The sequence below is a fragment of the Callospermophilus lateralis genome, chromosome 3, assembly GCF_048772815.1.
Source record: "Callospermophilus lateralis isolate mCalLat2 chromosome 3, mCalLat2.hap1, whole genome shotgun sequence".
Classification (NCBI taxonomy): domain Eukaryota; kingdom Metazoa; phylum Chordata; class Mammalia; order Rodentia; family Sciuridae; genus Callospermophilus; species Callospermophilus lateralis.
This window is the reverse complement of record NC_135307.1, coordinates 181,516,466-181,731,388: the sequence shown is the minus strand read 5'-3', so window position 1 is coordinate 181,731,388 and position 214,923 is coordinate 181,516,466. Positions and strand designations below refer to the sequence as shown.

Here is a 214,923-nt window from a genome sequence, read left to right as displayed (position 1 = left end):
CATGCTCTTTGCTTGGTAAGCATTATTTTAGCTTCCCTGTGGCTCTTTGATTGATTGAATGACTGATTTTTGCAATACTGGGAATCAAATGCCAGGGCTTCAGGCATGCTAGGCAAGCACTCTACCACTAAGCTACATCCCCAACAAACTGGATGAGTTTTTTTAATGGCAGACAACTGACAGAAGTCAGAGAATGCTAAATCCTGATTACAAAGACTCTTATAAATCCCATCATTGGCACAGAACTTTCTGTGTTTTTAATGATCAACCAGTGTTTATATTCACTCAGTAAGGGACACCTGGCTCGAAATGGCATCATTCACTCTCTGCCTTTATTTTGGTGCCAGGCATTGATGATTCTGGAAAACCATACCATCACTTGACTCCCCATGAGTTCTTGGGGGGAAATGACAACAGACTGTTCTTAACTAAGCACTATTTCTAATAAAGAAACCACAGCCAACCTTGGCCAAGACATCAAAAAGTGAAAAAGAATAGGAATTTAACTTGTAAGCACAGAGATAAACCAGCCAGGCACATGGGCAAACGAACACCAGCCGTGGAGAGAGGGCACACAGAAATGCCAGCATCAGCAAAGTTGTTCCCAAACACTCAAATTTTCCTTTATTATTTTCTTCTCTTTCAGTGAAAATTTGTGACGTTTTGACATTGCCACTCTCTTGGTGTGGTTTTGTAATGCCAGATTCGTGGGACCCCAATAGACTTCCAGGAGCTGAATCCAATGCACAAGATTCTTTATTGCAAGCTCGAGCCTGGACTCACAACTGTTTCTGCCACAGCAGTCCCAAGGAGTGAGTCCCGGTCCTTTGTTCAGTGAGATTTTATAGGTTTTGGGGGGATACTCTATGCATCACAACATCACACAGCAAATCATTTCATACCACGGGAAAATCAAACAACAACTCTTAACATTGATTAGCACACTCACTGGCAGGAACAAGTTGGGTCGGGGTGATTGGTTAGTAACTTGGTTAGAACAAGTTAGTTAGAGGTTCTGAACTGATTGGTTTTATCCGTGAGGGGTGTACCTGCTAAACTACATGGTTTCCTAACATGTTATCAATCACCAAGACTACTGGGGGGTCATCTGGCATCCCAGGTATTTTTCCTGTCTCATGCTGATTGGTGATTGCTAGGGGGTTGCTATGGGTCCTCACCTAGACTAACTGAGTCAGGGGTACCTGGTGTCGTAGATCTCTCCTGTTATTTACAGACAAACAACTCAGCAGGGTGGGTATGTGCCTAGGAGTGCTCTGTGGGTTTTTCCATGGACAAGGGTCACACTCCTTCCCTTTGGACCGGCCTTGAGGTAGAAACTGGGTTTTCAAAAATGGAGTCACCTCAGTTTCTCAGTTTCTGTTGCTGTAACAGAACACCTGAGACTAGATCACTTGTAAAAGAAAGAGGTTTATTTTGACTCACAGTTATGGACGTCCAAGAACATGGTGCTGGCATCTGCTAGGCTTCTAATGAGAGCCACATGCTTCATGCGTGGTGGAAAAAGGGAAAGGCAAGCAGGCATGTGTGGAAGAGAGGAGGGGACAAAGGAGCACTTTTTAACAACCCACTGTCTCCTGAGGTCTAATTCATTTCCAAGAGAATTGATCCAGTCTTGAAAGAAGGTGTTGATCTTCTTAAAGGGCCCTACCTCCAGGGGCTAGGGATGTAGTTCAATGCTTGCCTAGTGCCAGAGAGAGAGAGAGAGAGAGCTCCAACACCATTCTATTGGCAACCACATGTGAACATGAGAGTTTGGGTGAGGACAACATCCAAACCTTAGCAGCCACAAGGCAAATTGTGTTTCATAATTTACATACCTGGTTTCAGGCAATTTTTGAAGCCCTGCCATGATCTGCCGAGTCTAGATTTATTTTCCTGTGGGAACCTGGTCAGGAGAGCAGCCTTAGTCCCGCCAGCTTCTCCCGTCCCTCCCCAGATCTGCCCCCACAGCCCTGGAGCAGGGAGCAAGCCCTTCTCAGTCCCCATCCTCAAGCTGCAGAGGGCAGTGGGCAGTCACTGGTCCTGGCAGCCTTACAGCCACCGCAGATGCGGCAGGATAGCCCTTCCTCCTGGGCCACTTCTCCTGGGCCTCATCTAAACGTCCCTCCATCCTGCGGCCCCAAACCTCAGGAGAAAATCTCACTTCCCACTGAGCACTAGACAGCAGAAGCCATTTCCCCTCCCGGCCTCCCTCTCAGCCCCCAGTGCATCTGCCACCAGTACCCTCCTCCCCCTCCACTGCTCCTCCCAGGAGCCTGGTCCATCCCTTTTAAGATCTGGTCAGCCCACTCCTCTGCCTCAGCATCCCCACACTTCTCTGACCCTGCTCATTCCCAAGCACCTGCATTTGACTTGGCTTGTCCCTCCTCCCCTCCACGCCCCTGGCTCCGCTCCCCAACCCCTTCACCCTGACTCTGCCCACGCAGAGAGCATCCCCGCCTGTCTCCAGGCTGTAAAAGCCAAGTCCTCACCTACAGTTTCTCTGAGTCGCCAGGAAACTTCTCCCTCCGGGGCTCCCAGGTCTTGCCTTCTCCCTCCCCTCCTCCCCCCCACTCCCCTTCTTCTTCTCCTTCTCCCCACCCCCTTTCTTTCCTTCCTCCTTCTTTTTAAGGTTCTAGGGATTGAACCAGGGGCGCTCTACCACTGCACAACACTCTTAGCCCTTTTTTTTTTCTTTTTCTTTTGAGACAGGGTCTCACTGCGTTGCTGAGGCTGGCCTCAAACTTGTAATCCTCCTGCCTCAGCCTCCCCAGATACTGGGATTACAGATGGCATTAACCACTATGCCCAGTCCCAGCTTTCTTTTTATATACCACACAAACTCTGGTGATCTCTTGGTACCCCTGGTCTTAACTTTTGCCAATGAGTTAACTTTTTTCCGGTTTCAGACATGAGATGGGCAGGTTTTGAATACTTGTTTCTGCTATGAAATCTTTTGGTTTGTCTCTATCTTCCACTGCGTTAGAAGTCATGGAGCCCAATCTTCTAACAAGGGTGACCCTCCCCCATTCCCCAGGAATGCCAGCCTGACCAGCACTTGAGTGCCTAAAGTCAGACCCCTCAGGAGGGGAAAACAGTTTGTTGCTGCCAATTTGGGGAACAAAAATAACGGGTGAAGTTTTCCTGATTTTGGAAGAAGGAAAATGAGGTTTGGGGAGGAGAGAGAACGTCCCTGGGAAGGAAGACCTGAGAGAACCAGGAGAGAGGCTGGGAGGAACCCCCCAGGGACCCAAAGCTGAGAGGGTGTGGTGGCAGCTGCCAGCCCAGAACTTTTGCCCAGTTCCCACCCACCTGCTCTTACCACCCATCACGTGACCCTTGGGGCCTTCCCCAGGTCGAGTGAAGGCCTCCACATTCCTAACTCTGCTGGGTTGACCTGAGGGCTGGGAGCCCAGGGTAGCGGGAGAGAGTCTCAGGGGCATCAGACACTGCTGTCCACCCAGGAGACCCTTCCTGCCCTGGGACCAGATGCTTTGCCAGCTGCCTGGAGGAGAGAGGTTACAAGGACCACCGGCCTGCCACTCCTCTGTGGCTTCGATAGGAGCCCTGGTCGTGGGTGGGGTGGCCTCCTGACTGTGCCCTAGTGGGCTGTACCGAACACTCCCCAACATCCCCGAGCTGGGAAGAGGCAACAGACAAATAGGACCCCCAACTACAGTCACATCCTGTTGACCCTGGACATCCTTCTCCTCCAAGAGATCCTCAGGCACCTCTAACCCAACCTGGCTTCCCTCCAAACTTGGATCACCCCTCTTTCCTTGTTTTAGCAAAAGGGTTCCTCAAGCCAGAAACTTGGAAGGCCTTACCCTTCGCCAGCCTCCAGTGCCGCTCCTGGTCTCTCTGGACACGTCGGCCCTCTCCCAGCCTCTCCGACTCGCGGAAGTTCCAGCCTGCAGCTTGGGCACCTGCAGCTTGGGCACCTGCAGCTTAGGCACCTGCAGCTTGGGCACCTGCAGCTTGGGCATCAGCACGGCCTCCTGGCCAACACGGGTGCGGCTTTCCTTATTCCTTTCTCTGCAGACACCCCTGGACCCTGTGGTGGGCAGCTCGAGTGGCACTGGGGACCCATGTGAAACCACAGACAAGAGAAGGAGGAAGAAGAGAGTGACTGGAGGGTGGATGGAGCCATGGGGACAGGGGTGAGACCCAGCGGGGGGGGGGGGGGGGGCCTGAGTCCCAGCATAGCCCCCAGGGCGAGGGAGGGAAGGGAAGGATCCTCCCACCCTAGGAGCCTTCTGTTCACTCTTTCCCAAAGAAACTGGGGCTCCTGGTCAATGCCAGCAGAGTTAGGAATGTGGGGGCCTCCACTCGACCTGGGGAAGGCCCCAAGGGTCACGTGATGGGTGGCAAGAGCAGGTGGGTGGGAACTGGGCAAAAGGAGAAAGCTGGGCTGGCATAGGGGCAGAGAGGGAGCCAGAGGGTGGGGTGGTCAGGCCCTGGCAGGGAACCCTTTTGAATAGATGCCAAATGTATCATCTAAGCATGACACAGAGGCCAGGCCCCACCAGGGTGGGGGTCGGGGACTCTGACCCATCACGGAAACCTGCCAGTCTCCCTCCAGCGTACCTGCCCGCTCTGTTTCCAGCATTTCTTTCCTGAATCCCAGCACCAGCCAGCCTTGGGGACCCACCTCACAGCTACAGAAGGACCTGTCTGAAACTGGACGCAGCAGCGGTAGGTGTAATCCCAGCTACCTAGGAGGCTGATGGCAAGCTCAAGGTCAGCTTCAGAAACTTAGTGAGATCCGGTATCAAAATAAAAGGTCAGTGAGTGGTAGAGCACCCCTTGGGTTTCCATCCCTAGTAAGTAAGTAAGAAAATAAATAAATAAAATAAAACCTACACCTCATTCATTCAGCAATTGTGAGTAGGAGATGGCCCCACATCCAGGACTGACAGCCTGGGAGCTCGAGGTGCAGCCAGAAGAGGCAGAGGTGTGTAGGAAGAAGTCTCAAGTAGACTCACAGGGGCTGGAGACCAAGAGACTCTGCAGCCCTCCCCAACCTCGCCAGTCCTCAGCCTTACGCAGCCTCCCCCTCTAGCAGCAGGTCCTTGGAGCCCCTGCCTCTGAGGGACAGGAGCACATGCTCCACACCCAGCCCCCACCCGTCCTGATCCCCCACTAGGACTTCTCCCAACTCTCTTCTACCTCTGTCCCTCCCAGTCTTGGGTGCCTAGGGCATAGAGTCTGGGGCCAGCCTGTCTGCTTCCTGTACCAAGCGGATGCCCAGCAAATGTCCCAATGAATTAAGAAGTCACATCAGAGCAGGTCTGCGATAAGGACAGTGTCTGGATGAAGGTCAGTTTCTGCCTATCCAAGCATGAGTTTTCCATGGCAATGACTCCCCCTCCCCTCCCCCTAGAGGGTAGCCCCCTCCCCCACCGCTGTGGCCTCTCTGCACCCGCCATCACATGCCCACTGCCTCTGTCACCAGGGGTAATCCTGTGTGGTTTTTACTCCACTGCCCGTGAATAGAAGAGTCAGAGGAGAGCAGGCGGGGAGCCCTTCCCAGGGACTTGCACCCCCACCTCAGTGCCTGGCAGCTCCCCTCCCCTCCAGCCCTCCCCATGCCTGTCCTAGACAGTCCCAGACGCTGGCCCCTCTGGTGGGGAGCAGCTCCAGCCCCCTCTGGAACCCAGCCAGCTGTGCCACACATACACCAGCAGCTGCCTTCCCAAGGCCTGCCAGCTAAGGTCTAGCCTGGTTCTGGTGTAGTGGGCACAGGAAATGCAGACTTCAGCCCCTGCCCCTACACTTGAACGCAGGGGCCATGCGACCTTAGTCTGGATACCGCGTTCAGACTCCTTGCCACACTCAGAGCCCCACTTCAGCCACCAAGGTCAGTTAGCTCTTTGCCCTGAAAGCCTCTGGAATCTAGCACTGTTCCCCATCCTAGGGCCCTGGGCCACCCAGAGCTCTGCAGGGTCCCCAAACACAACAAGCTCCCTCCTGCCTTCAGGCCATACGCCATGCCCATTGCCAGGGCCACTTTCCTCTAGAGTAAACTCCAATGTGCCTGGCTGATGAAACACCTTCTCTTTCCCCAGGCACCCAGTCACTTCACCCTCTGTGGGTCCCTGCCATCGTGGTCCCTGACCACACTAGGTCTCATGTCTGCAGATCCCTCTGCTTGAAGATCTGTCTCCCAAGGTTGGGGTTCCCACAGGCAGAGCCTGAGGGGCAGACCTAGGGTCAGGTGGTTTATGGGGGCAGGTGGGGGTGGGTTCCCAGGATAAACACTGGAGGAAGGGAAGCAGGAGAGGAAAGGAGCTTGGATGCAGGGCTGTCAGGTAGCATTTAGGCCACACCTGATCCAGGGGCTTTGCAGCATAAACCACAAGCTGTCCCCGCGTGGCCAGGAGGCTGCTTTGTATCCCTGGAGCAGCCAGTCATTGGCTTTGGGGTGAAAGGTTAACCTCTCAGGGGAGGTGGCTCTCATCAGCCAGGAAGCAGAAGCAGCCATCACATCTAGAGCATGGGACCTGTGAGCCCTGTCCTTCTCACTGAGTGCCTGTTCTGTGCCCTACCATGCACATAGGAGTTTCACCCCAACTTCTCATCTCTTCCTCATAATACCATTTTATAGATGGAAAAACTGAGGCTCAGAGGAGTGACAGGACTCCAGGAAGGTCATGCAACCAGTGAATGGAAGAGCTTGGATTCAAATCCAGATCAACTTCTTGCTTGGTTCTTTCCTGCAATGTGTAGACGATTTGGGAGCTCAGTTTCTCCTGCCCACCATACGAGGCTAGTAAGCTAGGATCATCTCTCTGTTCCACAAGAGGGCTTAACTAAACTCAGAGTCCCCAAGGGTCACATCTGGCATTTGTAATAGTCAGGAGGCTCACACATGTATTTTGCATATAATTTGCATAATGGTTGCATCTGGTTTGCATATGTCTGCATTGAGAAGCCATCAGCACCACACAATTTTTAAGTTGCTTCTAAGTCACTCTCACTCAGTGGAAGCCCATCTGCGCTTTACAGAGACCAGTTTCCACAATTTCTGCACCCTCTCAGCCCTCACCTCTGGCTACACATTTATCTACCTACTCCAGGCCATGGACAAACCATGCTTTTGCCCAATTGGAAGAGGTCACTGCAAACATCCCCAGAAACTCATGTGGGTTTAACATTCACCTTTTTTGATAAGGCAGGGGTCACTGAAATGATGACTGGGCTTTGAGCTTGCTCATGCTGATGGACAAGAGAGAGTGGGGCTAGACAAAGAGGCTGGCTACCTGGAACCTCCAAAGGTGGCCCCATACACAGGGGGACACAGCTGTGCATTCTCAGAAAAAGGATACTGGGGAGGGCCAGTGGGAAGGGTCAGAGGGCTGGGAGGAGTCCAGAGACTGTACCTTAGTGCAGGTGCTACCCTCAACTGGCTGGGGGAGAACAGACACTGTGCTGCTCTGAGCCAGGGCTCATCTGCAGCAGGAAGAGCTTCTTCCAGAAAGTTGGCAGATGCTGAGCTTTCTATTTCTGTCCTTTTAGCAAAACTACATTCCACAAAACTTTGTGTGGCTTTCAATGAGCTTATGTGATGAGCCCTGATTAGAAAAGGAGAGAGCTGGAAAAGGGCTGAGGATGTAGCTTAGTGGTAGAATGCTTGCCTACATTCTCAAGGCCCTGGGTTCATCCCTAGTTCTACAAAGAGAAAAAAAGAAGGAAGGAAATGAGAAGGAAAGAGAAAGGAGAGGAAAGAAGGAAGGAAGGAAGGAAAGAAAGAAAAGAAAAAAAAAGGAGAGACGCTTGGGGTGAAGTGGAAGGGGCTTGGAAAGATTTGGGCCTGGAGGCAGAGAAGGTGTATCCCAAGCACAGAGGACCCTGCACACCAGGGCCCCGTGCTCACTCACCATCTACGAGTTTATTTATTTGCCCCTTCCTAGGATTCATTCTTGAACCTTCTCTGCATCTAGGAGCCAATTCTTTCCTGCAGCCCTGGGAGGTCCACAGAGGAAAGAGGGAAGCTCTAGTACCCAGCAGAGGTTCTTACGGTCCTCTCTCTGGGTCAGTGATGGACTCTAAATGCAAGACTTTATTCTTGTCATCCAAGGGCATCCTCCAGTCTTCCTGAGGAGGGAGTGGTGCATCTGCTGCCAGGGGCTGTGAAGGTAGGGCGTATGTGTATGTGCATGAGTGACAGTGGAGTTGGGATTGGGCCAAGTGTGTCTGGATGTATTTGTGCATTTGTGTGAACTGAAAACATGCTCCTGTGTATGGCCCCTTAGCCTGTCTCCATCCCGGTGGAGAAGCTCGCGTCTGAATCAGGAAGACATGACTGTGTGCCTCCCTCCCCTACCTCTGACCTCCCTAGGTTTCCTGTCTGGCAGATGCAAATGATCTCCTCATCTGTGGGGAGACCCCAGCCTCTGGCTGCATCCAGCCAAGACCCTGAGCATCTCCCTGTGCTGACATCCTCCGCCTCAATCACGATGAGACTCAGGACCTGGCTCCCCAAATGGGTTCAATTAAAGAGAGAGCATGATTTTTGATGTCAGCCACCTGGGAAATGGGGATGTGGGGTCCAGCTGTCTTTCCAGCCCCCTATTACATGGACATTTCCAAGTTCAAACAAGGTCCAGCCTCTTTCCTGTGAGTTGTGGGTCCCACATCTGGGGCTGGGGAAGGGAGTGAAAGGAAGGGGTGGGACCCCTTGGAAAAAGATCATAGCTCTTGGGGTGGGGGAGTCTTCTTCCAGAGCCAGCTGGGCGGCGCTGCCAAGCAGTCAAAGCCCAACCTCTGGTGAGGAGCTGAGCTCTGATCTTACCCTCTCAGATGTCTCACTTTCTGAAAAGTGGGAAGTCAGTGGTTCCAAGATCAAGAACATGTTATGGATGTTATGTATTTGCCCCCAGGAAATTGGTTTAGAACATTTCTGTTAAAAGTTAGAGAATAGAATGTTCGGGGCATCTGTGGGGAGGATGCAAGGCTATCTTAGACATCATTTAGTTGCCTAACTCACTTAAGTTAGTTCAAATGGTGGTTATTGGAAGTAGACAGGGGAAACGATGGCTAATCACCAAATAGCTATTCCCCATATTTCTCCATGAGTACCACAACCCCTGGCTTTGCCCCACTCTCCCCTGCCAGCCCTCTTCCTGTTCCCCATAACTCTGTAGAGCTATGGCTACAGCATGCATGATGCATCCTCTTACCATCCCACAAAGGCTCCTGTAGTAGGTTGAATAGAGCCCCTCCACCTAAAATGCATGTCCACTGGAACCCCAGAATGTGACCATGTTTGGAAATAGGGCTTCTGCAGATATAATTACTTAAGATGATGTTTCCTAAGCACATGGGACTCTGTGCACCAGGTTATGTTGGGCCCTAAATTCAGTGACTGTTGTCTAAAAGAAGAGGAGGGGACTTAAAGAGAAAAAGGCACTTGAAGAACAAGAGAGAAAGCCACATGAAAATGAAAGCAGAGATTGGAATGATACAGTATAAACCAAACAATGCCAAGGATTGCCAGGAGCCACCTGAAGCTGGAAGAGGCAAGAAAGGACTCTTCTCAGCACTGGGGACAGTGATGTATACCTGTAATCCCAACAACTCAGGAGGCTGAGGCAGGAGGATCTCAAGTTTGAGACCAGTCTTAGCAACTTAATGAGGCCCTAAGCAACTTAGCAAGACTGTCTCAAAATAAATAATTTTTAAGAAGGGCTGGGAATGTTGCCCAGTGGTTAAGCACCCTGGTACAAAACAAACAAACAAGAAAATTCTTCTCTAGACCCTTCAGAGAAAGTATACCTTGATTCTGGACTTTGAGCCTTCGGAATTGAAGAAAACTTATATATTTTTTTGTACTGGGGATCGAACCCAGGGGCATTTTACCAGTGAGCTATATCCCAGCCCTTTCTTTTTTTTTTTTTTTTTGAAACAGGTCAGGTTCCTACTAAATTTCTTAGGGCCTCCCATACATGATAAAGCTGACCTTGAACTTGTGATCCTCCTGTCTCAGCCTCCCTTGTTTCTGGGATGGCTGGCATGTATCATGGTGCCTGGCAAAATTTCTGTTGTCTTAAGGCACTGAATTGGTGGTTATTTGTTAGCAGCTCTAGGGAACTAGTTGGCCACTCCCTGAAGCTGGATGCCCTTCAGCCTCTGTTTTTCGATTCCAAGGTCCAGAAAAAAGGATAATCAGGTCAGCTTAGGTCAGGCCCATGGGACCCACAAGCCCTGGTGGCTGGAAGAGGGCAGGGGCCGAGATGTGGGTTTCAGAGTGGCCACTTTCAGCATTCTTGACACCATCCCTTACTCAATCGCATCTCAAACTCAGTTTAGGAACAGGTCTCTCCAGGCGGGCCCTGGAGTCCATGCCTTCATCCCACCTACCAGCCACTGGGTGGAAGACACAGGTGGCTGTAGTCCCCTGAATGGATAAGATGAAGCCAGAAAAAAAGTGCCACTCTGTTGTGTGACAGAATCATGATTCAAAAGAATCTTTTCAGTAGTCAACAAGATGATGATGTGAATGAGGACGACTGTAAAGGCCAAAATGCGTGAGTTCCAAGAATCCATTTCAAGCAAAATACGGAGGAAGCCCGGCTTAACCCAGCCTACCTTGTGATAAAGACCCAAAGGTTTTCTTTGACCAGATGCTAATTAACAACCCAGAGCCTGAGTTCACAAAGAAGCACAGCATTCTAGCCTGATCTAGAGACGGGACAGGCGTTTGGGGCTCAGAGCAGACCATACCTAAGAGAGACAAGAGATAACACTGACCCTATCAGAGAACCCGAGAGGCAAACTGGCTACCAAACTGGGTTGCATAGGTTGGTGGGGACAGGAGTCCATAGAGTTACGGGGATCTCCCAGACATTGATGAGTTTGGAGGCAAAGCTAGCCAACAGGGACAGTCTTGGGCCTATTCCACAAAAGTGGCTGGGGAGGTGGTGTCGGTGCGCCCCAAACACCATCATCTTGGCTCCAGATCCCGGACCGCGGTCCCGCTGCATGTGGACTTTTAAGATCAACGAATCCTGCAGATAGGCGGCTCCTTTAGAGCCCCACGCCCGGACCAGCCTCAGAGGGTCGTCTTCTCTGCTTCTCACCGCAAGCCCCGAGCGACAGTAGTAGCTGGGCGTGTTTAGAGGGGTCTCCCAGGGCGCGGCGGCCTGCGCCCCGCCACCCGGGAGCTGTTCCCTTTTGAACCTCTTGCTTGCAGCGGCCCCTCGGGCGTCAGCTCCGAGCTGAGGCTGGGGGCCGGCGGCGGAGGAGGGGGCTGGCGGAGCCCAGCGGCGCGGCCCCAAGTTTATGCTAATCCGCGCAGAGCCCGCCTCCCGCCTCCCCTCGGCGGCCCCAGCCACGAGCAGCGCCGGCCACTCGGAGGGACGCAGCCGCCGCGAGGCGCCAGGCGCCAGGCGGCCAGTGAGCTAGCTCGGGGGCCGCGGGTGGCGGAGGGACCGGGCGGGCCAGAGGAGGAGGTGGCGCGGAGCGGCGCGGCGGGTGGACATACACCCGCGGCGGGCAGCGCGCGAGGCCAGGTGGAGACACGGGGCCGCGATGGCCCGTCGTCTCCTGCCAGTCTGGCTGTGCGCCGTCGCGGCGCTGCTCTCGGGGACGCAGGCCAAGGGCACCCCGCTCCTCGCACGGCCCGCGCCGCCCGGTGCCCCCCGCTACAGCCTCTACACGACGGGATGGCGCCCGCGGCTGCGCCCGGGGCCGCACAAGTAAGCGCGGGCGTGCGGCGGCGGGAACCGGGAGGGATGGGCCCGCGCAGCGCGCCTCCGCTCCCACCTGCCTCGACCCGCTTGGGGGCGTCGAGGCCCCGGCACCCCGGGCAGCGGCACGAAGGGGGCGGCGCCCCGGGTCGAAGCCTTGCAGGGCGGGCTCCCCCACGCTCCAGGAGGCTGCCGGGCTGGCGAAGAAAAAAAAGCCTAAGGGGGCCCGGCGAGGCGCTGGGATCCTGGCAGTGCCCGCGGAAACCTTTCCAGCGAAATAACATTTTCCAGCTGCGCTGTGTGCAAACTCCTGGGCGAAGCCGACCAGGTGGAGGGAGCTGCGGAAGGGCGGTCGGTGCCAGGAGCGCGGGGTTTTTCCCTCGCGACGAGGCCTCCCATCTCTCCCCTCCCTGCCAGGTAGGAGATGGAGCTGTGCGTCTCTAGGAGCTGCTCCCTCTCCTGTGGTCAGCCCCCAGCAGGCCCTTGGGAGCCCCGATGTAACTGGGCCACAGAGGAGATGGGGGTTCCTGAGTGCGTGTTCTGAGAGAGAGGGGCGTCCACAACGGTCAGCTCATGCCTGAATTTGAATGCTAGTTAAATCTGAGAGGTCTTGGAGGAGGAGACTGCCTAGGCCCGGAGCCAACACTGAGTGGGCCTGAGCACATCAGAGCAGGCTTCCTGGAGGAGATGGCACAAGACCTGGTCCCAGCGAGGAAATGAGCAAAGGCAGGGGCTGGAGAGCTATGCCAGGGGAGGAAGGAGAAGCCTGGTCTCAAAGGAGCCACAAAGTCGGGATCTCCAAGCCTCTGAGGTCAAGATACACAGTTTGAAGGAGTTGGAGGGTGGGAGATGTGGCAAGGCACTTGAAGAATCTGGGCTAGGTCTGTCCCGGGGTCAGGGGGGCACCACACCAGGTTCTCTTAGCCAGTGGCCAGCCACCCAGGACACAGAGACCAGAGAGAACAGTGGGACTGGGCCCAACCCAGAATATCCTGGATCCCAGGCAAGGGGGTTCTGGTCTCCTCCTGAGACCGAAAGGTAGAGGTAAGACGGTAGGTCCTCAGTGGGCCTGGCTCTGGCCAGATATTCCAGGGATGGCGTTTTCCCCTGTAGGGCACTCTGTGCGTACGTGGTGCGTAGGAACGTGACCTGCGTCTTACAGGAAGGAGTGGAGAGCTACATAAAGGCGGAGTACCGGCAGTGTGGATGGGGCCCCAAGTGTCCTGGGACAGTCACGTGAGTTCACCCCAGGCTCACTCTCTCTAGAGCTCTGGGCACAAGCCCAGGTTCTGCCTTCAGCTGAGAGCAGAGCTGTCTCCATAAGGGGCTGCAGGTCTTTAGACTCCAAAGAGCCCACCTGTTCCCACACAGGCCACAGTGGTCAGGTCCCAGAGGAGGGGCCAGGGAGGACCCAAAGGTTTTGAACCTGTGGCAGGACATCACTTAGGGATACCGGAGCAGGTTAGAGCCCTGAAACCATAGGAGAACAAGAGAAAGGTGCCTAGGAGAGAAGCAGTACTAGTCCAGAAGGAAATGATGGAGGCAGAAGGTAGGGGGAGGAAGAGAACAGCAGGTCACTCAGCCAGTGGTTGATGCCACAGGGGGCCTGGGCCAAGCCATGGAAGACTGTGGCAACCATGAGAAGGTAGGCCAGAGATGAGGGTGGAAGCCATCATGCCCACGCTTAGGTCAGAAACGCTTCATGGGAGGGCCCATGATGCTGCAGATGTGATGCCCAGGTCTTCTTTTGGAGTTCAAGTGTGCATCTGGAAACACACCTGTGTTCCAGTGTGTCAGTGGGTGAACAGGTACATGGCTGAACAGGCGAGGTCCCTGATGAGACCTGCCCCCATCCTTCAGCCTTCCCCTGCTTGCTCAGAACCAGAGTGCTACCAGCTTCTGACCAGAGATGAGTTCCTGGAGTAGGCTGGAGAGGAACAGAAAGACTACCAAGAGCTGGTGGGAACCAGGCATGGCCTCAGGGCAGTGAGAGGGACTGCTGGCCTCAATTCTAGGGCACACACCTCCAGGGAGGGCTGAGGCTTCATCAGAGTTCTCCGAGATACTACCGAAGCCTGAGTGGGATTTCTTGTGGCAGCATGAGCTAAAGAAGGTCCAAGTGGTCTTGGGAAGGTTGGGGCTAAGTCCTTGCTAGCCTTTTTCCCAAGCAAGCAGAGAAGTAAAGGCTTCTACCTGCATTCTCCACTCACTGAACTCAGAGCTGCCCCACCACTCCAGTCTGTTACCTTAAACACCAAAAAAGGAAAACCCAAGGGGTGGCGTGGAGGTGGGGAGAAATCCAAACTTTATGCAAGTGTCCACGGATGGCCCTAAATATCAACTAGGGGCAGGAATCTCAGCTCACAGGTGCAGGACCCTCTCCCCTTCCTGGCCCAGGTATCGCACAGTGATCAGACCCAAATACAAGGTTGGCTACAAGACAGTGACAGACCTTGCCTGGCGCTGCTGTCCTGGCCTCACTGGAGAAGGCTGCCCTGAGCATCTCACGGACCATGGGGCTCACTCACCACATCTGGATTCTGAACCCCAGATTCCCTCAGGGAAACTGGGCCCAGGCCCCAGGCCTCCTTCTTACAGCAGAGCAGCCCCAAGCCCTGATGGTGAGTCTGCCTCTGGACATCTTCCAAGGTGATCAGGTTTATTGGGCTCAGTGGAAGGGCAGGGAAGGGTCTGGTCCAGGCTTGCTGAGCTCTGGCAGGCCCAGAGAGGGGGTACATCTCTTATGGGGCACGAAAGTGAGCCCTCAGGCCCCACCCCTGAGCCCAGCCTCAAAGCTGAGGGAGCCATGGCTGGCCAGAAGGTAGACTTAGATCAGAAACCTTGGACTGGGCGCAGTGGAGCACACCTGTAATTCCAGAGGCTCAGGAGGCTGAGGCAGGAGGATCATGAGTTCAAAGCCAGCCTCAGCAAAAGCGAGGTGCTAAGCAACTCAGTGAGACCCTGTCTCTAAATAAAATACAAAATAGGGCTGAGGATGTGGCTCAGTGGTCAAGTGCCCCTGAGATCAATCCTAGGTACCTAAAAAAAAAAAAAAGAAAGAAAGTATCTTGGGTGACTGGGTCAGTTGGTGATTCTTTTCCTGGGGTCTCTCCTCTTCTTTCCCAGGAAGAAAAGGCCCAGGGCTGTTTGGTGAGAGGCTGGAACGCCTGGAGGGTGATGTCCAGCGCCTGGCACAAGCATATGGGACTCTCAGTGGCCTGGTGGCCAGCCACGAGGACCCTAACAGGATGAGTGGTGGCCCCAGAGCTCCTGCTGCCCCTGTGGGCTTTGGTGTCATCCCCGAGGGTCTTATGGACTCAGGAGACAGACCTGGAGGATCACTCACACCTCCCCTGGGCGAAATTCTGAGCAAGGTGACAGAAGTGAGCAACACACTACAGACCAAGGTGCAACTGCTGGATGAAGTGCACGTGCTGGCCCTTGGCCATGAGGCCCACCTGCAGCGGCTGCAGGAAGCCCCTCCAACCCCACTGACCTCCCTGGCTCTGCTGGAAGAATATGTGGACCAACGGCTACAGCGACTCTGGGGTAGCCTGTTGGATGGCTTCGAGCAGAAGCTGCAAGGCGTCCAGAGTGAGTGTGACCTGCGTGTGCAGGAGGTGCGGCGGCAGTGTGAGGAGGGCCAGGCGGCCAGCCAGCGGCTGCACCAGAGCCTTGATGGCCGGGAGCTGGCCCTTCGCCGGGAGCTCTCACAACTGGGCACTAGGCTGCAGGGCCTGAGTGTAGCTGGCAGGGGCAGCTGCTGCAGCCAGCTGGCCTTGATCAGTGCCCGTGTGGACAGCCTCGAGAGTAACCTGCAGGCAGTCACCAAAGCCCAAAGGGGCCCTGGCACCCCTGCTGGGGATGAGCTTGCACACCTGTCTGCTGCCACGATTGAGGGAGGTGTGGATGGGCTGCTTGAGGGCCTGGAGGCCCTCAATGGGACAGAGAATGGAGTGAAGGGCTGCTGTCTGAGGATGGAGACCAGAGGCTGGGGTGTGAGTGGCTTTGGGTCTATGCTGGAAGAGCGGGTACAGAGCCTAGAGGAGCGCCTGGCCACACTGACTGGAGAGCTAAGCCACGACAACGCCCCGCCAGGCAGGTCGCCGCGGCCCCTCGTGCAGACAGAGCTGGCGGTGCTGGAACAACGGCTGGTCTCACTGGAGACCTCATGCACCCCCAGTACCACCTCAGCCACTCTGGACAACCTCATGGCAGAGGTGAAGGCCTGGCAGAGCCGGAGTGAGGCCCTCCTGCGCCAGGTGGCCAGCCACACAGCTTTGCTCCAACAGCTCAATGGTACTGTGGCCGAAGTCCAGGGACAGCTGGCAGAAGGGACCGGCAGCTCACTCCAAGGTGAGATCACTCTGCTGAAGGTCAATCTGAACTCGGTGAGCAAATCGCTCACAGGCCTCAGTGACTCGGTCAGCCAGTACTCTGACGCTTTCCTGGCTGCCAACACGTCTCTGGATGAGCGGGAACGCAAGGTGGAAGCTGAAGTCCATGCCATCCAGGAGCAGGTCAGCAGCCATGGCTCAAGGCTTCAGGCTGGCCACAGGCAGGTCCTGAACCTGCGAGGAGAGTTGGATCAACTCAAGGCCGGTGTGGCCACGGTGGCAGGGAGCCTCAGCCGCTGCCAGGACACAGCCCAGGAACTTCAGCATGCAGTGGGTCACTTTGACCAGCGGGTGGCACAAGTGGAGGGTGCATGTGGGAGGCTGGGCCTGCTGGCCGCCAGCCTGGACAGCTTGCCTGCAGAGCTGCTGAGGTCCAGGGAAGGCCTGTGGGGCCACGTAGACCAGCTGAATCGCACTCTGGCCCAGCACACGCAGGACATTGCCCGCCTTCAGGATGACCTGTTGGACTGCCGGGCCCAGCTGGCTGAGCAGGTGAGGCCAGGGCCAGCCAACTAGGCAGGCTGGACAGGATCTAAGCCCAGATCCCACCAACTGTGGGAACAATGTCCCAGAGCCCCCCTTACCCAGCAGCACCTCCCAGCCTTCTCTGTCCAGCCTACATGCCACTTCAGAGGCCACTGGATGAATGGTCTTGGTTCACCTCTGCACAACTGTCCCAGCCATCAAAAGCCAGTGCTTCACAAACTGGACAATTCAGGATAGTGGTCAAGGCAAGGTCATGGAGCCTGAAGGCCAGAGTCACAGCACACATTCCAGAGTCTGCAACTTGCTCTTCTGCAGACACACCAGAGTTAGCAGCTGTACAACTCTGGGCCCATTCTCAGACAGGGACCACCCCCAGTTCCCTCTGCCTACGAGGGGCAGTTAAAGCGCTTGGGGGCTTCTGTCACTAGTTGTTGTCTTCAGGAAGGTGATTCCCACAGGAACTGTTGTCACATCTGGCAGCTTCACAGATGCCGTTTCTGAGGGACTGGAGACTACCAGGTGTTTCCAGCTCCCCCCTCCCTGTGTCCTTTAGGACAGAACAGCAGCACAGAGATGCAACCTAAAGTTTTCTTTATTCCTTTTGATCCTCCCTCAAGGTGAGGGCACAGGCAGCTGTAGACGCTCACAAAAGGAAGCATTGTTTGGAGATGATACCCCAATGTCTCCCTTTCCTTTCCTTCCCTAAACAAGTTTTCAGAGCACTCTGGGGCCTGTAGGATCCTTTCCTTCCAGTTGGGGGAAAATCTTTCCCCAGGTCAGTACTTCTCACCCAAGAGTGGCCTTCATGGGTATCAGGGCCTGAAGGAAGCCAGACCCTGAGAGGCAGGCCACAGCTGGAGTTCAAGGGGTCTAGGCCTTGCTTTTAACACCCTTGTCAGCTCCCAGCCCTGCCAAAGGTTCACAGAGTGGTGAGAAATTCACAGGACAATTGGAAAAAGCAAGTTGTCCTCAGAGACTCTGGTGTCTGCTGGGGCTCCTGGACTCAGTTTCCCCCGAGTAGCATGGGCCTCCTGTGCTGTTTGCAGGTCCCATGGCCCTGCCTTCTGGTTTCTGGACATTCAGTGTTATGCCCTCCTCTCGGGCACTGTTGGAGGAGGGCAGATTCTGAATTAAAGCTTTTAGCCAGTCTAAGGTGCTTTCTTCAAAGACAGCGTCAGCCTCGCATCCCCACAGCACATCAGGCACGTGCTTGCTTAACAGCTATGCACAGAAATGACCAATGGAGGCCAGAGCAGGGTGGTCAGCAAACACCATTTCCCCTGGCAGGGTTGGTGGCTGAGTCCTCAGGGAATGGGCTGAGAGGATCAGGGACATGCTGGAGAGCGGGGTTGGGACAAGCAGGAGCCACACTCTCTCAGCCCTCAAGTACCCCTGAATCCCCTTTCCCTGACTTCAGAGGCACCGTGGAGTATCCAGGCCTGGGACTGAGATACCAGGGTACCAGTGAGGGGAAGCAGTGATGCCTGGCTCAAGAACTGTGGACCAGAGCAGGGCCACGTAAAAGTCTGGCTTCGGATGGTCCAGGCTAGGGCCCCAGAAGGAGCCGGGGGAGTACTGTGTTCTTTCCAGGTGTCACTCAGTCACCCCTGCTGCTGCTGACCCCCTCTCTTCCCCTCAAGTCTCAGTGGGGCTTCTCTCTTCTCTCTGTGCTATCAGGAGTTGAGGCAAGGTCTCAGGGTAGCATCAAGGGCATAGAGAAGAAGGTAAGGTGAGAAACATCTAGTTGCCACAGTTCAGGGCCCTGCTGAAGCCTGGAGCAGCTGCTCCACCTGCTTCAGCTCACAGAGGAGGTAGGGTCCCTGTGGTCGCCCGTCCACCTGCAGCCCTCTTCTTCCCCATAGCACCGAGCTTCCAACCCCCATGCCCTAGATACCCTGTCAATCCTGGGCCAGGCCAGGGAGGAGGGGCCTCCAGAGAAGGTTCAGGCAAGGGAGTCAAAGTCCACGGCAGGCAGGGGCTTCCGCCAGTAGCAGAAACTGCTGTATTCAGGGTTGGCCAGGTCTGCGCAGGCTCCACGAGCCACAGGCGGGAAGAGGAGCTCCACGGCCTCACTGAGCCGCTCGTACCTGTGGGCACAACAGAGCCTGAGCAGGGCCAGGCCTTGGCCCGCACCTCGGGAAGAGGGGACTCAGGATCCTGCCGGGGAGGAGGTAAAATTGGGGCCCAGGGAGAGGCCAAGGTATGAGGATGTGACAGGGCAAGGGACGTGTTGGCAGGGCTGGGCCTCACGTGGACTTGTGGTTCTTCATGAGTTCCTGGATGAGCTCTCCACGGGGGTTGACTGTGAAGATCCGAGATTCAGGTAGGCCCACCTGCCGGTAGGCAAAGACATCCTGTGGAGGACAAGGGCAGTGGGACTGAGGCCACTGGGGCTGGAGAAGGGGGGCTCAGCCCTGGGGAGGGAGCACACTCACGTTGGGCCTGTTCCCAAAGGCTGCATAGAAGGGTTGTCCATGGGGCAGAAATAGCTGCTGGATGTCACTCAGGCAGGCGACCTTGAACACCTCTGGCTTCTTCTCGATTACCTCCCTGGGACAGCCATGGCCACAGCCAGGGAAGGAGGCCAAGGAGGAGCAGAAACCAGAGGGGCAGGGGCAAGTGACATGGGGTCTGATCCGGCCCGGCCGACACCCATGACTGAATGCTGGCCTGGTTGCACCTGTCCCTCCCTCAGGGGCCTTGGGCTTGTTTTATGTAGGGGTGGTTACCTGTGGAGGGCCGAGAAGAGGCTGCTGGGAGATAGCAGGATGGGGCCCTTGGGGAGGCCACAGCCGTCCTCGCTCACCCACTGCAGGTAGCCCTTGGTAAGGTCAGCCATGCCGATGGCCCGTGCTGAGCAATACAGGAATTTGTACCCATTTCTGGAGGGTGGAGGACATGTTGGCACAGAGCCATCAGAGACTAGCCACTCTCATCCTGTCCCCTTGGCCTCATCCAGTTCAGCCCAGCCTAACCCTGGGGCTCAGGTCTACAAACTCAGAGGACTTTGCAGAGGGAGGTGGGAGGACTCAGGAAGAAGGGCTAGGCCAGGGCTGAAAGAAGTGACCTTAGTAGCTGTCCTAGCTAGAAGGAACATGGACCTAGTTCCGAGGCCCAGTGGACCAGGACGGAGGAGGGCTTACCCCTGGCCTGAGACCAGCAGGCAGACAGCTCACCAGGAAGAGGGTCTCAGTGCTCCATGGACCTGCTAATCTGCCTCCCTTGTGGGCCCTGTTGTTTCCCAAACCTGGCTTCCAGGGGCAGAGGTCAGGATGGCCTAAGCACCCTTTCACTCCGTGCCTTAGCCCCAACCCAGCACTCACAGGTGGATTTTGTGGTAGAGACTGGTGATGCCCTGATGTGTCCAGTCTTTCCCCAGCTGGGGCAGAATGTGGCCCAGAGCATCTGACCTACAGACAGAGAAGAAGAGTCACTCTGAGGCTGTCCTACATGGCCCTCCTCTTCCATGTGTATAACCCAGTGGGGCCCAGCCCTCAGCCTCAGGATGGCCTACGGGAAAGGAGGGCCTTCCACACTGTCTCCCCACCCCTACACAGACCCAACGGAGTCCCCAGGCCCTCCTTCCCCTCCCCCTGGCCAGCTGGGCCTCACTTGGTGATGGTGCCATCAATGTCGGAGATGACCACCTTGTCGTCCCATTTCCACAGGTAGATGGTGGCCTTGCAGCGGCAGGTGCCCTGGTACTGGGTGGTCACACTGAAGACCACATCATTGGCACCTTCATGAAGGTTCAGGCGCCGCTGGGGCCAGGTAAAGAGGGGCACGTTGTGATCCAGTGTCGCCAGGCATTATCCACCCCTCTCCAACCTTTGACCCCCATGGGCTTCTCATTCTCCTCTTCCTCCCAGCTCAGGACCCTTCCTGAAGATAGCCAGACACACGCATGTGGGCAGAGGATGCTCATGCTGGCTAGGGTCCCGCAGAGTGCGGGGCACAGGAGCCCTGACCTCCCCGTACTCTCCGAGATGAGTCTCAGACAAGCCATGCCTGTGATTTGCCTAGGTCAAGGGTCAGCCCCAGGTTGGGGCTACTTTTGGCAGGGAGAAACCCCACTCCACAGATGGAGTCCTGTGGGGGTCTTCACAGAAAGCCTAATGTACCTGACTCAACATTCCCTTAAAGAGAGACCCAGGCCAGCCAGGTACAGTGGCACATTCCTATCCGCCCAGGAGGCTGAGGCAGGAGGTTTATAAGTTCAAAGCCAGCCTCAGCAACTTAGTGAGGCCCTGTCTCAAAATAAAAAGGCCTGAGCATGTGGTTCAGTGGTTAAGTGCCCCTGGACTCAATTCCCAATACAATCCCCCTCAAAAAAAAAAAAAGCAGGCCTATATGTGATCCACTGAGAAAAACAGAGGCAGCTGTTTACCAAAGCCAGTTGGCTGACCCTGAGATGTGTGTGAGCCTGCACCAGGCTGGTCAGAAACCTCCTAGATCCCTTCTGACCATGGAGCCACACACAAAGAAAAGTGTCCCTGTTACAAGTGCCACCCATTTGAGCTCGGGGACCATGTGACTTGAAGGACTGGTGTTGCTAAAATACAAAGGGCCGTTATCAGCATCTGATTCCATTGATGTGGCTTCCAAAGGCAAACCCAGAGCCAACCAGGTCACTGCAGGTAGATATCTCAGGAGGATACAAGAGAGGACTTTTCCAATCAGAGCATCCCACAAAGAAATGGGCTGGCATGGGAAGAAGTGAGCCCCTGCCTCTGGCCTTTAGGACAGCTGCCCAATGGATGGATTCTGGCCTTTGGTAACCAGTCTCAGCTCAGCTCTGCAATTCTGGGACAGATTTAGCTCAGCCCTGCTCCTGCTAGAAACACACCGTGGGCACATACTTACAATCTGATTAGAAGTGAGGCGCAGGGATTTCTTGTAGGTGAGCATGCAGGCTGGAGTGCAGGGTGGTGGAAGGGGGACCTCGAGGATCACAGGGCTGTCTGGGGCATCGTCCTCACTGCTTAGGACTTCAGTCTTCTCCCTGCAGGCAGAGCGGGCACTCAAGCCACCTCCCCCATGCAAAGGTGCTTCCCTTAAGTAAGTGCTTACTCTTGGCCCAGGCCCTGAGCAGCCTGGAACCTGTCCCTGACACTCCCGAGGCTGCACCTCCCTCTAGGGGTCACCTGTGTGGGGTGGTGACAAACACCTGGGTGATGGCTGGCAGTATCCACCCCAGCAGGTAAAAGCAGATCAGTGCCCAACCTCAGTGTGTCTCCACGGCCAGCACGCAGGGCCTGCTCTGGAGATGCTTATGTGGGATAATAAGCCCCTAATGTGTGTCTTGGGGCTTTTTCCCAGGCTCCCCTTCTTTGGCTTCAGCCAACCCATCCTCAGGAGGCTGAGTCGCATCAGAGGTGAAAAAAGGAGGCCAGATCAGCCAGTTCCTGTGGGATAGGGGAGAGAGTGGCTTCACCCCTCTTCAGCATGGAAGCCGCTTATCTGAGTGCCTGTTCCTTCCCTGCCATTTCCTGGCTGAGGGACATTCGATGTGTCTCTAGGTCCCAGTTTTCCCATCTGTGAAGTGGGAACATTCTCAAGGAAAAAGAACCACGGCCTGGCCCCAGGCCCCAGCTGCAAAGTCACCAGCGGGTCCAACTCACCCCTGCTGCTCCCTGGCTGTGGTTTTCTCCCTCTGGGCACTGCGCTGTAGGAAGAAAATCCATCACTGGACGGCCTCCAGCCCCGTGCTGGCCCCACCTCCTGAACCATGACCACCTACCTCCTCCGCTGGGAAGTCCCTGCGGCGCCAGGAAAACCACCACCGCCCACCCTTCCGGGGCATCTTCTCCCTCTCCAGCTTGTCCACGGTACTCTGTGGGCAGATGAAAACCATGGCCGTTCTTTCCGTACCCCACACACCTTCCTTACATTGCCCTTGGGACTCCCACAAGCCCAGAGTCTAGGCCAACCCTTCGGCCAGGTGCTGTCAACATCTGGGGGCTGAGGAACGGTGTTCACTTTCCTCCTGAGAAGTGGTGACTCATGGAGCTGTGCATAGGAAACTAAGGGCCGTTCCCATCCCCCAGCCTGACCCAGCCTGACCCAGCCCAACCACAGCCTGCCCTCCACATCTTGTGAGTCAGTCCCCTTGCTAGAGGGCCAGAAGGTAGAGCTGCTTTGGGAGTTTCTCAAGAACTGGTCCTCCACATGTGATGCTACCAAGTGGCGGCAGGAAGGACAGTCTATAGCCGGGACACCCTTCAACCTCCAAGATAGACACAGGTGGCCTCCTGAGGCCAGGGATCCTATTTCACGAAGAGCCTCCTTTTCTGTATGTTCCCATCACTGTTTAATTGGGGGGAAACCACCTGGTGAAAAATGCAGATTAGATCTGTGCTAGATAATTTCAGGGAGAGCCCAGATCTAGGCCCACCAGACACATTAGCGTTTTCCAGAAGCAGAACCCGGAACCTAAGTCGGTAGGACATGTTGGGCCACCTAGCATACCCCTTTTACTGGGGACAGGCTCATGGTGGGGGGGGGGGGTTTCAGGAGCATCACATGGTGGATTTGTTTGAGTAAGGCAAAGGGAACCAATTTAGGGGGTTTCCTTCTCATGGGCTCTGGGCACTAGCTCAGACCCAGAGCCAGCCAGAGGTTGGAGCTGAGTGTCACCAAAGGGAAGCACCAGCTATCAACATCTGGTTGGTAATGCTCTTTGGACAAGCCTAACTGAACCAAGAGCCGTGGGCCAGGCAAGAGGAGGCCCTGGATGACTCCCAGAGAGGCAGCAGTACAGGCCAGCTGGCACTGCTCAGGAGGGAATGTCCTCTGAGAGAAGGGCAGATGGCCCAGGAAGGGTGGAGATTCTGGGAGGGAATGAAGAAGCTGCGTCCCTTCCCAACTCCAGGCATCCATACATGCCATTCTCTGCCCCAACCTGCTCGAGCCCCACTCATCCTCCAATCTGCCCAGTGTGCACACGCCTAGCAGCTCCTGCCATTGTAGGCCCTGGGAGTACCCTCTCCTTTCCAGCACTCAGCTGAATTTTATGTTCATTTGATGATTCTTTTATTTGCTCCATCTTCCTAGGGGGTGGAGACAGTTTCTATTTGATTCGAGACTATGCCCAGTCTGGGCCTGGTCATTCGAGGTGCTCAACACGTGCTGATCCCATTCAGCTTGAAAGGGAAGAGGAAAAGTGGGCTGCCCATCTCCCAGACCTCATCTTTCAGATCCCAAATCCTCCTGTCTAAGGCAAATTCCAGTTTAGGCATCTGTCAGAAGTGTATCCCCCTCTGGTTTGCCCTGAGCTCCTTTGAAGTAAAGTCCAAACCCAACAGGATCCAGCCTTGCTTAGGAAACCTGGGAAGGGTGGGGCAAGGCTGGGGGGACCTCAGTCTCCTCTCTCAGAATGGGTCTTGTAGTTAGTAGCCACAGGCTCCCAGGCCCATCCCTGCTCACCCTCCACTTCCTTGCCAGGGCCTCCTGACCCCAAGCTACAGTCCCATTGTGTGCTAACCATTACCTCAGGCAAGTTCTTCTGAAAGGCTTGTAGGGAAAGGATCATGGGGGCAGCCACAGCCCAGTTATAGTGCCTGGAGAGAGAGAGAATAGGGTATTGAGGCTGCAGCAGTCTCAGGGTCATGGAATTGGGAACTTCAGGCCACCTGCACCCACACACCCCACCCCACCCCACCCCGACTCCCGCTACTTACTTTTTATTGATTTTCACCACTAGGTTTGGATCATCCAGGAGTCCGGGATTTTTAGTGAGGTCCTGGTAGGAGACCACATGCTGATTGAATTTCTCTGGGCATAGAGGTGGAGAGTGAGGGGTGAGGCTGGCACATCCCACGTACGACCCACTGCCCACGTATGACGCCAGGCTCCCCACACTCTACCACATACCTCCTACCAGTTGGTTCTCTGACCTGACAGGGTTCCTCCCCTCCTACAGGTGTTTTTTTTGTACCTGATCCCACCCCAGGAATCAAGAGATAAGTCACAGCTCAGTGTCAAGCCCCTGTCTGGCGGGACTTAGGAACGCCCCGTCCCTGCTGGTCGAGAATGAGTTCCACCGGGCGCAGCCTGACCTAGTCTCACAGCTCTGGTGCCCCGCCCCAAGGGGTCTTCTGCCCTCTCCTGTCCTTTGGGATCTGTGCTTATCCTCAGAAGGGCTCAGTTTGTGGATGAACATACCCAGGGAGATATCCCGGCTGTCAGCCAGTCCACCGCAGAGGGACAGCGTTATGGTGTCCACGGAGTCCAAAGTGGATTCTGGCACAGGTTTGGGGTTAGTGTTTCCCAGGAGCTTCTGGCTGCTGGGTTCACTCCACCTCCTTGCCCCAAGCCCACAGTCACTGGGGATGAAGGGTCAGTAGTGACATAAATACAGAGAAGGGAGACATGGGTTCGCATACCTCCCTGGCCATTGACAGCAGATCTGTGGCCCCACAGGCCCCAGTCCCAAGACACCCCGGCACCCAGATCCCAGGCACCTCTGGGGGAAGTAAAGGGCTGCGTTCTCAGAGTCCAGGGAAGACAAGTCATCCAGGTAGATGTCACTGGGGCCCAGATGCTGGCTTCTCTTCAGGGAACCTGAGGACAGAGAAGGGGACACTGAACATGGCTCAGTAGTGAGCAGCACACGCCCCTTGCCTGTGAACAGCCTAAGGCCGTGCTGGCCAACAGAACTTTCTGTGATGGCAGAAATGTCCCATGTCTGCTCTGACCAGCGTGGTAGCCCCTAGCCAGGCACATGTGGCTGCTAAGTACACTTTAAGATTAAGATTTAAAGAGAAGATTAAATTTTGCTTAATTTTAATTAATTCAATGTTACTTAGCCATATATAAGCCAATGGCTACTGATTTGGACAGTGCAGGCTGAATGTCCTCCTGCCACTCTCTGTAAATCCCAGCTCATGAATGGACAAACATCGGGCCCTGCTCATCCCCTGTCCCAACCCCCTCCCCCAGCCCGCTCAAAGCTCCAGCTGCCCTTGCTCCCCTGACATGACACCTCTCTCCCGCCTTGGCACCCCCATTCATGCTAGAATTCTCCTCCCCTGCTCCTCACCGGGGTGGATCGTGATCTCCCATCAGCTCCAGGTCACCAGCTCAGAGAGGTCCTCCCTGCCCTGGCTCCCACCACTTGCTCTGCTGTGTAGCCCACGTCTCACCTCCTTTCTTGTGTGTACATTGGCTACACCCTGCATGGTAAGCCCGTGAGGGCCGGGGCCAAGCACAGTACTGGGCCCACTTGGTGCTCAAAAGTCCCTGCAGTCCCAGAGCCCACCCAGGAGCAACATGAGGTCAGCGCCAGGGGTCCCAGCAGCACTCACCTTTCCCCGCAGAGGCCTCTGGCTGCCCAGCGGGAACAGGGCCCTCCAGGGTGGCCCAGCTCCATGATCTGGAGTCAGGAGAGAGGCCTGCATCCCCAGAGCTCTGAGTCTTGGTTTCCTCACTCTCTGGGGTGGGCAGAGGAGGGGCCAGCAGAGTCTCTGTCCATTGGGACTCCATAAACAGGCCAGCCCCTGCCCCTGTTTGCAGGATTGGGGATCCCGAAGGGTCCACGGCAGCCACAGAAGAGCAGGAGGTGCTGGGTACTTTCTGAAGAGCAGAGGTTGTCCCAGCGCCACCTTGAGGGACCACTGTGGACTCAGGCCGCTCAGCTTTGGCTACCTTCAAACAAATATGGGAAGATATGGGCTGGCACAGGATCCACCTTCCACACCCCAGAAAGCCTGTGGGGAAGTGGCCCAAATTCATCATCCCAATCCTAACCCAAAGGGCTGAGGAGCCCCTAAAAAGCAGGGAGTGGGGGTGACATGGAGGAACTTACCTTAGGCAGCCTTCCCCACGCCCACTGCATGTGGGACTCAGCTCTCAGGGGACTGGACTCTGGGGCCCGCAGCTCCAGCTCAGAGTCACTCTTAGGGGATGGTAAGCCTTCTGGTAAGAGGCTACGGGAAACAAGTACTCAGAGACCTGTGCCCCTATCAGCCAACACCCCATCACCCAGTCCAGCCCTGAGAAAAGTATTTCCAATACTTTTATGCCTGTGTTGAATTCAGAATATATAAAGAATATGTCAAGTCTAAGTCATCCCAATCCTATAAATATATAAAGAACTCCTATAAGTCAATAATAAGAAGGAAATCCAGTTTTTGTTTTTGTGGTACTGGGGATTGAATCCAGGGCCTCCCGCATGCTAGGCAAGTGCTCCATCACGGAGCTACATCCTCAGCCCTGTTTTCTTATTTTTTTATTTTGCTAAGTTGCCCTGGCTGGTCTCAAGCTTGCAGTCTTCCTGCCTCAGAGTAACTGGGATTATAAACACGTGCCACTGCCCCTCACTGGAAATCCAATTAAAAAATATATGCAAAAAATACAAAAAGGAGGGCAAGACGTGACTGTTTAATGGGTACTGGGTTTCCTTTTTGGTGATAAAAACTTCTAGAATAGCTAGTAGTGACAGTTGCGCAACATGGCAAATGTGCGTAATGCCTCTGAAGTTTGCACTTGAATTGGTTACAATGGTAAATTTTACTCTATTGTATTTTACCACAATTTCTTAAACTAGCAAAAGACTTAAACACAGAGAAATACAAATGGCTAATAAATAGATGAAATGGATTCTGTGTCGTTCGTCACCCTAAAGGTATAAAGAGAAACCTCTGCAGCCCGGAGTCCCAGCCTGCAGGCCACCCGTACACTTACCTGGCCTGGGGCGCAAACTCGCCATCAGAGTAGGGGTAGATGTCTTTGGGCTGTGGTGAGGATTCCCCTTCCAACTGAATACTGCTGAGGGAGGACAGGGAAATGTTCTCTGAGAGAGCAGGACACCCCAGGTAGGGCATGGAAGCCTGGACCTCAGGGATTGGAAAGGTGAAGCAATTAAAGCCCAGAGAGGTCAAGGAACTTACCCAGAGCCACAGCATCAGCAGAGGAAGAGAGCATTTGAACCCCAGGTTGGTGTACCCACAACCCAGCCTCCTTGGGTCTCTACACACCCTGGGGGCTCTGGCCTTGGCTTTTCCAGTGGGGACAGCTCACTCTCAGTGCCTGCCTCTAGTTCCTCAGAACTAGAATCTGCTGCCACTGCATCCTCCTTCCGCCTGGGTTTTCTCCTGCGACGCCTCTTCTTCCGCCCTGCAGAGGCCGAGCCCGCGCCCCCGATGACCAGGCCCTCGGGCTCCTTAGCTGTGCCGCGCAGGGAGTTGGAGGGAAAACCCGACAGGCCCCCCCATGGGATGGGTGAGGTACATAGGCAGGGAGGCACGTCCTCCTGTGGAGCAGAGGAGGGGCAGGGCTGAGAGGGCTTGAGCCAGGTGGGGGTGTCCTCACCCCCTCATTCAGAGCCCGACCTGAGGCCCTGGTCCTGCAGGTAGAGGTGGCAGCAGCATGGCCCTGCGGGCACTGCTGCCTACAGAGTTCCATAACAAGGGTAGAGCAGCCCCAATCCCAGGGAGCCACCCGCCACCCCAGCTGACCAGAAAGAAACCTGGGTCTTAGCCTCTTGCCTCTGCCAAGTCTGTAACAGTGGACACCTTCTTCTCCTTTAGGCCTCAGCCAGAAGCCATTTCCTCCAGGAAGCTTGCCTTGACTACCCCAAACCCCAGTTCCAACCCTCTTCACTGCAATGACCACACAGGCCCAGTATTGATGTATATGTCTCCCACATTAGTCTGGAACTTTCTTTAAGGGCAAGAATCAGCCTTCGTCTGAGTCTGCTGCATAGGGTCTGGTATACAGTAGGAGCTCAACCAAAGTTTGTTCTCACAGTTTAAACTCCTCCCTGGGCTTGTGCTGGGCCCCGCCCTCTCATGCAAATGAGGCTCCTGTTTCCTCCACCCACACACCCCTGTGCCCAGCTGCAAGGACCAGACTGAGAACAAGCCAGACCTTGTGCCTTCTGGACCGTTCTTCAATGCCCTCCTCTCCATGCTGGCCAGAGGAGGCCTCCTTTCTATCCCTCAGGGGCCCAGCTCAGGGGCCCCTCTTCTGAGACTTTCCCAACTCCCTGGCAAGCGGAGTCAGCTAGCTGCCCCTTTCTCTGGGATCCCACAGCTTATCCCCTGCCCAAGGCCAGCCTCAGGGGACTCCCCTTCATCAGACCTCAGCCAATGGAGAGCTCCCAAGGGCGGGGACAGTGATGGATTCCCAGGCTCCACCCAGAGGGGGCACCAGTGAAGGGGCAAGGCTGGCACTGAGGAGAAAGGAGACTCTCACCTCATCGCTCTCCAGCTCCTGGACAAAGAAGGCCTCCCCACTGTCCCCCAGCTTCATGTGCAGGTCCACCGGCTCCCCATTGATCTCGATGTCCACCTGTAATGGGGAGTAGTGGGCCAGGGATGCCCAGTCCACTGGCAGCTCCCTGCTGCCCCAAGCTCTGCACTGGCTGGAGCTCTCCCTCCCACCCCCACCCCAACCTTGGTATGCCTAGATGCTTGTTTATCACTTGGTTTTCATGTTCCTGTCTCTCCCACACTCCACAAGAACAGGGCTGCAGCATCCCAGCCCCCAGGTTGTTAACTGCAGGAACAAGGATGAGAATTACGACCCGCTGGGCCATCCTATGGTATTTTGTGTAGATTATCTCATTAATGGCAACACAACAAACCTTTGCAGTAGCTCCTATCATTATCTCCACTTTATGGATGAGGAAATTGAGGCTTGGGGGTTTAAGTAATTTGCGAGGAAGTAGCCTCACAGCCAGTGAGTCTAGAAACCCCAAAACTCCATAACTCACCTCTCAACCTCTGAGGTACACTGTCTCCCACAGGTTACACTTTCCTGTCACATTCTGGAAAGTTCATGGTTGCCCCATCAAGAAGGGGATTGGGTCCACCATACAGCTACTCACACATGGAACCCGGGTGCTAACACAACTTTCTATCTTGTTCTCCTGAGCCCTGTGTAGAATGTGGGTTTACAGGAACTAACCTCTGAGTATATACGTGGCCCTGAGAAAGCATTTTCAATTCCTATTTACTCTCCCAAGCCACCACTGGGCAGATAAGATCATGCACATCCGTAGCAGTGAGGGACTGGGCTGGGAGACAGAGATGACTTAGCAAGAACACAGATGAGTTCTTTGCAAGTTACAGCCAGGTCTCACAGCTGCAAAACCACGGTCGGCCTCACTGAGCTTCTTCCATGGGAAAATGGGAATAATCCCAGACCAAAACCCCCAGCCAACCCAAAAACCTTCCATGAAAACAGAAACAGGGAAATCCATGCAGAGGATGGATCCTCACCTAAGGGAGGTCCGGGTCCTCTCCTGGGACGGTCATGGCTGCCCTGTTCTAAAACCACCCTCTAACCCCCACCCACAGTGGCCACCTTGGTGACCTGGAGCACTCACCACCTTCTCCCGGGATCGCAGGACGCCCAGCTTGCCAAACCTCACGTGGAAGGGTGAGCACCGGAAGGAGCCGTCCACCTGCTTCACCACCAGCACATCGATGCCGCCACTCAGCGTGGCGGGGTTCAGACCCCGATACAGCTCCTTCATCGTCCCAAAAACTGTCCCGGCCAGCTGCCCCACGTAGTTCATGGCTGGTGCTGGCAGAGAGGCAGTGCCTCGGACCAAGGTCCCTTCGTGGGGAGGCTTCTACAGCGGACCGCCCAGATGCCCAGGCTCACTTGGTGTCCTGCCTTAGAGCAGGAGAACCTCTGCACAGAGGGGACAGCTGGGAGATGGGAGCCGCTCCCTGGCTGGCCCACCAACCTGCTGTGGGATCTCTGGACGGCTGGCTCCTTTCTCAACTGCCGATCTCCACATCTGTTAAAAACAAGGGCACAGAGTAAGACAATACCTGGGTGCCGGTGCTTCTAAATGCCATGACTCACGATAATGACCATGGGCTCAATGGGCATGGCTCACTTCATCTTCACAACAACCCTGTGCGGCTGGCAGAGCAGGTGTTATTACTCCTGTTTACAGATGAGCCACAGGAAGATCAGAGAGGTGGAGTGACTTGTCCAGGGTCTCACACCTAGGAAGGAGAGGACCTGGGTTTGAGCCCCATTATAAACTGCTGGAATGATCCAGCTGTGAAAACTGGACAGGATAGGCAATGGGGGCAGCCTCATAATAAATCAGGCCCAGGGCCCTGCTGAGTGATGGCACCCGTTTTAAAGGAAGTGGGGAGGAGGGGGTCTCTGTTTATCTAAGAAATGGGTTTCATCTGTCTTGCTGCCTCCTGGTCCTGGGAGTTGAAAGGGGCATTTTTTTGGCCATTGTGGGGGACCAGGGGTAGGAACACCTCAGGGACCTAAGACTTCTTAGCCTTGTTCCTGGGACCAGTAATCCAAGGCAGGGTCTCCCCTGTAGCTGGGGACTTAAGGCCACAAATTCCAAATTCCTTCCCACTTCCCGGGTGGGATGCCTGTTCATGGCCCACCCTGCAGTGCAGGCCCATGCCTGACCCCAGGGTCTCCAGACTATAGTTCTCAGCCCCCAGCTGCAGACCAGGACTTGATCAGATAGGCCCTCAGACCCACATTCAGGCTCTGGGCCAAAGCTTGTCCCTCCCCCAGCCAGACCGGTCCCTCCAGCTCTCCCACATCAGGCAGGGCTGGGTGAAGCAGCAGCAGAAGCGGAAGGCTGGAGGAATAGTGGAGAAAAGCCAGGGCTATAAGGAGAGCCACCTCGAAGTTGGAATGATGTCCACTCTAGCAGTGTCAGCTCAGTAGCCCTGCCTTGCTGGCCAGGCCAGTGACCTGCTGCCTGCATCTGGATGTCAAGACCCAGACTGTCCCACCTCCACAGCGCACCTGCCTCTCTTAGACCCTGTACCACAACCACACAAGACCACCCCTTGAAGAAGCTGAGTGATTTATCCTAGCTCTATTAAGCCCATGGGGCATAGTGGTTTTTTTTTTTTAAATGTGTGTGTCTGTGTGTGTGTAATGACTCATATCCAGATCTCCTAACTCCATACCATGGGCTCCTTCCAGTCCTTGGTCCCAAAACTACACCACAGTTGTCTGGCGAGGGCAACCTAGCCTACAGCAACCCTTGCACAGTCTTGTGATGCCCTGTACTAAAAATATGGTCCACAGACCGGCGGCATCATCGTCACCTGGGCACTTGTTTGGAATATAAAAACCCAGGCTCAGCTATCCCTCCTAATTTTCCATTTACATTTTAATAAGATCCCCAGGCAGTGCCTGTACCCTTTAGTGTTGGAGAACTGGAACTATCTTAGTATGCACAGTCCACAGCCTACTCTTGGAAGAGTTTGAATGACAGGATCCCCCACAGACAGCATTTCTCAGGTAATGCTGCTGTCCTGCCTGTCCTGGGATGGCAGACCAAGCAGTGGATTCCTTCAATTTATGTCAGAACTTCACAAATACGAGGCCTGATTGGAACTGCTAAAACAAAAATGGAATAAAATGAAACTCTTTGGATCCCTAACATGTCATTTTAAGTTCAAAGACTATCTTATCTTCAAGGTACCTGCCAGGTGGGTAGGTGAGAAACTGCACTTTGGTCTCTTCCTAACACTAAATTCTGTGACTGTAGGTCTGGGGAGACAGATGGACAAGGACAGATATCTATCTGATGATGGCAGGGCTCTAGAGTAATGAGCCCAGGCAAAACAGAGGACTCAGAAGCTTCCAGAAATAAAGGAGTAAGCACGGGAGGGGCAGGGCAGGGGTGGGGGCAAAGGTCTGGCCAGTGGAGGCCTATGCCTGAGCTATCTGCCCTTTATCGGACTAAAGGGCTAGAGTAGGAAAGGAAGGTGGCAGTTTAGCTTTTTCTAGTAGTTTCTCAACTTCAGCAAGACTGCCATTTGGAGTCAGAGACTCTTTGTTGTAGGGAACTGTGCATCGTAGGAGATTGTGCAGCACCTCTGTCTGATCTCTACCCATTAGATACTAGTATTATTTCCTCTCCTGCACTCCCCATTGTGACAACCAAATTCTCTCCCGACATTGTTAAATGTCTCCTGGGGGGAGGGGTGCAAAAATCGCACCAGATGAGAAGCACTGGTCTAGTAGAAAAGAGCTGAATGGCAGAAATGGGTATCCAGGGGGCACTTGGACACTACTCAGATCCACCCACGGAGTATTCTCAGACAAGTAACTTGCTGGCCTTAGTTTCCCTCCTCTGAAAAAAAACACCTCAATTCAGACCCATCTCGGTTTGAATGCATTGGGCATCTAGAATTTTCTCAACTCTATTTTCCCCTGTCCCACCAGTGGATGCTCCCCACACCCGCCTGTTTGGTACTTTGGGGGCCTCCTGTGAGACAAGCCCTAGGTTCCTCCTTTCTGCCTACACCCATCACTGAAGGTACCTTCTTTCCCCAGGACCTAGCTCTGCCTACTTGGTCTTCTCCAGACAAGGAGCTCTGCTTGGCTCCTCTATTTTATCCCCACCCTCAAACTAACATGTCTAAAATCAACCACTTCATCCTCATCCCCTGGAAGCCTGGTCACCTGAATGCCTTTCAGGACTCATTGATTGTCCTTTGATCCAAGCCCTCTGAATCCTATCCCCAGGATGTACTGTTCCAGCCCCTCCTTCCTTCTCCTGCCGTCCCAGGCCAAGGGTTTATTACCAGATGTCCTGATCATGGACATTATGGGTAAGGGGCCGTACTGCCTGGGTTCTAATCTCCACTCTGGCACTCACTAGCTGTGGCTTTGGGCAAGACACTTCATTTTTTCTGAGTCTTAGTTTAGCCTTTGAAATGGGGATATCAGGTGTGAGTAATTGATAGATAATTTGTGTAAAGCTCTGATGTGCAATAAATGCCCACATGTGTCACCTAGCAGAAGTAGCAGCATCTTTTTTTTTTTTGGCAACATGACAGTCCCACTTACCCAGGCTGATCCTGCAGGCATTGCAGTAGGTCAGCTTCTAATACACTGCTTGCAGTTGAGAGCCATTCAAATCCCCATTTTTGTAAAAGGAGCAGGTACCCCTCCCCCGCAGGCCTCACAGGGTGCCTTAATCAAGCCTCAGATCCCACTCTGGGAATGTCAACATGCCTTGCAGGGTAGCCAACAACACAGGGTAGCCAACAACTCTACCATGGGGAAGCTAGGAAGAAGCTGCCCTTGGTCTGGCTCTCAGCCCTCCAAGTCTCCCAGATTTGGGTGTGGGAGGGTGTGGTTCTCTATCTAGAACCACAGGCAGTAGCACTTCTTTTTTTTTTTTTTTTTTTTTTGTGGTGCTAGGGATTGAACCCAGGGCCTTGTGCATGCAAGGCAAGCACTCTACCAACTGAGATATATCCCCAGCCCGGCAGTAGCACTTCTATTGCTCTAAAAGAGAGAAAGTGTCACCCTAGCTCTCTAGATTGCCTCCAGTCTCAAGGCAAGCTGGGTAAGAGTCAGACCCCGCTTTGCAACTGAAGATATTAGGTACCAGAGAGTATGGTGCCCTCTGCAAGGTCACGCACGGTCAGTCTGGGCAGAGCTGGGCCAGCCTTCCTAGGAGGTTTTGGTATCTCCCCTCCAGATTCCATGTTCTCGTTATCTAAGGAGCTCGCAGCTCCTGAGCCAGGGAGAGGGAAGAAGTGAGGACCGACCCACTACCCCTACGCTCCCATCTCAGTGCTAGAAGTGGACTCAAGACCGCAAACATAAAGGAAGAAGATCAAGTGGCGGGGGAGAAGGACAGCGTGGGAGGGGAGAGGGACATATCTTTCCTGGCCCAGATTGGGCCCTACCTGGGAAGCTGCTCACTGGACCTGCTGGACCCGGAGCCGCCGCCTCTACCTGTGCGCACAGGCTCAACAGGTAAGTGTCCTCGGTCGGCACTCACTCGGAGCTTCCGCCTCCTCCTGGACAGGAGAGCCCGGCTCCACCCCTTCCACCAACCAGGTGCGGCCGCGCCCAGGCTCCACCCTATCCTGAAAAGACCCGGCCCCGCCCCGTCTCCACGCCCCAGGGAGCCCTTTCTCCTGTAGAGGCTGGGGCGGGGCCAGACTCCAGGATCCGCCCCACTCCCGCTCCACCGCCTGGCCCCGCCCCACGCCTTAGAGTTGCTAGATGGAGTGTCCCTGTGGCCCGCCACTTGCTCTACCGCCAGGAGTGGCAGCAAAGCGGGAACTTTGGCACTTTGCTGACCTAGGTAATCCTGGCTTTTCTTCCAGCTCGTTCTGTGACCTGAGGCGAATTCTTTTCCCTGTGTGAGCCCGTTTTCTGCTTTGTCAAAGCGAAAAGTCACCTTGCAGGATTTTCGAGATTACAAGAAATGACTGTGAGATACCTGGTTGGCCTGGTGCTCAAATTTCCTGTCCTGGGGCAGCTTTCCCTGAACCCCCTACACCTTCAGTTTAGACCGGACCCTACAGTCATATGCTTATATAGCCCACAGTTGCAATTTCGTATTGGCTTGAATGACTATTTCATTAATGTGAGGTGTTTTCTGTGTGTGTGTGTGTGTGTGTGTGTGTGTGTGTGTGTGTTGCTGGGGCCAGCGCTCTGTCCCGGTCTTCACCCTCGAATGTCTGCCTTTCTATTTAAATTTGAAATTCATGAGAGCACGTCACGTTCATACTTACACCCCAACGCTCGGTACAGTTCCTGACTTACTACAGGCAACTCCTGATCCTTCTTTCTATTCATTCCATACACCCGTAGAAGGACAGTAGGCTCAATACCGCTACTGACCAGCAGAGGGCAGACGGTGACCGGCCTTCTCAGCAGCTGAGCTCCCTTTCCACTTGCAGGAGTCGCGGGGTGGACAGGTGAGTCCAGGTGAGTGCCCAGGTGGGCTCAGGACCAGAAGATCTGCCAGGTCTTGTCCACCGTCGAGGCCTGGGCCAGGAAACGGCTTTTCCCTTGGCATCTGTGGTTCGTGAGCTTGTCTGGATCAAAGACCTCTAGGACAATCTGTGCATATATATGACCCTTGCAAAGAAGATGCTCTGAAAAGTATCAGGGAAGGACTTTAAAGAGCAAGGACACTGAGGAAAAGACTTAGAGGGGTGGGCCTGCAATGGCAAAAATCCAGGTGTAGACAAGTACTGGGCAGTGAGAAGTGGAGGGCTGCTGCCACTATTCTGTGACATAAGGTGACAGAACTTCTTATTTGAAAGTTGCTTTCATTTTATTGAGTGTTAGTCCTGAACCCAGGTAGTGTCTGGCTGCTATCACAGAAGAGCCTTGTTGGGATAGAGCAACCTTAAGGTAGCCAGGGGGTCAGTGTCATGCCATAAACATGTCCCTGGCAGCATTATATATAGAATCATTATATATGACAGAAAAACCTTGATGCATTAGGAATTTCTCAAAGAAATCTGAGAAGGAAAGTGGGAGAGTTTATTGGTTGGGGCTACCGATGCTAATCTATCTTTGTTTGTTTGTTAGTCTACCTTTTTTGAGGCTCTGTTTCATCTGCAAAATGGTATAAAAGTTACCTTGCAAAATTTTACTGTGAGGATTTACAAGGTGAACTAAATCGATGGTTTTCAATCTTGACTGCAGTTGGAATCACTGTGCCCTTGACAAAGAAGGATGCCCTGGCTACAGGGATTTTAAAAACTCCCAAGGTGGTTGTATGTGTAGCCAAATCTGACAACTGAACTAAATAAAATGCTGAACATAGTAAAGGACATAGTAGTCATTCAATAATGTTTATCATGTTTAAAAGAAAATCTTTTAGAGACAGGGTTTCGCTATGTTTCCAGTCTGGCCTGGAACTCCTGGGTTCAAGTGATCTTCCTACATCAGCCTCCCAAGTAGCAGGGACTACAGGCCACACCACCACTTTAGGGTTATTTTCCCTTTTCTTTTTAGTACTGGGTATTGAACTCAGGGATGCTCTGCCACTGAACTATACCCCCAGCCCTTTTAAAATTTTATTTTGAGACAGGGTCTTGCTAAATTGCCCAGGTTGACCTTGAGCTTGCAATCCTTCTGTCTCAGCCTTCCCAGTAACTGGGAGTACAGGCTGCCCCACCACACCTGTTTTCTCTCATTTTTAAAGATGGAGCATAAATTGTTTCCATTGTTCTTTGTTAAGGGAAAAAAATTGATATAAAGGTTGTTGCAGAAATTGGATTTCCGACAGGCTTGTTTTGGGAACTGTGAATCATCTGGGATTTGGTAATTATGGAGGGAGGGTGAAGGGTGCAGAGAGGCAGCCTCTGGTAGTACGACTTGTCCTAACGCGCAGCTGAGCTGAAGGAGAGAGTGACTGTCTTGCTCTAGTTTGCAGTTTATATCACCATCTCTGCACGTGTATCATGGGTGCTGCGTTTGTTCATTTCTGGGGTTAAGGGTGGAGAACATTTTCCCCTTTCCCTGGGTTCATACACTAGGTTGGCCTGTACCACCAATGGTTGCTGGTTTCTTATTGATCCTAGAGTAGAGGTGGCAGGTCCTTTTTTATGGAATTTGGTGGCCTGTCCACTTGGTTCATTCACAGATCCAGCGATTATTTACTGTGCCCTGCTACTTTTTTTTCTGGATGACCCTGGCATGAGGTGAGTGGACCCTCTCACCCAGGCCTGCAGCTGTGATCAAGTGTCATGAGCATTAAGACTGGCTGCCAGGAGTGTTCCTCAGCCCCTTCTGGTGGCCTCATTAAAGGTGGGAATAGGTAATGGGAATGTGGGTTGGCTCTGTCTCCCTAGTATGCAGGCTAGGGGGTTGGGGGATATTCAACTAGTATTGGGCTAGGATTACCAGATTTAGAAAATAAAAATAAAGAACACCAGTTAAATTTGAATTTCAGATACATGATAAATGTCTTTCAGTATAAGTATGTCCCATGCAATATCTGGGACATCTTGATATTAACAAGTTGTGATTCATTATTCATCTGAAATTCAGATTTAACTGGGTATCCTTTATTTTTTACTTGTTCAAATGGGCAACCCTATGTCTAGTCAAATAGCCAACTCTCCAGCACATGAAACTTGCTGCTGGCAATAGCTTCTTGTCCAGTGTCACCACATTCTGTTTCTATCTGTCATTGGCCAGCTCCAGAACTATACGTGGCTCCCAGCTGCTTCCACAGTGCAGCTGGGACTCTGTGACTGCTGTGCTGGGCCTTACCTCTTTCTGCCAGCTCAGCTGACCTGCTTGGACCCTTTCCCCCTTCTTCTCCTTGTCCATGTTTTCCCTACTTGGCATGTCTCCTGTCCACTCCCAGGAGAAATGACTAATGCTCACTGAGCACCTACTGGGTGCAGGCACATGCTGAATTCTTTAGCTGCCTTGTATCATTGGATTCTCACCACAGAGGGGGATGGTAATTATCCCATTTTACAATTGTAAAAACAGATCCTCTAAAAGAAGTGATTTATTTTATTTTATTTTTTGCAGTGCTGGGGATCAAACATAGGCCTCACGAATGATAGGCAGGTGCTCTACCACTGAGCTGCAGTCCTAACCTTGATAATTCTTTAAGTGTGGTCCCTGAACCAACAGCAGTAGGAGCACCTGGGACTTGGTTAGGAATATAAATTCTCAGGCCCCACTTTCTCGGAATCAGAAACTTTGGGGGTGTGGCCAGCAGTCTGTCTTATTAAAAGTGGTCTCCATTCCTTCCCCATGCACCCTCAGGTGTTTCTGATGCTCACTGTAGTCTGAGAACTGCTGCTCTCAGAGATAAAGGAACTTCAGAGTCTCTCACTGGAACAGAGGAATAGAGTGTGGTACAGACAACCAGGTAGGTGGTTTATGATTTTACTGATACCATGTCTGTGCCTGGGTCCCCTGTTCAAAAGAGTCTGGCCCTGGGCTTCTGGCCTGTTTGCTTTTGCTATATTAGTGAGGTCACCGAGGTCTTCTTCTCCCACAGTGACCTGCCCTCCAGCCAGGACCTCCTGGCTCTCTTCTTAGTCTCCCACCCTCTAGCCAGGAGATATGCTTTTAGGGACGGCCCTGATGTGATCAAGAATCTCCTAGCTGGAGGGCAGGAGTCCTCTGTTGCCATCCCTCATACCTGCCAAAGAAGCCTTTTGTGCTGGGAGAGAACTTATCCTGGTTAGATGTGATCAGGTATCTCCTGGCTGGAGGGCAGGAGACTTCGGTTGCCATACGTGCTCAAGAAGCCTTTGGTGCTGGGAGAAGACTAACTCATTCTGGTCAGATTGCCTGGCAGTGTGGGCTTGGGCTGGGCAGTTCCAGGCTCTAAAAGACTGTTCCCACCCTTCCCAGAAAGACATCAGATTGCTGAGTCTTTTTGGAACTTGTTTGTGATTTCTAGTCTAGAAAGGAATAATGAAAGATCATTAACCAGTATATAAAGTGGAGCTTTCTGTGTCCTAAAAATTCCTTTGGGACTTAACCATGTGCCCCGTGGATTGACCCTCAGCAAGGGAACTTCCTATTATTGTTTACCTTCTTTCCATCACCCCCACATGTCTCATTATGCTTCACAACTCAAAGAGGGTCTAGCATGATGCTTTCCACTTAAATAGGTGTTCAAAAATGTTGTTTAGGGAAGATCCATTTATGCTGGGCTGTGAGACCAGACCTGTATAAACAGGGTATGCATAGGAGAGGAATAAGCAGGATCCATAGGTAGAAGTGGTGAGTGAAAGCATGGTGCTGGAAAGAGAAAGTAAATGCAGAGATAGATCACCTTGAATGTGGGCACAACCTTGGCCAAAACCATGTACAAGAATAAATGCTTTGGGAGCAGACCGTAAATTGCATGATTGAATGGTATCATATCCTTCATGCAGCATTGCATTTTCCAAAAGGCACAACTATCTTTCCAAAAATACTTCTAGGCGCCTTTAATTTTTTTTCCAAAGTCTTCTCTTAACTCTTACTTAAATCATTCTGAAATTCCTGCCCTATTAATGTCCTTTTCCAACCCAATGTTGCCAGATCTCATCTGTCAATGCTTTGTGCAATTTTAGCTGTTCTCCGGTGTCACTTTCATTAGCTTCATAAAATTCTACCTCTTTGGCAAGATTTGCAGTTTTATTTTACACTCTACTTGCATTGTATAATTAGAGGTCAAAGCCATCTGACAGCAGGATGCTATTAAAACCAAAGTCAATTCCTATAACTTTTCTGCTCAAGACCCTCCAGTGGCTCCCAAGCACCGCCCCCCATAGCCCCCACTTCTCTCCCATGTGCTCCCCTCTTTTGCTCTGTAGCCACGCTCACCTGCCTCCTCTATACTGGTGCTTCCTCTCTCCAGGATGCTCTTTCCCCAGATTCCCTTGTGGCTGGCTCCTCACCAACCTTCCCGTGAAGTCTACCCGGTGCTCCCAGCCACCTTGCCCTGCCCTCGTCTTTTCCAGCAGTACACAGCACCTCCTCACTTGCTGTCTTGACGATGTCTTGGTGTGTCTGTCTCTCTCCACAAGAATGCAGGCCCATGAGGACCAGACGCTTGATCTGTCCTCACTGATCTATCCCAAGACCTGTGTCTGGCACATAATAAGTCTCCAGTAAAGATTAGGCAGTGGATTGCCACATCTTGGATGACCTGTCCTCCACATTGAAATCTCTGTCCTTTGTTGCTGCCACCGGCCTCTTTCTCCAGGACTCTAGACCCTGCTCTAGGGGAGTAGGATTTGTTGTCCCATGTTTGTCTGACTCAGAAGGGCCTTCCTAGGATGCCAGTGTTGTGGCCTTGTCCTTACCAAGTCACCAGCATTGTGTGCATGAAATACTAAATTCTAACCTTTTTTTTTTTTTAAGGCAAGAGAGTTACAGAGGAAGGAGTAAGGATGAGAGAGACAATGAGAGAAGCAACAGTCAGAGAGGACAAGTGGGGAGAAAATACAGCCACAGTTTTTCCTGGGGTCCCCACCCTGTCAGCTTTCTAAGCCACTCAGAGCAGCAGCCAGCAGCAAGCCAGGGCTGTGCGCCACATATCCTGAGCCGCAAGCCACGTGGCAGAAGCAGGCCCGTTGAGTCATGGGACGCTCAGCAACACAGCTTTGTAGAGTTTGGTGTGTAGAGTATTTTTGTTTTTTACAGTCCAGCTGTCTGTGTAATGACTTCCTTCCCGTGGCCTTGTTCACCGAGGTGTCCCTGAGTGACCAGCTGAGTCACCACATTCCATGCTGCTTAAGACACTGGCCCAAGCATCAAGGACCAGTTTCTTCATTAGGTGGGACCCTAGAAGGCTGCTGAAGTGTGCTCAGGAAGACTGAAGGCAGTACCTGTACCCCTCCCCAAAAACATGATGTTAAAGAACAAGTAAAAATAGACAAGAAATTCCATCAGTTATGTCACCAGGCAATGGCCACAGTCCTGTGCCACAACCTGAAGAATTATCTGTCAGCAACCATGAAGTCAATACCAAGTTGAAATGAGGGAAGAACACCAGGAACCAAGGCCCATCCTGTCTTGTCTTTTTGCAGAATGAATTTGAGTTTCCAGAAAACCAAATGAAGAGACTGAGAACTCTCAGGTCCAGTTGGCGAGAATATCAATTTGCTTTGCTCCTGTGTAAAATAAGCAGATAGCTCTTAGTAAAATCCAGTATGCAGTAGAGTGCAGTGGTGCACACCCTGTAATCCCAGCAGCTCTGGAGGCTGAGGCAGGAGGATCCTGAGTTCAAAGCCAGCCTCAGCAAAAGCGAGGTGCTTAGCAACTCAGTGAGACCCTGTCTCTAAATAAAATTCAAAATAGGGCTGGGGATGTGACTCAGTAGTCGAGTGCCCCTGAGTTCAATCCCTAGTACTCCCCCCCGCAAAAAAAAAAAAAAATAACTAAGTATGCACAGGGTTCAGAGTGGGTGGTTGCACTCCTGGGTATATACCTGAGAAAGTTTGTCTGGTGCCTAAGAAGACAAGCAGGAGGTCATTTATTATAGTGTTGTTTTGTGGCTAGGGGAACTGCAGGCTAAGGAAACCTAGGGAATGAGTTAGTAAAACATCATGGACGTGTATTTTGGAATTCTTCATAGTAGTGTGAAGCCATGAATTAGATGTACTTACAACCCAAGTATTAATTGAAAATAGTAAGAGAGATTAACTAATTTTCCAGCTTTATTGACGTACAATTGATGTAAATAAACCACACATATTTTTCCATTTTTTAAAATATTTTTAGTTGTAGTTGGACACAATGCCTTTATTTTATTAGTTTAGCTTTATGTGGTGCTGAGGATTGAACTCAGTACCTCGCATGTGCTAGGTGAGTGCTCTACCACTGAGCCACAACTTAGCCCCAATATTTTTCCATATTTTTATTTTTTTAGTTGTAGGTGGACACAATACCTTTATTTTATTTTTGTGTTGCTGAGGATTGAACCCAGTGGCCCACGCATGCTAAGCAAACGCTCTACCTCTGAGCCACAAACCCAGCCCTATTTTTCCATATTTTTACTGGTGCATTACAATTGTTCACAATAGTGGGATTTGTTGTTACATATTCATACATGCACATAATGCAAAGATATAATTTGGCTAATATAATTCCTCAGTATTTTCCCTTTCCCTTCTTTCCTCCCACCCCTGGTTCCCTTTCCGCTCCACTGTTCTCTCTCCAATTTTTATTAGAGCCCCACCATCTTTTTTTCCTTTTTCCTAACTTTCACATGCAAGAGAAAACATATCACCATTCACCTTCAGAGTTTGGCTTGTTTCACTTATCATAATGTTTTCAATTTCTATCCATTTTCCTGACATAATTTTATTCATCTTTATGACTGATTAAAATGCCATTGTATATGTATATATTCCACATTTTTTAAGGCTGGTTCCATAGTTTCATTCTTGTGAATTGTGCTGCTATAAATGTGGTAATTCACACATATTTAAAGTATACAACCTGAGTTTTGATATACATATGTACATGTGAAACTTGCACCATGATTAAGATAATGAATATACCTATCATCCCCCAAAGTATGAAGTACATCTATAGGTATTAAAATGGACAGATGTTTAACACCTGTTAAATTTTAGTGGCATGCATACCATAATCCCACATGTACACAAATAAATAATGTTGAGAAACCCTGAAAAAAAATCTGGAAAAAATACATATAAAACCTAATTATATTTATTATTGAGAATCTTTCTGAAACTGCCTGGTCCTGTTGGGATGTGTCTCCTGTCTATCTGGGCATGAGTTTTGCTAATGTCCCTTGTACCTCAGAACTTGCATGTGTCTATTGTCCTGTGTGCCTGACTATATTGTCCTCTGTCTTCGAAATAGAGAGCTATATCCATAACTTCCTTAAGCTCATCCACCTCCAAAATCAATTTCTCCCTTTATCTGTCTAACTAGGAGATATTTCAGCATGGGGTGGTTTTCTGCAAATGGTTACAAAATGGTAATTCCCTAACTTGTTATTATGAGATATTTTATTACCACTCTTCCTGTGTTCATAAGTAAAGGAGTGGTGGAAGATTCTGGGGATAGGAACATGTTTAATTTTGTATGGTCATAAAGTATGTGTTCTTTCATGTCCAGCTTCTTTGGCTTCACAATTTTCTTTTTCTTTTTTGTGGTGCTGGGAATTGAACCCAGGGCCTTGTGCATGTGAGGCAAGCACTCTATCAAGTGAGATCTATCCCCAGCCCTGGCTTCACAATCGTTATAAGATTCTTCCATGTTGTTGTGTGCAGCTGAAATTCATTCACTTATGTTGGTGTACATAGCTTTCCCTTGACTGAATATACCACAAGTTATTCATCCTTTTGCTGAGCCTTTGGGTTATTTCTAAGTTGGGGCTATTATAAATAGTGCTGTTATGAACATTCTTGTATATGTCTATATAAGTGTATGTGGCCATGCATTTCTCATGAGTATATATTTCAGAGTAGAATTTCTGGATTATGAGGTATGCCTATGCTTAACAATTCAAAATATGACAAGCTGTTTTCCAAAATTATTACACAAGTACACTTCTCTCAGCCATGCTTAAGAGCTTTCTTTATACATTCACCAACAGTTCTCACCAATAGATGATACTGTCAGGATTGGAACTTCTAGCCATCTGATGGGTCTGTAGTAGCTGCTCGCTGTAATTCACTTCCTGACTAATGAGGCTAAGCTATTTATAGTTGTGGCTGTTTGGACTTGTGTGTGTCAAGAGTTTCTTCTTGCCCATTTTTTCTATTGGTCCATCTTTTAATTATTATATGCAGATTATTTATAGTATTTTAAAAATATATTCTGGATGTAAACCTTTTGATAGTTATTTGTATTGCAAATATTTCTCCTCTGTGGTTTGCCTCTTCACTGTCTTAATGATGGCTCCTAATGAACAGAACTGTTAATTGTGAAAATGTCCATTTTACAAACCTTTCCTATGGTTAGGGCTTTTTCTATCTTCAGGAAACATTCCCTACTCGGAGATCATGAAGATATTATTCTATGTTATTTTCTAAAGTTTTACTGCTTACTTTTCAGGTTTAAGTCCACCAGAAATTGGTTTTGTTGTTCACTGAATCAATGAAATTAAATTGATACAGGATATCCTTTCTTCACATTTATTCAATAAATATTGAGTATCTTTTTGTGTCAGGCTGTGTGTATATATATATATATATATATATATAGTTTCACTTTAAGTATTTAGGTCCATAGTTCAAGAAAAGTTGTTTTTTGAATATGGTCTGAGATAGAGTTCCAATGTCATTTTCCCCATGTGGATATTCAATTGGTTCAAAAAAGAATTTATTGAAAAGAGAATTTCTGTTTATTCAAAAGAGAATTTCTGTACACTGTTCTGCAATACTATCTTTGTCATTAATGGTTGGGGGTTCTGTCTTTTGTTCACTGTTTTTTGTTGTTTTTTTTTTTTTTTTTTTTGCCTGCCCTTGTACCAATATACCGTCTTAATAATTAGAGCTTTGTTATAAATCCTATTAGTTAATAGAGCAAACCTTCCCACTTTGTACAGTACTTTGACTGCTCTGTCTTCTATGGTTTCATACAAATATTATAGTAGAATCATCTTGGCAAGTTCTATATGAATATCACCTAGGGTTGTTTTGATTGGAGAGAATGATAGCTTTAAAATATTGAGTCAATCTATTAACATAGTGTATGTCTCCATTATTTATTCTTTAATATCTATTAAAATGTTCCTGGTTTCCTTCAGAGAGGTTTTGTCTTTGTCAGATCTATTATAGGTACCTAGATTTTTGTTGCTGTTAGTTTTTGCTATTTTGAAAAGCACTCTTTAAAAAATCATTTTGTGACTTTGCTGGAATTTAAAAGTAAGGTTGATTTTGATGTATTGATTTTCTGTCAAACAATCTTGCTAAAATGACATTCCAATTTTTATATAGGTTCATTTGTGGGTTTTTTCTATATACATAGTAATATCTACAAATGGCAGTTTTTGTTATTTCCAATCCATTATGCTATTTTATTTATTGTTTTTTTCATACCAGTCCAGACTTCTGTACAATGTGGAATAAGAAAGTGATGATGATGGATTATTTTTGTCTCATTCTCAGTTTCAAGGGATAACTTTCATATTTCATCACTGTTTGTGGCATTTCTCATTATTTGGGATATTTACTCCTTTTTAGTTTAAGAAGTTTCTTTTTCATTAATGGAAGTTGTATTTGGTCAAATGTTATATTTGTGTCTACTAAGGTGATCATATAATTTTTTTTCTATTTGTTAATGTAGTGAATTACTTTTTGGGTAATTTTAATGTTTGCTTTCCTGGGATAAATGCAATGCTGAACATGGTTTATTTTCATTTTTTTCATATATATTTATGAATGGCACAGTCTTGAAGTGTTCTATTTCATCCTGTTCTTGTCAGCTGCTTCACAAACTTGCTAACACTTGTTATTAGCCCCAACCCCTTGTTACTATTTTTTTTTTTAGTTGTAGTTGGACACAATACCTTCATTTTAATTATTTACTTTTATGTGGTGCTGAGGATTGAACCCAGGGCCTCGCACATGCTAGGCAAGCACTCTACCGCTGAGCCACAACCCTAGCCCCTTGTTACTAGTTTTTAACAGTTTTTGAGCAGTTGCATTTGTTAAATATTAAGCCAGTTTGTATGTTTGGGATAAGCCACACTTTCTCGTGTTTTGTTATTTATTTTATTTATTGCTGAATTTGTTTGTTAACATTTTGTTTAGGATTGTTACATTTATGGGCATAAGACATATTGGTCTGTGATAATTTTTCTTACCATGTTCTTGACAAGTTATAGAATCCAGATTACACTGACTTTATAAATGAATTGAGAATTATTTCCTCTTTATTTTTTTGAGAGAATTTGTATAAGATAGGTGTCATTTTTAATTTAAGTATTAGTTATAATGTTTCCATTTTATCTTTTTAACCTCTTAAAGTGTGTCCCTTATGAACATCAAATAGTTGAGTCTTGGTTTTTCCTTTGTTTAAATTCAGCATGTCAATTTATTTTTCCTTTTTATTGGACTATTTAGTCCATTCACATTTACTGTCATTACAGAAATGAGTCCAATTTAAGTCTATAATCTTTCTATGTATTATCTATTTGTCTTTATCTGTTTTCCCCCTCGGTTTTTCTTTTTCTTCCTTCTTTTGGATCAGCTATTTTTCACTATTCCATTTTATCTTCTCCACTGGATTAATTGTCTTTCAGTAAAATATGCATAATATAAAATTTACTATATTTATTTATTTATTTATTTAAGTACTGGGGATTGAACTCAGGAGTGCTGTACCACTGAGCTACATCCCAAACCCTTTTTCATTTTTTATTTTGAAACAGGGTCCTGCTAAGTTTGCGAGGCAGGTCTCAAATTTGCAATCATCCTGCTTCAGCCTCCCAAGCCACTGAGATTACAGATATGCATCACCATGCCCTGCTCATACTAACCATTTTTCAGTGTATGGTTCACTAGTGTTAAGTACACTCACATTGTTGTGCAACCAATCTCCAGAATGGTTTTCATCTTGCAAAACTGAAACTCTACACCCATTAAACAACAAATTCCCATTCTCCCTTCCCCTAACCCCTAGGGAAACTATCACTCATTTTCTAACTCTGTGAACTGGTCTATTCTAGGTACTTTATAGAAATGGAATTATACAATATTTGCTTCTTCTTTTTTTCTTTTTTTGGTACCTGGGATTGAACTCAAGTGTACTTAACCACCGAGCCACATCCCTGCCCCTTCTTGTATTTTGTTTAGAGACAGGGTCTCCCTGAATTGCTTAGGGCCTTGCTAAGTTGCTGAGGCTGTCTTTTAACTTGCAATCCTCCTGTCTCAGCCTCCCGAGCCACCAAGATTATAGGCGTTATTTGCTTTTTTTCTAACTGGCTTATTTAACTTAGCATAATGCCCTCAAAGCTCATCTATGTTGTAGCATGTCAAAATTTTATTCCTTTTCAAGGCCACTGTTTTAGACAGCTTTTTTCTTGCTGTGACTGAAGAATCTGACCAGAACAATTTAGGAAGAAAAGTTTGAGGGCTCGCAGTTTCAGAGGTCTTAGTGCAGAGAAGGCTGGCTCCATTCCTTGGGGCTCAAAGTGAGGCAGAAATCAGGGTGGAAGAGTGTGGTGGAAGGAGTCAGCTCACATGCTGATCAGAAAGCAGAGAGAGATCACCACTTGCCAAATACAAATATATACCCTAAAGCCACGCCCCAATTCCCCACCCCCTCCAGCCACACCCTACCACTTCAGTTATCACTCGTTAATCCCAATCAGGAGATTAGTTCAATGATTAGGTTAAGGCTATAACCCAATCATTTCTTCTCCAAAACTTCTTGCATTTTCTCACACATGAACTTTTGGGGGACTCCTCACACCCAAACCATAACAGCCACCCAATACTGTGGTATGTATACACCATATTGTGTTTTCCACTTACCTCTCAATGGAAATTTTGGCCGTTTCCACCTTTTGGCTATAGTGAGCAGCACTGCTATGAATACAGGTATACAAGTGTCTCATTGAGATCCTGCTTTGGGCCTCGGAGAGGTGTACTTCTACTCACACTTTATTGGCCAAAGCACATCACATGGCCCCTCCTACTTCCAAGCTGTAAGAGAGTACAAATCCTATCATGTGCTACAAGAAACATATGGCAACCACCCCCATTTTTCCCTCACTTTTGACTGGGAAAAAGACAACTTCCTGTTTTATTATAACCTAAAAAATGGGCTTCTCTTCTGTGCATAGATTAGGAACTCAATAATTATGCCCTACGTCACTATCAAATATCTTCCAGAAATGTTGCCACTAAGTGGAAACAGTGGTTTTATGAAGGACTTCTATTAAGATACCTCCTCAACCAGAAACAATTTCCCTTTTTCTGATGGTTATCCATTCCTTGAGCCAGAGTGTCCAGGTGAACTTTGTGACCTGTTAACTGGCCATGATTGTTCTAGGGGGAGGGCACCTGACTCAAGTTGGGTCAATTAGACCCTCTTTTTTTGGAATTTTGGGATGAAATGGTTGGGAAGCTTTAGACTCTCTCCATGTAATTGGAGTTGTACCATGTAGTTGAGAAGAGTTGATAGATACGTTTCTATTGTGTTACCTGGATGCAGAGAAAACAGGCCTGCAGGGAGTGTCCCAGTGTCTCCTCTTGTTCTGCTTCCAACCCATACAGAAGCCTAGCTGGGTTTTTACCCTGGGCCTCTGAGAGACCCCTCCACCCAAAAAAGAAAAATCTAAAGTCTCCTTTTATTTTCCTTAAATTGGCCTAGATTACTAGAATTTTCAGCCAGCATACTCCTAACAAATATGTGGTGGTGGTGTGTTCTTTGCCTTTGGACACTGACACAAAATGTTTATAGGTATAGCCCATTCCAGTAAAATAAAAGTCAGGTTGTACTTATATTGCATTGACTATACTTCTGGCAGTTTCTTCCCAGCTTGAGAAAGCTCAAAAAAATTTGTCTACTATGGTGAATATTATTTGTGAAATCCATTCATTCCAACACTGGCATTTCCTCTGTCTGGAGTCCCTTTCTCATTAACTCTTCAGATTCAGCCCCAAATCATGTCCTCTGGGGAGCCTTCCCACACTCCTATAAACTGTTAGGTTTGCCCTTCATTCTGCTTCTCAAAGCAGTGGGCACAGCTATCTAGTGTGAAATACTTTTTTCAGAAGTCTTTCTTTACATGTATGTGTCCCCCATAATACTGAGTTCTTCAGGGGTTAGAAGAGTGGGTTTATCTCTATTTCCCCCAGTGTGCCTTCATGGAAAACAGGTGCTTGGAAAATTTTGTTAAATAATATTAAATTGAATCAACATATTGTATATATGCTCTCATCTGTTAAAATAAATATTTATTGAGTACCTGTTCTAGATGTCAGAGATGAGCAAAACAACACTTTGCCCTCAGGGACATCAGAGACAATACTCACATCATAAAGGAGTCGGAGAAAAAATAAAGCAGGGTGAAAGGACAGAGTGATGGGGGTTGGGACTTGATATTTTAGTAGTCTAGGAAAGTCTTTCTGGGGAAGTGACTTTTGAGTAGAAATCTGGAGTGAGGGCACATGTCTTCTGAAATCTGGGGGAAGAAATAACAAGGGCAAAGGTGCTGAGGTAATAGTGAGCCTCCATATTCTGAAAGGAGTAGGGAAGGAGGCTAGTGTGGCTGGTTGATGAATGGGAGAGCAGAACAGAAAGAGACACAATGAAAGGAGTGGGGAAGCTTTTTCTCTGAATGATATGGGAAACCACTGGATACTTTGGTGATGGTGGTGGGGGAGAAACATGTTTTGACTCAGGTTTTAATAAGATCCCTCAGGCTGTCATGTTGAGAGCAAGGTAGAATCAGGGAGAACAGGTAGGAGACTATTGCAACATTTCATGGAAGAGAAGAAAGAATTTGAAAGGTAGAGCTGACATCTTTGCTAATGGATTACATGTAGATGATAGCAAGAGAGAAGTCAAGGAAGACCACAATGGTTTTAGCCTGTTACTACAAGGCTAGAGTTGATTAACTGAGGTAGAGAAGATGTGTAAGGAGCCAGTTTGAGTGTTTGGCTCTGGACATGTTAAAGTTTGACACATTGCTCATATGAATAGATTTGCTGGTTTTCTGTACCTGAAGTTCTAATGCAATTTCAACTTAAAATCAGAGTTATTTATTGAACATTAAGGTACTGTGTGGAAAGCTTTATATATGCCGTCATTTAATCTTTTCACTCATCCCATTGCTTAGTTACTAATATTGTCCTTCTACAGATGAGAGAGTAACATGTCTAAAGTCACTCAGTCAATTATTAACCAGCCAGATTAATGCAGAGCTGGGATTCCAACGGGGTATGTCAGACTGAACGGTTCTGTTATTAAGCAAAGACTTCTAAAGGTGGGGACTAAATTTTTGAATATATTTTCCACAAACTTGGGTTTCATAATAAAAAAAAATATGCCTGGCACATGTGACAGGAGTTCAGAAAAGTGCCCAATGTCATGCTAGACACACAGGGTACTCAGGAGCTATGAAGAAAGGATAGCATTTTTGGAGCCAACGAAGCCGACTCTTGGAAACCCAAGTGTCTGAAGATTTTAAAATGTTAAGGAAGCGGTGATCCTAAGTTTGTTTTGGCTATTACGACTTTTAAGAAAAAGAAGATATTAAAAACTGCAGTGAAGCCTTGGTGGGGTAAAAGGAAGACCAATTACCAGGGGACGTTTATTGGGAAACATTGCACTGGAAAGAGCGAGGGCGGACATGGTCTAGGGCCCCTGCCCAGTCCACACCCTTTTGAAAGCGTAGCCTCGCTTAGCCTTCCTTAGGTGGTCCTCTGGAAAGACCAGGATGTGGAGCACAAAAGCCGGGAACCTCTGAGGCCCGGGCATCCGCCCCCACACCCTCCTCTAGCGTCTCCCGCGTCTCCAGCTTCTCCAACCTCCACGCAGCCAAGAGCGAGGCAGGCGTCCGCGCATGCGCCCGGAGTAAGGCCCGCTTCCCGCGACGTCAGGGGGCTCGCGCCCGCTCGAAAGCCCCACCCCCTTGACGCCTGAGGCGACCTGGGCGGGGGGCACCGGACCACGCCCCCAACCGAATCGAGCGGGGCCGAGTGAAGCCGAACGTCTCCGAGCGCCGCCGAGCCGAGCCGAGCCGAGTGGCCCGGAGTCGGTTGGTGCAGCTGCGTCCCCGCCGCTCAGCAGTCCGCGGCTCAGGCGTCGCCGCCGCCGCCTCCGCGGGGCCTGCGCCGGCCGCCCGCCCGCCTGCCGGGAGGGAGGGAGGCCCGCAGCGCCGGGAGTGCGGCCCGGCCTCCGCCGTCGCCGCCGCCGCCGCTGCCAGGTGAGCGTCCGCCGCGGCCCGCCGACCCCGTGTGCCCCGGCGACTGTCAGTACCCGGTGTCTGTGTGTTTCTCTGCCTGTCAGCCTCTGTGTCCGCGCGAGCTCCTTCCCGCCAGGCCTGGCCCCAGCCCGGCCCGCAGGCTAGGTCAGCCCCCTCCGCCCGCTGCCCCCTGTCTTTCTGTCAGCCGCCAGCACCCCCATGCTGGGAGGCTCCGCCCCTTCCCCCCGAAGCCCCGCCCTCGCCCATCTGTCATCACCCCTAGCTCCAGGCTCGGGCGCCCTGGGGTCCCTGGGGTCATTGTGGTCCCAAGGGCCACACAATTGCGAGAGGAGGAGAATAGTTGGTGGCGGGTAAGTGGGGTGTCCGCGGGGGCGCGCCTGGCAGTGTGAGAGTGCATGTCTGAGCGCCGCTTGTTTCCACTCCCGTGGGTCGCTGCCCGCTGCTGGGCTGGACAGCCCATGCCTCTGGTGTAAAGAGCATCAGCTCCGCCAGGGAAGGCAGCTGAGCCGGGGCACCAACCACTCGGGGTACAGTAGAATCTTGAACCCTGGGCTGATGTTTCCCCACGTAAAACACTACACGTGGATCCCAGGTTCCCGGATGCCGTGAGTGGTATGTGAGCAGAGTTTGCGGCTTGTTAAGTTTGGGATTTCATTCAGAGAAACCTGTTGGAAGTGATTGAGGAGTGGGTGGGATGTGGGGCTCAGGTGGAAGTGAGAGCTTGAGTCATTTTGAGTTGCATGGTTTGCATTTCTGCCTTGCAAAAAACTGTTATGGACTGGGCAGGGGCGGGGTGGTGTTTTTATTTATGTCCTGTGAACGCTAGTATATATTTGTAAATGTTTATTCATGAGGCATCCACACATTTTCAATTTAAAAATGGATTACGGCGGTTTCCATTTATATACATGTTCTTGTACGTTGTTATCTTGAGGTTCTTTATTTGTGGTAACTTAGTATTGCAGTATTTCAAAACTAAGAGAAAAATGCGTTCTAAAACAATTGGTATTTTGCCGAATAATTCTCAACCACGGAGAAAGAGCCAAAAGCGCACTTCATTAGCTGGAACAACTTATTTGGGCTTAATTTGTTTCTAAGAGACATACAGTGGAAAAATCCAAAAGCAGCAAAATAGTATCAAAGCGACTTAGAAAATGAATGAAAAGGGCCTTTTTGTTGCTGTCTTGGAAAGATGATATCAAAGTTGTTTTAGGGGACAGAGCTACTATGTAATGATAAATATTAACTAAGTTGGTTTTGTGACCTTGATACATTGAGCTACTCGATTTGTGCAGTGGTTCATGACAGGCAAACATGGCATGGGAAGTGTGGTAGTTTTGGGAAAAAATGTTCTCTGTGTTGTTTTTGGCTTTGTTTTTTATATATTGAAGTAAGATTTCAGACTAGGACAGTCTCATGGTGAAGTAGGTTTTTTTTTAAGGTAACATTAAAAGTTACAAAGTAATTAATATTTAAGACAGAAAACTTGAAAAATGAAAATGTAAGAAAAACTCTGTAACCTCAAAACCCACAATATTTATGTTTTTAGTTTTGTTCCCATGTGTACATATTCTTTTCTTGCATAAAACTCTATCAGACTATAAGACTTTTATTGTATGCTTTGCCCCCTTTCACTTATAAATAGATAATGAGTCTTGGTTTTATGAGTAGGAACTTGTGTTCCCTTTTAAAAAAGTAAGTCAGGTTGTGCCAGTTCTCTGCTTAGAGCCCTCTAACAGCTTCTTATCTTAAAATCTGAAGTTCTTTCTGTTGTCTACCAGGCTACCTCTTGGTTCTGACTTCCAGCCTTGCCAGACTGATGTCTCTGCTGTTCCTTTAACACTTCAAGCAACTCCTGTCTCAATGCCTTTGCATTTTCTTGTCCTTTTTTTTTTTTTTAAGAGAGAGTGAGAGAGGAGAGAGAGAGAGAGAGAGAGAGAGAGAGAATTTTTTGATATTTATTTTTTAGTTATCGGCAGACACAACATCTTTGTTTGTACGTGGTGCTGAGAATCGAACCCGGGCCGCACGCATGCCAGGCGAGCACGCTACCACTTGAGCCACATCCCCAGCCCTTCTTGTCCTTTTGCTGAGAACTTTGGTTACTGGATATCATCATGATTGACTCCCTTGCTACTTCAGGTCTCTGCTCAAATGTAATCTTGTCAAGCCTTTTGCTGCTCTATAAAATATATCTCACCCCCTATCCTCTCTTACTGTGCTTTATTTACAGTCACTTATTTGTTTATTGGTTTATTCTCTCTCCCTCATCAACCCACTGATGTATTTTCAGGGCCCAGACCTATATCTGGCCTTTTGTAGATACTTACTATTTGCTGAATGAATGAATGTTCATTATCCATCCATTCACACGACCTTGCTGCAGGTCTAGATAGCTATATCATTAGTCTCTTTAAAAGTCCCAACATTTTCTCCTTTCCATATCTGAGAATTATTTTACAAAGTGAGGTTTATTATATTAAAAAGAGTTATAGTCTTGATTTAACTTAAACAATATAAGGGAAGGAACATTTTTGGCAAATGTGACTGGGCTTCTTTTTTTGTGCATTACCCCCTGTGTCACACTGGGAATCTTTGTAAAGTATAAGGTGTCCCTGTTATGTTTACAGCTGTGATTTCAACTTGGTTGTTCTAAGTAATAGTTTAAGCCTCAAAAGCAGAGTGGGGTTTTTGTGTCAGCAGATACCCAGAGATATAATTATAGGTTTAATGTGTTTTTATTTGGGGAATAGCTGTTATGTTTACTTATTTTCTTGGCAGTTCTATCCTTTTCATCTCCCTGCTTATCGGTTTTTGGCTGGCTAGCAGGTACACTTACTTTTTTTTTAATTTAACTTTTAAAGTAAATCCTTGACCTTTTGAGCATTTTACTTTTAACTGTTTGAAAGTAACATTTCATCTTTCAGGATGAAACAACATCTGTAGTAAAACATACAATTGAATTTTTAGTTATAATTTATAATTATAAGGGTGGGAAAACTATCTTGGGACAGAATTTTTACAGAGAAGATATAATGTGAGCTTTTTAGAGGTTTGAACTTTAGGTGGACTACTTTTAGTGAGTTTTTGAGAGGAAAACAAAGGTGTTTTGTTTTTAAGGATCCTAGTCCAGAGACCTTCAAGACCTTTTTTTTTTTCCCCCTTATGTTCTAAATATACAAGAATGGTGAAGGAGGTAGAATACTAAATGAAATTTTCATTCTTTTTAAAAGCCTAAAGGGATTGTGTTAGGAATTTATTTTTGTTCCATAGGCATTTGTTGAACATGTATTTAGGCAACTCTGTTTCGTGTGGGTTGCTTAATCGTGTTCAGTTTTAGATTATTAGCCTGCTTTCTTATTCTTTTTTCAGTTCCTTCACTTGTCTCATATTCTGTCTGATCTTATCCAGTCCCAGGATGTTAATACCCTCTGGATGCAGATGACTCCCTCTGCTTTGCCTCCTGCCCTTTCTCTGGTTCTAGACTTGTATTTTCAGCTATGAGGCCTTCTTGTTGTCTCTGCTTGCTGCCTCACTGTTTTCTCAATCTTCACATGTTCAGTATTGATCTCTTAACCTCTCTCTCAAATTTGTATTCATCATTCTTGACCACTCATATCTGTCTCCCCACCAGCCTTCCCTGTCTCAGTGTCATTTCTCTCCATTCATTGTTCAGGTCAGGTACCTGAAAGTTGTCCTTACTTCTTTTTTCTTTTTTTTTCCATGTTTTTTTTTTTTTTTTTTAAATTGGCACATTATAGTTGTACATGATAGTGGGATTTTTTGTTATATATTTGTATATGTACACAATTTAACAATATGATCTGGCAAATATTATTTCCCAGTATTTCCCCTTTCCCTTCTCTCCTCCCTTTACTGGTCCCTTTCCTCTACTCCACTGATCTCCCTTCAATTTTCTTGAGATCCTTCTACTCTACCTTTTTCTTCCTTTTTCTCTTTAGCTTCCACATATGAGAGAAAACATATGACCCTTGACTTTCTGAGTTTGGCTTATTTCACTTAACATAATGTTCTCAAGTTTTATCCATTTTCCTGAAAATGACACAATTTAATTTTTTATGGCTGAATAAAAGTCCATTGTGTGTATATATAGCATTATATCATTTGTTGATGTAGTTGTCCTTCATTCTTCCTCTTTCTCCATCCCATGTTGAGTCCACCACATGGCCTGTCAGCCTAGCCACCAGAATATTACAGATCCTTCATTCCTCTTCTTCCTAAATCAGCCACCCTCTTCTTTTGGCTGGATGAAGGCTGTCACTTCCTAGTTGGTTTCCCAGCTTCATTCTTACTTTCTTTCTAGCACATTCTCTCATGGAAGCCAGAGTAATCCTACTAAAAAGTAAGATCATGCCATCTCCCTGCTTAGTGGCTTCTCACTTCCCTTAGAGTCATATCCACACTTACTCTTGAGGCCCCCACACCCTCTCCCTCTCCCAACCCCTGCTTACTGTCACCATGCTTGTCAACTTGAGAACTGTCAATTTGTTGAATATGCCAAATTCTTTTCCTTTTTTGTGTACCCTCTGCCTGGCATTCTTCTTCCCACCCTTGTCATAGAAAGACCCTTTTCAAACATCCACTCAGCTAAACTGTCTACTCCTCAAAGTGGCCTTCCCTGATTATCCCTTCATTATCCATTAGTACACATGCAATTCCTGCTTGTAAGTTCATAAAAATTCCAAATATTTTATTTATATGTTTATTGCTTTCCTTAAGTGGTTAACTCTCCCAACAGACTACAAAATTTATGAGTACAGGGACATCCTTACTTTGGTTATGGCACAGCCCTGGCACTGCCCTGGCACCCACTGCTCTGCCTAGAATCCAGTATTTTTACAGGTGCTCAAACATTTTGAATATTAGTTGTTATAGCAGCTAACCATTTTTTGAGACTTACTGTATACCAGATCCACTATTAAATGTACTCTCACATTATGTCTAAACCTTTGGGAGAATTCAAAAGGTGGTGATGATAATTACATTACCATTTATAGTAGTTAGGACTTTAAAAAAATATTTATTTTTTAGTTGTTGGTGGACACAATATCTTTATTTCATTTTTATGGGGTGCTGAGGTTTGAACCTGTGCCTCACATGTGCTAGGCAAGCTCTCTATTACTGAACCACATTCCCAGCCCAAGTTAGGACATTTTTAAAGCATATAGCTAAGAATGTAGTGGTGTTAGGATTTTAAAGCACATGACCTGATCTTTGGACTATCCCTATTATTCATCACTGCCTTCTGGTACAAATATAGGAATGAATGTGAGATATGCTGTGATATTAATGGGTCCTCATGTTTGTTTTTAAGCATGTATTGGGGACTTTGAAAAAATAAGAATGCTTGCTTTAAAGAGCAAAACTTATGGAAAGTTTTTCTTAATAGCCATTATGTCAAAGCACATAGGTTAGTTTGCTTTCAGGCTCTGTTTTAATTTTCTTTGCCACTTTCTAGCTGCTAGTCCTTGGAAAAATTACTTGTTTGTTTTTTTTCAATTGCAAATTGAAAAAAAAAAACCTTATCTTTCAAGATCATTCTAAGGAGCAGAATTATACACACAAAAAAAGACATACTATTTTATTTTTTTTCCACTAGAAAGATACCACCATCATACTGTTTACTTCAGGAATGCTCACCACCAGGGTGTTTACGTCAGATAACCATGTGAACAGGGTCCTGGTTCAGACATGACAGACTTGGCAGTCCTTGTGATGGAATACCGGCACAGACGAATTTTCTGGTGGGATGGCTTATGAGCATGTGCCAGTCTGGTGGCTTGTCATCCCTGTGAAATAGAGGGGAGATTATCTGCTAAGAATAAGTAGGAATAGGTCAGAGGAAAAATGAGAAATTTTGATGAACCATTGATGTCAGGAAGAGGAAGACAGTGTCTCTGATATCCAGGCAATATTCAGGACTCTATTGGGAGACTATGGACTGATTGGAACATCTGGTTTTAGGAGCAAAAAAGGCATATATTTGGATTGAACCAGAATTGGGGTTTGCTAGGGATGACTGGCAGAAGGACAGTGGGTCAGGAAAACAGAGTATTTTTCAAGGAGTGATTAACATGATAGATGGGGTGTAGGCTGAATAAGGAGGAGAAGAGGACCTGTGGTGTTGATGAAGTCAAGGAATTGGGTGTATTGGAGTAATGGAGTAATTGGAGGATATGGTCAGAGAGGGATATGTGAGTGGAAGATTTCAGAATTGGAGCAGTTAATTACTGGGCATGGCAGACTTCTACATTTCACCACAGACCTGAACCACTGAAATGAAATGAACTTAGCGAAGAACACTAAATTGATGAAGTCAGATAACCGAGTGACTAGAGTGTTGTTTGGGTCATCCTTGTGGTCAGAGAAGCCATCAGAAGGATGGCAAGATGTTTGGGGTAAAGAAAAAGAAGGTGGGCCAGTTCTTTGGCAAATTAGGTGGGGTCAGAGGTCCTGGCAAGGGAGAGAAGTATTACAGCCAGTCTGTAAGATTCTCAGAGGATTGAGGGTTTTGCCTGAAGGAAATGGAAAAGCATGACCTGTACGATTTATGGTTGCAAGGTCTGTCTGGAATAAGTTGACCTTGGCCCAGTTTCATTATGCTTCTGAAGGAATCCCAATTCAAGTGGGCAATACTGGTGGCATGTAGAACTGTTTCTAAACTGTGATGAAAGTCATCTGAGGGTGTGTTAAAAATAAAGATTCCAGGATCTATCTCGGGCCCCACTTAACTAGAATCTCTAAAGAGAGGAGTCTGAGAATATATATTTAACACCCTCCTCCACATACACTCATTTGGTACTTCTTTTATAATTAGGTAAGTTTGGGGAATATGTCTGTAGTGATTAAGAACATAGGATCTGGAATTCAACTGCCTGGGTTTGAAGGAGGTGAGACTGGTGGGAGTAAGCCTTCATGCATCATTCTTAGTAGCTTGGCTCTCCAGGTCCATCTGATACCAGAAGTAATGACTCATCACTCACTCATTGGTTAACAATAGGGATACATTCTGAGAAATGAGTTGTTAGGTGATTTTGTCATTATATGAACATGATACAGTGTGCTTACACAAATCTAGATGGTACAACCTAACACAGACATAGCCTATTGCTTACAGGCACAAACCTATCCCATATATTACTGTACTGAATATTATAGGCAGTTGTAAAACAGGAAAATATCTAAACATAGGAAAAAATACTAGGTGGTAAGAATTTTCAGTTCCATTGTTATCTTATGGGACTGTCATTATATAGTGTGGTCCATTTTTTATTAAAACATCAGTATGCACCATGTGACTGTCTAGTGATATGCTGGTGGTAAACAGAAAACCAGAATGATAATGGAATGTATATAGTCTGGATATGAGGTTAGAAATTGAGGGAAGATAGAGTTCCAAGTGATGTTAGAGAGGCTTTTGTGGGAAAGGAATATCTGCCAAGTTGGCAGTCCCATTGAATATTCATCTATCTCATTCCTGAGCACCTTTGTCAGGGATGGTTGGTGATATGCACAAGAGCTCTTTGGGTGGGGCCATGGTAACCTAAAGGTCATAGCTTCTGCCTGTCTCTCTTGTCTTAGTATGGCAAAGCACAGAGAAATTGACAGAAAGCCTGTGAAGCCATGCACAGAGTTGCTCTTCCTGCTCCGGGCCTATGTATGCCTGGTTCCTGAGCTTGGCCTGCTGCTTCAAAGGTGCATCTTCCTGCTGTAGAGTGAATTGTCTCTCACTGATGTGTGTTCTTCTGGATGAGTCCTCATTCCCTTGGCAGGCCCATTTCTTGCCATGATAGTTAGTTAACAATGGCTAGAACATGAGGCCATCCTTACAAATGGTCATTGTTATGCCTAAGACCTTGCATTCAGTTTTTCCTTTCCTGTGTTAAGGCTCTGTTTTCACTCCCATTCGATTCAATTCTTCAATTTTCCAGGAAGCTAAAAACCCACAAGTTGTCTTTTGTGCTGAAATGGGGCCTAGCCCAGATTTGTGATCTCCTTGAAAATCAACATATGTGGTTTAAAAAAGATGACATTTCTTTTTATTTATTCCTGATAATATCAATAGAATTTGAAAAGCCAAGATATTTGTTAATGTTATATGTCCCATTTTACCATACAAAGGACTAGAATGAATTCTCTTGGAGGGGTTTTAGTGTTGTAGGGGTTACACTAAACCTCAATAGAAAGCAAATCAGATAGTGTCCTCCTCTGGTCTAATGGCACAGTCTGTTGACCCGTAGCTAGGGAGCCATCATAGTTTTGTTGAGTGACTATAGGTCTGGGGACAGAAAACCTTGGTGTCTTTGCTTACTTTTGCCTTTTTTCAATTATATGAACTTAGGCATTTGCCTCTATTTCCTGTCACTTGAAATGAGAGGTATTTTTCTTGATTTATAACATTTTTATGATACTTAGATGAGACTGCATACAAAAGAATTTGAAAAGGTTAAGTTCTTATATATGCAAATATAGTTGAGGATAGTCAACCTTAACTTTTTTTTGCAGGAATAGCTAATGGAGAGTTTCTACTACCCTGTAGTTAATGCCATAGTGTTTCCACATACAGTATTTAGACTAAATACCATTAATATTTTACTAATTCTAATGCTTATTAATATTAAATAAGAAAACCAGATAGTTTTGGGTGCCTAGGGATACTTAGTCATCACTATAGAAATGTAAGTTTAACACATAACTGTTCTTATTTCACAAAACAATTCTTCTGGATACATGGTATATAAACAGAAACAGTACAAAAATCGATGTAATTCTGATAATCTAACACATGCCATAGTATTATAGTACAAATATTAATGTGGACAATAATTGTCCTGAAAGAAAAAGTATTCTTTGTAAATTGAAGGTGATATTTATACTTTTTGCAGGTTTTGAACTACAAGGTTCTTTTCTGGTTTTGATCTTTTGTTGTTTTCATGATTTCTCTTACCTATATATCACTGAAGAACTAAGATATTTCATTGTAGGTATTTTCTCTAGCAACCAAGACAAGACCCTTACTCTTTTAAAATCTCATTGTACTTGTAAAATGTGACCTTTTCTTTGCCATGTCAATTTCACAGGGTTGTTGAGACATTCAAAGAAATTATTGGAACAGATGTGCTTCTATCTGTGTGGATGGTCTTCAGTTAATTATAGGTGTTGTGGTCATGTAAATCTGACAAGGGCTGTGTCTTGATTTATAACATAATCCTTGTTCAAGTTCTAATTTTTCTCTATCATGATTTAGTGCCTCATCCATCCTGTCATCCCATTTCATTTAAGAGCATCTCATTTTATGCCACAGTGGCCATAAGACTGAGCTTCTGTGGTGTGTCATGCCTGTCTGTGCAAGATGCTGGGTCAGAGGGTGAGACCTTGTCTCCAGGGATGTCTGTTCAAGTGGGGGATGAGTCTAAGACTGTAACACCAATTCTTGCCTGAATTTATAGCTGTTGACCTGCCCTACAAATTTCATATTTGTCAGCCCCTGCAATTGCATGAGTCATTTCCTTAACATAAACTTTTTTGGGTGTGTATGTGTGTGTGTGTGTGTGTGTGTGTGTGTATGTATTTGTACACACATGAGCACAAACACACGCATACACATATTGGTGTGTTTCATATTGGTTTTGTTTCTCTGGAGAATGCTGACTGATACAGTACTCAATCAGTGTTTTCATTATCACTGTATAAGGGATATATACATAGATAGATACATAGATAGATAGATATAGATATAGATATGGTGCTCATTGTGGTTTTAACCATGATGAGTTTGAGATACGTATGGAATCTGGGTTTAAATACTAGCAGGTAAACATTGCCAGGACATGGAGGGCTCACATGAGTGGTTTGAACAGGAGATGTATCAGTGTAGGAGTCACCTGTGTGCATTTGCCAGTTGAAGCTATGTTTGAGGTGTGATTTTAAACAGAGAGATCTGAATATATAAGGTAAGAGGAAGTATAAGAATAAAACCTCAGGATACATCAATATTTAGCGGGGAAGTGAAGGAAGAAGCCTTAAAAGGAGACCAAAAAGGCGTAGACGCACACAGGAGAAGGATCAGGAGAGTGGGGACATGGAAATCAAGGCAGAGGGAAATTTCTAGGAGGAGGGGTACCAGCAGTGTCAAGTGCCATAAAAAATAAGATAAATGTTCAAAATTATCCAGAAATTTAGCTCCCAGGAGGTATTGTTGGAGGTGACTGTTTCAGTGTCCCACATTACAGTGGATGGAAGAAAATTGTGATGATGAAGTGGAGATGTGTGTTTACTGCTGCTGCTTCTTGAAGGAGCCTAGCCAAGAAGTAAGAGGATAAGAAAGGGCAGTGGACTTCCTGAGGAAAGGATGAGAGACCAAGGAAAGGAAGATTTAGAGACCAAGAAAAGAAAGATCCAGAATAAAGGAAAACATGTTTTATCCCTAGCACTGAGAAAAAAAAGAAGGTAGCAGATTCAAGGTAAATGATTGAGTAGTATCTCTGCCTTGGATGAGGTGACATGCTTAAGGGATGGCCAGTAGCACTGCCAGAGGAGGTATGCCTTTTCCATTTGATGGTGTGGGAAGAGAGAAGGCTACTTGGGGACACAGAGAACTCTATAGAAGGTAAGGGGTTGGAAGTTTTGCTCTCGAAAAAGCTTCTGTTTTCTTTGTGAAGTGAACTTTTGGCACCAACTGATAGCTGGGGGAGTGGTACAGTAAGGTCTTTGAAGACAGTGGAAAGGTATCAATTATAGCTGTGGAGTTAGGAAGTGGGAGTCGATTCTTGTTCCCCATTATTTATTGGATGAAAGCTATATTACACAGTCTGGTGATTATAAAGACCTCCATAGTTTTTTTTTTTTTTTTTTTTTAAATCAGTCTGCCCAAACTACCTACCCTTGTTTCATTCCAGCATTTTTGCACTTCAGGCAAGAGTTTCTCTTATGTAGCACTAAAATGTGGCTTTGAGAGACCAGATGCTGTAGCAAAAATACCACAGACTGAGTCGGGAGTCCTGTGGCCCAGTTTTGGCTTCTCCATTTAGTAGCAACTTATATCTCTAAGTCTGTCTCTTCATTTTGTAAATAATTTATAGAATAACATCAGTAAGTGATGATGAAGTGTCAAATGAGAAAACATTTTAATGTTCTTTGAAGAGGATAAGTAATATATAACTAATATATAAACACAGGTATTGTCATAAAGCCATGCCTAATCCTAGGTCTCTCTCTCTATATATATATTTAAAATTTTTGGTACTGGGGATTGAACCCTGGGGGGGGCTTTACCACAGAGCTACATCTCTAGTCTTTCTTTCTTTCTTTCTTTCTTTCTTTCAAGACAGGTTCTTACTGAGTAGCTGAGGGTCTCACTGAGTTGTTGAGTCTGGCATCCAATTTGTGATTCTTCTGCCTCAGCCTCCTGAGTCACTGGGATTACAGGCATGTGCCACTGTGTCCAGCATTTCCTACCCCTTCTCTCCTGCTGTCTAAATTCAGCCTGTATTGCATAGAGAAACACTAGCTTCTATAATAGATAAACCCTGCTGAAATCTAAGAGGCCTAAAATAGCGGACACTTCCATGCTTGTTTATAATCCAATCAACCGGGGTAGAGAAGACCTAGTTTGATGGATCTCTGCTGTCTTCAAACCATGGTTTCTAAGGTTGCTCTGGGTGTCAATGCTGGGCAGCAGGATGGGGTAAGAGATTGAGAATGGATGGTTGTGTAGGAAGGGAGCTAGTGAATACGGCTACAGGATAGATGGTTACTAGATGAGAGAAGAATTTGGATGTGTTTGTATATTCTCAAAGAGCAGTAGAATCCAGGAAGAGTGAAGCAGGACCTGTGCAGCTTCAGGGCGAAATGGAAAAGGCACTCTTCGTGCCTCGATGGCCAGGGATTGGGAAGAGCCTAGGACTGGTAAAGACAAGTGATGTCTGAGGTGGAAGAGGGGTCACAGGTTAGGGAAGATGTGGGTGAGAACTATGGCCTTTACCTCCCTTCTGAGGTGAGCTTTCTAACAGTTGTGGAGGTAGATGCCATTTACCTTTTTTAAGAAAAATGATGAGGTAGTGTCTTGACAAAGGCCATATAACAGGCAGTAAAAAAATGATCAAGAGCCTATGTGTTTGGACATCAAAGTCCCGGGTGATGAGAGCCAGAAAATATCCTACCTGGAAGACTGGAAAACCAGGATTCTGAAGGAGTTGGTGGAAATGAACCCCTGGGCACCAGGTGAAAGAGGACCTTTATGATGACCTGCTCCTTTGTAGGAAATTGTCCTTTGGCTGCTTGGTGGGACAGCAAGAAAGGAGCATTTCTAGGCAGAGGGAACAGCATAAGCAAGGATTCTAATGCAGAAATGTGCTTAGAAGGTTTAAAGACTGAAAGAAGGCCAAGATGGTACATAATCATCAGGAGGAGGGAGAGGTGATGAGAAGATGCAAAAGAGTAAAGTAGGACCTAGATCATCCAAGAACTTACACACCATGGCAGGGGTTGGATTTTATCCTAAGGGCAGCAGGAAGCTATTGTGCCTTTTGTGTAGGAGGTAAAATGGTCTGATTTATAATTTTAAAAGAAGAAGGACCAATTGGATGAAGAGTGGGTGGAGGGAAGGCTAAAGTGTAAATTGAACATAGGGGGTGAGGTGAAAGGAAGAATTCAAGAGAATACGAGAATCTGGAGCTCAGAGCCGAAGTTCAGATTGGAAAATAAAATTTGATCCTGTGTTTCCTGTTAGCTCACTCACTGTTCTAAGCCAAGCTTTCTGTGAGTAGCCTTATCCATGCTCTCTACTTCCTCACCTCCTGCAGTTCAACCCTCTGTGCTCTGGCCTCTGTCATTGCCACTTCCCTGAAATGTCTTGGGCAAAGGGCATCCAAGGTCCTTTGTGGTTTAGCTAAGACTAGGCCTTTCACTCTTGCCTGACTTGACTTGCATCCATTTACCCTGTGAGCCATTCCAGCTTTGAAATGCTTTCCTCCTTAGCTCTTCTGTCTCTATGGTTTTTTTCTGGTCATCAAGTCCTCAGGCCAACCCTGAAATGACAGCATTCTCCAGGCTTCTTACCTTAATCCTCCTGGGTTTTCTCTGTGTCCCTCTGTAGAGAATGAATCCTCTCTCTTCGTGAAGCCAACACCCACTTGCCTTTCCAGCTTCATTGCAGGTGCCCCCTCCTCCAGAAAGCCTTCCCTGACCCTTTAGACTGTGAGAGATGCCACTTCTCCTCCTTTTCCACTTCTCCTGGAGCATAAATGGACACCTTTGTGATAGCATTTAACACCCTGTTTACGTCTTTGTTTCCCCAGCTAATAGTACTTGAAGGATAGAGTTACAACAAAACATTTGGTAATCTAGGACAAAGAGTGCTTTCTGTAGTTCAGCTGAAAGCCACACTCTATCATGAAGGCATCTACACCTGATTGTATATCTTTTAACAGAACATTCATTTCTCACAGGGTCTGAAGGCTGGAATTCAAGTATAATGTCTTCTGTGAACAGAATTAATTTAACTCAAAATAATGAGTAATCGTCTTCATCTTCTGAAAGGAAATAAAATGATTTTAAGAATCTGAATTGCTTCCCAAGAGCTTCTAAAGACCTGCCTTTCTTGTCTGGTAATTTGGATCCCCATTCCCCTCACTCCCATTCCAAAGCCTGTTACATGTGTCTCATATTTAGTGATTTCACAATTCTGGGTTTGACTTTACAATTGTCTCCATGGTGAAGAGCACTAATGTTCTCCTGTGCTGCATTGTGATAGCTGCGGAGGGCAGTGCGGAGGCTGAAGGAAAGATGAACTTCTGCTTTTGTCTCCTTCCCTCCTGCTGACTAGCTCACAGTGGTGAAGAAAAAGGAAGAGAGTTGTAGAGCCTGTGCAGTATACATTTAGGTACATGAGTTACATGTTTGGATTTTCAATAAGGTTTGGATGGCTGATGCCACTAAACTCTCACGCTTGTCTTTCAGCTCTTTTTCTACTCTTTTTGAATTCTTTTTTTTTTTTCTTTCAGTTCTAAACCTACTCTGTCTTTTTTTGGCAGGCGGAACAAAGAAAATAAAATGTTGAATCACTTTCTTCCCAGTGGCTGTGATTTTCAGAATTTCTCTTTTTTTTTTTTTTTTATGTTTAATTTTCTGAGCCTAACAGTAAAAAAGTAATGATGCCTTTGACTAAATGAAATTCTAAGCATCATTACTCAAAATAATGCATCAGATTGTACTTTTGCATTCTTAATGTAGTATTGGGTGATTATTTTTAAGAAAATTGTTTGTTACAATTATCATAACTAGAATACCTCTCAAATGGAATAAGAATGCTGATGTATATGTATTAGTGGACTAAGTTTGAGCCTTCATATTGCTCTCTTGAGGGGTTACTGCTGTCTTGTGAAGAATTCTGGTACATATAAACCACATTCTGTCGATTCCCACTTATGTTTACTTCTGGTGTCCAAACAAGACATTAGGATTGCAGACGCTCAGATAGGGAATGACTGTAGAAGTTTCCAGTGTGTCTACTGGTGATATGCCAATTCCTCTTCTCATATGGAGAACCTTTGTGTTAGCTCAAGAACATTCTTTCTTAAAGGAAATAACAATCTGTGTCTTGGGACTTTTGACCCACTGGATATACAGAGTTGAGTCTTTTGCACCATATACAATATATACAACCCTTCAAATACCTACAGAAAGCTGTCATCATCCCTTTTATCTCAAGTCTTTCTCTTCAGGCTCTGAATCCCTGGTTTTTTCAGATGTAATTTTTTTTCTTTATTCTATGTATTGTGCTTCTAATAGGTTATCCTAAGGGTTCTTTAGCTTTTTCTGGTGGCTTAATCCCTTGTTGAATTTACTCTTGATTGAAACCCACCCACCCTCACTTAACTCCACTCAACCTAAGTTTTCAAATGTCTATTTAACAGTATATTTTTATTTCAGTGTTTTTCTAGCATAGTTTTCCAGTTATGTTTTGTTACATTTAGTAATATTGTAATATATTTCCAAACAAAGGTTTTTAACTCCTGGGGTGCCAAAAATGTCAATAAAGCCCTAACATTTGATTTCTTGCTAGAGGAGACTTAGCCAACTTCAGCTGGATCTGATGACAAGAGATATCATTGAACTCTTACAGCGAGCCAGTTGCTATGCCAAGGATGGTCATACATGTCATCAATAGTAGTATAACTGACCTCATTTTAATGAGGAAGAAATGGAGGCATAGAAAGGTTGGGAGTTATTCTACATTTTATACAGCATGAGCTCTTAATATGCTGCTACACTGCTTCTTATATCTAGCATCTGGGTAAAACTCCATACAACTCCCTTCTCTTGTGATATACTCTTCATATAGTGTTAGCTCTCTGGTTTTTTAAAATTAAAACATAAATTTTAAAAAGTCAAATTGGGTGATTCCTTTTAACTTACAGGGACACATAGAAGAGCCCTCTCTGTACATGGTGGGTACTGACAGAGCTAAGATCTTTAGCTCTCTTTAGTAAAAAGGATTAAATCTCTGAGTTCTTTGGTCCTGGGATTACTAGGGCCACCCCAGAAAGTCCATCTTACACGAGAAAAAGTCTGAAACATCATGGTAGAGGAGATTAAACTAGGAAGAATATTCCCTTTAACTTGTCTTTGGGAAACTTTGAGCACAAAATGGGAGAGAGTATTGCTGTTGTAGTTGCCTATTTTCAGTTCTGGCTTTTTCTTCCACATTTGTCCTCAGTGGACCTCAGTTTCCTCACTTCTTCTGGGAGTTAGGAGCAAGGGCAAGGTATGGGAGTTGGTTATCTGCATCCTTTTGCACTCCGTCAGAGGTTAAAATAGCACTAGCCCTTTTGTTTTGGAGAATCTGCTCTTGTGCTGTTTCCAGACATCTTGCTTCAAACAGTTGGCACTGTTAGAGGATGGGGCATTTGGGAAGCTTCTGTGTTTCCCTTTCCCAGTCCCTAAAAGATTGTGCATTGAGCGCCATTTTGAGAGAAAGCTGGGTCTTGTTGACTGAAACTGGACTAAAGATTTAAAATATGGTGATGGCCCTGAGGGTTTAGAGAAAGGTGGGGAGTTCATTTGGAAAATATTAGACATAAGAACCATGCAATTTCAAAAGGGAAGAACTCGCATGTGTGTAGATTATTTTCATATTGTGGATGTGGAGAATTCGAACCCAGAGCTTTTGGTCTTGAGTCACCTCAGTGCTAGTGATCTTGCTGGTGACAGATAATAGTTAGATATTACTCATATCTTTCACTATAACCCATGCCAGAAAGCTACATTTCATGGCGTTGCTGGAGAACAGGGGAGGACTGTAACAGAGCTGCAGTATGTTTTTTTCTTCACATCTGTGAACTTGAGAAGAAGGAAAAAGAAGAGGGAAAAAACTCAACTTGGCATGAGTGATGTGAAGTGAGATCAAATAAGGTGAAAAGCAAAACAGAGTCCAGAAATTTAGTTTTCCTTTTACTCAAAGTTCATGGGCGGCTGCTGTACAAAGTCCTTTTTAGTTTCCACAAATGTTAAGCACTTTTCATAACATGAATGTCATTATCTTTACTTTTGGTTGTTTATAAACTTAAAGAGCTTTATAAAAGACAAAGAATCAATTGAACATAAAATCAAACTGTCACCTTGTCATTTCTTGCTAATGTATAAACTCTGGTACTTAAAATGAGTTATAATTATTTTGGATCCTGATAACATTCATTATAAAAACATTTATTGAATAGTCAATAGAAAGTAGAAATTTTAAATAAAAATGAATCCTAACATGCCAGAAAAGAAACTTCAAATTTTTGTTTTTTTTATAATTTATGTTCATATGCATGATTTTTATTTTTATTTCATTTATTTCTTGTGGCACTGGGGTGGAACCCAGGGCCTCATGCATGCTAGGCAAGCATCTGCCATTGAGCTACATTTCCCACTCTTGTTTTTTTTTGTTGTTGTTGTTTGAGACAGTGTCTTGCTAAATTGCCCAGGCTGGTCTTGAACTTGAAATCTTTCTCCCTCAGCATCCTGAATAGCTGGGTTCATAGGTATGCACCATCATGCCTAGATCTCATGTATGATTTTTACATGTCTGTATGAGTTTGTGGGGACTTTTTTTTTACTTATTAAGTATTTTTCCTTATTGCTATATAACCTGAACAATTATTTATAAGAGCTTATTAGTTGATCTTAAATATTCTCCTGCTTATTGGATATTATGTTTTATTATTACTACTCTGCTTCATTCCATAAAAAGTATTGGTTGTTTTGTTGAACATTCAAGTGGTTTATATACTATGTTTCTTTATAAATATTATTTATTTGTATCTTCAGACATCTAGTTCCCCTACCCTTTTTTCTCTTGTTCTTTCTGGATGTTGGAAGGGAATTGTTATTTTTTTAGCATAATTTCAGGAGTAGGATGATGAACAACTCTGAAGCTACATCAAGGAACGTGAAAATAGTAGCTTTAGAGGGGTAATGGTACAATTGAAATGAGTCATTTGGCAGAGTTGCTTAAAATGTTAATGTGGATTTTTATTCAATCTTAGGTTTTAAAAAACATTGCTAAAAGGGAAATTAGATATCATTTACATATATACACAAAATTTAGTGGATACTAAGTTGTGGTTAAGTTTTAAAAAAATTTTCTAAGCTAAATTAAACGTAATATAATGCAAAACAAATCTTATATTAATGATATTGGTCCTAATTATTCTCTAACCCTGTAGTATTTGCATTGTCCTGCTAGTTCCCTCTCTTAACCCATTCTTCCCAGCCCTAGGGAACCCAGGCAACACTATCTGTTAACTCTGGTACAAAGCTGTAGTCCTGTGGGCAGAAGAGACTTCCTTGTATGTTGCCCATGTCTGTCTGCTCACTGGCCATTGGCCGTAGTTCTGTTTTCTGGAACAACAGACAGATTTCTTCCACTGGGCAGGAAACATCAGAAAATCAAAGAGCAGTTCTGATTTTTACTCTGCATGTCCTTAGCTCCTGGCATAGTGCCTGGCACATAGCAGATACTCAAAAACACATTTGTAGAATGAAATGTCTTGAAAGAGTCCTTCAAATGTGTGAACACTATGATAATGTCCCCACTTAATCACTACTTCTTCTGGTTTAATGTCCTCCAGTTCAGTTACTGTCCTCATGATAGAATCTCCTGATCCCTTTACCTCCTTGTCCCTCCCCATTGCTTGTGGCCACAGTTTGCTGTGAATTGCTTTTAGAATATATAGCTAGATTTATAGCCATTTCTTCAGAAGTTGTCTAATTCACAGTAATGTATTCAAGTATGCATTACTTTTTTTAAAAAGTAGATCCATGGTTGCTTTTATAAAATATATATAATTTTATAAAATATATGTAATTTTTTTTCATGATCTTTTGAAAAGCTAAGTCCCCTCCAAGAGGTGTTTGTGCAGTTGTTTCCTTTTAGATTAGTGTTAACTTGGGATTTGATGAGGGCTTTTAAGTATCCTCATGTTAATTGTTAATTGTGAGTTAAAAATGAGGAACAGGAGGGCTGGGGTTGTGGCTCAGTGGTATAGCAATTGCTTAGCATGTGTGAGGCCCTGGGTTCGATTGTCAGCACCACATGTAAATAATTAAAATAAACATATTGTGTCCAACTATAACTGAAAAATAAATATTAAAAAAATTGAGGAACAGGCGAGTCCCAAGGAGAAGCACTATAGAAACCTCTTTCCAATTTGACACTAATCCATGCTTTTCAAACTGTGATGTGCCTACATATTGCCTGGGAATTTGGTTACAAGATAGATTCTGATTCAGTGGTCTGGACGCCACCTGAGATTCTACATTCTGACAAGTTCTCTCTTAGGTTATGTTAATGGTTTGGGTCTCCTGAATCATAATTTAAGTAGCAAGGCAGAGTATTGGGGTAAAGTTGTTCCTGAGTGTAAATCCTTAAATGCTTTAGTACCTACCTATGCTGAATTCATCAGTGCCCTCAGCTGATAGAATGTGATGTGGGTCCTTGCCCATATTCCAACATTCATCTCCCATCTCACTAGGTAAATGAAAACAAGAGCAATGTTGTTTTGCTAGCTTTTAAGTGAGTGTGTACCTCTCTGTGCATGTTTAATTGGACCCTTGGTTCTAGTCAGACTAGCCGTTACTCAATGTATTTGATATCTTTTCAAGTTGCTTGTCATTTGGACACTGGGTGCTCATCATTTGAGTTATTAATCTGGTATACTTTCATATACCAGAAAGTTAGTCAAATAGACACTAAATACATTTTTTAAAAACACTGGTTATAAAGTATATTGTTACCAATAAAATTCTTTTAAAAGAAATGTTATGGAGCATCCAGATTTTTTTAATCTATTAGAATTTGGATAAAACAGATGCATTATTAAAATTACATTCTTTTAAAAAAGATATTTATTTTTTAGTTTTTTAGGTGGACACAATATCTTTATTTTACATTTATGTGGTGCTGAGGATTGAACCCAGTGCCTCATGCATGCTAAAGGAGCACGCTACCACTGAGCCACAATCCCAGCCCTAAAGTTACATTCTTAAACTGACACTCATGCAGCTGGCAGCCCTTGACTAGATTAGTGAATGAGTTCTGTAGAACAAAAGATAAGAGTGAGAAGAGGTCAGGAGCACTTGATGAATGACCCCTTTCTTTAGGCTTTTAATCTTTTAACTTAAAATTCTTTTACCTTTCTACAGGCAGATAACACTGTAACCAAGACTTTTTGGATCATTTAAAAGAATAATTGTTGTCAAGATTTATTTTTTTTATTTTTATTTTTTAGTATTTATTTTTTTAGTTGTAGTTGGACATAATACCTTTGTTTTAATTATTTATCTTTATGTGGTGCTGAGGATCAAACCCAGGGCCTCGAATGTGCAAGGTGAGCGCTCTACTGCTGAGCCACAACCCCACCTTGTTGTCATGATTTAGATAAAGCATTTATACTTGCTTGTTTTGTAGCGCTCATTGTGACTTGATTAATGGGCATCTTTCTACATTAAAGATTCCTAACTTTGTGAGAATGATGTCTTATTTCCTCAAAGCCTTAGGATGAGTAAGAAGTATTGAAAGAGAAGTTTTGCTTTGAGCCATTTTATAGCCGTAAGGATGGGGGCCTTCTGAGCTCAAAGTCTGTATTTATAGTTTGACTAGCATTACTCCTTCCCAGATTGGACCTTTGGGGTGCAGTGTTCTTGGGGAAGGTTGGGGTGGATATAGTCACTCTCAAAGTTTACTCTTTTTTTTTTTTTAAGGAGAGAGAGAGAGAGAGAGAGAGAGAGAGAGAATTTTTAATATTTATTTTTTAGTTTTCGGCAGACACAACATCTTTGTTTGTATGTGGTGCTGAGGATCGAACCCGGGCAGCACGCATGCCAGGCAAGCACACTACCGCTTGAGCCACATCCCCAGCCCTCAAAGTTTACTCTTACTTGGCAATTTATAGCTGGGTTCTTGCAATTATGACATATACACTGTCATAATCCCTTAAATTTTACCTGTGTAGGCCACCTTTTCTTTTTATTTTGGATATAATAGATGTGCCCACCACCCTGGAAGCTTTTCTGCCCACTGAATGTTAAAAAAGCCTCACACTCTGTCCCCTCAGAGTCCATAAAGTCCTGAATTCCTTATTTGAAGATATGGTAGGCAGTGACATTACTGCTGGAGTTTGCTCATTCATTTCCTCCCTTTCCATGATGGGTTGTTTTTCATGGTCACCCAGGTTATGTGTTTCACTGTTCTTTAGGTTGGTCACATGCAAGTGCAGCTATAGCAGCAATAATGCTATCCCTTTAATATCTTCTTTATTATAGTAATTTTCAAATATGAATTATGAATCTCCATGAACTTACCATGAAACTACAACAATCTATCTTAGCTTGTTTCATTCACTTCCTACTTAGCTTTATCCTTCTCCTCAACCATCACCATACGTGCCTCCCCCCTCACTCTGTCTCCCAGAGTCTTTCGAAGCAAATCCCAGATATTCCATCATTTCATCCATAGTACTTAATTATGTAAGATAACAAAATATTTTTTTTCGCATTTTTTTTATTGTTGGAAACAAAATATTTTAAAATTGTTTTGTGTTGAAATATAATAAATAAAAATCAACATAAGCATAGAGCCTGGTGAATTTTCATAATTCAAGTGATTTGATATAAGCAACACCCAGATCAAGAAGCAGGACAGTACTAAATCTCTTTTGATGAATTATTGAGGCTTTTTTACTTATATTTACAATTTAATTAGACAAACATAATTAATTCAAATAATTATCAATTATTCAATAATTAATTAATTAATTCATAATTAATTAAATAATTAATTAGTTCATAATTAATTCAATAATTATTTCAAATCTATAAAACAGCTTTACTATAACCCTGCTTAAAAAAATTCTCAACAAATTCCAAAGTATTAGTCTCATTGGGTTGAGTACTTCATTGCCATGGATTAAAATGTTCAAGTAATTCTAACTCCTAAATCCTAGAGAGTATCTTTCAAAACATATCATGAAAGTTGAATCCTATAACTAGACATTAAATTAGGAAATCCCAGAGTAGAAAAATGTAATAACAAAAACACAGCCTCAACACTAATAGTAATGCGACTGCTCTATTTACAGTGAAAACTAAGCGACAATGCCCACATTCAATCCAGGTTGAAAAATGAATGACTTGAATGTATTGAAATGTTTGAATTGTAGAATTTTTAAAAACCAACTATAGTGCTATTAACATATTCCCAGATAACAATAGTTGTTGATAGTATTTAATACTTAGTCTATATTAATTTTCTCCATTGCTCTTTTTCTTAGATGCATGCCTTATTTTTTTCTTTTGTGGTACTGGGGATCCCAGGGGCATGTTACTACTGAGCTATATTCTGAGCCCTTTTTAATTTTTTATTTTGAGATGGAGTTTCACTTGTGATCCTCCTACCTCAGCCTTCTAAGTAGCTGGGATTACAGACATGTGTTACCACTTCTGACTTTATGCTTTATTTATTTATTTATTTTTTGGTACTGGGGATTGAACCTAGGGGTGCTTAACTCCTGAGCCACATCTGCAGCCCTTTTAAAAATATTGTATTAGAGACAGGGTCTCGATGAGTTGCTAAATGCCTTAATACTGAGACTGGCTTTGAACTTGTGACTCTCCTGCCCCAGCCTCCTGAGCCACTGGGATTACAGGTGTTTACCACCATGCCTGGCTATGCTTTACTTTTGATTGATAAGTCATATAAAAATCATTGTAGGTTTAGAAGATTTATTACTTATCCGTCATGCTTTTATTGTTTTTATGTTACCACTGCTTTCACATGATACTTATCCTTTGTACTGCTATAAACAAACTATATATCATTTCTATCATAATTATTGTTTCTTTTTTATTGTGTCTTTGATAGAAGAAGAGATTTGAAAAATTGATCCAGCCACCCTTTCTGTCAACCAGAGACAGTATATTTAATTTCTCTAGTTGCTTTGTAATTGAATAGCATGTTTTATTTCTTTTTTGATAGCCTGCATCAAACAATACCACAAATTGTTTAAAATATACTAAAGCTCCCCCAAAGTTATAGGTTGGGAGGAAACAAATTATTGAGTCACTGCTTATCATCCCAAACTACAACTTAGCATTGTCTGGGGAGTCAGGATGGAAGGCCTCCAGGTGAAGAAAGTTGAGGAGAAGACACAAGAAGGGAGATGGCAACTGAATGCTTTTCCAATGTCCCACATGTTCACTTGGTTCTAGCTTCCCTGGAGATTTTATGTTTGGAGAAACTTTAACTCTGCCAGTATAGCCAAGTGGTTAAGAGCAATACCCTGCATTGAAATCTCTGCCCTGCCACTGCATACTAGTAGCGTGTGACCACCTGTCAGTGTCTCTTTCTTGATCAGACTCAGAGGTAACATAGCATCTGCTTCCTAGGGTTTTTGTGAGGATTAGATGAAATAAGTGTGTGAGATGTCAAGCACAGTACCTGGCACATAATCACCATTCAGTAAAGCAAACTGTTATTCATTCTTTAGTTATTTATACTCAATCAGTTACCCCTGTCCCACAACACACACACTGATTTTCTCTTTTTGAGACAGCATCTTGCTGTGTTGCCTAGACTGGTCTTGAACTCCTGAACTCAAGTGACCCACCTCAGCCTTTGGAGTGCTGGGTCTACAGGTACATGCCACCCTTCCTAGCTGCAGACTTACTTTTAAAACAAAACAAAACAAAACAAAACAAACAAACAAACAAAAAAACAGGCAGGCTGTGGAGTTTTTTTGTAGCCTTTAATCATTCAAAGTTATGAAGTGGGTTTTTAATATTTATTTATTATTTACTAGGGATTTAATCCAAAGGCACTTTACCACTGAGCTACATCTCCAGCCCTTTTTATTTTTTATTTTGAGACAGGGTCTGACTAAGTTGTAGAGACTGGCCTCGGATCCTCCTGCCTCAGACTCCCGAGTCACTGGGCTTACATGCACATGTCACCACACCCAGTTGAAGCAGGTTTTTTCCAACAGCCATAATAGAATTTTGTCAAACATATGCATGCTTTCCTTTCACATTGGTCATCTTGAAAAACCTCTTACTTATTTCATATTGTTACTCAAAATATGTATGGACTTATGATTAGTTTTTAGTCTGTAGGTATCTTTTTGTTAAAACTGCAACTAGAATAGAGGTGAATACCTATATAATTAAAATTAATTATTTATGAAACACATTTTCATTGACCACCTATTATCAGGCATGTTTCAGGCACTTGAAATATGCACTGAACAACAAGAGAGGGCCATTTCTCTGTGGTATTTGTAATCTCGGGGGCAAAAGGCTTTCATCAGCCCCTTGGATTTTTTTTTTATACCTTTATTTTATTTATTTATTTTTATGTGGTGCTGAGGATCGAACCCAGGGCCTCATACATGCTAGGTGAGCGCTCTACCACTGAGCCACAACCTCAGCCCCCCTTGGATTATTTAAATAAGTGGTCCTAACTAATACTGGTAAAACTGTGAAAGGAATGAGGCAAATTTTGGAATATTGGTAGACATATCCAAACCTTCTATTGGTTCAATAAGCTCAAGATCTTGGCATATCACCCAAAAGGAAGTCAGATACTTTTTTAAAAAATATTTTTTTAATTAAGTTTATAGTAGAATGCATTTTGACATATAGTACACAAATGGGACACAACTTTTCATTCCTCTGGCTGTATATGGTTCAGAGTATTCCAGTAGTGTAATCATACATGTATGTAGGTAACAATGTTTCTTTCTACCAAGCTTCCCATCTCCACAACCCCACCCCTCTCCTCTCACTCACCTCTACGCAACTCAAAGTTCCTTCGTTCTTCCCTATTCCCCTGCCCCACTATGGATCAGCATCTGCTTATCAGAGAAAACTTTCAGCTTTTGGTTTTGGGAGATTGGCTTATTTCACTTAGCATGATATTCTCTAGTTCCATCCATTTACCTGCAAATGTCATAATTTCATTCTTCTTTGAGACTCAGTAATATTCCATTGTGTATATGTGCCACATTTTCTTTATTTTTAAATATTAACATTTATTTAAGCATATAATGTGTCAGACACATTGAGATGTTTTATTGACATGATACTCTTTTTTTTTTTTTTAAGAAAACTTAAGAGTTTATTTTGGGATTACAAGAACAACCTAAAGTTTATTTTAGGCTCACAGTTTCAAAGATTCAGTTCATGATCAGCCAATTTCATTACTCTAGGCCTCATGTGAGGCAGATTTATCCATTCATCCATTGAAGGGCATCTAGGTTGGTTCCATAGTTTAGCTATTGTGAATTGAACTGATATAAACATTGATGTGGCTATATCACTGTAGTATGCTGATTTTGAGTCCTTGTATATAAACTGGGGAGTGGGAAAGATGGGTCAAATGGTGGATTCATTCCAAGTTTTCTGAGATATCTTCATATTGCTTTCCATAGTAGTTGCACCAATTTTTAGGACAGATGCTTTATGAATAAAATGAGATACTACTGAGGGAAATACCCATTCTGTATCTAGTGTGATGGCAAAAACAGCCCTTTTAATGTTTATTTTTGCATAGTTTCAAGCTTTATTACTGAATGTATTATAATTATGAAATTGACAAAACATTTATTGAGCTTAAGCCATTTAAATATTTAGCTGCTGGAAATAATGTATAAATATATTTCTGAAGAGGCACTGAAAATCTTTCATAAGATTTTCTAATAATCTTCTTATCTTTATAAGACCAGCTCTTTACATTTGAATTTGAAGTAAAACAAGGATTTGCTTTATTTTCTCTGTATGACTGTGACTTTGGAGCCTCTCATTCATGAACTTGAAATCAGAGGCAGAGTTATAGTAAACAACACAACTGAAAACAAGAAATTATTGAAAATGGCTATACACTATTCGGGTTCATTAATTAGTGTGTCTATAAAGTGTACTAATTTCTTCTAAAAAGTTTCCAAATATGTGTATCTGTTCAATTTAAACTCTTAGTATTAAATAATTGAAAATATATACTATTAAATAAACAAAATTACAGAGCCCTGAAATTCGAAAGAGCTTTAAAAATAATTTAGGATAGTCACCCTTCTATTGTGAAAATGACCTCAGCTGATTTTCTGACACTTCTGGTAATGGAGAATGTCTATAGATCAGGGATCACAGGAATATAACGTAAAGGCAAGAATTTGTCATAGGTAGGAATTTAAATTTACCTGTGGCAAATTGTACTCAGTATAATTGTTTTCCCTAAATATCACTGTGGTCTCTTTTCTTCAGGCCAGTTTCTGCCCATGAATCTATGGCGTGTTGCCCTTCCTTGTAAATTTTGGCTCTGGGTAGAGAAGTATCCTTACGTCTTTTAGTTTTCTATATTTGTAATTAATATGACAGCATATATTTTAAACTGCATTTATTTAGAAAATATGTGCTAAGGGACTCTTGTGTGCCAGTCACTTTACTAGGCAAAAGGAATGATAGCACTGAACAGAAATCACTTCCATCATGGAGACTTCAAGTTCATAAAGAAGTGTCTCTAAGAAAACTACAGTTAGGGCTGGGGCTGTAGTTTAGAGGGCAGCGCACTTGCCTCACATATGAGGCACTGGGTTCCATCCTCAGTACCACATAAAAAAAATAAATACATAAAAGGATCTTGAGTCCATTTGCAAATAAAAAATTAAAAATAACTTAAAAAAAGAAACTACAGTCAAACATAAAGTCCTTGCTTTTTCAAAATTTGAATTTAAAGGGCTATATACTTTGTCCCATTAGTTACAGAGTAGGTGTTTCATTACATTGTGTGATATTTTGTGCTTGATTGTACACATGAAGATTCTTAATTATCTGTTTCTGTATAATAAATGATCTTGGAAGTCAGCACCTTAAAACAGCAAATACTTAGCATCTAACAAAAATGGGCTAGGAATTTAGGTGGGGCCTAGCAGTCTCTCATGAGATAGCAGTCAAGCTGTAGGTTGGGGATGCAGTCTGGTCTGAAGTATTGACTTGGGAGAGGGAGGAACTGTCTCCAAGCTCACTAACCTGGTTGCTACCAGGCCTTCATCCTTTATTGCTGTGTCCATCTTCAAGGTTGCCTTATAACTTGATGTTGGCTTCTCCTAGGAGAAGAAGGAAAGAAAGCACCCAAGATGGAATCCATGGCTCTATATAACCTAATCTTGGAAATGACGTTCCATCACATCTGCTATATTTTATTTGTTAGAAATGAGTCAGTAGCCCAGCCACATTCCAGGAGAGGAGGTTACACAAGGATATGAATGCCAGGAAACAGAGATCACTGGGGACTGTCTTAGAGGCTGCCTAACATGGAAGGTTAAGACATAATGTAAACAAATATAACCTGTCAGATGGTAGTAAGTTCTGTGAAGAAAAAAATGTCAACTGCGAATATCTATCATTCAGTATCAAGCCATCATTCAAGAACATGGGTGAAGTATTTTATTTTTTTATTAAAATATTTTTAAATATTGAGAAGTTTATCATCCACTGCTCCCTGCTAAAGAATCCCTAAAAAGAAGGAAGGAAGGAAGGAGTGGGATGCAAGAAGCAATTCACAATCTGTAAATTCAAAATATCTGTCTTTCCAGACTTTTTTAATGTTTTCGATTATAAGTTGTGAATTTTGGTAATGGAAATGATTGCTTTCTATTTTTCTTTATACTTTTTTGCATTTTTAGTTTAAAGAGAATTTATAAGTATGCAAAGAAAGTACATCCCCTGGTGCTCTTATAAATTTTTCTTGTCTTTGTCAATGCAAGAACTCTATTAATAGTTTAAAATTGTAACAATAGTCAGCATTGATTGAGTTTTTACTCTGCACTAGGCATATTATGCTAAGCATTTTACATGTGTTATTTAAGCTTAGTAATCCTGTGAGAACTCTATTCTATTTCACAAATGAAAAAAAAAATTGATGCTATGAAGCTGATAACTCTTTGATGTTAGTGTTAACTATTAAGTAGCACAACCAGGATAACATCAGCTGTTGAGCAGCATAGTCAAAACAAGATCCCAGGGAGGACTCACCCTAGAGTGCATGCTTTTAACTGCTACACTGTTCTTCCTCTTCCTCTACCTAGTTTTTATTACTTTGTTTTGGTAAAATTATTAAAGTGCTAAGGCTTCTCTTGAAAATAATTTGATGATGATGTCTTACTGAATTTAGTATTTACAGAATTTTTTAAATGGAAGGAGTCTTAATGAGCTAGTTCAGCTCCTTCATTTTATAAGTAAGGAAATGGAGACCTAGACACGTTAACTGACTTGACCAAGGTTATGAAGATAATGACAGTAATATCCAGAAAACAGATGATCTGACACCAAGGTTAGTATTATTTCCTCTAGAATATTTCTGTTTATCCTAAGAAAAAGTCAGCATTCTATTTGGAATGGCTTAAGAAAAAAGTGTTTTGTCCAGAGATATTTATTCTATAAACTGGCATTCATATAACCAATACTTCTGATATAAATACTGTCCATGGAAAAGAGTAGCAGATGTGACCCTGGCCTCAAGTAATTTATAATTTAATGTGGATGCAGAAAAGTGAAAGGAAATTATAATTCAGCATGTGCAAACAGAATGATCAGCAGAGGGACAGTCAACTGAGTATTTAGAGAAGGAGAAACAGGGGTAGTTAGGGAAAGTATGTTGGAGAAAGAAGCATCTACGCTGAAGCTGGGATTACTGGCAGGAATGTACCATCTCAGCCTGCATTGAGAACGGACAGCATAGGAGTTGGATCAAGTCTGAGGAAGAGGAGGATTCTGGTTTGGGACATGTGGAGCTTGGGAGGTAGTGGGTCATCCAAGAGCAGATGTTCAGTGGGTGGCTGGCTCTGTGGCAAGAACTCGCTGTGGGGATAGCTGGCATGTGAGGCGGGGCTTGAAGCAACTAGAGCAGAGATCAGAACAGGACAGTGAAGGGTCTGGGAGTAGGAGAGTTTAGGACAGCATGCAGCCTGGTGCCTTGTAAGTACTAAATGTTTATAAATTCATTTATTTGATCAACAACTGTATTCCTTTTAAAATAATTACATAATAAGTATTCCTTATTTGGTGATCAAAACATTATGAAGCAAGTACAATTTTCTCATTATTCCCGGGAGGCTTTTCTATTACAAAGATTGGGAAGTGGAAGCTTTGTGTAATGGTCTTTTCTTTTTTTTCCTTCCTTTTAAAAGTTATGTAAGTAACATACACATACTTGTGATATCCAAAAATATGAAAGCATAGCGTATTTTTTTTTTTTACTTTCTCCTTACCCTCTTTATACCAAAGACCTTTGTAAAATGTCTTTCCATTTAGTGTTCCTAAGAGAAGCTGAGTTCTAAACAGTCTTAGAAATTGGAGAATGTGATTCCTCATGTTTGTCTTCAATTCACAGTGCTTAATGTTCAGTGGTTAATGTTGAGTGATTGGCTCCCTAGAAGAGGTACAAGCCTTTGCCCTTAGTGGTAGGCAAACTTGATTTTATAGAAAGTTATTTAGCTTCTTATTTAGTGAAAAGCTGAAGTCCTCCATTATGAACTTCAGATGAAGAAAAGGGTTGTCATTTTTAGTAAATCACTGGCATGTGAATGCATGTGTGTGTGTGCATGTGTACCCATGTACCCATGCACACACATATATACACACATACAATGGAATGGCTAGGTGTTCATATTTGGTGATGCACTGACTTTTTAAGTCTGTAGCTTCTCAAAATAATTTATCTTTAGGGAATATTGGTGAGAAGTAGTCCTGAGTCATTGCCTATTTTAGTAGATTCTTTATTTGCCCAGTTTTACAGTGTACAATGAATTTAGGTTTCTAGAGTTGATATTTGGCCATAATTTAAAGGCAGACCTCATTAGAGGTATGAAAAGCCTAATTGTGTCTAATGGACCTCTGAGGAATTGCCCTACATAAATATGGGTAAAAATATGTGCTTGAGGAAGATAGCTACTTGGTAGGGAGGATGAGAAGACAGATCACGTAATTGCTTTTGATGTTTGCAGCATACCTTAGAATCTAGAATTCAAATGAAAAATTAAACCAGAGCAAAAGCATTGCAAGGTTACTTAATCATTTCTTTGATTCCAATCTAACCCATCTTGGTAAAATGATACCTTCATGGATTTAGTTGTTAGAGCCAGAAACCTGGGAGTCATCCTTAAGTCTTTCTCTCATGTGCAATCCACCAGAGGGCCTGCTGATTTTACCTCCAACATGTATGCAAAACTTATCTCCACTGCCAACATCCTAATGTAGGACTAATGCTGGACTTCTGTAGTAGCTTGCTGCTTTCTCTCTGCTACTACTTTTGCTTCACTTCCATCCATTCTACATTTTAAGAGGCATTGCAACTTTTAAATTGTCTAAATCTGACATCAAGGCTATGTGTGGCATGGTGTTATACTAATTAACCTCATTCTGAGAGCTCTCACTTCTATTCAGTATCATCCATCTACTGTCTGGAGGAGATCATAACTTGTGGGGTATGTGTGTGTGTGTGTGTGTGTATGTATGTATGTGTGTGTCTGTGTGCACGCATTACAAGGCATTAACCCAGGGTCTTGCACATGGTAGGCAGGTGATCTACAACTGAGCTACATCTCCATCCCTTTTATTTTATTTTGAAACGGGATCTGGCTAAATTATCCAGGCTGACCTAGAACTTGTGATCCTTCTACCTCAGCCTCTCAAATAGCTGGGATTACTTGTGTGTGCCAATATGCCTGGCTCATCTCTTTATTTGAACTAACTTTCTCTGTAAGCATCCAAACTTAAATGGCATCTGTATTTCCTCTCCAAAGAAGACTTTAAGTGTACATCTGCTTATTTTTTTCCTATTACTTTGGTTCCCAGATTTCTTTTGAAGTTTCTGATTTTTTTCCTATATTATCTCTTTTGTTTACAGAATTCTTATTAGCAGTTGAATTTCGTCTCACATCTATTTTATTAATAATGGTGGTAGATCTAAGTTTACTTTTTTTGTTGATGTTTAGCATTGCTTCTTGTATCCCAACTCATCTTTTATTTCATGGAGGTAAATTTAATTTGCTATGGTACAACTTCGAGTCTCTCCCTCCCACCCCAATTCATGGTAGTAAAAATTCATGGAGCTCTTGCATGCTCCCAAATTACTATTTTGCCTTAATACATGACAGTTTTAAGAGAATATGGGATTCTACCTTTAAAAACTTGGTAGAAATTGCTTCATTTGTATATTTTAATTTGATATTACAGTGAGAAGTCTGTTGCAAATCTAGTTTTCCATTTGTTACAGTTAGGACCCCTCTTCCTCCAACCTTAAATTGCAGAATTTAACTCTTTATTTTTGTGATTTAAAATTTTCATCAAGTTGTATTTAGGTGTTTCCTTTTAGGTATTGTTATAAGGCACTTGATAGACCCTTTCAACCTAATACCCCAGTCTCTAACAGAGAAAAAAATTGGCCCTATTATCTCTTTGGTAATTTCTTTCCACTTACTTTCTCTTTAAGAAAGAAAAGAAAAAGTTAGGCATATGTTAGTCAGGTATTTGTTGTCTATATTCATCCTTCTTTCCCCTTCATATTTCCTAATTTGAGAGAGTTGATGGGTTCAGTCTTCCAAATAACTGCTTGTGTCTTTGGTTTTGCTCCTCTTCTTTTTGCTGTGCAGACCTTTGTTGAGGGATTAAAACTTTTTTGTTGTTTTGTTTATTCCCCACTAATAACTTTTTAGCATTACTACTTTGCTCTTACTATCTTCATAGATATTTTAAATGATATCTTCATAGAACTTTCAGAGATTACTAAAATTGTTTTCTCTTTCCTTTATTAACTCTTGTTTCCTCTGGATTTGGTTCCTCTGTTCAGTTTAGTGTCACTTTTTAATCTGTTTTTCTTAGTGTGTGATTTTTAGTTGGTTTTCTGTTCACATGCATAAATGAAGATCCAGACCAGTGATTTTCAATTCTAAGGGTACATTTAATTATGTAAAGAGCATATTAATAAAAATGCCTGGGCTAACTCCCTCTGTCAATGCTGATTGCATTGAACTGTGTAGGGCCTAGGCATTTAGTGTCTCTTATATATTTTATTTGGTGGTAAGGATCCAACCCAGTGCTCACACATGCTAGGCAAGTGCTCTACCACTGAATCACAGCTACTTTCCTGGCAATTGGTCTTTAAAAAGCTCCCCAGAGAATTCTTAGGTGCAACCAGGGCTGAGAACTTGGTTGTGTGATCAAGGTGGCTCTCAGCCCAAATGGGGATTTTTGTTTTTCCAGAAGTAAATTCAGAGTATACGAACCCTGGACCTTCTAAGTACTGTGTGCAATCAGCTGCCTTCTGGGTGGGTGTGTGCCTTGTCATTTGAGGTACTGTTTCTTCATTTTCTAGTCCTAGCACCTGTGTGGGTGGTCCCTACAGCTGATCCTCCATTTTATTATAGAGAGCTCTTTTCACAGTTTAGCTTGAGAACATTGGAAGATGCAGCTGTTCCCCAGATCTTTAATTATTTTCCTGATAATCACTGGCTCACTTTTACTTCCACATCTAACTTCTATAGTCTCTGAATTTGGGTTTGTTTCCTCCCAGGGTTCTGTGCAATGACATTTTTAGAGGTTTCCCCCCATCTTTTTTTTTTTTTTTGCACCAGGGATTGAATCCAGGGGCACTTAACCTCCACTGGGCTGTATCATTATTCTTTTTTTTTTTTTTTTAATTGTAGATAGTCACAATACCTTTATTTTATTATGTGGTACTGAGGCTTGAACCTAAGTGCTCTACCACTGAGCTACAATCCCAGCCCCTGCATTCCTTTTTATTTTTTATTTTGAGACAGGGTCTCACTGAGTTGCTTAGGGCCTCACTGTTGCTGAGGCTGGCCTGAACTTGTGATCCTCCTGCCTTAGCCTTTTGAGTTGCTGGAATTATAGGCATGTGCCACCATGCCTGACTTTAGAGGTCCCTTCTTTTGTTTGGTTCAAATTGAATCTTCTTTACAATGATTAGCATTGTCAACAGTCACAACAGTCGGTCCTAATGGCTTTTTTTGTGTTTTTTTTTTTTGATAGAAGTTATCATGCTATTCTCCTGATGTCCTGATGGCATCTTTCCTGCTTATCCTATGTTTCTGTGAACTTATCCTTATTTTACTTTTATATGTTTAAAATATATATATTCTTATGTTTATAATAAATAGTCTTTTATATTGGTCATTTTAAGAGACAAGAGAGATACATTGTAATGTTCCATTATTTGTGTTGAGCCAGAAATCTCAAATGCTTTTTGGTTACCTGTGAAAAGTGTCAGATGTCTAAGGAATTTAACAGACTATTCACAGAAGAGGAACTATAGGAGGCTTAACCAAATGGAGAATGACTTCATTCTATCAGTGAAAAATGCATTTAAAGTTTTTGGTGCTTTTTTTTAAATTTATTTTTTAGTTTTAGGTGGATACAATATCTTTATTTTATTTTTTATGTGGTGCTGAGGATCGAACCCAGTGCCTCACACATGCTAGGCGAGTGCTCTACCACTTGAGCCACAACCCCAGCCCCCATTTAAAGTTTCTCATATCAAATCAGCAAAGTAGGTGTGTGTTGGGTGTGTGAGGGGTTATGGTCAGGAGTATATGGGGGAGAGTATGTGAGAAAGAAAGAGAAACTGAATGTTAGCAAGGTATAGAAGTACAGACATTCTTAGTTACTCTTGTGGAATGCAGAGTGTCACAGTGCAGTTTGACAATACAGGCCTTTAAGATATTCATATTCTTTGACCCTTTATCCTAAGGAAATAATCATGAAGACAATTTTTATATTAAAAAATGATGTAAAGTGGATAAAAATATGTTCAGATACCTGATAGTGGGTTAATTTTTGAATTATGGCAAATCAATGCAGCTAACAAAATTCAGCAAGTGAAATAAGGCTAACAAAAACACATGTTTAAACCAGGTGCAGTGGCACATGCCTGTAATCTTCGTGGCTCAGGAGGCTGAGGCAAAAAACTCAGGAGTTCAACGTCAGATTCAGCAATGGCAAGGTGCTAAGCAACTCAGTGAGACTCAGTATTTACATAAAATTCAAAATAGGACTGGGGATGTGGCTCAGTGATTGAGTGCCCCTAAGTTCAATCCCCAGTACCCCCCAAAAACAAAACAAAACAAAAAAATCAAAAAACAAAAAACAAATGTTTAAAAAGTTGTTAATGGCAGGGAAAACTGTTCACGTAACAATGCTAGGTGAGAAAACTTGCTCTAGAAACAGATTTATTTAGATTATTATTTCTTTTTTTTTTAATTTTTATTTTTTAGTTTTAGGTGGACACAATATCTTTATGTTGTGCTGAGGATCAAACCTAGTGCCTCAAGCATGCTAGGCTAGTACTCTACCACTGAGCCACAACCCCAGCCCCTAGATTATTATTTCTATAAAAAAAAAATGCAAAGAAAAATAAAAATTAGCAGTCATGATTGTTATGATTTGAATTCTGTAATTTTCCCCCTGAAGTCATATACTCTTCTGTATTTTCCACATTTCATACAAAATATATTATAATCAGGAATGAAAACTCAGCATTATTTTTTAAATTGCCACACATGGTAGGCAAGAGAAATGTGAAGGACAAGTAATCACATGAAAATGTTTAATCATAGTAGTAAAATAACAAATAATGAGCCAGATGCATATCTGTAATCCCAGCTACTCAGGATACAGAGGCAGGAGGGTTGTCAGTTCAAGGCCAGCCTGGGCAACTTAGTGAAACCCTGTATCCTAATAAGAAATAAAAAAGGCTGGGGATGTGGCTCAATGGTAAAGACCTCTAAGTTTAGTCTTCAGTATTAAAAAAATAAATAAAATAAAATAAAAATTCAAAGAATGCATGATAGCATTAGAAGTATTTGTTACATATATTTAAAATGAAAAATAGTATGTTCAGTATGATCCCATTTGGGTAAACTTATATGTGTGTATGTAAAAAGTTTACAGTGCTAATCTCTGGGTAGTGAATGTTTTGGAGGTCACTTTATTTTCTTCTTTATGTTTGTAACTCTGATTATATGAATCCCCTTTCCCTATAGTCTTAGGTACACTTCTGTATTTTCCAATTTCCCTATACTGACTTATAATTGAGGGCTTTTTTTCCCCAAAAATTAAAAAAAAAATTAGTATTTTCATCTTCTACAGTGTACTTTCAGCTCTTAAAGCATGCTTAACATAATTAATATGGAGGGTAGATTAAGAGAAATTTGAAGGTATCCTTTACGTAATTAAAAGAATTCATTGATATAAATTTCCATACAACTCTAAAGAGATTTCTCTCTTTTGCAGAATGTTGGCCACATAGGTGCAAAGTGATGGAAAACTGCCTTTGTGTTATTTCAAAAAAAGTATTTGAACTTTTTCATTTTAAAAAGTTGAGGTATAATTCATATATAGCAAATTATACATATTTTAAGGGTATAGTTTAATAAGTTTTGACAAATGTTTATACTGATGTAGACACCACCCCAAGCCATATGTAGAATATTTTTGTCACCCCGGCAAAGTTCCTTTATGTACCCTCACCATTCAAAGGTAAAGTCTTTTCTGATTTTTACTACAATAAATTTTCTCTTTTCTAGAACTCCTTTAAGCAGCATATATAATAATTATTGTGTTTATCTTTGTTTGCTCAACGTGATTTTGAGATTCCTCTATGATATGTGTATTAGATACTTATCTATCTTTTAATTGGTTTATCCATAGTATTCCATTGTTTGAATACCGCAATTTGTTTATGCATTCTCATGTTGACAGACATGTGTCCAGATTTTGGCTTTTTTAAAATTGAGACTGGTTAGTTTGTAGCTGTGTCATAAACTTCAGCATTTCATCTGCTTCTCTTTTCCTGTCTAGTAAGGCTTGCAAACCAGGCATTTGCCCTACAATTAAGGGCTGGTTTCCAAGAGCTTGTAGCTAGGACCACCACAGAGAAAGCAGAGAACAAAGCTGAAGCAGGCCTGCCAGCTCCCAGGCAGATGCCTCAGTATTTCAGCTTTGGAACATAGAATGGCATCCTGAAAACTCAAGTGAACAGAGTGCGACTAAAACTGAAGAAATATGGAGGGAGAAGTACAGTTATTCAGTTGGCTTGTTGAAAATACTTGGAGGGTGAGAAATTGTAAGGGCCCTGAAAAATAGAACCTCATTAGGCAGTAAGCAGGACCAGAGAAGCAGCTCTTTCTACCTGCTATTAAAGAGCTTTCTGTTTATGGAAAATTTGTGGCAAAACTCATGCCATGAGAGTGAGCCCTACCATGGATGGTATATTGACCAGCCTTGCTGATGCCTGTGCTAAAGGGATCCTCTGACTGCTTGGGTGTTGGACTTGATCAGCAAGCAGTCCATTTCATGTTCATTGTTACGCAGCTCTTCCCCTCCTGGGACTGTTGTCCAGCTCTTGCCTCATCTGGGTCAAGTTCTTAACCTGGTTATTCTGGCCCCTCTTTTTCCTTTTCAAGTTCAAGTTTCTGCTATAAAACAAAAAGCAAAACTCAACAATGACTCAGAACTTCTAACTTTATGTTAGCAGCATTTCCTGCCAAAACACTGACCCCAAGAACCTGCCAGAAGATATTTTTATTACCTTTAGTTTCATTATAGATGACAAAGTAGATGGAATTGGATATATGTTTTTCAGGATTTGGTCAATAGCTATTTATTTCAACACCAGATAGTATTTTCTGGTTAAAGTTATTTATAGGCAATTTGATTCTTAAAACCCTTTCTGATTTTGCTGGATCACCTCAGACCATGAATCTCACATGGTTTGTGTATTGAGAGGAGGTGCAAACTGAAGCTTTGAAAAGTTGGCACCAGACATGGACTCTGAAGCAGTCACTACCTCTCAGACTCAATCCACCAGTCTCAAATGGCTTTTTCTTTTGTAGAATATGCAATTTCCATGAAATGGCTAGTCTCAGAGAACTCCGTAGTTATTTTTTTCTAGGTTACTATGTTGTCTTCAATTCTAATTTTTATGTGAGAGCATAGAACAGATTATGTCTTGCCCAAGAAATATTTATAATGTCAAGTAATTGTTCTCTCAATTGATCAAGTGACAGATTTTAGCCAAAAAATATTAAAGATTTTTTCAAATTTTTCCTCCTTAACCCCCCACCAAATTACAATTGACACTAAGCTCTGACTAACCAAGCTTCTTTGAGAAGACTCATTGGCAAAGTAGCTAGTGTTTCATAACAAATTGGGGAAGGGGGAGTTTGTCCTGTATTCTGCAAAGTCTGTTAAACAACTTAAGAATCAGTGAACCTAAACAGTTCTTGTGTATCAGCTGCTTTAGTAGGAACTGATGATGATGAAAATTAATTACAGGGGCTGGGGCTGGGGCTGGGGCTGGGGCTCAGTGGTAGAGCGCTCACCTAGCATGCTCGAGGCACTGGGTTTGATCCTCAGCACCACATAAATGTAAAATAAAGATACTGTGTCCACTTAAAACTTAAGAATAAATATTAAAAAAAGAAAATTAATTATAATTCTGAGAAATGAAAATCCTTGAGTTTTAACATTTCTTATTTATAGAAGCAAACAATCAGACCTTGAATAATTGACCCATTCTCTAGAATATAAATATTGTATTCTCACTGCAAATGTAAACTTTATATTTGTTAATCAAGCTGTTTGAAAATTACCATAGAAATACAGACAACTAAAGGAAGTTAGTGTATTACTCTATCAAATATTTTTAAGATAACATCAAAATTATATCATTGAATGAAAAGACATCTCATGATCATGGATTGGAAATCTTAATATTATAAAGATGGCAGTACTACCCAAAGAAATCTAAAGATGCAATGAAATCTCTACCAAAATCCCAGTGACATTTTTTGCAGAAATGGAAAAAGTGATCCTCAGATTTATATGGGATTGTAATAGACCCTGAATAGTCAAAATAATCTTGGGGAAAAAATAAAGTTTAAAGACTCAGGTATCTCAATTTCAAAATTTACAACAAAGCTATAATAATAAAAACAGTGTGGTGCTATCAATATGAATAGACATAAAGATCAGTAGAATAAAATTGAGAGTCTAGCAGTAAGCCCATATGTCTATGGTCACTTCTCTCTTTTTTTGGTACTGGAGGTTGAACGCAGGGGTGTTTTATCACTGAGCTATATTCCCAGTCCTTTTAAAACTTGAGGCCAGGTCTTACTAAGTTGCTTAGGGCCTTGCTAAGTTGCTTAGGGCCTTGTTAAGTTGCTGAGACTGTCCTTGAACCTGTGATCCTCCTGCTTTAGCCCTCCCGAGTTGCTGTAATTATAGGCATGCCATGCCATACCTGGCATGGTCAATTGATTTTTTTTTTTTTTTTTTTGGTGGTGCTGGGGATTGAACCAAAGGCTTGTGCATTCGAGGCAAGCACTCTTCCAAATGAGCTATTTCTCTAGCCCAATCAATTGATTTTTGAGAAGGATATGAAGACCATTTGATAGTTGAAAAAAAAAATCTTTTCAACAAATGGCATTGGGACAGTTGGATTTTTACATGCAATAGAATGAAGTTGGACCCCAATTTCACACCATATACTAAAGGTAATTAAAATGGATTAAAGATTGAATTTTAAGACCAAAAACTATAAATTCTTAGAAGAAAATATATGGGTAAATCTTCATGACCTTATATTTGATAATGGATTCTTAGTGATGACATCAAAAGCACAAGCAATGAGGTCAGACTTGGTGGTGCTTACCTGTAATTCAAGTTATTTCAGAGGCCAAGCCAGCCCTGACAATTTAGAAAGACCCTTTCACAAACTTTAAAAATAAATAATTAAAAAGGCTGGGGATGGGCTGGGGTTGTGGCTCAGTGGTAGAATGCTTGCCTGGCATGTGCAGGGTGCTGGATTCGATCCTCAGCACCGCATAAAAATAAATAAAATGAAGGTATTGTATTCAACTACAACCCAAATGAATGTTAAAAAAAAAAAAAGAAAGGCTGGGGATGTAGCTCAGTGGTAAAGGGCTCCTGGGTTCAATTCCCAGTACCACAAATCAAACAAAAAACCAACAAACAACCCATATGCAATGAAAGAAAGAAATAAATTAGGCCACTTCAAAATTTAATTGTGCATCAAAGGACACCATCCAGTAAGTTGAAAGAAAACCTACAGAAGAAGGGGGAAATCATTTGCATATCTGAAAAGAGCCTAGTATCTATAATCTTACAACTCAACAACAAAAAGACAAGCAAACCAATTAAAATATGGACAAAGGGCTTAAATAGACATTTCTCCAAAGGACATATACATGAAAAAATACTCTGCATCTTTAGTGATTAAAGAAATGCAAATAAAAACTACAATGAGATACCACTTGATACCTACTAGGATGACTATAATTTTAAAACAAAACACCAGAAAATTATGAGCATTGGTGAGGATGTGGAGAAATTAGAATCCTTGAACTTTGCTAGTGGGACTGTAAACTAGGGCAGCCACTAGTGCTTGTAGGTCTGAAAACAGTTTGGTACTTTCTCAAAAAGTTGAATATAAAATTACCACATTTTCTAGTAATTACACTTCTAAATGTATACCCAAAATAATTGAAAACATGTATTCAAGTAAATATTTGTGCACTTATGTTCATAGCAGCACTATTTAATAGTGGCCAAAAAGTGGAAATAACCAAAGTGTCCATCAACGGCTGACTCAATGGACAAAATGTGATATATTCGATAATGGAATACTTACCAGCTTTAAAAATGTTTGAAGTGGGGACACACACTACAATATAGATGAAACTTGAAACACTGTGCCAGTGAAAGAAGGCCAACACAAAGAATTATTATATGATTGCATTTATATGAAATTCCCAAAAGAAATAAATCTGTAGACACATAAAGCATAATAATGGTGTCAGGGGCTAGAAGAGGGGGAATGGAAGTGGCTGTTTAATGAGTATTGAGTTTTTAATGAAAGTATTTTGGGACTAGATAGAGGTAATGGTTGCACAGCATTGTGAATATTCTAAATGCCACTGAATTGTACATTTTTAAATGGTTAATTTTGTGTGAATTTTACCTCAGTTTAAAAAATTACATCATATGGTTTCTATGATCTCACAAGGATGGGTGGCTTTGCTGTCATAGTTACCTTGTGACTATTGGAATCCATATGTTTTGAAGCATTAGTGCATTGGGAAGTTCTTTCCAACTGTGGGCAGGAAATCTTGAAGACAGACAATCCCAAATGGGTTTCTCCTATAATAACAATTAAGGAATGTAGTTTTGCTTTTTCATGTTTATTTGTTGAATCTTGGAAAACTTCTACCTTGAATGGGTCCTGGGTTATTTTAAAATGTAATCTAGACTGGGTATTGATTGGTTTCCATTTAATTTGAAAAGCATGTTTAAAACAATTCCATATTATTTGGAAATGGTACAGTTTTTGGTTTATGAAAATATATAGTAATTTTTTTTTAAATCTTAGAAATATTTATGGAATTGTAATCATATATTTATGGAGGTTTTCTATATTGCAGTAGTAGGAATTTTTGTGACACTTTCTAAAACTTTTGCAAATGCTTTTTATTATGTCAGTAGAATTGGTGTCAGGAAAAGCAAAATTCTGTTTTCAGATCAATCAAGCAGAGTTGTATAAAAACTTAAAACATTTTTTAAAAACTTATGTCTCTCTTGATCTTTTGAAGTTGGAACCTTAGATTGTATCTGGCAAAAGATCTGAACTTGAGCAGAACTTCCTACTCAGAAAAACAGGAGTGCTTTGCTGTAGTGGATTGAACCCACAGCTTTTGACATTGTGATCATTAATTCTAATTGATTACAGAATAGAAGAAATGCCTTGCTTAAGGAGGGCTTCCAGATGTTAAAGTTGGAAGGGATCTCGTAAGCATAGAAAAATACCTGAAATAAATGTAATTAGCTGAAGTATTTTGTGTATATGAATAATTAGCTTTAAATAATTATTGCTTTTGATTTCCACCAAATTTAAAATATTTCCTTTTTCTAATGTTCAAAGGGATAATTTCTTAAGTGAGAAAAGGCCAGCTTTTAAGTTGTAGAGAATTAGAAGGTAGGTTTTTCAATAAATTATTAATTAGGAAAAAATTTCAACAAAAGCTAATTTAACTAGTAATGGAGCTATTTAATTAGACATGCCAAGAAAGCAGTAAAAGAAAGTGAAATAGGTGGATGAGACTTTATCTTACCATGAAATTATATTTATTGAGAGACTCCTGCTTATGGAAAGCAGCATAGCACATAGTGCATTTCCTTGGGTAGTTTATGTAACTAATCTTTCTATACCTCATTTTCTTATCTGGGTGATTAGAATAATAGAATCTACCTGCTAGGGTTATTATAAGGATTAAATTAGTTAATGAGGTTAAAGCTTGTTAGTAAAATACTTGATACACACTGTAGAAGATAAGTATATGTTAAAGATGTAAGAATGCTGGTGATAACTGGGAACTACTTTGGTGGGGGGGGCTTTTTTGAAGGACAAACCTGTTTATATTCACAGACGCTCATAGTCCCCCTCTGTAGTGTACCGAGTTCTGGATGTCTGTTTGAAGTTCTGACACCTTCCCATATACTCACACTGGGGCTGTTTTACTGCTAATGGGTATTTTAACCAAAGGGAATGCTTTGGAGAAAAAAGATCTCAGGAGCAGTGTTTTTTTTTTTTTTTTTTTTTTCAAGTGTTTCCCAAGTAATTTTAAGATCACATGAAGCATCTCTCTGGTGGTTTGTTGAAAATCTATTTATTGTTTCATTTATTCACCATGTATTACTGTGTGCTCAAATTGGCACTGGGCAGAATGGACAAACATAGGAATAAGAATCAGAGACAAAAAATGTAGAGAACAGAGTAGTTAGCCTGGAACTTACAGTATGAGCCAATTCTGTAGCTCATACTAGGAAACTCCCAGGGCTTTGAGTATAAACCATGAGAGAGTAGTATATCCTTCAGGGTGTGTGCATCCTTGAAGTTTAAGGCTATCTCTCAGTTAATTTTATTATTTCTGCCAAGCCACCTCAAACTTAGCTAAGAGAGGAATAAAAACTCATTGATGGAGAGGGGAATGTAAAAATTACAGGTTTTAATGAATCATTTTGTTCTGTTTTCCTTACTTCCATTTATATGTTCTATTTCCATTAGAATTTTAATAGTTTTAAATTACTAGTTTGTATTTTGATAACTTTTTAAATTCTTCCCACCTTCTATTTGTATATAGTTATAAAATGAATTAGGACATGAGATTAGATAACTCAGCTTCCTAGAATGTGCCTTCTCTTCTTGTGAAGTGATGATGGTCATTCTTTTATAGAATTGAATTGCAACTGCAGAAGCAACAAGTGACCCTTTGAAGATGCATGTGCGACTGCATAAAGTGAAGGGGAAACTGGAAATAACAATGAAGTAAGGGAAAAGTATGCTTCTCAGGTAAGTTATGTGCTTCTGAATTTCACCCAAATTCTTGCTATATCAATTACTAAAATTTTGTAACACATTAAGTTGTTATAATCATATTTAGTCTTTGTATTGCTATTAAATATTCTTTATTTAGTCCTTCCCAGTTTTTTTTTTTTTATGGACACAATACATTTATTTTATTATTTATTTTTATGTGGTGCTGAGGATTGAACCCAGTGCCTCACACATGCTAGGCAAACGCTCTAACTGAGCCACAAACCCAGCACTCCCCACTCAGTTTTTATCCCTGAGCTCTTTGATCAAATTATTCCTTTTTGGATCAATCTAAAAATATGAATTGAAAGTATAACTAGGTGATTTCTTAGATTTCTCATTATACTGTAGGTTAACCATTGGATATCATAAAAGCAGAGTTGTGTATTGTGTCTCTTGATATGTTGATTAGGCCAAGTGTCAGTTTTTAGTTTGAATGCAAAACTTGTGCTTTGAAAACTAGTTTTCCAAATCTTATTTTCTAACTACAATATGTGTGGCACTCTGGCATAGGAAAATTTTTTAATAATTTAATACAAAGGATAAAGACTACCAAGCATGGTGGTGCACTCCTGTAATCCCAGATTCAGGAGGCTGAGGTAGGAGGATCGCAAATTCAAAGCCAGCCTCAGCAACTTAGTGAGGCCCTAAGCAACTTAGTGAGACCCTTCTCTAATAAAAAATGGGCTAGAGATGTGGCTCAGTGGTTAAACGCCCGGAGTTCAATCCCTGGTATCAAAAACAAAAAGAAGACTAACAGTCAGTATAAATAGATATGTACTTCATTTGATGAAACAGATACACTCTAGTAAACTTTTTAAATAAAGGAAATCTTTTACATTATTTTCCTCTATGAAGTTAAGAAACTTTCTCCAGTATGTTGGATAAAAATTTTTGGAAGGAAATGGAGACAGAGTCATTGATGCTATAGGATGCTGGGAGTTATGTACCATAGTATTCTTCAGACAACGCAACATCATTCCTGCGCAAACTTGTGGTAATTTCCCCGTAATTGTAACCTGTGGAACTTTCTGCTTCATGATGGTGGTGGGTGGGGTTTTTTCTTCCCTGTGCTTCAGTAATGGATTATAGCAGGACTATTCTTGGATATATAATATCTTCCAAGCCTGATCATTCTTTAATCTGAGTTTTAAAGTTGAGTAAAACTATTTAGTGGCATTATACATCAACCCTCTAACAATGGTATAAGACAAGTTTCTTGTACATACATTTTCTTATTTTTTTTTTAAACAGAGAGAGAGAATTTTTTAATATTTATTTTCTAGGTTTCGGCGGACACAACATCTTTGTATGTGGTGCTGAGGATCGAACCCGGGCCGCACGCATGACAGGCGGGCGCGCTACTGCTTGAGCCACATCCCCAGCCCGTACATACACTTTCTAATGCGTACCCTCACCCTGACTCTGCTCTTGTTGAACTTCAGTTAGTCTAGAAATGTTCCTGCTTTCAGACCATTGTACTTGTTTTTCTGCCTGGAATCCTCTCCTGCCAGAAATCCACAGGATTCCTGTCCTCTTCCTCTAGGTTTCTGTCCCCAAATTACCTTATCAATGATGCCTTCCATGACACCATCAATTGAAATTGACATTATCATACCCTTGGCATCACTCTATCCTTTTAAATTTTCTCCAGGTCACTTACTAAATTTGACTGCTATACAAATACTTGTTTATTGGCTGTCTCCCTGCCTCCCTCCACACCCATACACCTCAACTGCCTGAGCTCCCCAAGGGCAAGAACTTTATCTCCAGGATCTAAAACAGTGCCAGAGAATAGATGCTTAGTAGGTGTTTGTTTAGGGAAAGAATGAAGCATGCTTATGTTAGGAAGATGAAGTAAATTTAGAGATCATGTGATTGGATTGAAAATGATGAACAGAAAACATCATGGAGGAAGCATTTTAAATTGTATATTAAAAGTCTAATAAAAAAGAGGGCTTAAATGCCATAGTCAAAAATAGCTTTTTAATATGAAGGTAATTTGTATTCTACTTCCAGAATATAAATGGCAGATCAGATATTTATACCAAACACCAGACATGAAATATTACTTAAACAGAAATGTCTAGGAAAGTTTTGGATGGTAAAATATAGGGAGTGAAGCAAAAAGAGACTTGTTCCTGTGGGAGGGGCCTTGAAAGAATATTACACTTAAAACAGAGGATATCAGATAGGCCCTAGCAATGCCTGTTGGGTTAGGGGTCTGGTAGGATGGGGACATTGGGTGTGATGACTAGAGTTTGAAGTGGGAGGAGGTAGGTGGCAAGAATAAAGCCATGTTGGAATTACAGAAATTTTGTTTGAGATCCATCTCTTACCTACTTCCTGGTAACACTGAGCCATCTTGCCTGACTTCAGCTTACTTGGTCTCTCCCACTCCACTCCTACCTATATGCGATGATATTTTGATATCATGCTTTTTCTTTGTCATATTTAAGATCTTTTTAAAATAAATCTCTCACTTTTAAAGATGCATACCATTTGACTCAACAATTGCATTTGTGAGAATTTATCTTGCATGTGGCTTCTACAGGTATGTATGTAATCCCGGACCACCTAAGCTTCTGTCAAATTCTCATTCATGCTTCCCATTTTAACAGCACATGGGCAGAGACTAATAACCTCTCATTTCCATCAATCTATTGAGGCTGTGGGTCATGTCCCCCTCCATTGACTTGGGTATTGGTTTTTATCTAAACTGCAAACATTAGCATAGGAGCTAACTGTGTCTCCTGTCAAGTTTCCTCTTCTAAATTTCAGCAGTGTTTCTCTTCCCATTTGCAAATACAAATAGTTACACATTTTGCATTGCATTTTTAAGCTCTTCCAATAATTGAATATACAATTGTAGGCTGCACATTAAGTCACCTGAGAAGCTTTATAAAATATTAATGTCTGATCCCTCCCCTAGAGGTTCTGAGGCATTTTGTCTGAGGCAAGTCATGGTATTGACAATTTTTAAAAGCTTCTTCCCTGGGTGATTTTTCACATAGACTCAAGTTTGAAAATCAGGAATATTCATGATTTTTTTCCTTATTGGTGATGGCTCTGATCACTTTAAATTCATCATAACCATTCAAATGATTCATTTAGTTTTTATAAGTATACAGTGGTATTTATTGAATGTAAAAATAGTTTATCTCTGCCTTTATTTGTAGCTCTTATTCATTTTTAAAAATTTTTAAAAATATTTTTTACTTGTTGATGTACCTTTATTCTTTATTTATTTGTATGTGGTGCTGAGGATTGAACCCAGTGCCTCACACATGCTAGGCAAGTGCTCTGCCACTGAGCCACAACCCCAGCCCCTCTCATTCATTTTTATGTTGCTTTATATTGTACTATATATAGTGTCAGAAGTTCCAACTTTATTTTTTTAAGGTCCTGGGGATCAAACCCTGGGCCTTGTGCATGCTAGGCAAGAGCTCTACCCCTGGACTGTTCTTCTAGCCCCTGATACTATATTAATTAACAGTGATATGATAGAAAGCGTCATCATTTTGTACCTATACTTAATGACAGCATATTTTTTTTTTACATTTAGTTTTAAATAGGTACTTCAATCAGGGTAAAAATATATATCTTTTTTATTAGTTTTAGAATCCTTACATTAAAAATAGCTGTTGGATTTTTGTTTTTGTTTTTGTTTTTGTACCAGGGATTGAACCCAAGGGTGCATATCCACTGAGCCACATCCCCAGTCATTTTTATTTTTTATTTTGAGGCAGGGTCTCATTAAGTTGCTTAAAGCCTTGCTAAATTCCTGAGGCTGGCTTTGAATTTGCAATCTTCATGCCTCAACCTCCCAAGCAGCTGGGATTACAGGCATATACTACCATACTCAGTACAACTGCTCAGTTTTAATGAATATACTTTTAGTGTCTGTTGACACAGTTAAAAAATTTAATCTATTCCTAAATTCTATTTACTATTATTTCTTTTAATGTTTTGAGTGTGAAAATTCTGAGTGAGCTTTGTACATTTTTCTTTTTTCCTTTTTTTTTGATACCAGGGATTGAACCCAGGAGTGCTTAACCACTGAGCCACATCCCTAATCCTTTTTTGTATTTTATTTAGAGACAGGATCTTGCCAAGTTGCTTAGGGCCTTGCTAAATTGCTAAGGCTTGCTTTGAATTCAGAATCCTCCTGCCTCAGCTTCCTGATCTGCTGGAATTATAGGCATATAATTCCCACCATGACACCATGCCCAGCTCTTTTACCATTTTCTTTAGCCAGTTTTAGGATCAATTTAGAAGACTAAACTAGATAACCTATATTTTGACCTATTTTAGGCATGATTTGTACAATGTGAATTATTTCTGAAGTGTTTGAAAGGATTCACTAATAAGGTATCAGAGTAGCTGCTTTGGGGGAATATACTTATCAGAATTTTTTAAAAAGATGTTGGGTGTTTTATTTTTGTCAGCATTAGAAATATATGTGTGTGTGTGTATTTTTTGGTTGTAGATGGACACAATACCTTTATTTATTATTATGTGGTGCTGAGGATCAAACCCAGGGCCTTACACATGCTAGGCGAGCGCTCTACCACTGAGCCACAACCTCAGCCCCTAGAATTATATATTTTTATTAAAAAATCAATCTATTCAGTTTTATCCAAATTTATTAGCACATATATAGTATTACTAATTTATCATTTTGTTGCTTTTTGTGTCCAGTTTTTCTAATTTTATGTGTTCTGTAATTCATTTACTTTTAGAATTTTCACTTTTCACATAGTCACAGGAATTTTTAGTTGAAATATAAAAATTTAAAAAATACAAAAGGATATAGTAAAGAGTCAGTTTCCCATTTATTCCTATCCTTAGGCAAACAGTTCCCTCTTAGACAGCAACTCTTGCCAATTTGTTAATGAACCCTTCTAAAGTGTTGTGGTTTTGGCTTCAAAATAACTATTATCTTTCTTTTAGAAAATTGCTCTGGATTCTTTTTTCCTCTCCCCTCAGGATTTTTAGCTGTGTATTTAGTTTTTATTCTTGTTTTTGTACAATACTCATTTTAATAATATTTCTTAATTTACATAATTCTTAATTGTGTTTTTGTCATTATGCCTTCTGTTATGGAATATCTTTGCTTCTTTGTTGCCTTTAAGCAAATTTTCAAGGTGAACAATCTTGAATTTCCCTAATGTTAAAAATAACATTTGTTTCCATATTAACTTACTATCATCAAAGTTGAAGCAGGAACTTTCCTTCATATTAGCAAATTCAGTTTCTTCCTTTTTTGGAATTCTCTCTTCCTGTTCCTTATCTGGCCTCCTGCCCACCAGTTATTTTTCCTTTCACATTTTACATTTATTCTGTGAGGTATATTAATTCTTCTGAGTTTCAGCCTAGTATTCATTAGTATTTTGCTCTTTTTGATTCATTGAGTTAGTTATTAACCACTTAGGCCTCAGTTGGAGTTGATAAGCACTGAGCTAGGGGCAGGATATACAAAGATAAGGACAGATCTGTCCCTGCTTTCAAGGTCCCTTTTTTGCTTGAGTAAGTGGCATGTAACTAACAGAGGCAAAAGATGTGATATATCAGGTGTATTGGCGGCACGAAGGAAGGAGGGAGCCCCATTTGATGAGTGGGCAAAGGTATTCAGGAGCTGAGCATTATTGCTTGTACTAGCAGGGCTTTGTGAGACAGGATAAAGTGAGAGGGTGGGGCTTAAGGGTCCTCTAGTGCATCAACCCCTTCTTGGGAGAGTGGCTGGAGATGAGACTGGTCAGAGGGATATTGGAGCCAGATAGTGACACACCTTGAATACCTGGCCAACAAATTTCCATTTATAAACTATGGGTTGTAGCACAGAAATTTTAAAGCAGGGGAGATCGTGCTTAAGTTCCTTCTTAGAAAGCTAACTTCAACTGCACTAATGAAGCACAGACTTCAGGGAGGAGAAGCAGTTAAGCAGCTGTGGTGGTCATCCAGGTGAGAGGTGTCTACAGCTTGAAAAGGGAATAGCAGTGAAGATGGAGAAGAGAAGGTGAGGTATTTTGAGGCAGAATCCAAAATGCTGGTGCCTGACATGGTGGGATTGATAATTAGGGGATGCCTCCAAGAGGTTTTTGTTGGTTTTAGGGAAGGTGATGATAGATGATGGAACTATTGACCAGTTTAAGTAGTGAGGTCAAAGTTGTGTATATGGGAATACAGAGACTAATTTGAAGAGAGGCAGAGGAGAGTTTATTTTAGGACTTGTTGAATTTAAGACATCTGAAATTAGGTGTCTAGGAAAATATCTAGGAGCAGATGGAAATATGGGTCAGAAGGAGTTGGAGATAAGGTGTGAAACTCACTTTGATCCTGAGGGGCAATGCTGAAGCCATAAGAATAGATATAAAATCTCCCCCAAGAAGAACATGTAGCCATAAAAATGAAACGTCTTAGAATGGGCTCTTGGCAAAGATTAGTTTCTCTATGCACAAAATCAAAACATATTGAGCACTATAATATGTGTTTGGCACAGTATCTAGATATTTTCAGATGGCTTTTTTTTTAAAATCTATGCATGGAAATTTTTATTACTCTACTTTGTGGGTCAGGACACTTAAGACTCCAAGGCATTGTTACTAAGCTAAGAAGTGGGGTTGCAAACCAGGCCCCAATGCCAAATCTATGATAGAAGAAGGAGAGGAAAAGCAGAAAAGTGATATGGAAGAAATGATTGCCTACAAGAAGCAGTGGTCAGCAGGGGCCATGCGCTCAGAGATCAGTTGGATCAGGAGAAGCTAAGTCCCTGGTTTCTCAGAAAACTAATAGTGATTCCAGAGTCCCTAAGTCAGCTTGTGCTGGAGTTAGGGGGGTGAGGAAATGCAGATGCCCTGAGGAGTGACAGGGCACATGGTTGGAGGTAGCTTCATTTTTGTTTACAGATGGCAACAAGAGATATTCTGATTTATTTGGTTTTTCTCTCTTTCTTGAGGTTTTCATCTTAGATTGCTTTGTTTCTAGACTTTTTCTGCTGGAGGGAGGTGGCGGGGGAGGGTGGTGGGGCAGGGGGACTGCTGCATCCCTTTCCTGTAATCTACTGGCTGAACTTGTTTATTGGGAGCTCTTTTTTTCTGTTTTCCTTCTGCACATTGTTTTCAGATGATTTTAGGCTGCAGACACCCTGTTATGCCTCTTTTTGATTGTTAATTATGTTCCTGGGAGCTCCTTCTGGTTTCTTCTCTCAGAACTTTTCATTCTGAAAGTGGTTTTCTTGTCATTTGAATTTTTTGTTCAAGTCAGCTTCCTCTAGAACTCACAGGTTGTGTCTCTTCTCCAAATAACAGTTTGCTCATGCATTCTATGACAACAAGGAGCTGTGGTGCTAAGAGCCTGGGCTCCTGAGTTTGAATTCTGTCTCTGCCTATTACTAGCTGATTGATCTTGGGCAAGTTATTAGCTTGTGTCTCAGTTTCCTCATCTATAAATTGGAAGCATTAGGAGTATCTATCACTAAGGATCATGGTGAGAGAATGAGCATGTGAAGTGTTTAAAATGAATGGTGTCCAATGTGTATCGTGTTGTTGGTTGCTTTTGTTGTTGTTATTGTTCTAGGGGGAAACAGTGTGAGAGATGACCTCCTTCTGATTGTCATTTGGACTGTACAAATAAGTGATAAACTTACAAACTATTGAAATTTTATTTAATGTACTACAAGTAGATAAATCCAGGAAGCAAGTCATATGCCTTCAAATTTTTAAGAAGTTTAGCAAAAATGAATTTTGACCTTAGTCCAGATGTGGCATCTGGAGTTGCAGATGTCCACTGTGTGACCTCACTCTCCCCATAGCAGTGTTCAGTTGATATTACTTAAAAACAAGGCCATAAAATTTTAATTTCCACCTTACAGAAGAGTTCTTCCAAAATTTTTTAAATGCTCGCTCTCATAACTGTTCAGTCGCCTTATCTGAAAACAACACTTTTCACTTTTAATGCACTCTTTATGCCCATCTTAGTTCAGCTGTTTTACTCTGTTAGAAGAACTTAAAAAATATTCAAGGTAGTCATGCTAGAGGAGATCCCTTTTTTTCACATTTGGCTTAGAAGAGGTGAAGTATATTATCTTGTCTTATCTATGTGTTTGTTGTTCTCTTTTGTTACTAGTATTTTTGTAGGAATGAATGTTATTAAATGATTTTCTTATATCCATTAAAGGCTCTTTAGGTTTTTCTCATTTAACTTTTTGATTTTGTGTCATATTTATTTTGAACAGTCATTCCATTCTGGGCGAGATCCTTATCCATTTGGTTCTTCTTAATTCATTTAATTATTTTTGTCGGTTACTAAAAATATTTTAAAAAGTCACTGGCCTTAAAAAAAAAAAAGAGAAAAACTTGCCAGCACACAAAATTAAGTAAGTTCCTGAAGTCCATGGTGGGATGAGATTTAAGTGCATGGTATCTAGTTCCAGTGATATTAAACAAGGAAAAAAAGTTCAGATGGAACATATATCAAACTCTCTATAGTGCCAACCTCTGAAGATGGAATTATGAAAGGTCCACAATGATTTTTTTTTTAACAACGAAGATAGATATTTTTATAAACAAAAAAAGTAAAACTGAACAGATAAAATAAAATAAAACAGTGCTTATATTACAGAAATAGTAAGGGGAAATCTTATAAACTCCTTAAGGAGAGCGAACAGGTAATGGATAAGAGAGCCAGTAGTTCTTTAAGAAATTTTTGATGGAGCCAGGCACGGTGGCGCACACGTGTGATCCCAGCAGCTCATAAGGCTGAGGCAGGAGGATTTTGAGTTCAAAGCCAGCCTCAGCAACTTAGTGAGGCCCGTAGCAACTTGGTGAGACCCGTAGCAACTTGGTGAGACCCTGCCTCTAAATAGAACCTAAAAAAGGGCTGGGATATGGCTCAGTGATTCAGTCCTTGGTACCAAAAAAAGAAGTCTTTGATGGAGCCGAGCATTGTGATGCACACCTGAGATCCCAGTGGCTTGGGCAGCTGAGGCAGGAGGATCCAAAGTTCAAGGCCAGCCTTAATCAACTTAGTGAGACCCTGTCTCAAAATAAGACAATACAAAGAGTAGGGATGTAGCTCAGAATTTTCATAATCTCAAAAAAATTACTCTAACATATTTGCTTTACTCTAAAGGAAAATATGGTAACTTTTAGTGGAAAAACCACCTTAATCAAAAGATTAAGAGCAATGTCACCAGCAAGTAAGACATAGTAACATATTGAACCCCATACTGCTAAGAAAAAAATAACATAATTTCTGTGGTATTTTAGCCCAAAATACATAACCTCAGTGTAATCAGAAGAAAACACCAGGAAACTCCAATCAGGGACAGTAAACAAAACATCAATTAATATACTTTAAAAATGTCAAGGACATGAGTGATAAGGAAATACTGAGGAATTGTCAGACTGCAGGACACTAAGGAGGATGACAACTAAATATACCAAGGATCCTGGATAGGAGTCTGGAACAGAAAAGTGACACTGGTAGAAAACACTGGTATAATTTGAATAAGGTTTTGGTTTAGTTAATAGCATTATATCAATGTTAGTGTCCTGCTTCTGTTAAATATGCTATGGTTATGTAAGATTCTAACATCAAGGGAAGCTGAATCAGGGATATATGGAAATTCTTTGGACTATTTTTGTAACTTTTCCAAAAGTCTAAAATTAGCTTTAAAAAAATCTGAATAAGATTCCTTATAAAATCTGCCTGTTCTCTCTGATTTTTCTTTCAAATAAAAAAAGCCCTCATAGGGTTAGAGAAACTATTTGCTCTTGGTAGAAACTTGCTTATGAATATAAAAGAAAGCTTAGGTAAATTCTAGTGATGACTTTCCACAGAGTTGCCTCTAGGTTCATTTTCTAATATATTTAATTGTCTAGAGCTTTTAAAAACATACACTATTGAAAAGCCATGCTGATGGGAGATTTTCCTAAAATTTTTATGAGGCCAAATGAGTAGAAAATTAGTTAATACAAGTACTTAACAAAAAAAAATTGTAAATGGGTCTTATATATGGGTCCCAAGATATCACTTAGTACCATGGAGTTCTCTGAAGATATTGCCTCAGTGTTTGCTGCTGAGGTGAAGTCACCTGAAAATTGGTGCATATCCATGCAGGTGGCCAGACCCAAGCTGTCTCTGGAGGCATGTATAGATGAAGGTCTCTACATTGTCATTTGGGGAACAGCCAAACTAATGCACTGTGGGCAGAAAAATCTTAAAATCTAGGAGTTGCAACATGCTTAGATGAAAAATGGTGCACAGGGATAGAAGACTGGGAGTCTACGTAGAGTCCAGGGGATTCAGAGAATGAGGCTGTGTCAGAGAAGATCTTGTGTGCTCTGCAGGAGGGGAGATACCACATTGGCCTGAGGGAGACATTCTGGTTGCTGGGCATGCTAGATATGTGAGTTGAAGACTTCCTAGGGAGCTCTAAATTTGTTCCTCGGGCATCAGTCAGATTAGGATTCTGTTTCCTAGATGCTCTGATATTAGGAAGACAGCTCTGGATGAATGACAAGAACAACAAGGCTCCTGGAAAGTTATACCCCTTCTACAAATGAGAGGGAAACCTATTTTGTCTTCATTGAGTTTGGTTGGTGTTAAGTCATTTCTACCTCCACTCAATTAAGGATTGAATAACTTTTTGGTGAACTATAAAGATGAGATTTCTGAATTTACAAAGCTAGGGACTAGACTTATTCCATCACCAAGTATTTTGTGAGAAAGCATTACATGCTAGACACTGGATTAGGCCCTGAGAATACCACAGTGAGCAACATAGTCATGGTGCTTGCCCTCATGGAGCTCATAGACCAGGAGTTGTTACTCTTAGCCTGAATTAACCAGCTCACCTACTTCACTCAAAGGTGCCTCCACCAAAAAAGCCTTGGTTTATATTAAAAAATAGTGCCTTTAATTTATTATTAAATTTTAATTTATTTTTAATTGGTGCATTATAATTACACATAATAGTGGGATTCATTATTATTCATTTGTACATGCACATAACATAATTTGATCAACATCATTCCCTAGCATTTTTTCTTTCTCTCCCCTGATCTACTTGCTCAATTCTATTGATCTCCTTTCTGTTGTTTTTATTATTTTAATTAGCACATAACACACACACACACACACACATGAGATTCATTTTGGCATATTCATATACGGACATAGCATAATTTGATAGATTGTATTCCCTAGTACTTCCCCATTCCCTCTTTTCCCTCCCTGTCAATCCTCTTCCTCTATTCTATCAGTGTTCCTTCTTAAAATAAAGTTTTAAAATAAATTATTATTACTACTTAATTTCTCTCCAATTGTGTTGAAAAGATGTTTTTAAGTGTACTTAATATGTTTAATTTATATAATTTTGAAGCAGCACTTGGTTCCTGTAGCTGTAAAACCTGCCCTTGGCCTGATTGCTCACCTCAGGCTGCCGATGTTGGAGACACTTTGGTAAGGCTTAGTGGGTTTGCTCAGTGCAATGGCAATCAGAAATGTGTTTACCAAGGCAGTGTGGTCAGCTGACAGCATCCAGAGGGAACCAACTTTTCTTTGCTGCTGCACGGACATTTCTCCCTTTCTGAATTTAATCTCTTGGGTCAGATTCCAAGTTGTAACCCCAAAGCAGTGAACCAACTAAAGCAGTGTTAACTAACCCAGTTTCACAACACTGTTAGTAATCTCTTTCCTGGCCCTTCTTCCAGAAGCTCTGTGCCTTTTTATTAGTAGAGATACATCCTCATGCTGTAAATTGGTAAAAATTATCTAGGGTTCTATATAAAGAGTACAATAGATAACGAACAATTTTATTAGAAAAACCAAAGATAAGTTATTAGTTGACATAATTAATTTATAAGACTCGGCTCTGCAAATCCAGTGGAATATATGAATAGAAGATCATTTTTTCCAAGTTCTTCTGCAGAATCAAAGTCTGTATTAATCAGCATAGCTTTCCACCATCTGATCCTGATCCTGCTGATTTAAAAATTCAGACATGAATTTCCCAATTGACCTGAGCTGCCTTTTCTTAAATTCTAACAGGCTATACTATGTCCTTTCACATTACCGAGGTTGTTTCCCCTTCTCTGCTCCAAATTCCAGTTCGTCAAATGCCACCCTTCCCTTGAAGCCTTCTTTGGCCTTCCTCAGTCTCTGCCTCAAGTATTCCAAGTCCATTGTCTCCACTTATCTTTTAGCATATATCCCAATTTGCCTTGTAATGACTGCCTTCCCACTCCTGAATTATCAACTCCTTGAGGGGGCAAGGACTTCCACATTTATCTCTATGTCCTTTGAGTACCTAGCATAGTGAGTTTAACTGTTCTAGTTATTCTCTAAGCACAATATATATGTATATTTTTAAGTGTCATTATCATAACCCCATAAAAGTGATACTTACCCCTGCTTTACAGATGAGAACACTGAACCACAGAAAGTTTAAAGATTTTGCCCACTGCTACACTGGTGATAACTGGTGGAGCTGGAGTTTGAAGCCAGGCAGTCAGGAGTCAGGGTTTTCAACCACTACTGATGCTGGAATCATATACTATAATACTGTACTGACACATCAGCAGCTAGCTTTTATTGAATACCAGTTATGTGGCAGGTACTAAGCTAGGTCTTATATATTATTTCAGTTTTCACAAAAATCTCAAGGTGCATGCAGTTTGGTATTCCACAGAGGAAGAAACCAAAGTATAGAGGGGTTATAGTATAAGTTAAGCAACTAATACTAGGCAATACTATAATGTGGGTCTAGTAAGTATTTATAGGCAATTGAGGAAATGGATTAGTTATCTATAGGAGCGGGTTCAAGAAGAGAAGTAATGTGTATTGAGTGCCTTCCACTTTTTTCCAGTGGTCATTTTTTTCCAACATTTTATTATGAAGAATTTCAAACACACTGCAAAGTTGAAAGAATATTGTAGCAAGCAACCATACACCCACTACCTGGTTTCAATCATTAATATTTTAGTGTATGTACATCTCATCCCTCTATCCAACCATCTACCCATTGTGTTTTTGAGGAGTTGTCTCCTCTGTATTTCAGCATGCATATCATTAAGTAGAGGTTGTTATTTGTTTAAAGGTTTATTTTTTTGAGGTAATATTTGTGTGTTTTGTTTCTAAATTTTAACTGTATATTTGCCTGATTTTGACAAATGCATACACATGTGTAACCCAAATTCTTACCAAAATATTATCATTACCCAAAAAGGTGCCTCCCTGATCAGTGCCCACCCCTACTTCCAGAGGAGTATCTTATATTTTTATATTAAATATAGTTAAACTCTGTCATGTTCTAAAAGAATTTAAGGTGACTCACTGAAGTCTCAAAAATAAAGCAAGAAAACAAATGAGAAAGGAGGTGGAAAAAATGAAACTAAGGAGGAATACTAAATTGTATCAGAAGAGTCAAGAAGTTTGCAAGTAATATGTTACTCATCCTCACAAGAGGTATACACAATTATTTCTATTTTATAGGTGGAAAAGCTTTAAAGTTGTGTAGCTAATAGGTAATAAGGACATTTTGACTCCAGAATCTATACTTTTCCCACCTTAGCCTCCAAAAAGCAAGACAAGAGGTAAAACAAAAATTTATTTTATTTTATTTTTTGGTACTGGGAATTGAATCCAGGGGCACTCAACCACTGAACCACATCCCCAGCCCTTTTTAATTTTAAATTTTAATTTTTTTTTTAATTTGAAGACAGGATCTCATTAAGTTGCCTAGGGCCTTGCTAATTTACTGAGTCTGGCTCTGAATTTGTAATCCTCCTGCCTCAGCCTCCTGAGTCACTGGGATTATAGGTGTGTGCCACTGTGCCTGGTTGCTAAAATCTTATTTTAAATGTTAACATGGTTTCAAATAATAGGTATTTGTAAAATTGTGTCACTTCATTTTGTTGGTCGTTTAGCCATGGGAAATGGCTAGAGTAGTGGCACTAAGATAGTCTTGTAGTCCTTGCAGAGTACTTTAAAGTTAAGGTTGATTTTGAGTTATCCTGTGCAATCCCCAGATGGGATTCCATGTTCTCAACTAGAGAAAAAGGCAAGTTTTCTAGGACTGGTGATTAAGAGAGGTCTAGATGTTGTCCTAGGGACTGCTAAATAGGGCCCTAATAATATCAACAAGGAAACATACATGAAAGACTCTTGGTTAATACTTTCACTTTTGACTTTAATATAGTATTCATTTTCAATTGTATTAAGAAAGAGTTAAAGAATTATAAATCTCTGATGGGAGAACTCAGAAATCATCTACCTTCTGCATTTAGTGTTGTGTCTCTTTTATAATCATAGATTGGATATATAAAAAGAGAATGCTGAAAAATTTAGGATTATTTTATGGTTTCTTAGGTTTCTCATTTGAAGTGCCAGAAAAAGGCTTGAACCTGTTATAAATAGGAAGGTAGTCACAGGGCCCCTGGATAAAGTTAAGGAGAAACTGAAAAAGAAAGGAAGATGAATATTATTAATTTGATAATTATGCAGCAATATAAAACTGAAAAATTTCTTCTGATGAGGCTCCCAGTGTGGTAGGATGATATCTGTTTTTACTCTGTTAGGCTGGGGGGCACCAAGACATACTCATGTGGTCTTGGATAATGGAGTAAGGAAACACAAGAACTAACTCAGTGGCCAAACCTGTGGAGACCTGGAGCAGTGACTCTAGAAATCACTAGAAGTGAGGCAGGTGTCCATCGGACTGGCTCCCCTGCCTGTACTCTTTCCTCACTCCCATCTCTGTGCTTCTCTATTCCACTTGCACTCCCCCCACCCTCACACTCCTATATCTCATACTAAAGCTTGAAAGAAGGATATTTCTCTTCTGCCTGTGTCTCTAGTCCTCTTTAGGAATGGGTGGACAGCCAACTCACCAGTAGAAAGATCCATATCAGTGTGATGCTACCAGTGATAAAGATTAGTTCTTCCCCATAGGCAGCAGCACAGTTGTCTTTAATAGACTGTTTTAATTAAAGAAAAAAACTTTATAATAACATTATTTTCTGACAATAAAAGCATTATTTTTTATGGTAGATAATCTGAAAAGCATACTCTGTTACTAATAACTTGATAGTATTCCTTTCAGCCATTTATTTAGAATTGCTTATATAAAGTATGAAATCATGCTCTATACATTTCATATATTGCCTTTAGAATATTTGTTTACTGATTTATCATGTCTTATTAAATAAGACATTAAATAAATTTCCTATATCATTAAAAATATTCATAAGCATCATTTAAAATATGCATTGATAATCTGTTGTATGGACTATATTTAGCTTACCTATTTTGTCGAATTTGAAGAGAGTTTCTTGTGAACAGCATGTATAATTGGGTTGTATTTTTGTCCACTTTGCCAATCTCTGCCTTTTAATTGGCATATTTAAACCATTTACATTTAAGGTGATTATTCTTGTATTAGAGCTGTAATTTTTCATTTTATAATTTGTTTTGTTTCCTGTTTTCCATTCTTCTGTTTCTCTTTTATTGCCTTTCTCTGGGTTATTTGAACATTTTTTTAGGATTTTATTTTGACTTTTTACAGTGTTTCTTAGTATCTCTTTGTATTATTTTCTTAGTGATTGTTTTGGGTATTGTTATGACTTATATGTGTGACTTATTACAGTCCACTGCTATCAACATTTTACCACTTTGAGTAAAACATGGAAACTTCACTTTCATCTAGATTCCTTTACCTTCCCCCTTTTAAATATAATTGTATTGGTCATCTGATTATGTTATGATTTGGGCTTTAGTCAACAAATTTGATTTATAAAACTCACTATTGTCTGTACCCATAGTTTTGCTTTTTCTTTAGTTCTTTATTCCTTCCTGATGCTCCAGGATTTCTTCCTTTATTATTTGTTTTGTTTGAACAATTTCCTTCAACCATTCTTTTAAGGGTAGTTTTTTTTTTTTTTAATGACATAGTGTTTTTAGTATTTTTTCTTTTTCTTTTAATTCTCAACTGAGACTGTCTTTTCCCTCTATTGTTGAAGTATAGTTCCACTGGATTTGGAATTCATGGTTCATAATTTTTCAGCACTTCCTTTTGGCCTCCATGATTTCAGATAGGAAAATCTGATGTCATTTTGAATTGATAGTCCCTTACAAATATCATTGTATTTATTTGCTTTCAAAAATTTTTGTCTCGGGACTGGGGATGTGGCTCCAGTGGTAGTGTGCCCGCCTAGCATGCGTGAGGCACTGGGTTTGATTCTCAGCACCACATAAAAATAAAATAAAGGTATCGTGTCCATCTAAAACTAAAAAATAAATATTAAAACAAACAAACAAAATTTTGTCTCTTATTTTCAGAAATTCTATTATGTGTCCCTGTGTAAGTTTGACTTTATCCTATTTGAGGTTTGTTCACCTTCTTGAATTAGTAGGTTTATGTCTTTCACCAAATTTTTAGTCATTTATATTTTTGAATACTCTTCTCACCCTCTCTTTTTCTCCCTTGGGAATCAGATGATATGAATATTGGATCTTTTGTATACCCTCACGAAGCTACGTTCATTTGCTTTTGGTCCATTTTTCTCTTATGTTTGGATTGGGTAAATTCTATTGATCCATCCTCATGTTCACTGATTCTGTTCTTTCCATCCTATTATTGAGCCTGTCTAGTAGGTTTTGTTTACATTTATGTTATTTTATCTTTCTGTTCTATAAATTACATTTGGTTATTTTTTAAACTTCTACTTCTTTGATGAAATTAAAATTTTTCCCCACTTATTTCAAGAGAACTTTTAATTGCTTTTTGAAGCATTTAAAAATCCTTGGAAGTTGATTTCAACATCAGATTCATCTCCGTGTTGGCGTCAGTTGTCTTTTCTCATTCAAGTGCTGATTTTCCTGATTCTTGGTATGACCAATGATTTTCAATTCTATTTTAGATAATTTGTCTGTTAGGAGATTCCAGGTACTATTTAAATTTCTATTTTATCAGGCACTTACTCTGCTTTGGTTTAATCCATGGGTTGGTGTCTACTTTTGTGGTTCCAATGCCAATGTACTTTTCAGAGCTTTTGTAATACTCTTTTGGTCCACTTGGTTATGTGGTGCTGCTGGTACACTCACTGGTCTCTTGGTGCTGTCTGAGGCGAGTAAAGTTTTCCCAGGCCATGCTGCCTGGTTCCTCTAGGTGTGGGAAAGACTCATCTTGCTGGGAAAAAAAATATTTCCTGGAGGCCTTGTAGGGAGGGGAGAGAATTCCCCAGACTACTGTTATTGTCAGTGGGGTCCTGAGGTTTATCCTGTTGGTGCTGGCAACTGGCCTGTCTTATCAGTGGAGCTTCCATTCAGTCCAAGGCGTTGTTAAGTTGGGGGGTTGGTAAGTATTGAGCCTGTACCTTTGGTTGAGTAGGGGAAGGGAGTCACAAGATATCTTGCTATTGTTTTATTCTTCCAGTCCTGGGGTCCCTAACTAGTTCACCTTCTTTTTAGCATTTTTCAGACTTCTTTTTCTGTTGCATCTTGTGTTTTTCCAGGGTTTATAATTGTACTTACAGGGAGGTCAGGGGAGAAATGAGCTTATATCATCTTGTCTGGACCCTGACAATGTCTATTTATTTCATCTTTTAGATAATAAGATTGTTTTGAATGGTGAATACTTTAAACTTCATGAAGTGAAGTGGAAAGAGGTTGGAGGAGGAGGCCTTCCAGCAACATTGAAATCTGAAAGGCCCACTCACTTCACAGACCCATGGGCCTCGGCCTGGTTAGCCATCCAGTACACACTATTACTCATCTGTCTTCTACTTGCTTGGCTGGTGATGTCACATCTTCATGTTTGCTTTAAAGGCAGGCTTTTCTTGTTGTTCTTATGTTTGTTGAATAATGCAATAGTTTGTCATACTTCTAGAACTATTAAAACATACTTGTCACTTTTGTAAGGCCTTTTCCTCGCTTGTCTTTTTGGTCATTATTGTCTCCCTTTTGGTAAAGATTTCATCTTCAATTCATCTCCACAAGCTGTATTTGTGACTTAACTGTAAGGTATTTAATTTTTTAAATTTTTTTATTGGTGCATTATACATAATAGCAGATTTGTTGTTACATATTTGTATATTAACTCAACATAATTTGGAAGATATTTGTTTTTTTTGTGAATTTTTATTTCAGGACTATGAGGCAATGACTAATTTTTTTTCTATAAATTAATGTGAAAAAAGTTTTGTTTCACTTGTGAGTGAGGATTTGAGATCATCTCAGTTCTTCCACAGTAAATGTCCTTTAAAAAAAAAGTGAGAAATTTCTTTATATTGAAAGGCATGGATCATTTTGTATCGTTTATAATAGTAGTTTTGTACAAATAATTTCAGGTTAAAATTGCATACAATTTATTCCCACCCATTTCCTTTATTGGCTGTGACACACAGGAATTACGCCCATTGCTTGACTAACCTTTTTGACCTTTTGTTACTTGGCTATAAATTGACTTGGGTCTTTTGCAAAAACACCGTGGGGCGGGGGGGGGGGGGGGGGGGGATTTTTGTTAGAACCCAGCCAATTCCTACTTCGGCGCAGAACAGTTTGTTCTCCTGAAGAAATGAGCCAGTTCAGTGAACAGAAAAACATAGCCATAAACTGGCATCGCCAAAAACTGCAGAAACGATTGCCCACATTTATCACATTTATTCCACACAGTACAGAACTTAAAAAAGAATGAGACTCTGCAGAGAGAGAAATAGTTTTGAGCTCCACCAGATTTTAGGTAAATATAATCAACTCTTTAGAGTGAGTTGGAACCACATAAAAGGGGTTTCTTTTCCTGAGCTTTGGCAGTCACCAACATTTTTAACATTTTAAATGGGACCAAAGTAGAATTCTCCCTCTGCCTGCTTCCTCTCAGGCCATATTGAAGTTCATATGCCCTGAATTTTATCTTATCTACCCACCAGGCTGGAAGCAGCTTCTGTTCAACAATACAAACACTTCCCAAGTGGCTGCTCTGTGAAAAGCTGAGTGTTGGTCCATCCTCCAAAGAATATATTTATAGTGGTCAATGAATTATAAGAAAACATGAAAAATCATTTTATGGTAGTGGGGCAAGTGCATAATAGAAAGGGTACAAGACATAGTACAAGACAGACTAGATCATAGAGTGGAGCATTTGAGTGAGGTTTGGAGACTGTCTAGGAGTTTGCCAAATAAATGAGAAAAGAATATTCTGGGAAAAGAGAAGCAAATAGTGGGGAAGTGGTGATGTAGCAGGGGTTTAAGGTACTATAAGTAGAATTATACCTGGTTATATTGTAAGAGGAGGGAAGAGAATGAAACTGGAGGGGACGGGGCTAGATACCATGCTGCTCAGATGTTGGGTGAAATAGCTTGGCATTTCTCCTGTAGGCCATATGAGGTATAGAAATGCTTGAGGCAGGAGAATGAATAACCCTGAAAGGGTCAAGGTGGGAAGGAGTTTGCAAAGAGCAAACTCAGAAAGGGCCGGTGGCACCAGACTAAAAAAGGACTAATTTGTGGTGCTGGTGATGTGGCTCAGTGGTAGAGTGCTTGCCTAGCACGGATAAGGCATTGAGGTTTGTTTTATTTATTTACTTTAAATAAATAAATAAAACAAAGGTACTGTATCCATCTACAACTTAAAAAAAAAGAGAGAAAGAGAAAAGACTATGACACCATCCTGAAATGAGTTCTTGCAGTAAGTCACTGAAGACAGTGATATGTGTTCTGGCAAATACTGTTGTGATTTATAGGACTCCATGGGAATGACAGGGTGCAGGCAAGGTAGGTAATGAAGTTACTGCAGCAGTCCAACAGCAAGAGGAGAAGTGCTCAGGGTCACCTCTGCGATTGGGTACAGGACGAAAGGAGGGAGGCAAGAAGCTCAAGACCTCTACTGAACTCTCAAAGGCACTTTCACATATACTGTCTTATTTAATTTTCATAGTGAACCCAGTGCTGTTTGCACTCAAATGGTTCCCATCTAGAGTTTGGGAGGTTCAATACTTCACCCAAGACCCAAATGACTGCACTAGGAAGCAGCCAAGTCAGGGATGGAACTCCAAACTCAGTGATGTGCCACCCTTGAATAGTACTTGCTATAACTGAGTCACGGTGCTTAGCAAGCCTCAAAATGTATACTCTTTATTAGAGCTCACAAATAAAAATAGTTGCACCACTAATACATAGATATTAGTGTCAATGCTAATATAATAAATATTTCAAAAGCCTATTTATCTTCTTAACCAGTTATCCTCTAAAAACCTCAGATACACGATTTCATTTCTTAAAATCTCACCATTGTGGAATAATTGGTTTGGAGGAAGACCCAACCAAATTAGCCCAAAGTGTAAATAAATACATATACTTAAATGTTCAAGGGTGTATGTGTAACAATTTATGTTAGAAACAAACTATAGCTTTTAGAAACTAAAGAACCTTTTAGAACTAACATGAATTGATGTAAATTTTAGTCAATGTGTGCTTTAAAAGGTCTCAGAAACATTTTTCAAGTAACTGTATCTAAAGAAGGGGTTTACTCAGCAAAAATCACCATTAGTCAAGCCCCAGGACAAATGAATGGTTGTCTCTATGCAACATTCATTCTTCAGTCATGAGGTCATGGATTCCAGGGGCAGGTCCCAGGAGGTAGATGGGAAAGGCCCAAAACAAGCCTAGCCTACTCTGTGCTGGCCAATAGATCACCCTCTCTTGAGTTACCAAAGCACCGAGGGCTGGGGTAATGGAATGTTGTAAGCTGTCTCTTCAGCAGCTCATTTTTACCCTTCATTTATTTTTCAAAGTATAACCAGAAATAATAATGAATGTTTTTGAGATAGAAAAAAAGTAGAAATGTGGGGAAAGTATCTAAATCTTAAATATCTTAATCTTGAATCTATATTATTTTACTGCATCACTGGTAAAAAAAAAAAAAATGCTAGGTTTTTAGGAAAAAATCAATATCTAATGTGACAGAGCTGTGAAGCTGTAGCATGTTCCCCTGCCCAAACATAGTCACTATTATATAAAGCTCAGGAATAGAAAGATAGCTGTGCTCTCCTCTAGTGGCAGCCGAGCCGAGTGGGAGAAGTGGTTATGTAACTGGATGTGCTCATTAGTTCTGCTGTGAATTCACACAGCTGGGCCTCCTTGGTCCTTTGTTCACCTCAGTGTTAACTGTTGCTTCCTTAGTATCTTTAGGGCCTGTGCCTGGCACATAAGGGAATGCCAGAGACAGGGAACTCAAAACACGGAGCCTGACAGTCCACTGGAGCAAATAGACCAGAGGGGAAGTGGTAACATCTCCCAAAGCAGCAAGAGGCTGTGGGTTGTGGGAGCTCTGAGGAGACACAGCACAGAGGAATCCACAAACTAAACCTGGGGCTCTGATCATACTGGGAGGCCCTTTAGTTTGTGAATTTGCCTCCTTTTACCTCACTTTTCTCCTCTATAAAAATGATTGTAATGTCCACTCCATGCCCAGGTGTTACATGATGTTGTGAACATGAATGTGGTAACTCATGCAGTGTACCATGCCCAGGATTGGCACTCAGTTAACATTTTGGAAAATATTTCTCTGCTGCTTTCCTTTCTGTAACTCCCCTGCCCTAGCTCTACCATGTTTTCTTTTTTACTGAGAAATATGGTCCTATTTATGAACTCTTTCAGTAGCTCTCTTGAACCTCAAAATTCTCTCATCTTCACTTTCCCCTTCTCTTCTTTCTTCCTGCCTCCCAGGAATACACAGCTCAAGGTAGAGAGGTGAGGGGGATGGGAGATAACCTGAGACGATAAGGATGGCATTGTTGTCAGAGACATATCACAGATCAGAATTTCTCCTAATCCACATCCTCTCAAGTCTCCCAGATAGGTTTGAATATTCCAGGCAATTGACTACCCTGCATCTTCCTCCCTGCTTCAACTTACCAAAAGGAAAAGAGAGTAAGGATTTGGCCTTTCCAAGTTGCCTAGGTGTAGAATTTGTTCTCTCCTCCTATAGACATTCTACAGCAGGGAATTCTTCAGAGATCCCCCATCATGTGTTCTCTTTGGGCTCCATCTGTCTTGCTTAATGTAGTCAAGAGTTTACACCTGAGGAAGTTGATAAGCAGGTCTCTCAGAGTCTGCTCCTCCTCTTCTTCCTTCTTTCATGGTCTCCACTTCTTACTTTGCTCCTCCCCCAGTCAGTCATCCCCGTTTCTGACACATCTTTATCTAATGTGGTGGTTCTCAACCAGGGATAGGTATGCCCCCGCAGCAGACGTTTGGCAAAGTCTCAAGACTTTTCTGGTTTGTCACAACCTGTGGGCAATGGTGGTGGGTGTATGCTACTGATGTCTCGTGGGTAAAGGTCAGGGATATTGCTAAATATCATACAATGCACAGGACAGCACCCAGAACATAGAGCTCTCTGTTAACGAGGCGGAGAAGCTCTATCTAAGGGTTTCTTATGTAAGCACTCTTCTGTGTGTGCCTGCCTCTGTGTCTGTGCTGTGGAACTTTTGCTGAACTCAGAAGCTCTTCCCTCTGTGACTTCCCCTTAAGTCTTCCTCCATCCCTCACTCCAGTCAGAGCTGATCCTCTCCTTAGCATTCTCAACCTGCCATGATGGTTCATTGTAGTTCTTGCCATCCTTTGCCCTCTGATAGCCCCCTTTAAAGTAACTTGTTTTTTCTCCTAAGAGAGCAGAGTACAAGTTGAATTGTAATGAAGATGACCATCAAAATCCCATATATTATTATCATCTATGAATATTCCATAAGCCAAACCTTGACTCTAGAAGAGTCAGAAGCACATAGTGGAGTAAGCAAAGGACTTGGTATCAGGATATTCAATCTGGTGCCCAATTATAATTTTCTAGCTCTATGGCAATAGGTTTGAATATTCCAGGCAATTGACTACCTTGCATCTTCCTCCCAATAGACAACTTTCTTGAGCTTCAGGTACTATATAGATAAGAGAGGGATAATGTTCATTTGCTGAGATTGTTTGAGTCTATGAAGAGATGTTAGCATAGAACCTGGTACATGAAGCTGGAAAATGAAACCAGGGTTCAAGATATGACCCTGATATTAAACTGAAAAGAACAGATACTATACTTGATCTTAGTCAAAGGACTGAGAAGCAATTTGCAACCCTGATAATAGGAAGTTAGCTCTTGGAGAAAATAGAATTGTTTTCCATTTCCTGGATGGTGGCATTCTTAATTTCAGGTGCCCCCGCTCATCAGTAAACCTCATGAAAACAACTAGAAGCCCCACTGGAGCAGGACCTATAGCACATCCTATTCACTAGAGAAGTTCTAGAAAATGTTGATGCTTTTCCCTACCCCATGGAAATAGAAGGAAATCCCATATGCTTACGACTCCTGGCTGTTTTGTAGAGGAGGTATTTCTCCCTTTCCTGAATACTGGGACCCTAGACACGCATACTGAAAGTTGGGAGGTCTGTTCTGACCAGCTACTTTGTAAAGAAACTGCTGAGGCATGAGAGGGACACTATATTTATTCACTCCCACAGATTTCTGGTACATGGAGACCAGCACAGAGGAAGTGGCATTACATTATGTTCAGACATTTATAATATATTTACTGTTTCCCACAGTGCAAGGAGGCTAGTTACAATTGATCCCCATGACCATTTTCATATATGCTTAGGGTAAGAGTTAAAACAATCATATAAATCTTCAAATATCTTCTATTATTTGTTCAGAGAATTTCACACTCCCTTCAGGCCTGGCCTGTCTCTAAAACAGAGAAGAAGTCTGTGTACATCAGAGAAAGAAGTTGATTCTATCCATAAAGATATCTTGGAAAGGCCATAAAGCATACAGAAATGTATTTCTGTCAGAGGCTAAAGAATGAAGACATAATACATAAATAATACATAAGACCCATGATTAGGTCATGGGTCAGAGGCCAGAGACAGTTTGTGTGTCAGCGTTGACTGGGTTCACATAGCTAAAAGCAGCATGTGTGGCACCTCTTACCACTGTGTGCTGCCCTTGACTTCACCTCAGAATCCCTAAGGTACTTTGTTCTACATCTCAAAACTTAGCTCTTCACTCAGATATACTCTCTTGTGCTGTTCACTCTTATGGGTTGTGTCTGTTTTCTCGTCAGGCAAAAGTGCTGTGGGTTAAGAATCAGGACTACCTACCTGGTTTTGAGTCTGAGCTAGACTCAGATCCACAAGCCTATAGCTTGTGGACCTGAGTCTAGCTACTGAAATATTTAAGCCTTGGTTTCTCAATGCAGAAAATCAAGTTGGTACTTAGCTCATGGTGTTCTGACTATCAAATTAAATGAGAAAATACATGTAAAGTAATTGCAGAGCTGAGATTGTGGCTCAGTGGTAGAGTGCTTGCCTAGCATGCATGAGGCACTGGGTTTGTTCCCCAGCACCACATAAAAAATAAATAAGCAAAAGTAAATAAACTAAATAAACAAAAGTATTGTGTCCATGTATAACTAAAAATATTTACAAAAAATAAAAATAAAGTAATTGCAGTGTCTTACATATGGTCATTTTATTCAGTTATTGATGATGGTTGTACTGCTTGAGAACAGATAGCTACTCTATACCTTTAAATTCTTTTCTATTTCTATGATATTTCTTAGCACATAGCTAAGTATCTAGTAGCACCCAATTTTTTTTTAATTTAAAATGACAGATACACATGTACATATAAATACACACTCAAAGGATAGTCTGAAAATTTGAAAAACATTCCAGGGGTCAAAGATTTTTAAAGTGATTGAGCCCATTTTCAGAAATTTGAACAAAAGCTACTTCAGTTTCTACTCTTTGCAGTAAGTTGGATCATTTGAAGGGAAGACTTCTGGACCATACCTTCTTAGTCCTGTGCCAAACAAACTCTCATGACTTTCTGTCAGATCCTCTGCCTTCCAAGCGGGGTCCACATAAGAATGGCTGACAGATGTGTTTCATTGTACCTTTCCAAACTAAGCCTGTAGGCCTCACTTTTCTTTTTCCCCTCACAGTTCCAAGAAATGTTTCCCTGTGAATTTCCCTCCATAATTTGCCTCTTTCTAAGCATACATGTTCTTTTTCATTAATTATAAAAATAGTATCACTCAAAATATATTTTTCCCTTGATACTGGAACTCAGGGTCAATTTCAGTGCCAGGAGAGGATGAAGGACATTCTGGTTATCTCCCCTGACTCCCTATCTACCACCTCCCCAATCCCTTCCATAGCAAATAGACAATGTTTATTTTTGTTTTCTGATAGGGATGTGATTGGTCCTACCCCAGCTTCACAGGTGGGTCTTGATTATTTAATCAGGAAACCCCATATGTGTTGCCACATTGATGAATTTTGGTGGTCAGTGCCAAGGGGGTTAGTTCAGGGGTAGGTATGTGACACACTTCAGACCATCAAAATGTTTACTGAGGACTTTGGGAAAAAGGCTCCCCCATCTTCTGACAGGCCTCCCCAAAGCCAGCCCTATTTCTGTTCTAGATGTTGTAGGGACATGAAGCCTGGGAATGCTATGACTAGGGAAACTTCCCTGGATGTGGCTAAAATAGTACAAAGAAAACAGACACTTGTTTTTGTCATAGATTCACTGAATTAAACTGAAGCCACTTAACATCTAAACTTTCCTTTTGCATGTGCCAGTGAACTCTATTACCCAAGCCATTTTGAATTGGATTTCTTACTTGTGTCTTAGAATACAAATGGCACTTGGTATGTATATTTCTAATTTTTGTATATTAGTGATTCTAGACAGTAGGCCCAAGACCCTACTGTGAAGAAAGGGGGACTGGGTATTGGAGGGACTTTGTTTTCATAAGGCGTTATTTGTGTATGTGAACATACTTCTGCAAATTAATGTCTTACCTATATATGCAGTATTTTTTTTTCAAATTTATCTTGCTGTTTTGACTAATGAAATACAGAATTTAGATCAACACTGAACTTATAGGTTTTGTCATTTAAAGGACAAAGATGTAAAAGTGTCATGTAAATTTCTACCAGAAGTTGTTTATTCTGAAACATATGTGACAAAAACCCTACAAGTTCAATAGTTTTACCTAAGTTTGTACTTATTAAATCTTTTTGGTAGAAATTTTTGACACAAGAAGCCATTGTTTAGATAGGAGTTTCCTCCTTCTTCCCTTTCTCTGAATCCTTTATCATTCTGATTCCTTCTGTTAAGTCTTATATGAGTTACTCAGACTCTATTAGAAATAGTTGAGATATAAATTCTAATTAATTTTATTTATATGGCTACGTTAAGATTCAACTGAATTTTCAGGCCCTATATCTGAGTTCTACATATATGCAAACTGTATTGAAATACTTTAGTATCAAGGGACCTAAACTGAAGTTCAGTTCTGTACCACAAATTGGGTGTTTATGGGAATGCCTGTAATTATTGACCCCCATTTTTGCTGGTAAGCAAGAAACTGCAGGTGAACTCCTGTAGTTGATATATTTAATGTGTATCCACTGTGTGCACTTCGCCATTGGTGTATCTGAGTGGTCTGGTCTTGAGCCCTTACCTTGGAGGTCTTAGTTTATTGCAGAGAAGTTATAAGTCAGGGCTGTTTTGTAGGGAAACACATCAGTATATCATTCTGGAACTTCTTTCTTAGAATTACTCTGCCAGAAGAAAACACTGATATTTTATGCATGATAAATGTTGATCACTGCTGTTATGAAGTAGACTTGTTTGTTAATAAAATATAATACACTCAAATGCCTTTCTTTTTACCTATATTATTCTACCACTACTCACAATCGGCAATTCTCAGTCTTTTTTTTTTTTTTTAGCAATACACAGCAGGTTTTGGCCACAGATCCTAAATTTTTATAGCCACAACTGGGTATGCCTGTGCCTGTACGTATCAAGGGACGTTTCTTGATACCACAGTTTCTTTTTCCATTCACCTATTATACACACACATTACATTTGCTGCAAGTAGACCATTATAGTAATTCAAAACTGTAACTTTCTCATGGAACAGAGGCTGCCTGCTGGGTCTGCATGGGCGTAAATGAGCTAGTTAAACTCTATTCACTTTTCTCCTACTTAATAAACTATAGCTGAATGCAAGTGAGAGAGACTTATAGGACAGCCGTGAACTGTCTCCCTGTTTGTTCAAAACAAAACAGAAAACCTGGTATTTCACATCAGAGGTGACAGAGCCTCACTGAACTCCTCAGTAGTGTGCTGCCCTGTGTGCTGCTTCTAGAATGCCAGCTTGAAGGCCAGGCCAAGGCAGCCAGCTGGCCATGAAGCCTTTATTCTAAGATTGTGCTGCCACTTTCTTGTGACACTGGCATCAGAAGCAGAAGGGGCTTGCTGCCCAAAAGGCTGTATTCAAGCGGTGACCTATTTTTACACTGTAATCAGATTGGGTTTCTCTTTTTCCCTCTCGAGGCAGTAATCTCACATTCTTTTCAGTGCTTGAGAAGCCAGTTCCCTGTTACCTCTTGGGCTTGGTTGTTTTTCAGTTTCATGGGTCACTTTTCTTTTTTAAAAATTTTTGTTCTTTTGGGGTATCAGGGTTTGAACTCAGGGGCACTTGACCACTGAGCCACATCCCGAGCCCTGTTTTGTATTTTATTAGAGACAGTGTCTTACTGAGTTGCTTAGCGCCTTGCTAAATTGCTGAGGCTGGCTTTGAACTCCCGATCTTCCTGCCTCCACCTCCTGAGCAGCTGGGATTAAGGGTGTGCGTCACTGTGCCTAGCCATGACATAGGTCACTCTTAACTGAGGATAGTAATATTTGTTCCTTTTCTTCACTTGGAGTGTAGGGGTTGATTTATATTTGTCCATTTTTACCACTTGAAGATTGGGAATTGAGTATAAAATAGAGCTAAAAGAAAGCATGGACCAAATGAGGTTAGAGGATTTCTAAGGAAGAGCAAAACCATGTAAATGGATAGAGGGAAGGCATTTGGGATTTTAAGTCCAGGGTTCTGCTTTTTCAAATCCTAATCATGCACATCAGCTAATGACTTAGTTTAGTCATCAAATTTTGCTTGAGACGATATGTGCTGGGTGATAAAGTATAATAAAAAGGTATAGCTCTTCTCATTTCACCATCTTTCCTACCCCTTTCCCCCCTCCTCCCCCTCCCCTTTGCCCCATTCAAAATTCCTTTACTCACACCTTCCCCCATTATGTATTAGCATCCACTTATCAGAGAAAACATTTGGCTCCTGTTTTTTTTTTTTTTTCCTGCCGGGGGTGGGGGGGATTGGTTTATTTTGCTTGATATTCTCCAACTCCATCCATTTACCTGTACAATTTTATTCTCTTTTAATGCTGAGTAATATTTCATTGTGTATATGTACCACAGTTTCTTTATCCATTCACCTAATAAGGACATCTAGGATGCTTCCTCAGTTTGGCAATTGTGAATTGTGCTGCTATAAACATTGAAATGGCTTGTGTCGCTGTAATATGCTGTTTTTAAATCTTTTGGATATATAGAGAGAAGTAAAAAGTGTATAATGAATCAAAGATCTTTCTACTGTCATGTATAGCTGATTAGAATTAATAAATAAAAATAAATAAAAAAGGTACATATCTGCATAAGGGGAAAAAAAAGATATAGCTCTTACAGCATCAGCAGTGTGACAAAGGAAATGGGCCTGAAGCCACTGCTGGGGAAGGAGGCACTGAGAAGGGTATCAGGAGTTCCTGCTAATCTCCCCAGTCAGCTCCTTGCTATCCATTGCTTCCCCACTTCTGTCTGTGCCACCTCCATCTAAAGTGCCTCGATTATGTTGTGTCTTCTGTTTTGCCTGTTCATTGTCATTGTTCCTTGTCATTTAGGTGTGTGTTTTGTGTTACAAGCAGAGATCGGGTACATTTCCCATGTCTCCTCAAGGAGGAAAGTGTTCCATATCACTCCATTCTTCTAAGGTGACATAATTTGGAGGCTGTGTTTCTTTTCTTTTTTTTTTTTTTTTTAAAGGCCTTGGGGCCTTTACCCCTAGAATGATACATACTCCTGTCTCTGCCTGTGAAACTTCTCATCCTTTAAGACTTACTTTTAGTGTAAGACCTGTTATCACAAGCTGCCCTGAAGGACACCCAGTAGTTCTCCAATGTTTCTATTGCCTTTTCCTTTCACTTGGAACCTTGAGCTTCTGATACCAGCATCTATCTGTGGACTGTGAATTGCAGTCATAGGACCTGTTTTATATTCATCTAGGACACACCAGATGGTTTGCATGGTGAGTCACATGAATCAAGTGTTTGTGTGTGTCACGTAAATGAAGTTCCTGTCCGGCACCAAGATGTCTAAAGATATGAAGAACACTGCAAGGGATTCTTGATTCTCAGGCTTTTTGAGCTTGTAGAATGTCTTTTGTACTTAAAAATAAGAGGATATGGGAAAAGCTTTGGAGTATGTAGCATAGGAGGATATGATAAGTAGCACTCAGGAGACAGAGTAGTTAGGAAGGGCTGTATTTACCACAACTGAGCAGGGAGCATGTCAAAGGGAGCATCTTCGTTCAGAGGTTCCCTAACTTCTGTATGTAATAAACTTTTGATGGTGGGCAAAATTTAAATCAGCTGGTAGATAGCATCATCATGTCTCAGCATAAAATGTTTATTTGCCAACTGATGTAGCAAAGCCTGCAATCAGCATTCAAAAGATGGTTGGGAGGTATCCATGTTTACTAACTATGAAAGTTGAGGTTGCCTTCCTGATGCTTGCTGGTACCAAAGGAGGTAGTACATAGTAGATGCTTGATAAAGGTGGATGTAGTGATTCAATGAACACTAAGGTCAGCCTTGTATATGTTTCTATTTTATCATGGTTTCAACCTTGTATTTTGAAAATATCTATATATATCTTCGTTGATTGAAAGACAATTATGTACACCAGAGGGTGCTATGTTTCAGTTTTCACATCTTTATTTCTTTTTCATTCTTATGGTTGTGTTTTATGTGACTCATTTGAGGACCAGCCAGTTGAGAATTTGCTCTCAACAAAGGATTGTTTAGGACATGAACACACCCTACCCTTTGCAGCTTTCCAGCATAATAAAGGAGTTCAGAAATGGCTATAACCACATACTTCCTGGGTCTGCTATGCTGTACACTATTAACTGTTGAGTTCTTTGTTAAAACTAGACAACTTTTTTTATGCTGCAGCTTAAGAACATTTTCAGTATTCTTTCATTGGTGGAAATGGAGACCATATGGTTACTGTCATCTGTGTAATAACAATGATTGAAAATGGTTATTAAGTCACCCTTCAGCCTTTTCTCTTGTCTAGGCAAAATTGTCTCTGTTCCTGTGGCCATTCCCCATAAATATCATTTTCCAACCCTTTAATCATCTTGGTGGCTTTCCTTGGAAACTACATCAAAGGCTGTTTCAGTGCCTCTATTCTGGTGGGGTCTGGGCTGTCAACATTTAATGGATATGGAATGTGGTTGTTTTAACCATCTGGTTTCCATAGCTAGTCCCCACATTTCCAAGTCAGTCCCAATCCACTGACCATTGGGAGCTGCTTTTACCATTTCTTCATTATGGCACACTTTATGATTTTGATTAAGGTGATGATTTGACTAAAATAACAAATTGCAGTTTGTGAATAATTCTAGCTGTTTGTTGATAGACTTTTGCAGTCTGGTCTGTTATATTTGTCTTTTCTTTATAACTGTAAGTGGATATGTTATTGTTATCAGAGGTTAATACAGTTTTTTTCTGCTTTATTCATTATTGACTCAATTTCTGCAAGTACCCACTGTATGTTGGATTCTGTGCTAGGGATTAATTCATGTTTGAATTGGGCATGAGAATGAATTAATCTTTAGGTTAAAAAAGACTCTAGTGTAGGTGATGGCAAGGAGACTGGCATGTTCAGGGTGCAACGAATAAGGTGTGGCCAGAGAAGCAGGCAGATGCCAGACTGTGCAAAAAATGTCCATAACAAGCCAAGAAGAATCCAATAGAAATATAATGTGAGCTGCATGTTATTTCAAATGTCTGAGTAGCCAAATTTTAAAAAGTAAAAATAAACAAGTTACAAAATGAGCTGTCAAGCCATGAAAAGACAAGGAGGGATGTTAAATGAAGCCAATCCAAAAAACCCTACATACTACATGATTCCCATGACATTTTAGAAAAGGCAAAACTGTGGGCATGGTGAAAAGATCAGATTAGGGAGGAAAGGAGGAAGACAGAGCACAACAATGTTTAGGGCAGTAAAACCACTCTGTATGATACTATAATGGTGGATATGTATCAGTTTGTCCAAACCTATAGAGTGTACAATACCAAAAGTGAACTCTAAGGTAAACCGTGAACCCTGGGTGATAATGTGTTAAAGTAGGTTCATCAGTTATAATAAAAGTATCATTCTGGTGGAAGATGTTGATGGTGGTGGAGGCTATGCATATGTCTGGGCAGAGACTATATGGGGTATCTCCATAGCTTCTGCTAATTATGTTATGAGCCTAAAACTAGCACTCTAAAAAATAAAGCCTAAAATAAGTCAAATTAATGTTAACAAAATATATTTATTTAACTAATCTGTCAAAATATTAATAATCTATATAAAAGTTATCAATGAGATATTTTAATCTTTGGTACTGTCTTTGGAATCTGGTCTATATTTTATACTTATGGTACCTCTCAATACACACTAGCCACATTGCAAGTACACATTAGGCACCTGAGTACCTGAGGCTAGTGGCTGCTGTGTTGGACAGAGCAGGTCTTGAAACCTGGCTTGCCCAACACAAGCCTCAATTTTCAGCTGCCCTGGTCTTCTGCTCCCCTGGTCTTCTGCTCCCCTGAATACTATAATAATAAACACAAGAGAAAGGGATCAGCTGATGCTTTCCACACTGCAATGATGCCCAATAGAAATACAATGGGAGCCATTTGTATGATTTTAAATGTGTCTAATAACCACACTGAAAAAGTAAAAATAAATAGGCAAAGTTAATTTCAAGAATGTATGTAACCTAGTATGCCCCAAATATTATTTCAATATGTATTTAATAGTAAAAATTATTAAAGAAGATGTCCATACCAAAGGAATAAAATAGAGAGTCCTCACGCATATGGGTCAAATGATTTTTAACAAATGTGCCGAGTCTTTTCAATGGAAAAGGGACAGTCTTTTCAATAAATGGTTCTGGGAAAATTAGATATCCACATAAAAGAATAAGATTGGACTTTTACCTTATACCATATACAAAAATGAACTCAGCATGGATCAAAGATCTAAACAAAAGAGCAAAGACTATAAAATGCTTAGAAGAAATCACATGGGAAAATCTGCATGACGTTGAATTAGGTAATGACTTCTTAAGTGTGACACCAAAAGCACAGGCAAAAGAAAAAAAAATAGATAAATTGGGGCTGGGGTTGTGGCTCAGCAGTAGAGTGCTCACTTAGCCTGTGCAAGGCCCTGGGTTTGATCCTTAGCACCACATAAAAATAAATAAATAAAGTTATTGTGTCCTAAACTACAACTAAAAAATAAATATTTTTTAAAAAGATAAATTGGACAACATCAAAATTTTAAACTTATGTGCATCAAAGGATATATTCAGCAGAGTGAAAAGACAGCCTATAGAATGAAAGAAAATATATACAAACTATCTAGTATGGAGTAATAAGGGGTAAGAAGATATACAAGTAGCTGATAAGCACATTTGAAAAAAACAAAAAGCTCAGTCTTACTATTATTAGGGAAATACAAATCAAAACCATGATGTTTTGCAATATGAAAAGAGTTCTCGAGATAGATGATGGTGATGGTTGCCCAATAATGTAAATGTAACTAAATGCCACTGAACTCTTCACTTAAAAGTGATTAAAATGATTTATATAGAGTGCTCCCGCTAAATAAATAAATAACAGGAGGACCAGCAGAGGAAGGGGACTGGGGAGAAGAGGAGGGAAGGGAATGGGAAGGTACTGGGGTATGAAATGAGGCAAGTTGTGTGCATGTATGAATATGTCACAATGAGCATAATTATTGTGTAATCATGATGTACTAAAAATTATAAAAATGATCATGGTGGTAAATTTTGTTCTGTGTATTTTATCACACTTTAAAAAAATCTTCCAAAAATGCCTCTGAGACCATTAACATTTTAAATGATAAAAGATAAAAAATGGAAATGTGAATAAAAGGAGCTAGGAAAAATAATGAAATACAGAGATATATAAGCATATTGATTCAAAAAGGTAACATAAGAGTGGTTTAAAAGGCACTAGATGAGCATTTGTTCTGCCTCTGCTTTAAATAATGAACTGTATTCTATAAAGAAACTATTGAGATAGCTTACATTCCTTTTCATATTAAGTCTTCAGATCCAGTGTGTATTTTTCCCTTATATCATTTCTCAATTTGTACAAACCACAATTGTGGCTGGTAGCTGCAGTTTTGGACAATGTAGATACAGAATATTCTGATTAGTGATAAGAAGCCAGCAGAAATTTCTTTAAGCCAAGAGGTGGCATGAATATATTGTGGTTTTTTTTTGTTTGTTTTTGTTTGTTTTTTAAGATGTTAACTATGGTGGCAAGATGAGAAGTGGAGTGATGTGGAGAAAGAAGTGAGGAGCTGGGGGCTTAGACAATTGTTATAGAATCCCAAGCCAATAGATAAGGGACTGAATTTTGGGGAAGGGGACAAGCATATGCCATGGCTGTTATTTATGATACACTTGCTTTGTCTGAGGCACCGTGTTGAATCATTTGTGCCACATCTTAATTCTTGTAATACTCCTGAGGTTGAGGCTGCTTTTTCCGTTTGTGACTTAGAAGGCATATTGGTAGCAGAATTAGGACATTATCCAGACCAATACTAGCTCTAGAGCTTAGATCTTTCATGACTATTAGACTGCATCTTCCAAGAAAAGAGACAGGAGGTAGATTGGAAAGAATATTTTTAGTTTATAGATAAGTTTGATGGTAGGCAGTTAAGGGAAAGAAGGGAGAGGACTGCATAAATGATGCCCAAGTGATATGGAGCTCTCTACCTAGAAATCTGCATGGATGGTACTATAGTCTGAATGTTTGTACCTCCCAAATTCATACCTTGAAATATCCTGGGTGATAGGACTAAGAGGTGTGTGTGTGAGGTTGTGGGGGAGGGCCAGCTTTGGGAGGAGATTAGATTCTGGGGACAGAGTCCTAGTGAATTGGATTAATGCCTATAAAAGGCCCCAGAGCGGCCACCTTCTCTTCAGCCACTGTAAGGACAGGGTGAGAATACAGCTGACTATGAGAAAGCAGGACATCCTCACCATCTGCCAGCAACTTGATCTTGGACTTGTTTCCAGAACTGTGAGAAATAAAATTCTGTTGTGTATAAGCCACCCAATATATGGTATTTTTTGTTACAGCTGCCCAAACCAACCAAGACAGGTGGTGAGAAGTAAGATGAAGATATTTAGAAAACATGGTGGCTGGATTTTTAGAAAATTTACTTGTTTTGTTTTGTTTTTTGGAGGGGTGAGTGCCAAGATCAGAGGCAGAAACTATGTGTGTAAATTTGTTAAAGGCTGCAGAGATCAATGGCAGTTGTAAGTGATAGATTTCGAGCTTGGCAGATAGGTCAGGACTGGCAAAGCTGTTTTGGAAGTTAACTTGAGTACAGGAGATTGCAAAGTCCTGGGCATGAGTGAGCATATTCCTTTAAAGAGGTTGTAGAAGAATAGGTCTACAAAGCCTCACTCCCCTTGGATCCTGAGGGTTCTCCTAAATGGTTTTGAATCTCAGACCAAAGCTGCTGAGGAGAAGTTGTTGGAAAGAGCCATTTAACTGGTGACCTTGGGGCAAGTAGTTTGAGCAGAATGTGAGGAGCCTGCATTGTGCCAAGACTGACTGAGTAAGAAAGTTGAATAAGTGGGCCTGTAACTGCTGGCTGGCTGATTCTGTAGGAGCCCAGAGGATGGGAGAGGGCCAATTAAGGGGACATTTTCTATTTTTTAATGAGAGCTATAAGTAGTATTTTAAGTAAAGTCAAATGAAATTTTATTGTCCAAGGTTATCATAGAAACAACAATAAACCAACATATAATATTAAAGCAATCCTTTTCTTTTTTAACAACTTCTACCAAATTTATGATGGCAGGAAGGTCACATTAGTTTTCAAAATATGGCATCAAGAGACATTCTTCGAAACTTTTGAATTAGGCTCCTGAAATCTCACAGAAAGGAAATTTGTGGAAGTTAACTCACTCCTAATACTCTTATGAGTATCTCACTGGTAAGTTTGTGTGTGTTCATGTACATGTGAACATATATGTGCACCCTGTTCTGTAGGAAGAGAGTTGAGATGGGAATAGAGAGGTATGTGTACTTCATTCCTGATTTGAAGATGGTTGTGAATAGTTGGAATTTTATAATCTTATTGTGATTGACTTTATTACTATATAGTCTAGAAGAGATTCAGATGCTGAGGCCCATTTCCCCTACTTCCCCTGGGACACCTGAGTGCAAACACCCCAGCAACCTCCCTAAGTACTTTCAACTGTCAACACTTTGGTCTGCGTGCCCCCTCACCTAGCCATGTGAAATTGACTGTGATCCTAAAGAGGTCTTGGAAAATATGAAACTTTGTTGATCACGTCCAGTTTTTCCAATTAGTAGATTTGTAGCATTGTAAGATTAGAAGTAGATTTGTGTAGAAATAGCCTGGCTCTTAAGTCATAAGACTGATCAGCCAAATCAATGGTACTTGATCTCACCTATCCATAGAAAACAGGTAACAGCATTTAAAAATACTACCATAAAGTGAACTTTATTAACTGCCCTGGGCCAACTGAGGCAGAGCCACAGCCATTCTCTGCTCCAGGTGCCAGGCCCTTGGGCTCCTGCTGCTCTGCTCTGCTCAGGTCTGTGGCAACACCCTCCTCTGAATGAGGGACCTTTAGCTTTTCCAACAGAGAGGACAAGGAAAGGTTTAATATTTCCTTCCCTTCTTGACAAGTGAAATAAATTTGAAATTTGACCTGTTTGGTGGAACCCAGAGGGCATCAGAAGGGACTAAGAAGAAGCTTGAGAAGGAGATAATTTAGTGACCAGAGCGAAAATGTAAAGGCAAACTGAAGATTCCTACAGCTGTGTTGCTCTGCCAGCATCGCAGGACTGTGGAGAGTCTGAGGAAGAAAAGACATGTGTAGCCCAAAGAACTGACAGCAAGGTCTTGAAGAAATATTTGAACTCCCAGGTTTACTGCAGCCTAAATGTCTATTGACAGATGAATGGATAACGAAAATGTGACATATACACGCAGCAGTATATTATTCAGCCTTAAAAAGTGTCGAGTTCCATGGCTAAACACTTAAGGTCACTTCAGGTGAACTGGGCTGGCATGAAATAATCACTCAGATACAGAGAAATACCCTTTTTTTTTGGGGGGGGGGTCTTGTGATGGTGGCTCTGACCTTGGGGTCCATGGAAAAAGAGAGGAACACTGCTGAACCCTTTTACTGAGGAGAAGCCATTTAAATGAGGCAAGGGGTAGGATTACAGAAGAATAGGTGAGTGTAGCTGACCCCCTCTGGGTATCATCTGCCCCTAGGGTCATGCCTTGTTATCCTAGTGAGGGAAAAGCCAGAGTCACAAGTCATGGCACTACCACTCCAGACTACAGTGACTGTTTAGATCCTCGTGGTGCATCAGGAATTAAAGGTGTGTGCATTTGGAGTGGCTCCTTACAAAAAAGGAATAAAATTCTGACACATGCTGGAACAGATGAGCCTTGAGGGGTGATGCTAAGTGAAATAAACCAGACTCCAAAAGACAAGTGCTTTGTGCCTAATTAGAGTTCTAGTAGTGATAGCAGGATAATGAAACACAGCTTCCATCTCATTCTCTTCTGGGTTGGGATACATCTTGAATATGGTTTCACATGTATGAGGTGTCCTAAGTAGCCAGACTCTTAGAAAGTAGAATGGTGGCTGCTACTGGCTACTGGTGGGAGCAGGGAGGGAGGGAGGGAGTAGTTTTTCAGTGGATAGTTTCAGTTTTGCAAGATGAAAAATTTCCAGAGGTCTCTTAACCAACAGTATAAATGTTATTAACACTACTAAGCCATATGCTTAAAAATGGCTAAGATGGTAAGTTTCATGTTAGGTTTTTAAAAGGAAGTGGGGAAATGGGCCAGATGAAACAGCTGGTATACTTTCAGCTAACACAATTAATTGCCATCCTCCAGCACCAGCCTCTGAGTGAGAGGTAGTGAAAATTAGAATAGCTGTAGTAGCTACAGAAATTATGGTTTATTGAGTATTTACTATGTGCTAGATAGCATTATAAAGCCTTTTTGAATACTTTTTATCAATTCAGTGAATATATTAGTTCTGTGAGAATAGGTATTATTATCTCCTCATTTCACCAATGAGGAAACAGATTATAAGGAATTAAGTCATTTGCCTAGGAATACACAATTCATAATGGCAGGGGACTGGGACACAGACCAGCTCTGATGTTAGAGTTTTTAACTCCATTCTCAGATCCCACTTATTCATCCATTCATCATTATGTGCTAGATGCTGAGGATCCAATAGATAATAGGCCTTGACCTTATAAAACTTAGGGCTTAGCCAAGGTGAGAGACAGTGAGCAGGAAAAAAAATGAATAAAGATCTAATGACAAATTTTAATAAACTTTTATTAAAGAAACAATTATGATGTTGTTATCAAGAACAATTCAGCATGGAGTTGGGGGACCTACTTAGACATTTAGGTAGGGTATTCAGGGAAGTGCTCACATTCTTTATTGAGATGAGAAGGTAGAAAGTAAAGGCTAAGATGAAGAGAGTGCAGAAGTTCTGTATCAGAATTATAAATGTGTGTGTGTGAAAATGTATTCCCAAATGGTTTTGAGGTGCAAGAATGCCAGTCCTGCCCAAATTCAGTAGTGTTCCCTTGTCTTGCTGTCTCATCTAAATTCTTTCTCTGCAAAAGGAAGAAGGAAATGGATTTTGCACCTAGATCTATTCTGGTAGTAATAATAATGGTAGTAGTAGAATAACAAAACACAGCTTCTGGGTAACGTCAGCCTGGAATCCCAGCAATTTGGAGGCTAAGGCAGGAGGATCGAAAGTTCAAGGTCAGCCTGGGCTATCTCAAAATACCTATCTCAAAATAAGAAAAAAACATGTCTCAGGGTGTAGCTTAGTCATAGAGCACTTCTGGGTTTTATCCCCAGTACCATGAAAAAGCAAAAGCAAACACTGGTTCCACATTTTGAGAGGGACAGGGACAAATTAGAAAGTTTGAAGAACTGGTCATTAGGGAAAATATGGAATTAATTTAGGATGCTTACACTGTAGAAGCGACTATTAAAGGTCGAAGTGATGGTGATAAACTGGGCTTCAAACCCATATGTAGAAAAGAGGGTTGACTCACTATATAATACGAAGAGTTGAACTGTCTTGTGCCCAAAAAGCAGGTCTAAAACCTGGGAACCAGGATCAACTAAGAAAAATAATTTTGTAATAAACTATTATAGTAAAAATTAGCTCCCAGGTCTTGGTGTGATAGATACTTGGAGACTGGATAACAAGTTTGTAAAGGATGTTTTAATTGGGAAACAGTTTGGAATGTATATAATGTCCCATTCCTTCATATTGGAAGTTTCCAAGTTATTTTGGAACCATGGCTTTAAGCTGGAGGCAAATAGAATATATTTCCTTTTAGCTATTATATTTAGTTGGAGGTGAAGCCCATTTGCAGCATTACAGGAGTTAAACCAAAAGCTCATCTGTAGCTCTTAGAATTTAAAATGTAAAGGAGCTCTATTTGGTTTTCGACCCCCAATACCCAGTATTCTGTAAGGATCTCTGCCCCACTTTCTTGTTGCTGTTTGTAACAGACAACTCACACACTTTGGGAAATGTGCTAACATTTCCCATTTATGTATTTAATCAAATTTTAATTTTTTTGTTTTGAATACATAGCACATTTATATTGTTTAGAATTTAGAAAGGCCCACAGGAGAAAGCTTCCCCAGATTCCATTTTCTTTTTCCTCCTTCCCAAGGGAAAACACCATTACTAGTGTTTTCTTGTATACTTTTCTAAAGGTATTGTAATATATCTTGCACAAATACATGTTTTATTTTCTGCGTTTTTGCTTTAAAAAGTGTATATCAAGATATCTCAGTTAAACCATAGTACTATGGTTTAACCTCATTCTTTTTACAAGTACATATTTTGCATTGTATAGATATAACATAATTTAGTTGACTATCTCTTGTTGGTGGCCAATTAGGTAATTTCCAGTCCTTTGCTATTGCAATGTGTGTGTGTGTTTGAAGTAATATAAGATTACCTTATATTACTTTAAACACACACACACACACACACACACACACACACGTATATTGGCAGGCTGCATTCTTAAATGCAGAATTACTGAATCAAAGGCAAGGAACATTTACAATTTTGTTAGATATTGTTAAATAGTTTTCATTCCTACAAGCAGTGTGTAGGAGTACCTGTTTCTACAAATCCCTTGTTGACTCAGCATATTATCAAATGCTTCAAGCTTTATCCAAGTAAGTGAAAGAAAGCAACTCAGAGTAGTTTTAATTCTTATCTTCCTTGCAATGGGTGAAATTGGACATCTTGTGTTTAAGATCTTGCTGGATGGGGCTGGGGCTGTAGCTTAGTGGTAAAGCGCTTGTCTCCCAATGTGTGAGGTACTGGGTTTGATCATCAGCACCACATAAAAATAAATATATTTTGTGTCCATCTACAACTTAACAAATATTTTTTTAAAAATCCTGCTGGACTTTATAGTGAGGTCTTTGAAGTAGACTAAGCCTGGAATGAGGAGATAGGAAGAACATCATATCCAATAGGGTCAGCCAGAGAGTTTTTTTTTTTTTTTTTTGTATTCTTAAGAGCTCACCAGCCTGCAAGCTATTTAGCCTATAAACTCTCTGACCTACACTGGTAGAATTCAATTAAAACAAAACAAATGTAATTTCAGAGGGAAAGCCACATTGAGTACAAACCATTCATGTTGCTTTTTAAATTTTTAAATTTTAAATTTAATAAAGTAATTTACTTTTGTACTTGGAATAAAATATAGGATGCAAGGGCATTTTAAAGTAACACATTTAACTTTGAAAGGAGCTATCTCATACCTCCAAGGATACAGTTTCTGACCCATTACATCTTATTCTATCCTAGGTTTGCTCCCAGCTCCTCTGTCCTTATCCTTCTCTCTCCCACTCTGCTTTCTATAGTTTCTCTGTGGGTTTGAGCAGGTTTTGGCAAAAGCTAGAGTCTTTTCACTGGGAACACTGGCATTGCATAGCCTCCCTTCTCATTAGCAGTCTGACCCATTAATTCCCTGAAATACTTGTGAACAAACCAGCTAAATCTAGTTTTTCCCCTAGAAAGGGACTTTCCATTCTTAGCAGTACAGATTTGCTTTTGCTTTTTTGCATGAAGCTTACTAGGTTCAAACCTGATTTGGTTGATGGCAACTCCATCCTTGCAGTTGCTTAAGTTAAAAATGCTGAGAGTCATCCTAGATTCTTGTGGATACAGTGTCCACATCCTCTATCCATCCCTTTAGGAAGTCTCATCCGCTGTACTTTCAAAATGTTTCCAGAGTTCAGCCACTTTGTATTACTCCATTTCTAACATTCAGATCCAAGTAACTGTCTTTCTTGCCTGGATTGCTGCCACAACCTCCTGATAGATTTTCTTTTGTCTCCACTAGCTTTTCCTACAGTCTGTTCTCAACACAGCCAGCAGACCCACATTGTAAGACATGAGTTGGATCATATTAACCCTCTGCTCAACGTCCTCCCTTGGTGTACTGCCTGTCTCAGAAAAACTTAAACTATCATAGTAGCCCTGTGTGGATTCCCACCCCTACCTCTTTGACCATGTCTAACTGTCCTTTCTCAACTACTGCCACCCAGCCCTATTTACTATTTACAGCCCTCTTTACTCTTCTTTGAACATGCTAGGCACATTTCCATCTCAAGATCCTAGCACCTACGACACAGGTGCCTCTGCCTGGAATGTGCTTTCCTTGTGTATCTCCATGGCTCCCTTCTGCATTTCCAAGTCTCTGCTCTAGTGTTGCATTCTCAAGTGAGGCCTCTCCTGATCACATTATCTAAAATTACAATCTCACCCTTTCCCCACCCACCAAACTCCTTCTATCCTTCTCTGCTTTGTTTTTCTCCATTGCACTTACTATTGTCTAATACCCGATTTCATTTACTGATTTGTATATTGTCTCTCTCCCTTCAAAGTAGGATGGAAACTCTGGAAAAACAGAATTTTTTTTCTTTCCTATATTTTAACACCTGGAGTGTTGCCTGGCACAGAGTTAGGTACTAGTAAACATTTGTTAAAATGAATCAACTCACTTTTTCTTTACTACACTTGTTCCTCAAATTCTGCCAGACCTAAGCTGAAACAAACAGGTTACTGACAGTGAGCACCAATCCATATTTTTCTGGGGAATCTCATAAATAATATGGCATCATTTGAGTAGCAAATGATTGTTTATGAAAAATTAAAGAAGATACAAGAAACTCCATAAATGAGGTGATAAATACACTCAGACTGCATCTGGAGATTGAGATTTAGGTTCGAGTGCCACTCTGGTGAGGACGATAAACAAATGAAAGCATATTCCAAGGAGAGCAGTGGAACTGGTTCAGAGTTACCCAATCCCAGAGTGCAGGGGCTGAGGATAATTGGCTTGGGGGAAGAGAGACTCTTTCAAATGTTGAAAAAAGTGTCATGTGGAAAGTCACATATTTTCTCAGTACACCTAAAATCATTTCATCCCTCTCCACCTCATTGAAAGCAGATTCAGCTTTTTTGGAACTTGATTATTTAGAGGGAGCCTTCTAAGAAAAAGATATAAGTATACATAATAAGAGCAGAAAATTATGACCCAATAAGGAAAGAATCTAAAGGCTGTTTAGGTAGACAGATAATCAGTACAGGCTTTGAAATGTACCGATGCAACTCAGGCCCTGAAGCTTCATCTGCATTAGCTGCACAATAAATGCAACACATTCAGATTTTATATACCTTGTAGCTCTTCAAACACATTTTCCTCTTCCTCTGGCTTGGCATAAAGTATCCTTTTGTCTAAAACACCCTTTTCCCAACTTACCTACTTGGCAGTTTCTACTCACCCCCTCAAATTCTAATTCAAAGGTTGTCACCTTAGTGAGATTTAACCCAAGATTCTCAGAAGACTTGAAGGATAATGGCAAGATTTTTTTCTATGCTCCTACTGAACCTGAACATGATTCAGCTGTAACATGTGGCTTACTGTTTGATTTTTTATGTACTAGGGATTGAACCCAGGGGCACTCTACCACTGAGTTACATCCTCAACCCTTTTCATTTTTGAGCCAGGGCCTCACTGAGTTGCTTAGGGCCTTACCAAGTTGCTGAGGCTGGCCTCAAACTTGTGATCTTCCTACCTCAGCCTCTGAGTCACTGGGATTACAGGCATATACCACTGTGCCCAGCTTTATTGTTTGATTCTTGTTGGCATGTTTGTTTGGCTTCCTTAGACTGTATATCAGTTAAGATAGGCTACAGTCACCAGTAACTCCAAAATCCTCAGTGTCTTAAAGCAATAAAGCTTATTTCTTTCTCACCTTGAATATATATTGATGGGTTAATCATTATTCTCCCTTTTTTCTTTTCAGTGCTAGATCTCAAACCCCATGCCTTGTTTGTGCTACTTAAGGGCTGTGCCACTGAGCTGTCTCCAGCTCCTTGTTTTCCCTTTAGGTGAATAGAGTAGCTACCATCTGGAGCAGTGCCAGTTGCCAGGCTGGAGAAGAAATAGTGAGACAGAGTACATACTTCCTCCTGAAAGTTTCCCCTTGAGATAATACATTTGCTCACATTTCATACAGTGCAGTTTACTTCAGGTAGTTAGGAAAACCCAAGGTGCCCTGACAAGGAGCAAGCCCCAGAGTACTTTTCAAGGTACAGGTGGATAGCTTAATAACCACAATAGCTCTTTGAGTCCAGAGATGGCATAAATTTGGAAAATACAACCAATAGGAAGGTAATTTTGCATGTATACTTATTGCCAGTTACCATTTTTCAAATATCTTTTCAGTGTCAGTAGATATTGAGTTCACTGTCTCTGGAGATGTCCTAACTGCCTGGTAGTGATTCTTTCACAGTAACTCATGCAAAGGTTAGTGGTTGAAATATATAGTCTTAATTCTGAAGCCTCTTTATTTAATCATCTCTCTGGACTTGAAAAAAATAAATTATTGTTCACTTTAGAGAACTATTATCATTGACAAGAGCAGGCTATTTTTGTTGGTGATGTGACAAGGCAGAGCTCTAGCCCTAAGCCCTCAAGCTGAATGGTGATTATTAAGTGTAAAAAGTATTATGACCCTTAAGTATCCATAGAGCAAAATTAGACCAGCTCTGGACCTGAAATTCTTTTAACACTGAGGATTTGGGACTGGAAAAAGACATGAATTCTTGGTAGCTTCTTCCTTTGTTTTCAGCAGAAATCTGACTATCTAACCAGCAGAACCACTACACTGCCAAGGTCCTGCCCACACACATTCCTGAAGAGGGATGGTTTCCTATGTGTTCTCTTTATTGTAGACTCCTACTGATTAACCTTGGTCTCATCACTCAGCTTCATTGTAGCAGATTCTCTATTCAGACAAAAGAGTAAATAATATAACCCCTCTTCTGACAGTGTAAAAATACTAAAAATATTAAGGATTATAATAGCCCTGGCATGCCTTTTAATTAAAAGAAGATAAAAAAAAAAAAAGGAAAAAACAACCCTGCAACAATTCATCTTTTTAAATCTTCAAGCCCTCTGTAAGAAAGACATGTAAAAATAAAGGGAAAGGATTTATTGTTCAGTAGATATTCAGGGTGAATGCAGTCTAAAAGAAAACATAGGATTTAGAGTCAGAATATCTGGCTGTGTCATGGATCTGCTGTGTGGCTTGTTCATATCACTTCCCCTTTCTTGTTCAATGGCCCCTGAAAGCTAAATGGGGGAAGGAGCAATAAGAACCAACCTGGGAGGCTATGGGAATGGATGAGAGTGCTGTAAAAGTACTTTGCAGGCTTTGATAAACTTTGAGGAATAGAATTAAAGTGAATTTAGTTTTCTGATTGGTCATGGAAACATCTCAGAAAGCCAACCAACTTATTTAGGGTTGGTTTGGGCAACCTGAGGTGGCTGAATCTGATTGTTCTGATCGAAGTGCTTTCCAAGGAAGGAAAGAGAAACATTTAAAATAATATGTTTTAGAAATATAAATTTAAGCTTCATTTATGATGCAAGATTTCATTTTTACATAAGCCTGAGATTTTCTTTTTTTATTATGAAAATGTGAACTATACATAGACTTAGAGAAAATGAACCATACGTTTCTTGCTCCAACTTGAATAATCGTCAATTTTTTTTTTTTTAAAGAGAGAGTGAGAGATGGAGGGAGAGAGAGAGAGAGGGAGAGAATTTTTTTAATATTTATTCTTTAGTTCTCGGCGGACACAACGTCTTTGTTTGTATGTGGTGCTGAGGATCGAACCTGGGCCCCACGCATGCCAGGCGAGCGCGCTACCGCTTGAGCCACATCCCCAGCCCAATAATCGTCAATTTAAGGTCAAATTTATTTTATCTATTCCCAATCAACCCCGCCCTCCCCCCTTTTTTTCTCATGGGTTGCTTTTTGTTTTCCGAGGAAAATCACATATGACAAAATATGTTACCCATAAATATTTCAGCGTGTTTCACCAATTAGGACTTTTGTGACATAACTGAAACACCATTATCATACATATTGTAATATTAACAGTAATACGTTAATGTCATGTAATACCTAGTTTGTAGCAAATGGGCTCCAAAAAATGACCACCGTTAATTCTGTTCCTCCTTTGTGTGGGTATTGCGCTCCTTCCATGAAGAGTGTGTTTTCCCTCTCCTTTATTCAGAACAGACCTTGTAGCTTATTTTGACCAGTTGACAAAAAAGTCAAAAGTGATACTGCAGATTCCTGGCCTAGATTTTAAGATGACTTGTAGTTTATGCTTCCTCTCTTGGAACTTAAACATCCCATAAGAAGTTGGTTTATTCTTAACCACCATGCTGTGGGAAAACCCAAGGTGCCTTGTAAAGAAAGTGAATGCTTAACAGATCCCAGCTGTTCTAACTGTCCTGGCCCAGGAGTCAGATGTGTGAGTGAAACCATCTTAGATGCTCCAGCTCCAGCAGGTACCACAAAGAGCAGAAGACTCTCCCAGCTGAGCACCACTCAGAATCAGGTGACAGATACTGCTGTTCTCTAAACCATGAAGTGTCCTGAGTGTTTTCTTAAACACAGGAGAAATAAACTAAAATATTAGAATGTGTTCATGTTTCCCTGGTTGTCTGAAAAATGGCTTTTTGCTTTGGGTTTGTTAGAATTGAATAAGGCATGACTCATGTTTGCAAATGAAGTTTTTATTTATATTGAACAGAGCAACTTACTCTAACATCCTGAGCAGGATTTTGTACCCTTGTTATATTTCTCGTTTGCCATTTTTAATCTACGAAATTTAACAAAATCAACTTGATCTCAATTTCAGACATTTTAAAATTTTTAAATTCTGTTGGTCAACTAAATGTGCTAATGATAATTTAACAGTGACCTTTGTTGATTTATTGACTTCTGTTTTCATACTGATATGAGAAATCTTGTCCTATTTCCCAATATTATTAACTGAAAGATCAATGCATGGGTAAAAATCTGATGTGGAGCCTTGGAATTGTGGTCAGAGTTAGTGCTGGGTAAGCTTAAGCTGCTGAGAAAGGAAGAGAGGGAGGAAGCTGCTTTCTAGAACTTCTAGGATGTCAATGAGGTTCTTAAAGGCAAAGATTCTTTTTTTTTTTTTTCTTAAGAAAGAGTGAGAGAGAGGAGAGAGAGGGAGAGAGAATTTTAATATTTATTTTTTAGTATTTGGCGGACACAACATCTTTGTCTGCATGTGGTGCTGAGGATCGAACCTGGGCCGCACGCATGCCAGGCAGGCGAGCTACTGCTTGAGCCACATCCCCAGCCCAAGACAAAGATTCTTTCAAGTTATTATTTACCAACATATGGGCACCCAGTTTACTAAGTTAATAAAAGTAGAATCAAATACACTGGAACTAAAGATACATAAAATCAGTGAGTTTTCATGGCTGGTCCATGAAATATGAATATGTAGTCATTCCAGAGATTCTTGAACTTTACCCTTTTGTTTTCACGTTCTGGTCTCATCATCTTTGAACAAGGTCACTAAAACAAATTTATTTTTTTTTTTACTACACTTCAAATATAACTATCACAGGAATTAAAATCTGCAGTTGTAAAATTTCATGGTAATAATGACAAGAGCGATTACAAGCTTAAGGGATCTCTGCAGTAGCATTTATTGAACATTGTTCAAAACACAAGCTAAAGTTGTTCATTATTAGTTTCATTTCAGTAATGTCTGATCTTTGATATATAGAAGTAATGAAAATTTTTCTCTTATCATCTCAGATGTCAGCAGAATCTCCAGCCTTTTCTTTTCCAGTTGAAAGAACTGTGATTAAGCACATTAGAAATTCTTAAGCTTCCATTGTTTTAAAGTTCATTTGAATTTGATTATTGGCTCAATTTCAGTCAGCCACACTTTTATCATATCTTTGTCATTGGAGTATCCCGGGCTAAATTAATAAATTCATTATCTGTGGTCACTGGTGGTAGTGGTAGATTTTTGTTTGTGAGAGTTTTGACTTTATTAATATCGCTATTTTTAAAGAAGTACAAAGTTCACATCACTGCAATTGAGATGGTTCGTCATGTCTTCCTTTTCTTAAATAGTAGTTGTTTTTCTAAGAAAAATATTAATTTCATTTTTCAATGTGCTTTGTATAAATTGGAATGTTTTCTTATAAAAGCAGATAACTTCTCTTTGAATATTACTCTATTCATCTTAGATCTTTGAATAGATACATTGAATTTATTTTAATGTTAAAATGAATATGTTAAGTACCATAGAGAAAGAATAAATGTAGTATTTAAAAATAATTTTTAGCTGTACATGGACACGATACCTTTATTTTATTTATTTTTATGTGGTGCTAAGGATCGAACCCAGTACCTCAAATAAGCAAGGCAAGCTCTCTACTGCTGCACTACAACCCCAGCCCCAAATGCTGTACTTCTGAAGACTTAATTTCAACTATTGTTTGGTTGTGAAGGAAGCATTGTGGCATGAGCAAGCCCTCTTATCTATCTAAGAAAGGTTGTGTGCTTGAAACCAATGTCTACAGAAGAAAGCACAAGGAACAGTTATTTAGAGAAAGTTCTCTGATGTTTACAGCTCACACAAATACCCATAGCTGATATTCTTCAGTTCTGAAGGCAGGCAATTCAGTGGACAATGAAGGATTATTATTTGAAAGTTCATGAACAATTGAACTGGATTTTCTAGTGTATATATAGCACCATCAGTGAAAATTGATTCACTCTTGTGTGTAATGTTATCTTCTGCCTCAGAAGACTTTTGAGATGGAACTTGCTGATTTTGTTGGGAGTTTATAGCAGCCATTGCCACCATTGGGATCCCTTGACTCATGCCAAACAGCCATTTTCAGAGGTACTCGTTCATTTTATAACTTGTAGCCTAGGCTGAATTCTAGAGCAGCTGACATGATTTCAGGGGAGAATCTGTTGATTTATTTTTTTTTCCCCACACCTGGCCTCAGTATGACATTTTGACATTTCCAGTGCATGGGAGTTTATGCTTTTTTTTTTCAATTAAATAGTGTAATTTCACAGATATGAAGTGTTTAGAATGATTGTAACTATAGCGATTTTTAAAAAATATTTTTCTTAGTTATCTATGGACTTTTATTTTTATTTATACATGGTGCTAAGAATCAAACCCAGGGCTTCACACATGCCAGGCAAGTGCTCTACCATTGAGCCACAACCCCAGCCCCTATAGCGATTTTTTTAGAATGTAAAAACTGCACATTTCCTGAGAATTCTGCATCAGATTGTGCCTTTATGAATTTCAGGGTGCCAAAGGTCTTTGACCATGAATGGTCAAATTCGTTTAGTTTTGGAATTAATATTTGAGAACTATGAGTATCCAAATTCCACCCACTTCCCTAGTATAGGTAAGCTCATGGAATTTATGGTTAATTGTTGCAGACAGTACTTCAACAAGATGAGGTTGCTAAGCAGGGTTCCAGTTTGACAAAGCTTTGGCGCCTGTGGTAGATCTCAGGACCCCTTCTCATACAAACACAGTTCCTGTTACACTAAACTGCTCAACACTGCAGGAACAGGTACTCATACCATTCCACTGCTGATCACTCAGTTTTCAGGGTATACTGATCATTGGGTTTGTTTGTTTTAACTGATCATCTTACTCAGTTTTCTTATTAGATTTTTAGGGCATTTTCTTCTTAGACAGTCCCCTCATCTACAAACAATGGTGTCAATCTCAATCCCTCCCTCTCCCCTCCCCTCTACTATTGAGCTACACCAGATTCTCACATATGCTAGGAAAACACTCTACCACTAAGACACACCTCAGTATTTTCTATTTTTTATTTGAAACAGGGTCTCATTAAGTTATCCAAGCTGACCTCAAATTTATGATCCTCCTGCCTCAGTCTCCCAAGTACTGGGGATGACAGTGTGTGTACCACTGTGCCTAGCTGTCGTCTTCTTATTTTTTAACTAAGCATTTTTAATATCTTTATTTTATTTATTTTTTTATGTGGGGCTGAGGATCCGAACCCAGTGCCTCACACATGGAAGGCAAACACTCTACCAACAGAGCTATCACCCCAGCCATTATGATGATGATGATGATGATGATGATGATGATTTTGTGGTGCTGGGGATTGAACCTAAGGCCTTGTTCATGCAAAACAAGCACTCTACCAACTGAGCTATATTCCCAGCCCTGTCCCATTTTAAAAAAAAAAAATTCTGTAGTTGTAGATGGACAGCATACCATTATTTTGTTTATTTTTATGTGGTGCTGAGAATCAAACCCAGTACCTCACATGTGGAAGGCAAATGCTCTGCCACTGAGCTACAGCCCCAGCCCAGTTCCATTACATTTTAATGAAGATTTCTCATGTTTCTTTTTTTAATCAACTATTTCACTGTATAGTAATTCTCACTACGGTGTTGACTAGTGATAGTAGAAATTCTGTCTTTTTACTCAAATGTTTATTATTAGATCTAATGTTTGCTGTGGTTTCTGGTAGAAAACTTTGATAAAAGGACATTTTCTTTATTTGCGGAATCAACTCAAGAACAAGATATTAGACTTGAATAACACAGTAGATTGACTGGACCCTTGGACATGTATAGAACACTCTGTATAGCAGACAACAGCAGAATACATATTCTTCTAAGTCCACACAGAGCATTGTTCAGGATAGATCACATGCTAGCACATAAAACAACTCATAACAGATTTAAAAATACTGAAAACATACAAAGTATCTTTGCTGACCACAGTATTGTAACTAAAAATATAGCAAAAGGAAAACTGGAAAATTCACAAATATGCAAAAATTAACACACTTTTAAACAACCAATGAGTCAAAGAATAAATTAGAAAACATCTTGAGACAAATGAAGACAAAACCACAAATTTATAGGATGCAGAAAAACCAGTATTAAGAGGGAAACTTCATAGCTATAAATGCCTACATTAAAAAAAATTAAGATTGCAAAATCAAAACCTAACTTTACACTTTAAGGAACTAAAAGAAAAGAACAACAAACTAAACCTAAAGTTAACAGAAGAAAGGAAAATAATAAAAATCAGAACAGAAAGAAACAAATTAGAGAATAGAAAAAAATCAATGGAACTTGTTTTTTTGTTTGTTTTTTTAGTTTTAGGTGGACACAATATCTTTATTTGATTTTTATGTGGTGTTGAGGATCAAACCCAGCTCCCTGTGCATGCCAGGCGAGCGCGCTACCTCTTGAGCCACATCCCCATCCCAAGAACTGGGTTTTAATTAAGATTTTTTTATCTGAGTTATACATTTATTCTATCATCAATGTCATCATTACTACCACCATCATCAACTCATCATCATCATTTTTCAGTACTGGGGATTGAACCTAGGACGCTCTACCACCACTGAGCTACATCCCACGCCCATTTTATTTTTTAAATTGGTGCATTATAGTTGTACATAATGGTGGGATTTGTTGTTACATGTTTATACATGAACACAATATAACAATATAATTTGGCCAAGAACATTCTCCAGCATTTCCCCTTCTGTCCTCCTTTTCTGTCTACCTCTGGTCCCTTTCCCTTCAATTGTCATGAGATCCCCCTGCCACCCTGCTTTCTTTTCCATTTTCCTCTCCAGGTTCCACATGGGAGAGAAAATGTATGACCCTTGACTTTCCGAATTTGACTTATTTTGCTTAATATAATTGTCCTCAAATTTCATCCATTGTACTGCAAATAACATAATTTCATTGTTCTTTATGACTTAATAAAACTCTATTGTGTGAGTGTGTTACACACACACACACACACACACACACACACACCACATTCTCTTTTCACTCATTCATTGACAGACACCTTAGGCTGGTTCCATAGTTTTCCTGTTGTGAATTATACAGCAGTAAACATGGATTTGCATGTGCTGCTGAGATATGCTGACTTTAATTCTTTAGGATAAATACTGAGGTGGTTCCATGCCTACTCTTTTGGGGAACCTTTGTACTGATTTCCATAGAGGTTGTACTAATTTACAATTCCATCCACAGTGTAAAAATGATCCTTTTCCTCCATATCCTCTCCAGAATTTATTATTTTTTGTATTCTTTTTTTAAAATAACCTTGAGACACATTTTCTTATACCTTTATTATATTTGTTTATTTTTATGTGGTATGGGGAATCAAACCCAGTTCCTCATGCATGCTAGACAAGCACTCTCCCAGTGAGCCGCAACCCTGGCCCCTATTTTTTGTATTCTTGATGGCTGCCTTTCTAACTGAAGTGAGATGAAATCTCACTGTATTTAGTTTTGATTTGCATTTCTTAATTGTTAGTGATGTTGAACACTTTTCATATATTTGTTGTCCATTTGTATTTATTCTTTTGAGAGGTATTTGCTTAGTTCATTTGCCCATTTATTAATTGCACTTATTTTTCTTTTAGTGTTAAGTTTTTTGAGTTCTTTATATATTCTAGATGTTAATCTTCTGTCAGAAGAGTAGCTAGGAAAGATTTTCTTCATTCTGTAGGTTCTCCATATTCCTACTTGTTTCCTTTCCTGTGCAGAAGCTTTTTAATTTGATGCCATTTCATTTATTAACTCTCGCATTATTTCCTGAGCTTTGGGAATCCTATTGAGAAAATCATTGCCTGTGCCTATATGTTGGAGTGTTGACCCTACACTTTCTTCTAGGAGTTGCATAGTTTCTGGACTAATTCCTAGGTCTGTGATCCATTTTCAGTTGACTTCTGTGCAGGGTAAGCTATAAAGATCTACTCTCTTTCTTCTACATAGGGATACCCAGTTTTTCTAGCACCATTTGTTAAAGAGGCTATCTTTTCTCCCACATGTGCTTTGGGCACCTTTGACAAGTATCCAGATGACTGTAGATGTGTGGATTTTTCTGTCTTCTATTCTGTACCTCTGGTCTATGTGTCTGATTTTATGCCAGTACCATGCAGTTTTTGTTGCTCTAGCTCATTAGTATAATTTGAAGTCAGGTATCATGATGCCTCTACCACTGTTTTTTTTTTTTTTTTTAAGCTTAGAATTGCTTTAGCTATTCTGGATCTTTTATTCTTCCAAAGGAATTGTAAGACTGTGAAGAATATCATTGGGGGCTGGGGATGTGGCTCAAGCGGTAGCGCGCTCGCCTGGCATGCGTGGGGCCCGGGTTCGAACCTCAGCACCACATACAAAACAAAGATGTTGTGTCCGCCGATGACTGAAAAATAAATATTAAAAAAAAAAAAAAGAATATCATTGGTATTTTGATAGGGATTGCACTGAATCTGTATATTGCTTTTGGTAGTAGGGTCATTTAAAAAATATGGATTCTGCCTATCCATGAACATGAGAGATCTTTCTATATTTTTGTCTTCTTCAGTTTATTTCTTCAGTGTTCTGTAGTTTTCATTGTAGAGTTCTTTTCACCTCCTGGTTAGCTTTATTCCTGCGGGGGGGTGGGGGGGTGGGGGTGCAGTTTGTACCCTGCTACTATCTTGATTTATTTATTAGCTTTAGCAGTCTTCTGGTGAAGTTTTTATTGAATATTCTAAATAAAGAATCTTATTATCTGCAGACAGTGATAATTTGACTTCTTCCTTTCCTTTACATTTTTTTTTCTTTTGAGGCTTTTTTTTTTTTTGGGGGGGGGGTTCAGGGATTCTTTTATTTTCTTCTTTTCCTTAATTGCTCTAGTTAGAATTCCTTGCACTATATTGAATAGGAATAGTGAGAGTGGACATCCTTGTCTTGTTTGGGATTTTGAAGGAAACACATTCAGTTTTTCCCCATTCACTATGATATTGGCTTTGGGTTTGTGGTATATAAACTTTATGATGATAAATCCCTAATTTATATGTGGTATAACCTTTATGATGATAAATCCCTAATTTCTTTAGTGTTTTTATCATGAATGGATACTAAATTTTGCCAAAGGCTTTCTCTGCATCTATTGAGATGATTAAATGATTTTTGTCCTTAATTTTATTTCTGTGATGAATTACATGTATTGATTTGCATTATATTAAACAATCCTTGCATCACTGGAATAAAACCAACTTGGTCAATGATGTTCAATATTCTTAATATGTTGTTGAATATGACTTGCTATTATTTTTATTAGGAATTTTTGCATCTGAGTTCTTCAAGGACGTTGTTCTTTAGTTTTCTTTGCTTGACTTGTTCTTTTCTGGTTTTGGTTTGTGGTACTGGCTTCATGAAATGGATTTGGAAGTTTTCTATCCCTTTCTATTTCTTGGAATAATTTGAGGAGTATTGCATTAGTTCTTCTTTAAAGGTCTGGCAGAATTCATCTGAGAATGTATCTGGTCCTGAGCTTTTCTTTGTTGGAAGCCTTTTTAGAAAGAGAATACAGAAAATTTAATAGAGCACCAAAAACTGAATGAAGAAAAAATCAGTAGCATTCAATTTACAAACAGCACAGCTGCATTCACAATAGCCCCAAACAAACCAAACTTGAGAGTTGTAACAAAAAAAAATATGCAAGAACCTGTATGAAGGAAACTTTAAAACACGTCTAGGGGGGCTCGGGATGTGGCTCAAGTGGTAGCGCGCTCGCCTGGCATGCATGAGGTACTGGGTTCAATCCTCAGCACCACATAAAAATAAAATAAAGATAATGTGTCCATCTAAAACTAAAAAATAAACATTAAAAAAACACGTCTGGGGACATGAAAAGTATACAAATAAATGGAGACTTACCACATTACTGGAGAGGAAGACATCTATTTTCACTTTAAATCATGTACATTTACTGCAACCCAAATAAAAACAGCAACAGCTTTTGTAAAAATTGGAAGGAGTCAAATTGATCCTGAAGTTCCACAGTAGGAAAGAAACTGAAGAGCCAGAAAAACCTTGGAAAAGAAGTGCAATGAAGGTACAATAGCACTCCCAGAACCTAAGGTATTCCAAATAAATAACAATTTTAATTGTTAAGTATTCCAGGCTGGGGCTGGGGCTCAGTGGTAGCACACTTGCCTGTGTGAAGCACTGGGTTTGATTCTCAGCACTACATATAAATAAATAAAGGTCTATTAACAACTAAAAAAATTAAATAAAACCAAAGTATTCCTTCATGATCTTGGAGTGACAAAGCCTTTCTAAGTATGACTCAAACTCTAGAAGCCCCAAAAGAAGGAAAGCTATATTAAAACACTTTTCTGTACAGCAAAGGGATCCAAAGCAGTCAAAATTGAGAAAATGTATTTCCATCTCTTACCACAAAGGGCTATCTTCTTTAGTGATTGATGTACAAAAAAGAAACGAGTAAAGGATATGGACTGGCAGCTCACAGAGATAGAAAACAAATGGCTCTTACATATTGAAAACATATTTCTGCCTTCACAGAGAAATGCAAATTAAAATGACAGAAATTAGTTTTCACTGTCAGATTCTCTCAAAATCAGATCTGAATGGCCAGGCTGTGGAGAAATAGGCACAGAACTGGCTGAAGGGAGATAAACTGGTAGAATCCCAAGGAGGGCACTCTGATGATACCTATTAAAGGTAACCCCCCGCCCCTTTAATCAAGAGATTCCACTTATACAAGTCTACTCTGTGGGAAATGAATAAACATATACAAAATCACAGAAAATAATAAAACATTTTGGAAACAATCAAGATGTCCAAATGATGACTAGTTCATTATATCAAGAATACAGCCTTATATTGTTAAAAAAAAAAACATATCTCCCAAAAAATGTTAAAAAAAAAACCAAGATGTTGATAGAGGCATATATTATGCTGCCTTGTCATATTACACCTTGATTTTAAAAGGGAAAAAAGCAGAATATAATATCAATTTGTATATGTGTTAGGAAACTGTTGAAGGCATATAGTTTTTTTTTTTTTAAAAGGACAACCCCCAAAAAACAAAAAAGCAAACCAAAAATCCCAAACCACTAACAATGATACCTGTTAGGAGTAATTTTCAATTTGGCAGACAGGATAAGCAGGTTAACTTCTCACACCATAGCTTGTTTAAACATTAATGTAAAAAATCTATTCCTACACCAACCCCAATTTTGCATGGTCTTTCAAATATATGCATCTCATAATAAACACATGTTTATTTCATATTCGATTATTTACTATTCATCTAAAGTAATTCACAATACATAAAAAATCAATTTTACACTAAGATCTATCTGTAGGCTGATAATGAGATGACCACAGATTCTGAAATTTCCAAGTTCTTTCAATAGCTTTCCAGTCCTAATGAATAAAAATTCCTAACTATATCTATTTAATTTCTTTTGTCATCTTGGTTAATTTATATGGGTTCTATGATTGGCACTTTTTCTTAGACTTTGTTTGCAAAACTATCCTTTAAGATGGAAAATCTGAGTTTTCACAAATGCAAAAAAGGATCTCTCGGTAGTTGCAAAGTGATAAGTCAGAAACATCCCAGGGCTTCTTTGGAAGCAAGTTCCAACAGTCTCAAGGGCTGTTCTATTTCTTTTTCTCAATGAGCTTCCTCATTCCATGTGCATGGTTGTATTCTGGTTATATTCTCTTCTGGTTTACATTCCTTCCTAATGACTACATAGGGCACAGGCTTCTATCTTAGCCTTTGATGCAGAGAGTCACCTTACCAGTCATCTTATCACAGTTGATTCAGTTGGCCAGAGGACTGACAGCTTCAGAGGCAGCCAAGGCTAGAGTAAAAGCTACAACATCAGAGTCCCAATGAGGGAAATTCTCATCAAAGGCTGCTTCCCTCACCTTGCAGCCTTCCACAAACAGCCCGTGGTGTTCCTCAATATCTTGGGTGTAATATGACTGGGATCATGGGGGAATTGTCCAGATATTGGTAGAAGATCACCGCTGATTATTTCCTAAAAGACCAAACTGCCCTTGAAGGTTTGACACTGTATCAAGCCCGGGATGAGTCTGGGGATGGGCCTGTGAGCAGGGCTTCACACTGGGGCCATTGGTTGAGTAGCTTCAGCCACTGGCCCTTCCTAGGCCTCCTGGGCCCAACTCTTGCTGCCTATTCCCACTATAGGAAGTCACTGAGGCCATTCATTATGTTGTCTCTTGGCAGCTTGGAGACATCTCAGACCACTGAGTCCACTCCTGTTGGAAGGATTCTTATTACTGCTTCTATCTCATTGCCAGTTATCCATCTGTTTAGGTTTTATATGTCATCTTGATTAAATTTTGTTATGGTGTATATATCTAGAAATGTATCCAGTTAGTCTAGATTTTCCAATTTATTGGAGTATGTTTTCAAAATAGTCCCTAGTGATCCTCTTGATTTTTCTGTGACATCTGTGGTGAGTTCTTTTTTTTTTTTTTCATCTCTAATTTTATTAATTCGGGGGCTTATCAATCTTGTTTGTCTTTTCAAAGAATCAACTCTTTTTTCATTGATCCTTTATATTATTTTTTATTTCACTGATTCTGACTTTGGTCTTAATTATTTCCTCCTTCTGGTTTTGAAATTGGTTCTTGTTTTTTTAAGGGCCTTGAAATGTATCATTGTATTGTTTATTTGGAATCTTTTCTTATTTTCTTATGTAGAAGCTCACAGATGTAAACTTTCCTCTTAGAGGTGCCTTCACAGTGTCCCAGAGGTTCTGGTATGTTGTTTCATTATAAGAATTTTTATAGGAGGGGGATCATGGGAAGATTAGACAAACTGTAGATAGGGCAAAGGGGAGGGAGGGGGAGTCGGGGGAAGGGGGTTAAAAAGAGTTGGTGAAATGAGGTGGACATCATTACCCTAAGTACTTGTATGAAGAAGACATGAATGGTGTGAATAAACTTTGATACAAGAAGAGATATGAGAAATTGTGCTCTATATATGTAATATGAATTATAATGCATTCTACTATAATATATATAACAAATTAGAATAAAAAAATTTAAAAAATTGAGGAGGACCCAGCTAAAAAAAAAAAGGAATATTTGGGTGAATGAGAAAAGTTTAGCAAGAGATATTTCGTCTCCCAAAATTGCTTTGTGGATTAAATATCAATGTGCTTTGGTTGAAGTTTATACATTATAATGTTGGCATCTAGAGTTCAAGAATCAATAAAGAAACCATGCTTTCAATAAATTTCTAATAAGTATTTATTGAAAACTTAATATTTGTACAACATTCTGACAGTTACTAAAGATAAAATTGAATTAAAGTTAAGACTTGGTTACTGCATATATTCAGCAAGTATGTATAGCAAATAGTTCTAGTAAATGAAAGCAAAGATGCTGGAAAACCAAAAGAAAAAAAATTTAAATCTCCCCTGATTTCATCTATCACCCATTCATCATTCAAAAGTGTATTGTTCAGTTTTTGTTTATGTAGTTTCTATAGGCTTTTTGTTGTTGATTTCTAATTTCATTCCATTTTGATAAGATGCAATGAATTCTATCATTTTTTTTTGCTAAGAGTTTCTTTGTAGCCTAAAATATGTTCTAAACTGAGAATAATGTTATTGGATGAAATATTCTATAAAATGTCTGTTAAGTTTATTTGATTTATAATATTTTTCAGGTCCAGTCTTATACTGAGTTTATAACTGGATGATCTATGTGTTGATGACAGGGGTGTGTTGAAATCACACTGTGTTGTTATATTGGAGTCAATCTGGGACTTTCTGTTGAGTAGTTTTTTTTGTTTTATTTTACTTTTGGTACCGAAGGGACTTTACCAAAGAGCTACATACCCAGTCATTTAATTTTTAAATTATTTTTATACAGGGTCTTGCTAAGTTGATAAGGGACTCTTATAGTTGCTGAGGCTGTCTTGAACTTGCAATCCTCCTACCTCTGCCTCCTGAGCTTCTGGGATTATAGGCATGTGCCACTGCACTGAAGTAGGGTTTATTTTTAATTTCTCCTGTATAAATATTTAAATATTTTCTTTAGTGTCAGCTTAATAGTCATGAATTCTTTTAATTTCTGTTTATCTTGAGAGGTTTTTATTTCTCCTGATTCGGAATGGTAGCTTTGCTGGATTTCGTGATCTGTTTCTTACAACCCTCTAAAATATTAGCAGTTCTTAAATTTTGTCTCTTAAGGTTGTCTCAGAGTTCTTTTATTATTCTGGTCATGATTACTTCTTTGCTTTTAATTTTTTTTTTTTGGTAGTTGTAAAGCATGCCATTATTTTATTTGTTTATTTTTATGTGGTGCTGAGGATTGAACCTGGTGCCTCACACATGCTAGGCAAGCTCTCTGCCACTGAGCTACGGCCCCAGCCCTTTTCTTCTCTTTAATACTGTATGAATGTGCAAAGTTGGCCACTTGTCTCCCAACTCTGAGATTCTGCTTTGGTCATGGTTTACTCTGTTAGACAGACTTTCAACTGAACATTTTATTTGATATATTGTGTCTTTCTAAGATTCCTGTTTGGTTCTTTGTCAACATTTCATTTTTTCTTACTGAAATTCTCATTTATATCCTGTACTGACTTTATTTTTTTAATATTTATTTTTTAGTTATAGTTGGACACAATACCTTTATTTCACTTATTTATTTTTATGTGGTGCTGAGGATTGAACCCAGGGTCTCGCATATGTGAGGCAAGCACTTTACTGCTGAGCCTCAACCTCATCCCTGTACTGACTTTATTAATATATTCAGTTGGGGTTTTTTTGTATATGTGGATGTATACTCTTGAAAATCATTAATCATTTTCATGTGCTTCTTTTGAATTCTTTATCTGATTATTTCATCCACTTCAATATCTTTAGAGTCAGTTGCTGGTGAATTATGAAATTTAGGAGGCATCCTGTTACCTTGTTTTTTTCTTGTATTCCTGTGTTGAGTTTTATGCATATGTTGGGATGGGTTTCTCTTCCAGTGTTGTGTGTGGGTCCTTTTAGGACACACCCATCACTTGCAAAAGTATCCTGGAGTCATCTAGATTGAGACCCTTCATAGGGACAACATTCAGAGACTTTGTGTTAATTTCCTGTTTTTCTTGTAGGAGTTGAAATCCATAAATGACACCTGAGAACCCCCCACCCCCAGCCATTTCTACTTGGGGGCCTGATCATTAGTTTGGGGAGTTTCTTTCTTCTAGGCTTTGTATAGCTGAAGTTTGAATGTGGTTAATTTGTGTGTGGAGCACGATGTACTCTCTTTTGGCTGGATTTAGTTCAGCAGCAGAACTTGGGTGAGCTTGTGTCCCTGCAGATTCCCAGCACTTTACAGAAAAAGTGGAAACAGATAATAACACAACCGAAGCAGACAATATACAGCATTGAAATAAAGACCCAGTGCCTACTGTGACATCACAGCGCTGACAACCACCAAAGTAGGAATGGCGGGTAGCAATTGCCAACAACAAAAACAACAAATAACCATGAAACAGCAGTCCACAGTGCTAATTACTGCTACAATGTGATTGTGGGGGCAGGAGTTACATAAACCAAAAATTCCCCAAAAATGGTAAAAATAAGGGAAATGAAAATGTGATAAGAAGGTAGAAGAAAGTTTAATATGTTCAAAATGTGAATAGAGAGAATGTTAAAGAGATATAGCAAGTGGTGTTTATAAAGAAGGAGAAAAAATAGAGAACAAAAGAAATTGGCTGTTAGTGGGAGAAGAAAGGAGAGGAAGAGAAATGAGAGAAACAAACAAAAACCATAAACTCTAGCCCTCAAAAGACAAGGAAAAATACCTGTCACCAAAAAAAACTAAAAATGAGGAAAAAATTTATGAATATATATTAATCAAACAAGCTGTATAGCAATAGCATCAAAAAGGGATGAGGGGGCATGATGTCTCCTAATGAAAAATGAAAGAATTGTCATACTGAGGTTGTCACACTGAAGCTGATGACAATAGTCACTGCCTATGCCCAACTGTCCTTTCCATTTGGTCTTGGGCTTTGTACTGGGTGAGAGAGAGAAAGGCTGGGGGTTATTAACCCCTTCCTCTTTGTATGGCTCACGAAGCTTCTGGCTGGTGTAACCTAAAACTAGAAGTTTTTGAAATAGTTCTCAGCTTTCCTTCTCACCAGTGTAAGGTAGAACGGAATGGGAAGTACTGTTGGTTGGAGTTTGTTCACACAGACCAAATTGATGCACTCCACAGGTGGGGCTGCTGCAAAGTTCTATGAGGGGAGTTCTCTTGGCTGGGCCTTAGGTCTAATCAGGTCTTAGGAGTTTTGTTGGGTAATCTCTGGAGATTAGATCAACATACCCCTAGGGCCAGGCAGATGCTAGTCTCTCAGAGTCCACTGTCTCTCAGAAGCCTCCCAAGAATTACTCTCACTGGGCAGGGGAACCAGTCCTCCACACACTGTTGCTCACAAATGCGGCCTTCCCAGCCTTAGTCCCTGAGTGCATTCCTGATCCTCTTCAGCTGGTCACATGAACCACCAGACTCAAAGGAAAAGTTTGCTGCAATCCCCTCAGTTTTTCTGATTTGAATTCCCCTGGGTACAACTTCTGTGCTTATTTCACTCATGTTCTGCTAGGCCACATGGTAGATGCTTGCTGGGACAGTCTGGCAATGTTTGCTATGATTTTCAGGCTTTTGCAGCTGCAAGCTGTAACACGGCCTCCTCAAGATGGCTCCTGCCTCAGTTCTTTGCTTGCCAGTTGAGAGAAACAGCACTTTTCAAACATCACTTCACTCTGCAGCCTCTCATTCCACTAAGTTTAGGCTGCTTTTTTGACTTACAGATTTTTTCTATGCCAAATGTGTCCGCTGTGTTTTTTTCTGTATGTTACCCTCCACTCTATGTTTAACCCACTCCGCTGCTGCATCCAACTTGGCTCTAATGTACCCTTCTTGTTCTTGTTCAGTGCACCCAAATTTCCGAGTCTCTAAGACATTCCAACTGTCTGATATTGAATTTCAGTTAATTCCCACTTTCATCCACCTCACTGGGAATCCCTGCTCCCACCGTATCCCAAACCATGGAGCAACTGGAAATGTAGCTTTCCTCTAATCTGCCACCTTGAATCTCTGAGTTTGTTTTTTTTTTTAATCAAAAATTGATAAATACTTAGCTAGGCTAATAAAAAAAACTCAAAGTGACAAAATCAGAAACAAAGGAAATATTACAGTTGATGCCACAGAAATAAAAAATCATGAAACCACTATGAAAAATAATTAACCATCAAATTGGATAATGTAGAAGGAAATAAATTCCCAGAAACATACAACTTATTAAGACTGAATTATGAAGAAATAAAAATTCTAAACTTTAACTGTAACAATATCGAACCAATAATCAACAAAAAGAGATACCAGGACCAGATGACTTCCATGAAGAATCCTACCAAACATTTAAAGAAATAACACCAATTCTTGAACTCTTCCCCAAAAAGTGAAAAGGGGGGAACACTTCTAAACTCATTGTATGAGACCAGTATTACCCTGCTATCCAGACCAGACAAAGGTAGAGAAGAAAATTACAGACCCATATTTTTGATAAATATTGACATTAAAAATTTCAGCAAAATACTAGCAAACTATAAATCAACAGCACATTAAAAGGATTATACACTGTGACCAAGAGGGATTAATTTCCATAATGCAAAAATGGTTCAGTACATGATAATCAATTAGTGTGTTATACCACAATACAGAATGAAGGACAAAAACCATATGATGATCTCAATTAATGTAGAAAAAGCATTTGACAGAATTCAAAACTGTTTCAAAATAAAAACATTTGTAAAACTAAGAATAAAAGGAAAATACCTCAAATAATAAAGGCCATATATGAAAAGCCTATAATTAATGTCATATTCAGCAGTAAAAAAACTGAAAGCTTTTTTCCTAAGATCAGGATCAAAGCAGGGATGACCATTCTTGTCATATTTAATTAATGTTGTACTAGAAGTCTCACCCAGAGCAATTAGGCAGGAAAAAGAAATAAAAATCATCCAAGTTGGAAAGGAAGAAGTAAAATTCTCTTTTTTCACAGATGACATGATTTTATCTGTAGAAAACCCTGAAAATTATACACACAAAAGCTGTTAGAATAAATGAATCCAGTGAAATTGAAAGGTACAGATTCAATCACAAGTATCAGTTGTGTTTTTGTACATGAACAGTGAAATCTAAAAATTAAATGTTTATACAGTATTTTTAAAAATAGAAAAATACTTAAGAGCAAAGTTAACCAAGGAGGCAAAGGAATTATACTGAAAAGGACAGAGCCTTGCTAAAGAAAATTAAAGAAGACACGAGCAAATTGAAAGGCATCCTGTGTTAATGGATTGGAAGAGTTCAAATTGTTCAAATGTCCATATTACCCAAAGATACTAAAAATTCAGTGCAGTACCTATAAAAATCTCAATGGCCTTTTTTGCAGAAACAAAAAAATCCTAAAATTCCTATAGAATCTCATAGGATTTTGAATAGCCAAAAGTCTTGAGAAAGAAAAACAAAGATTGTGGCTTCATACTTCCTTGTTTCAGAATATATTACAAAGTACAGAAATCAAACAATATGATACCAACATAAAGAGATATATAGACCAATGGGACAGAATATGTGGCCCAGAAATAAACCCTTATGGGGAGATGATAGTCCCTTCAACAAATAGTTTAGGGAAAACTGGATATCCACGTGCAAAAGGACCAAACTGGACTCAGACCATGTACAAAAATTAACTCAAGTGTATTAAAGCCTTAAATGTGATACCTGAAACTATAAAATTCCAAGGAAAAAAGCTTTATGGTATTTATGGCCAAGTGTTTTCTTGGATATGATACCATAGCACAGATAACAAAAGTAAAAATAATATGGTCTTTCCCCCAAATCTCTCTTGGTGGTACAAAATCTTTACATTCATGTGAGCTCACCTTACTTCGACCTGTCCTAGGAAACAGCAGAGTTCCACACATGACTGCCTCGTTTATCAGAGTGCTCCATGAGTATCTTCTGGATGAATGGTTTTCTAGATAATTGGATCTTTGCACTTTAAACACTACTTTTAATAGATACCCCTTTAAAAATGTGACAAATAAGCCTAAAATTACCCCAGTTGGGTAATGTTGCTCAAAATAGCCACTGGTAAACATCCAGATGGTAGTTATATGGGTGTTCACTGTAAAATTATTTCAAATTTGTTGTACACTTGAAATTTTCCTAATAAATACTAGAGAAATCACACCAGGAGGCCATGAAACCCCTTTACAAACAATCAGAGGTTACTCAGAGGGCTCAGTGTGTAGATGATTGAGATTGCCAGCTCTGGAGCCCGACTGCCTAGGTTCTTATCTGGTCTCTGCTGCCTTCTAACTGTTTGACCTTCTGGCACTTAATGCACTTCTATGAGCCTTGTCTTTTTTGACCATAAAATGGGATTCTTGGGTTTGTTGTGAGAGTAAATTGAAAGGATGTGTACAAAAGCACATTCTACAATCTAAGACTTTTGGTATGTGTTGATTGTTGCTATCACTGCCTCTACTATTAGTCCTTTGCCATTGCCTGTAATCAATGACTGACCCCTGGGAGAGTGACCAGCAGTGTCACCCTCATTGGTCTATTATTTAAATGATCAGAGACTTAGACTTGGGCCTAATCAGAGACTTAATTTTGAATCTCATTGGGACTATTTCCAAAATCAAAATCATCTTCTTGTCATCCACTTTTCAGCCTTAGTAAGTAAAACATGGGTCATATAATTTACTTACACGTTCCCCAGGGCAACCCACTCCCATTGCAGATAGCAGTTCGGCCCTGGGCCATGGTGCTGGTAGCACAGAGGCAAAGCCCTGCACCTGCCTGCTCCTAAGTCCTGCTGGCCTCCTGGCTTCTTGGGAGCCCATGCTCTCTTCCCCTGTGGTGGTTCGTCTTCCACCTAGCAAGTTGGCATCTCTCTTCCCTCTCTCCTGCCAGCCCTGATGTTCACAGCCATTGCCATCCACCTGTACCCAGGGTAGAATTCAGTATCACCAAGGTCAGTCAGAAAGGCTCACACATAATGTCACCTGCATTGGAAACTCAGAAATGCAATGATGACCCTCTTCTACAGACCTGACTGCTGTACTTTCTGCTCTCTGCCTTTCTGTATTCAGTGTTCCTTTAGTGGTTTTTAATAGAGTCACAGAGGGCTGGGGCTGGGGCTCAGCAGTGGTGTGCTTGCCTAGCACGTTCGAGGCCCTGGGTTTGATCCTCAGCACCACATAAAAATAAATAAATAAAATAAAGGTAGTGTGCCCAACTACAACTAAAAAATAAATATATATAAAATATAAAAATATATATATAATCAGAGTTCAGTGACCATCTCCATCATCTAATTTTAGAACATTTTTATAATCATAAGAAAAGACCTCGTACCCTTTAGAAGTCACCATCCCTTCCCCTCTCTCTTGAGCTCTCAGCAGCCCCCACTCTACCTCCTGCCTCCTTGGATTTGCCACTTCGGACATTTAATGGAGGTGGGATCATACAGTGTGCGTCATTTGTGTCTGCCTTCTTTCAATAGCACAGTGTTTTCAGGTTTATCCACGTTGCAGCGTGTATCAAAACTTCTTTCCTTTTTGGGACTGAATAATATTCCACTGTATGGATATATATTACATTTTATTTATCCATTCCTCAATTGATAGGCTTTGGGTTGTTTCCATTTTTACTATTACTGTGAATAATGCTATTTTGATCAAGTTTTTGTGTGGGCAAGTTTTCACTTCTCCTTTTTATATACTTAGGAGTACAATTGCTAAGTCTTAGGCAATACAGTATTAAGTTTTTGAGAAATTGCTGCATTGTTTGCCCAGCGTGGCTGCCCATTTCCCATCCCTCCCTGTGGTGGCTGAGGGTTCAGTTTCCCTGCGACCTCCATCCACTGTCATCAGGCTGCAGCCTCCTGGTGGGCACCAGGAGGTTTCTCCTTGTGGGTTCAGTTTGCATCTTGCTGACTACTAGTGATGTTGAGCATTTTGTAATGTGCTTATTGACCATTTATAGATCTTCTTTGGAGAAATGTCTGTTCAAATCCTTTACTCATTTTTAGATTGGGTTATTACCTTTTGGTTGAGTTGTAAGAATTCTTTATATATTCTAGGTACATCTTATCAGATATGATTTTCAAAGCTTTTTCACTGTCTTGATTATTATGACCTTTGAAGCACAAATTTTTTTTAATTTTTTGGTTATAGATGGATACAATACCTTTATTTTATTTATTTTATGTGATGCTGAGAATCGATCCTGGGGCCTCATACATGTTAGGCAAGTGCTCTACCACTGAGTCACAATTGCAGCCCCGAAGCACAAGTTTTTAATTTTGGTAAAATCCAATTTGTCTTTTATCTTTTGTCACGCTTTCAGATATCCTATTGGATGGTCTTCCATGATTTGTCTAAAATGTGATTTGCTCACTAGGAACTTAACAGTATTATTCTTTGTTTCTCTGACTTGGAATTGGAAAGCACTTAATTTAAAATGTTGCCTATATACAAAGGAACTTAGGAATGATATACTTTGAGCTCATAAACCATTTCTGCACATTTAACCTAAGGAAATAACTTGATAGAAGAAAAATACTCTGTATGTCCAGAGTTGTTCATTTCACGGACCCCTGACATTGGGGCAGTGGGGGTTTTGCCAGGGGGTCAGTTAAAGCCATTGTGCTGTATTCTTAGGTAGTTGCCAGTTATCATAATTATGAAGAATATGTAATGAAAATGTTTATAATTATCATGTTCGTGAGAAAAACTCAAGTGTGTGCTCCTTCTGATTAAATATCTGTATAAAATATTTGCGCTGGGGCTAGGGCTCAGTGGCAGAGCGCTTGCCTGGCCCGTGTAAGGTACTGGGTTCGATCCTCAGCACCACATAAAAATAAATAAATAAATAAATAAAATAAAATAAAGGTATTGTGTCCACCTACAACTAAAAATATTTAAAAAAATATTTGGGCTGATGAAAGGGTATATATAATTATAGGTAGTTTTACAGTCTTTGTTTAATGTTGATATTTTATATTTAACATTAAAATTAAGTGAAAAGCATGCGTAGTGACAAGTAGTTAAATCTGGGTGAATGTTTCTTTCTCACCACAACTTTTTTTTAATAGTAATTTTTTTTTTACCATTACAACCATCAGGATTACATTTAGAAACAATATAAAAATAGTTTCTATGTTTGCTTGCTAAGAATTTGAATGGAGATATTTAGATTTTCTCTATATTTTATATTGAGTATTGATGATAATTTGATTTTAATATTATAATTACTATTATCTTAATCATTACAGCATTATAATTTGCTAAAAAGAAGGCAATGGTGATTATGGTGATATGTTAATAGGGATCACAGAAGCACTTTTCTCATGACATCTCATGAAATGATTATTATTACAGTAATTTTGTATATAAGTAAATCTATCCATCAGCTTTGAAAAAAATTTCAAAAACAGACCAAGATATTTTTAAGGAACAGTAAAGATACTGCAAGAAAATAAAATGAAAAATAAAAAAGTAAAGTCAAGTCATTAGAGAAGGCACAGCCCTGTGAGAACCTACTGTGAGCTACTGGGCCTAAACTGGATCTTTGGATACCCTGACCTTTGGCCTCATCTGGGTGGCCCGGTCAGTAACTGGGAGGTGATTCCTTTCCTGCAGCCTGACTTGGGGTGGCAGACAGCAAGCAGGGTGGCCACAGAGAGGCCCCATTCTTGCGGCAGGCCTGTCTTCCCGCCCAGCCGCCCCCTGCATTCACACACTGCAGCTCACTGGTCTCTGTGCCTGGACTGGGGGAGGCTAGGCGTGTTCTCCTGTGTGGGAAGGCTGTGAAAAGAAAAACCCTTGTTGGCCCAAACATTTAGACAAGAGTTACAGTGGATCTTTTGTTCTCACTCTGACATGGTCAGAATTAATTTGGAGGTCCCAAAGAGGGCATTTTTGTTTTTGTTTTTAAAACTGAGTTACTTAATGCAAGGATATGGGGGGGGGGGGAAGAACTAAGAAGCATGGCTGTGGTCTATAAAGGAGTATTGGAACACTCCCAGGTCATTTTTCAGGGGAATGTACTGTTAGCAACTGAGGGCTCCTGACTCAGTCTTTACATCTGAGCTGCTGGGGAACTGAACGTCTTGTGAAAAGACCTAGATGCTGGAGGACAAGCAGCGAACTGTGTCTGGGGATCTGAGAAATAGTTTAAGGTATCTTAATTATGTTTTTTCTCTTCCTCCTCAGGTTTAATAGGGGAAACCTACTTTCTGCTAGTAACTGAAAAAGCTGCCCTTGGAAGCTGTTTCTTGGGCCCTCATGGAGTAGTTGGAACTTTTACTGTCAGATCCTTGGGCTCCTGATCACCCAGAGTAGCCATGGCCAGCAAGAGGAAATCCACCACCCCATGCATGATCCCAGTAAAGACCGTGGTGCTGCAGGATGCCATTGTGGAGGCCCAGCCAGCAGAGGCCTTGCCTGAAGTACCCCAGCAGGATCTTCCCCCAGAAGCACCTGCTACCAGCAGTGAGGCAGCTCAGAACTCCAGCAGTACTGATGGCTCCTCACTGGCCAATGGGCATTGGAACACTTTGGATGGCTATTTATATTCCTGTAAAGACTGTGATTTCAGATCCCAGGACATGACCCAATTTGTGGGACATATGAACTCAGAGCACACAGACTTTAATAAAGATCCAACTTTTATCTGCCCTGGGTGCAGTTTCCTGGCAAAAACCCCCGAGGGGCTTTCCCTGCACAATGCCAAGTGTCATTCAGGGGAAGCCAACTTTGTGTGGAATGTGGCCAAGCCAGACAATCATGTAGTCGTGGAACAGAGTATCCCTGAGAGCACCAGCACTCCTGACCCAGCAGGGGAACCTGGTGCTGAGGGGACTGATGGACAGGCTGAAATCATCATCACTAAGACTCCAATCATGAAGATAATGAAAGGCAAAGCTGAAGCCAAAAAAATCCATACTCTCAAAGAGAATGTCCCAAGCCAGCCTGTGGGTGAGGCCTTGCCAAAGCCATCAGCTGGGGAAGCAGAGGTGAAAGAGGGGGACCACACCTTTGTTAATGGGGCAGCTCCAGTCAGCCAGGCACCTGCCAGCTCTGCAAAGCCCCCCCATACCACCAATGGGCCCCTGATAGGAACGGTGCCAGTTCTGCCAGCTGGTATAGCACAGTTCCTGTCCCTCCAGCAGCAGGCCCCGGTGCACACCCAGCACCATGCCCACCAGCCCCTGCCTACATCCAAGGCCCTTCCCAAAGTGATGATCCCCCTGAGCAGCATCCCAACATACAACGCGGCTATGGACTCCAACAGCTTCCTGAAAAACTCCTTTCACAAGTTCCCCTACCCAACCAAAGCCGAGCTCTGCTACCTGACTGTGGTGACCAAGTATCCAGAAGAACAGCTCAAGATCTGGTTCACAGCCCAGAGGCTGAAGCAGGGTATCAGCTGGTCGCCTGAGGAGATCGAGGATGCCCGTAAAAAGATGTTCAATACAGTCATCCAGTCTGTGCCTCAGCCCACGATCACAGTTCTGAACACCCCCCTGGTTGCCAGTGCAGGCAATGTCCAGCATCTCATCCAGGCCGCTCTCCCAGGCCACGTTGTCGGACAGCCAGAGGGCACAGCAGGAGGACTCCTGGTCAGCCAGCCACTGATGGCCAATGGGTTGCAAGCACCAACCTCGTCTCTCCCCCTGGCAGTCACATCTGTTCCCAAGCAGCCAACAGTGGCACCTATTAACACCGTGTGTTCAAATACAACATCGGCCGTGAAGGTGGTTAACGCAGCCCAGTCTCTCCTCACAGCCTGCCCCAGCATAACTTCCCAAGCCTTCCTCGATGCTAGCATCTACAAAAATAAGAAGTCTCACGAACAACTGTCCGCTCTGAAAGGGAGCTTCTGCCGGAACCAGTTCCCAGGGCAGAGTGAAGTTGAACATCTGACCAAAGTCACCGGCCTCAGCACTAGAGAGGTGCGGAAGTGGTTCAGTGATCGGAGGTACCATTGCCGGAACCTGAAGGGCTCTAGAGCCATGATGCCTGGGGATCACGGCTCCATTCTCATTGACTCTGTGCCCGAGGTGCCCTTCTCCCCATCCTCCAAGGCTCCCGAGGTAACCTGCATCCCGACAGCGACCTCATTAGCAAGCCACCCTGCTGCCAAACGGCAATCCTGGCACCAGACTCCTGACTTCACGCCCACCAAATACAAGGAGAGAGCCCCAGAGCAGCTCCGAGCCCTGGAGAGCAGCTTTGCACAAAACCCACTCCCTCTAGACGAGGAACTGGACCGCCTGAGAAGTGAAACCAAGATGACCCGGAGAGAGATCGATAGCTGGTTTTCAGAGAAACGGAAAAAAGTGAATGCTGAGGAGACCAAGAAAGCCGATGGGACAGCCTGTCAGGAGGACGGGGAGGCTGCTGAGGACGAGGGGGGAGAGGCGGAGTTGGCCAGTGAACTGAGGGTTGCTGGTGAAAATGGTTCCCCAGAAATGCCCGTCAGCCAGATATCAGCAGAGCGCAAAGTCAGCCCCATCAAAATCAATCTCAAGAACCTGAGGGTCACTGAAGCCAGTGGCAAGAGTGAGCTTCCAGGGCTCCTTGCCTGTGAGCTGGAGGAGGATAGTTTGAACAAGCTGGCAGAGCAACCCCCTGGCAAAGTGAGCTACAAAAAGACGGCTCAGCAGCGACACTTGCTGCGGCAGCTCTTTGTCCAGACCCAGTGGCCAAGCAACCAGGACTATGACTCCATCATGGCCCAGACGGGGCTGCCGAGGCCAGAGGTGGTGCGCTGGTTTGGAGACAGCAGGTATGCTCTGAAGAACGGCCAGCTCAAGTGGTATGAAGACTATAAGCGGGGCAACTTCCCACCAGGGCTGCTGGTCATCACACCTGGAAACCGGGAGCTGCTGCAAGACTATTACATGACACACAAGATGTTGTATGAGGAAGACCTGCAGAACCTCTGTGACAAGACCCAGATGAACTCCCAGCAGGTCAAGCAGTGGTTTGCTGAGAAAATGGGTGAGGAGACCCGGGCTGTGGCAGACACAGGTGGTGAAGACCAGGGCCCTGGTACTGGTGAGCCTGTGGCAACTCACAAAGGGCTGGGTGACTCCTATTCAGAGGTGTCTGAGAACAGTGAGTCGTGGGAGCCCAGTGCACCTGAGGCCAGCTCAGAGCCCTTTGGTACATCAAGTCCCCAGGCTGGACTTCAGCTAGGTAAGGAGTCTCCAGGAGCCATGGCCTTCCTTAGTGGGTGAGGGGAGGATGCACTTACAGGTGGACATTGAATTTATTGCACAGGGGGCATCTGCTATCTCTAAGGCTGCCTGGCAACAGGACTAACTTCCTGTCTACTTGAGGGGACAACAGGCAGCAGAAGCCATGGGAGACTAATATGGATAAAGGGATGAGAGTTGGCTTTTGTTTTGGTTCATTTGTTTTAAGCCTGTACAGGGAAAATAACATGGTAAATCTAAAAGGACCCAACCCTTTTTTTGGCCACTTCTTAGCAATAGAAGAATAGATCAAAACATCATCTAAGGCAGATCCCCAATCACTGGGTAGAAGAGAGCCATAGGACATCAGAGGAAAATCAACTCAAACTGTTAAACGAGGGGAAAGAGCCTTTGTCTTTAGATACATGAAGTGATACCAGGTGCCGTGGTGCACACCTGTAATCCCAGTGGCTCAGGAGGCTGAAGCAGGAGGATCACAAGTTCAAAGCCAGCCTCAGCAACTTAAGGAGGCCTTAAGCAATTCAGGGAGACCCTGTCTCTAAATAAAATATTATAAAAGGGCTGGATATGTGGCTCAGTAGTAAGCACCCCTGGGTTCAATCCCTGGTACCAAACAAAAATACATGAAGTGCTCTTATCTAATGGTGGCAGGGTTTGTGTTTCTTTTTTTCCTGAAGTAGAAGTGTTTATTATAATGGAAATCACCTTCTCTCTTGGACATATATGGAATTCAAAGTTTGAATTGTGTTCCTCAGTTTCTTTGAATTATGGTATTTTAGTATTCAAAAACAAAATTCAGAAAATTATTTTAAGACATAGTTGTGAAGCCACAGACAAGTCACATTATCAGTTGTTAACTTTCTAGGTTCTAGGTCCCTGAACTCTCAGCCTCTCCCTTTGGTATTTGATTCCTCATTTAAGGCCCCTTCACTGAGCAGCCAGAAGCTTCAGGGAGAGCCAAGAGGGAAGTGTTGCAGAAGATGAAGGGATTGGGGACTTAAAGATGGTGGCCCTGCCAGCTGGGTGGGCTGTGGTGAGGGTGCAGAAGATACCCAGACAATGACTTTAGAGTTGGGCAATGTGGAGGTAGGTCCTGGAGAATCTGTACCTCATCCAGGTGCCCCCCCCCCCGGGGTAGGGCTTAGAGGTGTGTGAGTGTTGAGATACTGTACCTCACACAGCAATGCCCCTCCCTTCATCAGCATCTGTGGTAACTGTGGCCCAGCTACCTGCTATTGCTGGGGTGGGCATTAAGGACATTGTCTTCCAAAAGTCAGTTTTGAGTTTTGATTGCTGATCACTGCATTTGATTACTGAGGGGTCAGCATAGACACTGGTCATTTTTCCAATCCCTGTGGGCTGATGCAGCTTCCTAGCCACAAGGAATTTAAAAAGACAGTACTCTTTAAAAAAATTCCCCCTTTTGGTGAGTCAGACATTTCAAGAAATCTTAGGTGGCCACAGAGACCACAGAACAGAAACTTCAGTGACCCCATATCACAAGGAATACCATTTTGCTAAAATAGTTTGGAAAAGTTCACAGAAGGCTTTAATCCTCAAAAAGAAAAAATTAACAATGCTGGAGAATGGAGAGAATTAGATTTTGAGTTACCACACAGTCTTCAGAAATTCTAGTTCTCAACAAAAAATTGCAAAACATACAAAGAAATCGGAAAGCATGGCCCATTCACAGCATTCAGACACCATCCTTGAGTAAGTCTAGACACTGGAATTATTAGTCAAAGATGTTAAATCAGCTGTCTTACAGAAGTTTAGTGAACTGAAGGAAATCATGAACAAAGAACTGAAGTCAATCAGGAAAACTCTACATGAATAACAAGCCTATCAATAAAAAAAATAGAAATTATAAAAGGGGGAACCAAACTCTAGAGCTGAAAAGTACAATCACTGAAATGGAAAGTTTATTAGAAGGGTTCAACAGCAGATTTGAGCAGTGAATCTAAAGTTTAGATGATTGAAGTTATCCAAAGGATAAGAAAAGAGGAAAGAATGAAGGGAAATGAACAGAGCCTAAGGGACCTTTGAGACATCATTAAACATACTGATATATTTATTATAGGAATCCTAGGAGCAAGAAAGGGGAAGAAAGAGTATATAAAGAAATCATGGCAGCTGGGTGGTGATGCACACCTGTAATCCCAGCAATTCAGGAGAGGGAGACAGGAGGATTGCATGTTCAAAGCCAGCCTCAGCAACATAACAAGGACCTAAGAAACTTAGCAAGACCCTGTTTCAAAAAATAAAAAGGGCTAGGGAATGTGGCTTTGTAGTAAAGCTCCCCGGGAGTTCCCAGTTCTCCCTCCCCCTCAAAGAAATTTATGGATGCTGAACCCCGCTGTTGTGATATGAGGGCAGCATGTTCCAGGGGTGGTGAGGGAGAAGGCAGCGTGAGGTGTAGAAGACAGGGCTTGCAGGAGGTGGTGGCTGCCTGTGGCACTGGGGTGTGAGGCAAGGTAGGGTTTGTGGGTGTGGAGAGGCCATGCTGATGCTCCAGCTTTGAGGCCAGGGGTTTGGCAGCCATTCTGCAAAGAGACTAGAAGTCTTGGCACATCAGCCATCATCCTTAACCCACTTGCTCTTTTTCACCTTTCCTCAGGCTGGAGATGGGGGAGTGGCTGGCAGGAAGGCATTGCTCATGGAGTTAAGAAGTCCCCAAATCCAGTGATGCCACCCTGGCATAGTGAGGACCAGGCTGCCCTGGGGGCTGTACAGATTGCAGCAGCTGTGGAGTGACAGGCCTGTGTTTTCTCCTCAGAAACAGACTGAAATTGATCCGATTACTCTGAAGGACCGGCCCATCTGGGATGCTGCCTGCCACATGGAACAGCTGAACCTGCCTCTCTGCTGCCACATGTCGTTTCCATGGCCAGCCACTGGGTACCCAAGAAGGCCTCCAGAGGCCTTTCAGATAGCCCAGAGCCTGTTGCCACCAAGCAAGTGGCAAAAAGGGGTTCTGCCAGTCCTTCCTCCCACAGTGTAGGACCTTCCCTTGGCCTCCCAGGGATAAAGCAGTTCAGACTTCATATTCATAGACAGAATCAAGTTTTAACAAACATTGCCTCTCTACATTTAATAAAATACCAGATTACAAACACTTTCATTATATAGACACTTTGGTTAGCAAAGTGGGACGTTGTTCACATCATCTCTGAATGTGCCGTTTGTCTGTTCTCTGGGGAGCACTGGAGCCACTGATGCCCTCACTTTCCATGGGCAGGCAGGGGTTAAAGATGCTCAGAACTGTATCCAGGCCCCTAGGCCTCTCTGCTTTCCTCACAGAAGGATACCATTGAAGAGCTCTCGGTCATGTTAAGTGGTGACCAGCCACTTTTGGAGCCAGGCTTGCTTTGTGGGCTGGTTGGTGCAGAGCCTGTTGTTGCCCTTAGGTCAGAAAATGGCCTGGCTGTGTGAGTAGTGCTGGATCCCAGCCACTCTCCTCTTCAGCTGTTACCTTAATTCTGCTTTTTTTTTTTTGGTGGGAGTTTGAATCATGGACCATAACTTTTCAGTTATCAGATCAACTAAAGAAATATTTGTTGTTAAGCCTAATATACTGACCTATGTGCCCCCCACCCCCACCGTGTTTTCTTTCTTTCTTTCTTTAATGTAGAAATGTAGATACCTTTATAGTGAGAGGAAAATGAAGAAAGGAAACGGGGAGAAGGTGGGTGAAGAAAGGTATAGCAACAGCCTGCAGTCCTGGCTACTGTAGTGTTGAGAGCCCTATCCCCCCACTTACTACAGAAGCTCCCAGGAGAGTAAGAGGGAGGGCTGAATGGATTCGTGGACCCTGGGGAATTATCAGAGCTGGAGTGAACTTGAGCACCAAGACCTGTGGGTGGGAGTTCCTGGCAGAACATCTGGAACGCTGCAACCACACACCAAGGGCCTGGCCAGCATGCTGGGCAGATACCCAGAGGTGCTGGACATCACTGGAAAGGTCCTTATGAGGGAATCTCCGAAGTTCTGCATTTATGTCCCTAAACTTGGAAATAAGAATGCTTATATAGTCTAACCCTCACGTCCTCCTTTGAATTAAGAAAATCACAGGAAAAGAAGCCTATGAAACAATGGGAAACTTACAGAGTTGTACTAACTAGAAAAGCCCCGATTTCCTCAAGACTGGCCACTCTAGCAAAGGGAGTGGCCTGAGGATGTGTCACCTGTGGCCTCACCAACCTCTCAGAAGTGAACCAAAGACATTGGTTCCTGCAGTGCCAGGCACATGTGGAGGCCCCTCCTGCTGGGCCTGGGCTGCCTGGGGCACCAGGAGACCTGGGCAGGGAAGGGCTCAGGCATTAAGCGCTGGTTACACTTTATGTACCCAGGAAAGTGGAGCAGTCACACCATCTTGCTGGCTGGGCTGTGGGGATAAGCTTGGTGCCAGCCACCTCTGCCTTCTAGGAGAGGGCTTTCTTGGGAAACTCAAAGCCCTCGAACCATTGTTGTTCTAAATTAGTGTTTTCTTTAGCCCTCCCTAGCCCAATAGGGACCACCGCTTATTTGTCTCAAACTGGGGACTTGTGAATACTTCTGCAAATTTTGCAGCCTATTTTTGTATCCTTTCCATTTGGGGAGTGAAGCTATGAGTCTCAAAAGCCTTTGAGGAATTGCCAAGAATGGCAAATGATCGCCTTCCTTCAGAGAACAGACACTTGGAATCTTTCCTTTAGTTTTTATGTACATTCAGATTAATTTATATATCCACATATACAGTACAGATATTCATTTGCTACCTTACTTGTAAAGTGAACATCTGATGTGTACACTTGAGCTTCACGGCACGTGGATGTTGGGGAGCAGCCTGTGTGCGGGCAGGGACTGCTGTATACTGGTGGCAGGGGCAACCCAGCATGAAGCCATCTCCAAGTGTCTGAGAAACCACTCTGTGCCTCAGCCCATGCCTGCCAGCCTCACCTTGAGTCTGTGTGCACCAGCTGAACGTTGACAGTTGGTGTCTGCAGAGAGGGTTCTTGTGGTTATCTGCGTTGACATTCAATTTACAACCCAAACAGCAAAACAGAAAAAACTTGTCCATGGTGTTCAAGTTTGTGCAGGACCCTGCACCCCAGCCCCAGGCACCAGCTCATCTTTTGGGTGGAGTAGTTATGGTGAGGCCAGCCCTGGCATGTTTTTCTAACAGATGTTGGCCCTTCCCATCAGCCAGGGCCACACGACAAACAGTAAGACTGACCAGATAGGAGCCCCGCAGACTGGACAGACCCTGCTTCTTCCTGAGCTCCTAGATGGGAGTGAGAAAGTGGGATTTGGACCTTCTGCTTGAAACATTATGACACTGAGAAGTGGTCATGAAGCAGGTGCTTTAAAGGGATATCATTATGGAACCCAGGGCTTCGGGTGCCAAGCACAGAGACCCATCCACATGTGTCCAGAGTCCATAATCACATTGACAGTGGTGGTGAGGGGGTGTGGTCACCAGGCCGGCAGCTTGTCACAAGACAGATCACTGGTACTGCACACTGCTGGAGGGTTAAATTCTCTCTGGTCCCTTTCAATAGAAGACTGGCTGTGGGCTGCAGAGTTAAGCAAGGTGAGTGGGCTGCTGTTCTTTCCTGAAGAAAAGCTTATGTTACCAGAGGACGGATCCCCCCTCCTCTCTGCACCTGGGCTTGTCCGAGGCAGTGGATTGTCTTCCAGTGTTTCTCATTGCTGGTGTCTTATGCCTGTTTGGTTTATTGTGTTTTTCACTTGAGGTTGTAAATTAAGTTCTAGGTGAAACCAAATCACAGTTCTGATAAAGGAAATTTGAATTTGATAATATACTTTACATATTTTGATTACCTGTTTTAATTTTTGACCATAGAAGAGCTTTTTGATTTGGGGAGGGGAAGTATTTTCAGGTCTCTTGGGTTCCTGAAAAAGAAGGCCCTAGTTGTATGGCTCAGAGTGACTGAGAGCTCCTTTTTTTGGCCGAGTGACAAGTGGCTGGTCAGGTGGACCAAAGCACTTGGGTCCAAGACTCTGCACCCTGCTCTCTGGAAGCAGAAAAGGCAGAGTGTCGGTGGCACCTTAAGGGCTTCCACTTGCACTCACGGGCTTGTCCTTAAGTGGCCTTAGGAGGCCATCCCATCAGGAAGCTCTAGTGAGTTCTACAGGCTGCCATGTGGTTCTCGTGGGTTTTTATCCTGTCTCCCCTTCCTCTCCTTTCTGGTTCTGTCACATCTGTCCCCCAGCTGCCTTCCATGGAGGGTTGGGGGTAGCCTCTCTGGTTGGACTTGGTCTTTTTGCACATCCTTCTTCGGGATTTGCCTGATTATACTGATCCAGTCTTGGGCCCTTTTGCTTGTCATCTTCCTCACCTGCATGTGGACCAGGATTCTTGGATTAGTCGCTTTGCAGTCCAGACATCACAGCCTATGTTTAAAGGCACTTGGCAGGAGAGAACCAGCCAGGAAGAAAATCTAAAAACAAGTCTAATCTAAAAACAAGTCTTGGAGCTTTTCCCCCACACCCATGTTCAGTTTACCTGGGGGAAGTTCATTGGTCTGACCTTTGTAGGAGATGTGCTTCTGTATTAAGTTTTAATTTTCATGCATTGCACTCATTTGCAAAGCACAGTTGTGTGCTGGTGGAAAAAAGCCCTCTGGATGTGTGCAGGTCTTACCGCCAACTTGTCCTGACAAAAGCCAGCTAGTGGGGCCTGGAGCTCCTCTTCAACTTCTCCCAGCTTGGCTTCTTTCTGTCTTCCCTGACAGTGGACACGGTTCCCAGGAGCACCTGGTCTCTGAAGAGCTCAGTGCCTGTGGAGCTTCAGACTTCCTCTGAGCATAAGTCCCCTCTGCAGGGGACCTAGGCTTCAACCCAACATGCCCACTGTGCTGTTTGCTCTGGCCCATTTAAATGTGCAGCCATGCAACCCGGGGCTGATGAGACTGTGGGGATGTCGTCAACAAAGTGACCATTTTGGTTTTGGCCAAATGATTGGATGGAAGTGGTGACCACAGTGCTGCCTGGCTTGTTACCCAGCCCAGCCCCAAATCCCAATGGAACTAGCAGGCCTTGGATGGAATCTGTTCCTGCTAGAGTCCAGGCCACACTGGGAGCTGGGGTGAAGCGGCAAACCCAAGTACTCTCAGCTGACCCAGCACCTGCGTATAATGAACCTGTACAGATGTGTGGCCCTAGAGAGGATGGAGAGCCTGCTTTTGGGTCTTATGTCCTGGGCTCACTTGTCAACACTAGACAGCCATCCTGTCCTGCCCATAAACCTGAATTTCTCTTTAAAAGTGGACTTGGTCCTTCACTAACCTGCAGAAATGACAGCCGTTCCTTTTTAGCTGAAGGTCCAACAGGAGCTACCCACTCGTAACTAACTGCCCTGGAGTCTGGGAATGAGACCATACAGACCCTGGTTGCCACAGGAGCCTGTACCTGTTTCCTTGGTCTTTGGGTCTACAGGACTGTGAGGATTTGTGGAGTTACTGATTATGTCTGCCCTTCCTGAGGTTTTGGCAGGAACTGGGCAGCCGAGTGGAGAGAAGAGAGGGTAGCTCTTTTTGCTGCCTGGTGCCTTCCTGCTGTCTGGGCAGGTGGCAAGCCAGGACCGTGTGGGGGGCCTGTGTTCACCTGCCTTTAGTGCCTCTTCCTTCTAGAGACTGGCTTGGGTGTGTGCATACATACATGTGCCAGTTGTGCACACACATGGGCAACTGCATGTGTTAATGAACAGCTTTTTTTGGTTCTCTTCCATGAAAATCAGGTGATTCTGAATTAATTTGATTGGAGTCAAAGGTGAAAAGTCTGGGATAGAGACTGCAAGTGCTCAGTCCTTCCCAAGCACCAGGCTCCAGAGCAGAAACATGGTTAAGAGAGTCACTATCAACCCTGTACTTTGTGTTTAAAGAGATATCTTCTCATTCACCCGTGGTTCTTGCCCATACATTCTTGCAGTGAGATTGTTGGCTGGAGAGCAAGCTAGCACCCACTCACAAGCAGGGTTCCACCATAACAACTGGGTTGCTCTTTGGGAAATTGGGTGAGGGCCAGGGGAGCAATGATTACACTGGGGTAGTGAGTTCCTGCCAACTCCTGAGCAGCTGCCTTCTTAGCTGTGGCAGAAGGGTCAGACTGTGCCACAATTGTTGTTAAAAACAAAATATGCCAACCTTCCCCTCTGCCCTGCTGGCTGTTGTTCATTCAGTCTTATTGATGCAGTCTTTGGGGGTTGCCAAAGGCCTGCAGATTCCTTTCTCACTAAGTCCTGACTCCTAGTCCTCTAGCACCCATTTATGTTCTGGTCTTCAGTGCAAACCCCTTTGTTCTCTGTGGGCCAGACTACTGAGAAGTGAGCCTGGGGAGTGACGTGAGCAATTTGCCTCTGGAGTGCTTCCTGTCTCCTGGGGACAACTGCAAAAGTGATCATCCGAGTACCGAGTGAAGGGCTACTGTCCTGTTTGTCCAGAGGCAAACTGAAACTCTAAACTATTTGAGGGTCCCACCTCCTATTGTGACCAAGCATGAAACCAAACTGAGAAAAAGGCATGCTCTGTCATTTGGGTCTGAGCGGAAGGGGAATTCTTTACTCTGCATAAACTTTTGACAAAGATGGAGCCTACCTTTGGTGTGGACTGTGGTGGTGCTGAGGCGGGAGGCATGGGGTTGCCCTCTTTGGGCTGGGTCTCCAGGCCTCACAAGGTCCCCTGTGGGGATGCTGCTATTTCTAAGATGCAAATTGCACATTTCCTAGATTTTGTATCTGTGGACTTGGATAAGGGAGGGGAATAGGAACAAACTACTTGTACAGTTTGAGATGGGCCTCAATGGTACTTCAAACCTTTTGATCGTTCCTAAATAAAAATGTACATATATTTTGCATCTGCTGACGTATTTTGTGGGGAGTCAAGGGGGAAAAAACTGGCTTATGTATCTTGTGGGCCAAACTTGATCACAAACTTACAAACCTTGGTGGACAAGTAGAGTTTCTCTCCATTCTAGAATGGTTGTGACCAAAAATATTACTGTGCCTTATTATCTGTCTCCTTTTCCTTGGGCCACCCCCCAAAAAATTTAGTCGAATTTTGCATCTTGGTTTTAGCCTAAGTCCTATTGTACAAAATGCTCAGATTAACCCTGGGGGGACCCAGGGAGAATACTCAGGCTGAGGGCTTGACCAACTCAAGACCAAGGAGGCATAACCTTTTTGTTCACTTTGCTGGTGTGGCAGAACACCCTAATACCATTCTTTTTCCCTTCAACAGAATCAATATGGTGAGATGGTAGGCAAGTTAAAAGATTCTTCTTGCCCCAGGTCCATCCCTTAGATGAAGTCCAGGGTGTGCTCCGTAGGAGGAAACCTCCTGCCCTTTTTGCGCTATACTTCTTTTTTAAAAAATAACTTTCTATTATTTTTATGTGGTGCTGAGGGTCGAACCCAGGGCCTTGCACGCGCGAGGCGAGCACTCTACCACTGAGCCATAACCCCAGCCCCTGCGCTATACTTTTTAATGGGTTTCCTCAACTGAGATCACAAACTGCACTTCCTGAAGAGCAGCCTTTTGCCCTGCGGCAGGAAGTGGAATGCTCCGACCTTGTTGGCAATGTTCTCCACGTGTGTCCACTGGGTAAAAGCTGTTGAAAGCTAAAGTCTGCTCCTTTGACCCTTTCCACTTGTCCCTGGTCTGCCAGCCAGCTGGGAGATGGGCCACTTCTCTTTGCCTGTGTTCCTGGTAACATTCACTTCCCCTCTGACCCTGTTTCTTCTTCTGTTTCCTCTGCCAGAGTCAGTGCTTCTTAACCCTGATCACTCAATGTTATCACCTAAGGGAGAGTGTTCAGGTGCCAGTGTTTTTCAGAGACTCCATGGGGGGTACTCGGGTGTTACCAGGGCTGAGACTTCCAGTAGGTTTGGAAGGCAGTGCCACCCACTGTCCCAGGTGCACAGCCTATGTGCAGGTGAGGCAACTGACCACAGGGTGCCAAAATATTCAGTCCAACAAAGATGGTCCCCACTGGGTCAATCAGCAATGGTCAGGTATGGCTGGAGGAATGTGAAATGAAACTGATTTGTATGTTTGCTCGACTTAGGATATTTTCCACTAGGAAGGATCAAATAGCAGTAGAGGCAAAGGCAATGTGGTAAAGAGCCCACAGCAGGTGGGCCTTTTGTCCTGGAAGCTGCTAAGGGAAGGCAGAGATGGGCCTCCCTCAGGCCACATTCCAGGACACTTGTTCAGTCAATCAAGGCATTACTGTGGTCAGCACCAACAGAATGTCATCACATGGCGACATGGATGGGCCCTATCTATATCTGCAATGCCAGCAGACCACTCCCTGCTCCAGAAGGAACACTTTCTCCTTGGTCCACAAGAATCTGAAGCAGGAAAAAGGGATTCCCACCAACCACCTCTCTGTGCAAAAGGACCAACCAACCATCCTCTCTCCACAATGGGATGCTGAAGCTGTAAGATGAGGTGGAGAAGGTGGCCTTACACTTCCCGTTCGTCCTGTTCGTTCAGAAGGAAGATTGGCTGGACCTGAGAGGTTTCCAGAAATGTCTCACACAGCTTCTATTGCCAAATAATCACCAGGCAACCGGTTTCCCTGAGCCCCCATTCCACAAAACATATGAGTTAAAGGAAAAAGGACATGAGGATGATTTATTTGGCAGTCAGATCTTAAGAGGGCAGCAGAACTAGCAAATGGCCAACCCTGAGCCCAAACGTGGGCAGTGGGTTTGCGTGTGCTGAATGCTGGCTATGCTATGAGGCACCATTGCGCCCACGGGCCTAGACCCCAGCCTCTGTCCTCAGAGGTAGGGGCTGCCTTCCCGAGCTTTCCATCTCTTTCCCTGCATATTTTTACCAACTAGACAAAAGTCGTGCTGAGCCAACATCTTGGGTCAGCACCTGACTGACTGACTCCCCCTACCTGTGAGGCAGCAGCTCCTTAATTCCCTTCCTGTTCCTAAGGGAGAATATATTGAGTCTTCATTTCATTGCTTAAAAAAAAAAAAGAAAAAGAAAAAAAGAAATAAAAAGCTCACCAGGATAGGCTTGGCCCTTTCTTCTCTTCCCATCCCATTCCTCCATCCCATGGTGCCTTAATACCCCACACTGAGCCCCACCCAACACAGCTGGCTGCCACTCCCAAAGGCTCAGCTCTGAGATGGCCCTTCAAGGGTGAGGAGCAGAAGGAGTAAATAACTTAGTTATGCTACCACTGAGAAGAAAAATAATACTGCTATTTTTATCATGATCCCCTGTATCTTTCAGGCTGGGTAGTATTCCCAGCCATGGGCAATGTGCCCTTGTGCTGTGTCCTCCTCCTCCCTGCAGGGCAGAGCCCTTCTCCACACAGGCCCTGCATTCCTCCACCCTGGCTCCAGGGCTAAACTGCGGGGGCATCTACCCTCTCACTCTGCCCAGCTGTGGTTTTAAAGCTACAGGACAATGTAAACTTTGTTTCCCTGGCCCAGCAAGGCGGCTCCTCCTCCTCCACTCAGGAATGTCAGCGGCTCCTTGAAGCCTCCTATGCTGCTGAGGCAGCCTCTCCAAGGGGCTTCGGCCCTGCTTCTGTCCCTACAAGATGGAAGAACCCATCTCCAGAAGTCAGGGCCAGATGTGTGTGCTTAGTGCGAGACACAGTACAGTTTTTGCCTTCACCCAGAATTGGGCATGGAGGCCCAAAACAGTACATCTCATTAATGGCTTGGTTTTGTCTAGCATTCGCTGCTGGAATCCAGACTCCAGGCTGCAAGACCAGGAAGGCTGCCATGGCAGGCGGCTTCCACAAAACCCAGTCCAAGGCATCCCACGAGGCGTGCAGCAACTGCTGCTCTCAACCAAGCTGGGACGCAACTAGAGGCGGTTGTCTCCATTGACCCGAGTCCTCCTTGGGGCCCTGGACGAAAGGAAGAGTGTCCTTACTGGCAGTAGGACCTAGTAGATCAACAGGACAGCTCAGAGCAACACAAAGCTTTCCTATCCAGGAGAAATGCTGGAGAAGCAGGACCCAGGTCTTCCTGAATCCAGCAGCCCTTTCCAAGCTGCACATTGACCACCTTCCCCCTACCACCCTCACCTTCGCTCCCGACTGTCAAAGTGGTCTGTGAGATGCTCCTGGGAGATGCGGAAGTCCTCAAATGGCTGCTGGTAGCGGGCTTCAAAGGAGCCTTCCCGGGGCCGGCCATGAAACAGCTGGCTGGAGGCATCTGAGCACCGCTCTCGCAGGGATGTACCACTGAAGGGACTGAGGTCACCATTCTCCTGCTCAACAAAGGCAAGTCAAGGGGTCCTCTGTACCTCAGGAGGCTCCCCACCCCCTCCCCAAGCTAGCCTACCCACCCTGATAGTTACCTTGGCAGGGAAAATGTCAATCTTAATGAGCAGGGAGGCCAACTCCAGGTCCTCACTGTAGTTGTTCTTCAAAGGCACTGCTCTGTATCCTAACAGGAGGAAAGCCTGGCCCTCAGCAGAGGAGGGCACCAAGCAAGTGGCCCCACCCTGGCAGCAAGGCCATAGGGCGTTATATGGAGAAAGGGTCCTCACCTATTTTCAGGCCTTTGACTGGGAAAGTAGCCTGAGCCAAAAAGTTCTGGTCACTAAACATGTCTTCCTCATAGACCACAAAGCGAAGGAAGGCAAATTCAGGGTTACTGATCTGGAACTGGAAAGGCTTGGCTGGCCACACAGGGTTCAGTCCATTGTCCACTGTGAAATTAGGGGCAAAAGGTTTCAGGACACCACTAAGAGGATGGCAGAACCTGTGGGGAGAGGACATCAGTGCCCAGGAGGGTGAGACAGTGATTGGGGAAGGTAGACTTACCCACAAACTCGGTCTTCTGTTTGGTACTGTCATACTCAGCTCCAGCCACCTCAATCTCCACAAAAGGACACACGATGCCCCGGCCATTCTTTGGCAAGTGCCGGGCCCCCAACACCTGTGAGGCAGGCAAAGGTGGGGTAGGACTGTCCGGCTCCAGCAGTCTCCACTGCAGGAGACTCAGGCAGCAAATGTGACACAGGGACAGTGCGCCCTCTGCTGGGCCTCAAAGACACAGCCCATTAAGTCAGGGTCCTAAGGGGATCCAGAGCAGTTGCTGCCTATACCAATTTATTGGAACTTGAGACAAAATTTTTGAGTTTTGCAATCCACTTCATGTTAAATCCATTTCAATATGGAAGTCTTTGAAATTACTTCCCCTGAGGACAAAAAAAAAAGTTTACCCATGGCTCTGCACCCATCCTCAATATGCCCAACTCAGGTCATGTGCTCATGTTCCCACACTTCTCTAAGACTCTGCTCAGGTCTCTCCCACCCTGAACCCACAGCACTGGGTCGGCCCTTGTCGCAACTTTTCAGCAGGCATGTGCTGGGGAGCTCTGGGAGCCTGGGTGCAAGGAGGCTGCTGGTCTCTTGAGCAAGCTTAACTCTTGCTTGCTCCTGCAGGCTCCTGGCTCATCACAGAACCTGTCTCTAAATGAAACATAAAAAAGGGCAGGGATGTGGCTCAATCGTCAATGGGGCCCTAGCCCCAGGCCCATCCTCTGCCTTTCAGACCAGCCTCCTCTTGCCAGTTAGTGGCTTCCTACAGCTTGGCCTTACTGGAACCTGATTCGTTGGTGTTGGTGCCGAGATGGGAACACAGTCAGCCCAGCTCCACAGCAAGGACCCACAGCTGACTACTTTCTACATTAGGAGAGTTGTGTCTTCAAACATAAGGCCAGCTCCAGTGCCCCTAAGTCCCAGGAAATGCTGATCTGTACCCTTGCCCCAGCACGCCAGCAGTCTCCAGCTCTGATGTCCCAAACAATCTCTACTCTTGGCCAGCTCAGTGTCAAAATCGGTGGTGGTGAACACCTGTAATCCCAGCTGCTCAGGAGGCTGAGGCAGGCAGGAGGATCATGAGTTCAAAGCCAGCCTCAGCAACTTAGCAAGGCCCTACACAAATCAGCAAGACTGTCTCTAAATGAAACATAAAAAAGGGCAGGGGATGTGGCTCAATGGTTAAGTGCCTGGTACGAAAACAACAACAAAACAAAAATATTCCTTAGCCAAGGGCGTCCCTTTCCCACCCTGAAGCCCCACAGGTGAGCACCACCTACCTCAATGCAGATGGCACAGGGCTCCAGCCCACGGAGGCTGCTCTTGTCAAAGGGGTCAAAGGCCTCGTCTCGCATGGTGCTTGGCTGTAGCACGTAACCACAGTGTCCACCGGCCATGAAAAGGGCCTGGTTCATCTGCATGGGCTTGTCTGCAAGAGCCAGTTACTGTGCATCCCAGCCCAACTACCCCAGGTCTCCCCTGCCCACCAGGGAACTGCCTTACCTGGGGTCTGGAAGTTGAGGGCCACAAGTTGACTGCCACAGATCCACATGGGCAAAGGATCATAATTGGAGGAGTCCAGCCGTTGGCCCTTGGGGTAGATGCGGGAGAGCTGCAGCCGATTGTATTGGAGAAACTTCTTGCCTTTGGCCTTGTTCACATATTTCTCAGCCTTGGTTTCCGGGAAAGACGACATGTCCCGGTAGCAGGCACGTTCTGTGCCAATCTCTGAGCCAAAAGGGAGACAAAGTCTGTCTGCAGGCACTGGTGGGGAGGACACTAAACACTCCTCTTGCACCAGCACTGGAGAATGCAGGCACCGCCAGGCCCCAAGCACACCGCCCCCCCAACCTGGGCCCCGCCTTACTCTCTTCATCGAAGGGAACAGGCCTGCAGTAGACGACAAGCTCAGAGAGCTCAAGGGCAATCTTCTTCCTCCGTTCCATCATCTTCCCCTCAGTGAGCTGGTGACACACACAAGGCCCTGTAGCCCCAGGCTAGAGCCCTACCCAGGAGAAGGAAGCCCCTGCCAGCCTGGGTATACCCACACTGCAGGTGCTCTGGGGCCCTCTCTCCCATCCCTTATACCTTCTAGACCCCACAAGACAATATATAAGGTCACAGTCCTCATTATTCTGTTCCTGAGGAGAGTCCTCCAACTCTCTTAAGAAGGTAGAATTCTCACCACCAGCCATGTCCTAAGGGCAGGGAACCCCAGGGCTGGCCATGCTCCTCAGTGATGCTTTCTAATACTTCCTTACGCAGTCTCATCCCAGACCAAAAAACTCCTTTTGGTTACCTGAGATCATTCTGGGGACTCATGCCCCACCTCCATCTCTGTACCTAAGGAAGATTCTCACCACCTCAGTTACCACAGATCTCCCTCCTCTCCATGCCTAATACCAGCTACAGAGACCCAGTCTCAAATGTTCTCCTGTCCCCTTTGCCCTGGAACTCCAGTTGTTTCCATGCTGCTTCTTTGGGTAGCTCCTCTACTCAGACTCCTTTCCTTTTCAGCCTAGACCCAGGATCCAGCCCTTCAGCCTCCCAGCACTTCATCTTCCCCAAGGTACACTCCTGGCAAGCCTTACCACCCCTATCCTCTCCTCTGGTTCCTGTTTTCCATAGCAGCTACAGATCTGCCCATCAAACACTGGGCAACAGCCTCCTAGCAGGAGCTCCCTTACCCTTGAGAAGGCCTCTGTTTCCAGGCTTCATGGAAGGGGCTTCTCTTCCCATTCCCCACCAAACCCCCAGCTTCCACCCTCTTCCTCATGGCCAGCCACTGTAGACTCCCTGCACTCAGTCATGCCACTTCCATGCTTCAGTCCTGTCACCAAGACCATTTGCTGCTGCTCAATCTGGTGGGCACTTTGTTTCTTATCTCACTTGGCTGCACCTCTGCAGCCTGCAACTCATCCAAACCCCCCAGCTCCCTAGCAGCCTCTAGCTTCTCTGCCTGTGCTTCCCGGGCAATCTCTCAGGAGTCCACCCAGGCCCTCTTCCTATTCTAGACCGCCTCATCCCACCTAAGCCTCTTGAGTACCTGTCCTGCTTCCAGCCCTGGACTTCTCTTAGCTCTTCTTGCCTTTTATTAAACTGCCCACTAAGCTGACTCGGATGACTGTACCTCCAACTTCACATTTCCTAAGCATACCATACTGCTTTAGGTGTCTGTTTCTTCTGGGTCCCTGCCTTAGGCAGGTCCATGGTATGGCAAGCACAGTCAGCTACCTGCTGTGCTGAGAAGATTGGTGCTGGGAATTGGAGGCCATGGCTCCCTGACACACCCATATCCTGCCCACCAAATCCCCCACCAACACCTTTCAGGTTCTAACAGATTCTCACCCTGGCATCTGCAGTCTGGGCCACTTCACGGATCTTCTTCACCCAGTCTTGCAGCTCCTCCTGGGAATCAGCTGCAACATCCAGGGACCAGTGGGCCACTGATGCCAGGCTGATGGAGAAGACGAAGAGCCGGTTGTTCTTGCCCTCAGGACGGATGGCTGGGATGGTGAGGAAAAACAGCTGTGTTCCCTGTTCCATACCCCTGGCACTGGCTCAAATGAATTCTATCTCATCTCATTTCCTCCTTACCACACCTTTGGGTGGGTTAGATCACTGTGCAGACTCATTTTACAAAGAACATTTCAACTCAGACACAAGCCTCTGTCAGTGGTGATGGTACCAGAGTTCCAAACCCAGCTCTGCCCGACTCAGGCCTCTTCCTCAGGCCATGTCTCCACCCCATCCAACTCCACACCCCTGCTGCCCAACCCATCAGAACTATGGATGTCAGTCAGCGCTCTCTGACCATCCTGACTGACTCCACAGTGCCTGGCACAGGGCGAGCATGCAGGGGCCAAAGAAAGCCTAGTATGTTCAGGGGTGTCCAGAATATGGGGAAAGTGAGGGTTCAGCCATTGGCTTCCTCCTAAGAGCCTGACCCAAAGGAACACTGTGCAAGCCAAGAGGAAAGGATGGGAGCTCACCAATCTGACAGGCAGGCACATCCACAACCCCCCGCAATAAGTCCCCCAGCGGGCTGTTCTCGTCCAAGTGCTGTGGAAGCAAAGCCCAGAGGATAGTCAGCACAGCTGCCACACCACCTGTGTGAGGCTGCATGTGTGTAACAATATGTCCTGTGACGACACAGGCTGGCCTGGGACCATGTGTGATGGATGTGTGCAGAGGATGACCCAGGGAAAGGGAAATCCCAGGCCAGTGTGGCTCTGGACTCACCTCCCTCTCAGGCTCCAGGGCTGCTGGGTTGACCATCTCTTCCACATAGTTTGACGGGAACCACAGCTGCTTCTTCCCACCATAGTCCCCTCGCCACCTGTGGGAGCCACATGGTGCTAACCCTCAGCAATCACCCCAAACTCCCACAAGGACAGCATCCTTAGATGGGGCTCCCACACCTAAAGCAGGCCAAGACAGGCACTGCTGGTGCACACAGATGACACACACTCCACAGAGCACATGGCTGGGGCCCTGGACTCCTGGCCCACCACATCACAGGCTCTCTGGCTCCAAGGGCAGGCTCACCAGCCTCCATCTTGTTTCTCCACATTCTGGATAATGGCGCTCTTGGTGAAAGTCAGCTCATCCTCTCTCTGGGCCTTATAGTCAAAGAGGGCTTTCACTGCACACTGCAGGGGTGAAACACGTGGGTTAAAGCAAACAGGCCCTCCCTATGGTTCCTGATTAGAGGACTCACGTGTACATACACGTGCTTACACTTCCCATCCTGAGGAAGGCTGAGGTCAGTAGAGAGGCCACTGCCGGCAACTAGCCCTAGTTACAGTCCTCACCACCACACTGCCCTGCAGGAGGCTCCAGGGCAGACAGGGTGAAGAGAGGGAGGGCCTCTGCCAGGGAAGCTCCTGGCTATCTAGGTAGAACTCTGCAACCCCCACCCTGGGCCCCAGAGAACAGGGCTGGCAGGCCAGCAAGGGAGATTCTGCAGTAGCCCTACAGCCTATGGGCATGGCTGGAACCCCATCATTCCTCATCTCTGAGAAGCCCCTGGCTGCTGAGAAGAGGGAGTAAGAAAAAGGGTACCCTCTCCAATACCTCAGAGGTAAGAGGAAAATCCTATAAGATTTTCCACAAGAGAGCAACTGGCCAGTGTGTTTCTCATTTCTGCTGCCACCCAGGGAAGAAATGAAGTTACCCCTAGGGAACAATCTGGAAGGGTCAAGCTAACTCAGAGGACAGGGCTAAGGAGTGGGTCAGCCCCAGGAGAGCTACACATCTCTCACAATATCCTGGGCCTTAGCAAACCACAATCACTTCTCCACACAGACCACAGACAGGCCCAGAATACAAAAATGCAGCTAAGCTAAGCAGTTGGAGATGCTCTCTGCCTTAGCTTCCTGTTCCGAGGGCTAAGCTGTACCTTGAAAGTCGGTATAGGGTTTGCCTCCACATAGAAGCCAGGGTTACGGCCTTCGTACAGGGCCCCATAGTCAGGCTCCTGGAAACAGGACACATTGAGATTTATTAATGCTTCAAAGCAGCTGTTCGTACCCATGGGTCCCTTTCTCCCACCACAGCTGGCCTCCACCTGGCCCCCCTCAACAAGTCCCTTCACTGACACCTGGTCCACTGAGAGCCCCCAACTTGTGAGGTGCATAGGGGCCTGGCCTCTCCTTTTTGTATATCCTGTCCTGAGGCACACGTGATTCTAAAATCTGTACTTTGGCTCCTGAGAGGATTGTAGCTAGGTCCCCAAAGGTTACCAGAAACCATGATTTTTGTTTGGTAGCTGAACCCAATGTCCACAAGAGCCCCAGAATGCTCCTGCCTGTCCCTGGATGTCTATGTCCCCTAATGACAAGTCTTTCTCAATTATCTCCTGTTCGAGACATCTTCTTTCAACTCAATGCCATGACCTGGGTCCAGAGTCCTGGTCACCCACTGCACCATTAGTTCCTGCTTCTTCCCTTGCTAGTTTCCCCTGCAGCTTGTCCTCCATCCCAGCACCCAGAGGGCATCTGCATAAACCCACTGTGTGGCCCACTCTTTTCAACTAGGAAAGTCCAGGCCAAGCCTGCTAGCAAATTTCTGGCATCTGTATACTACTCCCTCTATGAGCTCAGGACCTGGTTAACCTGCACCTTGGCTCACTGGTATCCTGCTTAAATGCCTAGCCTCATCCTTGCAAATGCAGCTCAGATGTCATTCCCTCCAGAATCCCTTCCTGGTGCCCAGTCTGAGACCCCTTTCATGGAAGCTTCTGCAACACTCTAAAACTTGGTGTCATATACAGTCAGATTATCCAGTGACCATTAGATTTTGTGTCTCTCCTGACCCCGCTGTCATGCTCCCCAATCCCCTTACAGCTGTGCCTATCTTCTCCAGTGCCTCCTCATTGATAGGGTAGCGCAGCTTCATCTTGCGGTATAGCGGGTGCTTCTCATAGTAGCTGATGAGGTCAACAAGGCTGTCAAACTCTGAGTTGCCCAGCATCACAGTCTGGCCCTCCTGCTGGACACGGCAGTGCTTGATCTTGCCTTCGGCCCTTCACAAGGACAGGATGGTCACATGGAGTCAAGGCAGCACAGACCAAGGTGAGGCCCCACACCCCCTCCAGCATCCCTGGGCTGACCCCTCACCGGAAGGAGATGGCATATGAGTTGGGCTCACTCCGTTTCCGCACCAAGAAGGCCCCATCACGGGGCACACGCATCAGCATGTGCTCGGCCTGTGCTCTGGTCAGGCTTGCATGGTACCACCTGAGGACAGGCAGAGTCAGGCCCCAGCCAGCACCACCCCTGGTCCTGCCCACCAGCCCCAGTCCTCTCCCTCACTCTTTGCTCTCGTGGGCATTGGTCTGTGGGACAGGCTCTGAAAGGCGCATCTCAAACTCGTTGCAGCGCAGGGGCACCTGCTGATAGTGTGTGATGAGGTCATAGAGAGAATCAAAGACGAGGTTGTCTGTCAAGAAGAACTTGGGGGTCCCAGCGTCCTGCCGGGAGTGGATTCGGCAGTGCTGGACTTTCCCGTTCCGCCTGAGGGAAGAGAGGATGGAGGGAGTCATGAGATACAGATCAGGGCTCCAAAGAACAAGGTCCACCCCAAGCAAGGCATCACGTCTCAAAGAGGAAGGTCAGTCTCTAAAGGAGCTCAGGTAAGGAACAGAGGCCGTCAAAGGGATTAAAAACGTGTACAGTCACAACGCACATGTAAAGAAATCACACTCCACATAGAAGCCTGGAACAAAGGCTCCAAGTGTCAAAACCATGACCATTTTTGGTGGTGCCATGGCTACATATACACACTGGCAGAGCTTGTGCAATGAACGCACTAGGAGTAGGTTACCAGAAAGACAGTGTGTAGTCACCCACGAAGGTCTCACTCTCGCGCACTAGGAAGGAGCCATCGGGAGCCCCAGTCTCAATGCAGTACTCAGTGAGCAGGCGCTCTGCAATGTGCCGCCCGTCCCGCCCTGCTCCGAGCTTCCCGTGGAACCACTTCTCGTTGGAGTGCAGCTCTGTGCTACCACTGGCCTGTGAGGGGGAGGACAATAGCAAAGCCACTCGGTGACTCTGACCCCAGCCCTGACCTGGCCCAGCCCCAAGCCCCAGACAGACTCCTTACCTCCTTGGGCTCTTCCTCATCCTCGTTGCCTTGGTCACTGCTGGTCTCCTCAGAGTAGTAGATCTTGCTGCTGGTCAAAACGAAGTAGTGGGGATACCACTCCTGGAACAGACAAAGGGGCCTGTAAGCCAGGGCTCTCACCACCCTGCCAGCATGCCCTGCCCTGCCGTGCCCTGCCGGGGAGCTCACGTGGTTTATGGGATCCTCCAGGTAGAGGATGCCATTCTTGATGGAGTTGCTGATGTCGTTCTCAGAGTACATCACCGAGCTGGGCACCTCCTCATAGGCACTGCCCTCGGCCAGCTTCTTGTGCTGCATGGAGCAGGCCAGGTCATGGCATTGCCTGCTCCAGTCCTAATTATACCTCCTGCTGGAGGACTAGACCAAAAGCAAGAACCTGGCCTGGGAGAGGCATTGCAAGTGTGGGGCTCCTCCCACCAGCCCTCCACCCCTACCTTGATAAGGATCTTCCTCTTGAGCTGGTTGGGTGAGGGGAGCCCATCAGCAGTGATGTCCACAGGCTTGGTGAGAAGTGTGTCCCCAAGCACCTTCTTGAAGTACTGAGCCATGTTCCTCTGCTGGGCAATGCTGCAGTGGTCCTCAATAGACAGAATGACAGGGTACCTGTGGGACAGGACATGAGTGCAGTTGATGTAGACCCTACAATTCTGTGGGGTGAAGGCTCAGTCCAAACAGCACCCTACCCACAGCCCTGGTGCTGGGAGCCAAGGACCTGGGAGCATCCTAATCTAGCAGCTCTCTCAGAAGAGAGGCGGCTGTGGCCACAGCTACTGGTATAGTGGAACGGGTGGGAACCAAGAGGGGCAGGTGCTGCAGAAGGAAGCCCCAGAGTTGGTTGGTTTATGGAAGCTGCCAGATAGTGCAAAAAAGATATCCTACACTAAAAAGAGGTCAGGGAAGAGTAGAAGCAGCCTCTAAATACAGCTATCGGTGGGGCTGAAGTTGTAGTCAGTGGTGGAGAAGTTGCCTAGCATGTGTGGGGCCCTGGGTTCAGTTCTCAGCACAGCATATAAATGAATGAATAAGGGCTAGGGCTGGGGCTCAGCGGTAGCACACTTGCCTGGCAATTGTGGGGCACTGGGTTAGATTCTCAGCACCATACATAAATAAGTAAAAATAAAGATTAAAAAAAAAAGAAAAAAAGCGCAAGTGTTTAAAAAAATAACAAAATTTAAAAAATGAATAAAATAAAGGTCCATCTAAAAAAAGATATTAAAAAATAATAAAAAATAAATAAATACAGCTATGGGAGGGTCAGTGAGGTACAAAAGATTAATTACCACAAGTTAGGTAATGAATAGGAACTAAGGAATGAGTCACAGATAATTCTCTGGACTATGAAGGAAAAGGAGCTAGTGGGACACTGGCCTGTAGAGATAAAGGCTAATGCCTGATGTGGTAGTGCACACCTACAATCCCAAAGACTTGGAAAGCTGAGGCAGGAGGATTTCAAATTTGAGGCCAGCCTTAGCAACTTAGTGAGGCCCTAAGCAACTTAGTAAGACCTCTGTCTCGGGGCTGGGGATGTGGCTCAAGCGGTAGCGCGCTCGCCTGGCATGCGTGTGGCCCGGGTTTGATCCTCAGCACCACATACAAACAAAGATGTTGTGTCCGCCAAATACTAAAAAATAAATATTAAAATTCTCTCTCTCTCTCCCTCTCTCTCACTCTTTCTTAAAAAAAAAAAAAAAAAAAAAAAAAAAAGACCTCTGTCTCAAAATAAAAAATAAAAAGGGCCAGGGATGTAGCTCCGTAGTGAAGTGTCTCTTCAATCCCCAGTACCAAAACAACAAAACAAAACAAAAACTAAAGAGGTCAAGGTTAAGGACATGTTTTTTGAGGGTGAAATGATTTGAAGGTGTTCCACAGGCCATAAGGACCTATAAAAAAGGTGGGCCAAGAATGCAGGAAACAAGAAGAACATGGGAAACAACAGCTCAAGCAAGAAGCAGGAGAGGAGAGGCCAAGAGTAAAAATAAAGATGGAGGGCAGGGGGGATGGGGCAGAGCACATGAAGGGTCCCAGGAGTGAGAGAGCTGGAGCCAAGATCACCCCGGGAACCCCCATGCCCACTCACTCTGAGGCCACGAAGGCATGCTCCTTGATGGTGTGTAGGACATCTGAGAACTTGATCTTGGTGGTAAGAGTGTGTCCATGGTAAATGACTGGCATCCCATCTGGGCCATCCCAGCAGTCCACTGAGGAGTAATATCACCACGGTCAAGGGAGCATGACCCTCACCTTCCCTCCCCAGCCCCTGGTCCCCACGCACACTCAATGCAGCGACAGCCCATCCGCAGGCAGCGAGCATAGGCTTCCAGGGAGGACTCGCTGGAGAACTGGTCCCCGGTCAGGTACCTGGACAGTCAAAGAGAGAGGCAGGTGTGGTCTAGTGGGCCCTCCTCCCTAGAGGGGCTAGGCAGGGTAGAAGGAGCCACACTCACGTGTTATGCGAGGAGGAGATCCAGTAGTGGGAGAGCGGGTTGTTCATGGTGTCTGGGGACACTGCATCCAGCTGGGAGTTCCACACGCTGTTTTCTTTGGAGAACAGGAAGGTGACAAACTGTCCAGGAACAAATGTGGAAGGGATGAGAAAGTGAGCACCAGCTGCCACCCAGAATGGGAGGTATAAGCAGAAGAGGGTGCTCAGCCTCAACCGGGCAGGGCAAGGTAGAGAGCCAGCAAGAATTAGGTGGCATCCTGGGGGAGAGTCTAGTTCCTAGGGCCTAGGTTGAGCTCACCTCATCCAGGAAGAAGTACGGCTCCTCAATCTCTCGCAAGGGGTCTCGGAGAAAGCTGAGCATGAACTCCTGCACCTGGAGGCGGTCCACAGCCCACAGCTCCTGAGTGGTGGGGAAAGCAGGCATGAGACAAGCCTCTAGTCAGTAGTGAATGCACCCCCCACCTCCACCAGCTCATATGACACCCTTGCCCAACCATACCCCTTGGTACTCAAGGAGGAACTGCTGGAACTCAGGAAGGGACACTCGGCAGAGCTCTGGCCGCTCCCCAGTCCTACGGAGAAAAGGCTAGTGCCTACATGATGGACAGACAGCAGGGGCCCTTCGGGGGACAGAGCCTAACTCCCAGCCAGCATAGCTCACCCCTCCCATCACTTCCCCACCTGTATCAGAATCACCCAGGGGAGAGCCCCACTTCCCATCTCCAAACCAAACCTCAAGGTGCTGGAATCCAAGAAGGGGAGGTCCATCTGCAGGAAACAGAACCTGGTCAGGGACAGAGCCTGGGAGATCACACAGGCAAGGGGCTCTCAGGAAGAGGCTGGGACAACAGATGGGGGCAGGCCTCAGGGAGCAATGGCACCCAAAAGCTCCCAAGCAGGGCGTCAGGGCTGAAGCAAGCAGGGTTGGGGGTGGGGTAGAGAAGCAGAACAAGGGCAGGGAGGACAGGCGGCTCATGCACCGTCTTCTGGGCGTTGTACATGAGGCTGCGGTACAGCTGAGCAAACTGTCCATAGGTGATGTCCCCACTGCGTTGCTCCAGGTCCTGCATAATACAGAGTACAACTGTTGGTTAGGGCACAGCTGAGGGGCTCCTGGCCTCCCCGACCCTGCCAGAGTCCCCAGAGGCCCTTACCGTCAGCCGCTCTCGGAGGAAGCGCATGTTGGGGACCCGGTAATTGACCTGAGACAGCATGTTCTTCAGGTCCTTGGCTGATATACTAAAAAAAAAGACACGCCCCCAGGGATCTCATCCAGTTTCTTACACTCTCTGACCCAATGGTTGAGTTCACCTGGGGCTGGTCAAGTAAACAACTCTAGTTGGAGAACTTGGCAACCTGATGGCAAGACTGGATTAGAACCTAGCAGTGAGGGATGTACCTTTCTTTCTCTGGGCCTAGGTTTCCTCATCTATGCAAAAAAAAAGCTCATAATTCTGGCAAGAGGTGACGAGGCTCAGTCAAGCAGGGTAGGCATAGGAGGGAAGGAAAACCATCTCCGGCCCACTTCTCACTAGCACTACTGTAGCCTGTGCCTCCAGCTGTCCAGCTGGCTTGGAACTGGGTTCTCCATCTGATATCTACCCAGAAACCTCAGAACCCCAGCCCCCAGGCTGTTAGCACCAAAGTGAAAGGGGCCAGGCAGGGTGAAGAATTCAGACAGCCATGTGTCCCTGCCCTCCAGGATTGCTGTTGCCCAGGAAATGGGGCCAGGATGCAGACTGGAGACAGGATGGACAAGATGGAGAAGGGAGGCTCTCTCCTGGAAGGTGGTGTTGGAAGGGAGGGGACACTCCTTTTCTGGCCTGATAGCCTGGCAAGAAGCACTAAAATTCCCTGAGGGGACTCAGCTCTGCACCAAGGGTCAACTGCTGTTGAACAAGCGCTCGCTGTGCACAAGTACTGCCTCACCTGACCCTGAGTCACCCAGGAGGTTGATGTGCCAAAGTCCCCATTTTCCAGGAAGGAAATGGATATTCTCATCTGATTACCACCCTTTCCCTCTTTCCTATCAGTATATGAACAGCTGTTGTTCTGTCATCCCGCCTAGCTCTCTGTTCTCCTCTGTGGCAAAACCCCTGGGAAGAGTCACCCACACTCCCTTAGTGTCCTTGAGCCTCTCTTACCACCTGGCTAATGATGCTCTGCCCACCATGTTGCTAAGCACACAGTTTACTTGCAGTTGTCACCATTCTCTCCTCTCCATGGCTTCCTCTTATCCTCACTACTGCCACTCAACCCCTAATGTGGGAATGGTCTGGGATCAGCCCCTGGACCTCTTCTCTTTTCTTGCTATACCTGCCCCTTGGGTGATGACTTCCTACCCACAGGAGTTTCCCTATCATCAATATATTCAAGTCAGTATGTCCACCTTCTCTCCTGAACTCATTCTACCCACCTGCCAACTCCACACCTCTATCCTACACACACTGTAAGACTCACACCTGCAGTGAACCCTGAACTCCCCACAATGTGTTCCTCCTAAGGTCTTCCTGCTCCAGTCAATGGCAATCCCATTTTTGCAGTTGCTCAAGTCAAAAAGCCTACTGATCCTTGACTTTCTCTCATACCCCAAAATCAATATGTTAGGAAATTCTTTTTTGGCTCTGTCTTCAAAATAGAAGATAGCCTGAAATGAACCACTTGCTACCATTTACCACCCAGATCCAAGTCCTGCCTTTTTTCTTGTAGAGGGTGAAGCCACTCAGAAAAGCCCTCCACATAGCAGAAGGAGACTTGTGCCAGAATCCCCCACCTCACTTAAGGCAGGATGGTTCCCTCTGGCTCTTCAGGTGGCTGTTCAGAGGCTACTGTCCTGACTACTGAGTATGAGTTACAGCTCAGCACCTACCGATCCTCACGATTCCGATCCACTGAGTAGAACTGTTTTCGGAGCCACCTGGAGAGAGAGAAACCTGAGGTGAGGGTCACTTCTCCAGCCAGGGCAATCCCAGGGGGGAAAGGGGAGTAAATTGTGTCTGGGCACACAGAGTCCCTGCCCCTGCTGCCCTTACCCCCAAGGTCCCCTGTCCTAATTACATCATGGTTCTTACCTCTCAATCTGCAGGGGTGTGGCTGCCTTTAATGTGTCCTCCATCAACCAAGTTAAGCCCTTGATCCACATGTTCACTTCATCCTCAGATGTGGCTGTGAGCAAAGGTAACAGCTGAGCTTATTAAGGCACATACCTCTCATGGGGGCAGGGCTGAAAGCATTCCCCTTACCTACCCCTACCTCCTTCCAAACCCTCGACTCCCACCTTGCAGGCTCAGGGTTTTTAGGCGGAATTCCATTCCATAGAGGATGACAAAGCAGTGTGACTGGTCTGGCCGGAAAGCAGGGTCCTCTTGATAGCGATCAAAGTCCCGTGAGGTCTTCCCAGGGCGAATCTCCTTGATTTCACGAATATCAACTAGGAAGGTAGTAAAGAGGCCAGGGTCAGTCTAGAGCCCACCAGAATTGCACTAAAAGGAGGGTGGCCTGATTTCCTCACTCATTCCCACTCCTTCCCTCAGGGAGCAACCACAAAGAAAGTTGCTTCCACTGTTTCTCGGGGCAAAGCCAAAACCACTCACAAGCAATCTAGGCAATAAAAGAGAACTGGGTTGATCTAAGAATAGACCTTTACTAAGGGATGAGTGGCCAATGAAGGCTATCAGGGCAGGGAGCTATGTGGCATCCCACTCCCTTCTTTGCTCCCTTACAGAAAATACAGCCTGGACTCTTGGACCTGGAAAAGAGCTGCACATCAGAAGAAGCAATGGAGACCAAGGCTGTTCCGGAACACAAACACACAACCAATCATGAAGTCTCAAGGGTAGGGCTAAACAGGTCCAGATGGGTCTCAGGCCCATAAAACTGGTATGTGCCTGAAATGCTCCACACCCTAAAGACATCCCCACAGAAGTTCCAGCAAGAGGCCTAGTCTCCCCTAAGGCAGCAGCTGTCCAAGTGCTGCAGATATCCTGGGTCCAGCCCACCAGTTGGCCTGACACCACTTCCTTATCAAAGGGCCCTCACACATCACAGGTTGAGAAGTATACAGGCCTGAATGGCAAGTGACCTGCCTTGGCCACTAACCTGAATGTTGATTCAGAGTAACTAAGCCAAGGGACTCATTTAACTTTTCAGTTTTACCACCTATAAGGCAAAGGGCTTAAACTGAGTTTCTCTGGAAGGTAGGGTGGTAGAGAAAACATGCACAGGCACTGGGGCAAGACTGCTGAACTAGAATCCTGCTCCACCTCACATCAGCTACATGATCTCGGCAGAGGATCAACCACTCTCTCCACTGCTGCATGTAAAGAGGTATCAAACAAGAGCATCAGAAGGATACTGGTAAGGCCAGTGCTGTTGTAGCTAGAAGTGCCAGCATTGTGCATTGCACATAGAGGGAACTCAGTTCCTTAACCAGCCAGAGTTTGCTCAGGGGCAGAGGCTCTGATCTGAGGCCTGGAAAGGTTCAGATACTCTACAGCACAGGATGGCTGCCCCTGGCTATATATCCACACTATGCCCTGGGGCCACCTGGAAGCCTAGACAGAGGACAGACATTCTAGCCCAGGATGGCAGATTTAAGGAAGATCAGGTCAAGCAAAAACCTCTAGAGATGACTGAACTTTTCCTCAGTTTGGGATTCTATTAAAATGCTCTGACCCTAGACTCACCTAAAGATGTGGAGCTCTGCCTGGCCAGCCCCAACACCCAGGCTCTTTTCCTGACCTGTCTGTCCCTCGAACCACAATAGGCACCACCTATCCCACCTGGAGCAGTGGTATCACTTCTGACCCTAACTCCAGATCTCCTGCCACAACAGTCCTGGTTCTACCTGGGCCAACTCTGTCCTCTCAGTAAAGCCCCCTAACTTTCCTGATGGTAGGCCTACCTTTAGTTCTAACCAACTGGCCATCCATTCTGACTCTCTTGAATCTTCATAAAACTTTATTCTGACCCCTGAAAGTCCCACTCATCTCTACGCCCCAGACTTCTCCTTGTCAGCCTAAGGAGACCTGCTCTCATATGGTCTTCAAAGCTTTTCATAATAGAAGCTCAGAAATTACCTGAGTTTTTTGTCTCCACATCTTCTCTGTTCCATCCAAACTATACCAGACCTACAGCAAGAATAGTCAGTGCTTCCTGTCCCCATTTCATTCCATTCCCTGGCCAGGTTCCACTCTCTTTCACCAAAGACCCAGCTGAGAAGCTCCACCCTGCCATGGTAATCCTCTCCATGCCTCATGGTGCTGCACAGACCTATGTGCCTCATCTCCCCCAGGCCCGGCAGAGTCTCTCCAGCACTTGGAGAATGAACAAATGAAAAAAGCAGACACACAGGTTGGGAGTGGGCAGTGAAATGAGGATGGAGTGAAAAAATAAGGTACTATACTCAGGTAGACCCAGGGAGAGGTAGAGGGTGAGGATGGGGTTATAAAGACTCAGCCTGAGAACACAGAAATGGAACATCCACAGATGGAAGGAGCAGCTTCCACCAGGGGAAATGCCCACATCAGAAAATGCACAACAACCACAAACTCTGCCCTTTGAAACAGAAATCAGTATGTTCTTCTGGTGCAGAGCTACTGTCACCCTCCTTACACCACCTTACAAAAGAAGGGGTGTCTGTGGGCACACTCACACGTGTGCCCCCACCCCCCACACATATACTTGTTTATGGCCAGGGCCTGCAAAGTCCATAACAGAGATCTTTCCTCTCTGCTGCTCACTGGGCACCAAAGGTAGTTCACAATGATGTGGCAACTGCAGGGCCAGTCACAGCCACCCCCATAGCCTCTGGTTCACATGTGCATGTGCACAGTCAGTGGGCCCTAGGTGAGCAGCCTGCCCTGTGTTCCTGAGCACAGTTCCACAAAAACCAGGCTGAATGCAAAACAGGAGCTTGCCTGAGATAGGACCTAGGCAGGCAAAGAGCAGCTCAAGGCTGGACACGTCACTCTCCCCCAGTTCTCACCTGGTCCTTTGAACTGCCTCCTATAAGGAGATACCTCTGATACCCTTAAAGCCACCAGCAGACTGAAAAGAACCCGGCAGCAGTGAGATGTTCTACCCAGTTCTTGAAAGCACATCCTGTGCTACTCCACCCCATCCTCTATCCTCCTAGAACATTATAGCAGGGTCTTCTTTCCTGAGAGAGCCAAGGCTGGTCCTCCAGGAACTGCCATCATAGGGAGGCTCAAATCAGACATGGCCTCTGCCCTACTTGCAGAGCAGGAGTAGGAGGCTGAACTGGTCCAGCATGATCTAGGCCAGACATAATACGGCTCACGAAGAGGAGAAAGAGTCCTCCCCAGAACCTGGAAGCCTGGGGAGGGAAGGACCCCTCAGAGGAGCATGACCAGCCTCCTCTCCCATGCAGAAGTGTGGGAGAGTAACGTTCAGGGGAACTCTGGAGGAAAAATGAGCTAGGTCTATTGAGAGGCCCTCATTATGCAGGAGATGGGGGAGCAAGGAGGAAGAACTCTCTGAGGACAAGGGCAGGAATTCACAACCAGGAAGCCACCTGATGTGCAGCATGATGATCAAAGCCAAATTCCCAGGCTCTCCCCAACCTGAGGGTACAGCCTGCCCAGAGCTTCTGAATACTCATTCCTCCTGGGATCAGGTCTCCACACCCCTGACAAGGCTACCCAGGATTCAGGAATGACCTGGGTGTGCCGCTCCAAACACAGCTGTGGTAGACAGTGTAAAGATGAGGGCAGTAAGGAGAAACCAGTCCCTTACATTTAATCCCCACAAACATCCATAAGAAACAAAGACTCGGCCTTTCTTGATGGGCTCTGGGGTAGTGAGCGTTCCCCCCCCTCCACCAGTGCTGCCCCATGCTAAGGACTGTCATCACATGCAAGATCTGAGAGCTGATAACCTCTCACAAGCCAGGCTGCCAGTGCTCTAGGTAGAATCTTCGGGGCTCTGCTCTGCCTCCCACCCCTAATGGAGATCTGCCTCCTCCATTCCCTCAGGAAGCCTTTGCTGCTGTCTCCTTCCTAAAGCTGCCAGGCCTAGTAAGGAGAACCACACAGGTCTGAAACTGCAGCTAGGAGGCCTGGCAGTCCTTCACTCTTTTGCCTTAGTTTTCCCATCAAGAAACTGGAAATCCCCCTTACCTCAAGGTTGCTCTGAAGGCCTTCTGGGAACCCACCCACCTGTCCATGTGCCTATTGCTGTCAAAATGGGGCCTATGAAAGATGGCAAAAGGAGACACTCACATGGCTGCCTGCCAGGCTCTGCCGAGGGCAGACACAAACCTGTAAGAGAGAAAGCTGGGCCACAAGGGCAAGAATCCAAGTAGCAATTTCCCCAGCTCAAAATGGGGTCTTGCAAGAAGGGCCCTGGGAAGAGAAGTGGGTCTCCTGGGGTCTCCATTCACATCATCACAAGATGTGTTTTAAGTTAGATGCTGCTTCTGGGCCTGGTGCACGCCTCTGTGTGCTCCTATACAGTCTGAGGCATGTGCAACACCACCGCCCTGCACACAGGAGGGTACGGGAACAAGAGGTCAATAGATCTGAAAGACCAAGTAGGATATCCTCTCTGGCTCACCACAGATAAAATGAAGGTTTCAGTGAGGATACACTAGCCATAGACCTTCAGGTAGAGACACATTACTACTGCATAAAGACCCCCACATGGGAGCGGCAGCCTTGGCCCACCTTCCCACACCAACCTCAGATGGTTTGTTTTGGTTTTGACAAAAGGAAATGTGCTTTCTACTTGACACTTGGGGACGGTGCTAAGCACTGAGGCAGAATGCCACAAGACTGAATTTGTAAAACCTAAGTTTGCATGACCAGGCCAAGGACACTGGAAAGAGCAATGTACCCTTTCCACCTCTCTTCTCTTCTCCTTTCTCATCTTCCCTTTCTTGGCCCAGTGACAGGTTCCTGAGACCACAGAGACTAGAGACTAGTTCTTTGAGCAGAGCATCTGAGCCATGCAGGCCTAAATATCAACTGCCTTTTGAATGTGCCAGTAATGGCAGTTGCTATCCCTTTAAGAACCTGTTTCCTCATCTGAGCCATAGAAAGAATCACAAGCTCTTTGAGGGCTGAAAAGGAAGATAACTCTCAGGACTGGCTGAGAACCTGCTTCTGCAGAAGAACAGGCCCCAATCCCTGGGATGACACCCAATTCACTAGGTGGGCAGAGGTGCTCTTAAGGGGACAAGCTCAATGATGGGCAGTTAGTATCTTTGGGAAAGGGATCAGGACAATGCCCTAGAAGGACCCATCTGAATGCTCCCTTCAGCTCAGACTGCTTCCTGTCTTGTGACTCCTGCTCCTCACCCCCTCCCAGACATTAGGCCAAGCCACAGGCCTGCCACTAGCTCTCCTCCTGCCCATTGCAGTAGGACAACCACCCTGTGTGGCCACTGCAGAGATATATACAGAAGCAGTATTCTTGCAGCCCAGGCAGAGTTCTAGGACAGTGGGGGACCTTAGGAAAGAGAAAAGGGATAATGAGGGTGGAGTACTAACCCTTTTGCAGAACTCCTAAGAACACAGCTCCCTGGGAGCCAGCCAGTCCTTCCCCAGGGTAGAAAATGGCAGGCAGTGAAAGATGAGAAGAGGGAGCACAACCACCAAACCCAATACCTTAAATTAGACCCAAACTTCTTGGTTAGAACCCATGTCCCAGTGTCCCTTGCCCTCAACAAAGTAATTTTCCAAACAGTCCTATAGGTAGGACTACTTGGCAAAGGGAAGATAATGATGAGGCATATTTTCCTTCCTATTTCTATGCAGTACCTGCCGTCATACCAGACCAGTAGTAAGACAGGACCAGCACCCGCTTCCCAGGACACACAGAAGAATCTGTAGCCAAACCATGGAATCCAGGTTACGCCCACATGGGCTCCCCAAAACACCTGACCAAGAAGAACAGCCAAGCCTGACTCAGCATCCGGCCCCTGTCCCACCTTGGTAAACAGGAAAAGTCCATTCGGAGAGCTAGATGAAGGTCTGTGGGATTCCCTACATGGGAATCCTGCCACAAACTAAATGCTTAGGCACAACTGCACAGGATCCTCACCAATACACAAGTTACCTAGAGGTTAGATACTAAAGGAATCTCCTCTTCAGAGAAATGAAGAAACAAAGGGCCTAAAGTGTCTTGTAATGGTCACATGGTGATTCATGCAGACCAGGGCCCTCTGCAGTATCCCCACAGCAGCCACCAGTCCTGATATTGGGTATACAGAGGAAAAGCCTGGCAGACACAGCAAGTCTTCATATCGTCCAGGCGGGCAGCCTTTTCCCCCAGGATGCTAGCTCAACCTCACCCATTTCAGAGGTGGCAACAACATACCTAGGCCCCAAAAGGAGAGGGAAGAAGGTGAGAACTTTAAGTTGGAAGAAAGCATAGCAGCCACCTATTAGTTTATTCATCCACTCCATCAAATCACACATTGACTAGGCATCTATCTATCCCACCTCAGGCTCCAGGTTGGGTCCCAGGGAAATAGATCAATAAGGTATTTGAGTTCCTGTCCTTGAGAAAACTCTTGCCTGATGGAGGAAACAGATGGGGAAACAGATAACTATGAGGTCATGCAAACAGTGGAACAACAGGGAGATGTCTGTGGTACAGAGAGCGGCAGGGTCCTGCAGTGCTCTATAGAGGTAGGTCAGGAGGCCAACCTGCACATGTTGGTCAGAGAGGGTCATGAAAGCCAAGGCATTGACACAGGAGTCTTGCGTATTCTAGAAACAGTGTGTTCAGAGTACAGGGAGAGAGAGCAGGCCTACACTGGCCTTGATGGCCACAACAGGGGAAGGTAGCAGTGGGAGAGGTGGCTTTCCCCAACTTTTCTGTCCAAGCCCAGATGACACAGGTAACCCAGGGGTTAGCTTCCAGGTCAGGAGTTCCGTGTGCTCTGGTATCTGCTCCCTGCAGTCTGATGCTACCATTCTCCTTTGAATAGCCTGTGCCTGCTGGCCTCCCTGCTATACATGAGAGGATAAGAGTCCACTAGGCCAGGTCCCAGGACTGTCTGGGATCTCAAAAGGCTCTCAAACTATGCCCCTTATGATCCATTCAGGTCACATGTAGAATCACAGTCCTGGGCATAAATCATTTTCCTATCATTCTCTTTCTTGACCACAACTTCCCCCTACTTGAAGCTTTGCCCTCAATCATTTCCACACAACCTCACCAGGTTTTCCTGCTTCTTGGTATTCTCATTAAACAATGGCCTTTGTCAAGGCTCAGGCCAAGGTCCTCTCTTCTGGGGATCTGCCTGCTGCACTAGTCAATGTCAGCCATGTTCACAGCTTTAACTGCCTCCTATGCACAGACAATTCACAAAACCTCTCCAACCTTCAAGCTTCAGATCCTTCAACTCAACTGCTTACCTCCTATTCTCCACCTGTCCACCTCAAGAACACCCTAATGGCAACCCCCAAACCAAACACTGTCTTCTATCACCAAAATCCAGGCCTCTTGTCATGACCTGATACCAGTTAGCTAACAGCATCGCCAAACAGGTGCATAAATTTCGGAATCATCATTGGTCCCCTTTCCTCTCACCGGTTTCAATCCAATCTTTCAAGTTCTGCTGCCTTTATTATGCACAATTAACTACATTCACTGAACACCCATGAGGGGCATCATGCTAGGTACTAAGAACCCAGGTTATCTCAGGAGTTTGAATGTGGGAGGAAGGATTAGATTTGCACACTATGCTAGACAGGTGATGTTAATAGAGCCTACAGACAAATGTTCTGAGAAGCTGTAAAGCAGGGAGCACAAGGTAACTGCCTCTGATAGGTGGGAAGAGAACAGGAGCAACAGTGGCACTGGACATCCCTCTCATTTCTTGCATAGTTACTTTGTGCACCACTGTGTAAAACTCTTGATAAGACTGTTTCATTTCATCCTTGCAAATAACACCATGAAGCAGGTGTCAGAGATTCCCATTTCCCAAGTCAGAAAACTAAGCACAGAGAGGTTAATGAACTTATGCAAACTGGAAGCTCATAAGTGACAGAGCCAACAATATTTCAAAGCCAAGATTGTCTCTGAGGCAGGTTTGTGTCCTGTACTGTCTCAGGATCCCTGTGGGAAAAGACCAAGTGGGGCCAACAGAGACAGAGGAGAGGAAAGGACTAAACACACTGCTGCTTCATGGCTTTTGTCAGAATGGTGCGCACATGTGTATTTTAAGGCTATCTAACTATATTCTCCATTAGAGTGTAAAATCCTTCTAGGGATGGACTGTGTCTATCATCTTCACCACCCCATGGTCAGCAACAACTTATTAACGAGTATTTGTTGAAAGAGAAAAATACAATGAGTCATTGCTACCCAACCTGCTCCGGCTCAACTTCCCACAGCCCATGACACCTGGAGGCCTTTATCTGCCACTCTGTCTCTGAGGACCCTCCCATAGAGCTGAGGAAATGAATTAGAAGGAGAAAAAAAATCTGGGATCTCCCTCCCACGACAAAATAATAGGTGCTTAGGACTGAAGTAGGGAGTTGAAAGGGAAAGGAGAGAGTAGAGGCCTTCACCTCATGGAACTCCTGAGTCCTGTCTCACCATGCAGTCATGGCACCCCACTCTCTACCACTGCATATTCCATATGCAGGTGGAGTTAAGGCCAGTCTTACACCCCAAACACAGTAAACCCTGACTACAGGTTGGAGATGTTCTCAATGAGGACAGAAGTTATCAAGTTGGAGGCCTGCTTGCTTAGACATTCTGCCTCTGCAGATGCTACAAGGTTCTCCTATCTTAGAGTTGCATGAACCAGCTCCTTTATAGCAGCTGACCATAGTCCCTTTGGGCCATGCCACCCCAAGTCATTCTTTTCCCTTTTGCTTCCTCATGAAGCAGGGCCCCAGTGAGTGATCTAGTCTCTGACCTTACCCCAGGTGACAGAATTCACTCACTGCCTCCCCAGGAATTACAACTTAGAAGCTTTGAAATTCTACTGACTTGTAACCCCTAGTTCTATTCTCGTAGGACACATCTTGCCTCATCCCCCTCTAGCACACATCCTTACTTGGAGCTTCATGCTTCCAGTGTGAGCCAGTTCTCAGGGCAGGAACCAGGATAGTCTCTTGGGAACAGTCTGGTATCAGGCATTCTGTTCTCAAGAGTGAATGCTCTTGTGTTACTGCTGGCCTCAAGAGGCCCTCTGTAAAATTCCTAACAAAGTGACATATGCTACCTTTCCTATACTCCTTGGGCCATAAGCCAAGAACTCCCAAGGAAAACCACAATCCAGTTGGGACTGACTAGCTAACACAGGCACATTATACTCAAATACTGCTGTGGGGTGGAGGAAGTGAAGAATGGGAAGAGAGCTGCCTTCAAACATTTGGAATAGCAGGTAGTACACAGAGACCATCAGGTATGTCAGCAGAGCCTCAGAGAAGGCCATTACCCACTACCTCTGTTGATACCCAACCTGTCAACTGAGGGAATCAAGCTATACTCCTTTGTATCTTCTGTCCCCTCACACAGGTGAGAAACCTGTGGAACCTGAAGCAGCAGTCCTCCTCCCCTTTTCTAGGGTTAGTTACTCTATGAACTCAAGCCCACACTTTCTGGGCCTGAGGTTGATCAGTCACTCAATCCACAGGGTTAGAATTCCCCCACCAAACACCAATCTCAGACAGACAGAACCCAGTGTGGTTGATGTCCTCCTCCCACCATGGCCACGCCAAGGACATGTGAATAGAGGCATGCATGTCCTCAATAATCACTTCCCCTAGGAACTTCAGCTCAGTCATACACCCAGGTATCCAAGAAAATAGGAAGCCAACCCTAAAGTGAACTCCCACCTGGGCCAAGGGTGAATCTTATTGAACACAAACAAGTGGTTAAAGTCGCTGTGGGCCAACCCTCACCAGTCTGGCCAGCTGTTTACTGCCAGGGCCAGGAGCTTCAGTCACATGAAGCTCCTCTTCACCCACTCTTCACAGTGCCCATGCCTTGTTGCCTCAATGCCAGGTACCTAAGGAGCCTTTGTGCAAATCTTCTAACCAACACTGATTTGCCAGCTAGTGTGGGAGGGGTCCATGGAGTAGGTTAGACTGCTACAGAGAGAAGGCCAGTTCCACATGGGCATTCAGGCTCAGCCTATTGCAACTGGAAGCCACCAATGTCTTCTGCTTTCATGGTTTTCCACATATTTGGACTGCTAGCTTCCCAGGATCAAGGACCAGGTCACCTCCTTTTCTTGCTCCCTGACTCCTTTGTGCCAGGCCTGTAAAGGAGATGCCAGTCTTCTGCAGGAGAAAGCCTCACCCCATTTACTTTGCATCCTGAGTCTAGCTGAAGCCAGGGCCCACTGGCCAGCACCAGGAAGGGCCAAGGCAGGAAGGAAGCAGCAGCCCTATACACAAAGCCTACACGTGGGCTATAAAAAGGAGCCCCTCCCTGCTTCCCCCAGGATATGGGCCTGGTTCCTAGGAGGTGAGGCGTGGGGAGAGAGCTAGTGCTTGTGCCCAGGCACACAGCTACTGCAGCCTCTCAAAGGCTAGCCTAGCACCATCTCAAAAGAAACTTGTTTTGCAAGGAGGAGCACGAGAGCAGTAAGGGAATTCAAGTAGATTCAAGTAGAGATTCTCTGAGTCCCATCTCTCAGGACTACAGCCTCCCCCAAAGCAACCAATTCTACTGTCCTAATTGCCTCTTCTCCCAACTCCACAGTATTCAAGGACACCCCTTCACACTTCTATCTTTGCTCTCTGGGGGACTAAGCACACTTCCTAGAGACCTCTAAGCACCTAGGTTCTCACCCTGGAGGTTCTAGTACACACAGCTCTAGGGAGCAGCCATGATGAGAGGCAAAAAGAGGCTCTAAATCTGGGGTGATGACAGGAAGTTGTGGCAAAACAGACCAGGCTCAGAGGAGAGCTCAACTAGGGGCATGTGAGTTGGGGCTAAGGCAGGGAGATTACAATTAGGTAAGGGCCTCAACATCTGAACACAAAGATACACCAATTTCAAAGATGCCAGCTAAAGGCAGTCTCTTGACTCCCACAGTGGCAGTCTGCTCTATGCCAGCAGCAGAGCCATCGTATTGTCATTTTCCCCACAGTGAGAGAATATACTGAACACTGTAGCAGGAATCAGAAATCCTAGGCTATATGACCTCACCCTTGGGACCCCCGTTTCTTCCTTTGAACAAGAGGAATAATAATTCCTGCCCTCCCTGGGTTTATGGAGCTGTTGCAAATCTCAAATAACACAAAAGATGAGAAAATGCTCCATGAACTCCCAATGCACTATTCAAACACCAGAATTTTTTGATGCCCTGGACCTCTGTGTATAGACTCAGGGAGAAAGAAAATAAGCAGACTCCTAACCAGGTTGTCAAGAGCAGTCACAACCACGCTAGGTGGTAGAGAAAACTGGAGCTCTGCAGTTCTCCTTAAAGTGAAAGAGTAAAGGAAACAAATACTTAAGTGCCCAGAGGCTGTGCTGGGCACCTTCACAGAAAATCTTACATATACAAATCTCATTTGATTAGCATTAATATACAACTCTGTAGGAAGAAATTATTTTTATAGAAAAGGGTTAGTTTGAAAGTTAATGTAATAAACCCAGGATTACAGGAAGAGTTGAGACTCAACCCAAATATAAATAGCTCTAGCTACAAATCTCCAGACCCTAAGTTCAGTTATCAAAAGGGTGGGGCTATCAGGTCACTCCTCACCCTTGGGGAGTCTCACCACTTATAACCACTCAGAAATTCCCCCAGGGTAGCTGTAGCACTTTCAGATAGGGAAATCTACTGGAGCTCCAGAACACTCCCTTCCTCCCACCTCACACCCAGTTCTCCTAGAACTCTCCTTAAAGTCCTCACCAACTTCTCTATTTCTACAATAGGGAGTGAAGAGGGGAAATTCAGGCCTTTGTGACCTCAGGCCTCACTTCTTCCCTCAGATATATCCATCAGTGGCCTCCTCAAAGCCACATCCCACAGGAAAGGGCAAAGAGTGTGAAGAGATGCTGTGAGTTAGGGAGACGGATGTGGACAGGGCAGCAGAGGCAGCCCCGCCAGCCTGGGCTGTGGTAACAGAGAGCTTCCTGGAAGACAGGGTCTCCCACCCTGCTCAGATAGCAAGGCACTTAGAAATAGGCCAACGTTGATGTCTTTGCCCCACAGGAAGGGTTACTACCCAAGTAGCTGATTCCAGCAACCACCTTGCCTCACGAAAATGCCATGGGTGGAAAAGAGCCCTGACCACAAAAGCACTCCTGAGAGTTGCAAGAGTGTCCACAGCCTCCTTGCCCTGACTCCAAGGCTCAGAGGCCAGGAACCAGCCCTACAACACAACAGGTACCTCCACTCTCCTTCCCATCAGGCCCTCCTGGGGACTCAATCCTATGCACCTCCTGTCAGAGCTCCACACATTAAGCACATACACTATGCCACATTTAATGCCAAGGACGTTACACAGATTCTCACTGAATCTTTACAAAAACTTGAAATAAATTCCATTTATTACTATCCCCTTTTACAGACGAGAAGCTCAGAGAGGTAAGAACATACTCTAGGTCACAGAGTAAGTAAGCTGCTTGACAGGATTCTGACTGGCAGTGTGAGCTCACAGCCCAAACACTCAACTACTTAACTCTACTATCTCACCTCTCAAGACTTTGGCCTCTCTCTCCTCTGCCACCATTGCCTCCTGGTTGACTCAGAAAGGAGGTCTTATTTGGGTCCTCATCAGCAGTCCCCTACAAACTGCCCTCTTCCCCAACCTGACAGACTACAGCAGGAGCATCCCAGATGCACAGAGCAAAGTCAGTGCCACTGCAGCTTGTGCTGACCCTAGTACTAATAGGATGGAGTGTGACCCCCTAAACACAACACACAGAGCACAGCATACAGGGAGCCCTCCCTAAACTGTCTCATTCATCACAGCCTCATCTCTACCATGCCAAATGCATTTCTAATCCCTCCATATCAGCACAGGCAAATTCCTCAAGCATTCAAGGGCCAGCTCAAAGGTCACCTCTCCCATGACACTCTCCTTGCCTCTCTCCTCATGCATTCAGAGTTCTTCATACACTTTCGCAATGGTGCCTAAGACACAGAGTTATAATAGCATGCTCTCAAGTCTGTTCCACCTTAGAGGGCCTCACAACACGGACCATGTCCCATTTAGCCTTTGAACCCTCAATGCCTTGCACTGGGCAAATAAGAGGTATACAAATAATACTTAATGAGTAAATGCCCCTCGCACCAAGGGGCCACCTGAAGCAAAGCTAGTAGCCAAGATCTCTAAGCTCTGACTCAAAACTGTGTATCTGTGTCGACACATAGACACAAAGAGTGCTGGGAGAAGCTAGAAGTGCTCAGTTTTCTAGTCATCTGTGAAGCAGGCCCCTTTCCTAGATTCACTGGAAAGAACCCCAGCTGCAGAGAGGGCCTGGAAACCCACACATTGGAGCAAGCCTGGGGTACTGAGGAAACACTAAGTGGACTAACTTCCCCTGGAAAAAGGATAGCCAGACCGGAAACACACAGGCAGGAATGGGTAGCTGTCGAGATCCGGACATGTGCTTTTGCCCTTCTCCAGCTAGAAGTGACCAGCCAGCACAATGGAAGCCTTATGACAGCCGCTGGTGCCTTGCAGCACTGTGGGCCTAGCCCTCAGAGCAGGCTTCTTGGTGTACTCCTCTTCTTACCAGGTGAACACCCACTGCCACAGGGCTCACCCCAGCCAGCTGGTCCCAACACCACCTCCCCTCTGAGCCCATCTGTCCCATCAAGGGGCTCACATGTTTTCTTTTGTCAACATTCCCCTTCATTAAAGGTACCACTTGGAATTTTCTTGAGTGTTTTAATCTTCCCTGAATGCAAGGGCCCATTTTCATTCACCATCTCAAGAGTATCTACTGATCATTCAGGCAAAGATGGAAGCCTGGGGTTCTAAAGTCTCCACAGACATACTGGGCTCACACTCATAGAGCACCTCCATGGGAGTTTCCACCTGACACTGTGCCCAAAGTAAACCTCAACTAGGCAACCTTGCCAAATGCAGATCTAAACCATATTATCACAGAAGGCACCATATAAAAAGTATAAAGCCATGGCCTAGAGAGGCTCAGGCTGTCTTGGGAAGCAGAAGCTGACGAGGACTAATGTGCCATCTAAGCATGAAGATTTTTCCTCCCAGAGGGGCAATGCAAACACAGGGAAAGCAGGGGCCTGAGACCCACTGGCAGCATAACCCAAGAGCAGTCACCTTGGGGTGTCAGCCAGACCTGACTGAGGGCCGGGCCCAGCTGAGGTACTGGCACACACTGGCACTAATCACTCACTCCCTGTATTTCTATTTCCTCATCTAAAAAATAGGTGGTACACCTGACTACCCTGCAGGACTCTTTGAGGATTAGCCAAGAAAAAGGTAAAACATCTCTTTAGCACTCAAGAGGAAACCTATAATTGCTTTTTATTCATTTAAAGTCTGCAACAAAGCCAAAGCCAAATACCAATCCAATTCCTGTCACACAGCCACACAACCAAATGGCACCAAAGCACTTTCCCACCCCTCTTTCGAGCCAAACTCCAGCTCTAGAAATCAATAGGTGCCAGCCTCACTCCACAAGTGACCAAGTGAGAGGGCACAGGGTTAGGACAGAATGAGGTCTCACACATGAGTGCTGCACACTTTCATTGAACCACACTGTCTATCCTTCAGGCACACAGACACCCTGAGGGTAGCGGAACATTCCTCTTTGGCCAGGCTTCAGACACTGTACGGTACACTGGCAAGGCTAGCGGGGAAAGGCCAGACACCTGAGGCTCCTGGGCAAGAGGCCAGATGGCAGGGGACTTAGCTGGCAACTGAATCCTCCTCAGAGTCTGCAGAAGGAGGCTGCAGAGATCAGAACCCACCAAAGCAGTGAGCCATGAATGGGGCAGGGCTTCAATGGGAGGCTTTTCCTGCAAGGTCTAAACTCGACACATGCATCTATTAGCCTTTTACTCAGGATCTTTCAATCCACCCCCCCAAAATCAAAGGGCTATACACATTCTGCCTGCCCTTCATGCCTCTCAACTCTGTTAACCAACCAGAACACTGAATTTGCACACCTCTGGCTGATTCACCCTGGAGGGTTAGGGGAATAAAGTCCTTTATATTCCTGCCTTCATCCCCCAAAGATCTGAGTGAGACACAATGAACTAGCTGGTCCCCTCTCCACACCCCTTCATTCTGCTCTGGCAAGAAAGTCACACCGAGGAGGCAAATGTACAGAACTCCAAACACTTTCTTTACAGAAATACTGTTCTACATGATGGGCAGGTGAGTGGGTAGATGGGGCAAAACAAAACCGTTTCCTCCCTTTTTCTGAGTAGCAAGCTAAATGAAATGTGAACTTGGTCTCTGTTCTCCTTCCTGCACACTTCCCTTCTCTTAGCATCCACTTGAGACCTCCCTCAACATTCCCAGTCCAGGGTCTAGGAGGGCAGGCATAGTCTATCATTATTAGTAGTAGTAAGTGCTACTTAATAAACACAATGTGTCAGGCACTATAATATGTCAGTTTACATTTATTAAATATTTACAGTATTAAGCACTGATGCTTTACGCCAACTTACATCAACTATCTCACTTCACCACCAAAGCAATCAAATTTGGTAGATATACAATTACCTCCATTTTACAGATGAGAAAACCAAGGCTCAGAAGCTGGCCAGGTAATGTACAACTAGTATATGGGCTTCAAATGCAGATTTGTCTTCAACTACTGTGCTATACTTATTGCCTACTCATCACATGCGTGGCTTAAAATGCAGCTGTTGTTACCCAAGAGATCTTTATCTGGGAACTTCCAGCTGGGACACCACCTCAGCATAGGGAGTACCACAAAAACAGGAAGGAGGCCATGCCTGGAGTTTGATGGGTGATGTTTCCAAGGCTATCTCATCTCTTTGTAGTATCTATCCTTCTTCCACATTGAATCTGACAGTCTCTAAAATCACTAAAATGTTCTCCCAAGAGCCAAAGGGGGCACTGAGGAAGGAGGATGCCATTAAGTTCAGTAGCTTTGTCAGATCTGGTTTTACTGTGGAGGATGGCTGCCTCACCACAAGACTTTCCTCCCTCCCCATCTCCTTACCCATCTATAGCATATACACCATACCCAAGAAGGTCTGTGAGATCTTCTTGTGGCTTGTCACTTCCTGACCCCCCTCCTCCACTAGGACCTGGTTCTGAGCCTGGGTCTCTTGACACCAGACTCTGGAAGGTCCTTGCAGGAAGCAACCCACAGCCTGGAGTGCATACACACCATTTCTTCATGCTGGGAGGTATCGGGGTGGAGGGCAGAGCTTAGTGTCCATAGGGTCACAAACCAGCACATGGTAAGTGCAATATTGCTGGAAAAAAAAGATCTGGGGTTTCTCAAAATCCCCCAACTCCCTCCTCCCACCACAGACTTGTGCAAAAGCTGCCAAGATCAGGCCTGGGAAGGCAAAGAGGCAGGAAACCAAGAGGAGCCGCTCCCGGCTCCCTGGGGCCACCGGACATAGGACACAAAGGGCTAGACCCCAAACTGACAGCACAGTTCTAAGAAGAGTACCTGACTCTGAGGCACTGGGGCTAGCCTTTCTAGGGCCAAGCTCTTGGTTACATGGTTGTAGGGGCAAGCGGAATCTGGAGCCTTCACCAAGAGCCCCAGATCTGGCTTTGAGTATCTAACCACCCACACAGGCCTCCAAAACTCAGCTTTGAGACAAAAGAAGCGTGAGGCTGTGTGAGTCTGTGTGTGTGTGTGTGTGTGTGTGTGTGTGGGCGGGTGTTGGTTGGGGGAGGGATAGCCAATGTCTTCTCTCAGGCTTTTCCAACCTAAACAGGACCACCTTCCTCCCAGTTCCCAAGAGGCAGATGAGTAGGCTCAGCTCTGCTCCAAAACCAGCCCTACTCCAACATCTGCCTAAGTTCTACTTAGGGAAACCAAAGGTCCCTTTGCAAATAAGCTCCTGGCCTGGGGGCCCAGAGCTGTACACAGACTGTGCTTTCTGGAGAAAGGGCGGTGGGTGGGGAACATCTAGCCTTGGGCTGGGTGGGAGCCGCTGTCTAGGCTCCCAAGGCCGTCACCACCACTTCTGGGGGACTGGGGCCCGAAGCCCACCACGATGGTGTCCAATCCCCAAGGACTTTTAGGCCTCGAGGCAAAGCACCTTGGAACATTCGCCTTTCTTGGGGGAAGGGGTGTCCTGTCAAGTGATCGAGGACCCGATGCCCCCCCTGCCAACCCCGGGAAGACAAGCGGGGGCGGGGTCCGGGAGGAAGAGAGGGAGGGCGGGCTCGAAAGTTTGCCCAAGTGTGCAGTGGCCGGCTGGGCGCCCGGAGCCGGCGGTCCCCGCGCGCTCAGCGGGCCTGAGCGAGCAGGGGGCGCACTTACTAGCCCCCTCGATCTTGTCGGCGCCGCGGCTCCACGTGATCTGGCGCGTCTCCAGTTTGACCTGGAAGGTCTTCCGCTCGGGCCGCTGCGACTTCTTGGAGTAGAACAAAGTCATGACGGTGCCCACCTCGAGGCTGCGGCAGAGGTGCAGCACCTCGGCATCCGAGGGCGCACCGGGCCCGCAGCCATTGGCGCATGGGGACGCGGCACCAGCCATGGCTCCGATGCGGGGGAAGGCTGCAGCGCAGGCCCGCCGAGCCCGGGGAAAGGAGGCTGCTGGGGCGGCCGGCGAGCGGGACCCGGCGGCGGCTCCTGCGGGCGGACACGGGGCGGGGCCTGAGTGTGGGGCGGGGCCTCTAGAGGTCCCGCCCCGCGTCGGGAACAAAGGCACCCGCGGGGAGGACCCCCGCCCGCCGCCGCCCGCCGCCGCCGCGCCTGCGCCCCGCGACCCCCAGACAGGCCTTAGGCGGGGTGCGGGCGCAATGGCGGCGGGGGCGCGCCCCACTCCCGCCAGCCCGTTCGCGCCATCGTCCCGCAAAGCTTCCTCGCTCGGCCCCCGCACGGCGCGGGACCACGGCCGGCCCCATCACGCACGGCAGCCCCGCCCACAGGCTGCGGCCCGCGGCCGCCCGTCAGTCGGGCGCGCGCGCACCGGCGGCTGCTCCCCGCTGTCCTGCACAGGCCCCCGCCGCAGCTCTCGCACCTTGCGCGCCTCCCGCGAGGTGGCCGGGAATGAGCGTAAGGGGCTGCGAGTCCCCCGGACCCTCCAGGACAAACCCGGCTACCTGGGCGGGTTGCCCGGCGGAGGGAGCCAGGCCGGGCCGGGCCGCCTCACACCCGCGGTGGCGGCGGCGGCGGCGGGGGCGGGCCCTCCGCGCGCCCTCTCCGGGGAGGTACGGGGGCGGGGCCTCCCGCGGATTGGCGGGTGGGCCGTGATAGACAGCAGGTTCGCCCCGCCCCCTCCCTTGGTCTGTCTGGGCTATCCCGCAGGCCGCTGGTGCGACGGTCAGGTCCGCGTCAGTCTCGCCCAGTGGCCTTCAAGGATACGCTCGCTCAGAGAAGTCTCCAAGATGAACATCTCCTTGAAGGCCTTTTAGTCACGCGGCCGCACTTGCTGGAGGCTCGATTTTTGCAGCCCTCGGTGGCCTTCGCTTCCGCTTGCCCTACTGCTCGCCCCACCTCGCATCCAGGCGTCGAGATTCAGGCTCTGCTTCCCCTCACCCCTCCTGTAAATTTGTCCTGTTCTCCCGGCCTTGTTTTCCACCTTCTTCTGTGCCCATTACCTCTTGGCCCCAGAAGCTTCCTTTCCTCTGGAGTCAATGCTGGGTCGGTTCCCAAGGCATCTTCACCTTTGTCGTGGCTTTGCCCTCCACATAGACACAGCGGACTCTCCCACATAGATCTCTCCTGCACTCGGGTCCTGGCATCCAACCAGCTGCTCCACATCTCCACTTAACGTACCGTCTCACCTGTCCTCCACAAACCAATCCTTGCAGTCTCTGCCTTCTCAGAACATTGCTTTAAACTCCTCGAAGTTTGGAGGAGGCCCAGATCCTTGCAGGTAACCTGGCTTCCTTTCTCGGCCTCACCCCCAGTCTGTCCATGGAGGCCTGTCCTCAAATCTCTTCTACCCATGAGCATAAGGCCCCATATTTTTTCACCCATATTATTTACCTCCTTGGTCTTGCCTGCATGTGTGCTTCAGGCTTTACTCTCTAAAATGAAATTAGATCCTGACCTATGTGCGTGAGTTCCCATTGCAAATCTGCAGTCCCTACTTGGCCCAGCTGGTCCTGTCTAATGGGCTCCCTGCCTTCGTTTCTCACCACTGACCCTTCATTTTCCATTCTGCAAGCAAAAGGTCATTTTGTGGTTATTGAATAATTCATGTTCTGTCTTCCTGAAGCCACTCCCTGAAGAGCACTGCCAAAACTGAGGATATCTATGGTCCTGGTGGAGCCTGCCTGACCCACGTTGAACCAAGCAGTTGGGTGACTGCCAGGACAACTTACTGCATTTCAGAGGTGAGAAGCCCAAAGAGAATCCAGCTGATCCCAGAGAAAGATCCAGGATCCTTGGGATTTGAGGGACTAGAATTTGTGAAAATGTAAGAGTTTGTGCTCGGGCAAGCCATCTGGCTAGACAGTGGTTAGTACCCAGCAACTCTGACTTTCCCTTGCTGTATAGGTACCCACTGTGCATGTGCACATTTTGATTCCCTCCAGTGTGGCTCCCCAAGAGCTCAGAAGTGTCCTCAAGGCACTTTGTCCTAAGGGAAGATAGAGTAGCTGAGATGGACTGCCACCTAGTGATAGGCCCTCAAAGTGGGAGGAAGGGAACTAGAATGTACCCAATGACTGGCCCTGTGCTACAAGGCACATGGTCACAGCTGAATCTCATTATTATCCTCTAATCAGGAATTTTACTGAGGATGAAAATTTTACTGAGGATGAAACAGAGATTCAGAGTTCTACAACTCACCCCAAGAACCACATAACTAACAAATGGAAATTTGAACCCAAATCTGACTTCATCCATTTCTGTCTCACAGCAGAGTCCCTGGCTTAGGTGAGTCCTGATGGACAGTAGTCAGCATGGAAGCTAGCTGGCTAATATGTAGGGGTGAAGGAAGGCATGCCCACCGCTGACCCTGGGCACAGGGAACCCGGCATAACACCAGTGCTCACAGAGCATGGCGGACTGGTTTAAAGTGGTGCCGCCCCTGTCTACAGCCTGTAAAGACAGTTGGGATGAGGACTAAAGATAAAACATACTAGGAGACTGACTTCAAATGGAGTATAAGAAGACTTCTTTGGGTCTTTAGAATTCAGCAGAGGCCTTAAGGATGTGAATAGATGGTCAGGTGCATTACTAAGGGTGGGCTGGAGGAAAACACTTTCCAGGCAGGGGTAAAAGCATGTACAAAGGTCCTGAGGCCAGAAGGAGGTGGTTGAGTTTAGGCCGAGAAAGGGCTGGAGTTTACCCAGTGACGGGAAGCACAGGGAGGGTGATGGGAAGCACAGGGAGGGTGATGGGAAGCACAGGGAGGGTGATGGGGCTGAGCTTTCTCTGCCAATGTTTGCAGCCTGCAGGCTCTAATGCACTTTCAGACTGTTTGTCTATTTTCTGGGAATTTCCCAACATGACCCCAAAACTTCCTTGCTTTTACTCTTGCCCCTGAAGCTAGACCCCCTAGGGGCTCCAGAAATCTCTACCAATAGAAGTTTGTCTGTTGCCAAGCCTACAGTCGGCAACAGGGCCCTATTTCTCCTTGGGATTTCTGGGCTAGCATTCCAGGCCTCAGGAACCTCCTTCCACCAAAGGAGATTCAGGAAAAGCAGGGCACACAGAGGGTGTGGCTGGTGTGGGCTTCCCCCAGCTCAGCATATATATGGGTGCGTAGGTGTTACTGGCAACATGTGCAGCTGCACTGTCTGGGAGGAATAGCCCGGTACCCACACAAAGCACACGCCCGTGACATCACCCAGACCATCCCTGCTTGAGCCTGTTTCTGTGCAAACTCATGTTTCAGCATGCCCTGGCCTGCGCCATTCTTGTGCCTGGAGTGTGGGGGACTGGGAAAAATCCAGTCCAACTGCAGCCCAACTTCTACACTCTGGCCTGTGGGCTTGTCTTTGCAGCTGTTTTATTTTATAACCACTTAGAACAGTGGTTGGCATATTGTGAATGCTTTGTAACTAATTTATCCATGTTGGCTCATTTCTTCCTCATTACAGCTCTGGGAATTTTCTTATTCCCACTTTACAGAAGAAAATCTGAGGCCCAGAGAGATTAGAAGACATGTACATGGTCACACAGCTAATAGGTGGCAGAGATAAGATTCCAAACCAGGCATTCTGGCTCCAGAGTCAGTGCTGTACCACCTCCCATGTACGAACACTGTCACATATCCTCACCCCTTTCCCAAGCACTTCTATCTGATGCATTTTCCTTTTTTATTTTGTTCAGTGTTGTCAAGGTTGGGCTCTTTGGGAAGTAGACTCTTTGACAGGTTAGCGGACAGAGTGTTGATTAGGGAATGCCCCTGAGATCAGCGCTGTGGAGGGGACAGGAAGGAAACAGAAGTAGGCACAGGGGGAAATTAAGCTGTGTTGCAGGCTTGATGACAGCCTCAGCCAACCCCCAGGGAGCTCTTTTATCGGCACTGAAATGGATTTGGGTTGTCTGGGAAGAGTGCAGCTTTGGCCACAGGGCTCTCTGCAACTGAGGTGATCACAGGGGATTGGCAGCTGAGGTTTCCTGCCACCAGCTCTCCCAGCAGTTGGGACAACAAGGCCTTCCTGTAAGGGGTGTCTCCTTGGTGGTACATCACTGTGCTCACCACTAATGTATTTCTTTCCTGCCTCTTAAAAAAAAAATCAGAATACCTTAAACAAAAATATTCTGTAAAAATAGGATATGAGCCAGGTACGATGATGCATGCCTGTAATCCAAGTGGCTCATGAGGCTGAGTCAGGAGGATCGTGAGTTCAAAGCCAGCATCAGCAACAGTGAGGTGCTTAGCAACTCAGTGAGACCCTATGTCTAAATAAAATACAAAATAGGACTGGGGATGTGATGTGGCTCAGTGGTTGAGTGCCCCTGAGTTCAATCCCTGGCACTGGCACACACACACACACACACACACACACACACACACACACACCAAAAAAAAAAAAAAAAAAAAGGGATATGAGATTCTAAAAGGGGGACTGTAATATGGCTAATAAGGGTTGATGCAGCTGTGACAGCATCAAATATGGCTGAGCTTCCTGGAATCCAAAGCAGTTACACTTTCTATTCTGATTTCTTGGGCAAGAATTTTTTTTCCTGAGATTAAATTATAAGACAAGTTTCTCACGTGGATACTTATTTGGCTGAAACAGAAGACTCGTCTCAGTAGATTAATAGCAAATGCTATTAATTTCATTTGTTCTCTGTAATGATGGTGAATAAATATAGGAGGGGTAATTTAAAAGCATAGTTAAATGAAGCCCCTTCCACAGAGAAGGCATATTTATTGACTTGCAGTGTCCAATTTAATCCATGCATAAAACTGTGTTCATTTTCTTTAAATTGTTCTTTTTACTCAGTTTCCTTGGGAGGCATGCTAAGTAGCAGCACATGGCCAGTACTTCCTAAATGTTCATCTTGATGTACCTTGAGCTTCACACCCTAACCTGCAGTCTAGGCTCTTGACCTCTGGCCTCCAAATCTACCTATGGTTCCCACTTAGTCATTGGCTTCACAATTTTTTTTTTTTTTAATGCAGTGTTAGGGATCAAACCCAGGGCCTCACTCATGCCAAGCAAGTGCTCTACCACTGAGCCACATGCCCAGCCTGTGCATCACGTTTCTGAGGTTATGTCTTCCTGCTTTTCTCCTCCCGGGGGTGTATTCACAGGCCCTCAAGAGCCCTGTTTACTCACTCCAGGCAAAATCATACCCAGCCCAGTGGCTCCCAGGGCTTCTGCTCTTTCCAGAGCAGAAACTACCTTCAAGCTACCTTCTTGCTGTTTGGCCCCATTGAGGCTGTGCTTCATACTACCTACTGTGATTGCTTCATAGAGGTCAAATTATGGAACTGAAGAATGAGAAGGGGAAACTGAGACCAGGGCAGACCTGCCCCTGCCCGCCTTGTCTTCCAGCAATCATCCCTGGTGCCACCTCTAGATTGCTTAGACAGCAGGGCTGAATCATACCAAGTTCCCACTCCTCTAGGAGTGGGTATAGAAATGCCAGCAGCCCACACTAATTCTGTGTGATATAAGGGACCCTTGGAGCATAAGAGACACCTGGCCTTATCTAGACTTGTTGGTGCTGTGGGGATAGAGCAAAGTAAGAGATACTGTAAATGCCTAAAAGATATAGCCCCTTCCAACAGTAAACCAACACTCATTTTCAAAATAAGTTTAAGGTGTTTTGCAGGATTTTATTTTTGCAATTAAAATACTAACATTTTTAGAGCTGTATGGTTAAAAGGTCCAGATATAAAGCTATTCAGTGACCCAATTTTAGATCACATTTTATTTAAAACAATTATTCATTTTTGCATATCAATTTCTAGCATATTTCCAGCAACTCTTCCATCAATCTTAGATTTCCATGTATTTTTTACTGAGAGTCTTTTTATAAAAAAAAATGCATGCCTTTATTTTATTTTATTTATTTTTATGTGGTGCTAAGGACCAAACCCAGTGCCTCACAGGTTTTGCCTCAAGCGCTCTGCCACTGAGCTACAGCCCCAGCCCCTGAGAGCCACTTTTTGAGTCATCTAATATATTTTCTCAAAATACTTCACCTTCACTGCCTTTTAAGTGGTTTGAGAGCACTTTGAAAATTGAGCAATACATGCAAAATACACCTATTTTAAGTGTAAAGTTTAATAAACTTTGTGAACTCCACCCAATCCAGATGCAGAACTATCCCTTACCCCAGATTTCCTCTTGCCCTTTGCAGCATCTTCCCTTCGCCCCCCACTCTCATCAGGCAACCACTGGTTTACTTCCTGTCACTGCAGGTGAGTCTTGCCTATTCATAAACAGAATCGTAGAGTGATTCATCCATGTTGTTGCAGACAGGTGCTCTGATGCTGTCACTGGAAATTTTAAGTATTGTTACCTTTGGTATATTGCTAAAACAGATTTTCCCCCCTCCATTTCTCCTATAGCTATAAGTGATTTTCATAATAATCACTGTATCATTTTAAACATTTTATGTAGAATCTTAAATGTGCACAGACAGGAAAGTACTTATGGTGTGCTTCCATAGTGTGCTTCCATGGTCATCCAGCTTCGGCGGTTGTTATTGTTTTCTGTGGTGCTGGGGATGGAACCCAGGGCCTCACATATGCTGGACAAGGGCTGTACCACTGAATTATACCCCCAGCCCCAGGGAACTAGCCACTCTTGTTTCATGCCAAACTCTACCCACTAAACCCCTCCCATGTTATTTTGACACACCCCTCAACTCTTTGTTATCCAAAAATATTTGTATTTATAAAATATTGTTTTTAAAAAATATATACATAAGTACAAGATAATTACCAAGCCTAAAAAATTTTTAAAAAGTCAATTCTTGCTATTTAGTGATTTTCAAAAGGCTTGTTTACATGGAATACTTGGGATTTGTGAGGAATGATTACCAAATCTATGTAAACTTCTTCGCCTCCTTGTTTACTAGTTTTGTCAGGGGTCTACTTATAAGCATCCAAAACTATCTTGACTGAGATCATTTCAGGGTAGTGTTTCTTCCAAAAAAGTGCTTTTCAGTTCAAGTTAAAAAGTGTCTCATTATATGAGGGAATTCTAAGGACTGAAATATAAGTCAACTTGTTATTTTCCTAGAAGACAATACTCCCCCGTCCCTATGGTGAAAATGCCCATATTCTGTGTTTATGCCTTTTAGAAAGTCATTTTCTCAATTACTGGATGTGGGATTGAGACAAAGAAGTGAAGAATGGGGCTGCCTGGTTTCCAGGTTGGGGGTCTAGTAGAGGTAGTGCCTTTCGCTGAGGTAGGAAACCCAGGCCTGACAGTAGTTCCAGAGTTGATGTTCAGGTGCCCCTGGATATCCCCTGCAGAGGTTCAATGCCTGAAGTTCAGGAGAAAGGCTGGAGGTAATCAGGAGCCATCACCCTTAATTGTGACTGGTATCAAGAACAAGTAGGATAGGAGCCATATACCCTCAAGACCTGATGTTAGAGGTGACTCAGGAACAGCCTGATGGGAATAGGCGTAAAACCATGAGGTGATGAGGTGGTAGCTATAAAGGCATTTTTAGAAGTGAGCAGTTGCATCATGTAAGATTCCTTTCACGTGGAGTGTCCCCAAAAGACGAATTTATAGAGATACATTTGGAAGCTGGATATGGGAATGCAGATGACTGTAAATGGTCATGAGGAATCTTCGTTGGGGGGATGGGAATGTTCTATAACTGATTGATGGTAATAGATGCACCAGTCAGTCACTAAAATGTCCTTGTAAACTTGATTTGCTGATTTTTTGATATGTAAAATGCTTCAGGAAGAATGTTTCAAAAAAAGGTCAGCAGCACCCAGTGCTAGAAAGAATTTAAGATGCAGAATGAAGGGCCCATTTATTGGTCACCTAGTCACTTGTGATTGTGGTCAAATTGCAGGGAGGGGAATGGAACAGACAAGGCAGAACAGATGCTAGTTGCAGTGGGTAGGGAATGACTGAGTGCAGCAGATGACTCATGGCAGGTGTTTGTTTGTGGAACAAAGGAGAGAAACAGAGGTGGTGGTTGGAAAGGCTGAAGATTGTGAAGTTTCTTTTTTCATTTTTTAATGTGTCAGCCTGAGGTAGACCTGACAGCTTTTGGCAGGGAGCTTGGACAAGACTTGATGACCAGATGTGGAGGGGAGCACAGAGAGGAGTCATCTCCCAGAGGTATAGCTTAGGTAGCATGTGGGGGCCCACAGTTAATCTCAGGCCCCACATAGGGGCCTGAGAAGGGTTTCTTAGACTCTGCCCATCTGGCCTCTGCTCTTGAACGTGACTGGAAGTGAGATCTGCTGCATGGTTAGGCAAACGGGGAAGTTTGCTTCAGGCTCAAGCACCCTTCAAGCTCCTTTACATCTATGCTCCACCTCTCCTTATCTAGTTAGTTCTCATCCTGTGACCAGGTCAGCTTCCCAATTCCTGTCTCTGTTCTCCCAGGTCTGCTGACATTGCCTGGGATGCCCTTCATAGCTGTCTTGAGCAATGTCTAGTTGCTCTGTGCCTGACCTCATTAGACTTGTAAAGTCCTTTTCAAAAAGTAGGCTCTACTTCCTGCTCAAGGTCTTCACCTGCAAGGCCTATTATACACGATTTCCAATTGTCAACTAGTTAAGTCCTACTCTAGTCCCAAATTTTAAGGTCCACTTTCTTGTCACATAGCTACCAGCCATAGTGTGTGCACCATAGTTGTATACCAGAAGAGCCTGATGGTATTCACACTCTGTGGTCCAACTATCTCGACACTGCAAAATTTAAAAAATACTTGGCTACAATCTCTTGCTCCAAAGCAATGGTG

At 43.8% G+C, this 214,923-nt stretch overlaps 4 protein-coding genes and 1 pseudogene across 13 annotated transcripts; 2 read left to right on the top strand and 3 right to left on the bottom strand.

Moving 5' to 3' along the window:
• Positions 1-11,532: 11,532 nt before the first annotated feature.
• On the top strand, positions 11,533-16,603 carry Emilin3 (elastin microfibril interfacer 3). 2 transcript variants are annotated; one of them, XM_076849094.1, is made up of 4 exons: positions 11,533-11,699; positions 12,804-12,926; positions 14,088-14,311; positions 14,958-16,603. In XM_076849094.1, exons 1-4 carry the CDS (start codon positions 11,533-11,535, stop codon positions 16,601-16,603), a joined length of 2,160 nt encoding a protein of 719 aa, XP_076705209.1. The 2 variants fall into 2 exon arrangements, with proteins under 2 accessions (XP_076705209.1, XP_076705208.1); XM_076849093.1 differs by having other exon boundaries at positions 14,817-16,603.
• Positions 16,604-18,515: 1,912 nt separating this feature from the next.
• On the bottom strand, positions 18,516-30,239 carry Lpin3 (lipin 3). Of its 2 annotated transcripts, none has more exons than XM_076849091.1 (19): positions 29,904-30,239; positions 28,769-28,864; positions 27,550-27,824; positions 27,257-27,340; positions 26,379-26,499; positions 25,879-26,218; positions 25,036-25,135; positions 24,737-24,897; positions 24,253-24,346; positions 24,063-24,132; positions 22,314-22,406; positions 22,195-22,238; positions 21,437-21,575; positions 20,186-20,334; positions 19,897-19,983; positions 19,303-19,455; positions 19,009-19,123; positions 18,824-18,927; positions 18,516-18,660 (listed from the first exon to the last, which is right to left on the bottom strand). In XM_076849091.1, exons 1-19 carry the CDS (start codon positions 30,093-30,095, stop codon positions 18,516-18,518), a joined length of 2,562 nt encoding a protein of 853 aa, XP_076705206.1. In that variant the 5' UTR covers positions 30,096-30,239. The 2 variants fall into 2 exon arrangements, with proteins under 2 accessions (XP_076705206.1, XP_076705207.1); XM_076849092.1 differs by having other exon boundaries at positions 27,257-27,337.
• A 20,265-nt stretch (positions 30,240-50,504) lies between these two features.
• Zhx3 (zinc fingers and homeoboxes 3) lies at positions 50,505-165,471 on the top strand. 7 transcript variants are annotated; one of them, XM_076851856.1, is made up of 4 exons: positions 50,505-50,675; positions 92,558-92,673; positions 159,592-162,582; positions 165,220-165,368. In XM_076851856.1, exons 3-4 carry the CDS (start codon positions 159,723-159,725, stop codon positions 165,354-165,356), a joined length of 2,997 nt encoding a protein of 998 aa, XP_076707971.1. In that variant the 5' UTR covers positions 50,505-50,675; positions 92,558-92,673; positions 159,592-159,722; the 3' UTR covers positions 165,357-165,368. The 7 variants fall into 7 exon arrangements, with proteins under 7 accessions (XP_076707971.1, XP_076707978.1, XP_076707977.1 ...); XM_076851863.1 differs by lacking the exon at positions 165,220-165,368 and adding an exon at positions 165,379-165,471 and having other exon boundaries at positions 50,507-50,675; positions 159,592-162,384; XM_076851862.1 differs by lacking the exon at positions 165,220-165,368 and adding an exon at positions 165,379-165,471 and having other exon boundaries at positions 50,507-50,675; positions 159,592-162,441.
• Positions 115,714-115,814, bottom strand: LOC143396208 (U2 spliceosomal RNA; annotated as a pseudogene).
• Positions 165,472-173,212: 7,741 nt separating the features above from the next.
• Positions 173,213-206,749, bottom strand: Plcg1 (phospholipase C gamma 1). 2 transcript variants are annotated; one of them, XM_076851854.1, is made up of 33 exons: positions 206,588-206,749; positions 205,885-206,196; positions 188,753-188,905; positions 188,547-188,640; positions 188,345-188,392; positions 186,630-186,714; positions 186,456-186,539; positions 186,209-186,243; positions 185,975-186,047; positions 185,774-185,875; positions 185,477-185,595; positions 185,305-185,390; positions 185,110-185,230; positions 183,467-183,635; positions 183,201-183,323; positions 183,012-183,113; positions 182,733-182,920; positions 182,222-182,422; positions 182,027-182,146; positions 181,752-181,932; positions 180,808-180,885; positions 179,955-180,058; positions 179,649-179,745; positions 179,399-179,468; positions 178,755-178,912; positions 177,274-177,370; positions 176,910-177,134; positions 176,687-176,835; positions 175,407-175,521; positions 175,130-175,291; positions 174,938-175,026; positions 174,663-174,847; positions 173,213-174,482 (listed from the first exon to the last, which is right to left on the bottom strand). In XM_076851854.1, exons 2-33 carry the CDS (start codon positions 206,099-206,101, stop codon positions 174,440-174,442), a joined length of 3,873 nt encoding a protein of 1,290 aa, XP_076707969.1. In that variant the 5' UTR covers positions 206,102-206,196; positions 206,588-206,749; the 3' UTR covers positions 173,213-174,439. The 2 variants fall into 2 exon arrangements, with proteins under 2 accessions (XP_076707969.1, XP_076707970.1); XM_076851855.1 differs by having other exon boundaries at positions 206,670-206,735.
• Between the last annotated feature and the right edge of the window lie 8,174 nt (positions 206,750-214,923).

What these genes read in the sequence shown, in the direction of transcription:
- Emilin3 (XM_076849093.1), top strand. Translation starts at nt 11,533, where the DNA reads ATGGCCCGTCGTCTCCTGCCAGTCTGGCTGTGCGCCGTCGCGGCGCTG. An exon ending in AAGTGTCCTGGGACAGTCAC is followed by an intron (nt 12,927 to 14,087) that starts GTGAGTTCACCC and finishes TTCCTGGCCCAG; the next exon opens with GTATCGCACAGTGATCAGAC. An exon ending in AGCAGCCCCAAGCCCTGATG is followed by an intron (nt 14,312 to 14,816) that starts GTGAGTCTGCCT and finishes CTTCTTTCCCAG; the next exon opens with GAAGAAAAGGCCCAGGGCTG.
- Lpin3 (XM_076849091.1), bottom strand. Translation starts at nt 30,095, where the DNA reads ATGAACTACGTGGGGCAGCTGGCCGGGACAGTTTTTGGGACGATGAAG. An exon ending in GCCTCACTTCTAATCAGATT is followed by an intron (nt 20,335 to 21,436) that starts GTAAGTATGTGC and finishes ACCTGGCCCCAG; the next exon opens with CGGCGCCTGAACCTTCATGA. An exon ending in CTCTTCTCGGCCCTCCACAG is followed by an intron (nt 19,124 to 19,302) that starts GTAACCACCCCT and finishes TGGCTGTCCCAG; the next exon opens with GGAGGTAATCGAGAAGAAGC.
- Zhx3 (XM_076851856.1), top strand. Translation starts at nt 159,723, where the DNA reads ATGGCCAGCAAGAGGAAATCCACCACCCCATGCATGATCCCAGTAAAG. An exon ending in CCAGGCTGGACTTCAGCTAG is followed by an intron (nt 162,583 to 165,219) that starts GTAAGGAGTCTC and finishes ACCTTTCCTCAG; the next exon opens with GCTGGAGATGGGGGAGTGGC.
- Plcg1 (XM_076851854.1), bottom strand. Translation starts at nt 206,101, where the DNA reads ATGGCTGGTGCCGCGTCCCCATGCGCCAATGGCTGCGGGCCCGGTGCG. An exon ending in AAAAACCCTGAGCCTGCAAG is followed by an intron (nt 188,641 to 188,752) that starts GTGGGAGTCGAG and finishes CTTTGCTCACAG; the next exon opens with CCACATCTGAGGATGAAGTG. An exon ending in ATCTCCTCCTCGCATAACAC is followed by an intron (nt 185,391 to 185,476) that starts GTGAGTGTGGCT and finishes TTGACTGTCCAG; the next exon opens with GTACCTGACCGGGGACCAGT.